The sequence below is a fragment of the Schistocerca cancellata genome, chromosome 2 (assembly GCF_023864275.1).
Source record: "Schistocerca cancellata isolate TAMUIC-IGC-003103 chromosome 2, iqSchCanc2.1, whole genome shotgun sequence".
NCBI classification, from domain to species: Eukaryota; Metazoa; Arthropoda; class Insecta; order Orthoptera; family Acrididae; genus Schistocerca; species Schistocerca cancellata.
Window position 1 is genome coordinate 785,391,274 of NC_064627.1, and position 243,793 is coordinate 785,635,066.

At 42.6% G+C, this 243,793-nt stretch overlaps 1 protein-coding gene across 1 annotated transcript; it reads left to right on the forward strand.

The window, feature by feature from the left end:
- Nucleotides 1-65,774: 65,774 nt before the first annotated feature.
- On the forward strand, nucleotides 65,775-242,878 carry LOC126162641 (zinc finger CCHC domain-containing protein 24-like). Its single transcript, XM_049919275.1, has 5 exons — nucleotides 65,775-65,925; nucleotides 147,664-147,778; nucleotides 219,898-220,031; nucleotides 239,623-239,787; nucleotides 240,262-242,878. The coding sequence occupies exons 1-5, from the start codon at nucleotides 65,782-65,784 to the stop codon at nucleotides 240,373-240,375; spliced, it is 672 nt and encodes a 223-aa protein (XP_049775232.1). The 5' UTR covers nucleotides 65,775-65,781; the 3' UTR covers nucleotides 240,376-242,878.
- Nucleotides 242,879-243,793: the final 915 nt, after the last annotated feature.

Sequence of the window (243,793 nt, forward strand, 5' to 3'; positions counted from 1 at the left end):
GAGGCAGTACGAGGAATGGAACGTTCGGCAGCATTGATGATAACAGCCATGAGTTATTCGACCTGATTGTCACAACTGAGAAAATCGTGGTCCGAAAAGGCCTCCAGGGAAGAGTAAAGTCCCCCGTCAGCTTTCGGTATGTTCCAGCTCGAAGGACGTGGGGATGGGGTGTGGTGCAGGAGACGAACGACACAGGGGAAGTGGTCGCTCGAATAGGTGTCAGAAAGGAAATACCACTCGAACCGACGGGCAAGAGTGGTTGAACAGATCGAGAGGTCCAAGTGGGAGTAGGTATGAGTAGAGCCCGAGAGGAAAGTCGGGGCGCCAGTATTGAGGCAGACAAGATTGAGATGGTTGAGGACATCCGCCAAGAGGGAGCCTCTCTGACAGGATGCAGGAGAGCGCCAAAGGGGATGATGGGCATTGAAGTCGCCAAACAATAAAAACGGCGGAGGAAGCTGAACAATCAGGTGCATCATGTCAGCCCGAATAACTGCGGATGACGATGGGGTGTAGACGGTACAAACAGAAAAAGTAAAGGCAGAAAGAGTAATACGGACAGCTATTGCTTGGAGTGGTGTGGTCAATGGGATGGGATGGTAATAGACATCGTCCCGAACGAGCAACATGACCCCATCATGAGCTGGAATACCGTCCACAGGGGGGAGGTCAGACCGCTCCGAGGTATAGTGGGTAAAAGCAATACGGTCAGTTGGGCGCAACTTGGTTTCCTGGAGACCAAGGACGAGCGGACAGTGCAGGCGGAGGAGCAGTTGTAATTCCTCCCGATTAGATCGAATACCTCTTATGTTCCAATGTAACAAAGCCATCGCTAGTCAGAAAAGAGGGGGAATGAAACGGGTGAAGAGCTGGTCACCTCAACAGCTGCGGAGCGCCAGGTTTCGAGGGAACAACACTACAACTGGCGGGAGGCGGATCCTGTTCCATCGAGTCGTCGCCAGCGGCGGCCGCTTTCCCGGGTTGCGTAGGAGGGGCAGCATCATTAGCCGATGAGAGGATATCTGAGCGCCTGGCAGCAGAGCGGCCGGGAGCAGCGACTCACGGATGGAGCGTCAGACGAAACGCGCCGGGGTGGAGAGGGGGATAAAGATTTCTTCTTGGAGGCCTTCTTGGAAGTCCGATGAGGCACGGGGATGGTGGGCAGGACCCGAAGAAGGTCCTCACGCGCGGGGTCCGTTTTGGAACACCGGACCTCGGAAGCCGGGGTCTGGAACGTTTCCCCGATGGACGCCTGAGAAGAGGATCGCTCCTCAGGCGGCAGAGGGGGAGGAGGAGGAAGGGTGGCCCCTGGGGCAGAGGGGGCAGGGGCCGCGAGGGAGGAGGATTTGGAAGCGAGGGATTTGGGAGGCGGAGGCCCTGGATGGGGTGAGGAGGTGGAGGGGGGGGGGGCAGGATAGGGGTGCGGATACTCAAACAGAGCTTGAATGGGGTATACAGGTACAGCTGCCCATGCAGCTTCAACACGATTCCACAGTTCATCAAGAGCAGTGACTGGAGTATTGTGACGAGCCAGTTCCTCGGCCACCATTCACCAGAGTTTTCAGTTGGTGAGAGATCTGGAGAATGTGCTGGCCAGGGCAGCAGTCGAACATTTTGTGTATCCAGAAAGGCCCGTACAGGACCTGCAACATGCGGTCGGGCATTATCCTGCTGAAATGTAGGGTTTTGCAGGGATCGAATGAGCCGCGCTGGATTAGCCAGCGGTCTTAGGTGCTGCAGTCAGACTGTGCGGCTGGTCCCGGCGGAGGTTCGATTCCTCCCTCGGGCATGGGTGCGTGTGTTTGTCCTTAGGATAATTTCGGTTAAGTGTGTAAACTTAGGGACTGATGACCTTAGCAGTTAAGTTCCATAAGATTTCACACACATTTCATTTCAACTTTTCACGGATCGAACGAAGGGTAGAGCCACGGGTCGTAACACATCGGAAATGTAGCGTCCACTGTTCAAAGTGCCGTCAATGCGAACAAGAGGTGACCGAGACGTATAACCAATGGCACCCCATACCATCACGCCGGGTGATACGCCAATACGGCGATGACGAATACACGCTTCCAATGTGCGTTCACCGCGATATCGCCAAATACTTATGCGACCATCGTGATGCTGTAAACAGAACCTGGATTCATCAGAAAAATGACGTTTTGCCGTTCGTGCAACCAGGTCGTTGAGTACACCATCGCAGGCACTCCTGTCTGTGATGCAGCGTCAAGGGTAACCGCAGCCATGGTCTCCGAGCTGATAGTCCATGCTGCTGCGAACGTCGTCGAACTGTTCGTCCAGATGGTTGTTGTCTTGCAACCATCCCCATCTGTTGACTCAGGGATCGAGACGTGGCTGCATGATCCGTTACAGCCATGCGGGTAAGATGCCTGTCATCTCGACTGCTAGTGAAACGACGCCATTGGGATCCAGCACGGCGTTCCGTATTACCCTCCTGAACCCACCGATTCCATATTCGGCCAACAGTTATTGGATCTCGACCAACGCGAGCAGCAATGTCGCGATACGATGAACCGCAATCGCGATAGGCTACAATCCGACCTTTATCAAAGTCGGAAACGTGATGGTACGCATTTCTCCTCCTTACACGAGGAATCACAACAACTTTTCACCAGGCAACGCCGGTCAACTGCTGTTTGTGTATGAGAAATCGGTTGGAAACTTTCCTCGTGTCGGCACGTTGTAGGTGTCGCCACCGGCGCCAACCTTTTGTGAATGCTCTGAAAAGCTAATCATTTGCATATCACAGCATCTTCTTCCTGTCGGTTAAATTTCCCGTCTGTAGCACGTCATCTTCGTGGTGTAGCAATTTTAATGTCCAGTAGTGTAGTAGCAGCCGGAACAGGGAATTGCCGTCGCATCCGGAGGCTGCGTCACAACACAAGTGGTTGCATTAGCAGTAGTTCCGTGATTGTGAAGCACGGACTCCTGACGAATGGCGTAGTATTGTGTTCAGAGATGAACTACATTTCCGCACTTAGCCAGAAGACCACGATCGGCGACCATGACAGCAAACGGGGAGATGCACAGTGCTGACACACATGGGGTCACTGTGTAGGGAGCCATTGGGATTAACTTCAGGTCGCGACTGGTAGTCATCGAGGGAACTCAGACGCTACAACGGTATATAACGTAGAACTGCGTCCTCATGCCTCACTCTTATGCGAGGATATCATGGTACAGGACATATCTTTTCAGCACATATCACTATGAACTATTTTCGTGAAGTTAAGGAACTCCCGTGGCCAGCAAGATCACTAGATCTGTCCTCGATAGGACAAGTTAGAATACAAGAGAGGATACAATGGATTTATGACACCTGTCGCAACAGACAATATGCAAGCAGCCAAGCCAGAGGGTGTGCTACGCCATACTGAATTTGACTCGATATGATCACTGAACTAACTTAAAATACTCTGTAAATCCGTGAAACTTTATTTCATTTCCTCCTCTCTTTGTGGGTGCTTCACTTTTTTGGCTGGCAGTGTGCATGATGTCGATATTTCTAGCCTTCAAAAATCATGATAAATATAAAACTTCGCATCACGTATTTATTTTAAGAAATGACAACTTCCGATTACTAGACAGGTCTGGTATATCTTACTAATGAGTTCTTATCCAACAGGAGACCATCAGTTCACCCTGGATGCATTTTTATGGAGTTGCTGCAGAAGCTAGTGCAAGGGGAGGATAATGCCATGCAGCTACGGTGTGTGTAACATATTCAGTATACTTCGATCTTTATAGAGAGCAGGAGATTTTGGATACAAAGTGTTTATCTCTTTTCATGACCACATTATCGTTCAGTTCAAAGCAGCGGATGCTACTTCTCTGCTCGACACAACCATTGCACATTGTTAGTATTCCTGGTTGCTCAGATACAGACTGACCATTGATGTAACTAGGATATTTCAGGAACGACAGTACACTGTACCAACATGTTCCAAAACACCGCCCGCAAAAATGTGATTATTCAGGGATCATATCTCGGATTCTATTGATCGCAGAGATAAGGGGTCAAGTGATTTGGATAGCCGTTGGCCTAGCAATCATTTGTTTATCCATAGGATGAACGAGCATGCTGTAGCTATCTTACGGTTCAGAGTCGAAATTTAAATATTATGCACTTCCAACTGCCCACGCAAACTGAGCAGCTCGGTTGGTTCTTTTGCATTAGGTGTAGTCTAGGGTGGACTGTAGGCGGCTTATAAAAGAAACCATTAGTTCATGGGCGGTGCCTGAGAAAACCCTGAAAAACAATGATTTTTTGTAATAAATGTAACAATTATGGGAAGGAACACTTACAAAACTTCTATTAATGGCAGATCGTCGAAATTCCTTCCACTTGTTCTTAAGACGATATTCTCAAGCAGTGTCAAAACTATTTTCGGTATCAATACCCGTTACCGAGATCCAAAGGTTCAAATTTGCCATACTTATGTAGAAACTCGGAAAACCGTTTTTGCTGCCGTTTTATCACCAAGGGTAGCCATAATCTAAAGAACTAGCCACAGCAAATGGCTCAAATCTTAATTGCACATTCTTTAGATATTTATCTAGAAAAGCTAATTTCCATTTTTCGAAAATATGTGTACATTATCAAGAGACACCTAAAAAACCTTTTTTCGGTACCAAAATTACCAATTTTATGGATGGTGACTTCTATAATTTTTATACATCGCAAGTCGTTGAAATTTTTACTATATGGTCTTAAGATTTTGGGGTCAGAGAAGCTAGACTTTTTTTCGATTTCATTATCTGTTATGCAGATCCAGAGGTTCATTCCCCGCACCTCACTAACTATTTTGAGATGTGAACATATTTGAGGCTGAAACTTCCTGGCAGATTAAAACTGTGTGCTGCACCGAGACTCGAACTCGGGACCTTTGCCTTTCGCGGGCAAGCGCTCTACCAAATGAGCTACCCAAGCACTACTCACGCCCCGCCCTCACAGCTTTACTTCTGCCAGTACCTCGTCTCCTACTTTCCAAACTTTACAGTAGCTCTCCTGTGAACCTTGCAGAACTAGCACTCCTCAAAGAAAGGATATTCCGGAGACATGGCTTAGCCACAGCCTAGGGGATGTTTCCAGAATGAGATTTTCACTCTGCAGCGGAGTGTGCGCTGATATGAAACTTCCTGACACGTTAAAACTGTGTGCCGGACCGAGAGTCATAGTACTTGCAGTGGATCCTGATGCAGTTTGGAATTCCTGTGTGATGGTCCGGATAGATATCTGCCTATTGCACATTACGACTCTCTTCAACTGTCGGCGGTCTCTATCAGTCAACAGACGAGGTCGGCCTGTACGCTTTTGTGCTGTACGTGTCCCTTCACGTTTCCGCTTCACTCTCACATTGGAAACAGAAGACCTAGGGATCTTTAGGAGTGTGGAAATCTCGCGTACAGACGCATGACAAAAGTGACACCCAATCACCTGACCACGTTCGAAGTCTGACCGCCGGCCGGAGTGGCCGTGCGGTTCTAGGCGCTACAGTCTGGAACCGAGCGACCGTTACGGTCGCAGGTTCGAATCGTGCCTCGGGCATGGCTGTTTGTGATGTCCTTAGGTTAGTTAGGTTGCATTAGTTCTAAGTTCTAGGCGACTGATGACCTCAGAAGTTAAGTCGCATAGTGCTCAGAGCCATTTTTGAACTCTTGCTCTCTCACTATGTCTAATGACTACTGAGGTCGCTGATATGGAGTACCTGGCGGTAGATGGCAGCACAATGTACCTAATATGAAAAACGTATGTTTTTGGGGTGTCCGGATACTTTTAATCACATAATGTATAGGCTTCGTCGGACTGGGCCTTCCCAGACTGGCGAATTTTTACACGAAACTATAGCTAAGGGCTTATTTTGGACGGAAATTTGGAACACGTGGGTACAGGGGGAAAATAAGGTGGATCTCCCAAAATTTTTGGGCTGCCGAGGTATGATGAAGAGAGTGGCAGTGAAAAAGAAAGACAAAAGGAGACAGTAGCAGTGGGACACACTGTAGATCAGTGGGAGTAAAGGAGACATTGGAGAGAGACATAATAGACAGTGGCAGTGAGAAGGAAATGCTGAGTGTGAAGGCGTAACTGCAAAGAAAGGCGAAGTAAATCGACATAGAATGGTCTATATTAAAAGAGTGCGAATATGTTCGCATGCCAAAATTTTTTGTGATGAAAACGGATCGAGAATTGAGGCAGCTGATTCCCATTTTTCTGGCAGAGTCATTTAAAGCGGAACATTTTCGCTTTTTTGTGCCACGACAGGAGCATTTTTCCGCTCTTCAATACATATTTAATATTAACACATCTAGCCTTCAAAGATAAAGATAAATGTTACACTTTGTGACCGCTATTTATGCTAAGAACTAGCGTAACGTCTGAATTAATCCACATGTTTGAATTCATCAAACTAATAGAATCTTTTCCAACAGCAGCGTCAGTTCACCTTCGATGCATTTTTTGTGGAGTTGTTATACAAATGGCTGTACGGAGAGGAAGAATGTTATCGTACTACGGTGAACCTCATATATTCACTGTTCTTACATCTTTAAAGAGAGCAACAGACTTTTACTCGAAAGTGTATTTCTCTTTTCATGCCCACAACATCACTCACTATAGATGTTAGTGATTTGTCGGTGTGTAGAATTGGATTTTCTTAGCATCAGTGATTGCTAAGACGTGGACTGACCAGCGACGTAAATCAGACAGAATGGTCGTTCGACGTATACACTGTGTCAGAAAAAAGTCAAAGCATCCAGAAGACATAATCGAATGACAATGTGACTCCGTACACAAAAACACTGTCAGTGGGTATGTACAGTAATTTCCCTGTGACATGTAGAACGGTCTTCAGAGTGCGTTAGTGTTTTTCTTGTCTGGTGTTACCAAGCCCACTAGGCTATGTTAGGCACGTAAACTGCGTCAGATTTTGAGTGATCACTGTCGAGGACAGTGATGCAGCATACTTGCGTGAGACAGCGTTATCAGCACCTGAGTATGAAAGGAGCTTCATTCTGCGTCTCCACTAGGCCAGGTGGTCAAGTCGCGCAATATCCAGTTTTGCAGAGTATTCGGATATGACAGTGGCCTGATGCAGGATGACGTGAACCGTGATGCCAATCACACACGTTGTCAACGTTACGGTCGACCACATCTGACCACACTGCCACTTCAATGCTGCGCCTGGCGTCCAGGAACATGTAATGGACTCCTCACAAAATTATGGGTCGTGCCGCACCATTAGAGACCAGCAGCAGCCTGGCTATGGAATTACGTTACGTCACGGACATTCTGCGTTATGACGTGTTACATCTCAAGCACGAACATCATGGTGCCATTTTTCAACCGGAAACTGCTCGTTCTCGCATGGCACTTATCTCTATGAATTTTATGCGTTCAAACTGAGTTACTTTCGTGGCCAGTAAGATCACCAGAACTGTCCTCGATAAAACACATGTGGGACCAGGTCGGACGTCAACTCTGTATCAGCGCAGGTGTCCAGGACACCACTGAACCAGGTACAAAAGTTACAGTGCACCTTTCCTCAGCGGCCTTGTGACCCCATTCCCAACCGAATCAGCGCACGCATCCAGGCCAGAGGGTGTACGAGATCATACTAACAAGTGGGTTGTTATAGCCAAGTTCGTCGTCTCATGTAATCACTGAAATAACATCACATGCCCTGTTCAACTCGCCTCCACTCCTTCTGGGTTCTTCATTTTTATTGTCAGACGAGGTGCTTAATATCAGTATTTATACCCTTCAAAAATAACAAAGAATATTACACTTCGTAACACCTGTTTGTGACAAGAACTAGCTTAACCCTGAATTGTTCCACATATGACTATCATCAAACTAGTAAGTTCTTTTCCAACAGGATGGAGTTGCTGCACAAATGGCTGCAAGGAGACAAAGAATCCCATGCTGCTGTGCTGAGTGTCACATATTCAGTATACTCGATCTTTATAGATAACTGCGAAATTTTGTTTCACAACGTACTTCTCGTTTCACGAGCACATCATCACTCACTTCATAAAGGGGTATTAGTTAATATCAGACTCTACAATTGCACATTGCTAGTATCAATGAGATGCTATCAGCTTGGGTACATTGATTAGCATACATCCTACTATGGCCGATCCGTTAATTCAATTATACTGAAGCTTGACTAGTAATTACAATACTTACAATGTTATACTAGAGTTTGGGGGGGGGTAGTTATAATTAAAGTACTTCTACTCACGGAGGTCCATAGTGGACTGTAATTAAAGTATGGCGGCGAAACTTGGTAGATATGCTAATATGTTAATGCGGAATCGACTTACGATAGAAAAATTTGGTTCCAGGTTTTGCCACCAGGAGAAAATGTGGCGCTGTACACTATTTCTATGAAGGGATGACATTCACGCTGTCATTTGGCAAGCCATAACGCGAGTGAAAAGTAAGGCTGTCGAGAAGAGGGACCGTGCGCTCTTAGTGAAACTGTTTTATGTGAACAGTGTTGCATTGAGAGAGTATCGCCGTCTGAAAGGTCTGCGGAGAGGCCCGATGTCATTAAATGGTTTAAAGAAGATGGTAATGAAATTCAAAAACACGGGTGAGCTTTGTGTGGTACATGGAAGAAGAAGGCGTCATATTCCAGTAGAAATTACTGACGAGATTGCTGTTGCTGCAACTGACTGTGCAGCATGAACCACGAGTAGGGCTAGTGCTCGTACCGTGTCGCGAGAATTGTGCATCCCATGATCAACAGTGAGGGAAGTTTTGCGGTTACTGTGGTACCAAGATCCAGACGGTGAAGCAACTGAAAAATCACGATTCGCAGAAACGTCAGAATTTGCTCTTCGCTTCCTTGCATGGACATGTGGCCGGGTAATTTTCTGTGGAGTGACGAGGTATGTTTTACACTACAGGGTGCAGGGAGTACATGAAACTGCGGAATTTAGAGTACTGTTAAGCGGCGTTGTGTGCACGAAGAGCCTTTGCACTCTCAGTATGCGACTGTGTGGTATGGATTCACAAGCATCTTTATTCTCGGTCCTTTCTTCTGTGAACAGAATACATCCAGAGGGTCTGTCAGGTGTATTGTGACGCCTGCAAGTTTTCGAGACCTCCTTGTACAGCATGAGAGTACTGCTTTGCAAGAGCCCAACGGTGTGGGAACGACTATTTTCATGCAACATGGGGCGACAACACTCGAATGGGGAACTCACTGGGCAAGACACTGGGTTAAGAACTCTTCCAAAACCCACATTGTGCTCGTGAATAGGTGCGCAGATACTTAGTCCTGTTTCCACAGTACATTTTTTTTCGCTCTAGTATTGATCGATCCTACTTAAACTCTCTAGTCAATGGTACAATATTGTTGCTTACGCTTTCACAGCAACGTATGAGTGTCAGAACATTCTCCTGCATCAATATATATATTGCAGTCTTATAATAAATGATCTATAAATCCCTCAGAAATTTACTTGAACCTCTAGAAACTGATTTCTGAAAAACTGTACGATTGTCTTATGGCGTACATAAAGCTCTTTCGGTTTCTTAATGTGTAGAATTTAGTTCAGGATAATAATACTCATACATCAGTTTGTGTGAGGTACCTACCATCTCAGATATGCTGTGATACTTAATACGATGACGTACCATCATGACACAATGATTTTTTTGTCCATTCCACCAGAAGAAACTATATACTCAGGTACAGAGTTGGGCGGAGGAGAAACAGCGTGGGTGCTGCAAGGATCGTGGCACCTGCTTTCATTCAGGTAGCCAAACAGCTCTGAAATCTCTGTCAGTCCCCGTAACGAGATCAAAGATCGTTACAGAATGCCACGAAACCTTTGTGAAGCTGGGTGAAAGCAACAGGGTAAACCTCCTGTGGGTCGCTGGTCACTCAAGATCAGTAGCAATAAACAAGCTGATAGGTTAGTCAAGAGAGTTGCAACAACTTCCTTTGTTGAGCCGCATCTGTGCTAACCCCAATTCTACGCCGGCCGGAGTGGCCTGGCGGTTCTAGGCGCTACAGTCTGGAACCGCGAGACCGCTACGGTCGCAGGTTCGAATCCTGCCTCGGGCATGGATGTGTGTGTGATGTCCTTAGGTTAGTTAGTTCTAAGTTCTAGGGGACTGATGACCTCAGATGTTAAGTCCCATAGGGCTCAGAGCCATTTGAACCATAATTCTACTCCAGTCAATGAGTTTCCAGGACAAAGACGTGTCTGGAGGTTCCCCGGACAGTAGTGAGATACCAGCCTTACTGTCACCCGCCACACGGCCCGGCGACGGAGTCGTGGTCTGGGATGCCATCTATTTTCATAGAAAGATCCCTTTGGTTGTCATCTGCGGCACCCTTACAGCTATTGTACGCCCCGTTTTGTTGCCCTTCACCGTAAGCCATCCATGATTTACATATCAGTAAGATAATGTCCACCCGTACACAGTGAGAGTGTCTACTGTGTGTGCTTGTGTTTGCCAAACCCTGCATTTGAAGCATTATGGGGAGGTCCCTCCAGCACCTTGGATTTTCATGATCTAAAGTTGGCCAGAATTTACCCCAATATCGCTCAGGAGGACTGTCAATCAATGCCAAGCGGAATAACTGATTTCATAAGGGGCAGTGGAGAACCAATGCGTTATTCACTCGCTCAGTTTGTGAAGCTCTTTCTCTTGAACAAATCATCCAATGTTACTGAAATTGTAATCATTTGTTTGTCTGCACATTGCAGCACATCAACCGGTTTCCATCTCATTCGGATAATTCATTCGTGGTGCGTTGTTTTCTTTCGTTTTTCTTAGAGTGTATTTTCTATTCATTTTATTTGTTTCTGTAAGAAACTGATTTGAGGGGCCTTCTAAATTTCTTTTTAATTTAATCAACTGTTGCCATTTAGTTTCACGAATACAATTTCGAACTTCCTGAACTACCTTACTACAATTTTCTAAGTAAGCTAAACCCAAAATCAGTGAGAACAACGGCAACACTTAAAACTGTAGACTGCGAAAAAGTCTCTGCATCTAAGGATAAGAAACTAATAGTACCTGAATAAGCAAAACAATGTATACGGGCACACATGCGCGTACATGCACGTGCGCAGTAGAAATATACGGTAAATGTTGTGTATATCGTCTGATATATAAACTGCTATAATCCTGACGCTTACACATTAACTCAGTGACTACATGTAATATAAGCCTAAATTAAATCGTAATCAACATTTGACGCCCTCAGGATACAATGTTCACGGCACTCTGTTAGTCATTCCTTATTAATGAGGTGTGAAATAATAGGTGCACGGGCCCATTCAGCAACTGGTCATCATACAAGCGTGACGAGTGTTTACATCTAGGAAAAATAGATTAAACCACTATTCCTTCCCTCCCTCTCCTATTCTGTGCTTAGCTTCCTCATTCCTTAACTTACCAGCCCACCTAATTTTCAATATCCTTCTGTAGCACCACATCTCAAATACTTCGACTCTTCGTTTCCGGTTTCCCCACAGTCCAGGTTTCACTACTATAAAATGCTGCGCTCCAAACGTAGTCAGAAATTTCTTTCTCTTGCTGCACGTAATTTAACTCCACTGTGCAATTTATGATAGATTACCTCATCGATAGAACCTCAAACAAGTAAACGATGCAACCGATGCTACAAACTTATACATTGCTTTAAGACCTGCTCACAATTCAGAGACCATTCATGGTGATTGTGCATCAACCTTATTATGGCTTAGCTTCTCCTCTATGATTTTAATAACACTAACTTTTAGTCTGAGCACTACGCTAATGTTAAGAAGGAAAATTCTGTCGCAAGTAACATAGTTTCAGTTTATTATTTTAGCAGTAGAAGAGAGATACGGCAGATTTATAGGGATTACAGTTTGAGTCACAGTGCGTAGCACATGCATCTGGATCATCTTGAGGTGAGGATTTTAAGACTGTCTTGAGTATTCGGTAACACTCAGGACTGTACAAGTGACTACAACCTAAAAAAACAATAATACTGTCCCAAAATTAAAATAATGAAAATGATTAAGAATATTTGTGGTACTTTAAGCTGCTATACACCTTCCGTTAAGAAATAATGACAATAACACACAAAACAAGTAATTGTGATACGATGAAAGCTTGTAGTATAGTAAATAAAGACAGTATCAGGAGTTCTGACTTAAACCAATAATGAATTCATTATAGCTGCTATCAGTTGGAAGGAGTTCGTAAAAATCTAAATGTTGGCGAACAGAAGACGAGAATTAGGCGATATATCAGCAAATTATTACGCAGTTCAGTGAGAAAAATGTAAGATGAAACACGTAATTCTTCTTTCTAAAATATGTTTGGAATTATCCAACACATTACTGGATTCTTAGTGCGAACTGTATTCATCATAATTTTTATAAATGATTTTCAAAATGAACGCTTCTGTTGGTTATGCTGTGCTTAGGAAATGGCAGATCGGATATCTTTCTTCCAGAATTATCTATTGCAGAATATGAACAATTCTCTCCTCCATATATTGCACGTTTTCTGTTTTCTGTTTTCTTTCGCCTTAAATTGCACTGATGTGGACTAGTATGTGTAAATTATCTCTTCTGCATAGGTATAAAGGTAAGGTATATTTATTTCTTATTAAATAAAAAATGGCTCTGAGCACTATGGGACTTAACTTCTGAGATCATCAGTCGCCTATAACTTAGAACTAATTAAACCTAACTAACCTAAGGACATCACACACATCCATGCCCGAGGCAGGATTCGGACCTGCGACCGTAGCGGTCGCTCGGCTCCAGACTGTAGCGCCTAGAACCGCACGGCCATTCCGGCCGGCTTAAATAAAACTATGCTTGAAACGTTCAGTATGTTTCATTCACTAAATTGCTATATTATGTACGTATCATTTTAACGCATTTTCTAAAAATGTTACCATCAAGTTGAGAACTTTTAGCGTATTCTCTATTAAACACTTTTCAGATTTAGACCTCGAAATATTTGTGGTCAAGATACTGTAACATTACGAGCCTGTAGGCGAATTACTCGGCTGGTTTGGATTTGTACTGAGGAGAGGTGAATTCGCTTGCTTAGCTGAGTGTGAGTCGTTGGGACGAGGATGTCGCACAGCCGCCCCAGGTGTGCCCAGGTGCAGGGACCAGGAGCGTGCGGCTGTAAATCGGTAAATCCCGCAGTGCGAATTTGGACGATGGTTGCTCATTTAGGAGGACTGGTGATGTACCAGAAATGATCGAGCGTCAGACAGTCTGAAAGATGGCGTCTTACAGCTTTTAGAAAATCTCAAATAAATCAGTTACATAATAAAGCAAATCTCAATACACCACCGATTTCAGATAAATAAGGCACATTCAGTGAAACAATATTTTCAATATAATTAAAAATACAAAAGTTAACAATTTACAGTGACTTAATACACAAAGACAAAAGTCATGGGCTAGCGATATGCACATATACAGTAGTATCGCATGCACAAGTGTAAAAGGGTGGGGTACTGGCGGAGCTATCATTTGTACTCAGGTGATTCATGTGAAAACATTTCTGATATGCTTATGGATGCATGACAGGAATTAATAGACGTTTAATGTGAAATGGTAGTTGGAGCTAGACGTATGGGACATTCAGTTTCGGAAATTGGTAGAGATTTTAATATTCCGAGATCCACAGTGTCGAGAGTGTGATGAGAATACCAAATTTCAGGCACCACCTGCATGAAATAACAGCAGAAATTAATTCGGGACTTACGACAAATGTGTCCGTTAGGAAAGTGCGGCTAAAGGAGGCGCTAATGGGCTATGGCAGCAGGCGACTGACAAGAGTGGCTTCGTTAACAGCGCGACATCGCCTGCAGCACTTCTCCTTGGTCACGATTTGCGTCGTAAGGATAGCCTCGTCGTATCCAGTTATTGTTTCTGTCGTCACGGAATTGTGACGGACGTGACCTGTAATGATTGTTTTCCTGTTTTCGCATCCCGCGACTGTCTGTGTCAATTTCTAATTCTTGTAAAAGTCCCTGAAAACCTTCGATGTCGTCTTTGCAAAGTACTGCCAAAATAACATGTCTTAAATGTTCAGGCAATTTGATTAAGCAAATACGGATGAGTTCTGAGCGGCTGTATGGGTTTGACAGGTACTGATTCTTGTGAAACATGTCTTCAGAATATTTGACGGAGACTGGAAAATTCAGATTGTTCAAAGTGTTTCATCATTATGATGCTATGTTTCTCTCGGTCTTGAGACCAATATGCTGAGAGGAAGGAATGATAAAATTCTCCTTCACTGTGGCAATCGCGAATGATCGAACCCATTCTTACAACAGGTTAATTTTCCAAGTAGCCACACAAATTCCAATGTGTGTTCTAATGACCATTTGGGAGGAAAAACAATGAGAGAATTGATGAAGCCACGCTTGTGGATGAATGTCGTTGCCAGGATTCTGAAATGTTTTGAATTTACGTGTGGTAATAAACAGCTTATAGTCAAAATCATCATGTCAGCGAGTCGCATATCGGTCATTGTTACATCGTGTCAGCGGTTCCATCTCAAAATTCGGTGCACCTTGCCAATTTCTTTCATAATTTCCCAAATACCCCGTGTTATTATTTTGTGGCTTTTCCCTATTTGTAAGTCCCTCTTGCCGTATTGGAACGCGAGTGTCCTCTGAAATATGTCATTTTTGTATTACTTGTGCCAACTGATCTTGTACTTCCCAAATTTCCCTTTTGTGTTGCTTATTAATTTGATTCTGATTTTGTTTGAATTTTCTAATTTGTTCATACTTGTCTGTCAGTAAAGGCTACTGGTCTTTAGTCATTCAGATCATCATCTACCTTTGTAGATGAGTTAGTGAACTGATCTGAAAGTTCGGCTACTTTCTCCGGTAAAGAACTGATTTCCTCAGTGTGTTTTTCTGAACCAAGTTTCAGTGTCCATTTGTGTATAAAGCGTATCTACTTTGTCCTTTAAGTTTCCTTGAGTTTTTCCAAGTTGTGTAACCGAATCGGTAGATCAAACTGAGTCAATTTTAGCTTGTAAGGTGTCGTGATTTTCATGAAAAATAGTTTACAGTTCTTTTATGGCTGCTTCGTGATTCTGTAATGCATTTTCATGACGCGAAAAAATAGGTTGAAAATGCTCATAAATTTGTGTTTTTACGTCATTACAGAATTACTGACATTTCGATTCGATTTTAAGTAACTCAGCAGTTAAACCTTCACATGTTTGTTCAAGCGTTTGCTCAATTGTGTTTAACTTTTGAAGGTTTTGTTCCTGATTTTGTTCCATTGCGTTTAACTTTTGTAGCTGTTGCTGTGTTCGTTCCTGATTTTGTTCCATTCTTTGCATGAATTGCAATGACAATGTATTATTTTCTGTAACTTGTTCTTTTGTGCTTATTAGAAGTGCATTAGCACCGGCAGCATTCGTATTTTGAGAAATAGAAAATGTGTCTTGACTTAATTGAGAAAAAGGTGAGGACGCAGAACCTGAATCTACAGTATTTGCAAAATTTCGTATCATCATTTCGGACTCCTGAGGTGAGCTGTTACGGTGAGCTGTTACCGACCAATCGATCGACAATGCTTCCCTGTTCACTAATTGGTTCACTGTCTACACAATTATTTGCCGCCTGGTCCATTTCTCTATGCACAATTACCAAATTACTACTTTGAATGTGTTTTAATTCATTACACGGTGGTGCTAATAAGCTACGCTCTTCGTCACTATCATTTCTCAATTTACTTTGGAGCCTATATAGCGTCCCCAGTGCCATATTACGAAAATACTTAAAAAACAGTATTTATAAAGAAGAGACATTAAAAAATTGAATAATATATTTTTATCATGTAGCCGTAAAACAATTTCTCTGTCTAAGTTTCGAATGCAAAGAAATATAACAAAATGATCTAAAGAGACGACAAGATACGCTCTTTTGTTAATTTTTTAGTCTTCTTCTTTACTTCTCTTGTCTTGATTGCGTATAGACTGTCATCTTTCGAGTGCTGGCAAATGTAAGCATATTTGTATGAGTTAAGCAGATAATATATTGATTTAATATTATTGTGCACTTTTAATTTGTAAGAGGTGATCCCGATTTCATGTCCGCCTTCCTTGAATTAACCTACATTCAAGTAATTTACAGTTCAACAATAGCAGCGGACGATGCAGCCAACGACGCCATTACGTGGCGATATTAACTTATGAAAAATTTGCGGAAGCGAAATACTCGCCCGCTATTAACATAATATTAATTTTTATCCACAGCCGCACGAAGTTGCAGAAATACGTAGCTTTAAGATCCTTATTTTCAGTACCATAGCCGACAGCCAGAGCCAGGACTCCGACTACGTGGCAATGGTTAACGGAGGTAAATACTCTCGCACGTGTGTGGGCCGCAATTGTAATTAATAACTAAAGATCTTTTACTTTAAAGTGAGCTGACTAGCCGAGGATATTAATATGAAAAGTTTATTACATTGTTCAGCTTATATGCTCATGTTTTAAGATTCAGCGAGTCTAACATTCATTAACGTAACAAATAATTTGAGATTAATATTGTTAAAAAGGAGAACTTCAGGAAAGCATTTAACCGTAAATCAAAATGGAATGAAATATTTTTATCAAGGCCCACCACGTAAGTCGGCAACAATCAAAAAATAATAATATATTAAATTACGACGGCCGACGGACGCGAGACCTGGTGTTACGTTTTTAACACGCCATAATTATCATGTATTTCATACGATATCAAGACAACCACAATTTGAAGAGCAAAAATAAGAAAATACACTCCTGGAAATGGAAAAAAGAACACATTGACACCGGTGTGTCAGACCCACCATACTTGCTCCGGACACTGCGAGAGGGCTGTACAAGAAATGATCACACGCACGGCACAGCGGACACACCAGGAACCGCGGTGTTGGCCGTCGAATGGCGCTAGCTGCGCAGCATTTGTGCACCGCCGCCGTCAGTGTCAGCCAGTTTGCCGTGGCATACGGAGCTCCATCGCAGTCTTTAACACTGGTAGCATGCCGCGACAGCGTGGACGTGAACCGTATGTGCAGTTGACGGACTTTGAGCGAGGGCGTGTAGTGGGCATGCGGGAGGCCGGGTGGACATACCGCCGAATTGCTCAACACGTGGGGCGTGAGGTCTCCACAGTACATCGATGTTGTCGCCAGTGGTCGGCGGAAGGTGCACGTGCCCATCGACCTGGGACCGGACCGCAGCGACGCACGGATGCACGCCAAGACCGTAGGATCCTACGCAGTGCCGTAGGGGACCGCACCGCCACTTCCCAGCAAATTAGGGACACTGTTGCTCCTGGGGTATCGGCGAGGACCATTCGCAACCGTCTCCATGAAGCTGGGCTACGGTCCCGCACACCGTTAGGCCGTCTTCCGCTCACGCCCCAACATCGTGCAGCCCGCCTCCAGTGGTGTCGCGACAGGCGTGAATGGAGGGACGAATGGAGACGTGTCGTCTTCAGCGATGAGAGTCGCTTCTGCCTTGGTGCCAATGATGGTCGTATGCGTGTTTGGCGCCGTGCAGGTGAGCGCCACAATCAGGACAGCATACGACCGAGGCACACAGGGCCAACACCCGGCATCATGGTGTGGGGAGCGATCTCCTACACTGGCCGTACACCACTGGTGATCGTCGAGGGGACACTGAATAGTGCACGGTACATCCAAACCGTCATCGAACCCATCGTTCTACCATTCCTAGACCGGCAAGGGAACTTGCTGTTCCAACAGGACAATGCACGTCCGCATGTATCCCGTGCCACCCAACGTGCTCTAGAAGGTGTAAGTCAACTACCCTGGCCAGCAAGATCTCCGGATCTATCCCCCATTGAGCATGTTTGGGACTGGATGAAGCGTCGTCTCACGCGGTCTGCACGTCCAGCACGAACGCTGGTCCAACTAAGGCGCCAGGTGGAAATGGCATGACAAGCCGTTCCACAGGACTACATCCAGCATCTCTACGATCGTCTCCATGGGAGAATAGCAGCCTGCATTGCTGCGAAAGGTGGATATACACTGTACTAGTGCCGACATTGTGCATGCTCTGTTGCCTGTGTCTATGTGCCTGTGGTTCTGTCAGTGTGATCATGTGATGTATCTGACCCCAGGAATGTGTCAATAAAGTTTCCCCTTCCTGGGACAATGAATTCACGGTGTTCTTATTTCAATTTCCAGGAGTGTACATTAACATAGCACTGAAAATAATATCCAATTAATTGTGAGCGCGGCTGCGAAATACTTGGTGCAAATCTACATGCATGCCACAACTGTTTTACGGTACAACAATGAAAAACTACAACTACTCTCTACAATTATGCGCTAGCAATAAACAATAACTACACTAATTTCTCAAACTACAAGAAAAAAAATCAGAAGATTCCAGTGAGGTATCCTCAGCTAAGAGTCGACGTATGAAAAATTATGAATGACTGTGCTGGTAAATTTCTACGTCATTTGATTTTCAAACAACTGAGCAAAACTCTACGTACTCAAACAGCTTTCTCTTTACTTATTCTGATCACCAAACTGACACACAATATTTTTACCGCAACGCAATCTGACTTTCAACAATCCCTACGAAAGAATGGCCCTGACTAACAACAACCTATACCTTTCATGAATCACTTACCTCTCAAAAATCTTCGTTACTCGAACTACTGCAATACAGCGAGGCCAATATTGCCAGCTAAGTAAAAGATTCTAACTACTGAAGGAACAAACTACTGATAGGCATAGTTAGCAAATGAAATATTTTGATAGAGAATAAACAATGTATTAACTTAATAATGTTCAAAAGTCGTCATATATATCTATCAACTCATGACAACTATCTTTAAAAATTTCCTTTTTCTGGGCGGACACACGTCCAGAACGTCCGCTTATAGGTAACCTCTCAAAACTCTGGCATCTCTCTCTCAACATCCACCACTGCTGGCGGCTCGCATACAACTGCCCAACGCGAATATTCCGACTATGAGTCCAACCAGCCACAGACTGTACACAGCAAAGTCAGTGATTCTCGTACAAAGCGCCACGTGGCGTTACCAACATAAAAACCTGAGCAGCCTATTTACACACTACCTACCAATTATAGGAAAACCTGACAAAATTCTTACAGATAATGCTATAAATTTCATATAGAAAAGTGGAGAGATTTTAAAAAGGAACAAGCGATAAACACTTTCTTTTCTCAAAATCCAATACAAAAAGTAATACTGCAGGAAGTATTCTACAAGAATTTAACAGATTTATACCTGCTTATGCTAGTTCACATCACGCTAAATGAGCAGACTACAGTGCAGCTTTTGAAAAAAATAATGAACAGTTTACCGATATACCCTGCTGAACTAATGTTTAACAGAAGAGAGAAGAATGGATGGCTGCAGCCTCTGCCTCAACTGCTTAAACAAGAAGAGGTGCTTCAAGACAAGGTAAGAGACACACTAACTGCGCTTATAAACCAAGCAACACATCAAAAAAGGGCATAAAACAAAAGATTAGGTAAAACCTAGCAGTAATCTGTAGGAGATCTAGTACTTCTATACACCCATCCACATTCTTAACTTCTAGTTAAGAAAAACTGTAAATGGTAACTACTGTACATGTGTCCATACAAGATAGTAATATATATATATACATAGATTTGCAATTCATAATACAAAAAGTTAAATGTCAGGTACACTAGTGTATGAGCAATGTCATGCTTTCAGAAACCAACTGATGAAAACTTTATAATAAAATTCCATTGTATTCACCATAATGTGATTTCTTTCTTTAATGTTTGCCTATGGTATGCTGTTTTTTGTATTCAATTTTGCTGAATGATATTATTTATAAGAATATTTTTCACATAAAGTGCACCATCAATTTACTCACATTTTTCTTCAAACAGAACTGATCTGTAATGCTAAAATGTTGTTCTATTGTGTAGATTAAAATTTGGAATTTATGGTAAGGTCTTATGGTAACACACACACACACACACACACACACACACACACACACACACACACACACACACACACACGAGGACTCGAACCTCCGATGGTGGGAACCGCGCGAACCATGACATGACGCCTCAGATCGCGCGGCATGTAGATTAGTTTTGAAAAGGTAATACATTTGGCCTAAGATCAAACTGGAATTTTTATTTCGACTTATTTGAAGAGGTTTTCTGAGTAACGTGAAAGTATGGTCTTACCTAGTACGTAAGGTGGCAATACTCTCACGAAGCAGATCACTTCAAAAACTTTTAATAAGTATAACTTTCGATGGAATGACTAGCACAGAAACTAGAATTTTTCACTTTAAGGAATACTTTGCGTGCACATGTGTGGAAAACTGAATTTAGTATATATGAACACAGTTTTAAATTATCCCAATATGAGGCGATGTTTTGCTGGTTAATTAAGTTTGAATTTGCAAATGCTAAAATGAAGATTATGCATTCTCCGCAGTCGCTCGTCCATTAAATAAACAAACAAAGTTTGTTGTCTCACTATTAAATAGTGAAATATGTGAATGATCTGTAACCTTACAGAAACAAAATGAGCTATTCTCGAAAAGTCCCACTCACTATGTGGAAAGTTGACATGTATAACCAACATTCAGAAACCAAAAGATAAATATCTAATTATGTAGTAATAAGATTAGTAAAAATCCGTAAACTTAAACCGGTGGGTTCCGCAATGGTGCAATCCATATCGTAAAGAGTAAACAATATAGTTTGTATAGTTTTAAACCTGAACGTCGGTCTTCCTAGAGGACAAATCGCCTTGTCAAGTATAGACTCTCGAAAGAACAACGTTTGAAATGTGAACATGAACATTAAGCAAACAATGTGCTAGTAAATCAAACACGAAAACATACTAAGTGTTGTGTTGGGCAATGTTCATCGAACTACAGTGCCAATGCAGCCACTGTGACAAGATGTTGAATTTCACTTACTCAAGCACGAACCAGCGACTCTGTGGATCGGCAATACGATGTGTTGTGAGAATGTGAGACAATCCGAAAGGTCAAACATCCACCCATACGCACAAACAAACAATCGCACCCAAAAAGTAGCAGCATTCGCGGAAGACGCGAACACGTAATGAAGCCACCAGGCTAACTGGCTGCGTGTAACTGCAAGTGTCACAACAATGCCCGCAGTATTTCAAATAAACTCTCAAAGTAATGATCACGGTCACAATAAATGAACATAATTCCCAGGAAACTAAAGGTGCGGGATGCTAAACTTCGTACTCCTCAGCATTAAGAGCTGTGTAGCGCAACGATAGTTTGAAAATATTTTAAATGCTCTTATCTACTGCGTTTTATGTACGCTAGTAATAACGAGAATAGAGAAACGAAAACTAGCCTTCGCAAAAACAATATTGATCACATTCCACTATAAAGACAAATAACCGGAACCCTGTAAAATTTTTTATAATGTGTTTATGTTTTATTTGTGTGCTATTTGATTTTATTTAATAAGACAAAAGTACTATCAAGAAACATGAGCTGTGAAACGCCAACATCTGGAGGGGACAAACTGTAAGACTCATGAACGAAAGGAAAAATTGATGCAAACTGTTGAATGGCGCCTCCAAAACAATATATATATATTGTCATCGTCATTGGAGGAGGCATATGTTACACTCCCACATCGATAAAGCAGTGATGAGGTGCATTTAAGGACATGTAACTGATCTCTGTGATATACTTTGTTTACTTAAATAAATGTTTTACGTCTCCTTTACTACCGCGAAAGAGGCACTACTTCAATTATACCTCTAGTTACGACTATACGCCTTTTTCCATTACAGGAACAGTAACCATTTTGTATTGTATAACATTTTACGTGAATATCGTAAAATGTGTTAAAGTTAATTCAATCAGTTCTAATTTAATTAATATAAATCATCACTACATTAAATTATCCATGTTTCTCTTAACAGCTTCAGGAAGACACAGATATACAAGGAACAATACTTAACCACAATTTGTTGCCATTAAACGAGAGTGCATTGGCACAAGAATGCTGGCTTATTTATGAACAATGCTTTGTTTACATTTATTGTGAAATGCCTAAAATGTTCATAACATTTCTTCATTTAAATATTTTTTTAGTACATATACATTAGTTTAGGGCAGAAAAATGGTCAAGTTGAGTCAATACTGTGACTGTAGAACATAAAAAAGACGCTCTTGCAGCCAGTTGAGAAGACAGTGGCGGAACACAGCTGAAGTGAAGTGGACACAGACACTTCTTGAGTGGTGTGCTCAAGGGAGCGATCCGAGACACTTTGATGTTTGTGCTTGAAGAAGGTAGACCTGTCCGTGGTAACGTTGGTTATTCAGTTACGTGGGTGACTGATTCTGAGCAGTGAACACCCGCTACCACGCTTTAACTTATGAAGGAACTTTACAATTTCGAGAAGTCTGAAGGTGCTCCAGTATTGAACTGTTTCCTTTTTCCACATGCATTACGGAATTTAAATTGGACAGGACATTACTTACTACTCTCTGAGTATGTTTTGCAAATCACAGTGCTGAGACCTGAATTATTTGAGATGGCGAATATTTCGTGTTTTTGATTACAAAATGGTCTAGTTGTTAGTTTTCGCGAGTCTTTTATGACCATTTAGCTTGGGAATTCTGCTACCACTCTCTTAACACTCTCAGTGTAAGTTATTGCTTTTAATAAGATTGTTTCTTTCTGCATTATACTTAGTTATCGTAAGATCAATTTTCATTTGAGTTTTCCTTTCTTGAATAAACATTATTCAACATGTTTCTCTGTCATCTACACCAATCACAGGCGTTAGAATAGAACCATTCTTATTAACTACTCATTTTTTATTTAATATGTCTATTTTATTAATTCGCAATTTTACCCAACGCATAGGTTCTTTGATTGCAGGATTACAACTACAAGCTATTGCTTGTAGCGAGTTAGCTGCTGGGCATGACAACAGCTGTACACTACGACATTAGTATTTTTCAACAGCGCCGTGCATATCCCAATGAAGATACGAGCGACATCAGGAAATATTGCAGTTGGTTGCTCGTATGGAATGCTGGTTAGAGAGCAACTAATCGGCTGAATATCCGATAGGTAATGTCACAATATTCAGTTGTGCTGGTACTAATACGTCTTTATAGACGTTACCGACGAAGACACTAGCCGACCGGCGGTATTGTCACGGAACTCATTTCATATATCAAAATTTAGAATTGTTGATAGGAATAACAACAGCACAAAAAAAAGGAATAATTTAAAAGCTAATGGACGACCAGCTTATTCGAGGAATAAATTAAGTCTGAAGAAGGATTAAACGAAAATTCATATGTTATGGGTGAGAGGAGTGGGTGAGAGGAGCGTGCCAAGAAAAATCGATAAATATAGCTAATTTCATTATAAGTTAACGAAAATTTTTTTGAACCGCTGAGTTGCTGGTAGATTTGTTCAAGCAACGATTCTTTTTTTCTTTCGTGGTGTCCCAGGTAGGTTCAAGACAAATGTTAGTTGCCAGCCATCTGAAATTGTTGCATAAGAACTGAGAACGCTCAAGCGTTGCACGAGACTATTTATCTCTTGATTTATGTGCTCAAATACAGAGCGTCACTGTGGTTACAGTTATTCATATTTTATTGGCAACGGATAAGCTCTCCTGTAGCCAGCACTGTTACACGACACTGAACAATATCCACTCAACTATACTTTGTTAAAAATTACCCATAATACCCTATTTCAAGGAAATAGTTTGTTTCCTTCATAAAAAATTGATTGTTTCGAGGTCCTGCATCGAGTGTCAAAAAAGTCTTTGGAATATAACGAGATGATCTTTGCCTGTATAATTTAAAAGCAACGCTTAAGTCTGGGACAAAAACTGCGAGCTGCTTAGTCGTTATGGAACTTCAGGTCATCGTTCGAACACTTCAACTTTTAACTGTTCCTTACGCGAATCTGTTGCCAACTGCGACATCATAGCGTGTTACATCTCTACTAAACTGGTTGAAAGCTGTTACTGGCTGGGACGTTGTCTGGACCTAAGGAGAAAACCGCAAGGAACTCGATATTCTGGCTTAGACAAACAATTCTCAAATAACAATCACACACCACGAAACTATTAAAATATACAAACCAAATCAACCAGAAAAGACCACAATACAGCGGTTGGTATAAAAACATTCACCAGCTTAGACTATGCAGTCGAAATAAAATCGCCTGACACCGATACAGAGATCCGAAGAGGGATACCAGTTTAGTAATCAAAATGCGATACTAATACAAATGGTCAAAAATAGCGGCAGTTAACGAAACTTATCGAAATTATCAATCGACCTATGAAGCTCAACTGAATGTCCATGTTGTCGGCTCCCCAGCTCAACTTATACTGGTACACCTCGGAACATTACATTCAGTTATTATTAACATTGGATTCTTTCGACAATACGTTAAAATATTCAATCTCCATGTGCAAATAAACTTCTGTAGACTTACACATTTCGTAATCGTCGAATTATCATTTCTTATCTCAGTGATATTACTGTCATTATTCACTAAATAATAGATTTCATTACGTTGGAGGCTCGCTCACATTTGAAAAAAAATAGCATGTCCAAAGAAATTTTCATTTATAAGAGATTTCAGATTAATGCAGATTGTAACAATTGTTAACTCTCGTTACTATGACAACCAAAGAACATTTAAACTAGCTGATTAGGAGCGTAAGCTCGTAATCCTCTGTTCAAGTGCGGTAGCTAAATTTGTGGATTTAATGACGTGTCCACACCATCAAAATTCGAAACGCCCTCTACAAACCCAAAACAAACTAGAAATACAACATTATCTGACACCATCAGTGCCATCAAGCAAAACAAACCAACACATACTGTTACCCGGAATCACCCTATTACGTAACGGCTCAAAGCCGACGGCAGAATGGTAGAAACAAAAGCTGTATCCTGTCTTTCCTCCAGTAATATTTTTTACCTGTAAAGTTGGCGCTGAAATTCTGTATCTCAGCGCTGTAATTACTTGTAATGATAATCTCGTGCCGACGGAAAATTGTTTCCTGAACAGCCACCATTTTTACATTTCGCGCAATTTTCCGGTGCAGCCTGCTGGCGACCTATTTCCATGCTTCTAGTCGTTTGAGTACTGGAGACATCTGATGGGAAGATGTATCCCAGCGAGACTCACGAGTCTGGTGCGCTATTTTGCATTACTGTTCTTGTCGCTTCGGTCTACATGTTGCAGCAAAGTTCTACCTATACAAATAGTATTGTTTCTGTAATCGGCGTACAGTGCATAACTAATTTCTTTGAGGCTTTTGTGCAACAGGCTGCTGTTTCTCCAATCATTCCTGGTACTGCCAACTTACTAAGTGGGGAGTTCCAGAAGCAGTAATCTAACAAATTTTCTATTCTCGCGTAACTTCCTGTGTGCTGAAGGCACGTAAAATCTATTTTAAAGAAAGTATTTCTGGGCTACTACTTGCATAAATTAGCACAAAATATTTGTTTTTTATTTTTAATAATATTTTACAGATATTTTATACCTGCGGCCCCAAATGTTAGATAATATACATGAAATGAGAAAAACACTTTTTACGTTGCAAATTTAAGCTTGAACTTCAGCTAACTTAGTTTTTTGATTACATAGTGTAAAACTTCAAGAAACAGTTGCGTTCACTTGTGATGTATAAAAATATCTTGCATTCTGTACAACGAATTATCACGGTATAAGTGCATATATTTTTATAATTATATATTTTACGATTTTGGTTGTGGTGGCTTTGAATATTGTGGGCTAGCATGAGACTTAATTAACTTATACCGCGATAACACTCGTACGGACATCGGCTGCCCCGAAGTACGCACGATATAGTATTTTTTTTAAACAACGCGCGACTCACCGCCTTCTAATAAATAGTTTGCGTGAGCGCTGCTATTTAGAAAAGAAAATATGCGTATTCTTACGCAAACTGTAATTAATGAGTCTCAGGGGCTACTGGTTATGTACCAAATTACACAAAGATTAACTGAGATTGCGTAATGTAATGATTTTTAATATTTCTTTTTCATTATTTGCACGGCAAAGCTGGAGAGAATCTCGTCTGCCGTTGGGCGGCCAAAATGAAACATACTGAACTCAGTATTCTAAATATTAATAAACGAAATCTATTTTGAGTCGTTAACTTTGAAATTAATGAAGGATCAAAATTGAGAAGTCTCTCGCATTTACATTTAACATTATGACATGATATTTTAATAAAATAATACAGTCAGAATAATGGCCGACTAAACCCTGCTAGGGGAGATGGCTCCTTGTACTGCGAAGTTCTGTAAAAATTTTGTTAATTATAATAATGGTTGCGATCATGAGAGGTGACAACTAAGTCAATAACATACACGTTCCAATAACAATTTCTATTATATTTTTTAAAATACAGATAAAACTTACGTTAATTATCAGACAGCACTACAATGGCGGCCTACCGCTAGACGAGACAAAACAGGAGAGCTAGTTCAACCAAAGCAATTTTGTCTGATCTTCATGGCCTACGTTACACAGATTATACCAAAAAAACTTTTGTTAATTACATCGGTATTTGTGTTGATAATAACTTAAGTTCTTTATTATTTGTTATACATCGCGCACACGTACACAGTCTTGAAATAATTTATAATTCACACGTCTCACAACAAAAACTTACTTTTCCTTTCTCCAAATGTCTATGTGACGTACCGTCACAGAATGAAGATGAGACCCTTATTTCCTGTGAACCTACATTTGGATCTGCACCTCTGGTGAGAATTTCTGATCTCTGGGAAGTTAAAGCGTTTGATGACGTAGATGAACTGGAGGCATCGTCTGAGGTACTCTCGGACTTTTGGACTCTTGCTGTCCGTCTTCTGAGCTGCTCTCAGTTTGAAACTTCCTGGCAGATTAAAACTGTGTGCCCGACCGAGACTCTAACTCGGGACCTTTGCCTTTCGCGGGCAAGTGCTCTACCATCTGAGCTACCGAAGCACGACTCACGCCCGGTACTCACAGCTTCACTTCTGCCAGTACCTCGTCTCCTACCTTCCAAACTTCACAGAAGCTCTCCTGCGAAGCTTCTGTGAAGTTTGGAAAGTAGGAGACGAGGTACTGGCAGAAGTGAAGCTGTGAGTACCGGGCGTGAGTCGTGCTTCGGTAGCTCAGATGGTAGAGCACTTGCCCGCGAAAGGCAAAGGTCCCGAGTTCGAGTCTCGGTCGGGCACACAGTTTTAATCTGCCAGGAAGTTTCATATCAGCGCACACTCCGCTGCAGAGTGAAAAATTCTCATTCTGCTCTCAGTTTGTTCAGAAGGCCTCTTGTAGATATTTTGAGCAGTATCAAGTTTAAAAGCGTAATACTGCATTGTATCCCTTCTTGTCCATTTATTTTGGATAACATCCTGCCTGTATTCTAGCCATGGGGCAGCTATGGCAACGTACACAAAATTCCTACTGTCCATTTTATATCATCCGCTGGGGGAGTTGCAGCGTGGGCAGTTAAATCAGCATTGTCTTCATCTTCAGACCATTCTGCATCCGAGATATCTGGATCTATCACCTCTAACAGCTTCAGAATTTCGTTTTCAAACAAACCTGCAGGCAATTAGAGTATGAATATAACCTCAATTATGCACTTTGTCAACGTAAGAAAACACTTTATCTTAAATTTTTAATGTCAGAGGCATGATTTAGGTGTAAGTAGTTAATGTGCACCTATAAATTGATATGGCTAAAAAACATAGTTGTAGTAATACGGTCCCAGGGTATCATACATGATACCATTCAGAAAACTGCTCGTTAGTAACCGTAATGTCATTTTCAAGCACTGGATTTTGCATGTTACTTCGATGAAATTTTAAAGAAATTTTAAAAATAAGATATAAGAGCAACCAACGTAATAATAGTTGATAAAGCTGTTTAATTTGCCATTTTTGTTCCACATGTCACTGCATTACAAAATCAACTATTACTGAACCCGGTCACCACCTGCTGGGATGGTTGAGAATGTGAACCAAGTGATAGATGCAAACGCGTAACATACAGCATACTATACAAGCGGCCCAACTCGCGAGCGTTGCTGTATCATATACGATACCAAAAGATGCAGAAGGATGGATGCTCAGTTTCAGTATGAGCTTCCACCACCGAACTAATTCTTTGCTATCGTGCAGGGCGATGAGAACGTATGTAAGATAGCAATGGCATATTTTAACATCATGCAGATTTGAATTTTTCTAGAGCAAAAATCACATACAGTAACACGTTCAGTCAACGAGTAACGTACGGACCGTTTCTTCTCCTCTGAATAGCAGTTTATCATAGGTCGCTGAAGTAACGATAGGCACTAAGCGATTGGAAGAAAGTGCAGGTCAGTCTCGTTTTAAAGAAAACAATTATAGAGCTACATCATTGGCGTCAAACTGCTACAGAATTGTGGAACATGTTTTATGATCAAGGGTTGTGACCTTTTGCGAGTTCGAGAACCTTTTCTATAAATATCAGTGTGGATTCATAAACAGGGATTTAGTGAAACAACTCGCTACATTCGTCCATGAAGTGCATAGTGTCATAGAACACCATTTATGCCGTGTTCCTTGACTTCGCTGCAGTCTGTGATTTACACTTCAGTGAACAAGATTTGATATTCAGGACATCCACAACAGAGGCATGACTAATTTAAATAGATGTGTTTCAGTTGTACTAATGATTATTGAAACCACACCCGAAGACTGAATTTTAACGTCCCAAAACCGGTCGTGGTTTGAATAATCAGTGCAACTGAAGCGAATCTAAATTAATTTAGTGAATAAAATACGACCTTGTAGAGTCGTTGGTAAGTGAAAAAACTCAAAACATGCGACTTATAGGGACCAAATTATCACTTGTAAACGTAATTCCGGAACTATTGCAATGCAGTGCTACAGGGCTTTTACTGTTTACATATCACACTCTTGCTGCAAAAGTGTCAATGCAATTTATCAGGTTTTCCATAAATAGCGAAATACGTTTTTAGCAAAAAAACAAAGACAAACAAATTTGTCAGCACTAACGAGAATGGATATAACACGTAACGTCTCTTAGCAAAAGACATTATGTAATAAAGAGAAAACATTGTGTATCATGTTTTGTTCTTGTATAAAATTATGTACTGTTTTTTTTATTTATTTTAGATAATATCTGTGTCGGCGAGTACTGAAACCGCCACAGACGATACTTATTAAATATCAAACAAAGATGAGAATATGTGACTAGTATAAATAATACAGAACGAACATTAATTTCTCTGTCGTCTTCTTGGAGTTACGTGAGTAGGATAGCCTGTGACGTTATATTGTACGCTAGCGTAGCATTTTTTGTCAAGTTTGTAAGAGGGACGCCATTAAGTAAAGTTTTGGAAAGGTGTGTAATTAATTGAATTGTTTAAATGTTTTGAATAGAGTTACTTAGCGAAACCTTGCATTATGATTTGTAATAAGCTTGCCTGGTATTTTGTCCCGTCCCTTTAAGACATTTTCAGTTATTTAAATATTATTCGTGGTGCAGAGTTGCGCTACGAACGAACGAGCCGTTGCCGCGGCGCATTCAAATTGCATTAAATGAAATCTATCATACCGCAAAGAAGCGGGCAGGTAATAGTGAAGTAAAATTATTTCTTTCAGCTTTCGGAGTTGCAGAGCAGAGCAGCAGATTTTATGATGTTTTTTACAGGTTGATGCGGGTTGCTGATAATATATTACTAACAGTGCAAAAAGATAATTTTACCTTCATAACATAAAAGAAATCTTGCTGTGCGTAGTTCTGGTCTGGCAACCTTATAGTAAAAACATCTTTTTTCTCCGATAATAGTCTCATGTTCTCGTGTTAGTCATGGTACTTATTGTTTTACTGTTAACAAAAATCCACTGCAAAATTATGATGTTGAACAATCATTGCGTACTGTAACATCAGTATTGATAACGAAGTAATTTTCATTAACCTTTTCAACAACTATAAAGTAAGGAAGATATGTTGAACTTTATGGCGAGTTACAGAACGAAAAAAATGTTCATTTAATAGAAAGCCAGATCCAGAACAATAAGAACATAATATATTTTGTTTTGTTGAAAATTAATGATCCAAAGAAAGGCATAGCACAGCATCACTAAAAGGTATTTCGGGTCTCTTTTCGTAGTAACATTTTATCTCATACATTAGTTGTTACGCGAATAGTAATAGTAAAGCAAAACAAATAGAAAAGAGACGAAGCGAAAAACACCAGGATTAAATGGTGCTTCAGTCATTTTTAACATTAACCCAAAAGAAATGCCCTTTGTTTTAGTTACGTCAGTTTTAGTGGCTTGATCAGATAACAGTTGGCTATTTAGAGTTCTGACATTTTTCTAGAATAAAACACACATATGTTACTTTCGATGTTCAGTTTATAGTTAATAATGTTTTGTTTCTAATGGTGTCGCACATTGCCTAGGATAGATCTTGACTAACAGATTTTTCGTGTCACTGCTGCAAACACATTACGTTCTGAAGATTAGATGTATTTAACAAAACTTTTCACAAACTCAGATGAACAAGTCAAATGACTATCACTTAGCATTATAAGAGTCTAATAGTTACTAGACACTAAAAGATTGAATATTAATAAACACTTCTAATATTCATCAAATTCTGATAAAGTCTTTATGATAAATTCTGTAAAAGCGTTTATAACAACAATTACAAAACCTTGTTTTCAGATAGAGGAAATTGATCAGAATAAGCTTTAACTAATCTACTTTATGTCCCACATGCAACAACTTACATGTCACTTCTATCTGCTTCAGAACTGGTAACAATAATTTATGCTATTTCATTACACGATTTCCTTATGTATGATTTTCTATGAGAATGTAGCTCATGAAGCATTTTATTATGTTATTCCTTTGGCGCCTCATCACTTGGATTTATTACATGGGCTTTTCCATGAACACATTCTAGATTAGCAAGAAATCCATCCTCTGTATAAACATGCAATATGACAGGAGGACAATAATGACAATATTGTTCTACATGGAAAAGGAACAGAAAAGGAACTGTAAGAATATATTCTTAAAAACTGACAAGTCAAAATATTCTAATCTTTTTCTCCAAAACCGACACAGCTGGTGACGTTAGAAAGTAACGCTCCTTAAGTGAAGCAACTCAAAATATCTACAATACATCATCGTAAATAGTGCAAGTCATACTCTTGGAAAACAGCGTCTCAATTAGAAAATTAAGAACTTAGCACAGAAATGGAACTTTTCAGTTTGTTAATTAGAACTGAAGTAACTGGAAATTCCCTGAAATGATTCTTCAAAATGGACAATCCTTATTCAACCGCTCTACCATTACCATGATCGATTAAAGTGAGCTTCAGCCCGGAACCGCGTGACTGCTACGGTCTCAGGTTAGAATCCTGCCTCGGGCATGGATGTGTGTGATGTCCTTAGGTTAGTTAGGTTTAAGTAGTTCTAAGTTCTAGGGAACTGATGACCTCAGATGTTAAGTCCCATAGTACTCAGTCATTTGAACTATTTGACTAAAGCGACAAATAGAAATTTTACACTGCTTTTCTGTGACTTCAGTCCGGAAGAACGACAACTCAAAACAACACTGTTTTGGACTTCTTAACAACGATCTGTTTGCTATGGAACTCGCTACTCAACTGACGATACAGCGCTCTTGTTACGAGCACGTTCCAGTCCCAAACAAAGTGACGCAACTGTCCTCTAACGGTCGAGTAACGAAATTATAGAAAAACACGTTTGATGACTGGTCAGGTATCATTTCTTCAACTGTGTCATATTAAAAATTCAAAAAAGAAAATTTGAGCTGTGTTACTTTTGTAGAAAGAGTGCGATGTATAAAAGATCTAGTGAATAACGGCGGAAGCTCCAGTGCGCTGTTTGCAGACGATGCTGTTGTCTACAGAAAGGTAGCAATGGCAGAAAACTGTAAATGCAGGAAGACCTGCGAGCGATCGGGGACTGAACTCAAAATGTACCGTATTGCGCACACATAGCTGAAGAGATACATTACTTGTCTATTACACCATCGGCGTTAAATCACTGGATACAGTAGCAAACGAAACTAGCTGAGAATATCCATCCGGAGCGACAAAGTTGAATGGACCACAAAACTAGTGCCAGGAAAGCAGATGCCAGGCTTAGATATCTTGAAATAACTATCAAAATGTTAACTAATCCACTAAAGAAACGGCTTACAAAACACTCGTTGAGTGTTTCTCATCAGTCTCAGAGTTATCAGGAAGATTTACTAGAAATTCAGCAAAGAGCGGCGGGCGTCATTACGGGATCTTTGCTAAGCGCGAGGACGTTACTGAAATACTTAACGAACTCCAGTGCGCATCGCGGAGACGTTTACTGTTAAGATTTCGAGAGCGTACGCTCCAAGAATAGTTGGTCGCCATACTATTTTCTTTCACAAAAGTCACAAGGAACGAAGAAAAAGTTTGAGAAATTACTTTTACCAACAGACGCTCTTTTCCTGTGCCGATCGCGAGTGGTACAAGGAAATGCGAAAATGACATGTTCCTCAATTACCCAACGCCACACACAGTAATGCGGCTTTCAGAGTACAGACGTTGATATATATAGTTTGTTAAAGTTGAGTTTTCCGTGTTTTATGAAGTCCTGACAAATGGTGATCAAGGGGGGCTCAGTGCGACATTACTTCGCAGTTACCGCCTTCGATCTTCGTTTGTGACAGTGATATGCTTCCACGATTTTCATTGTGAATGGGTATACAGCCGAATCAGGAGCTTCTTTCCAACAGCTTGTTCGTTTACTTCTGTTTTAGGTCGAAATCATTTGCGATGTTAGCAGACATGTGCGGTTGTAACTGCGTATAAAGCCTCAATATTAAAACTAGTATTTTTTGGGAACACAGCGTAACGTTTCAGACAATCATTAAACACATTTGTTGCAGTGATTTTCGGCGAGCAAGAGTTACCTGACTACGTCCAAAGTTATCCATCTTACGTCATCTCGATGCTACAGATTTCACGCACTAAGTGAGAAGTGTCTTGAAAGGTTTGGAAGTTCTTGCGCAATAATTGCCGACACGTATTCACAAGCTTACTTGTTTTGCCTCATCACGTCCTGTTCGAGTGGCAGTACGCCGCTTGGTGTGAGCACAGTAAACACGTGGTTTATCCCAGTTTGGCAGACATGGCTCAGATCATAGCTCAACAGTCCTAACTGGTCACAGTGAATAGTTCGTATATTGATCTCATGAAGACCAAATAGCACCAGGAGCAAAGAGTAATGGTCACACACCAAGTGGAACACACGATGTATCATTCCTAAGAGTCCTGTTGGATAATGAGTTACAAGGTGTCAGAAAGCAGATAACCTAGCTCAGTTCATCTCGTTATATAGTTAGAACCTTCCCTCATCGTACTGGCGTAAAGATAAAGGTGTTACAACTTTTTGCGCATTTTCATTCTCTAGCGTGCTGCAGAAGTTTTCTTTGCGGCAGTGCAGCTAATGTAAAAAAATTCAGGATGTATCAAAAAGAATCAACCGATTTTAAAAATAACTTATTTGCGACATGTGCGTTGACAACTTGCTGTTGGACAGAGCAAACTCTGGTTCCCTCTAGGTATCAGCAGTGTCCCCCTTCATTTCTAGTAAAAATGGTCTCGTGACAACACAAAGCGCTTTCTGTTCTACGTTTTGCGCAGTGCGGGTCAGTAATCACTGTTCAGCGTGACTTTCGTACTAGGTATGGTGTTGATCCTCTTACAGCACAGAGCATTACACGATGGCATGACTAAGTCCGGGAACAAGTTTTTGTAGTTTCATGGGAAAAGGTGTATGGTCCATTTTTCTTTGCCGAAAAGACTGTTCAAGGAAGCACATAACTCGCTATGCTTGAGAACTTTCTTTTCCCAAAGTTGGAGACTAATTCTAACGACTTCATTTACCAACAGGTTGGGGCACCGCCACACTGGCATCTGGAATTTTTAAATCAAAGGAGTACTGAACGATGGTACGGTCGCACTGGACCAAATGATTCAGCCTTACGTTACTGGCCTCCAAGGTCACTGGACCTGACTGGTTGAGATTATTTCCTGTGGGGGTTTATAAAGGACCCTGTTCATATATCTCCGTTATCAACAACAATGAATCGAATGGGACATCGCATAATAGGAGCTGTGAAAGCTGTAACTCAAGACATTCTCGCTGCAATGTGTAAACAATTTGAATACTTCATTCATACATGCCGTGCATCTCAAGTGGGTCACACTGAACAAAATATGAAAAAAGGAAATCTTTGAGTTTCCCTTTCATCATAAACCAAAATTTCATTATATATGTATTAGTTTCAGAAATATAGACGTGCCAAATCTGATGTTTCTTTTTGATACACCCTATATATTGATTCATCAGAAACAAAATGAGAAATAAAACAGGAAAGCGCACATTTTGCAGAAGCCTTTTTAATTCTTATACATATCTTCCAGTGCATTTAGTGCTTAATGACTTTTGTTTCTGACAAAACTGTTTTAGCTGCACTGTGGTCTACACAATCACAATACTCTCTCAGTGTCTCATCGTTTAACGTTAAATGTAGAATGGTGTAAAGGTATTCAATGAGCTACACAACACAAAGCAAGAAATGAGAACCCCTACCACTTCAAAATAAAATAACATACCTCATTAGATCTTTCTGCAAAATATATGACTAGTTTCAAGGATGAAAGATTTGTTAGCTAAATGACAAGAAGCAGTGTTCACTGTGAAGCTGCGTGACAAGTAATATCGTATTCTAAACGAGACTTTGTATTTCAAGAGGTCATTTTCATGAAAAATACCAATGGAATCAACTAAATATCAGGCTAGTAGTAACAAAATAAGCCAACTATTTAGGAAACGACAGGGTTTTTCAAAGCAGCAGCTTTCGTTCTAACTGTCTCAAATTTAGCGGGCATGAGGGGAAATAACTTTCCAGAGCATAGTGGCAGTTTACTGTTAATACAGTGGAAGGAAATGTTTATATTAATTGGTTTTGTTTTGTTAATGAATACCTTGTGTTGTTTCCTAACGCTGATTGTCTTGCTTCTTTGTGGAAGCCACAAGTTGACTGCAGAAATTTCCGTCTTGGCACATTTACCGTGGCGCTGGTTTTACGGGACGAACAAATGAAGGAACGAGTAGACACGTCTCATAGCCGCGTGTCTTGAACAGTGCTGGCAGGTGCAGTGCAGTAGAGAGACGATGCTACGACGGTATTTACGTTCTGCTGACGAAAACAAAGTAAAATTTGTAAATTTGTGGTAAGATCTTATGGGACCAAACTACTTAATTCATCGGTCCCTAAGCTTACACCCTACTTAATCTAACTTCAATTGAAGCTATGGACAACACACCCATGACCGAGGGAGGACTCGAACCTCCAACGGGGAGAGCCGTGCGGACCGTGACTAGAAGCATAGATCGCACGGCTACCCCGCGCGGCCGAAAACAAAGTATTTCATAAAATATTGATTTATATACCAATATAACTGGAGGGTGGGGGTAATCTTTCAAACTGCACTCTTTCTGCACAATCTAGGGCACTGTTAAATCATACTCCAGAATAGAATTCATTCCATGTACTAATATTCTAAGGAACTACTTTCAGTACTACGTACGTGCGATAAAGAGAATTTTGTATCCCGCCTGGAAGGCGGCGCGTGGATTTGCTCCTGAAATCTAACATAGGCCGAATGTAGGAAGCAAGTAGGAGCAGGTGAGGTAAAGCTTTCGGTACTGCAAGTAAAGTAAAAGTGGTTTTACTATAGTCCAACCCGAATCATACACTTGAATACGTAACTGGGTACAGGTGAGCACATAGGTGCGAAGCCTTAGACCCGTCGTAACTGATACAAAGTCTCTATAGCAAGTTAAGCTGAAGCGATGTTTCCCGGCCGTCTGCACTAGTTGGAAAGGGCGAAAGTCGAGCGGCGCTTGTAGAACTGCACAGCGTCGGCTAGAGGGCGCTGTGGTCGACGAAGATCTTCCGTTCTCGTAGTGCCAACCTACGCTGTGGCATCGGAACTATCGATACCACAGGCAAGGGGTCTGCGCATGTTAATTGCTGTCGGTTATCTCATCAAGCCTGTGACATGTGGAGCCAGTTTTGCCGTACGTTTGCACAGAGGCGCGCCTGGCTGTCGTCTAGCAGGTAGAGGGACGCCTAGCTCGTCTACGTAATCTGTCACGCGGTGTGGGATCTCCTGCAAGTTGTTTGGTAGCAAAACGGTCCGTTTCACGTGCCGTCTTTCACAATAAATCAGCGTTGCTGTTGACTTTGGTGTTGAGCAACGCATCTGACTGATTAGTAAAGGTAGCATTTATAGAGACTTATAAGAAAAACTGCACTGGAGCTATCATCCGCAAACTCGTGAAGTTTCCTGCTAGCAGGCAACCTATCAGTCAACCAGCATAGGATTCGTCGTGCGAGCCCCCATGTAAACTGATCGTAGATCTCACTGCAGGTGACACGGACTTTGTAGGAGTAAAGAAGAAACCTTCTGTTTGTTTTTCTTCGCTTTTTTTTTTTGCCTGACAGTTACGTGGTAGAACCCAGGACAATGAGGTAATTTCTGTCATAATGATTTTTAGGCGAGTTAAGTAGACCAAACGCAATGTAAACAGACTCCAGGTGTCTACTCTTCGTAGCATCGTTTACTTATAAAGCAGATGTGTTTATTCACATAATATTTATTATTTCATTTCACAACAACCGTACTTCCTTGACCATGACTGCTAATATTGACATTTGTTAATAAACTAATAGCATGGAACTTTGTGTTTCATTAACCTAGACTCATAAGCCGCTTCCAAATTCGGTGTATTATGAACATTAGAGACAGTCATTGCTACACTGACCTCGTAATGTCTTTGGACTTAGTGAATCTGAAAAGGAACATAGTGGAACGTGGGGTGAAATTATGTTTACGCTATTAATCGAAATGATTATTACATGCCTGAAGCCGTCTGTCGCCAACCTCCGTCCCTCAATTGGTATGATCTGCACCTTGATAAGACCTTCTTGTTACGTTGTTTAAGTATGTTCGTTTGCAGTCCCCGCCACAGCCTGCAGTTTGTTGCCAAAGAGACAAGCGGGCAGAGCTACAGGGCCTAACATGATTTACTAAAGAGTTGTGACCGACATTCTCCACTAGGCACATGTCTGATATGCATCATGCATTATACACAGCACGTATAGTTATGCCCCGCATAATAAACGGATGGGCCCATTGTAAGTTCTCGAAACCAGTAAAAAAATGACGTAAACATTCTGAGACCGTTCATTCCTACCAGAAAGCTAGACACAAACTAGGTCGTTGTTTTTCCGTTATCTTGATTCCGGGAAATACCATCACATTCTACCTTCCTACATGCCTGCATAGCCTCTCCCTACGTAATTTCCACAGCCCCCTTCCCCTCACCCAGTCAGTAAACTCGTCCTGACATCTTTCCTACCGAATGGAACCCACCATTCCTATCCCCTATCCTTTGTTACCACAAGCTTCCGTCCACTTTTTCATTCTACCCTTTTATTCTGCTTCCTATAACAATGACCTGACCTCCATCCTAATTACCTGTATGCCAATACCAATACCAAATACCAAAACGTATGTGCCAACCCACCAATTACATTTCTACCCTCCAAGCGAGGTGCGCGCTGGTAAGACACTGGACTCGTATACGGGAGGAAGATGGTTCAAATCCCTTTCCAGACATCTAGTTTTAAATTTTCCTTGTTTTCGCTAAATCATTTAAAGGATATGCCTGGATGTTTGCTTCGAAAGACCACGGCTGATTTTCTTCTCCATCCATTCACATTCCAGCTTGTGCTTCGTCTCTGTTGATCTCGACTTTCAGCAGCAAATACCTCTGTTTGCTCTTCAAGTTTTCAGTCCCCTTCTTTCGCTTCCTCCTACACACATCCGCCCCCATCACCTCACCCCCGCCCCGATACACACACAGTCCTTCTATACTTGATATAAATTGTTGTTGTTGTGGTCTTCAGTCCTGAGACTGGTCTGATGCAGCTCTCCATGCTACTCTATGCTGTGCAAGCCTCTTCATCTCCCAGCACCTACTGCAACCTACATCCTTCTGCGTCTGCTTAGTGTATTCATCTCTTGGTCTCCCTCTACGATTTTTACCTTCCACGCTGCCCTCCAATACTGAACTGGTGATCCCTTGATGCCTCAGAACATGTCCTACCGACCGATCCCTTCTTCTAGTCAAGTTGTGCCACAAACTCCTCTTCTCCCCAATTCTATTCAGTATCTCCTCATTAGTTATCTGATCTACCCATATAATCTTATATAAATCTTATATAAATTATAGTTCAATATAAAGTTCACCAAACACCTCTTATGCAACGACACATCAGTCTTTATGACTCTAGCTGTGAGGCTACTGACGAGCCATTGGCGTAACCCTGTGGATGTGTTGAAAGAGCTGTACCGAGTGATCTTATCGATAATCAGCTCGCTCCCCATAGAATCACGTGAATTTAGTTACAGATGTCCCGCAACTGATAACTTAATTAATTTTTTTTATTAAACTGGGGTGGCACTAACAAACGATAAACATGGGTGCTGTAACTCATAATATGATAAAATAGGAAGTTTCATCAAACTTCCTATTACAATTTACAGTGGACTTCAAGTTAAACATAAGGACATGAAATCATTACGGTGGTTCTGTATTAACACAGGTTACAACGGAATTAAAGTAACAGCGCCTTGGCATACGCCAGGTAATAAAATGGAGGTGAATACGTTAAAGTTACACAACATCTGGGGAGAATAATGAAGTCCACGAAACTAGAACAGTGATTGCCCAATGTTAATCAGAGGGGGAAAGAAAGAACTACAGAAAGAATTATGCGTGCATTCACTATCTTGACTGAGCACATCTTGCCGGCCGCGGTGGCCGAGCGATTCTAGGCGCTACAGTCTGGAACCGCGCGACCGCTGCGGTCGCAGGTTCGAATTCTGCCCCGGGCATGGATGTATGTGATGTCCTTAGGTTAGTTATGTTTAAGTAGTTCTAAGTTCTAGGGGACTGATGGCCTCAGCAGTTAAGTCCCATAGTGCTCAGAGCCATTTGAACCATTTTGAGCACATATTGAGTTCGAGATTACCAATAAATGTACTTGAATTAATGTGTTTGAATTAGAAACGTAAAAGTCCTAACGTTCCATCCGAAAACTTCACGTAGCTGCTGTCACTTGGTTTGTGAACAGGGCGGTGGCTCATCGTACTTCGCATTACCGGTGCCTGCGAGTGGTGGCTGTGATAGTTGAAAATTCTGTCATCTGGTCTGCCTCTGGGACCGGAGTCGAAGTGCGTCTCTCGTCTGAAGCGTCCTCTGGCGAGCCTCGGATGGATGCAAGTTCCGCAAAGCGCGTTCAGCAAGAAGCAGAATATTAACTTGTGCATGATTTTTGTGACCAATATCAGTGATTCTTCCGACTGCTGACCAATCAGGTCGGTTCTATACAACAATCTCCCTTACATACTCAGTTTAAATACGCGTGAGTTTTTAGTGCAGGAGTCAGAAACAAGCAGCTCCTGGCTCCCACCATCTGTCCTGTTCCATGTTGTAGCCAACCAGGCCATCTCCACATGCAACGTCGATAGCTCTCCTCCTACTCAACACGTTACTGATGTTATCCTGTTTTTTACTGTTTTGTAACAGAGTCAAAAACAAGTCAAGTGACTTGGTGCCAGCCTTACGGCTGCAGGTCCCGCGTTCTTAAACATTCTCCGGCCTCATTCTACTTCGATACTATTGTTTCGGGTCTGGCGTTCGGGTCTGGCGTTCTCACAAAACGAAGCTCTTTTATCGCTTACCCTCGCCATCGCCTGCGGCCTCAACAAACTGCTTCCATCATGTAGGACACAGCATAGAGCCATAGACGGTGCCTCTTTGGCAGAGGTTAGGCTGCACGTAATATACTGTTCCGAGTTTGTAACTGCGCTTGACGGCGTTTGTCCTTTGACAAGCCCTATAGCCCACTTAATGGCTGGATGCTGGCTACTTCTTCCTGCTCGGGTGGCCTTTGTACAACCTAAACTCTATCTTGAACTATATTTAAACAGTCCTTGACAAAAATAATTTAACACGGAAATATAGTAACTGGATATGGAAATCACTGACATTAACTTTAATCACACTTGCACTCTTGTTTCTAGATTGGCGTTAAATTAGATTGGCGAGTCTAGTTAATATAATGAAATTTTAGTATGGTATATGACAGTTTATCCAAAAAAAAGGTCTCCTAACACAATGCATCTCTCAAATACAACTGCACTTTCTCTTATTCACTTAACATACCGGGTGATCAAAAAGTCAGTATAAATTTGAAGACTGAATAAATCATGGAATAATGTAGATAGAGAGGTACATATTGACACACATGCTTGAAATGAGATGGGGTTTTATTAGAACCAAAAAAATACAAAAGTTCAAAAAATGTCCGACAGATGGCGCTTCATCTGATCAGAATAGCAATAATTAGCATAACAAAGTAAGACAAAGCAAAGATGATGTTCTTTACAGGAAATGCTCAATATGTCCACCATCGTTCCTCAACAACAGCTGTAGTCGAGGAATAATGTTGTGAACGTCATTGTAAAGCATGTCCGGAGTTATGGTGAGGCATTGACGTCGCATGTTGTCTTTCAGCATCCCTAGAGATGTCGGTCGATCACGATACACTTGCGACTTCAGGTAACCCCAACGCCAATAATCGCACGGACTGAGGTCTGGGGACCTGGGAGGCCAAGCATGACGAAGGTGGTGGCTGAGCACACGATGATTACAAAACGACGCGCGCAAGAGATCTTTTATGCGCCAGATGGTCATTTTGTGAACTTTGTTTTTTTTTGTTCTAATAAAACCCCATGTCATTCCAAGCATGTGTGTCAATTTTTACCTCTCTATCTACATTATTACGTGGTTTATTAAGTTTTCAAATTTATACTGACTCTTTGATCACCCTGTACATCTTTTATCTCTCATCTCCGCAAATCACAGCTCAAATAACATTCCTCAATACTTACTCCTCAAAAGAATTTCACAAACAGTCCACACTAGCGTATTGTCACTCTCATTACCCACTGTCATAGCCTCCTTCTCGCTTAAAAACACAAACTACATTTATTTCTAATTAGGTGAAGCAAGTGAGTCAATCTATTATAATTGTTGCAGCATATAATTCATCTTATAAATTAATATATATGCTGGCGCTCTATCAAACGCCTAAGGTTATTGAATTCGTTGGAGTTTTAAGTATGGGCCGAGTCGAGAGCGTTGTGGCTGGGCCGACCCCACTAGTCGGGAGCCTTAGCAAGGCCAGGGCAGCCGCCTTGACGAAGGAGCCAGCAAAAAACGAATCACATCAGCATACTCACAGACTGAGGTGCACCTATTGGGACTTTAATATTATATACATCACCTAAACTACAGAAGTTAGGTAGCCACAGTAAATGGATATTCTTACACCAACCCTTAAAAAATTAATAACTGTTGAGAACTTCATGAGATCTTCGCAGACAGGGTATTGGATGATAGCTTAGGACTGTAGCTATCATCCCTGACATCCACACATTATACATATTTTATTTATTAAGTTATTACGTTTTTTATCTTTTTAATTACGTAAATATCTCAGATCATTGCATTCTCCCAGTCACACAGCAAATGAAGACAGTACAACATTTCCTATATCTTTCCCTACTTAACCATGTAACATATATCTACGTTATTATTTCACTTCTAATTAATATGATTACAAGTCAATTCAGCCAATATTAAACAACACTTGCGATGTAAAAGTGATGAGTTGTTTGTAATATTTAATACCGCTATTAGATAGAATGTAAAAGGACATATCTATTGAGCAGACCAACTCTGTTGTTTTGCATGTTTTAACAACTATTTCTCTGTTATCTGTCATACGCACACATGCGAAAAATTCATATTTTAATTAATTATGCTTAAACTAAGTGTATACAGAATAAAGCGTTTTGTCCCAATGCAACTGTAAGGAAACGAAATTGTAATTCAGTCATATGTCAAATTTGTAACTTGATTATTTTTCGAATGGTGGCCCATTTTCTGTATTTTTAAGTACAAGCACGTTTTACACCTTGCTGAGTGGGGGGGGGGGGGGGGGGGAGAGAGGTGAGAGAAAGGGCTTAAAAGTGCGAGAAAGCAGTGACTTCTGGTCTTTTTGCGTCTGGTGGTCAGCCCTAGCAGGTCAGAGCTGAGGTAACATGTTGGTGACCTGATAGCACGGTTTCAGACTTGTAAAAGTGCTAGAGTTTGGGTGGCACCTCGGTAGTGTGGCTGCTTTAACATTTGTTCGTAGTTATAAAATTTTCGAGCGAAGTCGGACTTAAGCTCTGTGTAGCTCTGTGATCTGACTGGAACTAACATTTTTTGTCTAAGTTTGGAATAACAAAAAATGTTAGTTCGTATAACATCAAGGTAAACAGTGCAGTCACATTAATGTGACCACCTGACAGAGTCTTGAATAACCACCTTTGGCAGCGTGGACGTGCTGCAACAGTCAGTGAGCTACCGGAAGATACCGACAGCGATGTGGAGCCATGCTGACTTCAGTTCCGTGGCCATCTGCACTAGTCTGAGTTTGTTGGCCAGGAGAATACGGCAAACTCATTCTGGTGCTCTTGGAACAGCGCACGTACACTGCGAGCTGTGTGGCAGGTTGCATCGTCCTGCAGATAGATATCATCTTGACAAGGAAAAGCAAATTGCACGTAGAGGTGGATGTGGTCCCCAAGAATAGATGTATATTTGTGTTACTCCATTACAATAAATGAAAAGCACCAGTTTGCTTTTGTTCTACAATATTACTTTTATTGTTAACCGGTTTTCGGCTTACAAGGCCATCATCAGACATTTACTGAGTATTATCACCAAAGAAGTTAAATGTTAGCAGACAACATTGGAAGAGAAGTAACACATCTAGACTGAAGTAGAAACATACAGTAAGTAACATCTTTGCAATGAAATAGTGAAAACTGAACAGTGCATAAATAACAATGGAGTTGACAGGAAAACCTTTAGCACAAAATAGGAATAGCATGCCTACATAACAGTTTCTATTAATAAACAAAACTAATAAAATAAAATAAAATTAGTACTACACAAGGCTGCATCAGGAGGTATGAAACATGGAGAGTGATACACAACCAATTAAAAAAGAAGAGACAGTTGTCAATGTAAATACAGAATACATAAGGAACTTAAGTAATATCAATAAGATAAACAGAAATTAATAAATTCAGGAAAATGGAGGTGTTTGAGGGAACCTACAGTTTGAGAGTGTGGTGGTACTGCGTTTTAACATTAACATTATAATCAAAGCGGCGGCTGTGTACCAGTTTTCATTAAATGAATGAGCAAAGTAAAATATGAGCAGTATTTGATGAGACAACTACAAGGGGAGTTAAACATGGACAGTAATACAAGTACAAGTTAAAAGAAAGCCTTAACTATTGAAACTACAGTCTATGTGGAATACAAAGACAACTGCAACAAATAAAACAACTTAATGAATAGAGGAAAATGCGAATATCTAGGAAGAGAGAGTGTGGGAAGTAATGAACAACGAAGATGATTATATGAAGTTTAGGATAGGGCAGTGTTGAGTTGTGTCTGGTCATTTAGGATGAGATCTGGACTGTGAGCAAGATGTTTGTTAATTTCCAGGGCTTCCAGCAGGTTGAGTTTATGGCCTTTGTTTGCTAAGTGAAGTACATGGGACACTGGCTGGTAGTTGTGACCCTCACTCAGTACATGCTCAGCAAATGCAGAGTCTGAATTCTGCAACCTCCAGCTGCGTTCATGTTCAGTCAGCGTAGTTGATATGTCTCTGCCTGACTGACCAATGTAAAATTTGTCACAATCAGAACAGATGATTTTGTATACCCCACTGTTGGCTAATAACTGGATCTCGTCTTTGCTATGAAAAACACACTGGGCTGTCGTGTTCCTGACATAGTAGGAAACCCTATACTTGCAGTATTTCAGTGCTTTGGCTACAATCGGTGATACCTGACCTAGAAATGGTAGTGTAAACCATTTCTTGCAGACAGTGGATGGGGAAGCATACAGGAGGGGTATAATTTTCCGTTTTTGTTTCCTGTGCAAGATGTGGTCAATAAGAACTGGATTGTAGCCATTGGCTGTGGCAATAAATTTTATTGTATCTAACTCTGGTTTAAAATCATCTCTGGACATGGGGATGGATATGAGACGGTGTATCATTGAGTGGAAAGCTGCATGTTTGTGAGCTATGGGGTGTTGTGAGCAAGAAGGTATTATTGTGTCTGTAGTTGTTGTTTTTCTGTAAATTTTGAAACAATGTGTGTGTGTACTGGTGTCAATGGTGAGATCTAAGAAGTTTATGGATTTGTTGCCAATTTCCATAGTGAACTGGATATTTTCATGTTGACTATTTAGGTTTTTCAAGAATGTGTTGAGTTGTCTTGTAGTACCAGTCCACATACACAGGACATCATCTACATATCTAAACCAGTATTTGATGTTTGCACTCAAAGGTTCCGTTTTTAGAAAATTTTGTTCAAAATGGTCCATAAATATTTCAGCCAACAGTGGACGAAGAGGGGAACCCATAGCTAAGCCATCTAATTGTTTATAAAGAGTCCCTTGGAACTGGCAATAGTTCTGTGCAAGGCATGTCTGTGTGGCCAGTCTCAAGTCATTCAATTCCACAGGATTGACATTAGACTTGTACACCAGATCTGTCAGAATATCTGTCAACTCCATTGTTATTTACGTACTGTTCAGTTTTTACTATTTCATTGCCAAGACGTTACTTACTGTATGCTTCTACTTCAGTCTAGATGTGTTACTTCTCTTCCAATGTTGTCTGCTAACATTTAACTTCTTTAGTGATAATACTCAGTAAATGTCTGAAGATGGTCTTGTAAGCCGAAAACCGGTTAACAATAAAAGTAGTATTGTAGAACAAAAGTAAACTGGTGCTTTTCATTTATTACACTCCTGGAAATGGAAAAAAGAACACATTGACACCGGTGTGTCAGACCCACCATACTTGCTCCGGACACTGCGAGAGGGCTGTACAAGCAAAGATCACACGCACGGCACAGCGGACACACCAGGAACCGCGGTGTTGGCCGTCGAATGGCGCTAGCTGCGCAGCATTTGTGCACCGCCGCCGTCAGTGTCAGCCAGTTTGCCGTGGCATACGGAGCTCCATCGCAGTCTTTAACACTGGTAGCATGCCGCGACAGCGTGGACGTGAACCGTATGTGCAGTTGACGGACTTTGAGCGAGGGCGTATAGTGGGCATGCGGGAGGCCGGGTGGACGTACCGCCGAATTGCTCAACACGTGGGGCGTGAGGTCTCCACAGTACATCGATGTTGTCGCCAGTGGTCGGCGGAAGGTGCACGTGCCCGTCGACCTGGGACCGGACCGCAGCGACGCACGGATGCACGCCAAGACCGTAGGATCCTACGCAGTGCCGTAGGGGACCGCACCGCCACTTCCCAGCAAATTAGGGACACTGTTGCTCCTGGGGCATCGGCGAGGACCATTCGCAACCGTCTCCATGAAGTTGGGCTACGGTCCTGCACACCGTTAGGCTGTCTTCCGCTCACGCCCCAACATCATGCAGCCCGCCTCCAGTGGTGTCGCGACAGGCGTGAATGGAGGGACGAATGGAGACATGTCGTCTTCAGCGATGAGAGTCGCTTCTGCCTTGGTGCGAATGATGGTCGTATGCGTGTTTGGCGCCGTGCAGGTGAGCGCCACAATCAGGACTGCATACGACCGAGGCACACAGGGCCAACACCCGGCATCATGGTGTGGGGAGCGATCTCCTACACTGGCCGTACACCACTGGTGATCGTCGAGGGGACACTGAATAGAGCACGGTACATCCAAACCGTCATCGAACCCATCGTTCTACCATTCCTAGACCGGCAAGGGAACTTGCTGTTCCAACAGGACAATGCACGTCCGCATGTATCCCGTGCCACCCAACGTGCTCTAGAAGGTGTAAGTCAACTACCCTGGCCAGCAAGATCTCCGGATCTGTCCCGCATTGAGCATGTTTGGGACTGGATGAAGCGTCATCTCACGCGGTCTGCACGTCCAGCACGAACGCTGGTCCAACTGAGGCGCCAGGTGGAAATGGCATGGCAAGCCGTTCCACAGGACTACATCCAGCATCTCTACGATCGTCTCCATGGGAGAATAGCAGCCTGCATTGCTGCGAAAGGTGGATATACACTGTACTAGTGCCGACATTGTGCATGCTCTGTTGCCTGTGTCTATGTGCCTGTGGTTCTGTCAGTGTGATCATGTGATGTATCTGACCCCAGGAATGTGTCAATAAAGTTTCCCCTTCCTGGGACAATGAATTCACGGTGTTCTTATTTCAATTTCCAGCAGTGTATAATGTTGTTCTACCAAGAACCTACGGAAGATTCTGTTAATATTACTCCGTTACTCTTTCCAGAATGACGAGGTCACCAGCGAAAACATTCTCGAGACCATAATGCTCCCTCCTCCCACCTGGACCCATTGCTTTCAACCGTTTCACGGCGCAAACGCCAATGGTCATTTGTCCAATGGAGCGTAAAGCGCGATTCATCTGAAAAGGCCACCTGTCGCCCTTCAATGAGCGTCCATCTGTGGTACTGCCGTTAAAATTCCGCCCATTTTCGCCGATGAACAGCAGTCAGCGTGGGTGCACGAACCAGGCGCCTGCTGCAGAGGCCTGCAGGCAGCAACGTTCGCTGAACGGTCGTTGGTTCATCTGGCCGGTCAGTTGCTACAAGAGTTGCACATCTGCTCGCTCGTATACATCTCCACAGCAGTCTTTCACCTCTATTACCAAAGCCCGTGGTGCACCACAGTTGCCTGGGGGCCTGTTTTGTATAGCGCCATTTTCTCATTCACGGTATATGCTAACCGCATTGGCACGCTAACAGTTTACAAACTCAGCCGTTTCGGAAATGCTACCACCCTTGCCCAAAAGCCAACGATGATGCCCTTTTGGACGTCAAATAAATCGCTCCGTTTCCGCACTACGATAACGGCCACACTGTTTCCCCCGTCCCCGGACGCGCTTTATACACTGAGGCTTCATACAATTGGATAATGATGAGCATATACACAGATGGCGACAGTGTCGCGTACGCAATGTACACTACTGGCCATTAAAATTGCTACACCACGAAGATGCCGTGCTACAGAAGCGAAATTTACCCGACAGGAAGAAGATGCTGTGATATGCAAATGATTAGCTTTTCAGAGCATTCGCAGAAGGTTGGCGCCGGTGGCGACACCTACAGCGTGCTGACATGAGGAAAGTTTTCAACCGATTTCTCATTCACAAATAGCAGTTGACCGGCGTTGCCTGGTGCAACGTTGTTGTGATGCCTCGTGTAAGGAGGAGAAATGCGTACCACCACGTTTCCGACTTTGATAAAGGTCGGATTGTAGTCTATCGCGATTGCGGTTTATCGTATCGCGACAATACTGCTCGCGTTGCTCGAGATCCAATGACTGTTAGCAGAATATGGAATCGGCGGGTTCATGAGGGTAATACGGAACGCCGTGCTGGATCCCAACGGCCTCGTATCACTAGCAGTCGAGATGACAGACATCTTATCCGCATGGCTGTAACGGATCGTGCAGCCACGTCTCGATCCCTGAGTCAACAGATGGGGGCGTTTGCAAGACAACAACTATCTGCACGAACAGTTCGACGACGTTTGCAGGGGCATGGACTGTCAGCTTGGAGACCATGGCTGCGGTTACCCTTGACGCTGCATCACAGACAGGAGCGACAGCGATGGTGTACTCAACGACGAACCTGGGTGCACGAATGGCAAAACGTCATTTTTTCGTATGAATCCAGGTTCTGTTTACAGCATCATGATGGTCGCATCCGTGTTTGGCGACATCGCGGTGAACGCACATTGGAAGCGTGTATTCGTCATCGCCATACTGGCGTATCACCCGGCGTGATGGTACAGGGTGCTATTGATTACACGTCTCGGTCACCTCTTGTTCACATTGACGGCACTTTGAACAGTGGACGTTAAATTTCAGATGTGTCACGACCCGTTGCTCTACCCTTCATTCGATCCCTGCAAAAACCCTACATTTCAGCAGGATAATGCACGACCACATGTTGCAGGTCCTGTACGAGCCTTTCTGCATACAGAAAACGTTCCACTGCTGCCCTGGCCAGCACATTCTCCAGATCTCTCACCAATTGAAAACGTATGGTCAATGGTGGCCGAGCAACCGGTTCGTCACAATACGCCTGTCACTACTCTTGATGAACTGTGGTATCGTGTTGAAGCTGCATGGGCAGCTGTACCTGTACACGCCATCCAAGCTCTCTCTGACTCAATGCCCAGGTGTATCAACGTGGTTGTTCTGGGTACTGATTTCTCAGGATCTATGCACCTAAATTGCGTGAAAATGTAATCACATATCGCTGCATGGGTAGCTGTACCTGTACACGCCGTCCAAGCTCTCTCTGACTCAATGCCCAGGTGTATCAAGGTGGTTGTTCTGGGTACTGATTTCTCAGGATCTATGCACCTAAATTGCGTGAAAATGAAATCACATATCAGTTCTAGAATATTTGTCCAATGAATACCCGTTTATCACTTGCGTTTCTTCTTGGTGTAGCAATTTTAATGGCTAGTACTCTATAAAACGACAGTGCATTGGCGGAGCAGTCATTTGTATCCTGATTATAGATGTGAAAAGTTTTCCGACATGATTATGGCCACACGACGGGGATTAACAGACTTTTGTATGTGTAATGGAACTTTGAGCTGCACCTGTGGGACATTCCATTTCGGAAATCGTTGGGGAATTCAGTATTCTGAGATCGACATTGTCAAGATCGCGCCGAGATTACAAAATTTCAGACATTAAGTCTCACCACGGACATTGCAGTGGTTGACGGCCTTCACTTAACGACCAAGAGCAGCAGCGTTTGCGGAACATTTGTAAGTGCTAGCAGACAAGCATCAGGGTGTGAAATAACTTCAGAAATCAACGTTGGACGCACGACAAACGTATCCGCTAGGACAATGTGGCGAAATTTGGTGTCAATGAGCTGTGGCAGCAGACGACTGACACGAGTGCTTTTGCCAACAGCACGACATCGCCTGCAGCGCCTCACCTCGGTTGGCGACCATATCGATTGGATCCTGAAAAATCGTAGCCCGGTCAGATGAGAGCCGATTCCAGCTGGTAAAAGCTGATGTTAGGGTTTCTGCGTGGTGCAGACCCTACGAAGTCATAGACCCAATTTGTCAACAAGGCACAGTGCAAGCTGATGGTGGCTATATAATGGTGTGGGCTGCGTTCGAACGGAATTGACTGGGTCCTCTAGTCCAACTGAACGGATCATTGACTGGAAATGGTCATGTTTGGCTAATTAGAGACCATTTGCAGCTGTTCATTGTAGACTTCATTTTCCCAAACAATGATGGAATTCTTATGGATGACAATGCGCCATGTCACCTGGCCGCAACTGTTTGAGATTCGTTTGAAGAACATTCTGAAGAATTCTAGTTAATGACTTGCCCAACCACATCGCCGAATATGAATGCCACCGACCATCTGTGGGACATAATCGAGAGCTCACTTCGCGCACAAAATCCTGCACCGGCAACACATTTGCAGTTATGTACGGCTGTAGATGCAGCGTGACTCCGTATTTCTGCAGGGGATTTCCAACGACTTGCAGAGCCCATGCCACATCGAGTTGCTGCACTACACCAAGCAAAGGGAAGTCCGACGTGATATTAGAAAATATTCCATGACTTCTGTCACCTCAGTATATACCCTCCACTGCTAGTGCTGCTACCTGCACTGTGTGAGTGGTCGAATACAGGCGGTGCTCACATTAATGTGACTGGACCGTGCATAATAAATGAAAACCGAAGTAATTACTGCTGTCAGTGGCTTCCTAAGGCTCATGATAAAAGTAGTTGAATGTAAACGTTCCAGCAGGTCTGCTCTAAGTTCATTGGACAAAATTATTAGTCACGCCCTTAACAGAGCACTCTAGTAGCCTGTAGATGGTGTAGGGCTAGTACAAGGCAGTCACGTGAATCTCCACTGCCGATGTAAGACATGGCTGTGAAGTGGTCAGTATGCGCCAGTCGGTTGTACGGAATGGACGCAATAAGAGAAATCGACACGGGGACCTGACTGAATGAGAGGAAGGAGTTGTTGTGTTCGGAAGTGCCCGTTACGATAATGTGAATGAAGTTGCCTGTTTAAGGTGGCAATATTTAGCCATCAAACATGAATAATTTTGATGTTTCATATTTCACGTTTACTGTGTAAATGTATCCGGCCTGGAGAGCTTTGTGGACCGTGATGTCATTGCATATAGAACTTACCATGTTACTGAAAACGCTAATAAAGACTTTGGCAAATCCACCTATATGTCACCCTCTCCCTTTACTTTATATACTCGTAATAGACGTAAGCTTTCATCTAATGAAACTGTATTTATTTGGATCAAAGGCAAAGGTACTTGTGAATATGTAAAATTTGTTGGAAGAATCCTAAGGAAATGCAATCCGAAAACAAAGGAAGTAGGTTACAGTACGCTTGTTCACCCACTGCTTGAATACTGCTCAGCAGTGTGGGATCCGTACCAGATAGGGTTGATACAAGACATAGAGAAGATCCAACGGAGAGCAGCGCGCTTCGTTACAGGATCATTTAGTAATCGCGAAAGCGTTACGGAGATGATAGATAAACTCCAGTGGAAGACTCTGCAGGAGAGACGCTCAGTAGCTCGGTACGGACTTTTGTCAGAGTTTCGAGAACATACCTTCACCGAAGAGTCAAGCAGTATATTGCTCCCTCCTACGTATATCTCGCGAAGAGACCATGAGGATAAAATCAGAGAGATTAGAGCCCACACAGAGGCATACCGACAATCCTTCTTACCACGAACAATACGAGACTGGAATAGAAGGGAGAACCGATAGAGGTACTCAAGGTACCCTCCGCCACACACCGTCAGGTGGCTTGCGGAGTATGGATGTAGATGTAGATGTAGATGTAGATCGCATTTTCAGGTGGAGTTATCAAATTATTAATCATTTATTGGTTGATACTGGGTAGCCTCATACTAATATTTTTGTAGAGCTGTGTGCTTTGAGGATAATTTCGCACTGGCGCTGACAGCAGGGAGAACGAGGGCTTCCGCAGTCCAGCCCTGGGCTGGGGGCAGGCAGTTTTATGCTCTAAAAAGAATGGGATGACGGGGTCGTTTGCTGCCTAGGACTGCTGCCCCGTCGAGAAGCTGGTGGAACGGGATCTTCGTGACGCCGTGCCGTTGCTAAGAAAGAATCGGGGGGCGAGGCGATGCTGAAAACTTAAAATCATACTGGTAGCAGCCTTTTCAGCACGGAGATATGTGCGAGGGATGCCTGTCGCAGATACGAGCTAACGATCGCAGAATTTCTTACGTAGACGCGAAGGCGAATTCCCGCCGCAAGGCAGTGAAACGAACCTGGTTGGTTGTACTTGTAGTTCGAGGATGAGTTACAATTTGTTCTAGAGGTTTCTACGGAAACGAGTATGAGCTGAAGGCTGTTAGCTGACAGTTTATGACTCGTAGAGTAGGAGGTATTCCGTTTGTGACGGGCGTGGTGATTGGCTGCTCAGTGAGTGCTCGCTAACGAGGCGAGGTTTGCTCTAAACTGGGCTCTGCACGGCGAAATTCTCTCTGGCGGTTGTCGAGAGGACACACATCGCTGGATACCGTTGCGAGATATTGCTGGCAAAGCCTCAGTGAACAGTGTCACTATTTAATTTGACGAAGTGCTGATTTCGCCACTAGGAACGGAACGGCATCATTCGTTTCTCTGTCAGCAGAGAAACGAATCTGTGCTGCTTTGTGAAGACTAAGGCATTTGAAGTGCTTCTTTATGACCGCACACTTCTGCTCCTTGCTTATAAGCAAGCAGAGCTGTTGATTCGTGTCCGGCATTGTACTGAAGTACTTTAGACCATAGGAGTCTGTAGACACTACTTGATATCCCCTGTGTGGTCAGAATTTACAATTACGGAACGCACTTTGTCTGGACGACGACCGGCAACACTGCACAGATGACGCTGCAGAAATACCCTCCTCAGCACTGAATTCTGTGATATACGCACCACGACTCGGCAGACAGAGAATCCTTAACAGTAAATATGTTAAGCTGCATTCATTTGACCATAGACCACTTTACTGTTAGTGCAAGTCTGGGTGGAGGCTTTCGTAACTTCGACACTAATTAGTACCAACCATTTACTGTTACCGTCGAATAAACGGTGGTGTAATTTCGACTGAATTCATAGATGTTTTACAAATCTCAAATTTGGAGTAATAAATAGGAATTAACATTCTAGATCAGTACTTGTTCTATTTTCATATTTTTCATTGAGCGTGTTTTTTTTTTCAATACTACCTTTTCCTAGGATTAAACTCCAAATACCGATATAGAGTATCGTCACAACTTGGGGAACTAAGTCACACGTTATCCTCGCTTGCAGGTTGTCAATGGCGTGTCTAATTTGATTGACTTTTAGGCGTGACCATTCCATTGCGATCCCTGCCATCACATACACACGCGCCGTATGCTACCAAAACAACATATTGCACTCCGGGGTAGCATTGGGTCCAATCTGTTGGTGTTTCCACTGTCCAATGTGTATCTTTTTTAAATGATGAAAGGCGCCGAGAGAACCGACGGCCCAATGACACGTTTAACCGGCAATGTGTGGAAGATGTAGTTCATGGTGGAGGTGGGTGTGTCATGTTTTAAGTGGTGTTGTTTGTAACATGACTTTGGCCCATTCTGTAGTGCCAGCGAAAAAACGCTTGAGACATTCGCGTCTGCACTTTTGTGTGTCCAAGTAAGTGACGATTTACTTCTGGAGGAGGTCGAGCGAATACTACACGAAGACAGAATATTAGATCACTTTATTAAAACTTGAAATACTAACCTTGGAAACAATCCACGTCCACCACAGTAACGACATATGTACACTGAGGTGATAAAATGCATGCAATACCTCTTAATATAGTGTCGGACATCATTTTCGCCAGCGTAGTGCAACTCGACGTGGCATGGATTCAAAAAATCACTAGAAGTCCCTTACAGAAATACTGAGCCATACTGCCTCTATAGCCCTCCATAATTGCCAAAGGCTGCTTGTACAGGATTTTGTGCACGAAATGACCTCTCAATTATGTCCCATAAATGTTCGATAGGATTCATCTCTAGGTGTCCAGAATGTTCTCAAAACCAGTCTTAAACAATTGTGGCCCAGTGACATGGCGAACTATCATCCATAAAAATCCTACCGTTGTTGGGAACATGAAGTCCACGAATGACTACAGATGGTCTGAACTGGTTCAGTTTGACCAGAGGACCCAGTCCATTTCCCCATTTCATGTAAACACGGCCCACACCATTACAGAGCCACCACCTACTTGCAAAGGCCTCTTTGTCAACTAGGATCTGTGGCTTCGTGGGGTCTGCGCCACACTCGATTCCTATCATCATTCTTACCAACTGAAATCGCGACTCATCTGACGAGGCCAGGGTGTTCCAGTCGTCTAGGGTCAATCGATATGGTCACGAGCCAGAACAGGGGCTGCAGGCGATGTCGTGCTGTTAGCAAAGGCACTCGTGTCGGTCATCCACTTCCAAATCCGATTAACGCCAGATTCCGCCGCACTGTCCTAACGCATACGTTGGTCGTACGTCCCACATTGATTTCTGCGATTATTTCACGCATTGTTGCTTGTCTGTGAGCACTGAAAACTCTACGCAGACGCCACTGCTCTCGGTTGTTAAGTCTACCAACCACTGCCGTGTCCGTGGTAAGAGAAAACGCCTGGATTTCGGTATTTTCGGCATACTCTACACTGTGAATCTCGGAATATTGAATTACCTAGCGATTTTCGAAATGGAATATCCCATGCGTATAGCTCCAACTACCATACCAATTTCAAAGTCTGTTGATTCCCGTCGTGCGGCCATGATCACGTCGGAAACATTTGCACATGAATCACCTGAGTACAAATGACAGCTCCACTTTTTTTCTTTATTATTATTTTCATACCTTTACAATAAAGGTAGGCCGGCAGCGGCCTATCTACGCCGCTCTTCGGCCACAGTGAACACATACAAGAGACAGAAAGACAGAAAAACAAAACAAGCATGGTGGACAAAAACGGGAGACAGACATATTAAAATAAATGAAGCCGTCCACTGGCGCACATTTGGATAAAAAAACGTTTATCACGGTACACAACGAGGAAGAACGAGTTTACACACGTGAACGGAGGAGCACAAACGGAGAGACACGAAGCACTGACGCAAAGACACACACAAGCACTGGCGACGATCTCCAGCGCACGAAGATGCACTGTTCACACACAAATCTGGGGACCTGCCAAAGGGAAGAGGCGCAGGTAGGAGGGAGAGGGGGAGGGTGTTGATGCCAGTGGGAGGGGGGTTATGGAAGCCTGGTGGGGAGGGGCGGGAGGGAAGGAGGGAGAGAAGGGAAAGAAGGTGCCCTCGAGGAAACACACAGGGGGAGGATCAAAGTTGGTAGGAAGGGTAGATGGAGGGGATGAGGGCATCATCAGGGAGGGGGAGTTGGCGGAAGCCACCTTGCGCAAGGGTATGGAGTGTGGAGAGAAGGAGAGTGGGTGGGATGTGGGAGTACAGGCACAGCAGTGGATGGGGGTGGGGAAGGATGGGGGAGACAAGTGGGTGAGGACGATCAAGTTTGTGGGAGGTGTAAAGGATCTGTATCCATTCAAGGAAAAGGAGGATGTGTGGGAATGGAATTAAGTCGTAGAGGATCGATGTGGGGGAGGGGAGGCGGATGCGATAGGAGAGGCGGAGCACATGCGTTCCATGATTTGAAGGGATTTGTAAAAGGTAGGAGGGACGGCGATCCAGGTGGGATGGGCATAACATAGGACAGGGCGGATGAGGGATTTATAGGTGTGGAGGACGGTGGAGGGGTCCAGACCCCATGTGGGGCCAGAACAGTTCCACCAATGCACTGGCCTTTTATACCTCGTGTACTGGATACTACCGCCATATGTGTACGTACATATTGCTATCCCATGACTTTTGTCACCTCAGTGTATTTGTTACTGTCACTGAACACTATGACTTACGACAAAACACTGTGATAGTCATATCTCACTGTACAATTGACTGTTGACTTTGACGTACAGTCTGGCTTCTAACACAACTCGCGCTGCTCTATCTGAGGTAAGACGATGTTGTCGTCGTAAGCGATGATTGCAAAGTTCTCTGAGCGGCGCTGCGCTCTGTCGTAAGTAACCTTCCGGCAGCGGCGGCGTATGGAAACTTTTGAGGGCGCGTGTTCGCCGGCGTCTCTCATTCGTTGCGCCTCAGACAGAGACTGTCCTTACCGGAGGTAGCAACTCACTTTTCGGAGAACACCACACATTCATTGAAGTTATCGTTGCTTATTTCAGCATTCTTCTCCGTCATCATGATGAATATGTGATGAACACTCACGTTCCCCAAATTCACAACAGCTGTGTTGACACGGGTTGCACGCAGACGTTTCTGGTTTCGTCTACACTCAGGAAAGCTATCACATCTCGACTGGCTCTCTAAAACACCCGATCTTAATCCTACTCAGACTGTCGGGAACTATCTAGAACATTGAGTGGAACGTAGCCGTCAACATCCTCGCAGTTTGATAGCGTTACGAGATGTAATAATTAATGATTAGCTTAGCTGTCCGCACCCGGTAGCTGAGTGGTCAGCGCGACAGAATGTCAATCGTAAGGGCCCGGGTTAGATTCCCGGCTGGGTCGGAGATTTTCTCCGCTCAGGGACTGGGTGTTGGGTTGTCCTAATCATCATCATTTCATCCCCATCGACGCGCAAGTCGCCGAAATGGCGTCAACTCGAAAGACTTGCACCCGGCGATCGGTCTACCCGACGGGTGACCCTGGTCACACGACATTTACATTTACTAGCTTAGCTGGATATCGCCTGCCTGAATAAATTTCCTCATCTAATACAGGCCGTTATCAAGACTATAAGCGACGTTAACGCGGTGTTAGCGTGAGATGACGTAGGGGTGACCACTTTTTTGTTCGGTCTCCTCATAAGCAGTTTCAATTCTCACCAACAGGCACGACCTAGAATGTATAAAATTTTATTGTTATTTCTTGTCGGTGCACAACATAAATCGTAGATGGATTGTTTTTGACACCACAAAACTAAATGAACTGCGCATTCTCAAAGTTTAAAAGTAACCAACTTCTCCAATGCCAGTTAATACCAATCATTAAATTTAACATCGCCGTTCACTACTCCAAGCCAATGTAAGAACCCTTTCCCATTCCTTGACATCTGAGGGGTGTTAATGGTTCACAGAAAGCGATAGCCTCTGAAAATTACCTCATATTGGGGTAATAATTTAATTATGTCTGAATAAAAACAGTCGCATCAGCTAGTTAACTCATCAAAATTATTTTATTCTTCCTAGTAGGGAAACTGCACCTTCCTTGTTTAATTTTCTTACAGGGAAACATCACCAACTTAATATCATACGAGGGCTGTTTGGAAAGTAAGGTCCGAGCAGTCACAAAACGGAAACCACAGTGAAAATCAAAAACTTTTTATACGCAACAGTTAGACGCACTTTCCAGCAACCTGTCTAAATAGTCGCCGCTTCGACTTAGACATTTGTCTGGCGTTGTACAAACTTTCCAGTACCCTCGTCACAGAAAGCAGTCGCCTGTGCTTACTGCCAATTCTCTACGCTGGCCTGCCTTTCTTTGTTTGTGCCAAAATGTTGTCTTCGTAGCCAGCGGTTCATGTAAGCAGAGATGAACATCGGAGGGAGCCATTTAAGGGCTGTATTGTGGGGGATCAAACACTTCCCATCGAAAATGATGCAGGAGCTTCTTCATTGCCCCCGCAGAATGAGGCTGAGAATTGTCTTGAGGAAAGAAACACGACATTTATGTTATGTGAGCTGCATAGCTTCAGGCGAAATCTCTCACCAGACTCCTGAACTTGGCGGGAGACATTTTTGTTGTAGGCATTTCTACTTGCTTGCTGTGCCTTCAGAACTGAAAAGAGCGACATGGTGCGATCGATGGGCGTACTAGACGCTGCCCAACACATCTGAGCAGTGCTTCATCGGATTTCCGCAGTGGTTTCCATTTCGCGCCAAATTTAAGGAGAAAAAAAGACACATGCAAGATAGTGAGCCCCAATAATCGATCCGGTGCTTAAATCTGGGCGATAATACTGACAGTACGGAGTTATAACCTCTTGAAAGCACTGCTTTTACACTCTCTTGCGCACCATTTGTCTGTCATTCGTTCCGCCCCATTTCAGCCGCTTAATGCCCGAGGTATTGTACAATGAGTAGGTGGTAAGCGAAATACTGTTGTGACACTGATAACATACTTTGTTCAAAGCGTGTGGTTTCTAACTTGCAGCTGTTGCCAAAGATCTCTTTGTTTTGAAAATTTTAGTGTTGCTGTTCAAAATAAAATGTAAATGAATGAGTTGGCCAGTAAATAAGTAGCGTAGTGCTATTTTATTATTAACAGCGCTGTTGTGCGTCATTTTCTTTGGCTTTTAAATCTGATACTGTTAAAGTGATTTGCAGGAGCTCCACTATTCTTCAAAGTGAATGGCACGATTGAATATTGTAAATCGAAAATCATTAAGTTCATTTCATAATAATTTTCATTTGCCTAGGTTTATTGATTTTGATTTTGACGCATGTGTAGAGCTGCAGAATATCAGAGTGAATACTGAACGTACAGTATATGAATTTGTCAGACTACATACTCACATTACTTGCTATTTTTCGTGCTAAATATCGTGTGTTCTCGGACATGATTTCAGAACATGTTGGACAGATGTGTCCACTTTCCCTCTCCTCTTCTTCAGCCTTCAATATCCCGCTAATAGGAGAGCTATGGTTGGCACTGCGCTCTCGGACACCAGGCGGCTGAAGTGAGATGGAGCGAGTGACAAACAAACGTTGCGCGCGAGAGGTTAAAAGCTATACTTTCAGAAGGCCATAAATGCGTACTGTCAGAATTATGGCCCAAATTTTTACGCAGGATTGATTTTCTGGTACTGACACACTATGTGATCAAAAGTATCCGGACACCCCCAAAATCATACGTTTTTCATATTAGGCGCATTGTGCTGCCACCTACTGCCAGGCACTCCATATCAGCGACCTCAGTAATCATTACACATCGTGAGAGAGTAGGATGGGGCACTCCGCGGAATTCACGATTTTCGAACGTGGTCGGGTGACTGGGTGTCACGTGTCATACGTATGTACGCGAGATTTCCACACTCCTAAACATCCCTAGCTCCACTGTTTCCGATGTGATAGTGACGTGGAAACCTGAAGGGACACGTACAGCATAAAAGCGTGCACGCTGGTCTCGTCTGTTGACTGACAGAGACCGCCGACAGTTGAAGAGCGTCGTAATGTGTTATAGGCAGACATCTATCCAGACCAGCACACAGGAGTTCCACACTGCATCAGGATCCACTGCAAGTACTATGACAGGCGGGAGGTGAGAAAAAACTTGGATTTCATGGTCGAGCAGCTGTTCATAAGTCACACATCACGCCGGTAAATGCCAAATAACGCCTCGCTTGGTGTTAGGAGCGTAAACAATGGACGATTGAACAGTGGAAAAACGTTGTGTGGAGTGACGAATCACGGTACACAATGTGGCGATCCGACGGCAGGGTGTGGGTATGGCGGATGCCCGGTGAACGTCATCTGCCAGCGAGTGTAGTGTTAACAGGCGGTGGCGGTGGTGTTATAATGTGGTAGTGTTTTTCAGGGAGAGGCCTGCACCCCTTGTTGTTTTGGGTGACACTATCACAGCCCAACCCAACTATGATGATTTAAACACCTCCTTGCTTCCCGCTGTTGAAGAGCAATTCGGGGAAGGCGATTGCATCTTTCAACACGATCGAGCAGCTGTTCATAATGCACGTCCTGTGGCGGAGTGGTTACATGACAATGACATCCCTGTAATGGACTGGCCTGCACAGAGTCCTGACCTGGATCCTATAGAACACTTTTGGTATCTTTTGGAACGACGACTTCGTGCCAGGCCTCACCGACCCACACCGTACCTCTCTTCAGTGCAGCACTCCGTGACTAATGGGCTGCCATTCCCCAAGAAACCTTCCAACACCTGATTGAACGTATGCCTGCGAGAGTGGAAACTGTAATCAAAGCTAAGGGTGGGTCGACACCATGTTAAATTCCAGTATTACCGATGAAGGGCGCCACGAACTTGTAAGTCATTTTCAACCAGGTGTCCGGATACTTTTGATCACATAGTGTATCTTGCAAGAGTGCTTTTTCCTCCGTGAGATACGAGGTCAAGTAGGTGATGTTTCTTTATCGGCATCGAAATTATTTTATGGTCACTGATATGAGGGGGCTACACAGATTGAGTTCAATAAAGCTACCAAATAGACTGTAACAACAAAGAAGTATTAAGGCGTTCCTGTGTTGAAGCTTGGTTGATTGGCTTACGTCCCATCCAGAGATGATGATACCACAGAAAACATCATCGTCTTTGTTCTTTTTTGTGGGGGTCTCACAGCAATGCCAACAGCGTCTTCAGATGGACTAATTCAACCTCCTAATAAAATTGTTGATCATTAAGATAAACCGAGAGCAGTAGGGGGTCCTTGATCAAGTACTGTGAAACATCTCCATAATTTCTTTCCAATTAATGAATAATGTAGCGGAAAGCGCCGTTTCCGCGGGCAACGAAGACTTGTACATGCATGCCCACAGCATCGCACAGGCCAGTCAAGTAACCTGTGGTAATATCCTACTGGCTATTGAGCCACTGTCCTGACAGGTAGAAAAATTAAAAGTACGTGCACGGAGTGATCAAAGGAACTTCTGAGAAGGTGGGGCTACACAGACACTGACAAGTTCAGTGCAGTTAAATACAGAAAATGGAACTGCTAATTTGCTCGTTAGTGGATGCACCCAGAGAATGGGCTCAAGAAGACCTACTGAATTGTACCGAAATAGTTGCAGCCTAAACCTAATTCTGGATGAGCGAAATATGGTATATCCTATATTTTTTATGTATTTGTGTATTTGAATAGTATGTTTCTATATAAACATACCTATTTTGCATTTTAAATTATGTATTTGTCCTTTTTCATTTGCTATATGTAGGATTTGTCGTCCTGGAGAAAGCGTTCGACAACGTCAAATGGTACAAGATGTTCGAAATTCTGAGAAAAATAGGGGTAAACTGTAGGGAAAGACGGGTAATATACACTGAGAGCCAAAAAAACTGGTACACCTGCCTAGTATCGTGTATGGCCCCCCGCGAGCACGCAGAAGTGCCGCAACACGACGTGGCATGGACTCAGCTAATGTCTGAAGTAGTGGTGCAGGGAACTGACGCCAGGAATCCTGCAGGGCTGTCCATAAGTCTGACAGAGTACGAGGGGGCGGAGATCTCTTCTGAACAGCACGTTGTAAAGTATCCCAGATATGCTCAATAATGTTCATGTCAGGGGAGCTTGGTGACCAGCGGAAGAGTTTAAACTCAGAAGAATGTTTCTGGAGCGACTCTTTAGAAATTCTGGACATATGAGATGTCGCGTTGTCCTGCTGAAATTGCCCAAGAACGTCGGAATGCACAATGGACATGAGTGGATGCAGGTGACCAGACAGGATGCTTACGTCCGTGTCACCTGTCAGAGTCGTATCTAGACGTATCAGGGATTCCATATCACTCCAACTGCACACGTCCCACTTCATTACGGAGCCTCCACCAGCCTGAACAGTCTCCTGCTCACATGCGGGGTCTATGGATTCGTGAGGTTGTCTCCGTACCCATAAACGTCAGTCCGCTCGATACAATTTGGAACGAGATTCGTCCGACCAGGCAGTCCAATGCCGGTATTGACGGGCCCAGGTGAGACGTAAAGCCTTGTGCTGTGCAATCATTAGTGGTAGAGGAATGGATCTTCGGCTTCGAAAGCCCATATCGCTGATGTTTCGTTGAATGGTTCGCACGCTGACACTCGTTGATAGCCCAGCACTGAAATCTGCAGCAATTTGCCGAAGGGTTGCACTTCTGTCACGTTGGACGATTCTTTTCAGTCGTTGTTCGTCCCATTCTTGCAGGATCTTTTTCCGGCCGCAGCGATGTCGGAGATCTGATGCCTTTCCGGATTCCTGATATTCACGGTACACTCGTGAAAATCCCCACTTCATCGCTACCTCGTTCGTGTGTCGACTATAACAGCACGTTCAAAGTCATTTAAATCTTGATAATCTGCCATTGTAGCAGCAGTAACCGACCTAACAACTGCGCCAGACATTTGTTGTTACATAGGCGTTGCCGATCGGAGTACCGCATTCTGCCTGAATTGCAGCACATATTGAATGGAATGAACAGTCTAATGGGTACGAATACGGATTGGGAGTAAATCAAGGTAAGACAAAAATAAAGAGAAGTAGCTGAAATGAAAACAGCGAGAAACTTAACATAAGAATTGGTGAAAACGAAGTAGATGAAAAGGAATTCTGCTACCTAAGCAGTAAAATAACCCATAAGGAGTAGAGCAAGGAGGACATAGAAAGCACATTAATACTGGCAAAAAGGATATTCATGGCCAGTAGAAGTCAACTAGTATCAAATATAGGCCTTAATTTAAGGAAGAATTTTCTGAGAATGTAGTTCGGAGCACAGCACTGTATGGTAGTGGAACATGGGGAAACCGCAACAGAAGAGAATGGAAGCAGTTGAGATATGGTGCTACAGAAAAATGTTAAAAATTAGGTGAACTAACAAGTTAAGGAATGAGGAGGTTCTCCGCAGAATCGGTGAGGCAAATAGTGTATGGAAGAGCTGACAAGAAGAAGGGACAGAATGATAGGACCTCTGTTAAGACATCAGGGAATAATTTACTGGGTGCTTGAGGGAGCTGTGGAGGATAAAAGCTGTAGAGGAAGACAGAAATCGGAATACAGCCAGCAAATAATTGAAGACGCAGGTTGCAAGTGCTACTCTGAGATGAAATGTTGGTGCGGTTGAGGAATGTGTGGAGAGCCCCAACAAATCAATCTGAAGAGAGATGACTATATATATATATACTTGTTGTTGTGGTCTTCAGTCCTGAGACTGGTTTGATGCAGCTCTCCATGCTACTCTATCCTGTGCAAGCTTCTTCGTCTCCCAGTACCTACTGCAACCTACATCCTTCTGAATCTGCTTGGTGTATTCATCTGTTGGTCTCCCTCTACGGCCGGCCGCGGTGGTCTAGTGGTTCTAGGCGCGCAGTCCGGAACCGCGGGACTGCTACGGTCGCAGGTTCGAATCCTGCCTCGGGCATGGATGTGTGTGATGTTCTTAGGTTAGTTAGGTTTAATTAGTTCTAAGTTCTAGGCGACTGATGACCTCAGAAGTTAAGTCGCATAGTGCTCAGACCCATTTGAACCATTTTTCTCTCCCTCTACGATTTTTACCCGCCACACTGCGCTCCAATACTAAATTGGTGATCCTATGATGCCTCAGAACATGTCCTACCAACCGATCCAATCTTCTAGTCAAGTTGTGCCACAAACTCCTCTTCTCCCCAATCCCATTCAACACCTCCTCATGAGTTATGTGATCTACCCATCTAATCTTCAGCATTTTTCTGTAGCACCACATTTCGAAAGCTTCTATTCTCTTCTTGTCCAAACTATTTATCGTCAATGTTTCACTTCCATACATGGCTACACTCCATACAAATACTTTCAGAAACGACTCCCTGACACTTAAATCTATACTTGATGTTAACAAATTTCTCTTCTTCAGAAACGCTTGCCTTGCTATTGCCAGTCAACATTTTATATCCACTCTACTTCGACCATCATCAGTTATTTTGCTCCCAAATAGCAAAACTCCTTTACTACTTTAAGTGTCTCATTTCCTAATCTAATTCCCACAGCATCACCCGACTTAATTCGACTACATTCCATTATCCTCGTTTTGCTTTTGTTGATGTTCATCTTATATCCTCCTTCCAAGTCACTGTCCATTCCATTCAACAGCTCTTCCAGGTCCTTTACTCTGACAGAATTGCAATGTCATCGGGGAACCTCAAAGCTTTTATTTCTTCTCCATGGATTTTAATACCTACTCCGAATTTTTCTTTTGTTTCCTTTACTGCTTGCTCAATATACAGATTTTATAACATCGGGGACAGGCTACAACCCTGTCTCTCTCCCATCCCAACCACTGCTTCCCTTTCATGCCCCCCAAGTCTTATAACTGCCATCTGGTTTCTGTACAAATTGTAAATAGCCTTTCGCTCCCTGTATTTCACCCCTGCCACCTTCAGAATTGGAAAGAGAGTATTCCAGTCAACATTGTCAAAAGCTTTCTCTAAGTCTACAAATGCTAGAAATGTAAGTTTGCCTTTCCTTAATATATTTTCTAAGATACGTCGTAGGGTCAGTATTGCCTCACATGTTCCAATATTTCTACGGAATCCAAACTGATCTTCCCCGAGGTCGGCTTCTTCCAGTTTTTCCATTTGTCTGTAAATAATTCGCGTTAGTATTTTGCATCCGTGACTTATTAAACTGACAGTTCGGTAATTTTCACATCTGTCAACATCTGCTTTCTTTGGGATTGGAATTACTATATTCTTCTTGAAGTCTGAGGGTATTTCTCCTGTCTCATACATCTTGCTCAGCAGATGGTAGAGTTTTGTCAGGGCTGGCTCTCCCAAGGCTGTCAGTAGTTGTAATGGAATGTTCTCTTCTCCCGGGGCCTTGTTTCGACCTAGGTCTTTCAGTGCTCTGTCAAACTCTTCACGCAGTATTATATCTCCCATTTCATCTTCATCTACCTCCTCTTCTATTTCTATAATATTGTCCTCAAGAACATCGCCCCTGTATAGACCCTCTATATACTCCTTCCACCTTTCTGCTTTTCCTTCTTTGCTTTGAACTGAGTTTCCATCTGAGCTCTTGATATTCATACAAGTGGTTCTCTTTTCTCCAAAGGTCTCTTTAATTTTCGTGTAGGCAGTACCTATCTTACCCCTAGTGAGATAAGCCTCTACATCCTTACTTCGAATCCTGCCTCGGGCATGGATGTGTGTGATGTCCTTCGGTTAGTTAGGTTTAAGTAGTTCTAAGTTCTAGGGGACTTACGACCACAGCAGTTGAGTCCCATAGTGCTCAGAGCCATACATCCTTACATTTGTCCTCTAGCCATCCCTGCTTAGCCATTTTGTACTTCCTGTCGATCTCATTTTTTAGACGTTTTTATTCCTTTTTGTCTGCTTCACTTGCTGCATTTTTGTATTGTCTCCTTTCATCAATTTAATTCAGTATCTCCTCTGTTACCCAAGGGTTTCTACTAGTCTTTTTACCTAGTTGATCCTCTGCTGCCTTCACTATTTCATTCCTCAAAGCTACCCATTCTTCTTCTACTGTATTTCTTTCCCCCATTCCTGTCAATTGTTCCCTTATGCTCTCCCTGAAACTTTGTACAAACTCTGGTTCTTTCAGTTTATCCAGATTCCATCTCCTTAAATTCCCAACTTTTTGCAGTTTCTTCAGTTTTAATCTACAGTTCATAATCAATAGAATGTGGTCAGAGTGCACACCTGCCCCTGGAAATGTCTTACAATTTAAAATCTGGTTCCTAAATCTCTGTCTTACCATTATATAATCTACTTGAAACCTTTTAGTATCTCCAGGGCTATTCCTTGTATACAACCTTTTTTCATGATTCTTGAACCAAGTGTTAGCTATGATTAAGTTATGCTCTGTGCAAAATTGTACCAGGCGGCTTCCTCTTTCATTTCTTAGGGAAATCCAATTTTGTATCCACTAATTGCGGGACTGACGTCTTCTCGTTAATGTTTCTGTGAACTTATGAGTTAAAATATGCAGAATTACATCTACGCCTTCGCTTCCTGTGTATTTTATTAGCTTCGCCTCTTTGTTTTATGTTTTACCTCCCAAAATTTTTCCGCCATTTTTACAATTTAAGTCACCGTTTTTATCGCCTGCTTTTATTGTTTTTTATCTTCTTCTTCTGTTTTAAAAATTCTGTAGGCTGAAGAGAGGCGTACTAAGCTGCTGCCAGCCCGCCCCCTTTGGGGGGAATCGAAACTCAATAAAGGAAAAAAAAACATCTACGCCTACATGACTTTTACTTTAGTTGATGCCATCTGGATTACAGGGGCAATGGAAAATCAGATCGCGCATGAGAGAACTGTTAGTGGCCTCCCAGGGCGACAGTGAGAGGATGCCTGTGCAGGTTTTTGTTGCTTGTGGGAACGCGGTTTTAGTTGCAGTTGGCATTTCGCGCCAGTAAACACCAGCGCTGTTATGAGGGTAGGTCAGCGCAGTAGTGGTGTTGTCTGGCATCGTCGCTAGGAGCGCTGGTGGCAGCGCCGGCGCAGCGCCCGCTGCCTGCTGGCGGGTGCCGGGCAGTAGCAGTGCGATGGCGGCCGCCAGCATGGCGCCGCTGGACGCCGTGTTCCCGGCAGCGCCGTCGGCGCCGCCCCCGGCGCCGGTGCCGCACCTGCTTAACTGGGTCTACCTCACGTTAGCCGACCGCCAGCCGCCCCCAGAGCCGTCGGCGCCGCCGCCTCCGCCCCCGGTGCGTACAGCGCTCAGCCGCCGCGTGCCACACGGAAACAGTGCGGTTGGACTCGTTTCGATGAGCGCAACAGTTTGTGTCTAAATATATGAGTGTCTTCAGTGTCCTGTTCAGTTTTAGTAAAGCACACTGGTGGAAAATGGAAGGGAGGACCCTAAAGTAACTGTCCCACACAAAGGTGTTTCTTTCACATAATGGCTAGATGACATCGAGCACCAGAATCTTGTTTAGCCTTTCCCCAGCCCCCCTAGTTGCAATGCAGTCCTGCTATCGTGGTTGTAGTGACACATCATACTGGCAGACAGTGTTCCGTACTATTTCCACCTGTTATTGCAGCTGGCCAAAGGATGTTGTCAGCGTCAAGACTGGACCAGATGCTGTCCTGTAAACCCTCTACTGTGATTAGGTCTGATGACAGTGCCGCTCAGTCCTGACGAGGAACGTCTTTGAGAGAGGCTTCGGTGATACGACAAGTGTTAGCCCGTGCGGCTTTTAGAAGTTCCCAGTGTGTAGATAGTTTCACGCCATTTCGCGATATCTGCCGCGTGTTAAGATGGTGCCAATACATTTTGGCGCAGAGTGTACACCTGAAGGTGGCCAGAAGATGCTGCGTCGAAATAGCTTGGCAGCAAGCTACCGACATCTGTCAGCCTTCCAGAAATTTCGTGAAACAATGTGTGCACTGGCTTTGCCCCACGGAAGAGCACATTTCCCTGATGTTATAGGAACGTCAGCTAAACGGTCTGTATGATATTGTGGTAACGCCGTACTCAGTATTTCCTCAACAAACATCAGAGATCTAGCATCATTCCATAATATTTGCCTGCAGAACCCTATGTTAAGAATACGTTTGAACTGTATGCTGTGACTCGGCGCGCCTGATATCCAGAGCTGCCAGCGCTCGTCTTCATAAGTTAGTAAGCTGGAAACGGTTCCTTATGGCAAATTCCTACTGCAGTCAGCAGTGTCTGCTCATCAGAAACGGCAATCCTGGAAGTAATCTGTGTACCTGTGCCATCCGCAGCCAGTATGGCGAGGATGTGCAAAACCCAGCATCGGTATTAAGATACAGCAGACACATCATGTCCATCGTATATGCCATCTATTCCTCAGAGTCCTCTAGACTTACTCAGGCCCACAATACAAGCCTTAGGGAAAGTCAGGCAATTCAACCAACTAATGCCGATCTGGAACGTCTACACTGCTTACTAACTCATTAGTATGCCAGAAACAACAGACCATGTTTCAACAAGTCAAATGCAGTTGTTGCTAGCTCACCATTTTCCTCCTAATCCAAAAAATTTGGGATTCAATCCCCAATTGTTCCTAGGGTTTGTCAAACCACTTGTTGCTTCTTTCATCTCCGGCAACGACTTGTTAATGTGAAAAATGTCAAGCTACACCATGGTTCGAAGTCCACATTAAACTATAGGCCTCCTCTATAACTGGCTGGATAAGTTACTTCAAAGATCGGAGGAGGACAGGAGCATACCCCTAGTAAAAGAATCAATCCTAATGTAATCAACTTCGCGTTGAGGACAGCTTAATTTTTTTTTTAAATGTGGCACCCACTTCGTCCAGAGTAGTGCCCTTTGCACCACTGAGTTTATTGCCGTCTGCAAGAACCCTCTGTGTCACGCATTAATTTTCCTGTAGTTGCTTAATCCCATGTCTGATTCTATTCATTTATCCTTTCGTCGGCTACTGCATGTCCCTATTCAGTTACATGATTCAAAACTCATTACTTTTACATTTTATATCGAATCAAACACATATAATGCTAACATCATGTTCTGCAGGAAGAAGGCAGCCTGTTGATGACAACAACAATATGATTAGGCCTACGATGAAGCGGGAATTTTATGCTCACGAAAAAAAAGGGAAAAACGTTTGTTACAGTTGACTACAGAGTAGTCTGGAAATGGGGAAACAATGATGCAGTCAGAGTTATTAATCTTGTGGCTGAACTGTATCCATCGAAACTGATATCTTATTGTCAGTGGTTTAACCGATAAGTAAACACTTGTTCCTGAGTTTCGCCGGACGGTAAAAATGCGTAGCTCTTGCGCGGTTTTGTGGAAAACAACACGCATAAATTTTTTGGGCAGTGAAAGGAACTAATGCAGATGCGTGTCGCCACAAATGGGCTCGTATGTCGAAGGCGACCACCACTGTCTAAATAAATTTACAGCTTCAACCTTTGTGTCACACACTTTCCATCGGAGTTCAGGGACGAATCTGTGGTATATTGGTCGTCTACAGCCACCGGGATGATCGATTTTAGTCAGGGCTGTCGTGGGATAAAGATACGGTTTAAGGTCGGTAAATTGTCGCGCTTCAATACGCAGTTTCTTAGTAATGCGATCAGTATTAAACTTTCTGCTCAGATTTCTTATATAAATGTAGTTCGAAGTTTTGACCAGAGGACTAACACTCTCAGTGTAATATAGAATACAAAACTGGGTATCTGGTTAAGATATTGTGCTTGTTGTTCTGAGGTCCGGCGCGTTTGTAAGTACTTCTCGTGACAGACAGTCGCCCCTGAGTAGACTGGCCCGCCAAGCGTCATAGTAGAAGCTGTCCAGCAATCGCTGATGTCTCACGAGCTTTGCTTAAAATAATATTCACAGCCGATCGAACGTGGAGAGATATCTACAGTAGCGCGTGACGAATGGAAAATAATCTGAAACCGAGGTGGCAACATTTAGTCGAAAACTGCGGAATCTCCGCTTTTAATTCTCAATGACACATTTTATACGGGTTATATAAAGCAAGCTACGACTCCTCCTGAGGTAGGTCCGAATTCAAGCATTAATAACACTGCGCTAAATAGCTTCACCAAGACAGTTCTCTAATATTAGAAATTGGAAAGGTAAAACGGAAGAACAAGCCAAATTGATTAATATCCACGTGTACTTGATACACATTTCACAAAGTCTTAGTTTTCGTAGAACCTATATTTTTACCACCTCGAATGCTGATGTCGGACAAGCAGAGTGAAGGGAACCATTGCCAGAAGGTGGGCTTGGATCCAGAACATGCCGTCTAAATTACGGGCCTGCTGTCCTCTTCTAGGTTTCTTGTGATTTTGCCAGGTCTCTACCATTGAGTTCCAAGGTGGTTCATCCATATTGTTATAGAGCTCCAATTTAATCACACGAAGCGATACCGGAGCCTTATCGTGGGAAATTTCGGAATCATAACTATACTGCGACACACAATTAAACGATCACTTTTTCGAAACCCCATAACTGTCTCCCCTTACGAAACGTACGTTTGAAATTTGTGTTAAAAGTGTCTACACTATACCTCTGTAAGGATGCAAAAGTGTGGCGCCTTGCGACATCACTTTCGAGCACAGAGGTGCTTCAAACAGCAAGGTGTCGACACATGCGATAAAAACGCCAGAGCTCAGAAGTTCGTGTGACATACAACACGGGTTAAAGATGTCACATTGGCACCAAATTTCGCAACAATTCTGTCCAACGCCACCGTGGCATTGTCATACTATGGGAAGGTCGTCACAGGCCCCAGCCCCACATTTCACCCCTTCTTTTGAAGCGTCTGCTACGGATGTCGGAACCGCGATGCCGATCACTGAAAGCGAAAACATTTCAGATACACATGTGACGAAGCCCTGGTCACTTGCAGATAGGCAACCCCTTCGACATCTCTCCGATTCCGGATGGCGTACTAGCAGCCGCAAGAGCAGGAGTACGGCCTGCCTGCAGGCGCCTAGAACCCTCGTCGTGGGTTCTGTGTGTACAGGTACATTTTTAGGGTGCTCAAGAAAGATGGGCGGGTAGCATCGAGAATAAAGCCGAACTGCGGGGATCTTAAGGGACCCTTTGCCATTGCAGTCACACTCTACCACGATCACACCGCAAGATGGCGCGAAATAGGAGGGCTGAAAAGCAGAAACACCATTTGCTGCTTTGGATCACATTCAGATCTCATCGAATGGTTTTGAACATTCCCTAGTGGTTCCACCCTGTACACCAGAGCACAATTTGCGGTATCGCTGCACTCCAAAGGGGTGCGATAATATTCAGTGGGGTTGCTGGCCCATGATGTTCTTAGAGTACAGCGGAATAGATAAGAGGTGTCAACAGCGCTAAAGGCCGTCAAGTAAGTCGTCCTGTTGCTCATGGCTGTGCGCACTGTCTTTCTCGAGTGCGAAATGTGTGGGAATAAACCCTCCCCCACTCCCTGAGGGAAGGGTGGACTTCATTGACGCCCTTTATGCCACTCCCTAAGGCCTTTTAGTGCCCATTATTAGCGGTGGTGTGTCTGAAATGTTTTCTTCAGCCACCCACAAGAAAACTGCGTGTTTTCAAAGCTGGGAGTGCGGGTCCGAACTTCAGCGCAGAGCTGTCAAAAGAAGGGATGAAATACGAGTAAAAAGGGATGCGACGACATTCTCATTGTGTGACACGTCCATGGTGTCGTTGAGCAGCACTGTAGTGAATTTTTGTGCCAATTTGACAGTACTAACCAACGTTACACCTCGCATGAACTTCTGAGCTCTCACCTTTTCTCTTATGTGGCGACACCTTACTGTGCGAAGCGTCGCCGAGGCCGAAGGTGACGTCGTAGAACGCCACATTTTCGGCCCATTTCTCTTACGGGTAGCCAAGAAAAATATTTCAGAGGCAATGCCATTCAGGATGCACACCATTACAGGGGATGGGTGTCTGCAATTTACAGACAAATTTCAAACTTATACGTCGCAACGGGAGGGAATTACAGGGTTTGGAAAAAGTGATCCTTCATTTGTGTTGTGAAGTGTGGACTGAGGTGACAGTTCCATGGGATGCCTCCCTAATACCTTGTCAGACTTCCTTCTGCTGGCGTAGTGCAGCATGTCGACGTCGCATGGACTCAACATGCCGCTGGAAGTGCCGTGGAGAAATATCGAGCCATGCTGCCACACTGAAATCCATTATCGCGAAACTGTTGGCGGTACAGGATTTTGTGAACGCACTGACCTCTCAATTATGTCCCATAAATGTTCGATAAGAATCATGTCGGGCGATATGGGTGGCCAAATAATTCGCTCGAACTGGCTAGAAAGTTCTTCAAACCAACAGCGAGCTATTGTGGCCTGGTGACATATCGTATTGTCATCCACAAAAGTTCCACCGTAGTTGAAAATAGTCTCCAAGTAGCCGAACATAGCGATTTCCAGTCAACGATCTGTTCATTTGGACCAGAGGACCCAGTCCATTCCATGCAAACACAGACCACATCATTACTGAGCTACGACCAGCTTGCACAGTGCGTTGTTGACAACTTGGGTCCATGGCTCCGTTGGACCTGCGTCACACTCGAAATCTACCATCGGCTCTTACCAACTGAAATCGGGACTCGTCTGACCAGGCCACGGTTTTACATCGCCTACGGTCCAATCTATATGGTCACGAGCTAGGAGAGTCGCTGCAGGCGATGTCGTGCTGTTAGCAGAGGCACTCCTATCGGTCGTCTGTTGCCATAGCCCATTAACGCCAGATTTCGCCGTACTGTCCTAAAGAATACTTTCATCGTATGTTCCACTTTGATCTCTGTGTTTATTTCACGCAGTGTTGCTTGTCTGTCAGCACTGACAACACTACGCAAACGCCGCTGCTCTCGGTCGTTAAGTGACGGCTGTCGGCCACTGCGTTGTCCGTGGTGAGAGGTAATGCATGAAATATGGTATTCTCGTTGCGCTCTTGACAGCATCGATCACAGAATATTGAATTCCCTAACGATTTCCGAAGTGGACTGTCCCATGAGTCTACCTCCAACTACCATTCTACGTACAAAAAACTGTTAATTCCCGTCGTGTGGCCATAATCGCATCGGAAACCTTTTCACATGAATCATGGGGGTACAAATGACAGCTCCGCCATACGCTGCCCTTTTATACCTATGACTACCGTCGTCTGTATATGTGAACATCGCTATCCCATGACTTCTATTACCTCAGCGTATGTTCAATAATATCAATATAGCGCTGCTCATTAAAATTGCGACAACAATCAGCAAACCAACTGTACTAGGCGCTAGTATATGGGAGTTCATTAGCACTTCAGTAGAACCGCACAAGGCAGCCAAGAGAACCGTCATCTAGATTCTGTATCAAAGCAAAGATTATGAATCCGTTTTCTCGTTCATAAATCGCATTTAAGTTGCGGTTATTTGCGAAGAAATCGTATAATACCTCGTTGAGAAGGTAAGCGTTTGCCAAAATATGTCGAAATTAGACACCGGCAAGATTGTGGCCTATCGGAGAGTGCAGTTTGTCAATATATGTATAATAAGGGGAGTTGTCAAGGGCTCTGAGCACTATGGGACTTAACATCTATGGTCATCAGTCCCCTAGAACTTAGAACTACTTAAACCTAACTAACCTAAGGACAGCACACAACAACCAGCCATCACGAGGCAGAGAAAATCCCTGACCCCGCCGGGAATCTAACCCGGGAACCCGGGCGTGGGAAGCGAGAACGCTACCGCACGACCACGAGATGCGGGCGGGAGTTGTCAAACGTCAGAACTTGAAGCCGACATCCGCCATGTTAATAGCCCCAAACATTAGCATCTGGTGCAAGCGCTTTAATAAAAAATGCCAGCTTGCGACATTTGCTGGTACATTAATCATTCTCATTATAGTCCAAAGCTCAAAGGAATCACGTTTCATTCGTAAGTCTACGCACTGAAGTGATATTTTCTTTTATATACATGAATTTTGGTTGTGCTGTTAACTTTTACTTTAGTTGTTTTATTTCTGCCATTTGACTTAAAATTTGCTATCAGTCCAACTCGAAAAACTCTCTAGGTGAAGTATTTCAGAAGGAAAGCCGGGAAGTGACCAAACAATAACACAACGTTCTCAGCATTTGTGGGAAGAGAACAAAGACTGAACATCAGTTTCGTCGGTCCATGCTAAGGAAAATGCTCGATTACGAAAGCAGCTTTTTCACATCACATACTTCTCTTTTTAGTTATTCGGAACGTATAATAACAAAGTTACATCAATGAGGTGAAATGCGTCGCATTATTGGATCAGATATGCATTTAAGACGAGAAAATGTCTGAAAATGCATTTCTGACGCTCTGTTATTCCGAAAGCAGTATAACATTTCCTATTTAAATAACTGTAGCGTGCACACGACGAAAATTAAGGACAAAAAGCAATCGCAAACAGTGGTCTGCTAACGTTTTGGGGTTACTGATATGGTGGTGTCGGGTTCTAAACAACGTACAGCTTACGTATGTAGTGCCGTCACCCTTAATTATACCTCCATCAGTGTATCGTTTCGCGATGTTCCTGCTCGCGTTGGTGGGAATCTCACCGCTGTCTCACGAATGTGAAATCGATGAGTTAAGGTAAGCCATACCCAACGTCATGTAAAATCTCAAGGCCCATGCGAATACTGTCCGAGAGGATATACGTATTACTGGATGTCAGGTTCGATTGATATGCAAACAAATATTTTTTCTATAAACCCAAATAAGTTTCAGCACCTTTGTGGCACCGTCAGATGGATATTCTTTATTTAGTTCCGTAATGTATAAACGTGTTTTAAGTAACAACGATTCTAACGAAATTAGATCTGAAAATTTTTTTCTGCTGTTGTCATTGCCTTAGTTTTTCTACTTTATTTGGGCCCCTTTGTACACTATTGGAGTTTGGTAGCTTGTCATCTGTAATTAAATTATGATAATGTGAGTTTGAGATGTTCCGTCGTCCGCAAAGGATCGTTGAGTCGCGTTACGTAGTTTGAGTCAGGAAGTGGGCTTATTAGCAGCAAGGGAAGTTTCCACCTGGACGGTGCGACGATGTTAAGAAAGTCACGGGCTGTCAGCACAGCGACCGTTGTTGTTGTTTCCCTTGGCGACGCGGCGACCTTAGCTGTGGTGCGCCCAGCGCCAACGCTAGTTATAGTAATGCTGTGATTCCTAGCCTGAGGGTAATTAGGCCTTGAGGGGTAAAATGAAATTTTCTAAGGGGTGACAACAAAGAGTTCGATAGTGTTTCGAGCCGGCCGCGGTGGTCTAGCGGTTCTAGGCGCGCAGTCCGAAACCGCGCGAATGCTACGGTCGAAAGTTCGAATCCTGCCTCGGGCATGGATGTGTGTGATGTCCTTAGGTTAGTTAGGTTTAAGTAGTTCTAAGTTCTAGGGGACTGATGACCACAGATGTTAAGTCCCATAGTGCTCAGAGCCATTTTTGATAGTGTTTCGATAACGAAAATGGCGCCCGTACGGGAAGGGAATAGCGACTGGCGTACGGGAGGATGCCGTCATTGAGTGACTGTAGGAGGATACAAGATGACTTAGACAAAATCCTAGTGTGTGTTGTGAATGGCAGCTAGCTCTAAATGTACAAAAATTTAAGTTAATGCCGACGAGTGGGAGAAAAAAACCCCGTAATGTTTGAATAAAGCATTAGTAATGTGCTACTTACACAGTCAGGTCCATTAGTCGATTAAATACCTAGGCGTAACGTTGCAAAACAATATGAAATGGAATGAGCAAGTCAGAATTGTAGCAGGGAAGGCAAATGATCGACTTCGGCTTATTGGGAGAATTTCAGGAAAGTGTGGTTCATCTGTAAAGGACACCGCATTTAGGACACTAGTGCTACCAATTCTTGACTATTGTTCGAGTGTTTAGGATCCGCTACAGGTTGAATTAAAGGAAGTCATCGAAGCAATACAGAGGCGGGCTGTTATATTTATTACCGGTAGGATCGAACAACACGCAAGTATTACGGAGATGCTTCGGGAACTCAAATGGGAATCGCTGGGGGAGAGCAACGTTCTTTCCGAGGAGCACTGCTGAGAAAATCTAGAGAACCGGCATTTGAGGCTAACTGCAGAACGATTCTACTGCCGCCGACGTACATTTTACTTAAGATGAGGTTAGAGATTTTAGGGGTTGTGCAGAGGCACATAGATAGCCGTTTTTCCCTCATTCTGTTTGCGAGTAGAACAGGAAAGGAAATAGCTAATATTGGGAGACGGTACCCACTGCCACACACTGTACGGTAGCTTGCTGAGTATGTGTGCAGATGTAAGTGTACATCATTTTCTTGAAAGGAAAACGTCTGATTACACTGTATTTTTTCCTTTCCCTGAGAGCTAGGGCGATGCCCCACCCTCCCCTTCCCCTCCCCCTTCTCCCAAATATGGGCACCATTGGTCACGAAACAAAATTATTATTTAAACAGTTCATTACTATCACTATTTATTAAGACCTCAGTACTAATGACATAAGTCACCAATAATTACATTCTTTTTCAATTACAAACATTAACTCGTGATACAGTGAGGTGGAGGTCGCATCTTGTGAAATGAACGTGTGGCCTTCTTCGCACTCACATAGTCAACGCATCACTTACATACTTTGTACCATGCATCTGGCACAGTAAAACTGAGAGACAGACATCACACGTGCTTGAATATTTTATGAAAATGCATTCTCCGGATTGTAGGCATTTCCTGCAGCGGGCCAGGAATTGCTTCATAATAGGCTTCGGAACAGATAAACGAACTAATTGACAGCGCAACACAACGTAACTATGTAATGGCTACTAAAATGCTGTAGGGTCTACAATGAATTATTATTATTATTATTATTGTTTTTGTTGTTGGTGGTGATAGTGGCAGTGGTCAGACGCAAAGCGTTGGCAACTTTCCAATTTCTGGCAGTTCAGAAGTGATGTGTCCAGCAATCAAGTGATTTACACCCTAAGCATAGTGTACAGATTGAAGCTTGGTTGATTTTAAATGAGGTGCACGGTGCGGGTGAAGCAAGTGTCGCTAGGGAGAAGAGTGGTACAAAGAAATCATGTTTTGCAGCGAATGCCTACCCTCAATATCTATTTCTTTTCTGAGAAGGAGTTGTAGGAAGCACTCATGATGCACTCACAGAAATCCTTCAACAGCCTACTAAAGAAAGAGCGTTGCAAATACTCAGAACTTACTGCCTTATTCACTCATTATTTCGTGGTTTAAAAAAAACACTTTCAAAATCTAAATATCTGTCCTCTCTCGTCGTTTTAAAAATAAAAGCGTTCAAAGAAAATTCTGTTTCATTCTAAAGTTTAGTTAGGAGGAGATTAGTGTTTAACGTCCCGTCGACAACGAGGTCATTAGAGACGGAGCGCAAGCTCGGGTGAGGGAAGGATGGGGAAGGAAATCGGCCGTGCCCTATCAAAGGAACCATCCCGGCATTTGCCTGAAGCGATTTAGGGAAATCACGGAAAACCTAAATCAGGATGGCCGGAGACGAGATTGAACCGTCGTCCTCCCGAATGCGAGTCCAGTGTGCTAACCACTGCGCCACCTCACTCGGTTGTTTAGTTAGGCATAAATATTTCTGACGGGGAGTGGGGAGGGGTAGTAGCTAATATCTGACTACATACCGGAGAATAGTCTCATGAAGGTTGCAAATCACTGCAGTAATGGCACCAATTCGTCTTTTCAGACGAGTCCTGGTTTTGTATAAAGTATTACGATGGGCCCCCTGCGACGGCTCCGAGGAGCCGGAACGTTGCCAGATTGCATTCATCATTGCCATATGGATGTGACGCTGTGAGGTTCCATTGGATAAACAACACGGTCATCTTCAGTTCATGTAGCCCGTAAGTTCGATAAATTTTCGACGTGACTGTTCCATCTTCGAGGTTTCAACCAGATAGCTCTAAACCGCAAGTTACTCGTGCCGTCTTGACCTACCTCGATACACAGGGTGTACTATTATTGGCACAGTAAGCAGGTTTTCCAGATATCTCACCGGCTGAAAACATCTGGTCACGAGTTGTCGAGAGAGGGCAGGCCATCTCTAACCGCCCACTAACCACGATCGATGAGCTGTAGCACAGGGGTGAAGCAGCAAGGAACAACGCTCTCGTATCTGTCATTTTAGCTCAGTTCGACTCGATGCCCAGCCGGGTTAGAGCTATCGTTGCTGCTAGATGTGTGTATTTGCTGTTGCACCCTAGATATCTCCAAATTACGTACAAATTTCATCATGTATTCTCCCTAGTATGCTGTATGTGCACAATAAATCAGAAGTCGTTAGCACCTATTTCTCCGTGTGTTGCAGTTTCAGAGGGAAGCAGTGTAGTTACAAAAAGCACCTGTAGACCAGTATATCCCAGTGCAGGAGCAGAAGAGCGTTTGGCGCCATAATAGGTAACACATCTCCAGTTGTCGTTTGGCAGGAATAACTAATTTTAAAAATTTACAGGGTGACCCAGAAGTCTGTTTATATTTGAAAATGCACTAATTGAGAGCATAGTATAGGTAAAGAGATAAAATTTGACACACATGCCCGATATGACATGAGGTTTTATTGAAACCAAAAAACGAGTGCAAAAACTGGCCAACAGACGGCACTGGACAGCAACACTTCAGTGACGCCGCATGAGACCACCCACAACCACAGAATTCAGCTACCGAAAATCATAGAACTGTCGTCGTAACACCATTGTATGTCGAAAAGCCGCGACGTAGTGTGGAGTTAGCACATCAGTCGTAATCGAATCCTTTTTCTTCGAGTATATGAGGGGTGCTGATTTTAAAATTGTCAGCGGGACAGGTGTGAGGTACGCCGATATATTACAGAATCGCACCATCCCTTGCTTGGCTGATAAACACCTGCTGGAAGATACGACTTTTATGCAGGATGGCGCTCTGTCTCATATTGCTATATCCAATTTGCACAAATTGATTGGTGAGGATTGCGTGCTGAGCAGCTACTTCCCTCATTCTTGGCATCCCATTTGCTCAGACCTCAATCCTTGTGATTATTGGTTGTGGAGTTACTTAAAGTCGAAAGTCTATCGCGATCGTCCGACCTTATTAGGGGTGCTAAAAGACAATATCCGATGGAAATTTCTCATCATCCCTATTGATTTTCTGTGCTGTCCACAAGGTTGCCCCTCGACTACATGTATTGTTGATGAATGACGGCCAACATATATTGAACATTTGTTATAAGAACTTTGTCTTTGCTAAAAATCAGTTATTATGCTAATTATTACTTTTCTATCATATGACGCGCCATCTGTCGGTCATTTTGTGCACTTCTTTGTTCCATTTCAAGTATGTGTGTAAATTTTTACCTCTCTACCTACATCATTCCATGAAGTATTGAATTTTCAAATGTTGACGGAATTTTCGGTCACCATGACCTTCAGCACCTACTTTTAAAGCCTGGTTCTATGTGTAACTCTCATAATGAATTATTCCTTTGGCGAGAGTCAATAATGACTCCTCTATACATGTTAACTTAATCATAACGAACACATACTTCACATGCGTCAAAATACTGCCTTTCTGTTAACGTAATCTGTTTATACTGGCAAATAAGCACTGAACGCTGCTTGAACAGCAGGGTCGATAGGAATGGAGAAGTAGGTTAATATTCGTAGGAATGAGGGAAATTCTTCTGAGTTGTTTCGATAAGAACTTATCATAGCTTTCGTTCACCTCTTGTCGCATTGAGCTGTAAAAATATAATACTTTTTGCACTGAGCTGGTAAGAAAAATGTTTCTTCCAACAAAATACATATTACCGTGTAATTACCAAGTAGATTAAATTAGAGAAATTCAGAATACAGGGGGTTATCGACAATTTTTCTCCCCACGTTCAGTCAAGTGAATCGTGTAGTAAGCGAAAAGCGGAGGCGAGAGGGGTTTTGGGAGGATGATGATTTAAATACAGTCGCAGAACTTTAATCTGGATTGCAAATGCAGTTATCTACCGTATTTAACATAGCCTACTGCCCGTATACCGAAGACAAACTCTAAAGCTCGTGTTTTAATGGTTTTTATCACTACCTTTGAACTGGAAGGGTCACTCGGCCTATCGGTAGTCAGATTATGCAACCTAAACTTTAGACAGTCCACAGTGTGAAGGGAGAGTGATGATGATGATGTCCTATACTCCGAGGAGCGTAGGGGACAATGCGGGAAACCCGCACCGCCGTACTAGGCAAGGTCTTAGCTGAGGTGGTTTGCCATTGCCTTCCTCCGACCGGAGTGAGAGTACAATACACAATTTCACAGTCGTGCATTCGTTAAATTAACGCATTATATAGCTCGCAGTCTTGTCAGTCATTGTACGGAACTTATCTCTTAAATCGGCGACGTCAGTTACTATAACAACAAAATACGATCACTGTGCCTGTATGACAATGTGAACACATTAGCTATCAACATCATTTGTACTTTCAATCCATACAAAGAATGGCGCTTATGATAGCTAAAAAGAAAGTAATGACGTTAGTACACCTGCAGCGTTTCCTGATTATACACAGCTTGAAAGCGTAGAAGGAATCTCTGCCGACTACCTTGCAGACTTTGTTCAGGAATTTAAAGCGAGTATTCTGACGTCAGGATCGCACTGTCTCTAATGATGCAAAAAGGTCTGGTGGATAATAATAGTTGGATCCTAGTTTAATTGTAGAACATAATCAGTCCCGCTTCACCTCTTGATGTTCAGTGCCCATCTAGAATGGTACAACTACCCACCTAGTAACTTGCTGGCGATATGGGGACCGGGGCATTTAATACAGCACATTCACTCTCAAAGTACTCTATCACTAGTCTAGTCTTTCTGTGTGGAACATATTCCTGCTGAGAAATTCCACATAAGCTTGGAATGGATTCAAGTGATCAGAAATAATTTTGACGTAGTTCTCCGTTTTTATAATGGTTTATGCAACAGGTAACAGACCAGTCACATAATTTTACTGACTGAATCGTTCTGTTTATCTTTCGAGCAGTCAATCCCCTGACGCGACTACTGAAGTAAAATAATGTCAGAGGAAGTGTGATGCATATCACTCATTCACACTGTTACATGGGCCTGCCGCAGCCACTGAAGTGGTAGCTGGCAGCGTCTTTAGGTTAACAGCTTCGCAAGTACGGTACAATGAATGTTATGCTTCGAAATACCGTCGTATTGTACTCGGTTTGTTGGAAGACTGCCAGCTATTCTGCTTCAGAGCTTGCGGTGTATACATTCTGAGATAAGACGTGGACTCGCAAACGCCTTGTGTACTAGCAACTTAATCGGTGTTCGGCCGTGGATAAATGTTAAATAACGCTGTTGCGTGAAGACCGTTCTAAGACACTTATTCGCAGTGATTAGACTGTCACAGTCTGCACCTCTTAAATAATTTTGAATCTGCTCTCTGCCTTTGCCACCCATAGATTCTAATAATTTTTTCTGTGTCTTCAGCTTCTGTTACAGATAGCGAACCCTCCAACTGACATTAACGAACTGATCCTTAAGGCAGCTATTTAATGAAAATGTCCCAACTGATTAAGCGCTTCTATAAGAAATCTACCATTCTTTCACCTAAGCAGATACTGTTACTTATATTTCCGTTCTCTACACATATTTTCCTTTGAAGCATTTGTTCACAATTCAAACCAAGGACATCAGTTCGTAGATTGTTGCGCATGCATCCGTAGCCTGGGAATTATATCAGTACGAAAAGGTAACTGCAAAAGAGAGAGTCCGTTGACAGCCCACGTGATGTCTTTCACTAAACGTTCGGTTAAAATGTCTGACAAATGAGCCAGCCGAGAATGGACGTATGGCAAGCACTAGATACTGGATAGGTACATAGCAGTGTGATCTGCTAAATGTACGAATTGGAAGTGGCATGATATGACAATTGCATAAAGAATAAAGGGTTGCATTTATGCTACCTGGTAGACAACGAGGGATAGTGAACTTTCTCGATCGTCATTCTGTGTGGTGTTTATCTGTGTTTCATGTCAACATTGTCTATGTTCTCATTTACGTCAAGTCTATATTTGAAATATTTTCTATTGTGTTCGTTAGTTGTCCCTCTTTGGCTTTAGAGCTTATTATTGTGTAATCGATTTAAAAAGACATTTTTCCTTGTTTATTTCATCTATGGACTCTGATGCCCCTTCCGTCTAACGCTCTGAAACCAAAACTGTCATCGCCCTGCAGTTGTAAAGATTTCCTTACTTCACGTGCATTGGTATCTTTCTTTAGGAAAGTGTCACAGTTGTATGAGAAATGCAGCAGTCTGAAAATTAGGTGAATGCGACGACTGTGTATAGACTGTAGTGTCCTGTTTTTATTTTTAACACTTTGCCGTCCGCACGTCTCGTAGAAATTTATTCGCTTGGCGCCGGCAGCAATAAGTCGGATTACTTGGCTTGTCGCCGGCCGCTTGTCATCTTTCCGTTGATGACAAGCTTCAAACACATTGACTTTTGTGCAGTTTCATTTTCAGGAAATCCTCTATTTTCCCGTATCGTTCCGCAAACTTGAATTTTCTTTTCAATTAACTTCTCTGCAAGTTCTACACTGTTATAATAACTATCCATGCAGAAGTGATGCCACATTCCATCAGAAGGTGTCAATAGTTCCATCACTGTTTTTGCTAAAGGCTGTCCAGCGCCGGAATATATCATGAATGAGGAAATGTAACCCGTACTCGAATCACACAGTATCCGAATGAATATGCCGTATTTCGTAATTTTCGACGGATTGTAAACTTTCGCCGGCCGGAGTGGCCGTGCGGTTCTAGGCGCTACAGCCTGGAGCCGAGCTGCCGCTACGGTCGCAGGTTCGAATCCTGCCTCGGGCATGGATGTGTGTGATGTCCTTAGGTTAGTTAGGTTTAATTAGTTCTAAGTTCTAGGCGACTGATGACCTCAGAAGTTAAGTCGCATAGTGCACAGAGCCATTTTGTAAACTTTCAAATTTAACCGTCCACGCCACGGTATCATTCCTTCATCAGTTGAGATGTTTTGACATACATTAAACGTTTCTTCAAACTTTTTGGAAAAATAATCAGTTACGAATTGCACTTTGACAAGCCGGTCGGTATTATCCAGTTTATTGTTGCTGTCGGAAAAATGTAAAAATGATAATATTTGTCTGAATCGGTTGCGGGACATCCTTTAGCGAAATATCGGTGTGTCTATCAATGGATTCGTTGACCACTAATCATTGATCCTTGCTTTTCTTACAATTCTCATAAGGATAGCAAGCCCAAACCATTTTCTAAGCTCGAGTCCCGTAACGTCGACAGATTTGGCATTTTCTTAATCCAGTTTCCTTCTATTGCAATTTTGACTGTAGTACTTTTTGGTTCCGTTGCTAATATATTCAAATAGATCGTTACCAATATATAACTAAGATATCGTCGATGCTCTGTGTATCTTTGGGAAACATGTTTGGACCCGGGGATCCTTCAAATTTATTATTGGTCCTCGGTAAATCAAAGTCTGGCCACAGTGCACTGTCTTCTTCATCTGATTCAGCCGAATCCGTTGGCAACCGTAACGTTCGCCGGATTCTTGTTGGACGTATTTCACTATCTTCCTACGATTCTGCTTCACTTTCAATTTTTTTGTGTGCAATGTCTTCTTCCCAATCGGCCAACTCGTCCGGAACGTCAGACAAGACGTCCGAGCATTCATCGTAAATAATCCTGTTGTCTCTTTCGTCCACCATGATGAAAGGGCACAAGTACTTACAAAAACAAAACACTTGTTCACGTGTGTAACTTATTGTTACCTAAAAAAAACACCAACAGAACGCAAAGGATACTAACGTGCTGTCGCCGGTCACTGCACGATACTATGCTCACGACACCACTGTGGTGTCGCCGGCCACTAAGCGATACTGTGCAGACGACACCAATGTGGTGTCGCCGGCCACTAAGCGATACTGTGCAGACGACACCACTGTGGTGTCGCCGGCCACTAAGCGATACTGTGCAGACGACACCAATGTGGTGTCGCCGGCCACTAAGCGATACTGTGCAGACGACACCAATGTGGTGTCGCCGGCCGTTGACCGCTATTTCGCGCACGACACCACTGTGGTGTCGCCGGACGGCATAGTGTTAATAACCTGAGGGTAGAACTTGTTGCCGAAAGACAGCCTACACCAAGAGGGCCTCCGAACTTATCACCACCATACGATGCTAACTGCGCCAAGTGCCTTCAATCCGTGAAAGGGTACAGGGAGGTTCGAATTTTAACCGAGGACTCTGGTGCATGGTCTGGTGATCAGGAGCTGAGTACCAGCATCTCTTCTCGTCAGTTGGCCAAGTTCTGTAGGTGAATCTGCTGGGCTTGTAACCTTCTACCATCTAGTCTAGTGCTGTCACACTTGTCTGTCTTAGCGACGTAGACTATGCAAGCGGGCAACAATTGCTAATTATAAATGTCAGCCCTTGACGCGCCATTTCTCGAAGGCTCCTGGCGGGTCTCTGGCAGCGACGCCTCGTCACGTTCCATTTCACACTCGGCGGGGTAGTGAGGACCAGTGGCTGGAGACTGGCTGCGGGCGCGTGCGCCGCTGTCGCTGGCTTTTTCCGCAGGCAGCGGGGCCTAGCGCTTCAGCAGGGGTCCTGGCCCCAACACCAACATCCTGTGTGGCGGGCTTCCTGTCCCAGCGAGCCAGGCGCTCACAGGCGCGCCGCTGCAAACCCGAACCCCTGCCCCCTTCACTCCTCACCAGTGTTCCACAGAGTATTGGAGCGACAGAGCACTTCTTGTTAATCACAGATGGAGGGTGAGACGAATAATTGTTTGGTTAGTCTAACCTGCGCCCTTGTTTTCTACAACTTTTACCGTTATCCAATACAATAAATACTTCTTCTTCTGCACTTCAAGTACACTACTGGCCATTAAAATTGCTAAACCGAGAAGAAATGCAGATGGATATTCATTGGACAAATATATTATACTAGAACTGACATGTGATTACATTTTCACGCAATTTGGGTGCCTAGATCCTGAGAAATCAGTACCCAGAACAACCACCTCTGGCTATAATAACGGCCTTGATTCGCCTGGGCATTGGGTCAAACAGAGCTTGTATGGCGTGTACAGGTACAGCTGCCCTTGCAGCTTCAACACGATACCACAGTTCATCAAGAGTAGGGACTGGCGTATTGTGACGAGCCAGTTGCTCGGCCAACATTGACCAGACGTTTTCAATTGGTGAGAGCTCTGGAGAATGTGCTGGCCAGGGCAGCAGTCGAACGTTTTCTGTATCCAGAAAGTCCCGTACAGGACCTGCAACATGTGGTCGTGCATTATCCTGCTGAAATGTAGGGTTTCACAGGGATCGAATGATGGGTAGAGCCACGGGTCGTAACACATCTGAAATGTAACGTCCACTGTTCAAAGTGCCGTCAATGCGAACAAGAGGGACCGAGACGTGTAACCAATGGCACCCCATACCATCATGCCGGGTGGTACGCCAGTATGGCGATGACGAATACACGCTTCCAGGGTGCGTTCACCGAGATGTCGCCAAACACGGATGCGACCATCACGATGCTGTAAACAGAACCTGGATTCATACGAAAAAATGACATTTTGCCATTCGTGCACCCAGGTTTGTCGTCGAGTACACCAGCGCAGGCGCTCCTGTCTGTGATGCAGCGTCAAGGGTAACCGCAGCCATGGTCTCCGAGCTGATAGTCCATGCTGCTGCAAACGTCGTCGAACTGTTCGTGCAGATGGTTGTCTTGCAAACGTCCCCATCTGTTGACTCAGGGATCGAGACGTGTCTGCACGATCCGTTACAGCCATGCGGATAAGATGCCTGTCATCTCACCTGCTATTGATACGAGGCCGTTGGATTCCAGCACGACGTTCCGTATTACCCTCCTGAACCCACCGATTCCATATTCTGCTAACAGTCATTGGATCTCGACCAACGCGAGCAGCAATGTCGCGATACGAAAAAATCGCGATAGGCTACAATCCGACCTTTATCAAAGTCGGAAACGTGATGGTTCGCATTTCTCCTCCTTATACGAGGCATCACAACAACGTTTCACCAGGCAACGCCGGTCAACTGCTGTTTGTGTACGAGGAATCGGTTGGAAACTTTCCTCATGTCAGCACGTTGTAGGTGTCGCCACTAGCGCCAACCTTGTGTGAATGCTCTGAATAGCTATTCATTTGCATATCACAGCTTCTTCTTCCCGTCGGTTAAATTTCGCGTCTGTGGCTCGTCCTCTTCGTGTGTAGCAGTTTTAATGGCAAAATAACACATCGCAGTTGTTTTGAATCTGTCGCTAGGTGCGGTATAGTTTTATGGAGAAATTCAAACAGCGTATCTCGAATACTGAAGTTGCAGTAGAAAATTGAAGGATATGTGACGTGTACTGAATAACAAAAAGAATCTTGTCGCCCAATATTTCGGAAATTATAGATCGTAAGTGTTCCCTCCGCATATGATTACGAAATTACAATATTCCTGCACAGCATACAAATGTTATATGGGGAGAATCATTTTAGTCATACTCACAGCATGACACACAAACAGATTTGTGTGCTACCAGTATACCAATTTAAATTAAACGTACGAACCAGACAATATATAGGGATGAAATAGGTACAATAAATTAATGGATAAAAACATATTTAAAATGAAGTCAGACATTCTAAAAATAAGCTTACAGCAGATTCTGTGTGACAAATGCTACTATTCGGTAAAAGAATTCATGGAGGATAAAATGATAATTTGTGCAAGGTGTAACCTTGTTTTAGAATACCCATCTCACAATGCTATGCACAGATGCTACTGTTCGTTTGTTCCACAAACACTTCCTCCCAATGGCAACAGCAAATTGGCAGCTGTTTAGTTTCACATTCAGAAGAGGCGCAGCAGAATAATAATAATAATAATAATAACTCCGTTGTTTTAATGATTGTCATTCTAACTCATCCGTGATACTCTCTCCCTTATTTCGCGACATTTAAAAACTAGCTGCACTTGCAAAGACTTTTTCGACGTCCTCCGTCAATCCCATCTGGTAAGGATGCCATACACACGGCAATGCTCCATCAGAAGTCGAAAAAGCGAAGCGTAGAGTAGACAGTCTCTTTAGTGGACATTTTGCATCTTCTAAGTATTCTGTCATTAAAACAGAGTCATTGGTTCGCCTTCCCTACGACATTTTCTGTATGATGAGGCCAGCTGAGGTGTTGACATGGGGTGGGAGTCACTCATGAAAAGCAAATTTGACAGGAAGAGCAGAATAACTGTTGTGACACTACGAAATACGAAGTTGTATTTACAAAATGGTTCGGAAACACCAGATTAACATTTGTATGAGAAATATAATTATGATGTATAAGGATTGCGGTAAAATGCATGATATTTGATGTTCATGTAGTCCAAAATCGAACTTCAGGAATGTCCTTGACAGATTTACTCTTTTTCAAAATATTGTGTTTCCTCCAGGTTTCCATTTCACTGAACGAATTTCTATCATGGACAGCTTATCGCTAGTTGGGGTCTGATTGAGGGTATGCTTTCGTAAGGGCGCGATGCATTCTCTGGATATTAAGATCAGGACTCAAATATTGTTTTGAAGATTTGTGCTGTGAATACTATCGTTCCTCTGTAGGAAATGAGAAAATGTGAGTGTTTATGAGCTCTCTGTTATGTTCAGTGTACTTTCACTTTTTTGGCCTGGTGTTACGGATTCTTACCCCTCTGATTTGCAAAACAGTGGTCCCCTTTCTTTCTTTCAATCAAAGTGAAAACACTTCTTTGTGATATTCTTAAGACGTCTTTAAATGTCTTCGCACACGCTTGAACGTGCCCACCTTTTCGATGCAAAAAGTACGTGACAGATATCTGTCTTCTGCTCAAAGCAGGATCGTCGATATTATAAAGCCTTCTTGGTTTTATCTCAAATATGTTGATTAAACCAAAAAGAAAATTACCTTGACTTATCCAACTTTACTTCCAAAACTCTGAGTGCATCTTTCGTACGTCATTCTCTTCAAAAGTGCGGCAGTTACATTTGCATTTCCAAACAGCCTGAACGAAGGAAGTATACAAATCGGTTACGTCATGACAAAACACAAAGCTAGGCGTTACTACCGAATGTGATCAAGTAAATTTCATTGCAGTGAGAAAATATGATTTGCCAGTTTGTATGGAACACGTTTGGGAGGCATTTTGTCGTATTAACACGTCCTAGGACCGTTACTATTGAATCAACAACACAATAATGGACGGTTGGTCATAGAGTTGTTGTTGTTGTTGTTGTGGTCTTCAGTCCTGAGACTGGTTTGATGCAGCTCTCCATGCCACTCTGTCCTGTGCAAGCTTCTTCATCTCCCAGTACTTACTGCAACCTACATCCTTCTGAATCTGCTTAGTGTATTCATCTCTTGGTCTCCCTCTACGATTTTTACCCTCCAAGCTGCCCTCCAATACTAAATTTGTGATCCCTTTATGCCTCAGAACACGCGAACACGCCCTACCAACCGGTCCCTTCTTCTTGGCAAGTTGTGACACAAACTCCTCTTCTCCCCTATTCTATTCAATACCTCCTCATTAGTTACGTGATCTACCCATCTCATCTACAGCATTCTTCTGTAGCACCACATTTCGAAAGCTTTTATTCTCTTCTTGTCCAAACTATTTACCATCCATGTTTCACTTCCATACATGGCTACACTCCATACAAATACTTTTAGAAACGACTTCCTGACACTAAAATCTATACTCGATGTTAACAAATTTTTGTTCTTCAGAAACACTTTCCTTGCCATTGCCAGTCTACATTTTATATCCTCTCTACTTCGACCATCATCAGTTATTTTGCTCCCCAACTAGCAAAACTCATTTACTACTTTAAGTGTCTCATTTTCTAATCTAATTCCCTCAGCATCACCCGACTTAATTCGACCACATTCCATAAAAGCTGGTAACTCGGTGGCTTGTTGACTTACCCCCATATCCATGGCGGCTCACGTGATGTTACTACAAGTGTCATCTTGCGTCGTTTGTAAGAAAGTAACTGCTCACAACTCTGACATTCTACCACTTCTTGCCACTGGTGACATATGTCACTACTTTTCGGTAAAAAATCTGAAAAAAAGATTTGTTTTGACTTACTGCCTTTCTCATGAAATTCCTCAAATGGCTCTGAGTACTATGGGGCTTAACTGCTGAGGTCATCGGTCCCCTAGAACTTAGAACTACTTAAACCTAACTAACCTAAGGACATCACACACATCCATGCCCGAGGCAGGATTCGAACCTGCGACCGTAGCGGTCGCGCGGTTCCAGACTGTAGCGCCTAGAACCGCTCGACCACTTCGGCCGGCTGAAATTCCTCAATTTGATTTGTTCGTAATTGTAATCCCAAGGTATTTGATTGACTCGACAACCCTCCAGTTTGTATTATTTATCGTGTAACTGAAGTTTAACGGATTCTTTTATGTTCGCTTTTGAATAACTGCACACTTTCCATTATTTAGGGTCAATTGCCACTTTTCAGGCTGTACAGATACCTTGTCTAAATCATTTTGCAGTTGGTTTTCATCTTCTGATGAGTTTACTAGAAGGTAAACGACAGCTTCATCTGTAAACAGCCTAAGAGGACAACTCAGATTGTCACCTAAATCGTTTGTACAGGGTGTTTTCTTAAGAGCGTGCAAAAATTCAACTGGACATAGTGGATGCTCCACTGAACAAATTGAGGTAGGCAAACTGGGGTCAGAGAAGCCAGCTTAAGGAGATATGAAAGTAAACTTGTCAACCGTTGTCTATCATTGCTGTTTTCTAGCTTATGTACAGCTAACATGCGTACAAGTTTAAACCTACTGTGCTGTTTATTCTTTATTTCCTGCAAGGAAATAAGGAGGACAATCTCATTGGACTATATCTTCTACCTGGTCGTCTGGGCGGCCGCCCGTACTTGAGTTCGTGCAAAGAGTTCTACCTGAGTTGTTGGAGAACGTACACTGGCTGTTCGTGAGATGATATGGACCTGAATCCCCTAGATTATTTCCTAGGGGGATAGCTAAAGGCCGGCCGCGGTGGTCTAGCGGTTCTAGGCGCTCAGTGCGGAACCGCGCGACTGCTGCGGTCGCAGGTTCGAATCCTGCCTCGGGCATGGATGTGTGTGATGTCCTTAGGGTAGTTAGGTTTAAGTAGTTCTAAGTTCTAGGGGACTGACGACCGCAGATGTTAAGTCCCATAGTGCTCAGAGCCATTTGAACTATTTTTGATAGCTAAAGTCACTTGTGTGTGTGATCCCAGTGGATGCAGAGATGGAATCAGCTGCCAGAATTGTAGCTGCCTGTGGTGTGATTCGAAACACATCAAGGATATTTGTCAGGGGGCGTCAGAATCTTGTTCGCTGATGTCATGCTTGCATTGAGGTTGATGACCATTAGTTTCAGCACGTTTTGTAAGATACAGTACAAACAGTACGGCCATTGTGTCAATTATGGTATCTGCAGTTACCTGTAATTAGCTAAATAAGCCGGCCGCAGTGACCGAGAGGTTCTAGGTGCTTCAGTCCGGAACCACGCAGCTGCCACGGTCGCAGGTTCGAATCCTGCCTCGGGCATGGATGTGTGTGAAGGCCTTAGGTTAGTTAGGTTTAAGTAGTTCTAAGTTTAGGGGACTGATGGCCTCAGATGTTAAGTCCCATAGTACAGGGTGATTCAAAAAGAATACCACAACTTTAGGAATTTAAAACTCTGCAACGACAAAAGGCAGAGCTAAGGACTATCTGTCGGCGAATTAAGGGAGCTATAAAGTTTCATTTAGTTGTACATTTGTTCGCTTGAGGCGCTGTTGACTAGGCGTCAGCGTCAGTTGATGCTAAGATGGCGACCGCTCAACAGAAAGCTTTTTGTGTTATTGAGTACGGCAGAAGTGAATCGACGAGAATCCGCGGGAAACAACTCAGTATGAACGTGACTCGCCTAAGGTGAAGGTTTTCTGTGCCATTTCAGCCAATAAAGTTTTTGGTCCCTTTTTCTTCGAAGGTGCTACTGTAACTGGACTACAGTATCTGGAGATGTTAGAGAATTGGCTGTTCCTTCAGCTCGAACAAGAAGCACAACAATTCATATTTCAGCAGGATGGAGCGCCACCACATTGGCACTTATCTGTCCGTAACTACCTGAACGTCAACTACCCGAGGCGATGGATTGGCCGCCAGGCAGCCCGTGACAGAGCACTTCATCACTGGCCTCCAAGAAGCCCTGATCTTACCCCCTGCGATTTTTTCTTATGGGGGTATGTTAAGGATATGGTGTTTCGACCACCTCTCCCAGCCACCATTGATGATTTGAAACGAGAAATAACAGCAGCTATCCAAACTGTTACGCCTGATATGCTACAGAGAGTGTGGAACGAGTTGGAGTATCGGGTTGATATTGCTCGAGTGTCTGGAGGGGGCCATATTGAACATCTCTGAACTTGTTTTTGAGTGAAAAAAAACTTTTTTAAATACTCTTTGTAATGATGTATAACAGAAGGTTATATTATGTTTCTTTCATTAAATACACATTTTTAAAGTTGTGGTATTCTTTTTGAATCACCCTGTACTTAGAGCCATTTGAACCATTTGAACTAAATAAAAAAAGTACACAGTAATGTGATTTTATTCCTGTTGTCTCCTTAAGCTGGTTTCTCCGTCGTCCTGTTAGCCGCGCGTGGTAGCCGAGCGGTCTGAGGCGCCTTGTCGCGGTCCGCGTGGTTGCCCCCGTCGGAGGTTCGAGTCCTCCCTCGGGCATGGGTGTGTGTGTTGTCCTTAGCGTAAGTTAGGTTACGTTAGACTAGGTAGTGCGTAAGCTTAGGGACCGATGACCTCAGCAGTTTGGTCCCATAAGACCTTACCACAAATTTCCAAAAATTTTCTAAGTCCTGTTAAATTTTTGCACGCCTTATGGAAACACGCTGTATAGCAGAGGGGCCATAACGCTTTCTTAGGGAACGCCAGATATCACTTCTGTTTCCCATCAGTAACTACAAACTGTGTCCAGTCTGACAGGAAATGACGAATCCAGTTACACAACTGCGACGGTATTACATAGGCAAATAATTTGATTAATTACATCAACACAAAACGTACTGCCATTAGAAACCATAAAATTTTCCGCCAATAGATATAACCTTAGCACAAAAGAAAGCCATAAGGAAACATAATACTCAACTTTGACAGACATTGACAAGAAACACAAAACGAGGTGGAGTGATGTTGCGGAGGCATTGGCATTTGGGAGGAGGACGATTCAATTCCGCCTGATAGTTCAGACGTAGACTTTTCTTTGTGTCCTCAAATCGCTTAAGTTGAATGGTGGAATGGTTCCTTCGATAGAGTATCGTTGATTTTATTCATCATCCTTCCCAGATCCTAGTTTATGCTCCATCTTTAATAACCTCGTCGTTGACTGGACGTTAAATTCTAGTTTACGTTGCTTCGACGAAGAATTTTAACTGTTTCAAAAGACGACTCAGTGGTTCTAACTACTGTACGGCTTTCCAACAAGCAAGAAAATCTAGTTACGTTTATGGTTTTCTGCTCTCTGTGATGCTTTAAACAACAGCGTTCATTAATAAGTACAAATTTCTTAATAACGTATCTGAAATATACCATATGTTCTGCGCTTTACCACACATATGTATCATTTTTCAATATTCTAAAAGTTGCGGCAAACACGTCGAGGTGGCTGTGCTGCGGAGCACGCCGTTGAACTGAGGAGAATGTTTTACGCTCTTGTTTGTTCCAAGTTTTCTGTTTACTGGCCCGTGAGACCTCGAGGCACTGTTCTTTCAGGTGGACCTTGGCCTACAAAACAGAGCCCGAATGGTGGCTATTACTCACTACATAATTTTAGAACTTAGTTTCGATTTATTATGGAGCATTCGATGGCCAAAAGCGTATGAATTATAAAGTACTCTGAATGGCGATTGCCTAGCATCAACAAACATCTCTCATAAACCAAAGAACCAATTTCATTGCAACAGACAACAAAAATAACTCTTATATTGATTGTGGTGACACGACGGAGCAGACTTTAAATTTCTACAGTATCTTCACCCTAAGCGTCAATGAAGTTCATCACACCTGCACTGCCTGCAGCTTCTGCAATTCGGACGCGTTATAGTGTAGCATCTAAATCCACTTGAGATATGTTATCTATAGCAGTGTGTTGTAACCTAAAGGTTGTTCTGATATTTTAGGTTACTCTAGATCAGATATTGCCAACTTGTGTGTAATTACTCTCTACTCGTGGACCGAAATATTCTGATTGGTAAAAAGCAAAAGGATTTCATTATGACTCAGTCTTGTGTTAACATTTCTTATATCGTCGTTATCAGCCATTTAACGTGTAATTCTGGATAATGCCTCCTCTTGACTATTCCGTACACTATATATATTTTCGGCGATGCGCATCCAGGCTGTTGATGCTGCTGCCGCACATTTTCTGTCATATACCCACCTTCCACGAGCTCGTCGGCTCGGATGTTTTTTCCCGCTAGAAATCCATTAAGGAACTTCCTTCTATTAGCAGCTATTGTCCTGATTTGAAAAATCATCAAACTTGCCTTATAACAGACATCTCTCGAATTCTGTAGACACACTACTCAAAGTATAGGGTGAGCACAAAGTCTTGCCTGATTATAACAATTTATTACAGAATAACCGTTTAACATAATAATTTACATTTGATGCCGTTACTAGGTTAGTGTTACTAGTTTTTTTTATGACCACTTACGTCAGTAAACCTCAGCGTGTGCTCCCTTGGTAGTTCGGAGAATGTCGAGGCGGTATTCCAGTTCCCGCCAGGTGTTTCGTAACATGTGTTCTGTCACAGTACCCACAGCAGCTTGTATCCTAGCCTTCAGTTCGTCGACGTCAGCAACTGGTGTGACGAAGACTCTGTCCTTCATATAGCCCCAGAAAAAAAAGTCAAGGGGCGTAATGTCTGGATAGTGGGGTGGACAGTGTGTTGGACCGTTCCTTCCAGCCTATCGATCCGGAAATGTTTCATCCAGGAAATCACACACTATCAAAGCCCCACAGTTAGAAGAATATCAACCATGGATAATTTTACAGAAAGATGGAGTACTCCCGCCACCCCCCCCCCCCCCCCGAATGGGCTTTGATAGTGCTAGTAACGCTGATCTATGTAACAGCATCAAATGTTATGTCAAACGGTTATTCTGTAATAAATTGTTATAATCAGGGCAAGACTTTGTGCTCACCTTGTACATTATGATAAAGAAATAATTTTGTGATTGTCTATGAACTACATACATTCAGTTATTCTGTTATATGTACGTCTTCCCTAAAGTGAGAGAAATTCTTAATACCACTAATATATAATTTAGCTTACATGTTCCCCGTTACAACTGTCACTTCTATCTTTCACTCTCTTTCTGAATCACTTTCCATGTATTATAACACTTTAAACTATTTTTCAGTACTCTTGGCTTCTGTTAATTCTGATTGTCATTGTTAATTTAATTTCAATTGTTGTATAGGTTATTACTGGTTGTAACCACACGTTCATCTACTCTTGTGTTGAGTGTGATTGGTAATGTTGCTCTCCTCCGCTTTTATCTCATTTTCGCACACGTACATACAGTTTTCTGTGTGTCTAGTGTTAATGTTCTTTTTGGTTGGTTTCCTTTACATTTATTTACTGTAAAACTTTCAATTATGCTACCATTGTACTGTCAAACATGACATTTACTCTGTATTTGCCATGGAGGTAAACTTTGCACCTCACTTTCCATGTATAATATCTTTTGCTGAGGTGTTCACTAGTATTGTATCCTCTTTGACAATGACAATCAGTTAAGTCTGGCGATGGCCTTGTAAACCGAAAATCGGGTGCTGAAATATAATAATACTGGAGAGCATCCACAACATTTTGATTAAAAGTTCTTCGCGAGTATCCATTATTATCGGATGACGTCTTGAGAATTTCGATTCTATTCTCCACAACTTGCACGTGTAAAAGTAGGTTTTCAAATATAATAGCAAAGAGAATAAAAAAAGAAGAACTGAATGTACGGCTTGTAAGTAGACTGTTAAGGTTTTTATGATGGTAGCGCCACGTAGCACTCTGTACGAAAATCACTGACTGCTGTGGGCAGTCTGTGGCTGGTTGGCATTGTTGTAATGTTCGCCATTGTAGTGTTGGGCAGTTGGATGTGAACAGCGCGTAGCGTTGCGCAGTTGGAGGTGAGCCGCCAGCAGTGAGCAGTGGTGGAAGTGGAGAGAGAGATGCCAGAGTTTTGAGAGCGGACGATATGGACGTGTGTCCGTCAGTAAGAGGAAATTTGTAAGACTGGATATCATGAACTGATATATATATATATATATATATATATATATATATATATATATATACTTTTGAACATTATTAAGGTAAATACATTGTCTGTTCTCTATCGAAATCTTTCATTTGCTAACTCTGCCTGTCAGTAGTTAGTGCCTTCCGTAGTTAGAATCTTTTATTTAGCTGGCAGTATTGGCGCTCCTTGTACTGCAGTAGCTCGAGTAACGAAGATTTTTGTGAGCCGAGTGATTCATGAAAGGTATAGGTTATTCTTAGTCACGGCCATTCTTTTGTAGGGATTATTGAAAGTCAGATTGCGTTGCGCTAAAAATATTGTGTCAGTTTATTGATGATCAGAATAAGTAAAGAGAGAAATGTATGAGTACGTTCAGTTTTACTCGGCTGTCTCTGTATCAAATAACGAAGAAGTTTACCAGCACAGTAATTTATAATTTTTCTAAGGGGATGTTTCAGACTCAACTACATCAGCATTGCTATACAGTAGTGCTATACAGGAAGGAGATAAAGAGGGGGAAAGCCACTGACCTGGATGCGTCCTGGCAGACTCACGGTGTTCTCAACAGTGGAATGTGGCAGGTTAGCTAATAGATTTGTTTCAACCAGATCATCAAAGAAGGTAGGTTACCAACAGATCGGCAGCGGAGCATCACTGTACCGACCATCAAAAAGAAATGAAGTCCTGATGAGTTTTCTAACTATCGCCCAATGAAATTACTGAGCCACGCGATGAAGATCTTTAAACACATTCTCGACAAAAGGACTCGCGAGCTAACTCACATCACAAGGAACAAAGCTGGATCTATGAAAATTTGTGACTCAAGTGACGCAATCCATGCTCACGGCTGCTGGTTGAAAAATATCGCGTTAAGAACGAGCCTCGAGAAAGGCGTTCTACCGGTTACCACATTACTTGATATGGAACATGGCTGTCCAGAGTACCTCGTTAACTGGCTACGGCTTTTGTGCGTTGAAACCAAGAGCTACGTCCAAGCGGCCGCAGGAGCATTCAATGACTTTCGCATTTCAGAAGTACCCCACCGCGAGTCGGCGTTATCAACACTGCTGTTCATTCTTATGATGAGCACTGTCACATCAGACCTGCACATGCCCCTACCATGGACACACCTCTATGGCGATGATGTCACGTTGGCTGCGGAGAACAAGTTTGATCCTCAGTGGCAAATACAAGAGTGGAACAACCGACTTGCGCGATATGGTCTGTGGCTCGGTAGAAATAAATATGAGTACATGAGACCAGATCCAAGAGAAGCTGGGGCCATAAACGTTGACGGAGAAGATCTACCAAGAGTAGATCTACCAAGATCGACCAAGTGTCTCGGTTTTACCGTCTCTAGCAATGACGAACTTACAGAGGAGATCAACGTAAGGACGCAGGCAGCCTGGATAAAGGGCCGAACGACAACAAGAGTCACCTGTGATCCTCGTATTCAAAGATCTACCGGACTGTCATCCCTCCGGCTACTGTCTACAGCCCCGAGTGTTGGCTAGCTACGAAAGAGGCAGAACGACGATTGGGGGTCATGGAGACTAAAATGCTTAGATGGACAGTTGGCATCATTCGACAGGATCACGTTTCGAATGACACTGTCAGGAAACATTTTGGGGTCGCACCGATCCAGAAGAAATTCGAGAAAGCCGTCTGCGATGGTTTGGACATGTGCTGCAGGCAGAGCATGACACTATTCCAGACGCAGTATAAACAGTAGAAGTCATGGAAAAAAGACCCAGCGAATGGCGAAGACAGTGATCTGCTGATACTCTGCACAACGACTGTTAATCTTCATCCAGACATGGCCCACTACCGAACAAACGGACTCTCTCACGAGGCGGGACAAACGCTACAGAAAAAGAAGTAAGTTGTAAGGTTAATAATAACAGCGTATTGAAACTTCCAGAACAAAATCGCTCATACACTTCATTTTTGGGTAAGTGGTATCAGTAACTGTTAACTAAATAGTTAATTAATATTGTTACTATGTATGCAACTAATGAAATAAGTAAGTTTTTTTATCACATTATACATCTCATTTTATTCAATTAAATCACTGCCAGTGGTAGATTATACTCGCCCGATTCTTGCTTACAGTGGCGATGTATTCAGGTCAATGACAGGATTGACGTGAAATGAAATATCTAGAACAGTACAACTGGCCTGGAGTGCTTTCGTAAGCGATTTGGGATCAACAAAACAAAGTTTCCGCTGCGCCTGAAAAGAAAAACGTACAAGCACTGTGTGTCTTACTGCAGTGCCACAAGGACTTTTAATGCGCTAATCGTTCAAAAACTGAGGGTTGTTCAGTGAGGAATGGAGCGACTGGGAGGGAGAGAAAACAAAAAAATAGTTCAGGCAACAACCTGGAGTAGAAATCGTGATTACGATTGTACTGGGAATGAGTTAGAGTTGGGCAGGGCATACAGCCAGACGAATGGATGGTGGATGCTCTAGGGAAGTAGTTTATTGGATTCCGAGAGCTAATAAACGACCTTGACAACCATCTGATGAAAGATGTCATTGTACGACTTGTAGGAGCAAGAGTTAGGCATATAACTGAAGACTGTGGTGCACCGACAAATCTAGAGTAGGTTCTTCTGCAGTAGAGGATACCAAACGGTTGGTGCTGATGACGGAGTCTGATTGCAGTCCGGAAGGGAATGTTGTGGCGCGTCTGGAGGGGAGTTAGTCGCCACGAGTATGCTGGAATTGGCCTGTACGGAGAAAGTAAAAAATAAATAAAAATAGAAGATTGTTATGCCTTTGCCTATTGTGAAAAACCATGGGAAAATCGTACAAGTGCCACATTTTAAGTACCTGGGAGAAATCATCCAGCCATCAGGGATCAACCTAAAGGCCAATAAGGAAAGAATAAAAAAACTACAGAAAGCATATAAACTCACGTGGAACTATTACAACAAAAAATCGATATCCATTAACGCAAAATTGAGGCACTACAACACTGTCCCACTTCCGGAGGCACTGTATGCATCTGAAACAACACAATAGGTGGGCAAACTAAAATCAAAGAAATAGAGAAACAAGAAAGAAAAATTCTCAGGAAAATTTTTGGCCCGATACAAGAGCAAGGAATCTGGAAGAAGAGACCAACATCAGAATTATGTAAATACACAGACAATATTATGGATACAATAAGGAAAAAAGAAAGCAGTTCTACGGACATATCCACAGGATGAATGAAAACAGAATTTCAAAGCGAATTCTTAAAGTCATCAAATCAAGCAGAGGAAAAACAAAATGGATAAAAGAAGTTGAAGAGGACCTCAGACAAGCACACATAACAGTAAACGATGCAGAAAATAGAACTGAATTCAGGAACATCATCAAAAAATATAAATTTGACACCACAACACAGAAGTGACCAGGATGCAAATAGACAGCGGAGCGAAAGAAACAACACAGTGAACACATGAAGAAAATCTGGGCTCAGATAAAACATAAACAATCATCATAAAGGAATTCAAGTTCAAACGCTCTTTTTAAATGGGAATAATCGAAAATAATAATAATAATTGTTATGCCTTTATCTTTTAATTTAGATTAGGTGCAAGATAACAACTAATTGGCATCATTCTGCTCCGTCGAACGCGATTCCTAACGCTATAGGCGATAGAAACCTGCAGCTCTCAGCATAAACTGATTCGTGAAATCTCTCCACCCAACCGCTTTCGTCAGGATTTGGTCGACTTTGTGAGATGGAAAAAGACGTTGACTCCTCCTTCTGAAAAGATGCTTTTAACCACGTACTTGCCTTTCAAGATAGGAATAACTTTCTTCCTCCACTCCTCGTGAACTTCGAGAGTACCATTAAATTAAGGTACACGACAGACAACGGAACCTGCTGGTGAAGTCGGCCTCCAGCTTGGCGTGTGCCGGCACTGGGCGGCGGACAGCAACAGTGACAGTGTGCGCGCTCTGGCAGTAGTGGCTGGGCTGTTAGAAAGTCCGGAATCGAACCCAGGACCCACCAGAAAGGTGGCTGTCAGCCGATGGAGTCACCCAGCCGGTGGCCCGACAGTGGGAAGGCGCCAGGTCGACAACATTCCGATCAGCTCAGGCAGCGGCCTGCATCTAACGGCGGCAGTGCTGGCCGGTGATAGTTTGCTGGTTCATGTCACTCTGCGAGCGGACATGGTGCTCTTCTCGTACTAGGAGACTGGTGCATACTGCGTAAGTGAGCATATTGACCACACCTGAGATTGAGAGTCTAAGTGATATACAGGGTGGTCCATTGATCGCGACCGGGCCAAATATCTCACGAAATAAATGTCAAACGAAAAAACTAGAAAGAACGAAATTTGTCTAGCTTGAAGGGGGAAACCTGTCGGTGCTATGGTTGGCCCGCTAGATGGTGCTGCCATAGGTCAAACGGATATCAATTGCGTTTTTTAAAAATGGGGACCCCCATTTTTATTACATATTCGTGTAGTTCGTAAAGAAATATGAATGTTTTAGTTGAACCACTTTTTTCGCTTTGTGACAGATGGCGCTGCAATAATCACAAACATATCGCTCAAAATTTTAGACGAACAGTTGGTAACAGGTAGGTTTTTTAAATTAAAATACAGAACGTAGGTACGTTTGAACATTTTATTTCGGTTGTTCTAATGTGGTACATGTACCTCTGTGAACTTATCATTTCTGAGAACGCATGCTATTACAGTGTGATTACCTCTAAATACCACATTAATGCAATAAATGCTCAAAATGATGTCCGGCAACCTCAATGCGTTTGGCAATACGTGTAACGACATTCCTCTCAACAGCGAGTAGTTCACCTTCCCTAATGTTCGCACATGCATTGACAATGCGCTGACGCATGTTGTCAGGCGTTGTCGGTGGATCACGATAGCAAATATCCTTCAGCTTTCCCCACAGAAAGAAATCCGGGGACGTCAGATCCGGTGAACGTGCGGGCCATGGTATGGTGCTTCGACGGCCAATACACCTGTCCTGAAATATGCTATTCAGTACCGCTTCAACCGCACGCGAGCTATGTGCCGGACATCCATTATGTTGTAAGTACATCGCCATTCTGTCATGCAGTGAAAACATCTTGTAGTAACATCGGTAGAACATTACGCAGGTAATCAGCGTACATTGCACCATTTAGATTGCCATCGATAAAATGAGGGCCAATTATCCTTCCTCCCATAATGCCGCACCATACATTAACCCGACAAGGTCGCTGATGTTCGACTTGTCGCAGCCATCGTGGATTTACCGTTGCCCAATAGTGCATATTATGCCGGTTTACGTTACCGCTGTTGGTGGACGACGCTTCGTCGCTAAATAGAATGCGTGCAAAAAATCTGCCATCGTCCCGTAATTTCTCTTGTGCCCAGTGGCAGAACTGTACACGACGTTCAAAGTCGTCACCATACAATTCCTGGTGCATAGAAATATGGTACAGCTGCATTTGATGTTGATGTAGCATTCTCAACACCGAATGAGATTCCCGATTCTCGCGCAATTTGTCTGCTACTGATGTGCGGATTAGCCGCGACAGCAGCTGAAACACCTACTTGGGCATCATCATATGTTGCAGGTTGTGTTTGAAGTTTCACAAGTGGCTGAACACGTCCTGTTTCCTTAAATAACGTAACTATCCGGCGAACTGTACGCACACTTGGATGATGTTGTCCAGGATACCAAGCAGCATACATAGCACACGCCCGTTGGGCATTTTGATCACAATAGCCATACATCAACACGATATCAACCTTTCACGTAATTGTTAAACGGTCCATTTTTCCACGGTAACGTATCACGAAGCAAATACCGTTCGCACTGGCGGAATGTTACGTGATACCATGTACTTATACGTTTGTGACTATTACAGTGCCATCTATCACAAAGCGAAAAAAGTGGTCCAGCTAAAACATTCATATTTCGTTACGTACTACACGAATATGTAATAAAAAATGGGGGTTCCTATTTTAAAAACTCAGTTGATATCCGTTTGACCTATGGCAGCGCCATCTAGCGGGCCAACCATAGTGCCATCTGGTTTCCCCCTTCAAGCTAGACTAGTTTCGTTCTTTGTAGTTTTTTCGTTTGATGCTTATTTCGTGAGATATTTGGCCCGGTCACTATCAATGGACCATCCGGTATAAAAGCTGGGGTTGCTAACGTTTCACAAATGGCAGCAGTCATGACTTGTAGCTGCCGGACGTAATCGTTGGAAAATCATGGCTTCTTTTGCCTTGCTTTCCTGCCTGAACAGCTCTTCCAGAAAACCTGTCACTGCTGTAATGTGTCAGCCCCGACCGTCAGAAGTGCTGGGCAGCGTCTTTTGCGCACAGAGTGTCTCTTCTTCCCTACTGGATACGTGTTCTTGTGCCATGGCACCCACTTACCTGGCTGATCAGCATTACTCTCTTATGGCGTCATTCTGCTGAACAGACACAGAAGCAGTGGCTTCGCTAGGCGCAAGCGTGGCACAGCATGTGCTACAACTCGATTAAACCATTGAATATCACCCGACAATCCGGAAAACACGTGGAATCTGATCTTACGATGACGGTTGATAATTCTCACGGTGAACACAGTCTTTTTCCATGGCCGTAAGAGCCTCGATATTTTTAGTGGCTAAAACGAATCGGTCAGAAGCATGTGGATATTTCACTGTCTTACAGAAATTACACAAATACAACATTGTTTTACCTAGATTCGTGATTTGAAATCAGTAATCCGAACGTCAAAATTCTGTATCATGCCACATAGTTCAAACTACTAGAGGGCTTCAAAAAGTAAGTTAGACAAGTCGTCCCAAACTAAGATCACTGAGCAACAAAAATGGCGCGTAGTAAGAAGAGAGTACGTGTTCTGGGATTGCTAAAAACAGAGTTCTACTGCAGTGGATATAACAGGTGCGTTACAGTGTGAAAGTGAAATGGCACGGTAACTGAAAACGTACTCCAGAGCAGAAGTGCGTGGGACAGTACGATTCTTGTGAGCAAAACGTCTAAACTGCACAAGGATTCAGAGCGAAATCCTGCCTGTGTATGGACCAAATACAATGTTGCGTCCAGCAGTAGAGAACAATGCCAGAAGTTTGACCAAGGTTGCAAGATTGACGCTGGTCGGGAAGAATGGCCATCGACAGCGACCACAGACGACAGTATCATGACAATCGGGGAAATGATTCGCAGCAATCGCAGAGTTTTCAGCGTTGAGGACGCTCACACAGCAGTTCTCGAATGGCTGTGTGGCCAAGGAGCGGATTTCTGTGGTCCAGGAACTGAACAACTGGTGGAACGTTCTGACCGTTGTTGAATATGTTGAAAAATAATGTCATGTATCTGCATCAATTTGATGTGTAGAGCAGCGCTCAATACAAATTATTGGGCCTACCATAATAATGTATAACATACTTTTTGAAATCTCCTCGTATAATAAGCGTTCGAAAACGTACTCAGCTGATTTAACCTAGTAACAAGTCATTCTGTCTCTTCTAAATTGACAGCCGTTCAGAATTTGAGAAATATTTGGAAATAGCTATGTTTGAATTCAATCTGACGGTCGTCCAGAATTTGAGAAATAGCTGGGAAGGGCCTACTGGCTCTTCTTGGCGCTTTTCCACGTTTTAGCTCAGAGGGAATCACAGGTTGGCTCAGGCACGCTCCCTTTGGCAAAGTACCAACTAACTTTGTACTCGTCTTAATATAATTCTCCTATTTTGTGCGAGCATACCGCAAACAACTGAGTCCTTTCTCCAAGACGCTTTGTCGAACAATGTGCTGATTACCATAAATGGTGTACACCTTTCAGCTGCTACTAGTTATCACCATCTGTGACCAATGGAGTGCAATGCAATGACAAACATGAAGGTAGCACATTATCCTTGAAAGTGACAATTATGTTTGTATTAGTTATCATATGGCTCACGGTTTAATACAAGCCCTCCTACTTGATACACTTTAGGCGATTGGCTGTCAGGTGTCTTAACTGTAACGACCAATATAGAAATATAGACAATGGTACGGTTTTTCTTTACCCACTGTTTATTAAATAATATCTCAAAATAATCAGCCACTCTTGTCGTCGTTTTAAATTAAATAGACTTCGAATATTCAGTGGTCTATCAGCACGTGAGAACAAAACGGTATCGAATGAAATTGTATAACCATGTTTGTTAGTCACCTGAGACTCAACGCCTATGTCAAAATGTGCAATTTGGCTGCACTGTTGTAAAAACTTTAATCCTTTATAGTTCCTTGCTATACTGTGAGAGATTACGCTAATTAAACATGTGAGTGAGTGTTTGGAAATGTTCAAAAGCACAAACTGAAAGTTCAGAGAATGATGAAACTACAAAAACATCAATAAAATATGAAACATTGAGGAACATACTTCCTATTACGTTTCTTGAAGCCTGACACTTTTTATCATTTTACTTATGTCACTATTTTCTTCAATTACAAAATTAATAGAAAGCATTAATAAAATTTTATTATTAGTAAATATTTATTAGTTAAATTGTGTACGAAACTTCGTGGCAGATTAAAACTGTATGCCGGAGCGAGACTCTAACTCGGGACCTTTGCCTTTTTGTGGAAAAGTGCTCAAACCGATGAGCTACCCAGGCACGACCAACGACCACTCGCCACAGCTTCGATTCCAACGAGTGAAATACTTGGAAATAGTTGGAAACATTGCCCAGGCTGTGGCTAAGCCATGTCTCCGCAATAGCCTTTCTTCCAGGAGTGCTAGTTCGGCAATGTTCGCTGGAGGTAGGAGACGAGGTACTGACAGAATTGAAGCTGTGGGGAGGAATCGTCCGTCGTCCTTGGGTGGCTCAGGGGGTGCCGGCACGGTAGCTCAGCGTGTTCAGTCAGAGAGCTGCCTGGTCTCTGTAATAAAAAAACTGAGTGAAGGGATCAACAACGAACTTCAACGGATGACATGTGACGTCCGCTACGACCAATAGCAACGAACGATAACGAACAAAATCGCAAAATAAAGTCGGTAGAGAATTGCCCGCAAAAGGCAAAGGTCCTTAGTTCGAGTCTCGGTCCGGCATACAGTTTTAATCTGACATGAAGTTTCATCTCGGCGCACATTACGCTGCAGAGTGAAAATTTTATTCTGGGTAGATTGTGTATGTCAGTAGTTATAATTCATAAAATAATAGACTAAGACTTGCAGGTTACGCAGAGGGAACAATATCAATAAAAAAATTTTCAAACTGCAAACTATGCTGTGGAATTTTAAGATAATTTACCTAGCAATGAAACCTATGCATAATGAATATTTTCATTTCGCGGGTAAAATAACCTTGTATGTTGTCTATTTTCGTCTGTACTCTCCGAAACAAATAAAACTGCCTTAGGTTGCTTTCTACCATGACTGACATATAATAAGTTCATAGTCAGAAAATTAAACAGTAGCAACACTTGAAGGGACCTCATCAATACCCTCATTTGTTATTTCTCATTTGTAATTTTTCATGTCTCTCATCGTTTTATTTAATTTACTTTGCTGCTACACGAGTACCTGTGCTTACGTAATTAGCGCCCTCTGTGACTCACAAGGAACCCCTTGAGTGCGGGGTCGCAATAGGCCAATGATGTTTACGGCATACAACTCGCCACTTATTGTCTACTATGCAAACACAATATTGGCTGCTAATGGCATCTAGGGGCGGAATTGAAGGTATGCAATGGTGAGCACAGCATGAGGCTACGGAACGAAGTTGCTTAGTCGACGAGTAACTCACAACAGCGCCATATCTACAATAAGAGCTGCCGAAGTTGACATTTTGACAGAAAGTAACGCCGGCCGGTGTGGCCGAGCGGTCCTATGCGCGTTCAGTCTGGAGCCGCGCAACCGCTACGGTCGCAGGTTCGAATGTTGCCTCGAGCATGGATGTGTGTGATGTCCTTAGGTTAGTAAGGTTTAAGTAGTTCTAAGTTCTAGGGGACTGTTGACCTCAGATGTTAAGTCCATAGTGCTCAGAGGCATTTGAACCATTATCAGAAAGTAACACAAGCAATTCCCCAGAGTAAGACTGAAGTGGCAGATGAAATATTAGCCAGATAAGTCAGTGTAATGTGTGGTGCCCATACGCTCGATAGTGCGGAGAATGTACGTGAGGAGTACGATGATGACGATACGTGCTTAACAAGGGAAAGAAATAGAGAAACAGGTATCGAGCCATGTTGTTGGGTTGGGTTGTTTGGGGGAGGAGACCAAACAGCAAGATCATCGGTCTCATCGGATTAGGGAAGGATGGGGAAGGAAGTCGGCCGTGCCCTTTCAAAGGAACCATCCCAGCATTTGCCTGGAGTGATTTAGGGAAATCACGGAAAACCTAAATCAGGATGGCCAGACGCGTGATTGAACCGTCGCCCTCCCGAATGCGAGTCCGGTGTGCTACCATTGCGCCATGTTGTTCATCAACCTAATAAGAAAGGAAGCTACAAATCCCGTTTCCAGTGAAACGTAGTAAGGGACAATCGCTGTCCAAAGAGTGGGAATCTCATTCGGCTTATTTAAAAGACAGTGTTTGTAAGCTGTGCGATACAAAATATACAATTTGTATTGTTTCCATAAATCGCTTAACTGCTTGCCAATATGGTTCCTTTGAAACTAACAGAACCGATTCCCTGCCTCATCTTTCTGTAGTTCGACTTCGTGCTCCGCTCCCAATGGCCTCGTCTTTGACGGAACGTTAGAACCTGCTCTGCAGTTTTTGTGTAGATCAGAACCTGGAAGCATGTGCTTGTGAGTTGTTACTGAAGAATACTTCTCTAGTAATTGTAAAATCTATAGATTCCCTCTAGAAAACTTTCAGCTATTTATGAAGAAATCTAGATACAGTATTGAGCTATCATTATTTCCCAACTCAAGTTTAACAAGGTTGTTAACATTTTTACAGCAGTGCTCAGGCTGAAGCAATTAATGTGTTCCCAATTATTAATGGACTATCTGATCAAGGATGCACAATTTATGGGAATAAACAATCTGGCACCATGCATCTCTGAAGTATATTCATACAAAGCAGTGAAGCGTATTAATAAGATTAGTGGACAGGTGTTTTAACAACAAGGTAAAAGAGGTGGCATGGGATGAGATACATTTTAGTAGAAAGAGATGCTAATGTGTAATTCATATATTCCATAGCAACATTTGTGTCAACCTTTGCGTGTAGTTTCCCCAAAAAGTTATACAGAAAATCCAAAAAAATTCGAGTAAGCCATGAGTAACTAAAGGGATTAATATTTCGTATAAGGGAAATTTATGTAGCGGCAAGAGCAAGTCAAGATCCGACGTTACTTGCAGTCTACAAAACATACTGTAAAATTTTAACGAAAGTCTTAAAATGTATAGAAATGCGTGTGCCCTGACAGAAATTAATAATGCAGATAAAAATATTAAAACTATATGGCATATTGTCAAACAGGATACAAGACATCCTGTCAGTGTATAAGATATCACAACAATTAAATTAAATGACAATGCAGTGACTAATAATTGAGAAGTTACAAGTATTTTTAACATTCACTTTCTAAATGTATTAGCAAAAGTAAGACTGAATCCTTTAATTCAAGAAACAAGAGAACATATTAAAAATGTTGTGCCACTAAACTGCTTTACACAATTTGAAGTAGTTTCAGCATCCTTCACTGAAATTAATAGATTATAAAAATTCTACAAATCGAAAGCTCATATAGTGTTGATGGAATTCAGAGAGAATTCTGAAAGGTTGTTGTACCTTAATAAGTAATGTCCTTAGTGATATATGTAATGCATCATTCACACAGCAAATTTTTCCAGACAGATTAAAGTGTGCAGTTGTTAATACTGTTTATAAGAAAGGTGACAAGAAAGATATTGTCCAATTTCCTTATTGGCACTTTTTTTTTAAATATTCAAAAAAGTAATGTACTTAAAAGAAGTATCACATTTAAGTAGGAACTATTTACTTTGCATATCACAGGTTGGATTCCAGAAGGTTTACTCGACTGTGAATGCTATCTATACATTCATTCACCAGATACTACAAGCCTTCAGTTGTAAAATATCGCCAGTTTTTTTGTGGTCTTTCCAAGGCATTTGATTGGATAGGCAGTGTTAGTCTCTTGGAAAACAGTGAGTTTATGGAAATGATGGCTTTACACACAACAGGTTTAAATTATATTTAACAAACAGAATGCAAAATGGTGTGTTGAATAATTCAAACATCGTTGAAAGGAAAAATATATCAGTAACATAAGCGAAATCACGAAGAAAGTCCCTTAAGGTTCGATTTTGGGTCCACCCCTATTCCTTATGTATGTGAATGACCTTTATCTTAACATTCGTCAAACAGAACTGGTACTTTTTGCAGATGATACTAGTATTATAATCAATCCAATACCTAGCCACCAGCAAGGTTGAACCACCTGAAGATGTTGTACAGTTGCTCCGAGAAAATATTGTGGAATTTGCACAACGTGATCCGGCGGCAAACCCGTGAAGACTATTTACATGATCTTAGTTGTTATGACACTCGAGTCACTTCTGGCAGGAAAGGGATCAGTGCCCCTTTCTAACCTTCTGATTTACGTTCTCCGTGCTTTTCGTACAGTACTTACTGCTCTGCTCCAGCAGAACTTCTCTCCGTCCTCTATCCTTAATTACATCGGCATAAAAGGCGCATTAAAATTTAACATTTCTTCCCTCTTCTTACAGGTTGATACTTAGATAGGCAGACTTCTATTATTTGATTATTTGCAACAAGAAAGACTATTACCTAAAATCTATAATGAGCCATTTTGATTCCAGTATTAGGTAATGTTAGCTACCGTCACACTACATTTTGCAACGATGCACTTTGCATTACATTAGACACCCAGTTTGCAACTTAGCCTTTCTGGGCTAGTCTTAGCAGGTTACCAATCAGTCCCCACCACTACTGTCAGCTACCACTGCCCTTTGTAACTGCACATTCATCATCAATTATTTTTTTAAATAGAGAGCTAATTTTCTTTATAAAGTTCGCTTAATGTACATCTAAATAATCGTAATTATTGTTGAGACGATTCAGAGGCTTCCAGCTACAACACATATTTCTTAACTTTCCAACTCAATCTATATTTTTATAGAGAAAGCTAGGCAGATTGTTGAATGCTGTGTAATGTACTTTGGTTATTGCAACAGCAAAGCGTATAACTGAATACCAAATGATGTGTCGTAGTAAAAGCTTGGCTGACTCATCTTGACAGGGAAAACATTTGAAGCAAATATGTTCGATTAAGACTATACATCAAAATTTCACATACGTCATTAGCTACAAATAACAAACGCTTCTAGTTACAGTACTGCTTTCGTTCGCCACATGCCTTAGTTTCCTGGGAGTGATTTCAATTTTAACGTACAACTAAAGGAATAAAGAAATTAAATGTGTTATATACCTCTCCACGCTTATCACGTAAGTAAGCACTGAATTTTTCGCAAGGAAACTATAATTTAATACAAAATTGTTTCCATAGAATGTAACTTTAGTGTTATAACTGTTACTTGCTCATTACCCACATTATCCATCGTAAATCGAACAATGTTTTCTTCTACACACCACGCACGAGCATGGGTGTTCACAGAATTTGTTTTCCAGGAGAGGGTGGGTGGAGTCGGGGGAGGGGGGGGAATTGCCATTTTTGATGCACGTTATGAACTAACAACAAAATTTTATAGATGACATTAAAAAGTATTATATTCCAGAGAATCAATTCAATAATGAATAAAATCTCTGTACTCCAGATTCCAGGGGGCGGGGGGACGCCAGAGGCTGCTCTTGCCCCCTCCCCATGTAGAGGTCTATGTGCAGAAGCATTTTGTTGTGTGTATGTGTGTGTGTGTGTGTGTGTGAGAGAGAGAGAGAGAGAGAGAGAGAGAGAGAGAGAGAGAGGGAGGGAGGGGGAGATTTGTATGTGTTCACGGATTCTAGGGGAGACTCGTTGATATTATAATTATAGGAATTTTTGTTTTGCTTTGTTAAATGTACAATTTTATATTAATGAACATTTAAAGCAAGATACCAGTCTTTACGCCACTCTGAAATTTTATCAAGATCCGAGAAAATATTTGTGCAGCTTTTTTCATTATAGATAACTGCATCATCTGCGAAAGGACTGAGATTACAATTAACATTTTCTGCAAAGTCATTAACATACAATAGGAACAACAATGGTCCAACAAACTTACCTGCGGCACATCTGAAATTTCTTCTGCATCTGTCGGCGACTCTCTCCATTTCTGATAAGCCGCTGCGTCCTGTCTACCAATAAATCCTCTATCGAGTCACAAATTTCATTTGATACCCTGTAGGACTGTACTTCGGATGCTACGCGTTCGTGCGGTACTGTTTCAAATACTACTCAGAAGTCAACAAAAACTGCGTTAACCCAAAGGAAGGTAGTCTTGTGCGCTATATGCCTTAACTCGTGAAAATCTTTCATCTGTATCTCATCGTGTTTTAACTATTTGTGGGTCTTATTTTGTGAGGCGGAGTTTGTTAACCATCTCAGCATTTGCCTAAACGAGCAAGGGAAACACCTAAAACCTACATTTCAGATGGCTGGTGTATCGGACAAACATTCCGTCCACTTACAATCTAGGTCTTTCTAACCTCCTTGTAAGGAAGCTCAATACGCATTCGATATTCGACCAGGTCATTTATAAAATTACCAGCTACAGCTACCACAAAATTTTCATTAGATTCGAAAATTTTCCAGTCACAGTGTTCCATTTTTGTGGAAAGGTCAAAGCAGAATACTGTAACAATTGTTAGTTCCAATCTTGCAATTTTTCCATAAACAGAGCAGATACTAAGTCCCAAAGAAATAACATTCTCATGTTTTTAAAATTCTGATCACCTCTCACGTACTTATTTTTAGCCTGTTGATACTGGAAGTCCTGCAAAGCGTCGCCGCCCCCCCCCCCCCCCCGCCACTCCCTCCCAGATATTACCTTACCTTTGCAAGGTAGTCAATAAAATGAAGCATCTCTGCATCGCAGACGTCTCTGACAGATTTAACCTACTTCGTCTTTTCTGGAGCGAATGTACCCAATTCCGTCCGTTACTTTGATTCCTGTTTTATTCCTGGCCTCAAGTAATGGGCCCCTGTCTCATAAACAATGGCAAAGCAGGACACGCAAACATGAATTAATTAAACTCTTCTTAAAAGGGTACAGCCAATTAATTCGTTTTCGCATTTTCTTCTGGTTAGCATCTAACAAATTCCGCACTCATTTTTCACGAAGCTTTTTCATAGTTAATCCCTCGTATAAAATCAACTGTGTTTCGTATACCTTCAGTCGCTGATCGCCCAATTTCTTACGGTGAACTTTCTAGATGTGTTGATCTGCGACTGGAACGCTCTGTACATGGATGATCCGCAAGAGCAGAATGGTCCTATTTCAGTTCAGTCACTTCTTTCTTCAGTGACGAAAATGAAAGAGCATGGTCCTTATAAATTGTTGCCACTATGGATGAATTTCCGTTAGCAATAAACCGTTCAAAATAAAGAATTTTATGACTCTAAAGTATTAATTTAAGTGTAGAGCTACTCTGCAGTTCACAATCAAGTACACGGTAGAGGGATTCATCGGACCACCTTTAAGCTGTTTCTCTGCAATTCCACTCTCGAACAGTGCTCGGGAAAAACAAACACTTAAATCTTCCCGTGCGAGCTCTGATTTCCCTTATTTTATCATGATGATCATTTCCTCCCATGTAGGTGGACGCCAACAAAATATTTTCCCACTCTGACGAGAATGTTAGTGATTAAAAGTTTCATTAAAAGTTCCTGCGGCAGCGTAAAACGCCTTTGTGTTAATGACTGCCACCTGAATTCGTGTATCATACCCGTGGCACTCTCTCTCTTATTTCGCGAGAATACAAAACAGGCTGCCCTTCTCTGATTCTCTGAACGTTTTCGATGTCCTGTGTCAGTGCTGTTTAAAGCGGATCCCACACAGCACAGCAGTACTCCAGAAGAGGGAGGGCAATCATAGCGTAAGCAGTCTCTTTAATAGAACTGTTGCATTTTCTAAGTGTTCAGCCAATAAATCGCAATGTTTGGTTTGCTTTCCACACAACTTTATCTATGTGATCTTTTATATTTAAGTTGTTCGTAATTGTAATCCCTAAGTATTTAATTGACTTAGCAGCCTTTAGATTCTTATGATTCACCACGTAATGGAACTTTGGCGAAGTCTTTTTATTACTCATGTGACTCCACACTTTTCATTATTTAGAGTCAATTGCCACTTTTCGCACCTTACAGATATGTTGTCTAAATCATTTTGTAATTGATTTTGACTTTCTTATGGCTTTACAAGACGGTAAATGACAGCATCGTCTGGAAACAAGCTAAGAGGGCTGCTCAGATTTTCATATCAATCGTTTACATAGAGCAGGAACAGCAGAGAGCCTATAACACTTCCTTGGGGAACGCCATCTGTCATTTCTGTCTTACTCGAAGACTTTCCGTCAATTACTACAGACTGTGACCTTTCTGATAGGAACTCACGAATGTAGTCGCATTTCATAGGCGGGCAATTTGATTAGAAGTCGCTTATGAGGAACGGTGTCAAACGCCTTCTGGATATCTAAAAATATAGACTCAATTTGGCATCCCCTGTCCACAGCATTCATTACTTCGTGAGAATAAAGAACTAGTTGTGTCTCATACGAACGATATTTACTGAATCTGTGTTGGCTACCTGTGAAGAAATCGTTTTTTTCGAGCTTATTCATAATCTTCGAACAGAATATATGTTCCAAAATCGTGCTGCAAACCGTCGTTATTCATATGGGTCTGTTACTGAGTGGGTTTCCTTTCTTGGGTATTTGTGTGACTTGTTTAACATTACAGTTTTTAGGTACGGATCTTTCCACGAGCGAGCAGTTGCATACGAATGCTAAGTATGGAGCTATTGGCTCAGCATTCTCTGGAAGGAACATGACTGGAATATAATCTGGACTGGAGGCCTTGCTTTTATTCATTCAGGCTGCTTCGCGACACCGGCGATATCTACTTCTAAGTTACTCATGTTGGCAGCTGTTCTTGATTCGAATTCTGGAATATTTACTTCGTCTTCTTTGGTGAAGGAATTACGAAAAACCGTGTTTAGTAACTCTGCTTTAGTGACAGTGTTATCAGTTACATGGCCATTGTAGCTATTAATTACGTCTTGCCGCTGGTGTTCTTTACCTACAACCAGAACCCCTTTGGATTTTCTGTCACATTTCGAGAGGGAGTGTTGTGGAAACAATTAAACCATCTAGCACTGAAGTTCACGCCAAAATTTGGAGCTCCTGTAAGACTTTGCCAGTGTTGGGTGTTTTGCGTTCTTTTATATTTGGTATGCCTTTTTCACTGCTTCTGCAGCAGTGTTCTGACCTGCTTTGTGTACCATGGGGAATCAGTACCATCTCGTATTTATTTATTTGGTATATATTTCTAAACTGCCGTCGATGCTATTTCTTTGAATTTAAACCATGTAATGGCACTTCGTGTATTAGATCACAACCACATCTGGTCTATGCTTACCTAGTCAAATTGAAAGGAGGAAAGACTGCCGTTTAGGAAGGTGTCAAGCGAATTTTTATCTGCCTTTTTTTTTAAATAGGTGTATTTTGCGTTTATTTTTGGTGGGTTTGGATGCTAGTGTATTCAGTCTAGCTACAGCGACCTTGTGGCCCGTAATGAAACTCCCCATTTGCTCACAATTATTTGTTGCTATGAGGTCAGGTATGTTTTCTCAACCTTCGCGTGGGCTCATAAACTAATTTTTCACAATAATTTTCCAATTTATCTGCTCGAACAAACCCCCACAATACGACTAGTTTAAATAGCTGTATAACCAAATGATTGAGCAGATTAAGCTGACTTTCGACTTAAGTTACTGTATACCGTGTTCCAACATAGTAGAAGCTAAATTTCCTTGATATCTACATCATCTCGGTGAAATGAAATGATCGTCAACGTGTTGGCCGGGAGACCCCATGTGGGGTGTTCGGCCGCCGAAATTGCAAGTCCTTTTTAGCTGACGCCACTTCGGCGACTTGCGAGTCAATGATGATGAAATTATCATGAAAGACACACAACACCCAGTTATCTCGAGGCAGAGAAAATCCCTGACCCCGCCGGGAATCGAACCCGGGAAGCGAGAACGCTACCGCAAGACCACGAGCTGCGGACATCATCTCGCTGCCTCGCTCAGGCTACAATGCTTTCTGAAATTTAGCTATGGTACAGTCTAAAAAAAGAAACCGTCAGGTAAAATTATTCATAGTTCATGCAGAAGCAGTCATATGAACTTCTCGTGTATCACCATCATCTCGGTGATACACTGACAAGGGAACATCCCCATCGCACCCCCCTCAGATTTAGTTATAACTTGGCACAGTGGATAGGCCTTGAAAAACTGAACACAGATCGATCGAGAAAACAGGAAGAAGTTGTGTGAAACTATGAAAAAATAAGCAAAATATACAAACTGGGTCGTCCATGCGTAAGATAAGCAATATTAAGGGCAATACGAGGCGAGGAGCTCCGTGGTCCCGTGGTTAGCGTGAACAGCTGCAGAATGAGATGTCCTTGGTTCAAATCTTCTCTCAACCGAAAATTTTAACTTTTTATTTTCAGTTTATGTGAAAAACTCTTATGTTTTCATCACTTTTTTTGGAGTGATTATTACATCCACAAGAAAACCTAAATCGGGCAACGTAGGAGAAACTTTTCACCCATTCGCCAAGTGTACTAGTTAGGTGGGTCGACAACATATTCCTGTCATGTGACGAACATGCTGTCACCAGTGTCGTATACAAAATATCAGACGTTTTTTCTTGTGGAGGAATCGGTTGACCTATGACCTTGCGATCAAATTTTTTCAGTTCCCATTGGAGAGGCACATCCTTTCGTCAACTAATCACACGGTTTTGCGGTGCGGTCGCAAAACACAGACACTAAACTTATTACAGTGAACAGAGACGTCAATGAACGAACGGACAGATCATAACTTTGCGAAAATAAAGAAAGCAAAATTTTCAGTGGAGTGCAGATTTGAACCAAGGACCTCTCGTTCCGCAGCTGTTAACGCTAACCACGGGACCACGGCGCTCCTCGCCTGATTTTGTCCTTAATATTGCCTATCTTACGCATGGACGACCCAGTTTGTGTATTTTGCTTATTTTTTCATAGTTCCACAGAACTTCTTCCTGTTTTCTCGATTGATCTGTGTTCAGTTTTTCAAGGCCGATCCATTGTGCCAACTTATAACTAAATCTGAGGGGGGTGCGATGGGGATGTTCCCTTGTGAGAAGTTCATATGAATGTTTCTGCACGAACTATGAATAATTTTAGATGTTTTCTTTTTTAGACTGTAGCGTAGCTAAATTTCAGAAAGCATTGTAGCCTGAGCGAGGCAGAGAGTAGCGCTTTACTTTCTCAGCTGCCGGCTGTCTGGGGGAGTGCACTTTGGCCCGGCCTGGCGCCTCCGCGGTCTTTCATTAGCAGCCGGAGCCGCGGCCACAGCGGCAGCTTTTGTTTTGCTGCCAAGTAGCCGCGCGCCGGCCAGCAGCGTCGGCCCTTCTGCCGTCCAAGTGCGAGGGGAGGCCGCCAGCCCAGTAGGAAAAACTATTTCTGTTTCGCGTTGAGGTTTACCGCCGTTACTTTCCCTTAAAGGCCGCAACTTCTCCAAACAATGAGCGGGGCAGCTCACTGCGAGTCTTCGCAGTGCGTAATCTTTTTACTTCAGCGTTTGCAATGTTTCCTTGCGCAACATATACGTCTGCGTTATTATTCTGCGGTTCACATTTAAGTGCCTGACAGGGGGTTCTTCGAACCGCCTTCAGATTATTTGTCGACCGTTCCACTCTCTAACAGTGCGTGGGAAAAGGAACATTTAAATCTTTCTGCACGAGCTCTGATTTCTCTCATTTTACTGCGATGACCATTTCTCCCTATTTAGGTTGGCGAAAATGCTATTTTTCACATTCAGAGAATAAAGTTGGTGATTGAAATTTCGTGCCGGCCGGTGTGGCCGTGCGGTTCTAAGCGCTTCAGTTTGGAACCGCGTGACCGCTACGGTCGCAGGTTCGAATCCTGCCTCGGGCATGGATGTGTGTGATGTCCTTAGGTTAGTTAGGTTTAAGTAGTTCTAAGTTCTAGGGGACTGATGACCACAGATGTTAAGTCCCATAGTGCTCAGAGCCATTTTTGAAATTTCGTGAAAAGATTACGTTGCAACGAAAAACGCCTTTGTTCTAATAATTGCTACCAAAACTCGCTTATCAAAAATGTTCAAATGTGTGTGAAATCTTATGGGACTTAACTGCTAAGTTCATCAGTCCCTAGGCTTACACACTACTTAACCTAAATTATCCTAAGGACAAACACACACACCCATGCCCCAGGGAGGACTCGAATCTCCGCCGGGACCAGCCGCACAGTCCATGACTGCAGAGCCTCAGACCGCTCGGCTAATCCCGCACGGCAAAAACTCGCTTATCATGCCCGTGACACTTTCCCACTATTTCACGATAATACAAAACGAGGTGCACTTCTTTCGACTTCTTCGATATCCTCCGTCAATCCTGTCTGGAAAGGATTCCATACCGCACATCACTACTCTAGGGAAGGACGGACAAGCGTAGTGTAGGCAGTCTCTTCAGAAGACCTGTTGCATCTTCTAGTTCTGCCTTTAAACGTGGCCTTTCGGTTGCCTTCCCCACAACATTATCTATATGATCGTTCCAATTTTATTTGTTCCTGATTGTAATTCCAAGAGTATCCATCACGAAATCAGACACATGAAGGTGACATCCGCTCCCTACTCTCTTCCAGTGCTGAGCATAGTGATGCCCCCACACCTTTGATTTGTTGCCGCATCTGCACTGGTAACGGTGTCCGCCCCCGGTAGGTGAGTGGTCAATGTGACAGAATGTCAGTCCTAAGGGCCCAGGTTCGATTCCCGGTTGGGTCGGAGATTTAATCCGCTCAGGGACTGGGTGTTGTGTTGACCCAATCATCATCATTTCATCCCTATCGACTCGCAAGTCGCCGAAGTGGAGTCAAATCGAAAGAGAGAAGTCTTCCAAAGTAAGAGTGATTTCAGGTGTGCCGCAGGGGAGTGTCTTAGGACCGTTGCTATTCACAATATACATAAATGACCTTGTGGATAACATCGGAAGTTCACTGAGGCTTTTTGCGGATGATGCTGTAGTATATCGAGAGGTTGTAACAATGGAAAATTGTACTGAAATGCAGGGGTATCTGCAACGAATTGACGCATGGTGCAGGGAAAGGCAATTGAATCTCAATATAGATTAGTGTAATGTGCTGCGAATACATAGAAAGAAAGATCCTTTATCATTTAGCTACAATACAGTAGGTCAGCAACTGGAAGCAGTTAATTCCATAAATTATCTGGGAGTAGGCATTAGGAGTGATTTAATATGGAATGACCATATAAAGTTGATCGTCGATAAAGCAGATGCCAGACTGAGTTTCATTGGAAGAATCCTACGGAGATGCAATCCGAAAACAAAGGAAGTAGGTTACAATACACTTGTTCGCCCACTGCTTGAATACTGCTCACCGGTGTGGGTTCCGTACTAGATAGGGTTGATAGAAGAGAAAGAGAAGGTCCATCGGAGAGCAGCGCGCTTCATTACAGGATCATTTAGTAATCGCGAAAGCGTTACGGAGATGATAGGTAAACTCCAGTGGAAGACTCTGTATGAGAGACGCTCGTTAGCTCGGTACGAGCTTTTGATGAAGTTTCGAGAACATACCTTCACCGAGGAGTCAAGCAGTATATTGCTCCCTCCTACGTATATCTCGCGAAGAGACCATGAGGATAAAATCAGAGCGATTAGAGTCCACACAGAGGCATACCGACAATCTTTCTTTCCATGAACAATACGAGACTGGAATAGAAGGGAGAACCGATAGAGGTACTCAAGGTACCCTCCGCCACACACCGTCAGGTGGGTTGCGGAGTATGGATGTAGATGTAGACTTGCACCCGGTGATCGGTCTACCCGAGGGGAGACCCTAGTCACACGACACTTTTACTGGTAACGATGCTGTAGGTCAGTGTTCAATGAAAGTTAGTTGTTACCGTGCGATACCATGTCTCCACGTGTGGTTTTATTGACGTATGTGTGGTAGTGAGCGAAATGCAATAGCGAGGGCTTACGAGTAATGCTACTCCGATCGGTGTGCGTAAAGGGCAAAGAGATACTCGAAAACATGCGAACATTTTAGGTTAGAATTTACGGTGACTGTTATTGATATCAAATCAAACAAGTTTACTGTTGCCAGTCACTGTTTATTCACATCCACGACGCGTTTCGAAGGTTAAAACCGCCACCATCAGGTGGATTTACATTTGGTAGTATGACATATGTATGTGTTGCGTTACGATTTTGGGATAACTTGTGGCACTGTCGCCAATGGCCACGGGTTTCTTTCTCTGTCGTAACACATCACATTTAAACAGCCATTTTTTGTAAGAAAAGGTGGTGTTTTATCTTTGCTCACAAAATACGACAGTTTACATATGAGATTCTAACACATATAAGTTCACCTGATTGTGTTGGTTTAAACCTTCGAAATGCGTCGTGGATATAAATAAACAGTAACTGGTAACACTAATCTTGTTGTTTCATTCGATATTCGAAAACAGTATGAAGTTTTCATATCGAACGTACTGAAGATTTTTTTTTATTGTTCTGCGCAACAACAAAGAAGCCAGGGATACTAAAAATTTTAAGCAAGTTTATAAAATGACAACAAAACCTTGAGGTATTTCCGAATTGACTGTATTCCGCGTTAACAGTGCGGTAACACGAGCACATTCTCTAGATGTGAGCTCGTGTTTTGAGTCTCCAAGAAAGGGATATAAATTAAAGAGGAAATTACAGAATTTGACGATTTTATGCACAACTGTATTGTCGATACTACGACAGAGAAGAGTATCCGCTGGCTAGAAAATTACAGAGTGATGTTGAAAAAAAAAAAATTATTCTGACTCGGAGACTTCTTTGTTTTCTGTACTCACTTGGGTTTTGATTCAAAACGTACTATGATGGACAAAGTTTTTATGGGATCCAGAGATACTGCAGTAGCAAGAAGGAAGTTCTGTTTAAAATGTACCTACTGCGTACTGAGGACAATTGTGTTGTAGTATACTTCGATAAAAATTGGGTTTCACAAAAGCACTTGCAAAAATATATTTTACTCGACTTCAACGGAAATACTGGCCTGAAAGTACTTACAGTTACTTCTGTATAGCAAATATCGGCGATTTGAGTAATCGGGGCAGTGATGAAAGGTCACTAAGAGCTGAAAATAAATTTTCGGGAGGTAGGCGATATTCTCGGCCGTATTAAGGGAACTACCATATGTATGAAACCGGAATTTCCCTATAGATGGTGTTAGCCGTCAGTGTAGGGCCCATGAGACCGCATCTGCAGCGCCATCTGCTTCCTGTAACGGCTGACGACGAATGTCAACACACAGTAACCAAAGTTGCATACATCGGTATCTGTTTCAAACCTATAAAATTGTCGAGTTTTGTGTCTACGATTTACGGACAGCATTTGTTTTTTGTTATCATTTGAAGAAAACTGTTGCCAAATCGCATCGAACGCTTGTCGAAGCTTTCGGCGAACATGCTCTTGGGAAAACACAGTGATTCGAGTGGTTCAGGAAATTCAAAAGTGGTGATTTTGACATGAGAAACGGCGAGCGCGGAAACCGAAGATAACGAATTGCAGGCCTTATTGGATGAAGATGATACTCTAACTCAACAGGGACTCGCGGAACAATTGGATGTGACGCAAAAGCCGTCTCTCTTCGGTTGAAAGCTATGGGAAAGGTGCAGAAAGTGGGAAAATGGGTCCAGATGAAGTGCGTGAAAGACAGCAAGCAACTCGAAAGATAACTTATGAAATGTTGCTCGACAGATTCAAAAGAAAGTCGTTTCTCCATCGATAGGTAATGAAAAATGGATCCTAAGCGTCGTAAATCATGGGTGAATCCAGGCAAACCATTGACATCCACTGCGAGACCAAATCGCTTTGGAAAAAAGACAATGCTCTGTGTTTGGTGAGATCAGAAAGGTGTCTCTATTATGAGCTGCTAAAACCAGGTGAAACCGTTGAGCGGGATTAGCCGAGCGGTCTCGGGCGTTGCAGTCATGGACTGTGCCGCTGGTCCCCGCGGAGGTTCGAGTCCTCCCTCGGTCATGGGTGTGTGTGTTTGTCTTTAGGATAATTTAGGTTAAGTAGTGCGTAAGCTTAGGGACTGATGACCTTAGCAGTTAAGTCCCATAAGATTTCACACATATTTGAACATTTTTTTGAAACCGTTGACACTAATCGCTATCAACAACAAGTGATCGATTTAAATCGAGCATTACGTGAAAAACGATCGGAATATGGAAAAAGACAACTCAAAATCATATTGCTCCATGCCATCACCAACAGCAAAACGGGTCAGAGAAACGATCGAGGCGTTCAATTGGGAAATACTAGGGTATGCGGCTTATACTCCAGACTTGGCTCCGTCCGATTATCACCTGTTTGTATCACTGGGGCACGCTCTCGCCGAACAACGCTTCAATTCGCATGAAAATGTACGAAAATGGCACGCTGACTGGTTCGCTTCAAAAGAAGAACTGTTCTTCTGGCGTGGCATTCATAGCCTGCCGGAGGGGCGGGAGAAATGTATAAATAGCAATGGAAATTATTTTGAATAAAATATTGTTCATCAGTTTCAAACAACACACCTGTAATTATTACAACTAAATTCCGGTTTCATACTTCTACACCTGGTAAAATCCTGGCGGCGACATACAAGTGGTCGCACGCTGTCGCGTGGATGCTCTCGTAAATAAAATGCATTCATACGTGATACGATACAACATATATGTCTTAAATGTTACCAAAATTAATGTCATAGTTTTCTTAAAAAATTCGACGCTACAAGTTTCTACAAGATCTAACGGAACGCAAATTCCTCACCGACGACATTTTTCGTAACTCGGACGGAACAGTTTCGGACCTCTTATGGTATTTTATTTTTATCGCCGAACATTATGTTTTCGCGGCAGGATATGTATCACATGCATGTTTGAACTCTCAGTAAGTTCATATACTTTTTCAGTCCAAATATGTCAGTTGTTCTGTTTTTTCCACAGGCTGAAGTGAAACAATATTTTTCTTCACAATTTCTAATAACGTAACTTTTTTGTAGCAGCTGGCAATAATTTTATTTTGGGAAGTACTCCATTTTATTCTGGACTAAAAATAAAAATAATTTTTCTAACATTTGGAATTATTACTAACTGGCCATTCTGGAGGACTGTGAGACTTCAGTGCCTATTTTCGTGTCGGCCGCTATATGTATTTACAAAGGCGTGTAAAAATGCAAAGCCTCCGAATTTTTTATGTAAAAACTTGTAAGGCTTTTAAAATAAAACATACATTATTAACATTCTACATCTTTATTCTTCATCTCTACATACTATATGTGATCAAAAGTATCCGGTCACCCCCCGAAACATACGTTTTTCATATTACGTGCACTGTGCTGCCACCTATTGCCAGGTACTCCACATCAGCGACCTCACTAGTCATTAGATATCGTGAGAGAGCAGAATGGGGCGCTCCGTGGAACTCAAGAACTTCGAACGTGGTCAGGTGATAAGATGTCACTTGTGTCATACGTCTGTACGTGAGATTTCCACACTCCTACACATCCCTAGGTCCACTGTTTCCGACGTGGTAGTGAAGTGGAGACGTGAAGAGACACGTACAGCACAAAAGCGTACAGGCCGACCTCGTCTGTTGACTGACAGAGACCGCCGACAGTTGAAAAATGGTTCAAATGGCTCTGAGCACTATGCGACTTAACTGCTGAGGTCATCAGTCGCCTAGAACTTAGAACTAATTAAACCTAACCAACCTAAGGACATCACACACATCCATGCCCGAGGCAGGATTCGAACCTGCGGCCGTAGTAGTCGCGCGGTTCCGGACTGCGCGCCTAGAACCGCTAGACCACCGCGCCCGGCGACAGTTGAAGAGGGTCGTAACTTGTAAGAGGCAGACATCTATCCAGACCATCACACAGGAATTCCAAACTGCATCAGAATCCGCTGCAAGTACTATGACAGTTAGAGAACTTGGATTTCATGGTCGAGCGGCTGCTCATGAGACACATCACGCCGGTGAATGGCAAACAATGCTTCGCTTGGCGTAAGGGGCGTAAACAATGGACGATTGAGCAGTGGAAAAACGTTGTGTGGAGTGACGAATCACGGTACACAATGTGGCGATCCAACGGGAGGGTGTGGGTATGGCGAATGCCCGGTAAACGTCATCTGCCAACGTGTGTGGTGCCAACAGGCGGAGGCGGTGGTGTTAGGGTGTGGTCGTGATTTTCATGGAGGGGGCGTGCACCCCTTGTTGTTTTGCGTGGCACTGTCACAGCACAGGCCCACAATGATGTTTTAAGCTTCTTCTTTCTTCTCACTGTTGAAGAGCAATTCGGGGATGGAGATTGCATCTTTCAACACGATCGAACACCTGTTCATAATGCAAGGCCTGTGGCGGAGTGGTTACACAACAATAACATCCGTGTAATGGACTGGCCTGCACATCCTGACCTGAATCCTGCGGAACAGCTTTGGGACGTTTTGGAACGCCGTTTCGTGCGAGGCCTCACCGACCGCCATCGCTACCTCTCCTCAGTGCAGCACTCCGTGAAGAATGGGCTGCCATTCCCCAAGAAACCTTCCAGCACCTGAATGAACGTATGCCTGCGAGGGTGGAAGATGTCATCAAGGCTAAGTGTAGGCCAACACCATATTGAATTGCAGCATTACCGATGGAGGGCGCCACGAACTTGTAAGTCATTTTTAGCCAGGTGTGCGGATACTTTTGACCACTTAGTGTACTTGCAGCCTTCTGCCGCCAGAGAGCTCCGAATCGTAGCCTGTAACTCCGTCGGTGTGTGAGAAACATCGTGTTATAACCGGGTATCTGAAAACACGAATTCGAAGAGTTCGTTCACACAAGGAGCATCCTCTCCTTCAGCATGACAATGACGGACCACAGACGAGTGGTGGGACATCTGCAACAAGTCGACTCTTTAGAGTCACTGTCACTCATCATCCTCCATACAGTACGGAATTGGCCCCGTCCGATTTTCTTCTGTTTCCAAATCTTAAAGAACACCTTCAGGGACTTAAGTTTGATAGTGATGAAGCGCTGCAAACAGAGGTAAGGTTGTGGCTCCGTCAACAAATAGGTCTCTCCTTGGGAGAAATGTGTTGGTCGCAGAAGTGACTATGTTGAAAAATACATACCTAAACATAAAAAATAAAAATGCAGAGTATTAATAAAGTTTAAGACTTTTCACATTAAAGAAACGGTGGCATTACCTCGTAGTTGAATTGACAGCCTTTAAATTTGTGCGCTTTATCGTGTAACCCAAAAGTAACGGATTTCTTGTCTTACTCATGCAGTTGACCTCAGACTTTTCGTTATTCAGAGACATTTGCAGCATGATACGGGTATTTTGTCTAAACCATTTTGCAAATGGTTTTCGATGTTCTGATGACTTCTGCAAAGACTCTGGGAGCGCTGGTCAGTTTTCTACATACATCGTTTGTATAGATTAGGTTCAGCAGAAGGCTTATGACACTTCCTTGAGGAACACCAGAGATGACTTCCGTTTTACTTGACGATTTTCCGTCGATAACAGTGATCTTTCCGATAGGAAATCAAGAATCTAATCACACAGCTGAGACGATACTCCAAAATCAGGCAGTTTGACGGAAGTCTCTTGTGAGGAACGGAAGTCGAATGGTACTGCGCAGCACTTTAAAGTGATTAGTGACTATGACGCAGCAGTGGTATACCAGCGGTAGTCATAAAGTTGGAATTATAACCTCGAAAATTAACGAAAGTTAGTGATTGTATCATTCCTCCTCTACACATTCACCCTTCAGTGCCTCATATTTTTTGCAGTGATGGGTGACTTGGCGGAGATGTTGGTTTTAGAAGTCCGCATTTTGGACCTCAAGGGAAAGCTTCATGTAGAAAATCAGTCGTCGCTGTTCTGTCAGTGCAATGTCACGCAATGGTTTCTTCACCCGAGGGAAGTGGAAGAAGTCACTGTGTGCCAACTCGGGAAAATACTGTAGGTGGGGAGGGAGGGGGGAATGAATAGGAGAGGCAAAATTTGTGAGTCCAAAGAAGCAGTGTGCGTGACTTTCCTGTGAAAAATGTGAAGAATAGTATAAAACTTCGCTCATTTCCTCTGATAATTACATTTATTCGAAGTTACCAATTACAAGGACTGATATTACAGACACGTTTGACCTTCATAATAACAGTGTTGTAGTAGAGCATATAAAAGATGACGTGAGGGGACCACTTAGTGCAGGAAAATGTCAGAGAAAACAGTTAGGACGTGTATAATACCACAAATTCATGGAACAAACGTGGTATAATTTCGATGGCTGAAGGAGAAATTGCGGATGTAATTTTCAATGAATATCTTCTAATCTCGGAAACTACTGTAGGGAATCTGATACAGTTTTCAGTATTAGATAGACTGGTTCACGAGGAGGGTTTGTGTGTATAATTAATACATATATAATTCAAACTGACTGAAATATAATGAATTCAAGCGCCTCGCCGCTGTGAAAATGACGCCACTGATATCTAGTGGTGAAAGGCAGAACTTGCAACCGCGTAAGTTTGCTCTACTATAGCATACCGTTGCACCAGACCACTGCGAGCTATCGCTACCAGGAGGCGTGCTCGAGCTCGCTGTTGACTACCTAAACGGCCTGCAATGCAGGACGTATGAGATATTACGCTGCTAACGGATTTTTTGGTCAGCGTTAAGTATGGAACAGATAACATTCATGTCTCCCCATAAAATCCTTGGCGTGTGCTAATTAAATCTTTTAAGATTAAGCTTATCCATTATGGATGTTTAAGAACCCGTGACTGTTAACAGAAAACTGCAAGGACACAAGTAAAAGACTAAAGGAACAGAAATTATTAAATCAGTCGTCTCCAACATTGGGCACAGTCACGCTATAATAGATATACTACTACACACAACAAAATTAAACCAACCAGTTGCTGAACTACCACACAGGAACAGGAAGGCCACATTTGTAAGCCTACCTTTCATAGGAAAGATTTCTCACCAAATTGCCGACCTCTTCAAGACGTAGAGCATAAAAATAATCTCCTTCACGAACAATAAAATACAGAATAAAACCATACGCAGTACCAAAATCACTGTATAACAATCAGGTATATACGAACTCATTTGCAATTGAACCAGCCAGAACCTTCCTGAAGAAATCTAAATCTTTATCACCACAAATACAGCACCTGATTGTCTACTCATCGACTAGACTGAACTGAGAAATAAATTTTTCTTTCAGAATTTCGAAGACCTGCTAGTTCAGAACAACTAATCAGTCAGGCAACCTCCACACGACACCCCCCCCCCCCCCTCCACAACTCCACAAACACACAATCATGTCCAAGCTTCTACATTGGACAAACTGGTAAAACCTTGACGCGGTATCATACCCAGAAAACTTGTATGTCGACTGACTCTGGCCGAAGAAGCCTACGCAATAACATTGGTAAAAGCTTCACAATAAGATATAACGAGCACATCGATGTACTCCGTCTTAACAATCTGAATAAATCGAGCTTTGCCACACGTCTTATCCAACGCAATCATTCTCCAAACAACGTAGAACAGAACCTTCCCCCGGCCGGTGTGGCCGAGCGGTTCTAGGGGCTTCAGTCTGGAACCGCGCGACCGCTACGGTCGCAGGTTCGAATCCTGCCTCGGGCATGGAAGTGTGTGATGTCCTTAGGTTGGTTAGGTTTAAGTAGTTCTAAGTCTAGGGGACAGATGACCTCAGATGTTAAGTCCCATAGTGCTTAGAGCCATTTGAACCATTTTCAGGGAAATTTAATTGATCGCTATACTACATTAGCGAACACAGCAATGCTTCGCAGTGGCTAAATATCTATAGGAATTGGATATACATCATAAACTCCTTCATCCCTCTCTCTGTCTCTTACTCTCATTGCCCATCTTCTCTTCCTCCTCCCCATCCTCTTTCTGTGCATCACCTCCTCTCCTTCCTCTTCCTGTGCATCACCTCTCTCTATCCATTTTTCCTCCTATCTCAATGTCCACTTCCTCCTCACCACCTCTCCCTGTCCTCTAAACCACTCTCTCTGACTTTGAGGTCGGCCGGTGTGGTCGTGCGGTTCTAGGTGCTTCAGTCTGGAACCACGTGACCGTTACGGTCACAGGTTCGAATCCTGCCTCGGGCATGGATGTGTGTGATGTCCTTAGGTTGGTTAGGTTTAAGTAGTTCTAAGTTCTAGGGGACTGATGACCTCAGATGTTAAGTCCCATAGTGCTTAGAGCCATTTGAACCATTTTCAGGGAAATTTAATTGATCGCTATACTACATTAGCGAACACAGCAATGCTTCGCAGTGGCTAAATATCTATAGGAATTGGATATACATCATAAACTCCTTCATCCCTCTCTCTGTCTCTTACTCTCATTGCCCATCTTCTCTTCCTCCTCCCCATCCTCTTTCTGTGCATCACCTCCTCTCCTTCCTCTTCCTGTGCATCACCTCTCTCTATCCATTTTTCCTCCTATCTCAATGTCCACTTCCTCCTCACCACCTCTCCCTGTCCTCTAAACCACTCTCTCTGACTTTGAGGTCGGCCGGTGTGGTCGTGCGGTTCTAGGTGCTTCAGTCTGGAACCACGTGACCGTTACGGTCACAGGTTCGAATCCTGCCTCGGGCATGGATGTGTGTGATGTCCTTAGGTTGGTTAGGTTTAAGTAGTTCTAAGTTCTAGGGGACTGATGACCTCAGATGTTAAGTCCCATAGTGCTTAGAGCCATTTGAACCATTTTCAGGGAAATTTAATTGATCGCTACACTACATTAGTGAACACAGCAATGCTTCGCAGTGGCTAAATATCTATAGGAATTGGATATACATCATAAACTCCTTCATCCCTCTCTCTGTCTCTTACTCTCATTGCCCATCTTCTCTTCCTCCTCCCCATCCTCTTTCTGTGCATCACCTCCTCTCCTTCCTCTTCCTGTGCATCACCTCTCTCTATCCATTTTTCCTCCTATCTCAATGTCCACTTCCTCCTCACCACCTCTCCCTGTCCTCTAAACCACTCTCTCTGACTTTGAGGTCGGCCGGTGTGGTCGTGCGGTTCTAGGTGCTTCAGTCTGGAACCACGTGACCGTTACGGTCACAGGTTCGAATCCTGCCTCGGGCATGGATGTGTGTGATGTCCTTAGGTTGGTTAGGTTTAAGTAGTTCTAAGTTCTAGGGGACTGATGACCTCAGATGTTAAGTCCCTTAGTGCTCAAAGCCATTTGAACCAATCTGACATTGAGCCATGTTTGTCCCAGAAACATGAAAAGTTGCCTCGTCACTGAAACAAACTCGCTTGAGGAAGCCGCTTAAAATTAATGGGTATCGGTTGGGGACATTGGCCTACGTAATGTGAGAGTGACCTCTCCAACTGCTGCATCTGTGAGGATGATAGCTTCAATGACAGGGTTTCGCATAGTTGTAATCTGCGAATGGGTAGGATTAGAAAGTTCCGGGCGATTTGCCAATAATCCATAAATACATCTCTCCTGATTTCCGTAAAACAGGCGACAAGGAAGGAAACAAAACAGTAAATTGTTGTGCATACAATTTTTGTTTGAAATTACACTACTGGCCATTAAAAATCCTACACCACGAAGATGACGTGCTACAGACGTGAAATTTAACTGACAGAAAGAAGATGCTGCGATATGCAAATGATTATCTTTTCAGAGCATTCACACAAGATTGGCGTCGGTGGCAACACCTACAACGTGCTTACATGAGGAAAGTTTCCAACCGATTTCTCATACACAAACAGCAGTTGACCGGCGTTGCCTGGTGAAACGTTGTTGTGATGCCTCGTGCAAGGAGGAGAAATGCGTACCATCACGTTTCCGACTTTGATAAAGGTCGGATTGTAGCCTATCGTATCGCGACATTGCTGCTCGCGTTGGTCGAGATCCAATTACTGTTAGCAGAATATGGAATCGGTGGGTTCAGGAGGGTAATACGGAACGCCGTGCTGGATCCCAACGGCCTCGTATCACTAGCAGCCGAGATGACAGGCATCTTATCCGCATGGCTGTAACGGATCGTGCAGACACGTCTCGATCCCTGAGTCAACAGATGAGGTCGTTTGCAAGACAACAACCATATGCACGAACAGTTCGACGACGTTTGCAGCAACATGGACTATCAGCTCCGAGACCATGGCTGCAGTTACCCTTGACGCTGCATCACAGCCAGGAGCGCCTGCGATGGTGTACTCAACGACGAACCTGGGTGCACCAATGGCAAAACTCCATTTTTTCGGATGAATCCAGGTTCTCTTTACAGCGTCATGATGGTCGCATCCGTGTTTGGCGACATCGCGGTGAACGCACATTGGAAGCGTGTATTCATCATCGCCATACTGACGTATCACCCGGCGTGATGGTATGGGGTGCCATTGGTTACACGTCCGGGTCACCTCTTGTTCACATTGACGGCACTTCGAACAGTGGACGTTACATTTCAGATGTGTTACGACCCGTGGCTCTACCCTTCATTCGATCCCTGCGAGACCCTACATTTCAACAGGATAATGCACGACCGCATGTTGCAGGTCCTGTACGGGCCTTTCTGGATACAGAAAATGTTCGACTGCTGCCCTGGCCAGCACATTCTCCAGATCTCTCACCAATTGAAAACGTCTTGTCAATGTTGGCCGAGCAACTGGCTCGTCACTATACGCCAGTCACTACTCTTGATAAACTGTGGTATCGTGCTGAAGCTGCATGGGCAGCTGTACCTGTACACGCCATCAAAGCTCTGTTTGACTCAATGCCCTAAGTGTATTAAGGCCGTTATTACGGCCAGAGGTGGTTGCTCTGGGTACTGATTTCTCAGGATCTATGCACCCAAATTGCGTGAAAATGTAATCACATGTCAGTTCTAGTATAATATATTTGTCCAATGAATAGCCGTTTATCATCTGCGTTTCTCCTTGGTGTAGCAATTTGAATGGCCAGTAGTGTACATACATATAAAGAATAAGAATATACAGATTGTCCATAAAGTCCCTTTAAAACTTCAAAATTTTATTACAACGGAAGTTGTTGAAATATTTTAACAACATTTCTTTTATTGTAATTAGTGTTTATGAAAGTTTTTTTGACAGTGTTTAATAGACCTCTATATGGGCGCCATTAATTGCACGAAACACATCAAGACCGTAGTCGATTTCTTGCCATGTTCGCTGAGGCATAGCGTTATCAATCATGTCAATGGCATTACGAATCGTTTGCTTCAAGTCAGCAATGTCCCGTATCTGTGTTTGATACACGATATCTTTTACATATCCCATAAAAAAGTCCAAAGGAGTGATATCTGGCGAACGCGGTGGCCAAGGAATTGGCCCATCCCTCCCGATCCATCTGGCTGGAAATGTTTTATTGTGGAACTGACGAACATGCAGTCCCCAATGTGGTGGTGCGCCAGCTTGCTGGGAAATGATATTGGTTGTAAGTAAATCAATTGTGGTGCTACATATTCGGTCAAAAGGTCGAGGTAAACATCTGCAGTAACTGTTGACTCGTTGAAGAAAAATGGGGCAATTATTCGGTTGCACACGATTCCACACTTTTGGACTACCCCGGTGAAGCTCCCTAGTCACATGGGGGTGTTCAGATCCCCAGATTCTCACATTGTGTCTGTTTAATGTCCCAGAAACATGAAAAGTTGCCCCGTCACTGAAACAAACTCGCTTGAGGAATGCTTCATCCTCCGAAAGGCGTTCCAGCACGTTGAGTGCAAATTCTGTTCGTGTTGGCTTGTCATTTGGCTCAAGTATCTGTAACAGTTGCACTTTGTAAGGGTACAATCTTCAGTTCTTGTGGAGGACCTTATGCGCACTGAACGTGGTAGTAGCAACTATCTGGCAGCAGTGCGGATGGACTTCGTAAGTGAACGAGTGAAGACGTTTAAAACGCGATCGATGTTTTCCTTTGATGTTCTTGGTCTCCCGCTCCTCCCTTTATCCAACACTGTCCCTGGCTCCATAAATTTTTTGTGCCATGCACGGATTGAACGGCGCGATGGTGGATCTCTTCCATTCTTCATTCTGAAGTTTCGTTGAGTCTGAACGTCGGATTTTGTCTCAATAAACCAGGACACACATTGTGCCTTCTCTTGAGGAGTTGCCATTTTATAGAGGTTCTGTTCCTTCCATTAACAGAGTATCTGAAACACAAAATTTTATTATATATAAAAACTTTAGTAAACAGTGATTACAATAAAAAAATTTTGTTAAAATATTTCAACAACTGCCGTTGTAATAAAGTTTTGAAGTTGTAAAGGGACTTTATGGACACCCTGTATATATGCGAGAAAAAATTTGTCTGATGGTTTACATACTTTGCTATCAAAGCTGAAACTGACTGCAAGAAAGATAAAAAAAACAGAACATTTCACAGCACAGCAAAGCATTTTCTTTCTCGCCGTCGGTTTCAACGTAAAACCTGCACATCATAGTTTAAGAACATATATAGTACATCTCCGTCGGAGTATTCATTAGAGAATCGCGTAAAATTTGAAGTAAATCGGTCAACTCTTCGTGATTTTTGGTTACAACGTTTTTCATTTATACATTACATTTATATATTTATATAATATACGCATTAAAAATGTATAGCCTATGTCCGTCCAAATGTTCATTAGAGCATCTGTAAAAATTTGAAGTACATGAATCGGTTGAGAATTTTTTTAGATTATTAGTAATAACATTTCCAGTTTATATATTATTTAAACATTTATATATTATGTACATTAAAATATATATAGCCTATGACCGTCTGGAGAGTATCGTGTAAAAATTTGAAGTAAGTCGGTCACGAAACTTTTTGAGGTTTGTGGTAACAATGTTTCCCGTTTATATATTACGTATGTATTTCTATACTATATAAATGATAAAATATGTATGTAGCATATGATCGTCCGAATGCTCATTAGAGTATCATTTAAAAAATTGATGTAAATTGGTCAAGAACTTATCGAGATATTTTTGTCAACACTTCCCGATTATGTACTATGTATATGTATATATTATATCTAGAAAAAATACTTAGCCTGTATCAGCCCGAATGTTCATTAGAGTACCGTGCAAAAATGCAAAAATCTGCAGTAAATTTGTTAAGTACTTTTCGGCAGCTTTGGTAATAACGTTAAACAACGACTTGTCTTTGTAATAGTAGTACAGATAGAGTATAGAGGCCACTTCGTAACGTTTTTCCCCTACATATTTAACTGATAACATTGACGTCAGCAGCATGTTAGTAACGCGTCCGCAGCTTCTAGTCCAGTGGCTAGCGTCGCTACCTATGAATCACGGGGTCCGGGGTTCAATTCCCGTCCGTGTCGGGGATTTTCTACGCGCTGGGACTGGGTGTTTGTGTTTTCCTCACCTTCTCATCATCATTCGTGTAGTGGCCGGCCCGGAAATGGAAAGACTGAAACCTGTACCGGCGCTGATGACCACGACGTTGAGCGCCCCACAAACCAACATCTTCATGTCAGTAATGCAGCAACATTTTTTTTTTCCTTTAATGATGATCATTCTGTTGCATTTGTACATCTTTAAGACAAACTTTCATTCAAACCGATAATATACGAAAAATTTTCTGAATTTCCTTACATCTACTCAACAAAGAAAATTTCAAATACGCTCGCAAAACCGTCGCTTACTATGGTCAACAATTAATTGTGACTCGTGAGAAAAATTTTTCCTACCAATGCTATACAGGCCCAACGGTGCCTTCACCAAGATAAATAGAAAAGTTTGGGTCAATATTTCATGTACTGTTCTTGTTAAAAGATCTGTGAAACTGAGTAGTTCTCTGTCTTCCATTTGAAAGGGATATGAGCGTGAAGAAATGATGATCTCCGCATTTTGGAGTATTTGGATATCCCTTCTCAATATTCTATTCCCGTCTTTGGTTTACACGTAAATTAGCAGAAGTGAAGCTATGATCCAGTGCCATTGACTGACTCACGTTGACTGATAATATTATGTCAATCGTTCTCTATGTGCAGATTCTATAAGTCATGTTGCTGAACATTATACAACGTTTACTAGTGTCCAAGTGAACTTCATCTGCAAAAATTGTCGTCTAAGATAGTTATGATACCTCTTGCTAATCAGCCACGTTGCCGATGGTTCACGGTTTAATGACTTACAGTTGTAAGGTGACTTTATCCTTGAAGACCTCAGATGTCATCTCATATTTTTATGAATGCGCAGATGACTATAATGAAAATTCTTTGTACGAGTATGTTAATGAATGCTGCCCAGAATTCGGCGCCCCTTTGATGTAGCAGTTATGAAACTTAACGTAAAGCAAAGGAATTATACAGAAGAACAGTATCGAGTGAAAGGCGAATGTGTTGTTGCTGTCATCCCCTGTGTACTATTCACGCAATCACAGCGTGCGACACCAGTAGACGCATCTGGCCGAAGGGTCGCTAATTCAGAGTGAGTAGACAGTACAGTGAAGGGAGCGGCGACTGATTATATGAGAGTGCATGCAGGGTGTTGAGAAACTTAATGTTTAGGATAGGATATCGAGGATGCAGGGAAGAAGCGAGTATTACAAGTAAAATAATGAAACAACTTCAGGAGTGATGTCAGGTTCAAATGGCTCTGAGCACTATGGGACTTAACATCTAAGGTCATCAGTCCCCTAGAACTTAGAACAACTTAAACCTAACTAACCTAAGGACAGCACACAACACCCAGCCATCACGAGGCAGAGAAAATCCCTGACCCCGCCGGGAATCGAACCCGGGGACCCGGGCGTAGGAAGCGAAAACGCTACCGCACGACCACGAGATGCGGGCGTGATGACAGGATTCGATAAAAGTGACTAACATGATTAATCAAGTTTGTGGTTAGCACTAGTTTCGTATACACTCCTGGAAATGGAAAAAAGAACACATTGACACCGGTGTGTCAGACCCACCATACTTGCTCCGGACACTGCGAGAGGGCTGTACAAGCAATGATCACACGCACGGCACAGCGGACACACCAGGAACCGCGGTGTTGGCCGTCGAATGGCGCTAGCTGCGCAGCATTTGTGCACCGCCGCCGTCAGTGTCAGCCAGTTTGCCGTGGCATACGGAGCTCCATCGCAGTCTTTAACACTGGTAGCATGCCGCGACAGCGTGGACGTGAACCGTATGTGCAGTTGACGGACTTTGAGCGAGGGCGTATAGTGGGCATGCGGGAGGCCGGGTGGACGTACCGCCGAATTGCTCAACACGTGGGGCGTGAGGTCTTCACAGAACATCGATGTTGTCGCCAGTGGTCGGCGGAAGGTGCACGTGCCCGTCGACCTGGGACCGGACCGCAGCGACGCACGGATGCACGCCAAGACCGTAGGATCCTGCGCAGTGCCGTAGGGGACCGCACCGCCACTTCCCAGCAAATTAGGGACACTGTTGCTCCTGGGGTATCGGCGAGGGCCATTCGCAACCGTCTCCATGAAGCTGGGCTACGGTCCCGCACACCGTTAGGCCGTCTTCCGCTCACGCCCCAACATCGTGCAGCCCGCCTCCAGTGGTGTCGCGACAGGCGTGAATGGAGGGACGAATGGAGACGTGTCGTCTTCAGCGATGAGAGTCGCTTCTGCCTTGGTGCCAATGATGGTCGTATGCGTGTTTGGCGCCGTGCAGGTGAGCGCCACAATCAGGACTGCATACGACCGAGGCACACAGGGCCAACATCCGGCATCATGGTGTGGGGAGCGATCTCCTACACTGGCCGTACACCACTGGTGATCGTCGAGGGGACACTGAATAGTGCACGGTACATCCAAACCGTCATCGAACCCATCGTTCTACCATTCCTAGACCGGCAAGGGAACGTGCTGTTCCAACAGGACAATGCACGTCCGCATGTATCCCGTGCCACCCAACGTGCTCTAGAAGGTGTAAGTCAACTACCCTGGCCAGCAAGATCTCCGGATCTGTCCCCCATTGAGCATGTTTGGGACTGGATGAAGCGTCGTCTCACGCGGTCTGCACGTCCAGCACGACCGCTGGTCCAACTGAGGCGCCAGGTGGAAATGGCATGGCAAGCCGTTCCACAGGACTACATCCAGCATCTCTACGATCGTCTCCATGGGAGAATAGCAGCCTGCATTGCTGCGAAAAGTGGATATACACTGTACTAGTGCCGACATTGTGCATGCTCTGTTGCCTGTGTCTATGTGCCTGTGGTTCTGTCAGTGTGATCATGTGATGTATCTGACCCCAGGAATGTGTCAATAAAGTTTCCCCTTCCTGGGACAATGAATTCACGGTGTTCTTATTTCAATTTCCAGGAGTATATTAACAGTTGGTGCCGAAAAGGAAAGCGAACAATAATAACTACTTACAACTCAAAACGACTAGTTTTGGGTTTCTACTTTATTTTAATCATCTTCCCACTAAATGTCACCATGAAGGGAGTGACACATTCAAATAGGTTGCGTGCGCCGCCATGTTGCAGGTAAAACAGAGAAAATTATTGGCATGTTCCGGAAATCATCTCTAGAAGGAGACGGATCACGACACTTTTTAAGAGAAAGCCAACCGGATTGAGTGCTCAAGAATAAATACTGCATGTCGCAGATTCTTTCACTAACATTTCATTTTGCAGATAGATTAGATCATACAAAAATAAAACTTTTGAACAAATAAAAGCAACAACAAAAATATATTTATAAGGCACAAACATTTATAGACAGCTTTTAAACTAGAGAATGAACATTCAAAAGTGATGCGATCAATGAACTATACACAAATTGTAGCAAGAACTTCACATTGCAGATCTGCGGTCTTAGTATAACATTAAATTTAGGTAGGTGATCTTCCCGATAGTAGAGATCATGTACGAGCGACGACCACAGTATGTGGCGCTAGCAGAGATCCGCATTCGTAATCGGAAACCTCCAGGAGAGGTTATTTTATTTGTGAGTTATAAGTTTTTAATTTTATCGTAACAGGGGTATCCACAGAACCTTGCATTTCACAACGAATTTTACAAAGAACATAACAATCCTGTCTGCATATATGTACATCAAAGATGTTTGTAACTTGAATAGGTCTCTGGAACTATATAAGTACATTTGATTAAAATACCTACGTCTGGGTTTCAGGCAGGATTCCCTGTTTCGTTAGATGCTGAGGTGCTATTCCAATGCTGTTGGAGAGTCTCTGCAATACTGTTCGAGCTTAGAGTGATCAGCAAGTAGGTTGAGACAGGAATGGGAATTTGGACTGTGGAGGGAGGAGTGCTACGGTTGCCTGGGTAATTGTACAAAGCCACTGTGGCGTAGTGGTTAGAGCACCAGCATAGTGAGTAGGAGACCTGGGTTCGAGTCTCGGCCTTGGTAAAAATTTTCATTCGTCGGTTCAGCCTGCATATGTACATCAATCGTAGTTGTCCTGACCATGGTAACCAATTCTGTCGCTGTCCGACAGTGCACTTCACGGTGCCTAGAGTCTAACGATTTTATATAATACGAACTATCAGCCGTATTGCTGCCTTAGAGAGAGTAAAGCCTGTTGTTGTTCCTGTTATAAAGAACAACATGTTAACTCTTGTTACAACATTCTTTCACTCGTAGCTCTAAGAATGAAAAATACCGTCCATATCTGACGCGCACTGAGGGGCGCCTGTCTAGTTAAACACCCTGCTGTACACACCCCCGAAGACTCAAGCTAGATACGGGCATTTTGAAACAGCTTGCATAATTATAGTGCGAGGAATAGGCAAGGTGCTAAACAATTGACTGTTGTACACAGCAATCTAGCCAGCTCGATCGCAATGCAATAGAAAGCAAAACTAGACAGTGAGAGGTTATTTTACAGCATTTTTGTCTTCGAGTAGTTGCGTTGAGCGGTTCTGTTCCAGTCTCTCCCAACGAGAACATGATCCCTATATCTATTACGCCGGCCGGAGTGGCCGAGCGGTTCTAGGCGCTACAGTCTGGAACCGCGCGACCGCTACGGCCGCAGGTTCGAATCCTGCCTCGGGCATGGATGTATGTGATGTCCTTAGGTTAGTTAGGTTTAAGTAGTTCTACGTTCTAGGGGACTGATGACCTCAGATGTTAAGTCCCACAGTGCTCAGAGCCATTTGAACCATTTTTTATATAGTAATTGTAAATACGCAATGTGCTAACATAGAATTGCACGTTTTTTGTAAAAATAGACCATGGCTGAAATTAGGATGGAAACGGAAAATAGATCCACGGATCATAACGTGAAGCTTGATAATACTTTACGATTGGCTGTTGCAGTTCTTCAGTCTTATCAGTGGGAGTGCTGTACACCTCACTTTTAAGATTACCCGAGACAGGAAAACCCTGAGCACTGAGTCCCTCTCGTACTAGCCACGTTGGATCATACCACCACGTTAGATATCGCCTTACATAAGCAGCAAAATATACCTGTGTCGTATGAGGTGCATTCAAGTTCTAAGGCCTCTGATTTTTTTTCTCCGGACTGGAAAGAGATAGAAACATGCGCATTTTTTTAAAATGAGGCCGCGTTCATTGTCAATACGTCCCAGAGATGGCAGCACCGTACGGCAGATGGAATTTTACCGCCAGCGGCGAGAATGAGAACTGTTTTAAATACTTAAAATGGCGACGTTTTCCTTACTTGAGCAGCGTGCAATCATTCGTTTTCTGAATTTGCGTGGTGTGAAACCAATTGAAATTCATCGACAGTTGAAGGAGACATGTGGCGATGGAGTTACGGATGTGGCGAAAGTGCGTTCGTGGGTGCGACGTTTAATGAAGGCAGAACATCGTGTGACAACAAACCAAAACAACCTCGGGCTCGCACAAACCGGTCTGACGACATGATCGAGAAAGTGGAGAATGACTGTTGAGCAGATCGCCTCCAGAGTTGGCATTTCTGTGGGTTCTGTGCACACAATCCTGCATGACGACCTGAAAATGCGAAAAGTGTCATCCAGGTGGGTGCCACGAATGCTGACGGACGACCACATGACTGCCCGTGTGGCATGTTGCCAAGCAATGTTGACGCGCAACGACAGCATGAATGGGACTTTCTTTTCGTCGGTTGTGACAATGGATGAGACGTGGATGCCGTTTTTCAATCCAAAAACAAAGCACCAGTCAGCTCAATGGAAGCACACAGATTCACCGCCACCAAAAAAATTTCGGGTAACCGCCAGTGCTGAAAAAATGATGGTGTCCATGTTCTGGGACGGCGAGGGCGTAATCCTTACCCATTGCGTTCCAAAGGGCACTACGGTAACAGGTGCATCCTACGAAAAAGTTTTGAAGAACAAATTCCTTCCTGCACTGCAACAAAAACGTCCGGGAAGGGCTGCGCGTGTGCTGTTTCACCAAGACAACGCACCCGCACATCGAGCTAACGTTACGCAACAGTTTCTTCGTGGTAACAACTTTGAAGTGATTCCTCATGCTCCCTACTCACCTGACCTGGCTCCTAGCGATTTTTGGCTTTTTCCGACAATGAAAGACACTCTCCGTGGCCGCACATTCACCAGCCGTGCTGCTATTGCCTCAGCAATTTTCCAGTGGTCAAAACAGACTCCTAAAGAAGCCTTCGCCGCTGCCATGGAATCATGGCGTCAGCGTTGTGAAAAATGTGTACGTCTGCAGGGCGATTACGTCGGGAAGTAACGCCAGTTTCATCGATTTCGGGTGAGTAGTTAATTAGGAAAAAAAATCGGAGGCCTTAGAACTTGAATGCACCTCGTATCATGAATGTACCATCTTGCTCAACCATGGGACGTAAGTGAAATTTAATGGCAGTTAGATGGAGACTTAATCGAAAAGTTTAAATTTTCTGTATGTTTTTACCAACTAAACCTATATTTCACACGGAAGTCAGTGGCGGCTTGTAACCAGACATCCGCAATTACTCATAAACGGTCCGTTTGCGAACTACTGGAACGCTTTTGTTCCTATTTTCGTTTACTTTCCACTCGTCTCAGTTTTCGCTATTAACTACGATACACTCTCTACTGATTAATCTGCCAATTTTAAAATGAATCTTTCAGTCTGCAGAGGAATGTGCGCTATTTTGAAAGTTCCTGGCGGAATGAAACAATTGTAATCAGGCACGAATATTCAAAACAGCAGACAGTCCATTTGGAAGAGGTACGACCATCGATAGTGGTGTCACTTAGCGAATCGCGCCCCTTACACATAGCTGGTTTTCTGGAAGTGTCGGAGCTAAGTGCGTCTATTTCGTCAGGGACATTGTCGTTCTGCTGTGTTCAACAATGATACTCACGTCGCAAATGCGACGTTCAGGTTTCGTGTGCAGTGAACACTTGTCGAGAGCAGAAGTGACGAATTATGTGTGTGTGCAAGGATTATATCCGTTCATAGTGTAACAGTGAGTAACGAATTGGTTTATTCGCAGAAGGTTCGCACAGTTACTGATGAAGTCAGTAGACGAAACTTATCTTTGTTCTTAGTCGATAGCTTTCGTTGGCAGAACATATTAAGATAATTCTCATTTATTCTTCATTCTCGGTAGCACATGGAAAGTGTGAAAACGTGCAACTGAGACTGAAGAATAAATGAGAATTATTTTAAATGTCAATACAGTTGCTGAGTCTCTCGGGAAGAAAATGTCGACAATAATGAACATATTATTACTTGAACTTTACAAAAAAGCTACTGTGAACAGTTCTAACGTGAAAAATTAATTCAGAAAAGCAATTCAGCAATGGAAAACTTCATTATGTAAGTGGAGCACATTTAACTGTCAATACGACTATGTTTGGTTGTAGGCGTTGTTAAGAAGTGTGTTACTTGCACAAAGTCAACAGAAGTAAAACAGCCTGTGCTGTTATTCTCTAAAAGCAACATTTTTCCACCTAGAATTTTAAGCAGCTTAAATATTTATGGAGACACGTATTCAAATTTACAGTATTTTCCAAAGAAGCTTGTCCCATCTGTTAACTATCCTCCACCCATCTCCGATCGCTGAAAATCATAATTTGATACAAGGAGTCCAATGAAACGTATATAATTCGAAAGGTACTTTGACGCAGACGCGCATAAATTAGAAGACTTGCTGCTGGGATCGTTAGAGATTGGCAAAGACCATATGAAAGTGTAAGAGATATGCTCGCGGAAATTAAATGGAAATCTATGGAAGAGAAACTACACAGTTCTCGCCATGCACTGTTGTGTAAATTAAGAGAACGTGTATTCGAAGAAGAACATGAGAAAAGACGTGAGAACAGAGCGTGTATAGAAGTATTAAGACATTCATTTTGCTCTCCCTTAAAACGCAAGTGGAACTTGTTAGGGGACTGACCAACCTCTGAGAAAAGAACCCTGAATGAAATTCTATTCTATTCGATAGAATTTGAAAGATGTCATGTGACATCTGCACAGAACCACTGACGATAAAAGACGAAGAAACAGATTGAAAGAACGAAGACAAAAAAGTAAAAAGGTTTGTACTAGCACTGATCGAAAGAGGTAAGATTCCGGGTTCGACTGTGTGTGGCACAAAATTTTAATCTAGCTAGAAGTTTCAACTCTGCTAACCGTTTTGACCACTGTGGATAGAGACACGTGGTGGGGGAATATTGTGAGCGTGATCTGTTGGACAGTGTATTGCTGGTCGAAACGTCGGCGAGCCACCGAGAGGGAAAGGGGGAAGAGGAGTAGACGGGGAGGGCGTTTTCAATGCAGATGGCGGATTGGGGCAGAACATTTGTGTTGTCACCAGCGCATCGCATCAGCGAGTGTAGTATTTAGGTGGCAGGAGCGGCCGGTCAGAACGGCGGAGGGGGAATTCCTGGACAGGAGGCGCGGAATGGTTTGGGGGCGCGGCAAGGCTGTTAACACAGTGCCCAATCGAGAAATGGAAAGCGTGCGTGTCGGGGATCGCGAAGCGGCGCGGCTGTGCGCTGCGGCGGCGGAAATAGCGCTGGACGGCGGCCAGCGCGCCGCGCGGCTACCCAGGTGCCCGCCCGGCGTAAAAATACGGGGCCGAGCGCCGGACCGCCCGCTCCGGCCGCACTCGCTGCTGTACGCATCTTAACACCTGCCGAGCTGCGCCACGCAGCGGCCTCCTCGCTTTCTGCGACTGCCGCAACGTGACCGTCGCTTTCTTCAGCCGGTATTACACGACTATCCGCTGCGAACGGTACTGGTCTATCGCGACAGCCATCTAGAGGTAGAACGGATGAAACTACGAAAATTAGCAGACACACGCAGTAATAGAGAGCAGTTCTAAACCGCCGCCAATCCGCGCATGCGCAGCAGGCAGCGATAACTCGCGCATGCGCAGAAGGGTGTACCACGGTGCTTCCTGCTTAGAAGGGTGTACCACGGTGCTTTCTGCTTGTTTGGTTATTGTTAGGCTTCTAGTGGCTAATTTCAGACGTTCGTGATGGGGATTTTTCGCGTTGGGGGTCTTCTGCATTTTTTTTCAGTAAACAGGTTTCACAAATGCAGAAAACAAACTTTTTTTCGCAGTAGACTCTTATATACTAGCTGTTTGTGAAGGGACTTTTTCTATTGATAGCTTCGTATTCTAGAAATGAAATGGAGCAGAGAGGAATTAAACGTCTGAAATCAGGCATACAGCGAGGAAAGGTGTATGTATGACCCACTGTATCATAATTAGGTAGTCGGCAATCGTTTCTTTCTGAGGAATATGCATATAACGTTATACCGTGATTTTCGATTTGTATCGTAATGCCCTAGTTTACGAAAGTTCAGGTTTGATTTAATTGCACCTCTTGCTTGATTTCAACAAGCCAGAAAACAGAAACTGGCAGTGAAAGGGAGAAAGTCCTTGCAGTTTGCCCCAGTGTGACAGACGACGACTGCAAAATTCTGAGTATAGTCCAAACTTGGAAAAATAACACAAGGTCACCTAAGTATTGGTAATTTAATGTGTTGCAAATTGCAGTGCATACATCCAGAACAGCTTTTGAAATGGTGGGTTGTGCTATTCTGTGGCTAAAAGCCAGACTCTTAAAACATTCTCCATTCGCCAGGAAACGTAATGTTACAACCAGCCAGCAACATAACAGGGAGTTCACCGGTATTTTATTAGTGATCTAGGCTGATATGATCACAAAACATAACCATATAATTCTTACTTTCTAGAAGGTGAGATAGCCTCCCTCATGACAGTGTCACACTTTCTGTTTCCATCTTCTGTCATAGACAGCAGCTTCTAGAAACAGGCCATGTCCATCCTAACGAAGTTCCGAAATTCTTGCGGATCTTCGGGCCTCAGTTCTTTCATTAACAGGAAATATATTTCCCTGCCTTCCACCCTTCTTGTCAGCCAGGGTCGAACCCAACAACGTTTGACTTTTTGTTTTCGTCGCCGTTCTGCCCTAATCCCAAGATTTACTGTCACTGCCAGGGCAATAGCTCCAAAAACAAGTGGGTCCTCCATGTGCAATAAGCTGTATAAATGTAAATTTCGATATACATATACCTGTGTAATCAAGTGTCGTAATATAAAACTGTTGCGTCTGTAATTCAGAACAGTACTAACCTACATTAGAGAAAAACTATTGCTTAATACATAAGGGTAGAAAACAATTTCTTTATAAATAGGAATCTTGAGTTCACAAATAATTTGAACGTGTGACGCTTCAGTATATCATACAGTCGCCCTTGAGTTGCGCGCGGTAGAACGAACGACTTTACAAGACATCAGGATATAAGACATCTATTTTCTTTTCGCGCGTACAGTCGGCTGCTGCGCATGCGCGCTAGGTATTTCCCGCGTGGATGGAGTAATAGGTCGGAAGTGAACCAGTCTGTAGTTACAGGTATGCACGTTAGGGGCGTTGGTGCATAGGTGTACGGTTTAGGCACATCGTGTAATACGGGCTTTACACGTATCCAGGTTAGGAACAGCTCCGTAGCTTCTCGCTGAGAGGTGCAGTTCATTAAAGGGGCAACACTAGGCGGATGATATCGCCCGTCAGGAAAAAACAGGCAGGTCGGCAAGGTGGACCGGCATCCACCAAGTATATACAAGGCGATTCAGCTGCCCCTATCTATGGGTTTTAGGCAACCCTCAACGTCTTCAAAAACCACACGCGAGATTTTCATATCCTTTCGATCGCTTAGTGCAAACTATTAGTCCTACAGAAAAGAATGAACAGGACTTTTTATAAGAAATTTAATGTTGTCAAATTTTGCTCTAGGATTCGCTTTCTGTAGACCACGATTTTGGAGTTATTCACGAAAAATGCGTTTGCAGGCCACTTTTGTATTATATAAGAACGGAATGGACAGTGTCTTGAAAGGAGGATATAAGATGAACATCAACAAAAGCAAAACTAGGATAATGGAATGTAATGGAATTAAGTCGGGTGATGCTGAGGGAATTAGATTAGGAAATGAGACACTTAAAGTAGTAAAGGAGTTTTGCTATTTGGGGAGCAAAATAACTGATGATGGTCGAAGTAGAGAGGATATGAAATGTCGACTGGCAATGGCAAGGAAAGCGTTTCTGAAGAAGAGAAATTTGTTAACATCGAGTATAGATTTAAGTGTCATGAAGTCGTTTCTGAAAGTATTTGTATGGAGTGTAGCCATGTATGGAAGTGAAACGTGGACGATAAATTGTTTAGACAAGAAGAGAATAGAAGCTTTCGAAAAGTGGTGCTACAGAAGAATGCTGAAGATTAGATGGGTAGATCACATAACTAATGAAGAGGTACTGAATGGGATTGGGGAGAAGAGGAGTTTGTGGCACAACTTGACTACAAGAAGGGATCTGTTGGTAGGACATGTTATGAGGCATCAAGGGATCACCAATTTGGTATTGGAGGGCAGCGTGGATGGTAAAAATCGTAGAGGGAGACGAAGAGATGAATACACTAAGCAGATTCAGAAGGATGTAGGCTGCAGTACGTACTGGCAGATGAAGAAGCTTGCACAGGATAGAGTAGCATGGAGAGCTACATCAAACCAGTCTCAGGACTGAAGACCACAACAACAACAAGAAACTACCAGCCTCGATTGCTGTAATGAAACCAACCTTTCCCTAGGTTTCATCCCAAGTAACTGAGCCTTCTTCAGAAGATATACCTGAATCTATAATTTGTCTAATAGGGCATGGTCTAGAAATAAAACTAAAATAGCCTGAATAGGCGTAGTCTCTTAGACAAATTATAGATTCAGATATATCTTTGAAAAAGTTTCAATTATTTGGGCTGAAATCTAGTTAAGGTTGGTTTCATTACCGCAATCGAGGCTGATAGTTTCTTATATATTAGATTATCACGATTGCTGACCGGGCTGCAATGTTGAAAGTACCACTTTTGTATGTTTTCTTGAATAATTCGATATTACGGCCTCTAGCGAAAACGCATCTGTTATGCGCAACTTTGTACACAACGGTAAGGAGAGATGCCCAACTCCGGCGGAATGCACAATGGACATGAGTAGATGCAGGTGATCCGACAGGAAGCTTACATACATGTCAGCTATCAGAGTCGTATCTAGACGTATCAGAGGTCCCATATCACCCCAGCTGCACCCGCCCCACACCATTAAAGAACTTCCACCAGCCTGAACAGTCCCCTTCTGACATGCAGGTTCTATGGATTTATGAGATTCTCTCCATGCCCGTACACTTCCATCCGCTCGATGCAATTTGAAACGAGACTCGTTCGACCAGGCAACATGTTTCCAGTCATCAACAGTCCAATGTCGGTGTTGACAGGCCCAGGTTAGCAAAAAGTTTTGTGTCGTGCAGTCATCAAGGGTACACGACTGGTCCTTCGGCGTCGAAAGCCCATATCGATGATATTTCGCTGAGTGGTTCGCACACTGACAATTGTTGATGGGTCAGCACTGAAACCTGCAACAATTTTCGGAAGGGTTGCACTTCCGTCACGTTTAACGATTCTCTTCAGTCGTCGTTGGTCCCGTTCTTGCAGGATCTTTTACCGGCCGCAGCGATGTCGGAGATTTGATGTTTTACCGGATTCCTGACATTCACGGAACACTCGTGAAATGATCGTACTGGAAAATCCCCACTTCTTCGTTACCTCGGAGATGCTGTGTCCCATCGCTCGTGCGCCGACTATAACACCATGTTCAAATTCACTTAAATCTTGATAACCTGCCATTGTTGCAGCAGTAACCGATCTAACAACTGAGCCAGACACTGTCTTATATACGCGTTGCAGTCAGCAGCGCCGTATTCTGCCTGTTTATATATCTCTGTATTGGAATACGCGTGCCTACACCAGTTTCTTAGGGGTATAAGTGCAGATATTATGATAATTCGTAGCTTAATATTTTAACTTGTACCCACTTCAGTGTGTTAGCTGCTTTTTCTCTGCGTCTAACACTCTTCCCACAAACGCGCCACATAATTTACTATCTAAAGTTTTCTGCACGGTCGTAACTGTACCACTAAGTGGGCTACGCCTGTCGGTATAGACTAACCGTTTTGCGTCCTTGCGTACACACATCAGCACCTGACGTGCTGCCCAGGAGAAAATAATCATTTATGGCTATCTCTAGCCATATGTACTTGGAGGTACAAAGGAACCTAAACACGTATTATATAATGGGTGACTCGAAAAAGAAGAACAGATTTCGACTGTTTATTATGGATAAAGAATAAAAAATAGAAACACATTGCGTCTATATAGAGGAATTAATTGTTTACCTCCTTAATATTATCAATTGCACGCGCCTTTTTTGTTTTAAATCTTACAAGTATTTCCATAGCCATTAAAAACCCACGTTCATAAATTTACTGGACTGCACGTATGGGGTTAAGAATTTGTATGAGCTAGAACAAGCTGTTTTATACTTTTTAGACCGACTTAAAAATATGGTTGCTAAAAATTCGTTTTTATTTAAATAATTATTCGTTTCTGTCATTGCCACAATATCCATTTCCAGTACTTCCATTTCTTTATTAGTTCTACAACTTTGCTTCCGACGTTTTTTCTTCAGGTTAGAGACTTTATTATGAAAAACTCACAATACAATTGCGATTCAAAGTATTGGACATCGGTGGCCACTACTTTCTCCCCTCTTTCGGGCAGCGTACGAATCCCGCGGAATAGCCGAGCACCTTTTGAGGAGGTCCATAAATCGAATCTATTGTATTCTGAAATTGTTAACGTGACCGGAAGCGCTGGTGAGCCAGGCCGTGTGCTATTGATCAAAAGAGGTGGTAGTCAGAGGAAGCAACGTCTGGATGATATGGCGGCTGTGGTAGGACTTTCCATTTGAATGTGCGAAGTATGGTTCAAATGGCTCTGAGCACTATGAGACTTAACTTCAGAGGTCATCAGTCCCCTAGAACTTAGAACTACTGAAACCTAACTAACCTAAGGACATCACACACACCCATGCCCGAGGCAGGATTCGAACCTGCGACCGTAGCGGTCACGTGGTTCCAGACTGTAGCGCCTAGAACCGCTCAGCCACCCCTGCCGGCTGCAAAGTATGTTCCGACGTGTTTTACGACGCGGGGTTGAGAATTCTCATGCTGCGAGATCACCATTTCATATCGATTGTTGTATTGCGACCGTTTGTCTTTCAGTGCTCGGCTCATACGCATCAATTGCTTTCGATAACGATCCTCTGTGACTGTTTCCGTCAGTTTCAGTAGCTTCGAAAACCTTCTCTCTTCCACAGCCATGCCGGTCTCCGACATCAAAATCACCGTTCGAACCATTCTCTGTGCGTTCTTTCATTAATAAGTGTCTTACCTTAGGTCTCACCCAGCATTTTATGAGCTTCAGACACACATTTATTCATGTTAAAACAGAAAATTAAAATATCCCTCAAATTACGGAAATTGGACCTATAAGTTGACGTATTCAATCGAGAATAGCTTTATGATGTAACCAAAAATCGTATTAATGTTTTGATGGCTTTTTGTTTTACATTACTGACCAAGAGAAGTCTACTAGCATCAAACACAGACCTTAATCTGAAGAAGTAATTTCTGAGAATGTACGTTTGGAGGACAGCATTGTATGGTAGTGAAACATGGGCAGTGGGAAAACCGGAACAGAAGAGAATCGAAGCATTTCAGATGTGGTGCTGCAGAAAAATGCTGGAAATAAGGTGGACTGATAAGGAACGAGACGTTTCTCACAAGGGAACCTCCCCATCGCACCCCCCTCAGATTTATTTATAAGTTGGCACAGTGGATAGGCCTTGAAAAACTGAACACAGATCAATCGAGAAAACAGGAAGAAGTTGTGTGGAACTATGAAAAAATAAGGAAAATATGCAAATTGAGTAGTCCATGGGCAAGATAGGCAACATCAAGGAGAGTGTGAGCTCATGCGCGCCGTGGTCCCGTGGTTAGCGTGAGCAGCTGCCGAACGAGAGATCCTTGGTTCAAGTCTTCCCTCGAGTTAAAAGTTTACCTTCTTTATTTTCACAAAAAGTTATGATCTTCTGATATATTCTATATGACACTGGTGACGGCATGTGCGTCACATGACAGGAGTATGTTGTCGACCCACCTAACTTGTACACTTGGCGAATGGGTAAATAGATTCTTCTACCTTGCCCGATTTAGGTTTTCTTGTTTAGGTGTAGCGTCCCCATACTACGGCGCAGTTACCTCGCATCGGACGGACGGATAATAATTGTCTGAACATAAAAAATTAAACTTTTCATTCGAGGGAAGGCTTGAACTAAGGACCTCTCGTTCCGCAGCTGCTTACGCTAGCCACGGGACCACGGCGCTCCTGAGCCTATAATATCCTTGATGTTACCTATCATGCGCATGGACTACTCAGTTTGTATATTTTGCTTATTTTTTTCATAGTTCCACACAACATCTTCCTGTTTTCTCGATTGATCTGTGTTCAGTTTTTCAAGGCCTATCCACTGTGCCAACTTATAACTAAATCTGAGGGGTGTGCGATGGGGAGGTTCCCTTGTCAGCAGAATCGGCGAGGAAAGGAATGTATGGAAAACACTGACAAGGAGAAGGGACAGGATGATATCGACATCTGTTAAGACATCAGGTAAAAATTTGCATGGTACTAGAGGGAAGCTGTATAGGGTAAAAACTATAGAGGAAGACAAAGATTGGAAAACATCCAACAAATAATTGAGGACTTAGATTGCAACTGAGGTTGCAAGTGCTACTCTGAGATGAAGAGGTTGCCACAAGAGAGGAATTCGTGTCGCGCCGCATCAAACCAGTCAGAATACTTTAAAAAAATGTTTACACACGCCTAAACGTATTGCGTGACACTTAGTACCTTCTACCTCCACCAGCCCTTTCCACTATTGCCAACTACTGCAAAACGGCGGAAGCAAATTTGTACACCTAATAAAGATATTGTCAATTTTTTCTGCCAACTCCTGACATTCCATATTCTACGAATCAGTGTCCTTGATCTTACCCGCTGTCTCGGTCTTTTGATCAGTACGGCATTTTTATTTTATTTTCGAAATTTCGCGTAAGTTAAAATACAAATATTGCATTAAACATAAGATATACAGCTTAATCAGCACTCCACAAGCGACAGCAGCCCACCAAAATGCCAGAAACCGAAGTTGACGTCGTCCATGATACACAGTAACATGTCCTGTCATGACTGTCAGACCAGTAAACACAGATGTTAAGAAACATCCCTCTGTTACATCTAACATTTATGTTTTGTTGGTTCAAAACAGGTTTCGCGGGCTAAAGCTATATATACAGCTTATGACGTATCAAAACTGTAATGATCTATAATCTGTTAACGCAGTTAATGGTAGCATATTAGAAACGAAAACAGTTCTTTCTAGTAGTAGATCAGAGACAGATCTTATAGCAAAATGGTTCAAATGGCTCTGAGCACTATGGGACTTAACTTCTGAGGTCATCAGTCCCTTAGAACTTAGAACTACTTAAACCTAACTAACCTAAGGACATCACACACATCCATGCCCGAGTCAGGATTCAAACCTGCGACCGTAGCGGTCGCGCGGTTCCAGATTGTAGCACCTGGAACCGCTCGGCCACTCCGGCCAGCGATCCTATAACACTCAGACCAACTGGTCACCATATCTGGATGCAGTATCCGAAAATATAGGCAGATGCATGAGACCTAAAACCATAATTTCAGTGTACTTTACTTCTTCGGATCAAGCCGTAAACACAGGCGTAAAGAAAAAACTGTGGTAAATAAATATAATGAAGCGGGCGTGTACTGCCTTACATGGAAAACGATTACCCTCCCGTAGGGCAAACTCATATGTCATTTCGAATAAGACTGCAGTAATATCTTAACTTAAATAATCCCCGATCGGCACTAACAGCGCCCTTGCACAAAACGGGGCGCAGCGTCACGAGCCCTTTAGAAAATTTAAAAATACTTAATAAAAAAAGACATATTTTGAATATATTAGAGCAAGTAGAAATTTTTAGATACAAAAAGAAAATACACAGTTCTCGTTGAATAATCAGTTGGAATTAAAGAACCTTAGCATTGGCTAACTTGGATTGTTTATACGATTAAGTAATAGTATGTAATAAAATTCAGTATTATTATGGTTCGTAAAGGGAGCGACCCAGCACCGCTGGTCATGAGTACATGACGTCACACAGTCCACAAGGTAGTCTTCATTCCGCCAGCCTGATAATCCGTCTTAGTCGCTTAAGTGAGACGCTTTTATCCTCGCCAACACTGGGTCGCCCTGCCGTCACACCGGAAAGAAAGTGGCAGCTTTTACCATCCCACACAGTAATTTCCATTGTGCCCTGACTAATCACGTTAGTAGTGGCTGTTTTTTATTGCAAATCCGGCTTTTTTTTTTAAATCAGCACCCTCTCACTATAATTTTGTTAAATGCTGGCAAGTTTTAAAACAAGGGTCTGTAACTACACGATCCACCCACGAGCAATTTTTACGAAATTTATGGATCACGTTTCTGTCACTTTTCATTCGCCGGTACAAAGTAGACAATATTGACTGAATAATTTGACTAGGAGCGATGGGTTCATCTAAGACCTTTTAACACTGTAAGTATATTTCCACATCACCTTTATTAATTTCAGTGTCCACAAAGTTGAGGCACTGCATATTACTCTTGACCGGGTAGGTAGCGCCTGATAACGTGGCTTTAGGCCGCGGAACTGGTTGTGTATCAGTAAAACAAAAATTTTACCAGCTGCCAGCGTAATTATTCCTACTATCGTGCCTTTCAACAGCTGCGGATGCCCAGAATGCAAAATACTTCGCAGTAATTGCTGAAATGCGACTGCTTCCTCAACGCTGAGCGAGAAGTCGTCAGCGAGGCGCCTCTGCAGCCCAGCAGTAACGCGTGTTGCGGTGTTGCAGGGGAAGCCATGGACGGCGCTGCCGGCGGCGACCGCGGGCGCGGGTTTCGGCCTGGGTCTGGCCGCGCTGCCCGTGCCGCCCCCGCCGCCCCCAGCGCCAGGCCCGGACCCCACTCGTGAGTACCCAGCTGTCTGCCTACGCCACCGTAGTTTATTAAGTGTTCACTATAAGAAGATTCCCGGCGCGGTGGCTGACGGGAGTAGCAGTTTCGAGAGGTGTGTAAGTTCAGACAGATATTCATACATTTCCGATCGCTACCGGATCAGATAGTGAAGGGAGACGAAAATTTAATAGTTATGGGTGACTGGAATTCGGTAGTAGGAAAAGGGAGAGAAGGAAACGTAGTAGATGAATATGGATTAGGGCTAAGAAATGAAAGAGGGAACCGCCTGATAGAATTTTGCACAGAGCACAACTTAATCATAGCTAACACTTGGTTCAAGAATAATAAAATAAGCTTGTATACATGGAAGAACCCTGGAGATAGTGACAGGTTTCAGATAGATTATATAATGGTAAGACAGAGATTATGTGGACTCTGACCACAATCTATTGTTTATGAACTGTAGATTAAAACTGGCGAAACTGCAAAAAGGTGGGAATTTAAGGAGATGGATTCTGGATAAACTGAAAGAACCAGAGGTTGTACAAAGTTTCAGGGAGAGCATAATGGAACAATTGACAGAAATGGGGGAAAGAAATACAGTCGAAGAAGAATGGGTAGCTTTGAGGGATGAAGTAGTGAAGGCAGCAGAGGATCAAGTAGGTAAAAAGAAGAGGGCTACTAGAAATCCTTGGGTAACAGAAGAAATATTGAATTTAATTAATAAAAGAAGAAAATAGAAAACAGTAAATGAAGCAGGCAAAAAGGAATAAATCGTCTCAAAAATGAGATCGACAGGAAGTCCAAAATGGCTAAGCAGGCATGGTTAGAGGACAAATGTAAGGATGTAGAGGCTTATCTCACGAGGGGTAAGATAGATACTGCCTACAGGAAAATTAGAGAGACCTTTGGAGAAAAGAGAACCACTTGCATGAATATCAAGAGCTCCGATGGAAACCCAGTTCTAAGCAGAGAAGGGAAAGCATAAAGGTGGAAGGAGTATATAGAGGGTCTATACAAGGGCGATGCACTTGAGGACAATATTATGGAAATGGAAGAGGATGTAGATGAAGATGAAATGGGAGATATGATACTGCGTGAAGAGCTTGACAGACAACTAAAAGACCTGAGTCGAAACAAGGCCCCGGGAGTAGACAACATTCCGTTAGACCTACTGACAGCCTTGGGAGAGCCAGTCCTGACAAAACTCTACCATCTGGTGAGCAAGATATATGAGTTAGGCCAAATACCCTCAGACTTCAAGAAGAATATAATAATTCCAATTCCAAAGAAAGTAGGTGTTGACATATGTGAAAATTACCGAACTATCAGTTCAATAAGTCACAGCTGCAAAATACTAAAACGAATTCTTTACAGACGAAGGGAAAAACTGAAGCCGACCTCGGGGAAGATCAGTTTGGATTCCGTAGAAATGTTGGAACACGTGAGGCAATACTGACCCTACGACTTATCTTAGAAGAAAGATTAAGGAAAGGCAAACCTACGTTTCTAACATTTGTAGACTTAGAGAAAGCTTTTGGCAACGTTGACTCGAATACTCTCTTTCAAATTCTGAAGGTGGCAGGGGTAAAATACAGGGAGCGAAAGGCTATTTTCAATATGTACAAAAAACAGATGGCAGTTATGAGTCGAGGGACATGAAAAGGAAGCAGCGGTTGGGAGGGGAGTGAGACAGGGTTGTAGCATCTCCCCGATGCTATTAAATCTGTGTATTGAGCAAGCAGTAAAGGAAACAAAAGACAAGTTCGGAGTAGGTATTAAAATCCATGGAGAAGAAATAAAAACTTTGACATTCACCGATGACATTGTAATTCTGCCAGAAACAGCAAAGGACTTGGAAGAGCAGTTGAACGGAATGGACAGTGTCTTGAAAGGAGGGTATAAGATGAACATCAACAAAAGCAAAACAAGGATAATGGAATGTAGTCGAATTAAGTCGGGTGATGCTGAGGGAATTAGATTAGGAAATGAGACACTTAAGGTAGTGAAGGAGTTTTGCTATTTGGGGAGCAAAATAACTGATTATGGCCGAAGTAGAGAGGATATAAAATGTAGACTGGCAATTGGAAGGAAAGCGTTTCTGAAGAAGAGAAATTTGTTAACATCGAGTATAGCTTGTAGTGTCAGGAAGTCGTTTCTGAAAGTACCGGGTGATCAAAAAGTCAGTACAAATTTGAAAACTTAATAAACCACGAAAAAATGAAGATAGAGAGGTAAAAATTGACACACATGCTTGGAATGACATGGAGTTTTATTAGAACAGAAAAAACAAAAAAACAAAGTATTGCTAGACGCGTGAAAGATCTCTTGCGCGAGTCGTTTGGTGATGATAGTGTGCTCAGCCGCCACTTTCGACATGCTTGGCCTCCCAGGTCCCCAGACCTCAGTCCGTGCGATTATTGGCTTTGGGGTTACCTGTAGTCACAAGTGTATCGTGATCGACCGACATCTCTAGGGACGCTGAAAGACAACATCCGACGCCAATGCCTCACCATAACTCGGGACATGCTTTACCGTGCTGTTCACAACACTACAGCTATTGTTGAGGAATGATGGTGGACATATTGAACATTTCCTGTAAAGAACATCATCTTTGCTTTGTCTTACTTTGTTACGCTAATTATTGCTATTCTGGTCAGATGAAGCGCCATCTGTCAGACATTTTTTTAACGTTTGTATTTTTTGGTTCTAATAAAACCTCATGTCATTCCAAGCATGTGTGTCAATTTGTACCTCTCTATCTACATTATTCCGTGATCTATTTAGTTTTCAAATTTATACTGACTTTTTGATCACACGGTATTTGTATGGAGTGTAGCCATGTATGGGGGTGAAACATGGACGATAAATAGTTTGCACAAGAAGAGAATAGAAACTTTCTAAATGTGGTGCTACAGAAGAATGCTGAAGATTAGATAGGTAGATCACGGAACTCATGAGGAATTATTGAATAGGATTGGGGAGAAGAGGAGTTTATGGCACAAGTTGACTACAAGAAGGGATCGGTTGGTAGGACATGTTCTGAGGCGTCAAGGGATCACCAATTTAGCTTTGGAGGGCAGCGTGGAGGGTAAAAATCGTAGAGGGAGACCAAGAGATGAATACACTAAGCAGATTCAGAAGGATGTAGGTAGCAGTAAGTACCGGGAGATGAAGAAGCTTGCACAGGACAGAGTAGCATGGAAAGCTGCATCAAACCAGTCTCAGGACTGAAGACCACAACAACAACCCAACCGTTAACTACACTACACGACAAAAAGATAAAGTGAAGCTCTCTGGAGGGATGGAGAAAAAGAAATGAAGCCCAGTTTTGGTTTAGGCATTCTTGGCTGTTGTAATTCCAAGCACAATGCAGCTGATTTTTCCATCTCTTCTGAGGACGCCCAACATTCCTTGTCCCTTGATGTGTATTTTTGTATATTACTTTAGGTACTCGTTCTTATGATATCATTTGAATGTGCTCTTACCATTTCTTTCTGTACTCCTTTATTTTCTGAAGTATGCTTTTGACAGCCCGTTCACTCCTTATTTTACTATTTTTTATCCGATCTATGAACCTGTAACCAGGAGTCTCATTTCTGCTGCATCAGTCCTGATGCAGACTGTTTTTTCTTCCAACTAGGGTCGGGGGAACAGTAGTACAGCCATAGACAATATTTTTATTCATTCTTCACTACTAGATGAACATTCTGCTAGTCAAAGGGTGAATGGCTTTTCAGACCACGATGCACAAATTTTAACATTAAAAGGCTTTTGCACTCAAACGAACGTCATATATAATTACAGACTACGTAGGAAAGTTAATCCAACAGCAATAGAGAGTTTTTTGAACCTCGTCAAGGAACAAGAGTGGCAGGATGTTTATAGCGCCGATAACATAGATGACAAATACACTCCTGGAAATGGAAAAAAAACACATTGACACCGGTGTGTCAGACCCACCATACTTGCTCCAGACACTGCGAGAGGGCTGTACAAGCAATGATCACACGCACGGCACAGCGGACACACCAGGAACCGCGGTGTTGGCCGTCGAATGGCGCTAGCTGCGCAGCATTTGTGCACCGCCGCCGTCAGTGTCAGCCAGTTTGCCGTGGCATACGGAGCTCCATCGCAGTCTTTAACACTGGTAGCATGCCACGACAGCGTGGACGTGAACCGTATGTGCAGTTGACGGACTTTGAGCGAGGGCGTATAGTGGGCATGCGGGAGGCCGGGTGGACGTACCGCCGAATTGCTTAACACGTGGGGCGTGAGGTCTCCACAGTACATCGATGTTGTCGCCAGTGGTCGGTGGAAGGTGCACGTGCCCGTCGACCTGGGGCCGGACCGCAGCGACGCACGGATGCACGCCAAGACCGTAGGATCCTACGCAGTGCCGTAGGGGACCGCACCGCCACTTCCCAGCAAATTAAGGACACTGTTGCTCCTGGGGTATCGGCGAGGACCATTCGCAACCGTCTCCATGAAGCTGGGCTACGGTCCCGCACACCGTTAGGCCGTCTTCCGCTCACGCCCCAACATCGTGCAGCCCGCCTCCAGTGGTGTCGCGACAGGCGTGAATGGAGGGACGAATGGAGACGTGTCATCTTCAGCGATGAGAGTCGCTTCTGCCTTGGTGCCAATGATGGTCGTATGCGTGTTTGGCGCCGTGCAGGTGAGCGCCACAATCAGGACTGCATACGACCGAGGCACACAGGGCCAACACCCGGCATCATGGTGTGGGGAGCGATCTCCTACACTTGCCGTACATCACTGGTGATCGTCGAGGGGACACTGAATAGTGCAAGGTACATCCAAACCGTCATCGAACCCATCGTTCTACCATTCCTAGACTGGCAAGGGAACTTGCTGTTCCAACAGGACAATGCACGTCCGCATGTATCCCGTGCCACCCAACGTGCTCTAGAAGGTGTAAGTCAACTACCCTGGCCAGCAAGATCTCCGGATCTGTGCCCCATTGAGCATGTTTGGGACTGGATGAAGCGTCGTCTCACGCGGTCTGCACGTCCAGCACGAACGCTGGTCCAACTGAGGCGCCAGGTGGAAATGGCATGGCAAGCCGTTCCACAGGACTACATCCAGCATCTCTACGATCGTCTCCATGGGAGAATAGCAGCCTGCATTGCTGCAAAAGGTTGATATACACTGTACTAGTGCCGACATTGTGCATGCTCTGTTGCCTGTGTCTATGTGCCTGTGGTTCTGTCAGTGTGATCATGTGATGTATCTGACCCCAGGAATGTGTCAATAAAGTTTCCCCTTCCTGGGACAATGAATTCACGGTGTTCTTATTTCAATTTCCAGGAGTGTATAATGCTTTCCTTAACACATTTCTCATACTCTTTGAGAGCTGCTTTCCATTAGAACGTTCTAAACGGGGTACTATCAGTAAAAGGCAGCCCGGGTGGCTGACTAGTGGGATAAGAATGTCATGTAGAATAAAGCGGAAATTATATCAAAATGTTAGAAGTAGTCACAATCAAGCTACAGTAGCCCTTTACAAACAGCACTGTAAGGTGTTTAAATATGTTATTAGGAAGGCAAAGACTATGCGGTATGCAAATAGAATAGCTAATTCACAAGACAAAACTAAAACCATATGGTCAGTTTTGAAGGAAGTCTCTGGTCAGCAGCACAAGGTCAAAAATGGTTCAAATGGCTTTGAGCACTGAGGGACTTAACATCTGAGGTCATCAGTACCCTAGAGCTTCGAACTACTTAAACCTAACTAACCTAAGAACATCACACAATCCATGCCCGAGGCAGGATTCGAACCTGCGACCGTAGCAGTCGCGCGGTTCCGCACTGAAGCGCCTAGAAGATATAAAGTCAGTTCATAGGAAAAATATTTCCATTACTCATAAATCAGATGTATGTACAGTATTTAACAATCAGTTTCTGAGCATTGCTGGTGATTTAAAAAAAATTTGGTTTCTAAAGGGAATCACATAACTGTCTTGTCAAATGCCTTTCCGAGATTTATGTCTGAAATACTCCTCTGTGATACAGACAAGGGGAAGATTGAATCAATAATTAAATCACTGAAGAGTAAGGACTGTGACGGGTATGATGGAGTGCCTAGCAGAATATTAAACTACTGTGCTGCACATGTTAACCTTGTACTTAGCCATATCTGTAATTTTTCCATTAGGAATGGTCAGTTTCCTGAACGATTAAAGTACTCAGTAGTAAAGCCGCTTTATAAAAAGGGAGAAAGGGATAATGTAGACAATTTTAGACCTATTTCTATGCCATCATTGTTTCCTAAAGTTACTGGAATGGCTGTGTATGTAACGATAATTGGGCATTTTATATTACGTAATTTGCTGTCAAATGTACATTTCGGCTTCAGAAGTCGTTTAACAACTGATAATGCTATATTCTCTTTTATCTGTGAGGTACTGAATGGGCTAAACAAAGGGTTTCGAACGCTAGCCATATTTGCTGATTTAACTATGGGATTTGATTGTGTTGATCACAAAATATTGCTCCAGAAGTTGAACCATTACAGAATACGGGGAGAAACTCACAACTGGTTCACCTATTACTTCCGCAACAGACAGCAAAATGTCATTATTCACAGTGTTGAGAATGGCTGTGATGAGGAGTCTGAGAGGGGTAGAGTCAAGTGGGGGGTTCCCCAGGAATCAGTGTTGGGGTCACTCCTCTTCCTTATTTATACAAATTATATGCCCTCTAGTATTATGGGTAACTCTAAAATATTTACGTTTGCTGATCAATTTAGCTTGGTAGTGAAGGATGTGTGCAACTCTGGCTCAGTTTCAAATAGTGCAGTTCACGACGTAAGTTCATGGCTTGTAGAAAATGAACTAACACTAAATCGCAGTAAGACTCAGCTTTTACGGTTTCTAACACACAATTCAACAAAACCTGGCGTTTTAGTTTCACAGAATGGCATGTTGTTGTTGTGGTCTTCAGTCCTGAGACTGGTTTGATGCAGCTCTCCATGCTACTCTATCCTGTGCAAGCTTCTTCATCTCCCAGCACCTACTGCAACCTACATCCTTCTGAATCTGCTTAGTGTATTCATCTCTTGGTCTCCCCCTACGATTTTTACCCTCCACGCTGCCCTCCAATACTAAATTGGTGATCCCTTGATGCCTCAGAACATGTCCTACTAACCGATCCCTTCTTCTGGTCATGTTGTGACACAAACTTCTCTTCTCCGCAATCCTATTCAATACTTCCTCATTAGTTATGTGATCTACCCATCTAATCTTCAGCATTCTTCTGTAGCACCACATTTCGAAAGCTTCTATTCTCTTCTTGTCCAAACTATTTACCGTCCATGTTTCACTTCCATACATGGCTACACTCCATACATATACTTTCAGAAATGACTTCCTGACACTTAAATACAGTAGAAGAAGGATGGGTAGCTTTGAGGGATGATGTAGTAAAGGCAGCAGAGGATCAAGTCGGTAAAAAGACGAGGGCTAGTAGAAATCCTTGGGTAACAGAAGAAATATTGAATTTAATTGATGAAAGGAGAAAATATAAAAATGCAGTAAATGAAGCAGGCAATAAGGAATACAAACGTCTCAAAAATGAGATCGACAGGAAGTGCAAAATGGCTAAGCAGGGATGGCTAGAGGACAAATGTAAGGATGTAGAGGCGTATCTCACTAGGGGTAAGATAGATACTGCCTACAGGAAAATTAAAGAGACTTTTGGAGATAAGAGAACCACTTGTATGAACATCAAGAGCTCAGATGGAAACCCAGTTCTAAGCAAAGAAGGGAAAGCAGAAAGGTGGAAGGAGTATATAGAGGGTCTATACAAGGGCGATGCACTTGAGGACAATATTATGGAAATGGAAGAGGATGTAGATGAAGATGAAATGGGAGATACGATACTGCGTGAAGAGTTTGACAGAGCACTGAAAGACCTGAGTCGAAACAAGGCCCCCGGAGTAGACAACATTCCATTGGAACTACTGACGGCCTTGGGAGAGCCAGTCCTGACAACACTCTACCATCTGGTGAGCAAGATGTATGAAACAGGCGAAATACCCTCAGACTTCAAGAAGAATATAATCATTCCAATCCCAAAGAAAGCAGGTGTTGACAGATGTGAAAATTACTGAACAATCAGTTTAATAAGCCACAGCTGCAAAATACTAACACGAATTCTTTACAGACGAATGGAAAAACTAGTAGAAGCCGACCTCGGGGAAGATCAGTTTGGATTCCGTAGAAATACTGGAATACGTGAGGCAATGCTGACCTTACGACTTATCTTAGAAGAAAGATTAAGATATGATTAATGAAACTGAACAGTTCAAATTTCTAGGTGTTCAGATAGATAGTAAACTGTCATGGAAAGCACACGTCCAGGATCTTGTTCAAATACTTAATGTTGCCATTTTTGCTATTCGAACAGTATCAGAAGTGAGTGGTCGTTCGACACGAAAATTACTGTACTTTGCTTATTTTGATTCGCTTATATCGTATGGTATTACATTTTGGGGTAATCTTCCCATTCTATGAGGATATTTTTGGCTCAGAAATGGGTGGTTCGGGCAATAATTGGTGTAAGTTCACGAACCTCTCTTGTCGACCCCTGTTCACGAGTCTGGGTTTTTTGACATTGACCTCTCAATATATATATATATATATATTACTGTCATTTCTTGTTAACAATATTAGCTTATTCCCAAGAACAAGCAGCTTTCACTCAGTTAATACTGGGCATAAATCAAACCTGCATTTGGATCGGGCTTCCTTAACTCTCGTGCAGAAAGGTGTGCAGTATACTGCTGCATCCATTTTCAATAAACTACCACTAGAATTCAAAAATCTTAGCAGTAATCCACGCGCTTTCAAATCGAAACTGAAGAGTTTCCTCATGGGTCACTCCTTCTATTCTGTTGAGGAGTTCCTTGAAAAATTAAGCTGATTCTTGTTGTATTGTTGATTGCGTTTACTTAAATTTATGGCTTGACTTTTTCGGGTCCATGAATATTTTATTGTATCTGTTATTACCTTTATGTTGTAATTTCAATTACTGATACGTTCCATGACCTTGGAGAATTGCTCCTCAGTTTGGTCCTATGGAACTTGACGTGAAAATAAATAAACTGTCTGGATGCTAGAGCCCAAGTCTCTGACGCATACATTATACCTGGCAGCGTCATCACATTATAAAAATTTAGTACTGTCTCTTTTCTAACTTTTTTGAGAAGAGTGCGATTTATAGCACTTACCAACTGTTGGAATTTGTGCAGTTTGTATTCATGATCATTGTGCGTGATTTATGAGGCCTTGCCCCCCCCCCCCCCTCAGTTATTTAAAACATTTTTTTGTTCTAGAGGTTTATCATCAATTATTGCTGATTACCATGGAATGACATTATTTCAGTTTCATCTTCAGATATTATTATATTATAATCAATAGCTACCTAGTGCAAGAACCAGATTGCTCTCTGTAATTTATTTTCTGAGTCTGCTAAAGTTATTTGATCATCTGCAAACTGAAGCGAATTTATAACTTTATTATTAAGCTTATAATGGTGCATTACTTTATTTTGCCATGGCTGTATGACTCTTTCTATGTACGTATGAAATAATGTGGGTGTTAAAGGACACCCTTGTCTCATTCCTTGACAGATGTTTCTCGCAAACGGACTTCGCTTTTGTACTTTGATTTTGTTGTGTTTGCACTTACAGTTATACATTCTGGCCATACCATTCGATTCTGAAATTTCGCATATTTAACTCTATTGACTTTATCAAAAGCTTTCTCAAAATTAGTAAAGCCCATGTATGTGAGATGATTGTATTTTCTGTGTTTTTCAATAATTTGGCAGACTGGAAAATCAATGTCTATGTAAGATCTTCCCATCCGAAACCCATTCTGTTCTTCAGTAAGAAACGCTTCTGGAAGTACATTTAGTCTGTTTGTTATCAGTTTCGCATATAACTTGTATTCAGAGTTCAGAAGACTAATACCACGGTAACTGTCACATTTTCTGCGATCCTCTCTTTTAAATATTAGGATAAAAACTGATGTTTCCCAATCTTGTGGTACATTACTGTATTTCCAACAAGTATTTACAAAATTCAGTAGCTTTATGACTAATGATTCCGAAGCATATTTAAATAATTCGGTTAGCAATCCGCCGCGCTGGCCGCGCAGCTACCCAGGCGGACAAGGCACCACACGAGGACGCAGGATGTCCGTAATGTACCGTTGTGCCGTCACAATTCCCCTAGTCCCTACCAGCCGTGGCCCTGAATTCATACCAATGGCTTCTCAGATCTCTAAAACACTCGAAGACCTCTAATCCACGTCATCACCATACTCGCCGACGAGAATCGCCTGGAACAGTAACAGTAGGGAGGAACACACCACAGAAGCAATTCGAGTCTTAGCAGACATAGGCGACATAAAAATGAAAAAGCTTGCATACTTTACCTACTTTCATTCCATAATGTCACATGGTATAATATTTTGGGGTAACTCTTCAAGTCAAACAAAAGTTTTCAGAGTCCATACGTATTATTTGTGGAGTAAATTCACGGACGTCCTGTAGAAACCTCTTCAAAGAACTGGGTATACTAACTACTGCCTCTCAGTATATTTACTCCTTAATGAAATTTGTCCTAAATAATATATCTCTTTTTCCAACAAACAGCTCAGTTCATACATACAATACCAGGAACGAAAATGATCTGCACAAGGACTTAAAAGCACTTACTTTAGTTCTAAAAGGGTCCACTACTCAGGAACACTCATCTTCAATAATTTGCCAGCAAACATAAAAAATGTAGTTACAAATAAAGATCAGTTTTAAGGAGCCTGAAAGACTTACTAGTGGCCAACTCCTTCTACTCCATTGACGAATTTTTTAATAGAAACAAATGATGCATTGTATATACTCACACTATTAGTATTGTTATTTCAGCTTTAAAAAAAAATTGACTTTATCCACATCCACGAGGATCTCCTCAGCACGGATCTACGGAACGAAAAACTAATCTACTCTAATCTAATCTAGTGGAGAACCATGACTCATCGGCGAACACAGTGCGACGCCGTTCAGCAGTCCGTGTTTCACGGTCAGGTACCACTCCAAACCCAGCTGTTTGTGTTGTGCTGGGCAACCTACGCATGGGACGGTAATTCCCTAGTCCGGCTGCTGCTGGTCTCTGACCAGTGGTGTGGGATGACACAGAAGTTGCCGTGTGTCCATTATTTCTTCTCGGATGGCAAGCGCAGGTGTGAAGGGGCTACGACGTGCTCGGCGCACAAATGAGCGAAACTCCCTTGTTGTGGTCCCGCGGAAACTTGACGACGAGTATGTCTGCTCTCAGGTTACCAGGCCGCTGTCACGTCTGAGTGACCAACAAATCTGGATATTGTGCGATTCGATGAGCCGACCAAATGGAGACCCACAATGAGTCCCCTTTCAAACTCTGTCAGGTGCTATCAGCGTTGACTCACACGAGTATGCGCATTCTCCGTGTGCTACACGCTGATCACTCAACAACTCACGCTATTCAGGCCCCTTATACAGCGTGTCTCTCCTAAGAGTCATCAGATGCGTTTGCTCTAGTGTTTCCGCAGATATTTCGAGTTTCGTTTTTACAATGTGTGGCTGTAGGCGGCCCAACAAATACTGCGCACATCTTTCATGAGACGCCCGATGTCGCAGGAAAGCGACGGTTTGTTTCCCTTTACAAACAAAATTATTTTTAAAACGAAATTTTACGTGCTCATTCGATAGAGCGATCGTAAAATAGTCTAGTGCGATATTCGTTTCATCGACATGTACGAACAAGGACAGTAAAACACGAAGAATATCCTGTACTCGAGCAGCGATGAGCAGCAGCGCTGCTGCATGGCGGGAGCCGTCAGAGTGGGCTGGAGCAGTGCTGTCGTTGTTGGGGTTCTGGTTACTCTTCGTGTTTTACTGTCCTTGTTAATACATGTAGTTGAAACGAACATTGCACTAGACTAATTTGCGACCACTCTATAGAATGAGCACTTCGCTTTATTTTGTTCGTGGCGGGAAACAAACTGACCATTTCCGTCGACACTGGGCGACGTGTAAGAGACGTGACGAGTTGTACTTGCTTGGGCTGACTCCACCAACACAAAATTTCAAATACCTGTAGAAACACCAGAGAAAATGCGCCTGACGATTCTTAGGAGAGACACCCAGTATATTCTGCCAAGCCTGGTAACAACAGTAAACACAAACAACGCTAATGCACTCTGTTGACCAGCCTACCGGTACAGTGGTCTGTACATACCCACCGATAGTGTGTACGTATACGAAGTTACATTGACATCCGATCATATCTTCTGGGAACTTCATTCTTTTGTGTAACATCCTACTCAGATTCCATCATCTGTGTCATCCTTCCCTCATACACACCTCAGATTATTTTTATATAAAATTTCTGTCAAACTTCTCCCCACCGAGATCCCCAACACCCAGTCACCATACTGATTCCAACTGCTTATACACTGACGGAAAAAAGTCATATGAACAAAAACTAATTAGTGTAGAGTAATGAAATTTCCCCAATTCATTTGTCTGGGCAACATATGTAATTGATTAACATTGCAAGATCACATGTTAATATTTGCATATTGTACGTGGCAACATCTCTTAATATTTTTCCATTTCCAGTACATACTGGTTCTCCGACAGGCCCTATAATATACTGGGATATTTCCTATTCTGGCACTGAAATCACCCATCTTAATAATATGATCAATAGCACCGAATTTATTCAGTCTTCTGTAGCTCTTCGTAAGGCTCTAGACTCGTCCTTTTTTCATCTTCTGGTGCATGTACTCTTATAATGGTGGTGTTGCCTCTTCTCATTTTCACTTATGTACATGCAGTCTTTGATCTCTTTTTCCGATGTCTTATGCAAGAGTAATGGCGCACCTTTGCTTGCTCTTTCATTTTTTCGACTTCACTATAGAACATAATGTAATCACCCACATATTTATTATCTCTCATTTTCGTTCCTGCGATTGCTGCAGTATCAAAATTCATGTCGTTTAGTATACACTCCTGGAAATGGAAAAAAGAACACATTGACACCGGTGTGTCAGACCCACCATACTTGCTCCGGACACTGCGAGAGGGCTGTACAAGCAATGATCACACGCACGGCACAGCGGACACACCAGGAACCGCGGTGTTGGCCGTCGAATGGCGCTAGCTGCGCAGCATTTGTGCACCGCCGCCGTCAGTGTCAGCCAGTTTGCCGTGGCATACGGAGCTCCATCGCAGTCTTTAACACTGGTAGCATGCCGCGACAGCGTGGACGTGAACCGTATGTGCAGTTGACGGACTTTGAGCGAGGGCGTATAGTGGGCATGCGGGAGGCCGGGTGGACGTACCGCCGAATTGCTCAACACGTGGGGCGTGAGGTCTCCACAGTACATCGATGTTGTCGCCAGTGGTCGGCGGAAGGTGCACGTGCCCGTCGACCTGGGACCGGACCGCAGCGACGCACGGATGCACGCCAAGACCGTAGGATCCTACGCAGTGCCGTAGGGGACCGCACCGCCACTTCCCAGCAAATTAGGGACACTGTTGCTCCTGGGGTATCGGCGAGGACCATTCGCAACCGTCTCCATGAAGCTGGGCTACGGTCCCGCACACCGTTAGGCCGTCTTCCGCTCACGCCCCAACATCGTGCAGCCCGCCTCCAGTGGTGTCGCGACAGGCGTGAATGGAGGGACGAATGGAGACGTGTCGTCTTCAGCGATGAGAGTCGCTTCTGCCTTGGTGCCAATGATGGTCGTATGCGTGTTTGGCGCCGTGCAGGTGAGCGCCACAATCAGGACTGCATACGACCGAGGCACACAGGGCCAACACCCGGCATCATGGTGTGGGGAGCGATCTCCTACACTGGCCGTACACCACTGGTGATCGTCGAGGGGACACTGAATAGTGCACGGTACATCCAAACCGTCATCGAACCCATCGTTCTACCATTCCTAGACCGGCAAGGGAACTTGCTGTTCCAACAGGACAATGCACGTCCGCATGTATCCCGTGCCACCCAACGTGCTCTAGAAGGTGTAAGTCAACTACCTTGGCCAGCAAGATCTCCGGATCTGTCCCCCATTGAGCATGTTTGGGACTGGATGAAGCGTCGTCTCACGCGGTCTGCACGTCCAGCACGAACGCTGGTCCAACTGAGGCGCCAGGTGGAAATGGCATGGCAAGCCGTTCCACAGGACTACATCCAGCATCTCTACGATCGTCTCCATGGGAGAATAGCAGCCTGCATTGCTGCGAAAGGTGGATATACACTGTACTAGTGCCGACATTGTGCATGCTCTGTTGCCTGTGTCTATGTGCCTGTGGTTCTGTCAGTGTGATCATGTGATGTATCTGACCCCAGGAATGTGTCAATAAAGTTTCCCCTTCCTGGGACAATGAATTCACGGTGTTCTTATTTCAATTTCCAGGAGTGTATTTGATAGTTCTATCTCATTTTGGGAAATTCCTCTGACGTTACAGGTTGCTGTTTTGATATACCCGGTGATCTATTTTCGTTTGTCCTTTTCAATAGCTTTGTCATTTACCTTTGAAACAATTCTGTTTCCGAGGCTCTTTGGGGTACTAGGAGTAGTGAGCGTTTTCCGAGAGTTGGTTACCAGCCATTTACTCAACCACTTTCTACGAGGACCAAGATTTTCTTCCGGGGGTCTCTCCCTTAGCCAATATGTTCTTTAAAGCGCTGTAAAATACGCCTTCCATCCTCTCCCGTTGACTGCGTAACGTACAGCCACTGTAGGCCATCCGTTGAGCAGAGATCACGCGACTCATGCGTTCTTGGTCGTGGAAGTAGGGTTTGTTGGCAGAGCTGCCTTGAATTCTTCAAGGTCTTATTCATTCATCAAATTTCAGTGGACTTTTCTCAGAATTTTAATTCTGGACAAATATTGGCAGCCTCAACAGACTATTAGATCCTTTGCCAACCTTTGACCATTAGAAATAAAAAAGGAAAAGTAAAACGAAACGCACTCTCAGGCCTCGAAACCTAATACCGTAGGGGTAAAAAAAATAAAAGAGCTGGTCAAGGGAGGTCGACAGAAAAGAAAAAAAAAACAAAAGAAGCCTGACACAAGTAAGTGGAAGTAATGTCATCAGACTTAGCTAAGAGTCCATGTGGTTGCCATCCACATGCTCCCAAGAAGGGACCCCCCTAAGGGGGATACACTTTGTCTGAAATGTCACCAGTGAGCAGTGTGGCATGGTGACCTTGCCAGGAGCGTTGCTCCCGGCAGCGTTGCTCAGTGGATCATTGAGGCGCACAAACCTCCCCACCAACCTTAAGGTGGTAGTCTACGGTGCGGGTGGTGCCAACTGCTGCTGAAATTGCTGCGACAGATGCAGTATTTTGCACCACAGCCTTGCACCAAACACTATTGTCTTCCCTCTCGGTATTGCCATGTGGCCTTCCGGAGCCCCGTCTTCTTCTGATCGTACATTCTCGTGACCGCCGCTGCCAGCAATCATGTACAGTGGCTACATTCCTGATAAGTCTTTGTGCAGTATCGCAGAAGGAATATTCAGTTTCTCGTAGTCCTATTACAGTGAGGTGTTAATAATAGCGGTTTTGTTACCTTAGACTAACATCAACTCTGCATGTCCAATCTTAAAGGTAACTAACTCTCACGACCGTTACAGCGTGTATTTAAAGCAAACATGATTAGCGCCACTCTCATGCGTCTGGCGTGAAATTTTAATGGAAATCACCTTCAAGATGTATAAACACGCCTACGAATTTTCGTTTCTGTCGCACTCCTTCTTGGTGTTGCGAGTTTTTACCGTCAGTGTAGAGCCACGGACACATTATCGTCATAGTGAAAACCACTCCATCATCACGTGTGTTCGGCTACAGTTGTAAAAGGAGTACCAACAACTCCACCTTTCAGAATGAGGAATGCGAGAGATCCAGTATTCCCAAAGGAGCGTCACGGGAGAGACTCGATGCAAGACACCGCCCGGTCCTCGAAACTGAAGAAAGCAGTCACCAACAGAGGTGCCTTCACCTCATCGGCTGCCAGAAGAAGTACACCAGCTATAAAGCTCTTGTACTCTGCAACCACGCCACGAGTAACATACGTACACCGAGCGAGGTGGCGCAGTGGTTAACAGACTGGACTCGCATTCAGGAGGACGACGGTTCAATCCCGCGTCCGGTCATCCTGATTTAGATTTTCCGTGATTTCCCTAAATCGTTCCAGACAAAAGCCGGGATGGTTCCTTTGAAAGGGCACGGCCGACTTCCCTCCCCGTCCTTGCCTAATCCGATGAGGCCGATGACTTCGCTGTTTGGTCTCCTCCCCCAAACAACCCAACCCAACCCGAACATACGTACACCACTCGCTAGCGCTGCCAACGACGATGGAAACGTGCCACTTGCACCCAGGAGGAAATCTGTTTCATTGTAAAGACGATCGCTAGTCACTTCAGCAACTGCTAAAGCTATGAACTACAGCCGATTTCAGAATGGCGGGCCCGGATCTACATATAAAGGTGACGAGGAGGCGTCAGTGTGACTAATGCTCGTCTTGTCCAGTGTGCACTCTACGCGTCAAATCGCGTCAACGTGCGACGCACGTCCTGGAAGCAACCACCTAATCACGTATTCTGTTATTGGCATCTCACCAGGTGGCCCAGGATTAAGTGGCTGCTTAGCTACTCCATCTTTGAATCACGGCATCGGTGCAGAGGTATCGCAACCTGGACTGGGCCAATGAAGTTGCGGCTATTTTCTTTTGGTGCAAGAAGCGCATGCCACGGCTTCAGAATGGGCTGTAGACCATCTGTAATCCAGATTGTTGTTGTTGTGGTCTTCAGTCCTGAGACTGGTTTGATGCAGCTCTCCATGCTACTCTATCCTGTGCAAGTTTCTTCATCTCCCAGTACCTACTGCAACCTACATCCTTCTGAATCTGCTTATTGTATTCATCTCTTGGTCTCCCCCTACGATTTTTACCCTCCACGCTGCCCTCCAATACTAAATTGGTGATCCCTTGATGCCTCAGAACATGTCCTACCAACCGATCCCTTCTTCTGGTCAAGTTGTGCCACAAACTTCTGTTCTCCCCAATCCTATTCAATACTTCCTCATTAGTTATGTGATCTACCCATCTAATCTTCAGCATTCTTCTGTAGCACCACATTTCGAAAGCTTCTATTCTCTTCTTGTCCAAACTATTTACCGTCCATGTTTCACTTCCATACATGGCTACACTCCAAACAAATACTTTCAGAAATGACTTCCTGACACTTAAATCTATACTCGATGATAACAAATTTCTCTTCTTCAGAAACGCTTTCCTTGCCATTGCCAGTCTACATTTTATATCCTCTCTACTTCGACCATCATCAGTTATTTTGCTCCCCAAATAGCAAAACTCCTTTACTACTTTAAGTGTCTCATTTCCTAATCTAATACCCTCAACATCACCCGACTTAATTCGACTACATTCCATTATCCTCGTTTTGCTTTTGTTGATGTTCATCTTATATCCTCCTTTCAAGACACCATCCATTCCGTTCAACTGCTCTTCCAAGTCCTTTGCTGTCTCTGACAGAATTACAATGTCATCGGCGAACCTCAAAGTTTTTATTTCTTCTCCATGGATTTTAATACCTACTCCGAATTTTTCTTTTGATTCCTTTACTGCTTGCTCAATATACAGATTGAATAACATCGGGGAGAGGCTACAACCCTGTCTTACTCCCTTCCCAACCACTGCTTCTCTTTCATGTCCCTCGACTCTTATAACTGCCATCTGGTTTCTGTACAAATTGTAAATAGCCTTTCGCTCCCTGTATTTTACCCCTGCCACCTTTAGAATTTGAAAGAGAGTATTCCAGTCAACATTGTCAAAAGCCTTCTCCAAGTCTACAAATGCTAGAAACGTAGGTTTGCCTTTCCTTAATCTAGCTTCTAAGATAAGTCGTAGGGTCAGTATTGCCTCACGTGTTCCCATTTTTCTACGGAATCCAAACTGATCTTCCCCGAGGTCGGCTTCTACCAGTTTTTCCATTCGTCTGTAAAGAATTCGTGTTAGTATTTTGCAGCTGTGGCTTATTAAACTGATTGTTCGGTAATTTTCACATCTGTCAACACCCGCTTTCTTTGGGATTGGAATTATTATATTCTTCCTGAAGTCTGAGGGTACCTCGCCTGTTTCATACATCTTGCTCACCAGATGGTAGAGTTTTGTCAGGACTGGCTCTCCCAAGGCCGTCAGTAGTTCCAATGGAATGTTGTAATCCAGATAAAAGGCGAATATTCTAGCTGAGACGTTCGCTGCCTTTTTTACACCTGTAGAAGATCGTGTAGACGCTTGACGCACTACCACAGCTGCTGTGCATCATAAGCAATTCGTTTAACGTTATAGACAAGATCTCCAATGATGTCTTTATTTTGCATAATTGAACCGTACCAATTGATAGATAGTCGCGATTCCTCGCTGACGACGCGGAAGACGACGAGATGTAGTCCGTCGGAATAGGGAAATCACAGCTGAAAATCATCACTTCTACACAAAAAGGCGTCTGGATCAGACGGCACCTCGAACCTGCTATTTAAGTGCCTCTCTCTGATTGCTGTTGCATATATGGTGGACATTTTCAACTCGATGGTATAGTATGATCACCATCGAGTGGCGTGGGAACACGCCCAGACAATGGCCATCCCAAAGATCTGCAAAGATATTCGATTGATGAGTGACTACAGGTTCATAAGCCTGCCCCCCATACGTCTCCAAATCTCCCATGACCTACCTGCGCTAGCTTCTGCGCACACCGAGGCTCAAGCGGTTACAGCAAAGAGCAGGAAGGTTTCGTCGCGGGGACTCAATGGAGCTGCAGCTCTTCGGGCTGATGAAGAACTCCCCAAACGACTTGAAGGGCTGTGAACATTCTCAAGCGTACCCAATTGGAACCTGTCAGTCCCACTTACAGAAAAGAATCAAACTTTGAAATGGGGCGGATCTTCACACATACCATACACACATACACGCACGCACGCACACACACACACACACACACACACACACACACACACACACACACACACACGCACACATATATGGAATTTCCTTCCCTGACCCTTCTTCTAATAAAGAATTTCTCAACATCTTAATAGCTATGAAACTGAGCTATACAGCGACAAAGGTTTAACAGGAAACTGGAGGGATCGTAATGCTTTTCCTCTTGTTAAGCGATTCAGGAGGTAAAGCTTTGTATATCTGGTCTCCTCAACGGATGAATATATCAAAGCTTTTTTTTGTCATAATTTCGATTGATGCCTTTTTCACGTTTTTAAAATGTTGCAGTTTAAAATTTTCCCAACGACAAATGAGGGTTGTTCTCCAGAACCATCCCAACAGTAACCTACCAATGCCGTAATTCTCTTAGACAGATTCTCGTCTGAACACTGTGTCGTCCGTTTTCTTGAAACGTCCCAATGGTGCTGGTTTTTCATAAAATTCAACAGCCATTTGTTTTGCAACTTCTTCATCTTCTTCCGGCGATGAAAAACTCTGATATGCGAGCATTCATGGACTGGTCCTTCTTGAATCAAACCAGCAACATACTTGTAATACTCGTTTTCATACTTTTCTATCTAGCTCGACGCTATCCATCGACGCTCAAACATTGCAGTGATTAAATCTCTATTTTAATCATCGTCGACAACGTAGATTCAAAATACCAAACTTTTTATAGATTTTCTTTTTCGACCTCCGTTTTTTTTTCAACTGACTGAAACAGTACCGTCTTCATATGAGGTCGAAATAGATTTTTTTCGTCCCAGTTTATCTGTCTTATCTGACATTGTGGATAAAAAATAAATTCACAGTACCCGAAGAAAAAAAGCACTAAATTCAATGATTTCGACATACAAGTCATCGACTTCGAAACAGACTGAAGAGTTCTGATAACAGGAGCACTGAAAACCATAGCAATAGTGACAACCGTTGTGTACTTTGTTTGGTCTGCCGGAGTGACGTTGTAACCGTAGAAAGCAGTTATATTTTTTCATCCGACGAACGAAATATCTTTGTGTCGAACGATTTTTGTTTCGTGTTAAAAGAAGTATGAAATTACATAATATTTGTTCTGGACCTCAGAATTATTTCGGCAGTTTTTCGTGTTAAGTGTTTTGTGTTAAATGTTTTCCACTGTGCGAATTTCCCAGTATGTAACCAACCAGAGCCTTGTTCCGAAAGGGCGGCCGGTACAAATTTTGTCAAAAGCTGTCTCTAAATCTATGAGATCAACAGAAAGTGGTAATTAGCTCTTAGTACTCTGTGCTATAATTTCGTCCATCACTTGCGAAAGGTCCAGTGTCCTGTACTCAATTCTAAGGCCTGCTTGTTCCTTTGTCTTGTTGAAATCTAATGTTATTTCTATGCAGTTGGTGATAATTTTAGTGAATATCTTGTCCTTTACAGAGAGGTGGCTGATAGGTCCGTAGTGTAAAGTCTTGATATTAAAAATAAAAACACTTCTAAATAGTCTACAAATTATATTTATTAGGTCACAAACCGGATTTCTGCTTCTCAGACCATTTTGAAGTTACAACTGAATGTCGCAAACACAGATATACATGATGTGCAACTTACACAGATACTGTTTATACAGAAGATACAAAAATGACATGGTGTGTACATAGTAAAACATTACAATAATTACAATTTACTATAAAGGGGGGTTTTTATGTGGAGATACATGTAACAAATGATGAGAAATAATATGAATTTACAATGCGAATCTAGTATTTGTCACGGAAACTTCACATAACAAACGGGAAAATTAAATTAGGTCTGCTCGTTTAATACTGAGCTAGCATTCTATATCATGTGTTTGTTGATTTCTAGAATTTCCAGTAGGGTCAACTTTCTGCTTGTCTTGACATTCTACATCACATGAATGGTTTTCTGCTAAAAGATGACCAGCAAAGGTCGAATCTTTCTTCCATAACCATCAGATTCTCTCATATTCACGTAGCCTAATTGCCACAGCTCTGCCTGACTGACCAATATATTCTTTTTCCCAATGTTTGCAAGTGATTTTCTACGCACCACTCTGTGCTAAGGGTTAGAATTTCTCATTACTACTGAATAAAAATTTTGATATGTTTTTGGTATTATAAAATGTAGGTCTGAAGTTGCGAGACTTAAATATTTTTGCAAGATTGTCTGAAAAGTTGCCAATATATGAAACTTCGCACCAGGCTTTCTAACTACTGAGTGACTGGTACTGACCAGCGTACAGAAATGACGTAATTTTATTCATTTTCTTTTTTCGTAGAAATTTATCAATTAGGGCAGAGCCATAGTCATTACAGGAAGCAATATTCGTAGCCATTACAGGAAGCGATTTGTTTGCTGGTTTGTAGTTCTGTTTAAAAGGCTGATTTGTATAACAGAAGAGATAAGAGGTGATGCTCCATTGAATGGAAAGCTGTATGCTTGTGGCTGTGTGTATCCTGGAAGCTTGCAGGGATTATTGTATCAGTAGCTATGTTTTTTCAGTAAATACTAAATACGTGTTTTTTGTACTGACATCTATTTTAAGGCCCGAGAAATTTATAGAAGAGCCTCCCAATTCCATTGTAAACTGAATTTTCCTACGTTGTGAATTTAAATGCTGTAGTAAGTATATCTAGTTGTCTAATGGTTCCTGTCCACAAACACAGCACATCATCGACATATCTGAACCTGTACATAACTTTAAACTTATATGGCTCTTTCTGTAAGAAAATGTGTTCGAAATTGTCTCTGAAAATTTCAGGTGCTATAGGACTAAGAGATGAACCAATAGCTAGGCTATCAGATTGACTGTAATACATATTTTGAAACCAGAAGTAATTCTGATGGAGAAAATTCAAGTTGTGAAAAGCTCTCCTTTTAAGCAAACAATATTTTTTTTCTCTTTAACCTGCTCGTATAAAGCAACGCACAACGCACTCATTTGCCAGACAACGAGGTGAGCCAGACTAGGATCGAAAACGCGCGGCGGATTGACGACCGTGGGCTGGTACACTGACCAGCAGAAGTGTGATTTTTAGGCGGTTTCCGCGCTTGTTTAGGCGAATGCTGTGTTGGTTCCCAAATTCCGTTTCGTAGACTGACAAGGGGAGGCGCCAATTGTGAAATTCAGATTCAATTCATACTGCGCATAATAAAAGCTCACGGCCAGAGGTGTAATGTAGCAAAGCACCAAGATGCACTTCTCAGCCGTTGTCGAGAAAATCGACAGTTAAAATAAACCGTTGCGGTGAAATACTCTCTACGATTCACAGTTTTCTACAGCGTCGTGGCGCAGCGGTAAGCGCTCGGGTTCGTAATCCGAAGGTCGCCGGATCGAATCTCGCGCCGTGCATTTTTTTTTTTTAGTATTTGTTTTTTGTAATTCAAATGTGTGTATACACACACACACACACACACACACACATATATATATATATATATATATATATATATATATATATATATATATATATATATATATATATAATTCCCGGTAATCAGTTGCAACAATTATGCATATAATAAGTTGTTGAAAGTCGTTTGTCGTGGAAAAACTGGCGACTTCGAACATCATTATGTTTTCCGCAAACAAAGTTGTATTTCACAAATGTTATTGATTGTCTTCATAATGTTAACCGCGTATAGTTAACGGAAGACGTAGAAACGATATTCCGAAACGAATACGTATAGCGTAAGTCAAACGTTCGAATTAGAGTAGAGACCCCACGAACACAAATTTGCTGTGGCAGGTATGAAATATAAACTCCGTTACTCGCTCGTTACACTTGAAGGACAGATGTTGAATGGGCCGAAACGAGCCGCCGCATAACAGCGTAGTTGCGTGCTAACTTCGAAAGAAGGTAGATGCCGTCCCTAGCGCAACTTATAACATCGTCGAAAATCAGTGCGGACGTGAGAGCTTTGGTACACCCTGTTAAACAAACGGAAAAATGGAGGCGGTACAATTGGAGAGCGATCCGCCTTCACCAACATGCATAAGCAATTCATTAATAGTTTATATATATATATATATATATATATATATTTGAATTACAAAAAACTAATAATAAAAAATGATGCATGACGTAAGATTCGATACGGCGACCTTCGGATTACGAACCCGAGCGCTTACCACTGCGCCGCGACGCTGTAGAAAACCATTAATCGCAGAGAGTATTTCACCGCAACGGTTTCTTTTAACTGTCGATTTTCTCGACAACGGTTGAGAAGTGCATCTTGGTGCTTTGCCACATTACACCTCTGGCCATGAGCTTTTATTATGCGCAGTATGAATCGTATCTGAATTTCACAATTGGCGGCCTCCCCTTGTGAGATACACAAACAGTTGAAATACGATCATGCACAGAACAGAGTTAGCCGATCGGTCTAAGGTGCTGCAGTCATGGATTGTGCGGCTGATCCCGGCGGAGGTTCAAGTCCTCTCTAGGGCATGTGTTTGTCCTTAGGATAATTTAAGTTAAGTAGTGTGTAAGCTTAGGGACTGATGACCTTAGCAGTTAAGTCCCATAACATTTCATACAAATTTTTTGAACAGAACAAAGTTTACACGATTAACACACAGCTGGCACATACTACTTCCCTGCCTTACGTTACCTCGATGACTGTGGCGTCATGAAGGGCTTCCGGCCATAAAGTTCGGTAAGAAAATATCCTTAAACAAGCGGACCACGTGCTAGATAGGACAAACGCTAGAGGAAAAAATAAAGAAGAAGATTCAATAAACAATTTTATAAGTTCCTTTTCTATATTTTTTCCTTGAGCTTTGATAATTTGTATTTAAATGTTATCATCTCGCGGCTACTTCCTCTCATTCATACCTTATACGATTCTATATACTTTTTGTGACTTTATAACTAGAATCTCATTATTTTCGCTAGAAACTGTTTGTGTCTATGTTTCATTTCTTGCAGAAACAATTAAAGAAGCACTGGAGCGTGTCTACAATCTTTTCTCTGTTTTTAGTTACTGGCCGACCAATATATTATTTGATGAAAAGTAGTCCTACCCCACATAAGTATTGTTTTAATTACTTCTTACTTTTATTTTCAGTTATTTACCTACTTTTCAATGTATCTTCTGGAAGACATTTCCGAATATCTTCATATAATTCAACACCTTCTATCATATTATGATATTCGCCTGTGTTTGTGTGTGTGTGTGTGTGTGTGTGTGTGTGTGTGTGTGTGAGAGAGAGAGAGAGAGAGAGAGAGAGAGTAAAGATTTATACTACTCCTTGAGGTCTTTTAGTGTCGATTCTGAGCAGCGGTGCATCTCTAATATTTTCCTCGGCCAACCCATAAGGGTGTCTTCGTTTCAACCTCCATCGCTGAGACGACAAAAGAAAGTGTGTAACGTGAGTAGGAGGGGCTGTGACGGCTTTCTCATCGTGTGACATGTCCACTGTGGCCTTGGACAGAATAGAGGCGAAATTTGGTGGCAATGTTACGGCATTAACCCACCTTGCAGCTCACATGAACTTGTGAGCTATGTCCCTTTTTAACCATGTGTCCACGCCTTGCTGTTTGAAGCGTAGCTGAGCCCGAGGGAGATGTCGCATGGCATCATGCTTTTGCACCATTACAGAGGAAGGCTGTAGACACCTTTCAACTAAATTTCAAACTTATAAGTCGCAATGGGAGATAATTACGGGATTTCGAAAAAGTGACCCTTTAATTCTGTTGCGCAGTATACATTTAAAGCAATGACAAAATTATTTACCTGCTATATGTAATTCTTATTGGTTAACAGTGCAGTACTAAGATTCGCCAACAACGTTGGAACACAAAATCTCCGACCAGTCATATTGAACTGCAGATGCGTTATCACACAAAATGTTAACATTGTTTGTAAGAAGCCTCGTTACCATTTGAACGTAAGAGTTACTTGTTTGGTTCTCCTTTTGGTGAGTGTCGGAGAAGGGCAATGTCCAATGCGATGGAGAGTTCAAAAATGGTTCAAATGGCTCTGTGCACTATGGGACTTAACTTCTGAGGACATCACACACATCCATGCCCGAGGCAGGATTCGAAGCTGCGCGGTTCCAGACTGCAGCGCCTAGAACCGCTCGGCCACCCTGGCCGACGCGATGGAGAGTGACGACAACTTCGTCCTCTGTATGAGACTATCACCTTCTCTCCCACCCAGTCAGTACCCTCCATGTCATCCGTGACGCTACAGGCCATAGGGCGACATTACAGTAAGAAGCGGTGTTTTCCTGGCAGGCTGCAAATTGGAAATTTGTCGTAACGTCTTATGGGACCAAACTGCTGAGGTCATCGGTCCCTAAGCTTACACACTACTTTATCTAACTTAAACTAACTTACGCTAAGGACCACACACACACCCTGGCAGGCGGCGTTCGCTGCTCACATTATAGGGAATAGTCTGGAGCCTGTTACATTATAGAAAAGAAAGTGAATGAAAGGATTGTTGAGGGAATTCTGGGAGAGTTCAGTGCATCTGTTAAGGAAACTGACTATAAAACGCTAGTACTACATACTTTACTTTCCTACTTTTTGGAGCCCTTAATAAACAGGCTTGACAGCAGACGTGGAAGTACTTCACCGATTCTGTGTTAGGCCCACAACATCTCGGTATAGGCTACAGGAAAGTATCACAGAGACAACCGTAGATCTTACGTCGATATCTTTAGAAGTGACGTGACGTTGTTTCCCTGAAATAGTGTTGGATAATTTCGGATAACACGAATCCGAGGTAAATTCTACTATCTGCATTGAGTATCACGTGAAGAGCTCATGAGAATAAAGTGAGAGAGATGTGTCATACAATCACTTTTCCCTCGTTTCATTCATGAATGGAATAGGCCTTAGCGTGGTCAATACTGGTACAAATTACTCTCCGCCTGCCACTGTACAGTGGTTTGAAGAGTATATATAGTATGTAGTTACAGAAGCAGTTTCACTTGCCGGCTCACTTCACGCTTATTGCTGGATTTCATTTTGTCACTGATTAGACCATATGTGTTAGCCCTGCTTCCCTACAGCTCGAATACTTCGTTTTCTTCAATCGTTACTCATTCGAGCCCAATAACAGACCTTAGACAGAAACATCCGCCGTCTCTTCGAGGCCTGTTACAAAATTCGTTCTCAGCTACAATTTAGGGAGTAAATACCCTGCTCTCGTGGAAAACACTTGCAACAGTTGCCAAAACGTTTGGTTATATAGCAACATGACGTGGTTGCATACCCATAAAAGTTTATTGAATAAGATATAGACTGCAAATGCACTGTCTGACAAAAACAGAGTGAAGTACCCAGAAGGTAAGGAGGAAACAAAATGAAATTACAAGGGTTAAGAGGATATGAGATGTTATTTTGATGATTATAAAGTCGAGTCAAATTTACAGAGAACTTTGCAGCACGTGCCTACCTTTCAGTACGACATTGCACCCCGTCTGATCTAGATGTTGCACTGTTTCGGTTGGGAAGGTTATCACAAAGCCGTTGTATCCACTCATGAGGAAAATTGGTCCACAACTGTTGTAAATAATCCTTGATTTCCTGGACACTGGCACGGACAGAATTGATGTCCGATCTCGTCCCACACATGTTTAATAGGCGACATATCTGGCGATCTTGCTGGCCACAAGAGCATGTGATCATGACGCAGGCACTTCATAGAGATATGTATCACGTGTGGATGAGCATTGTCGTGTTGAAAAATGACACAACGATGCAGTCACATGACATGTAACACATAAGGATGTCCATCAGAGTCCCCCAATCACTACAAGCCGTGACTTGAAGTCATAGACGATGGCTCCCCACACCATGGCCCCAGAAGTAATACCGCTGTGCCTTTCCAAAAAGATTGGAAGAATCAGACCACTATCCACGTCGATGCTATACGAGGGCTGTCCAGAAAGTAAGTCCCGATCGGTAGTTAAAAGGAAACCACAGTGAAAATCAGAAACATTTTATTTGCAAGAGTTAGCTACACTTTCCAGATACTTCTCTACATAGTCGGCGCGTTATACCAAATTTCCGACACCATCGTCATAGAAGGCCTGTGCTTTCTGATAATTCTCTACGCCGGTCTATAGCGCGTAGCCTGAGCCCAAGTGTTGCCTTCGTGTCCAGCGTTTCATGTGAACAGAGATGATACTCAGGACGAGCCAATTAAGGCTGTGTTGTGGGTGATCGAATATTTCCCATCGAAAAGGCTGCAGGAGCGTCTTCACTGCCCCTGCAGAGTGCGGCTGAGAATTGCCATGAAGAAGGAAGTGCGTGGCAGTTGTGTTAGGTGGGCTGCATTCATTAAGGCGAAACCTCTCAGTGGGCCCTCCTAGTTGGCGGGAGACATCGTTGTTCTAGGCACCTTTACTCTCTCACAGTGCGCTCACAACTGAAAAGAGCGTCTTGAAGCGACCAACAGCCATACTAGAGACACTACCCAACACATCTCTGCAAAGCTTCATCGGATTTTCACTGTGGTGTCCATTTCGCGACCGATCGGAACTTACTTTCTGGGCAACCCTCGTATATACCGACGATGGTCTTGCGGGGCAGTGCAGAATTACGACTCATCACTGAATACAATGCGACGCCATTCATCAGCAGTCAGTGATTCCCGGTCATGGCAGCACTCCAAACGCAGACGTTTATCGCTCTGTTAAGAACAACCTACGCGTGCAACGGTAATTCCCTGGTCCGGCTATAGCTAATCTTGGACCAATGGTGCGGGATGAAACACTAAGTAACGGTGAGTCCATTACTTGTTCTCGGATGGCGGGTGCAGATGTGATGGATGGTGTTAGATACAGTTGGTGCACAATATGGCGATCCTCCCTCCCTTCTGGTGGTCAGACACGGTCGACTGGAAACTTGACAACAAGTACACGTGCTCTCACGGTTACCATGCTGTCCAACATTGGGCCACTGTCACATCCAAATGTCCAATAAATCTTGATATTGTAAGATTTGACAATTCGGTCAAATGGAGACACGCAATGAGACCTCTTTCAAATTCTGTCATATGTTGATAACACTAGCTCATACGGTTATGCGGCGTGCTCTCCGCGTCCTTTATACAGGGTGTTACAAAAAGGTACGGCCAAACTTTCAGGAAACATTCCTCACACACAAAGAAAGAAAATATGTTATGTGGACATGTGTCCGGAAACGCTTACTTTCCATGTTAGAACTTATTTTATTACTTCTCTTCAAATCACATTAATCATGGAATGGAAACACACAGCAACAGAACGTACCAGCGTGACTTCACACACTTTGTTACAGGAAATGTTCAAAATGTCCTCCGTTAGCGAGGATACATGCATCCACCCTCCGTCGCATGGAATCCCTGATACGCTGATGCAGCCCTGGAGAATGGTGTATTGCATCACAGCCGTCCACAATACGAGAACGAAGAGTCTCTACATTTGGTACCGGGGTTGCGTAGGCAAGAGCTTTCAAATGCCCCCATAAATGAAAGTCAAGAGGGTTGAGGTCAGGAGAGCGTGGAGGCCATGGAATTGGTCCGCCTCTACCAATCCATCGGTCACCGAATCTGTTGTTGAGAAGCGTACGAACGCTTCGACTGAAATGTGCAGGAGCTCCATCGTGCATGAACCACATGTTGTGTTGTACTTGTAAAGGCACATGTTCTAGCAGCACAGGTAGAGTATCCCGTATGAAATCATGATAACGTGCTCCATTGAGCGTAGGTGGAAGAACATGGGGCCCAATCAAGACATCACCAACAATGCCTGCCCAAACGTTCACAGAAAATCTGTGTTGATGACGTGATTGCACAATTGCGTGCGAATTCTCGTCAGCCCACACATGTTGATTGTGAAAATTTATAATTTGATCACGTTAGAATGAAGCCTCACCCGTAAAGAGAACATTTGCACTGAAATGAGGATTGACACATTGTTGGATGAACCATTCGCAGAAGTGTACCCGTGGAGACCAATCAGCTGCTGATAGTGCCTGCACACGCTGTACATGGTACGGAAACAACTGGTTCTCCCGTAGCACTCTCCATACAGTGACGTGGTCAACGTTACCTTGTACAGCAGCAACTTCTCTGACGCTGACATTGGGGTTATCGTCAACTGCACGAAGAATTGCCTCGTCCATTGCAGGTGTCCTCGTCGTTCTAGGTCTCCCCCAGTCGCGAGTCATAGGCTGGAATGTTCCGTGCTCCCTAAGACGCCGATCAATTGCTTCGAACGTCTTCCTGTCGGGACACCTTCGTTCTGGAAATCTGTCTCGATACAAACGTACCGCGCCACGGCTATTGCCCCGTGCTAATCCTTACATCAAATGGGCATCTGCCAACTCCGCATTTGTAAACATTGCACTGACTGCAAAACCACGTTCGTGATGAACACTAACCTGTTGATGCTACGTACTGATGTGCTTGATGCTAGTACTGTAGAGCAATGAGTCGCATGTCAACACAAGCACCGAAGTCAACATTACCTTCCTTCAATTGGGCCAACTGGCGGTGAATCGAGGAAGTACAGTACATACTGACGAAACTAAAATGAGCTCTAACATGGAAATTAAGCGTTTCCGGACACATGTCCACATAACATATTTTCTTTCTTTGTGCGTGAGGAATGTTTCCTGAAAGTTTGGCCGTACCTTTTTGTAACACCCTGTATACCCTACCAGGCCTGGTAACAACAATAAATACGAACGACACTAACGCACCCTGGTGACCATTCTCTTGTCACAGAGAACTGCAGCTGTAATTATTTACGTATCCGCCGATCTTGCGTACGTGCACGTCGTTACCTTGACATCCGACCACGCCTTCTGGGTGCTTCACGTTTTCTTGTCAGACAATGTAATTTAGGATCCACTAATGCCCACATTCTCCAAATTGGAGTAAATAGCTTTCTTGAAACTTGTAAACCTTCTAAATGAAAAATGGAATTAATCGAAATCCTGAGAAGGATAGGAGATTTTCGAAATCCTGAGAGAGTCGGGAATGAATTGCAGGTGAACCCGAACTTCACCAACAAAGCTTTTGATGTATTCAGGGATATTTTCTGTTTTGATGTAAGGGACCCATATTCTCAGGTGGCTTGACACAGAGTAATTACATTTCGTTTGATTTCTGACTGCTATGTATCTTTATATCTGTGCTACACTGAACATATCTGCACATCTGCGCAAGAATCGACGGTATGCGCTGTGAATCTTCTTTGGAAACAAACTTGATTCCTTGCACTTATCGCCGGAATTGCTTGTCCTGCCAGTCGAAGAAGGAGTAAGATTGGAAGAATGTAAATTCGCATACCATGACTGAGTATGAGAGTGATAGTCATTAGGTGATTGTGGAGTGCCGCTGGTTTATTAAGACTGACATTATTGTGCCGTTCTTCTACTTCGTATACACAGCGCTTTCTGCTGCGGTCTGCTTAATATGAAGAATGTTGCACTCGTGTGGTCGACGTTGCAAACTGTGTAAGGGCAATTAACTCTTCAAACATAAAATAGTCAGGTACGAAATCGATTATCACACAGATATAGTTGGCACTAATGATGATGTTCGCGTACCGATCTACGATCTACTGAAATTCTGTAACTGTTTCACACAACTAAACCTCGAGGCAAAAAAAAAAAAAAAGCTTGAGAAATAAAAGTCATTTCACCGTGTTTATAATTGAGAAGAAAATGTAAAGAATAGGAAGGATTCATCGGAACGTGACAGCTCTGACACCGAACTAGGAAAAAATGCCAGTTGGCTGATAACATTAGTGAAAGAATGCGAAAATCATCACACAAAGATAACACTCAGTTTTCCTCATGTATATCAAATAGATTATAGCTGTTAGGTCACTGAGTGTTAATAAGGTAATAAAATATTGCATTCTGTTTGCCAGTGAATTTATAGACATCCTGGCGTTATCTTGCTAAACGGTTTGAATGAGGGCATTACCTGCCCGTTTTATCCAAATCCTACAATGCAACTTCTGGCAGGAAGGTAGACGGATGTAGCCAGTGCAACACAATGCATAAAAATGGCCATCGACACCAGAAATTCTTCTCGATCGAGTCGCAAAGGTGAGAGACGTGCAATGAATATTCTAGTAATTGTTTTACGCAGGTGCTGAATTCATGCATGCAAAAAATATGTTGCTTTTGAGTTGAGTGATCAGTTGAGGTAGTGGAAGAATTCGATCGTACATTCGATGCTCCATCAGTTACATTACGTATTCGCGAGAACTTTTCTCTAGTTTGGATTTCATAAATACTGACCAGTAAGAACTCTTAGCTTTATAATGGACATAGTTTTGTTTTGCGGCGAAAATCGCGTGCTTATATTCTTGTGAAAGAAAAGGATGTGTGCTGAGAAACAGATTATGAGTTGCGTTAACAAGACGTTCCACATGACATTAACTGAAAACAACACACTTCAGAAACTATGGATCTCGCGTTTACAGATGTCAAAGCCATCCGCACTTGCTGCACTTCTAATATACTGGTGTGCACAACGTAAGGACAGTGTGTCGCGGCCAAGCCCCATGAAACTTTTATAGCATAGAAAGAACTGCTACAGTAAAGTACAGAGGTAATGAAAGAAGTACGCAATGACACGAGCAGAAATGATTCTTTTATTTAAAGACGATAATTACTCTGAAGCAGTTGTCAACCGCACTTGCGGAGAAATGGAACGCCTGACCACAACAACTCCTTAGTAACATTGTGGTCAGCATGGGAGCACGTTGCAGGGCACGCACTGCAACCTCTGGTGTTCACACACCTTGTTAAGAACAATGTCTCGCCGTTTGTAATGTCCAGAGGGAATAATACACTTGAGTATAGTTATTGTCTTTGAATAAAAGTGTCATTTCTGTTCGTGTCATTGTGTATTTCTTTCAGTTATCTTCTGTACCGTGCTGTAGCATACTTTCTTTCATCAAGCTATGTTACTTTGCAGTGACTCATCATGTGAAGTTACTTTCGCCCTTAAGTTGTGCACACGAGTGTACATAAATGTAAGTTGCTGTAGCCATGTTTAAATAGTCAGCCTATGACATATTGGGCAACTCCATGACCACATATTGCTTTTTTAAATTTTCATGGCTTCATGCCGTGTTTTTATTCTGCTCTTGAAGTCTCTTAAACCATCTTCGAATGCTTCTACAATTTTTTCTGTTGTTGTCATCTGATATCGTATTTTTTTATTTATTCAATGTCCCTCTGGTATCTTCACACTAATGAAATGTGATGTCCACGCATCCTTTGTGAAATGTGATGGCCACGAATGTAAGTTTTTGTTTTGTTTTCCTCACACTTTTATTGTTTTAAAACTGATTATCTTGCCAAAATTTCATTGGGTCTTTTTAAATACTTTCAGAGACATTTCCGAATATGTTTGTTTATTCAGCATTCTCTATCACGTTCCTGTTTCTGTTTGCTTGAAACTCTCGTCTTCTTCGAACTTCATTCGAACTGAACTTTACTTTGTATCTGCAACATCTCTCGCTGTTTAAATAAGTACAATTTAATAACTAATAATACACTTTAATGACTAATAATCAACATTTTTCAAACATGCTGATCTTGTTGTTTATTTAACCTGGCACTCCTCCCAGTTCTAAGATAAATTCTCATAGTCAGTATCTCTGGTTCCCTGTCTGACGAGTATACTCTACATCTCGCGAACACTTGAACACTTGAAATTGTAAAATTGTTTAGAACCATCATATCCTGTGTGGATTTCTTTATTTTTTGATGAAATCTAGTCAGTTCCGTCTTTAGTTCCATTTGCTCCATAGAAGAATATGTTAAGAACAAACATGTTGATAAATTCGTCAGATACTGCTAATTTAGGGAATTCTACTAATGTGTAACTGCTGTTACTTCTGCTATCGTACCTAAACGATGCCAATGACGAATCGTTCTTCAGTTTCTGCCCTTTCGTTCTAAAATCTCTCATTGTCGACTTGTAGTGGGACTTCAGTCATTAATCAGCCTCTGTAACTCTTCGCAAAAGTATACACCTTCTCATCAGAATGTGAGCACGTTAGTGAATATATTTGAGCGATTTTCATGGGACATTTCTCCTTGATTTTTAAAAGAAGTTTTGCCATTACGTCAGAGACTTCTACTCTATTCGAAAAATTATTTTTATTCTTGTTGTTTACAATAGAGCCCGCACCTAAGTATCTTCTCTGCTCTGTTTTTCTATAGTAAAGCACGTGATCCGATTTTAATTCAGTTATGTCTTCTTTTTCCTGCGCACTTTTCATAGCCCACCACATTTTTTTGGATATCATTAAGTTTCTCTTCCAACTCCATTAATTATCTTCGGAATTAGGATTCTCCAATCAGTTTCCCTTCATAAAAAGTAGAAGAAGTAAGTGGTTTCCTTATGTCCTGGTTACTGTTTCACCGTCGCACGAATGATCACTAAGAGAGCCCTCCCAGAACAGGTCTGCATTCTACACCTAAGTTGTGTTGTCTGTGCTGTAAACCCCAAGCATAGGCGTTGTCCTCTGGATTTTTGCCACAGGCAGATGGCAAGGATGGCGAGCAACTGGCTCTAATCGTGAGTGGTGGGACAGTGGGGCTTGTGTAGGCTGTTCAGTCTGCTTTAAAGAGTCATTACGAATCCAGACCGTGCGCAGACTGTCACTTTACGACAAGGAGGCTGTCGGTACTGGAAGTTGCCTACCGAATAGGGGTACACCAAAGCGACTTCGATTGAACATTAAACTGCTGTCGAAAATAGAAAAACAAAACACTGAAGATCATTCTTGTAGCGGTCAACACGGTGACAAACACCACGATAGCGGGTGTGTGCTATGGCTCGTGGAAGCTCCGAGGAGGGAGAGCGTAACTTAACTGTGCGCTGTCTTTTAGTCGGATTTGTATCCATCGGCGACATTACGCAATCACCTCCACACGACGGGCGCTAAGCGTCTAATACAAAGAAAGGTACAAACTCTCCAGGACCGTGGTGCGCCAGGATGACATGCAAGGGAACATCCGGAATGAAACCTGGACCACTACCATTGAGTTTTCTTCACCTCTGAATGCAGGATTTATCTAACGCCCGATGATTGTCGTAGAACAGTAGGGGGGCTTCCGGGCATCAATACACATCTCAGATAAGCAGACCCATGGGTTTGGCAGGGAAGTGGTTCAGTCAGTTTTGTACCGGGCATCGTCTTCGGATGACGACGCCTCCCACCGCTTTCGAGGGTAATATGATGATTGTGCAGTATTGGACAGAATCCTCTGACCTATTGTCCAGTCCTACAGTTACCGTTTTATGATGAGTTCTTCTTTCAAGACGGCAATGCACGAGCACACCGCACCCACCGTATGAACACTTCCCTCTAGGAAACAGGCCTGCGTTATCTCTTGACATAAAAACAGACTCAGCATGCTGGGGACAGATGAAACCTGCAGGGCGTCGACTCACGAACCCTCCTCACACTAGCGATGGGAACAACAGAATGAAAACAATCGATTCTGACAGTTGTTGAAAAACAGTCGACTCAAACCATTTGTAGTTTTACGTGTTGGTTGAATCATTCATTCATTCTTTTGAGTGAAATCAGTCCCTGGAAGTATTGAAAAAAGTCGATTCAGTCGTTTGTAGTTTTACGTAGCGATTGTATCACTATTCTTTCATTTCTTTCCAGTGAAACTAGTATGATGGACCAACCGAATGAAAACAGTCGACACTGTACAGCACATTCAGTTCTGAGCGGAAACATTCGACGGTTTTCTACACTACGTCTACGTACGGGGTGACAATTATTGAACTACATGAAAAAACGTAAATTAGTTACGGCATGCGTACATTTTATTCAACATATAACCGTCACTACAGATATTCGGATTTAGGTTATGACATGTTCGATATGCCTGCCATCATTGGCGATGATATGGTGCAGACGAATAGCGAAATTCTGCATGACCCACTGAAGTGTCGGAACATCGATGCTGTCGATGACCTCCTGAATGGCTATTGTCAGCTCAGCAATGGTTTTGGGGTTATTGCTGCTCACCTTGTCTTTAATATAGCCCCACAAAAAGGAGTCGCATGTGTTCTGATCTGGAAAATATGGCTGCCAATCGAGGCCCATGCCAGTGGCCTCTGGGTGCCCCATAGCCAGATTGCGATTCCCAAAGTGCTTCTCCATGATATCAAACACTCTCCTGCTTCGATGGGGTCAAGCTCCGACTTACATGAACCATATCTTGTCGAAATCAGGGTCACTTGGGATAATGGGGATGAAATCACCTGCCAAAACCTTCACGTACCGTTCGGCAGTCACCATGCCATCAAAGAATATTGCACCGATTATTCCGTGTCACTACACAGTCACCTGTTGAGGGTGAAGAGACTTTTCGACAGCGAAATGCGAATTCTCAGTCCCGCAAATGGGCCAATTTTGCTTATTGAAGAACCCATCCAAATGAAATTGGGCTTCGTCGCTAAACCAAACCATATTCACATCAAAGTCCTGTTCGTCAATTGTGTGGGCAATAGTGTTAGCGAAACGCAGCCGCTGTTCCAAGACCATGGGTCTTAATGGCTGACGGGTTTGAATTTTGTGTGGAAAGAGATGCAGGTCTTCAACAACAATTTGTCGTAGTGTCTCCCGGTTGATTCCCACCTGTTGTGAAGCTCGCCTAATCGTCTTTTTTCTGGAGCTGGTTTGAGACACAGAGCGTTTCTTGTCGATGTTTTCAGGCGTTTGCGCTCTTTTTAGACGACCGACATTGTCATCACTGTCATCACGAACACTATTCGTTCTCTCAAACTTGGGAATCAAATTCTTGATTGTTAGCACACTTGGACCGGTTGTCTTCAGCTTGAACTCGATCGCAAACTTCTTTTGAGACGCAGTTGGGCTATTGTTCCTCGCTTAGTAGGCCTTCACGAGCGCTATACGCTCAGGCACGCTGTACCGTGACATTTTCAGATGCAAGTAGCTGACAACAACAAAGCGCGTGCGCATGCGCATGCTAATTCCTATCATGCCCCGTGGCCAACCATGCAGTCGGAACGTCCTAACGCAAACCGTTCAGAAGTTAGGACGATTGTATATCATATAGTTAAATAATTGTCACCCTGTACATTCTCCGCACACCATCGTATGGTGTGTGGCGGATGGTACCTTTTACCTCTACTACTCTTTTCCTTTCCTGTTCCACTCGCGAATAGAGCGAGAGGAAAACGACTGTCTACATGCCTCCGTCCGAGCGCTTATTTCTCTTATCTTCGTAGTCCTTACGCTAAATGTACGTTAGCAACACTAGAATCATTCTGCAGTCAGCTTCACATGCCGGTTCTTTAAATTTTCTCGATAGTGCTTCGCGAAAGAACGTTGTCTTCCCTTCAGGGATCCCCACTTGAGTTCAAAAAGCGTTTCTGTAACACTCACGTGTTGATCGAACCTATCGGTAACAAATCTAGCAGCCCGCCTGTGAACTGCTTCGATGTCTTCCTTTAACCTGACCTGGTGGACATCCCAAACACTCGAGCGATCAGTACTCAAGAATGGGTCGCACTAGAGTTCTATACCCGCTCTCCTTTGTAGGTGAACCATACCTTCATAAAATTCTCCCAATAAACCAAAATCGACCGCTCGCCTTCCATACTACTGTCCTTAAGTGCTCGTTCCATTTCATATCGCTTTACTATTGTCAAATCGTTATTGTTGATAGCATTCTATCATCTGTCGTCACTGTTATTTGCCTTTCTGCTGAGTGCCAGTAAGCTGAATATCAGTTTTCTTATTACATAATCAGCTTCGCGTCTTGATCAGAATACTGAAACGCTCGGTGGCCTCGGAACGGAAGAAATCATACGATTGGATAAAATATTATACTCAAGGTAAGTTCAGTGCTATATACAATGTCTGCAAGGATGATTCATATTACGAAAATATACTAATTAATCAAATTTTAAGAAAGTTAATGAATGATGAAAATTATTTCTCGCGAAAAGAAATTCCGACAGTATACGGTTACAAAGCAAGTGATTAAGTCGCCAAACAGTTTAACAAATTGTATCTTATATGCCTTCTGTTCGCAATACTTCAGCGTTTAGCGAAATAGAATAATCGGTGAGGGATATAAAATAAATCGGATGGGGGAGAGGGCGGGGGGAGAAAGAGTTAGAGCTTCAATAAATGTAAATAAAAACTAATTGTTCATTTATTTAAACATAAATTTATAATATTTTGAACATGACTGAACTTCAGCAACGGTTACAAAATAGAAGGCGAATAAGACATCCAATCAGCTGGGATAAATGGTGGTATTAAATTAACCTTAACAATGGGTTCAACGGATTTAAGCACATATTACTCAAAAGGACAAGGACGAGAAACAAACTTCACATTACCAAGCAGTCAGTTAGTAAAGCGATTTAACATTTACACATGAAGTGTGTCGGCAAGGATCTGTACATCCATTTGTAAAAGTTAACGCCTCTAAAGCGAAGGACTTGTCACATCATTAAAATCAATCACATAAAATGCCAGGCCATATTAAGAGCTACATGCCGGCATGTCTGGAAGTTTATGAGATTGATTTTAATGATGTGACAGGCCCTCGATTTTATGGGCCTTAACTTTTACAAACGGATGTACAGATCGTTGCCGACACATTTCATGTGGAGACACTAGATGGCTTTACCAACTGAGTGTTTGTTAATGTAAAATTTGTTTTTTGTCATTCTGAAGAAGATGGGTTTAAAACCATTGACACTATGGTTAAGGTTAATTGATTACCACAATTTATTGCAGCGGGTTAGCTGTCTTATTCACCTGCTAAAAATTTATAATGTAGTACCAACATAAATGTATAATATAGTAGCAGCTATTAAACTTTTAAAAACAATCGAAAATCCACACTTAATGTTAGAGGTACAAAAAATTAGTATTTAGGTAAATAAAAAAATAAATTTTATGAGTACTTCAGTTTCAGAAATATACTGTTTATTCATTGAAATCAGATGCGTACTTGTCTCTAAAAAAGTTTGCAACCCCAGTCACGGTTAATGAACAACCAAAAAGGCTGAGAAACTATGTAAATGAAATCATTTAAACGCGGATATACTTAGCGAAAGCATTCATACAACTGCCTTAAACATCAGAAACTTATGTCAGTCGGTAGTCTCACATTAACTGATACCACTCAAACCCAGAGGATGATGTGGGGCCGGCCGCGGTGGCCAAGAGTTTCTAGGCGCTTCAGTCCGGAACCGCGCGACTGCTACGGTCGCAGGTTCGAACTCTGCTTCGGGCATGGATGTGTGTGATGTCCTCAGGTTAGTTAGGTTTAAGTAGTTCTAAGTTCTAGGGGACTGATGACCTCAGATGTTAAGTCCCGAAGTGCTCAGAGCCATTTGAACCATTTTGATGATGTGGGAACATTCGTATAGTTGACATGGCCGCAGACATTGGTTTCATTCGGTTGTTCCTGTCGACTGAACGGAAAAACAATCAAGTGCCCAGTCGGATTTTGAAACCAATCAGCTATTCTAATGACTCTGGTTGACTCAGGGGGCCGCCGTCTAAGAGCGGGACAGAATTGTGCGGCAGCGTCTCGACTGCCTCGCGGACAACTTGACAAAGAAGATTCAAGTGTGTTAGATTACCTGGACCCGAAGAACACGGTACTTAAGTTACCAGGCAGCAGATATCGATTTCGCAGTTGTGCGAAGATGTGCGCATTCATCAGATTGCCTTTACTTTGATTATATTTTGTTATTGCACAATAAAGTTATTTTTTAGTCACACGAGGTTTATCTCTTATTCCATTTTACCATAGTATCTGAGCACACACAAGTTCTCAGATGTGCAGCTGATGCAAAACTTGATTCGAGCAGTTCATTTCTGAACTGCATTTCAGTCGAGCGGGCTACAAACAGAACTACTTCTCTGTAGATACACAAATTATTTCATACGAAGTGTAATTTCCTAGGGAAAGATCAAAATAATTTACAGATTCGTTAATGTCTGTCTATGATAATTATTCAGACGAATGTTTCCGGCAGTGTTGCAGCACGGTATGTGACCGTGGCGTCCCTGTGACATGCTTTGCGTCACGGGTAGCATAAACACAGGCGTCATGTCTAGCTTGTGACGATACAGCTGCTGTGCATTCACAAAGGAAACGGTCTCATATGAGTACCACAGAACTAACAAAGTGCCATAAACTGAACTGCAGATTTGGCAAGTGGCAGCGTGGGAACCACTGCATTCGGACCCAGTGGTTTATAAAATGTCTGCTCCTCGGTTAGACTGCACACTGTTCTACAGTCTGATGCATAATGGCACCTGTTCTGAGTCCACGTAGTCTGAACCACTACGGATTACGGAGCCATTAAGTATCCATATCTCACTGTACCACTCCATTCAGGAACCACAGCAAGGAATGAACACGAGCAGGCTGGTGCGCAAATTTTAACTCAGACACACACAATTTTTTATGATAAAAGAATCAGGTTCTTTCTGATAACCTTCTGACACAACGACTCATTAACCGATAGTCTTTCCCAGTAGCTGTCCTTCACTTGAGCGGTGTTTTCTGATGTTCTCGTTTCGTATAGCTCTCTAACGATCTCCTTGCAGGTTGCTAGGTAGATTGCTTAAATTAACAACATCATCTTGTTCTCCCTCCTTCTCCCAAAACTGTTTTCCACCTGAGCTGGCGCTCCGGCTGTAATAACGTCGGCTAATCTTTTTTGTGTTATTTCCCAGCACAAAGGACTCTCACTTGGAAGATGTGAGCAAAGAAAGAAAATATTTTCAGAATTCTCTGACTATTGTCAGAAAATGTGCATGCTTTCCAAATGTAGGGTCATCATCTTTCTTCCCACTTTTGTAATTTAAGATTAACTTCATCTTCTTCTTTCCTCCTAGTTTGGCTAAGTATGGACCGCGTGAAACTTAAGGCTTCTTGGAATTTCTTTTCCTCACTTGCCAGAAACTCTTCACTCTTTCACTTCTTTTTTTCTCTCTCTTTTAATGGTTTCTTTTCTAATAATTTTACGCCTTTGACTTTGTTTCTGAATTCTTCTCTGTTCTGGATCATCTCTACCGTAATATCAGTTTCTTGTGCATCTCTTTTGACCTCTTCTACCCACTTTTAGGTAGACTTTGATTATGTGATGTAATGAAGATATTTTTGCTGAGTCGGTTTTCGTCCATTCTCTTTAGATGAATCTTACTTTCCTTCTTTCCAAGTCCTTCCAACAATGCCTTTTATTTAAAAAAAACACACTCCAAAACGCAGAGAGCTTCTGGTTTTTTAACTGAATTATAGTGCTGATTTTGGGATTGTAGAATATTGGTCGTTTGTCGTATGTGTTCTGAGTTATTTTGTAAAGCAAATCTAATTTTCTGGCTCTTCTTTTGACTGCCTCTTTATCCAGTCCATTGGGTCTCATCCATTCTCTCAAGCATTTGAATTTATCTGCCCTTTTAATCTTCCCATATTTTACCTACATGTACCTCCCTTCATATTTGTCTTCCACATATGCCGTCTTTTCGTATGAGACTTTGCGACCCGTTTTTCCAGTGATTTCATGCAGATGATCAGTATTCTTTGCCTTTCGTTTTCTGGCTAAAAGGGCAAGGCCGTAGGCAAAAGCTGAACACCAGATTTCCAAGTCGTTTCCTTTCTTCCCCAAGAGTATTCTACTTATTCCTTCCAACTTCAGAGCTCTTTCCCAGGTTTGCATTATTTTCCCAGATCGATTCTGAAGAGAAGGAATAATCCGTCTCCTTGCCTGACCCCTGTCTTGCTTTCATGGGGCTCAGATATTTCTCTAGAAAACTTATTTTTCGAGATAAGGGTTTGTTTTACAATTTCTCATGTTTTTCACCAATTCTGAATTTCCCTGAAACCCTAAATTAAATTTATTTGTCGATCGAATACTAGGCTCTTTAAAGTCGACAAAAATTACTAAAGTGTTCTGGTTTCATATTGCTTTAGTTCCCAGGATGCTTTTAAGGTTGAATATCTGTACGACGCGTGTCCCACCTGTACGAAAAACAGCTTTATATTCTCCAATGAGCTGATCAAACCCTTCTCAGAAGGACTTCGGGAGTACCTTATAAGCAACTGAAAGCGAGGAGGTCTCTTTGTAGTTGTTCATATCTGTACGGTTGGCTTTTTTATGGAGTGAGTGTATGAGTGCACATTTCCAGTCTTTCGGTATCTTTTCAGTTTCTCATATTTCTTCTGTGAGGCGGTGTATTCGATTTACAACGACTTAACCCTCCAATATTCCGAATTTCTGCCACAGTGCCATTCTCACCTGGTGGTTTATTATTCTGTGGCTCCTCGGTCAACTGCCTTATTTCACTGATGCTTGGTGGTTTGGAATCTAAATTAAAGTGGATTTGTTTTCGAGTATTCAATCTCTTTCGAGGCTTTTCGCAGTTTAGCAGCACTCTGAAATAGTTTGCCAAGAGCTGACACTTTCCTTTGTCGTTAGTAATTATCCTTCCATCCGTTCGCCTGAAGAACAGATTTGGTGTTTAATACCCTTGTAGCTCCTCATTGATGGTCCTATAAAATTCCCTTGTGGCCTTGATCTCCTCCACCCTACTTTCGTCGTATTTACTCTTCTCTTTTTACCAGATCTTGGCTTTTTCTTCCTATTCAGTCATAAAGTCTTCCTATTTTTCTTCAGTCTTGTTACAATTCCTCCTCTTCCAGGATTTTAATCTTCTTTCAAATGCTTCGCCACACTTTTCGTTACACCACTAGCTCTTCAGTTTTCGCGGATAGCTTACCAAGTCTTCGGATGCTTCGGTTAATGATTCTTTGACTTCTTCCAAGCTGTCCATGTTCAAATTAGACAGGTGTTTGAGGAACTTAGCTTTGTTATGCTTCAGTGTCTTCGTGTTGATTCTAGTTTTCTTGTGTATCTTCGGCTTTGATCTGTTCGGCTGAAATCTTAATTTGATGTCTTAGAGGTAGTGGTCTTAGTCCCTGTTGGCGCTCTCTCTTACTGTGGGCTTCAGTATTTCTTTTCGACTTCAGCCCGTTACTGCGACATGGCCAACTTGGAACAGCATCGTTAGTTGCAGGTTAAATAAGTCTTGCCTCGTTTTTATCGCTTCTTATATTTCTTGAGACGTTCCACATCTTGACGGTTACTGTGAGATTGATAAATGGCACACTTAAATAACTAACTAACTAGCCGGGTAGTCTTCACTATTGTTCTGTATTTCTTCTCACTACCCACTTGGACTTTGAAGTCGTGGACAAGATTTTAACATGATGGTGAATAATTTTGGAAGCCGAGAGTAAACCATAAGTCGTCCTTTTTTTCTGGGTTCCTCTTGTTATCCTCAGCTGCAGGTGGATGCACATTGGTAACAAAATACACTTTATTTCGTTACTTAAAGTAGACAAGTGAAATTCTCTCTGATGGCGACGTAAAACTGATTATGGATTCAGTTGTATTCTTTTTTACTACGAAGGCTGTTCCTAGAATCATTATGCTTGAGCTATTTTTTACTCCAAGTTTTTCCTTATAGACTCTATAGCATTCTGAATCAAATGTGTTTTCGTCCAGCAATACGTCCTCTTCCAAAACTAGTACGTAGATGTATCTCTTTTTCAAAACACTGATCTGTTGCCTCGTTGCACTGCACATTGTGATGGAGGATTTCCGTCTCCAGTTACGTATCCTGGTGTAGTCCTAACGTTACGATGGAGCCAATTCATCAGATTAACTTAACATTTGTGTGAAATATTTGCTTTTATTGACACAACTATCTTTTAGGTGTGTGCTGATGTTCAATGTTCCAAGCAGATGTGGTCGTTTGGGTCGTATTTTCTATGTCGAGGTTCTAGATAGCTCCGATTCTTCCCTGCATTATGTTCCAGGCTCTCCAGAATCCGACGGCCTCGTTGCACTGCACATTGTGATGGAGGATTTCCGTCTCCAGTTACGTATCCTGGTGTAGTCCTAACGTTACGATGAAGCCAATTCATCAGATTAACTTAACATTTGTGTGAAATATTTGCTTTTATTGACACAACTATCTTAAGCCCTGCCGCAATCAAAAAGCCCGTGCAACTAACTAACGATTTCCCCTCACGTAAGATCGTATTTTTAACACTCACTCCACTTGTATTTATATATTTCTACAGCCATCATGCTTTAGTTGTGGAATGTAGTTGAAGGAGAGGTGTAAACCATTGTAAGTGCAGACTAAAAACTGTCCTTTTCTTTTGCTTTATTCGTGTGCGTAGTCTCCTATCAGTTTCGTTGAATTTTCTCATTTTGCGAGAACTGAAGAGCGACCTGTTTAATTGTTAAAAACCGTTCAACAGCCAAGATCGCATAAAATATTTTTTCATCTAAGATAACCGGTTTCAACAGACTATGCTGTTATCTTCAGGTCTTAAAAACTTTTGTTGTAAAACATGTTCATTTTACATTGACCTCACGCACAAGATGTCAAGTTGGTAAAAATAGCAGATTATGAAAGTTTTGTCATAGCTAAAATATTTAAAAACATAAAGCACTTTGTGCGACAGGCTATGTCCATGTACATATGAAGGGCTTATTTAAATAGTGGTACAAGTCCATTTTTCTTTATTCTGAGATACAGAGTCCTAAAGTTAAATGAGAGCTGAAAAATCTTCAGTTGAGATACCAGAAATATTCTAGTATATATACTGGAATATTTCTGGTATCTCAACTGCAGATTTTTCAGCTTTCATTTAACTTTAGGACTCTGTATCTCAGAATGAACAAAAATGGACTTGTACCACTATTGAAATAAGCCCTTCATATTGCCTGTTGCACAAGGTGCTTTATGTTTTTAAATATTTTACCACTGACAAATCTTTTATAATGTGCTATTTTTATCCACTTGATATCTTGTGCGTGAGGTCAGCGTAAAGCGAACATGTTTTACAACAAAAGATTTTTAAGACGTGAAGATGACAGCATAGTCTGTTGAAACCGGTTATCTCAGATGAAAAAGTATTTCATGCGATCTTGGCTGTTGAATTGTTTTTAACTCATATCCGTTTGCATTTCAAAAATTTTCCTGATCGCAGTGCAATACATGGTCGTCTGTGAATACGTGACAGCTCTCCTGTAACAGTTGTGTTCCATAAACATTGTCAGCTGTCACATTTTCTCTGAGGTCGTTTTCACAGGTTCTGATTGTACTCATCGCGACACGCTTTCTCGCGTTTCTGAAGAATGCACTTCATGCCAGTTGACATACTGCTAAAAGCCAGGAACTACGTGAGTAGATTATTCTACAGAAATGTATCTTTTTATCAGCTTCAATCAGCGATTTTCCTCTGTAAGACTGAAAATGTATAGTAAAATAGTCGTGAGTTGTCATGTGAGAGAAATTTTCGAACTCCAGAACATTTCGATATCTTTAAAGTTTCTTTTTAAAACGGCAAAAAGTAATTTCTACTGAGAAACGGAGGTAATGTTATGAGTGTAGTAGCTTTCGGGAAGTGTAAGTACAAAACATACTCTTAAAACGTAGTAGTATTACACTGTATGATCAAAAGTCTCCAGACATCCCTATGTAATGCGGAATTGCCCACTAGACTTCACGCTAATATAAATGCAGTAACAGCAGAATGTGTCGCCCAAGATATCTGAGTAACTTCGAACGTGGATGTCGCCGGAGTAACAAATCCATCAGGGACATTTCAACCATTCTAAAGCTGTCCAAATAAATCCCAACCCCTTGTGTGGTGCCAACGGAGGAAATGGTATTAGGATATGAACGTGTTTTTCGTGGTTAGGGTATGGTCCTCCATTTGCTCTTAAGAAAACTGTGAATGTGGAAGAACATGACCACATTTTACAGCATTATGTACAGCGCAAAGTAGAGGAGCAGCTCGGAGGCGATAATTGATTGTATCAGCACGACAATGCACCTCACTGAAAAGCAGCATCTGCGAGGCAATGGTTTTGTGGACAATGATATTGCTGATATGGACCGACCAGCCCCGAGACCCGAACTGAACCCAGTGGAATACCTTTTGGGATAGAACGTTGACTTCTCTCCAGACTGCAACGTCCAACAGCAGCTTCTCTGGTTTCAGCTCTTGGGGAAGGGTGGACTGCCATTCCTCCACAGACACCTCGCTGAAAGTATCCGCAGCAGAGTTCAAGCCTTTATAAACTCGAAAGGTGGACGCAGCAAATATTAATATCCAGTAATAGTTGTCTCGATAAATTTGATCAGATAATGTATATACAAAAACTGAATTTACATTATATCTTGTCATGGTGCAAAACTACCTCTTTTTCTGAGCAGTAGATTTGTAGATCTGAATTATTGTGAACGTAAGCGAGCCGTTCGAGAGTGTAACAATAGAGAAATACACTATATGATCAGAAGTATCCGGACACTGACTGAAAATGACATACAAGTTCGTGGCGCCCTCCATCGGTAGTGCTGGAATTCAATATCGTGTTGGCCCACCCTTAGCCTTGATGACAGCTTCCACTATCGCAGGCATATGTTCAATCATGTGATTCAAGGTTTCTTGGGGAATGGCAGCCCATTCTTCACGAAGTGCTGCACTGAGGAGAGGTGTCGATGTCAGTCGGTGAGGCCTGGCACGAAGTTCAAAATCATCCCAAAGGTGTTCTACAGGATTCAGACCAGGACTCCGTGCTGACCAGTCCATTACAGAGATGTTATTATCGTGTAATTTTAAAAACGCAGTCGCCATCCCCGAATTGCTCGACAACAGTGGGAAGCAAGAAGGTGCTTAAAACATCAATGTTGGCCTGTGCTGTGATTGTGCCACGCAAAACAACAAGGAGTGCAAGTCCCTCCATCAATAACACGACCACATCATAACACCACCGCCTCCGAATTTTACTGTTGCCACTACACACCCTGTGGCCGAGCGGTTCTAGGCGCTACAGTCTGGAACCGCGCGACCACTACGGTCGCAGGTTCGAATCCTGCCTCGGGCTTGATGTGTGTGATGTCCTTAGGTCAGTTAGGTTTAAGTAGTTCTAGGGGACTGATGACCTCAGAAGTTAAGTCCCATAGTGCTCAGAGCCACTACACACCCTGGCAGATGACATTCACCAGGCATTCGCCATACCCACACCCTGTCATCGGATTGCCACACTGTGTACCGTGATTCGTCACTCCACAAAACATTTTTCCGCTGTTCAGTCGTCCAATGTTTACACTCCTTACACCAAGCGAGGCGTCGTTTGGCATTTACCGGCGTGATGTGTGACTTACGAGCAGCCGCTCGACAGTGAAATCCAAGTTGTCTCACCTCCCACCTAACTGTTATAGTGCTTGCAGTGGATCCTGATGCAGTTTCGAATTCCTGTATGATGGTCTGCCTATTAAACATTGCGACCCTCTTCAACTGTCGGAGGTCTCTGTCAGTCAACAGACGAGGTCGACCTGTACGCTTTTGTGCTGTACGCGTCCCTTCACGTTTCCACTTCGCTATCACATCAGAAATAGTGGGCCTAGGGATGTTTAGGAGTGTGGAAATTTCGCGTACAGACGTATGACACAAGTGACACCCATCACCTGACCCCTTCAAAATCCGTGAGTTTCGCGGAGCACTCCGTTCTGCTCTCTCACGATGTCTAATGACTGCTGTTGTCGCTGATATGGAGTACCTGGCAGTAGGTGGCATTACAATGCACCTAACACGAAAAACGTATGTTTTTGGGGGTGTCCTGATACTTCTGACCACATAGTGTTGCTTGAAGGTGGTTCGATGGACCCTCTGCCAGGCACTTAATTGCGAATTGTTCCTCTCTCATCTAAACATGAAAGCAAGCTGAAAAAGGTTTTTCTGAATTCGACGGTTATATTAACTAGTCTCAAAGTGTTCTGCACACAGTCAGATTTAAATATCCGTTGCATTAAAGTAGCCTATAATATGTTTCTCCCTGCAATGTTAGGACTATAATACCAAGGATAAATGGAGCACAAAATCAAGTAACTAACTAACTACGGACTCGTACCCCCTACTGCTATGAGATACTAATAAACGTCCGTTCCATTTCACGTAATTATCGGCACATTAGAAAGCGAGGACCAGGACAGGTCATAGTATAAACTGTTGCCCATCAAAATAAGACAGAGAAACTGTTATTAGAGGAGCGAAAGCTGGAACTGTCCTTTCGTTTTCTACAAACTTCGGTGGAACACTGTATAGTTGTATAGATGCTACGAATGCTGTTATAGAGGTATATTCATATTTTCTGCAACACATTTAGATGTCTCGTGATTGGTTGTAAATCTCTTGACTGTGGTTGACAAAGAACGACAAACCTTCCTCGTGGGATTCATTCATTCATTCACAATTTAAAAAGCTACTTCCTGGCCTGAGTAGTAAGCGTGGTTCCATGGGTCGTATGGGCGGCCCTGAGCTCCTTCGACGATATCGCCGAGAATTTCTCAGTTGGTGTAGAAACTGTAACAATCTATTGCGCTACATCTATGTCTACACAAACACGCTGTAGAATGAGTGCGAAGGTACATCGTATCAATATTATCAGTTTTCCTTCGTATTCCACTCGCGTATTGGAAATGGAAATTTGTGGTAAGGTCTTATAGGACCAAACTGCTGAGGTCATCGATCCCTAAGCTAACACATTATTTAATCTAACTTACGCTACGGACAACAAACACCCACGCCTGAGGGAGGACTCGAACCTCCGGGGGGGGGGGGGGGGGGGGGGCCGCGCGAACCGTGACAAGATGCTCAGACCGAGCGGCTACCCCGCGCGGCACTCGCGTGTTGAGCAAGGGGAAAATGACTAGGTGCGTCAGTAAGCGAACTAATCTCACGTAGTGTACTGTATGAGATTTCCTTTACGGATGCTCCTTACTTTTCCAGAACCCTCCAACAACTGTAAGCCTTCCATTCGTCTTCCCTAATACTGATTTTATGTAATCGTATAGTTTCGTATTCCTTCTTGGGATGTTAAATTACCCCTAAATACTTATATAATGTGAAGTACTCAAGATATTCTGCATTGCTTTTGTAATCTGAAGTTACACTGCCCATTCTCTTTGTTACAGGCATTTTCTCACATTTATCCATATTTAAAGAAAGCTGCCACCTTTTACACCAGAATTTTATGCAAATCGTTAAGCAGTCCCTTACGATCGTCCAGCTACGACATTTTCCTGTCCACAACTCCACCGTCATCGAATTATGTTATCGTTTATGAATATTGAAAACATTAGAAGTCCTATTACAGTATCTTAATTTCGTTTCTGTGGAACGTTCATCGTCCAGTATAACTTACTGGGTTCAATTAGTCAAATATTCCTCGAGGCAAATCACATCCTTGCGGAGCTACTCCTTGTGATCGTACATTTTGAGATAAAAAAAAGACACATCAGGAAGGACTATCCGAATGAGTCGGCAGATGTGTGTACATGTACACACAAATACACGATTACAATTTCAAAAAAATTGATGATTTATTCCAGAGTAAGAGCTTTAGAAATTGAGCACGTCAGTAACGCGTTGGTCCATCTCGGGTCCTTATGGAAGCAGTTATTCGACCTTACAACGATTGAAAGGTGGCAGGGATAAAATACAGGAAGCGAATGGCTATTTAAAATTTGTACAGAAAGAAGATGGCAGTTATAACAGTCGAGGGGCATGAAAGGGAAGCAGTGGTTGGGAAGGGAGTGAGACAGGGTTGTAGCCTCTCCCCGATGTTTTTCAATCTGTATATTGAGCAAGCAGTAAAGGAAACAAAAGAAAAATTTGGAGTAGGAATTAAAATCCATGGAGAAGAAATAAAAACTTTGAGGTTCGCCGATGACATTGTAATTCTGTCAGAGACAGCAAAAGACTTGGTAGAGCAGTTGAACGGAATGGACAGTGTCTTGAAAGGAGGATACAAGATGAACATCAACAAAAGCAAAACGAGGATAATGGAATGCAGTCGAATTAAGTCGGGTGATGCTGAGGGAATTAGATTAGGAAATGAGACACTTAAAGTAGTAAAGGAGGTTTGCTATTTGCAGAGAAAAATAACTGATTATGGTCGAAGTAGATAGGATATAAAATGTACACTGGCAATGACAAGGAAAGTGTTTCTGAAGAAGAGAAATTTGTTAACATCGAGTATAGATTTAAGTGTCAAGAAGTCGTTTCTGAAAGCATTTGTATGGAGTGTAGCCATGTATGGAAGTGAAACGTGGACGATAAGTAGTTTAGACAAGAAGAGAATAGAAGCTTTTGAAATGTGGCGCTACAGAAGAATGCTGAAGATTAGATGGGTAGATCACATAACCAATGAGGAGGTATTGAACAGAATTAGAGAGAAGAGAAATTTGTGGCACAACTTGACCAGAAGAAGGGATCTGTTGGTAGGGCATGTTCTGAGGCATCAAGGGATACCAATTTAGCATTGGAGGGCAGCGTGGAGGGTAAAATTGGTAGAGGGAGATCAAGAGATGAATACACTAAACAGATTCAGAAGGATGTATGTTGCAGTAGATGGGAGATGAAGAAGCTTGCACAGGATAGAGTAGCATGGAGAGCTGCATGAAATCAGTCTCTGGACTGAAGACCACACACAGAAACGATTGATATAGTTATTGAATGTTCTCCTGAGGGACATCGTGCCAAATTCTGTCCAACTGCCGCGTTACATCGTCAAAAAGCCGAGCTGGTTCTCGATTGGGGAAAGATTCGACTATCTTGCTGGCAGGCACGAAGATAAGCAGTGGAAACTCTCGCCGTGTGCGGGCGGGCATTACCTTGCTGAAATATAAGGCCAAGGTATCTTGCCATACCACGGATGACAACCAAAGGGGTGCTGGTATGAAAATAAATGGATCTCCAGACCATCTTTCTTGGTTGTCGGGCCGTAAGGCGGGCGCCAGTCAAGTTGGTACGCCACCCACTCTCCGGTGCGTCTCCAGACACGTGTTCGCCGGTCATCGGGGCTGAGTTCAAAGCGGGACTCATCTCTGAAGACTACTGCAGTTAATGAGATTGCTGGCCGAGGCGTGTCTGGAGAAGGCCCAGGCAGCGGTGGGGTACCAACCTGACTGGCGCTAACCATACGGCCCGACAAACAGGAAAGATAGTCTGGGTTGTCATTTCGTTTCATAGCGAGGTCCTTTTGGTTGTCGCCCGTTACCCGCGGTTTGCGGCACCCCTATAGCACAACGGTACATCGACGATATTCTACGCCTCGTTCTGTTGTCCTTCATGGCAACCCATCCTCGGCTTACGTTCCAGCAAGATAATGCCCGCCAGCACACGGCAAGAGTTTCTACTGCTTGTCTTCGCACTAGCCAAACTCTACCTTGGCCAGCAAGGTCGCCGGATCTCTTTCCCACTTGGAACGTTAGAAGCATTATGGACAGGACCCTCCAACCATCTCGAGAGTTTGACGACCTAAAGCGCCAGTTGAACAGAATTTGGCATTATATCCCTCAGGAGAACATCCAACAACTCTGTCATTCAATGTCAAACGAATAACTGCTTATCCAATTCGAGAAGCGCTTCCTCTTGAATAAATCATCTAATTTTTCTGAAATTGCAGTCTTTGGTTTGTCTGCCCATGTACACCACTTCTATTGATTTCCGTCCCATTCTGAGCTCAGAATACGCACCAGGATCCAGCAACAGACGGAGGTGAGCGATATTGGTCAATAATTCTGTGCATCCGAACTGTTACGCCCTTTTTGTCGACAGTACCTCGTAACGGCGCCCGAAGTACGAACGACGGCTCCGGTTTCGGAAACCGATTTTAGTCAAGTGACTAACGACACGCTGACCACATGCCAGTGACACCCTGGCTGGACGATGGAGCAGTGGTGGATCGATGTCCGATTTGAACCGTCTACCTTATTATTCTCTTCAGAAATGTGTTGAAATTCATTCGGAATGTTTCCAGCATTCCTTCCTTGCCTTTCTTCTTTTGTTTACGTGGGCTTATGAATTATTGTCGACATCGCTAATAGGAAAAGTAAAATTTCATTGAATCTCAAGTGAAAACAGAAGTATCTGCAAACGTCTCAAAATTTACCAGACATACCCTAGAACGTAATATTAAGGGAAAAGTCTCACATTATATATCTACAAATCTACAGCATACTAATAGAAGTAAATCGCGTATTGCATATTTCAGCCCTTTTCTTCTCAGTTAGAAATGGAACTGAGCTTGTCGATTAAAAAGAGAAGGGCGGTTCCATGTACGTCAGTAATTACCTCGCAGCGCCATTTTTGAAACCATTTTCCAAAGTATTGGGAAAATAATATACACCTGGACTGTCACCTACCTGTGTAATAGTGGTATACTTAGCAATTCGCCAATTTCGATTTCAAAAGGGGAGCTCTGCTTAGATCGCTGAGCACGTAATAAAATTTTTAAATTATAAAATATCACCACTTGGGATCTTCTGTGACTTACCGAAGCCATTTGACTGTATGAGTCATAATATTCTATGGTAGGTGTTATATTTTTATGGAATATACACCAAAGCGCCAAAGAAACTGGTATAGGCATGCATATTCTAATATAGAGATATGTTAACAGGCAGAATACGGCGCTGTGGTCGGCAACGCCTGTATAAGACAATAAGTGTCTGGTGCAGTTGTTAGATCGGTTACTGCTCTTTCAATGGCAGGTTATCAAGATTTAACTGAGTTTGAACGTGGCGTTGTAGTCGGCGCACGAGCGATGGGACACGGCATCTCCGAGGTAGCGATGTACTGGGGATTTTCCCGTACGACCATTTCACGAGTGTACCGTGAGTATCAGGAATCCGGTAAAACATCAAATCTCCGACATCGCTGCGACCGGAAAAAGATCCTGCAAGAACGAGACCATCGACGACTGAAGAGAATCGTCCAATGTGACAGAAATGCAAACCTTCCGCAAATTGCTGCAAATTTCAATACTGCTCCGTCAACAAGTGTCAGCGTTCAGACCATTCAATAAGACATCATGGATATGGGCTTTCGGAGCCGAAGGCCCATTCGTGTTCTGTTTATGACTGCATGTCACAAAGCTTCACGCCTCACCTGGGCCCATAACACCGACATTGGACTGTTGATGAGTGGAAACATATTGCCTAGTCGGACGAGTCTTGTTTCAAATTGTATCGAGCTGATGGACGTGTACGGATATGGAGACAACCTCATGAATCCATGGACCCTGCATGTCAGCAGCAAGCTGTTCAAGCTGGTAGAGGCTGTAATGGTGTGGGGCGTGTGCAGTTGGAGTGATACGGGACCCCTGATACGTCTAGATACGACTCTGACATGTGACACGTACGTAAACATCCTGTCTGATCACCTGCATCCATTCACTTCCATTGTGTATTCCGACGAACTTGGGCAATTCCAGCCGGACAGTGCGGCACCCCACAAGTGCACAATTGCTACAGAGTGGCTCCAGGAACACTATTCTGAGTTTAAACACTTCCGCTGGCCACCAAACTCACCAGACATGAACATTATTGAGCATGTCTGGGATGCCTTGCGACGAGCTGTTCAGAATAGATCTGCACCCCCTCGTACTCTTGCGGATTTATGGTCAACCCTCCAGGATTAATGTTGTCCATTCCCTCCAGACTTCTTCCGCCATTAGTCGGGTCCATGCCACGTCGTGTTGCGGCGCATCTGCGTGCCCGCGGGGGCTCTACACGATATTAGGCAGGTGTACCAGTTTCTTTGGCTCTTCACTGTAGTTCAGCAAATGGCAAGTTTAGCTTTTATTTAATAAATAGTTAGTAGAAAGTTTAACACTCCAAAGCCTGGGAGTTGAAATGACGAGTAACTGAAAATTCTAAGTTTGCACGAAATATTGTTAGTGCAATGACTGGCATGGTTTTATATTTTGGCATGTTTTTATATTTTCGCGACTGTCAGAACTTTTGAATATCTCAAGTTCATCAATTCTGTTCGCACTGGCAAATCGAACTTCGCAAATTAAATAACAAGCGGGTTGTGGATAGTCACTGCCATCAGTGGCAATCTCAATGAAACGGTCGGAATAGTGGCCAAGTAAACTTTATTCAAGCCGGTTATTTACGTTCATACAACTTTAGACGCACCCGCATTTGCACTAAAAAAACCTTTTAATAACATGCAAAGGGTATTATTACTACGAAATAAAAAAGTATTACACAGTGTGTAAAATCAATTATGTGGTTATTATTGTTCAAACACGCTTACATCGGCATATACATCTTAACAGTACAAGGCCAGGGCCAGGAAAGGAAAAGAAAGAAGTGAAGGATGTCAGACAAAAGGCGAGTATTAATTTGCAGAAACTATCCTGTCATTTCACACATTCCCCAGAAATTCTAACATTCCAATTCTGGGCTATTATTTTATATACGTAAGCTCTTTTTGTCTTTTTGTCATTACTATTATATCTGCTCTTAAAAATAAGGGAAAATAATTTCAATTAAACAAGACAAAAATAATTAATACTACTTTGCCTCCATGCAAGTTACCCTAGGTTGTTCCTATAGTACTAACAGGGTCGTCGCATCATCTACATGGGAAGAAGTTACTATGGGTATCCCACACAGTTCGACTGCTGGCGCACCACTGTTCTTGTTTTATGTTAATGATGTACCATTTTATTTGAATCAGGAGACAGAATTAGTTTTGCTTGCAGATGATACAATCATTATTACGAAACTGAGCAAAGAAGCATCACTAGAGAAAACAGTACACCATGTTTCTGTGAAAGTTACTGATTGGTTTTACACAAATGGGCTAGCTCCAAACTTTGAAAAAATACAGCTCATTCAGTTTTGTGCTGTCAGGAATATCCCACTCCATATTAGCCTAGTACCACAACATAAAATAATAGACAGGGTAGAAAACTCTAAGTTCTTAGGTGTGTTCATTAATGAAAAATTAAAGTGGAAAAACCGTGTAATAGATATGCTAAAAGCTTACGTTCGGCTACTTTCGTCACAAGAATAATTTCCAGCTGTTGGGACATAAAAGTAAACAAGTAAACATATTTTGCATATTTTTATTCACTGATGTCTTACGTGACTCAAATACATCTTACAGCCATTTTTCAATCAGCTGAAAATATTAACCACTGCCACAAATTAACTGCGTCTATATGAAAATTATAAGCAACCAGCTGCATATAAGAAATTAAACTTCTGTACCGGTTTCGGGCACTTTCTGCCCTTCTTCAGAAGGTTATAGCTATCGCAGTATTTGCGAGTGTCAACAATAGGAGGCATACAGTTGTTTCGTTTCTTTGTACTATTTTTTTACGGACGTTATGAACCACATGACCATGGCATTTTGCTGTATGCATCTTATTGTTCACACTCTCAGACAGTGTGATAGGTATAACCTGAAGAAGGCACAAAGTTCCCAAAACCTATAAAGAAATTAAATTTCTATTATGTAACTGGTTGCTTATTATTTCGTTATATACGACTACAGCTGCTGAGGATGGACAATACACTGAAATAACTACGTTTATTCACTTATGAAATTTTTTTACCAACAGTCTGTCTGAGTTTGAGAAGAACAGACAGATTCAAAACCACAACACTAGAAGGAAAAATTATCTTAAAAATGGTTCAAATGGCTCTGAGCACTATGGGACTTAAAATCTGAGGTCAGCAGTACCCTAGAACTTTGAACTACTTAAACCTAACCAACCTAAGGGCATCACAACATCCATGCCCGAGGCAGGATTCGAACCTGCGACCGTAGCGGTCGCGCGGTTCCAGACTGAAGCGCCTAGAAAAACGATCTGCATTACCCCTTAGTGAACCTCACTCTGAGACAGGAAGTTGTGAAATACGGACCTATAAAACTGTTTGACAATCTACCCACGAAGTTAAAATATCTGATGTTTCACCTTAACAACTTCTTCTGCAGTAAAGAGTAATTCTTGAATAGGAATGATGTATCATTTACACACAAAAAACCAGTAAGTGGCCAGCATGTAACCATTTAAATATTTTTTCATCTTCTTATTATTATTCCTTGCTTTCTTTCGCGTCTGCATTGTTATGTGGGTCGTGATAATGTTAGTCGCAGTTGGTGGCCGGATACCCATCCTGATGCAACCGCAACCGCCCCCCCCCCCCCCCCCCCCGTCTGTCAGCGTCTAGAGTAAATCTCATGTTCAAGTGTGTGAACGTTTTATAAATGTTTGTGTAGCGTGTATCTGAGGCGGGACGTGGGTATGCGATGCCAACTACTGTATCCGTTCAGTCCACACAACATACGTTATACGAAACTCTCGGCTCTGTGGAAACTGCGAGTAGAGTCAACTTCAGTAACAGTTTATCATTATTAGTATGGTTTCGTCATCTGGCTATGTGGGCGTAATGCCAGTCGATCTTGTTCATCCATTTTCTTCCATAATATTATAAAAGACATGACTCAACCATGGGGCCTCAGCTTCACCCGGTGACAATGAAAGACAGAGAATGAAATTTCTCACACTTCGGGTAAATTTTGAGTCTCCATGACCTCTGTTTTGTTTTTACTCGTTACACACAAACATTCATAAAAATAAAACCAAAACGATAATTTCTGATTCATAAGATCCCAATAAGCACATTAGACGTAGCATCGACAATCCTCCCCCTCCCCCCCCCCTCCCAACTATATTCCATAACATTTCTAGTCTTCTTCGTTTCGAGCGCATTGCTTCTGCTCCTATACTAGTTATATTTGGTGAGCTCTTAAAAGGAGTAATATTTGAAGACGCTCAAATAAGGCCGAAACACAGTACTGAATATGTGGAATATGCATTCCTGTGTAATTGGTTGCGCGAGAGCAGAAAATAATACCTTGTGCAGAAAAGCTCACCAAGAAAGCCCCATCCACAATCCATTAAGCGCATCAAGTTGTTACAACAGATAATTTTAAGACAGTTAACATCCATTACTCCTGTGTTTGTCACATTCGAGATTCCTGGGGTACTGTCGTCCCTTTAGCCACTGGAACTGATAATTACCAGTGTATTACGCAGACAAAACTATGTAGAACAAAAAAGCTCCACGCAAACTGCGAACGAGCAGTTCTGCGTCGTTTAATGTAGATCCGTTCTCGTATGAAGTCATAGCGCACGTTTGAAGAACATGTTGTCTTAATCGTTATTTTTAATATAATGAAATCGAATGATTACAAATTACCAGGCTATTTTATACAGCTACAGTTTCAGTAACGTCGGACGTAAAACAGTAGACCCTATGGTTCCATTGTCCCAAAGAAGATATTCTGAAATTTTGGCCTTTGCATTTGACACATGTGACCTACACAGGAAAAGGTATGCATTGTTGTTAAAGTAGCAAATTGAATAAAGTTAAATTTCATGAGAAATGATTTGTCTACAAGTAAGAAATAAAACAGACTGGACAAACATTTGATGCGCCTTTGAATGATGTCCGAAATCATGCACAGCAAATGAGGTGGCGATTGAGAATGCGCGTTCCCTTTCCTAATATTTGAAGGATTCTCTATTGAAAATTTTTGAGACAGGAAAATTGTTGAATTTTTTTCACTTTCAGACATAGATGATACAAATATGTCAAGGCCACACAACGGTAGACTGCACAGTCTGTATAATCCACCACACAAATATCGCCTAGTATTCTCTAAAATTCTAAATTAAACGTTTAACATTAAATTCTCAATTGACAACTCACAACTCACTTTTTGTACGTGTTTTCGAGCATCATTCGACACATCAATATGTTTTTCTAATCTGTTTTTTTTTTCTACTTTTAGCCGAATGTTTTCACAATTCATTTGACGTTCTTTTTTTCAGAAAAAATTGTTTTCAGGTTTTGTTGAGAAAGCATGATCTTTTTGATATTTCGTTTACTTTCCTAGAGTCTTCAGTTCTCGAAATGTCCTGAATATAGTACTTGATTTCAAGGAAGCCATTTTGTCAGTCAAATATCACATCATTGAAACGTTTATAGGCGAAACAGCTAGACCTTGAAGAGATAAACTTATTGAGAACTCATTTGCCTAAGTTTTCTCTTCTCGAAATTTCCTGAATTTAATACTTGACTCGAAAGAAGACAACTATCATACAAATGCAACTTTTATGAGTAAAATAGCTAGACCTTGAAGAGATGAACTTTTAGTATATCATTTACGTAGCTAGTTGCTCCTTCTCATAAAATATTTCATTTTACCCTCAAATCAGTAACTAAGTTTTTCTTAACTACCCCAGTTACTTTCAAGAAAATAAAACTTCCCTTTTTTTCTCAGTTTGATACTCCATTTCTCACTCTTCGTCTGAGTTGAATATTCCAACAAAAATCCATTGCGTAATGTATAGGGAGTATTGTTTTTACTCTGGTCAAACAGTTGACCAAAAAGTAACAAAGATTTGTGTTAATATTCAGTCAACTATAAGGTCAATAACAGAAAGAGCAAAAACTCGGACAGAACAAGAAAGAGAGAGCAAATAGGTCATGTCCTTTCAAAGGAAATATTTAGGCATTCCCTTTCATTGATTTAAAGAAATAGTGAGAAACCTGGTTGTCTCTGTTGTCTCCTCACGGTTTCGCAGCGCATCTGCCGCTCCACTATGACGAAAGTAATGCAATGGGACTGCAGTGCCGCTTGTTTGTATGTGGTCTTGTTAGTAAACTCGCGACCCCTGCCCTAACATTAACATGCTCAACTTTAGTGTAGATAATTTATGTCGTCTTAATTTTTTTGGAAATCTGAATCATATTCCACTAGTGACATCAGTAATGAACTCTTGTTTTCTCTAAAGACGTGAAGTATCTTTTTAACAAACATCTGAAATGAACTAACGAGTCAGAAGCGAAAGATTTTCCTACAAAAAATAGTGTTAAAAATAAGAGACGACAGATTTACTGAAGGTTTGCTGGAGGAAAACGAAAACTGAAAGTTTTGTTGGGCAGGCGCCAAATTTCGTCTGATGACTAGATGGCACAGTAATTGACAGCAGATAAAGACATAAATACGCATTCGAAAATTTAAAAACCATTTGTAAAGATCAAGAGGCCAATCAGAAACAAAGACATTGGTAAATGATAATGGAAATAAAGGTATTCCGATTCCGAAAGTTGTAACATCTCATTTGCTTTTCGCCCTCCACTGCGAGCAGAAACAATGTTAATTTTTTTTAACGAAATATTAAGTAGTGAGAATGGATGACCTCGATCTGCGATTTCGTAAATTCACAGCCAAGGACCAAAAATGCAACTCTGTCTACCTGATTATTTTTCCTTTTCCGAGAGAAAGACGATGAACATCCATTTTTTGAGAAGGGGTCGAGTTCGATTTAGCCATTAAAGAAAATCACACGCAAATGACATCGGACTGCCGGATTAAGCTGGCATAATTGACCTAAGTTTTTGAGAGTGTTATGTGGAGTACAGCTTTGGAAATTCTGAAAATCGCTGTAATCAAATACAGGGATCGGAAGGTTATCTATAAATTTTACAGAAACCAGACTACAGACTGATTGAATTAATGACAGAAGATCAGCTGTCTCATACTCAAAAGTTGATTGGCGAGTCTTTTTAAAAAAGTGAATAAAACATTTCTGTTCTTATTTTACTTGTTTCAATAGACGCAGTTAAAACTGGAGACAGAGTATTGCAACACGACTTGAAAATTTATTTACAGAATGTTTGCGGGGGGGAAGAGAATTCCCCATACAGCAACCACTAGGATTTTTCTGCTTTTCAAGAAAGAAGACGGACCAGACGGACCTCTCTTGATTATGATGAGAGAAGTGGAATCCCTCACTAGCATATCGCAAACAGTCGGAGGAGCTAAGAATTTAAATTGTTTAAAAGTAAGAAAACATTTGTTCTGATAGCAACAACCATTTTTGTAGTTATTATTGTTGTTGTCTTCCGTACGAAGACGGATTTGTTGCTGCTCCACGATAGTCTATCCTCGCGTGCCTCTGCGAAGCTGCTGTAATTCGCTTGGCCTCCTAGTTACACCACACACTTCCCTCCATTACAAAATTATCGATTTCTTGGTGCGACGTCATATATCATAACTACTGATCCCTTTAGACGATTGAGTGCCTCTTCATTAGTAACCGATCTGTATATCTAATCTTCTGTATTCTTCCGTTGCCCCACATTTCAAAAGTTTCAACTTCATTCTTCTCTGATCTGTTTATCGTTCAAGTTTCACTTCTGTACTAGTGCAGAAAGATACAGTGCAGAAAGATACCTTCAGGAAAACCTTCCTCAAATGTAAATTTATATTTTATATCAAAAATTCCTCTTTTACGAAACTGCTTTTCTTGCATTGCCTGTCTGTATGTTATATCCGCTGTACTTCGATCATCATTACCTATTTTTGCGATCAAAATATCAAAACTCTTCTGGTACTTATAGTGCCTCATTCCCTAATCTAATTCCTCAACATGGTCTGATGTTATTCCACTGTATTCCATCACCGTTGTTTTGATTTTGTTGATCTTCATCTTGTAACTACTTTTCATGACACTATCCGTTCCGTTCAAGGCCTTTGCAATGAAATGATAGTGTGGCATTGTTGGCCGGTAGGCCACGTCCGCGGAATCCTGATCGATTTGCAATGCTACAGACAAACCTCGAAGTTTTAATTTCTTCTACCTGAAATTTAATTCCCTTTCTAATTATGTCCTTGGTTTTCTTAGTAACTTAGTGCATGAAAAGACTAAATAATATATTCGGACAGGCTGTAACCCCATCTTATTCCCTTGTCAACTACTGCTTCCGATTCATGCCCTTCGACTCAACTGCTGTCTGGTTTCTGCACTGTTCGTAGATAACCCTTCGCATCCTGTAGCTGACTGGTGCGACTTCAAGAAGGTTCTCGAAATTTACACACTGTCCCATAGTTGTGGTATTTGCGAACCGACTGTGTTTACTGTTTTTATGCTACACTGCAAGGGAATGTAGTGAACTGTGTCGGTTATTTCTAAAGAACGTTAATGTCAAGAGCAAGGAGTAGACCGGCGTACTGCTCTCGCATGGGCGCTGCGTGGAGTGCTGTGGTCCCACAGGGCTCTATTTTGGGTCCACCGCAGCTGTCGCGCTGGCTGTGTGCCGCGCACGTGCACACAATTCGCGGCATCGGCAAACGCATTCACACGGCAGCACTGCTCATTACGTTAATGACAGCAACGGCTTCGCCGGTGTAAACTTGGCAATTATTCGAAGAGCACATACATCATGGGCGCACTACTCTGTTGTTATTATTATTTCGTCTGACATGACAATGCTGCACATTAGAACCCACTAAAGAAATCTCTGGGTATGGAAAGAAGCCTGAGATGTCCATTTTATTTGAGTCCAATATAGCTGTAAGATGTAAAACTATTGTACACGGCTCGCCGTTAGAATTGCAACACGCATTGGCGTGGTATGTACTGCAAAAAAATGGTTCAAATGGCTCTGAGCACTATGGGACTTAACATATGAGGTCATCAGTCCCCTAGACCTTAGAACTACTTAAACCTAACTAACCTTAGGACATCACACATATCCATGCCCGAGGCAGGATTCGAACCGCTCGGCCACAACGGCCGGCCATGTACTGCATCCCTGGATATGAAAATAATCAGTATTTCAACGCAACCACGCGAAGTATATAGTAGTGTCACAATCTAAAGTATGTATGTATATAAGGAAATATTGCGCAGTCGTTTCTCATTCAGAAATTGCATATGAATGTCAGTTTTTTGTGAGAAAATAGTGTTACACCTCATGTAAGATGACGAAATTTCTACCAACAGAGTCAGAATTTGGCAATGGCGGGCTCGTGACCTATCTAAACTGCATTTCACCGGTCCGTATTATTGCTGTTCGCGTTGCTCGGTATACAACAAGTACAGGCTGGTGCAGTTAAAAGTAGACAGCTAACATGTGAATAAGGAATCGATAGGTTCAGTAGGTCCATTCTCAGTGCTATGCAAGATCTCAATCAGTGTTTGGCTCTGGTGGTGGCGGGGAGGGGGGGGGGCGTGGGCGGGGGATCAAAGTTTGTTATTGCCCCTCTCCCACAACAAGTACAGGCTGGCGTAGATAAAAGTAGCCCTCGTAAGTATAAAGGAAATGCAGTGAAATTACAGAAACGAAGAGCTGAAATGGACGTACAGTTTATTTATAATGAATATTACAGTGAAAAATGCGTTTATAGAAGATGTTGAAAGCGAACCCCCGCAATATCAATACACAGCTATGCACGTCTAAGTATATTCAGATACACCCGGCGTAAAGTTCCATACCGATGGCGGCAACTTCACGGCTGATGTTGTCTTTCATTCCCTGTCTCGTAAGTGCATTTGTTTCATAGACCTTCCTCTCAAGTGTCCCCACAGGAAAAAAATCACATGTTGTTAGGTCCGGCTAACGTGGTGGCCGTAAATGTTTGCTGTTAAGTCGTTCTGCAATGAAGACATCATGGACTCGTTCCAGGGATACCTTACACATGTGGCATGTTACCCCATCTTACTGGACGAAGCAATATTGCCTTTCATATTCACTGAGCTGAGCATGAAACGTGTCAAAAGTTTCCATACATGCGACCGTGTTGAGGGTAGCGTCAAAAATATCGGTTCAATGATGCGCGTTCCTGTTACACTGCAACAAACGCCGATTTTTTCATCATGGAGTGGCTGCTGACACAATTTTAGGGTTCTCCGTTGCCCAATACCTCGTGTTCTGTGAATTCGCATTCGACGAGAAAGATGAAACCACGCTTCATCACTCCTGATGTAGTGGAAAAGGTCTAACAAACCGTCGTTGATGTTATTCAAAAGACACGTGCAATAATCTACACGTTTCTGACTGCCATCCTCCCGTAATCGCTGCACAATCGTCACGCGATATGGCTTCAAATTACAGTGGTGGAAATATTTATTGCATCACCATGAATTAGTTCGTCTTTTTGTCCTTTGCAGCAATTTGCCTCATGTTATACCAGTCCCAATGTTTCTAAACTTTGTTGACATATTCCTGCCTTAATAATCTGACTTCTTCAAGCATGTTTTCCAACAATACACAACTCTTTGTTGTTGTCATTGGGTTTTACAATGGAAACAGTGTTTATACTGCCATTAGAGATGGGTCGAACTCGTTCATTGCCGTGAACTACTTCACTCATTTCACTCTTTGCCGTGAAGCGTTCAAATGAAGTAGCTTATTCATGAAGTACGGAAGCCTGGCGAAGTTCCCCAGTTCGCCGCTCAGCCGCGGCTTCGCTCGCTTTGCCTCGCTCGTACAATAAAGCTTTTTAATACTTCATAATTTTACCAACAGATGGCCGAACTATGCAGTAACGTGGACGTAACGTTTTACGCTCTTACAGCGTCTGAGTTAACTTAAATAGAGCATGGTTGTAGGGGACAAAGGAAAGATAAACAGATAAGCCTGTCACATATAAAGAAGGTATTACATTTAATCTTGCTCGACATTTCCTCATGAAGCACCCAAAAAAGTCATTATCTGCCAAATGAAACATTATTTGTTGTATTCATGGACCGCCGGCCGGAGTGACCGTGCGGTTCTAGGCGCTACAGTCTGGAGCCGAGCAGGTTCGAATCCTGCCTCGGGCATGGATGTGTGTGATGTCCTTAGGTTAGTTAGGTTTAATTAGTTCTAACTTATAGGCGACTGATGACCTCAGAAGTTAAGTCGCATAGTGCTCAGAGCTGTTTGAACCATCTATTCATGGACTGAAAACTAGGGTTTACCAACGAAATGCAGTCAATTTTATGTTCCTTTTAAAATTTAATCTAAAATAGAATGAGTATGTTTACCACTGTCACAAAGTCTATATACCTACGTTAAGTGATTATTCAGAAGTTTTCCTGTAGATTTTATTTTTGTTGAGAATAATAACCCTCCAGATTCAAAACGTAAACTGGCACCTGTAGTCATCGGTACGATTTCAGGTGGAATCCCACTTTCATTGTTATTTACAAACCTTTTATTTTCATGTTGGCTATGCGTGTTCACACAGCCAACCTCTTCGTTTGTATCTTTAATATTCATTTGTCTGCAAGCGCTGCCAACGGTAGGCTACCCGTAGACGCGAAGTTTAACTGCACAAATAGTCACGGGTAATGATGTGAGCACTGTAGGAAGCAGCTGACGCTGCCTTCCCCTCGCCCCTCAAAGCCACTACCCCTCCTAACCCTATTGTTCCCCACAAACACCGCGCGATTCGTCGACAGGCAGTAGAGGGAGGACTGAAGTGAAGGGAGGATGAGTGACGTAGCGCCGATGTAGTTGGAGATGGAGAGGGAGAGGGAGAGGGGAAGAGAGTGAGTGAACTAGAAAAAAGTGTGGAGTGTGCTATCTGTGAGGAGTTTGAAGTACCAGTTCATTGAAACTGAGTGGTTAGTTCACACTTCACTGGACTGAAGCGTTAATTTGAACGACTCATTCACGAGCTCCCCATCACTAACTGCCATTCTGAGTTGAGACTTTGCAGTGAGAAGATGGACATGTCAGTTGAATTAACGCCAGAAAAGAAAGCTGCTATACTTGCTTATTAGTCTGTTGGTCTCAGCACCAGAGAGATAGCCTCTAAGACAGGATTTAATCAGTCTACAATTTCGAGGTTACTGAAAAAATACAGGGAAAAAGGAGATGTTGATCGTGAAAAAGGAAGAGGTCGGAAAAGGGCGTCTACTGCCAAACAGGACAGGGTTTTGAAAAGGCTTTCGCTCAACCATTGTCACCTGTAATCAACTGCGCTAAAGTGAGACTGGGAAGAAATGTGCGACGTCTCAGTAACCAGTATAACTGTAAGAAATAGACTACTGGAAGCTGGACTCTCAGCCCGTCGTCCTAGAAGGAAGCCTTTATTGACCAAGATAATGCGACAACAGCAACTACAATGGGCAAAGGCACATGCGACTTGGACACCATTGATGTGGAAAAAAGTAATCTTTTCAGACGAGTCCAAATTTAATCTGCATGACTCAGATGGAAAAGTGTTCTTGCGTCGAAGAAAAGGTGAAGAATTTTTGCCATCATCCATAACACATACGAGGTGCATTCAAGTTCTAAGGCCTCTGATTTTTTTTCTAATTAACTACTCACCCGAAATCGATGAAACTGGCGTCACTTCTCGACGTAATCGCCCTGCAGACGTACACATTTTTCACAACGCTGACGCCATAATTCCATGGCAGCGGCGAAGGCTTCTTTAGGAGTCTGTTTTGACCACTGGAAAATTGCTGAGGATATAGCAGCACGGCTGGTGAATGTGCGGCCACAGAGAGTGTCTTTCATTGTTGGAAAAAGCCAAAAGTCACTAGGAGCCAGGTCAGGTGAGTAGGGAGCATGAGGAATCACTTCAAAGTTATTACCACGAAGAAACTGTTGCGTAACGTTAGCTCGATGTGCGGGTGCGTTGTCTTGGTGAAACAGCACACGCGCAGCCCTTCCCGGACGTTTTTGTTGCAGTGCAGGAAGGAATTTGTTCTTCAAAACATTTTCGTAGGATGCACCTGTTACCGTAGTGCCCTTTGGAACGCAATGGATAAGGATTACGCCCTCGCTGTCCCAGAACATGGACACCATCATTTTTTCAGCACTGGCGGTTACCCGAAATTTTTTTGGTGGCGGTGAATCTGTGTGCTTCTATTGAGCTGACTGGTGCTTTGTTTTTTGGATTGAAAAATGGAATCCACGTCTCATCCATTGTCACAACTGACGAAAAGAAAGTCCCATTCATGCTGTCGTTGCGCTTCAACATTGCTTGGCAACATGCCCACCTGGATGACACTTTTCGCATTTTCAGGTCGTCATGCAGGATTGTGTGCACAGAACCCACAGAAATGCCAACTCTGGAGGAGATCCGTTCAACAGTCATTCGGCGATCCCCCAAAACAATTCTCTTCACTTTCTCGATCATGTCGTCAGACCGGCTTGTGCGAGCCCGAGGTTGTTTCGGTTTGTTGTCACACGATGTTCTGCCTTCATTAAACTGTCGCACCCACGAACGCACTTTCGACACATCCATAACTCCATCACCACATGTCTCCTTCAACTGTCGATGAATTTCAATTGGTTTCACACCACGCAAATTCAGAATACGAATGATTGCACGCTGTTCAAGTAAGGAAAACGTCGCCATTTTAAGTATTTAAAACAGTTCTCATTCTCGCCACTGGCGGTAAAATTCCATCTGCCATACGGTGCTGCAACTCTGGGACGTATTGACAATGAAAGTGGCCTCATTTTAAAACAATGCGCATGTTTCTATCTCTTTCCAGTCCGGAGAAAAAAATCGGAGGCATTAGAACTTGAATGCACCTCATACAGTCAAACACCCACTAGGACAGATGGTCTGGGGGTGCATTTCCAGTCACGTAGTAGGTCGTCTGGGCTTCATCAATGGCACTGTCAACGCAGATGGCTACATAAGCATCCTTGAAAGGAAGCTTCTGCCAACCATTAGAGACCAGTTTGGAGATGTTTCCATAGAGCTTTGAAAGTGTACCAAACACGAAGCAGATTACTTTCTTGGTTAAGTATCACGTACTTCTACATTTCGGGTAAAATCTTTCCTTCGAGAAAATGGGGTTCGAGCATTAGAGTGGCCTGGAAACAGCCCTGATCTCAATCCTATTGAGAACTGTTGGAAGGTTATGGTATATGCTATCACCAAAAAGAAGCCACAGAACAAACGAGAGCTGTTGGAGACCCTTGTGCGTGTGTGGTTTCATGAACTGTGTGAGGAGTACATTAAAAAGATAATTCTTTCAATGCCTTCACGATGCCAAGCGGTGATTAAGGCGCACGGTGTAGCAACGAAGTATTAAATACAACAGTGTGTTCATATGAGGCAATACAAACACTAAAATCCATCAGTGTTATGTTACTATATTAATATGCAGTGCTTCTTTCAACATTAGTATTCTTATATCAGAATAGCAAACAGAATAGCTCACATATCCACTTACATTCATTTTGCAAGGAAGTGTTAAATCATAAAAAACAAACATTTTTATAGAAACTAAAATCAAGAATAAAAACAAATTGACAGAAATTATTGTGTATGTTCATTTCTGATAGAAATCAAGAGAAATCAGGCCAACTTACCTCAGTTATTCAATGATTGTAACAAAAATTGTTAATTGTAAGAGGTGATGCAATAAATATTTCCACCGCTGTAAGACTTTTCAATATTCGCTGGCATCTCCTCCTACTTACATGCGCCTGTTGGGTCTTTCTGCGTGTAACTTCTTTGGGCTCTCAACAATTCTTCGGCGAATGTCTGCAACAACTTCCGGTGTGCACACAGAAGGAATTCTTTGCCGTTTCACATTTTACAGAGACTAGTAGGTGCGAGAGTTTTTGTACATATTCTGTATTGCTCTCTTTGCTCTATCCGGATACTTGGCCCCGAAAATTTAGTGAGTTTCCTTAATGGAACCTGTTTTCATATATGCTTCCACAATTTTAATTCTTTCTGCTATAGAGAAACTCAGTTTACGGACCGCAAAGAGAACCATCTAACTTTACTGATGAAACAAATGAAATGGTATCGGAAGAATGCAAACAAACGATTATTGCATAAAACTGTCCATTGTTGCAGCTGATTACTCTACTTCAGAAGTTGAAATATTGCATTCGCATTCAGGGGGGAAGCGGGCTTCTTCTAACTGCGCCACACGATGCGCAGGAGTGACACCATCTAAAGGAAATATTGTGAATGGTTTCTTTTTCAGAAATTGCACACGAATGTCGGATTTTTGTGAGAGGATACTGTTACTCCTAGTGTAAGATGAAGAAATGTCTACCAGCACGAGTTAGAATCTGGTAATGGCAGAGTGGTGGCCTGTCGAGACAGCAGCTTATCGTTTTGGGATGTCGCTGCTCGCATTAGGTATCGCACAACTGACATGTGAATGAGGAATCGATGTGTTCAGTAGGGCCGTAGTCAGTGCTTTGCAGTACCTCGATCAGTGTTCGGCTCTGGAGGGAGAGGGGTGGGGGGCGGCAAGAGATCACACTTTGTTACAGCCCATTACTCTCAACGAATACAAATAGCCTTTGTTGTAAAATGCCACAAATGCCTAAGATCTTAATAACAACAATAACGTAGTGTGTTTATATCAGCACTTAGATCAACACTGTAGCGTAACTTTCAAGAACTTAAAGGCCAGAGACGCAAATAATTTGAAAGTCATTTGTCTGAAAATTAGAGAAATGCATGTGCCGTGCAATTGATTTAAGAACTATAACAGAAGGAAACTCTAACAAGTTTGACATTTTCAAAATTAACACCATGTAGAATCGATGTCTGCATTGAACATCAACAATATTTCACTCAGTAAGTATCCACGATTCTGGGCGCAGTTCATCACTATGTGAGCGTATAAATTGGGGCAGTGTTGTTTCTTTCTGTCCTTTCTGCCTGCGCTCTCGAAAGCTGCTATTACTTTTTTCTTGGTGAAGAGTATTTTCTTTTCTGTCTTGCTTTACTCAACTTCTTGTGGTTTGCCAGTTGCATCTGTCGAATCGCGAACCGTGTTGCGTTTGTTGTCAGCAGCAAATACGGCCAGTCTTTGAATTACTCCTATAGCTGGCTGGTATGTTCTCTGCAGGAGGTCAGGACGCAAGCCCATCATCTGCCAATGACCGAACAAACAAAATTTGTAATTTCCTAGAATTTCTTGCGTTTTGCGACTCTTAATATTGACGCTGCTTTTTCTCCGGAAGTTAGCTCAGAAACTTGCAAAGCGTCATAAGTAAACGTACATACATTTATAGTAAAATGTTCTTATGCACGGGCGGGGGTGGGTGGGTGGGTGGGTGGGGGGGTCATGATTCAATATGAATCTTTCCCTCGCCCTCGCCCTCTCCCCCTCCCCCCCCCCCCCCCCCCGGAGTCACCACTTTATCTCAACGGACCCACGGAACTGAAGATATATCATTCTCTCGGTCGTACATGATCGTTATGGCGCTTGAGTTTGGAAATGGGCTTGTTTGCAGCTAGACAAGTACCTACACGAACAGTGCGGCAACATCTGGAGGAGCAGGGGCTGTCAGGACGGTGGCCATTGACACGTCACCAGAGGAATTTACGTTGACGTGATGCCCCCAACGATAACTCTGGACGCAGGACTGCCACCAGGTCGTCTTTCGAAGTGACTCCATGTTCCAGTATCGCCGAATCACCTTTTTTTTAGAGTAAATTCTGTGTTATTTTTAATGCCATTTAGTTGGCAAATAAGTGACTCAGCTGCAGTCCCGAACTATGGCTTTTTTCACAGTCATTTGGCTTCTTTTGTCGCTTTTTTCCTGACCACGGAAAAGCATTGCCAACGGAATTGCCACAGTGGTTACACCAATTCACCGAGTGAGGTGGTGCAGTGGTTAGCACACTGTACTCGTATTCCGGAGGGCGACGTTTCAGACCCGCATCCGGCCATCCTGATTTAGATTTTCTGTGATTTCCCTAAATCGCATCAGGCAAATGCCGGGATGGTTCCTTTGAAAGGACACCGCCGACTTCCTACTCCCATCCTTCCCTAATCCGACGGGACCCATGACCTTGCTGTTTGGTCCCCTCTTCCAGACCAACCAACCAACCAACACTGGTTCCCGTTAGATCACCGAAGTTAAGCACTGTCTGGCTCGACTAGCAGTTGGATGGGTCACCGTCCGAGTCTGGCGAGCACTGTTGGCGAGTGGGGTGCACTCAGCCCTCGTGAGGCCAACTGAGGAGCTGCTTGACTGAGAAGTAGCGGCGCTGGTGACGAAAACTGACAACGGAAGGGAGAGTGGTGTGCTGACCACATGCCCCTCTATATCCAGTGACACCTATAGGCTGAGGACGACACAGCAGTCGATCGGTACCGTTGGGCCTTCCGTGACCTGTGCGGACGGAGTTTAGTTTTAGAAAAGCATTAAAATTCATACTGATCAGTGGACAAAACTAAAATTTTAAAACACGCTTCAATGTCCCATGAAAATAATTATTATATTGAAAATTAAAGAGCACAAAAAAGGAAACTGAAGCTATGTTGGTGTATGTTCCGTGTACTTCAGCATACGCATACACAAGACCAAAAACATAAATAAGAAATGTGAACAGTTGACAGCCTTACTGGATGTTGCAGCATAGCTGACATCGGCAAAATATCGCAGCTTTACAATAATGAAGGAAGCTGTTATTAACAAAGTAGAGTTTGATTTGTGCAGGATGAATCAGAAGTCATACGCTTCACAAGAATGGTTCAGATGGCTCTGAGCACTATGCGACTTAATTTCTGAGGTCATCAGTCGCCTAGAACTTATAACTACTTAAACCTAACTAACCTAACGACATCACACACATCCATGCCCGAGGCAGGATTCGAACCTGCGACCGTAACGGTCGCTCGGTTCCAGACTGTAGCGCCTAGAACCGCACGGCCACTCCGGCCGCCCATACGCTTCACAGTTGTAATAATCAATGTGCCAGCGACTGAGCTGAGGACAGGAATAGCTGACTTCTATTCAGTGCAATACTTTGATAAGCGTAAGAAATAATGTACGAGTAATGCTACAATGCAGATATTGTGGAGCTTGTCCTGTAAGTTCCTAGCAGGAACATTATTTATATTTATTGTAAGAAAAAGAAAGTTCTGCAAAATAAACTGACATGTGATGTCTATTTATTCTGCGTCAAAATATCGGGGTTTTAAAAACTGTCCCATATTTTATATGCATATCGCAGAAATAAAATCTCAGATTGTTATATCGAAGTACAAGTGTATCCAGAAATCATTTTTGTAATGAGATGCACAAGGCACGCCTATAAATTATTATCTCTTTGTGAGTTCCGGAAGCCTAACATTTTTGAACATCTAGGCGAGAGTCGGCCACGGTGTGTCGAACTTTACGCGGTTGGAGTGTGCGCGCCCCTGCGGGCCACGGTGCAGCCGACGGCTTTGCTCGCATGGGCCCATCAACACCGACATTGACTGTAAACATATTGCCTGGTCGGACGAGTCTTGTTTCAAATTGTACGGAGTGGATGGACGTTTATGGATATGGAGACAACCTCATGAATCCATGGAACCTGCCTGTCAGCAGGGGACTGTTCAAGCTGGTGGAGGCTCTGTAATAGTGTGGGGAATGTGCAGTTGGAGTGATATTGGACCCCTGATACGTCTAGTTACGACTATAACAGGTGACACATGCGTAAGTGTCCTTCTGATCACCTTCATCCATTCATGTCCATTGTGCATTCCGTCGAACTTGGGCAATTCCAGCAGCACAATGCGACACCCCACACGTCCAGAATTGCTACTGAATGGCTCCAGGAACATTCTTCTGAGTTTAAACACTTCTGGTGGCCACTAAACTCCCCAGACATGAACATTGTTGAGCATATCTGGGATACTTCTTAAGTAATAGAACCCAGTACGTTGTCCTCGATGGTGAGTGTTCATCGGAGGTGAGGGTATCATCTGGAGTGCCTCAGGGAAGTGTCGTAGGTCCGCTATTGTTTTCTATCTACATAAATGATCTTTTGGATAGGGTGGGCTGCAATGTGCGGCTGTTTGCTGATGATGCTGTGGTGTTCAAAATGGTTCAAATGGCTCTGAGCACTATGGGACTCAACTGCTGTGGTCATAAGTCCCCTAGAACTTAGAACTACTTAAACCTAACTAACCTAAGGACAGCACACAACACCCAGCCATCACGAGGCAGAGAAAATCCCTGACCCCGCCGGGAATCGAACCCGGGAACCCGGGCGTGGGAAGCGAGAACGCTACCGCACGACCTGCTGTGGTGTACGGGAAGGTGTCGTCGTTGAGTGACTGTAGGAGGATTCAAGATGACTTGGACAAGATTTGTGGTTGGTGTAAAGAATGGCAGCTAACTCTAAATATAGATAAATGTAAATTAATGCAGATGAATAGGAAAAAGAATCCCGTAATATTTGAATACTCCGTTAGCAGTGTAGCATTTGACACAGTCACGTCGATTAAATATTTGGGCGTAACATTGCAGAGCGATATGAAGTGGGACAAGCATGTAATGGCAGTTGTGAGGAAGGCGGATAGTCGTCTTCGGTTCATTGGTAGAATTTTGGGAAGATGTGGTTCATCTGTAAAGGAGACCGCTTATAAAACACTAGTACGACCTATTCTTGAGTACTGCTCGAGCGTTTGGGATCCCTATCAGGTCGGATTGAAGGAGGACATAGAAGCAATTCAGAGGCGGGATGCTAGATTTGTTACTGGTAGGTTTGATCATCACGCGAGAAATGCTTCAGGAACTCGGGTGGGAGTCTCTGGAGGAAAGGAGGCGTTCTTTTCGTGAATCGCTACTGAGGAAATTTAGAGAACCAGCATTTGAGGCTGACTGCAGTGCAATTTTACTGCCGCCAACTTACATTTCGCGAAAAAACCACAAAGATAAGAGAAATTAGGGCTCGTACAGAGGCATATAGGCAGTCATTTTTCCCTCGTTCTGTTTGGGAGTGGAACAGGGAGAGAAGATGCTAGTTGTGGTACGAGGTACCCTCCGCCAAGCACCGTATGGTGGATTGCCGTAGATGTAGATCTACTTTGCCACATGCTGTTCAGAAGAGATCTCCACTGCCTCGTTTATGGACAACCCTGCAAGAGTCATGGTCTCAATTCCTTCCAGCACTACTTCAGACATTAGTTGAGTCCATGGCACTTCGTGTTGCGGCACTTCTGCCTTTTTTTTTTGGGGGGGGGGGGGGAGGACTACCCAATATTAGGCAGGTGTAGCAGTTTCTTTGTCTCTTCAGTGTATTTGTGGCAGATTATGTGCTACTGAATTGAAAAACTGATCGAGGCGATTATCTGACTTAACCCATAAACACACATTGAGCTATATGTAATATCATTTACAGGTAAGATGGAATTCCTATGTTTATATTTGTTCATTTTCAGTATAGTTCAGCTTCAGACAATGAGGTAGTTGTTTTTAGATGCAGCATTTGGAAATGCATGCACAGGCAGACTTCATGTTACTCTCCAGAATTTTTCTGTTGTGGATACCTTAGCAACAGCAAAGTTTAAGTGAGTGTCCATGGTGTGTTGCAGTTGACCTGGTGGAGCAGTTCAGAGATATGCACATTGGTGTGCCCTCAGAGCGGAAGCCAGGGAAGCGGCCACCACCTGCCTACATGTGCCATTTGTGCTTCAGCAAGGGTCACTACATCAAAGACTGTCCTCAGGTAAGCACGTGCTACTCTCTGAAAGATTCCCTACACTGACTATTGTATAGAATGGGTTCTTTGAGATTTGATATTATGATTATAATCCATCCAGCATATAACTGAAATGCTGTTATATCTGTATGAAAGGGGGAGTCAAGACTGAAGTCAAGATTAAAATTCCATTACTGCAACTATTGCAGATCTCTAGTTTCTCTTCATTAAACAGTGGGCCACAGAATAAAATACTACAAAAATAAAATAAATCAATACGAAACATTATTAAACAACAAACAAATAAAAACAATGATGCAAATGAAATTGAATTCCCAGAAATACCTTAGGCAGAAATGATGACACATTGAAAGCAGTGGCAAAAATAGTTCAAATGGCTCTGAGCACTATGGGACTTAACTTCTGAGGTCATCAGTCCCCTAGAACTTAGAACTACTTAAACCTAACTAACCTAAGGACATCACACACACCCATGCCCGAGGCAGGATTCGAACCTGCGACCGTAGCGGTCGCGCGGTCCCAGACTGTAGCGCCTAGAACCGCTCGGCCACCCCCGCCGGCGAAAGCAGTGGCAGTTAGTTTCAATATGTACTTCAGTATAGTGGTAGCAAACATTGCACCTGCTAATAAAAAACCAAATAAAGATACATTAGACTCACTCCCAAAGACAGTGTTTAATCCAACGATAGACATTCATGTCAGACAAATCTGAAGACATTATGAAAGTCATACAAAGAGTGAGAAGTGATAATTAATAGTGAGCTTCCCCGTGTTCACTTGAGTTACTGTTTCCATATTCTACACAATATTTTGACAACCAACTCGTACGTCATCTTCAGGTGCTGCATATTTTGCTATTACGTGTAGGCCTACTTGCTGCCGGGACTCCAACCAGACTGTGAGCTATTGCTGGTCTCATGCCACAAGTTCGAGTCATGATGTCCACTGCAGCATTTAATGCTCTTTTGTTTTACAGAACACACACTGATACGCCACAAAATGCAAATTCCCTGTATTTTCCATCTCTGATGGATGTAATGGTGGCAAGGTTTTAATAAATTTAGTGCCTTACACCGATCGTCATTTAAATTGAGACTTACATCCATTTTTATTATGTTTTCCGAATCTTTATTTTGATTGAATCCTTAATTGTACCACCGAGCGAGGTGGCGCAGTGGTTAGCACACTGGACTCGCATTCGGGAGGACGACGGTTCAATCCCGTCTCCAGCCATCCTGATTTAGGTTTTCCGTGATTTCCCTAAATCGTTTCAGGCAAATGCCGGGATGGTTCCTTTGAAAGGGCACGGCCGATTTCCTTCCCCATCCTTCCCTAACCCGAGCTTGCGCTCCGTCTCTAATGACCTCGTTGTCGACGGGACGTTAAACAACACTAACCTAACCTAACCTTAATTGTACTGTCCCAGAAACTTGGTGTTTCCTCCATGATACTGGTATCATCAAATGGGGCTTTTGGAAAGAAGGAGACTACACTGAAACTATATCCTGGAGCCGCAGTTGACTGATGCGATGTACAAAGTTGGCAGAGATGCGAATGTGATGTTCACACTTCACCACATATTTGCTGAGACTGTGTTTCAGTATTTTGCCAGCTTGTATGCAGCTGCACCAATATTACTAAATATGGGTTTTAGAGGAATTCTTTCCTTGCGTACCTGAGCAAGGTGATGTAGTTGTGGTAGCACTGCTGCTTCTGTTTTAAGACCCTTAACGATTTTGTATGACAATTCAGACTCAGTGAGAAGTGTTATCATCTTCCTCTCGATTTTATTTGTAGGATCTACATCTAAGTGATTACTTTGCTATTCACGACAAAGTGCCTGGCAGAGGGTTCAATGAACCACTTTCAAGCTGTCTCTCTACCGTTCCACTCTCGAATGGCGTGCGGGAAAAACGAGCACGTAAATTTTTCTAAGCGTGCCCTGATTTCTCTTTCTTTATCGTGATAACCATTTCTCCCATTGTAGGTGGGTGCCAACAGATTGTTTTCGCAATCGGAGGGGAAAACTGCTGACTGAAATTTCATGAGAAGATCCCGTCGCAATGAAAAACGCCTTTGTTTTAATGATTGCCACTCCAGTTCACGTACCATGTCTGTGGAACTATCTTCCCTACTCCGCGATAGTATAAAACAAGCTGCCCTTCTTTGTACTTTTTCGATGTCATCCGTCAGTCCTATCTGATGCGGATCCTACACCACACATCAATACTCCAGAATAGGGCGGACAAGCGTGGTGTAAGCAGTCTCTTTAGTAGACCTGTTGCACCTTCTAAGTGTTCTGCCAATGAATCGCAGTCTTTGGTTGGCTCTACCCACAACATTATCTATGTGATCGTTCCAATTTAGGGTATTTGTAATTGTAATCCGTAAGTATTTAGTTGAATTTACAGCCTTCAGATTTGTGTGACTTATCGCGTAATCGAAATTTAGCGGATTTCTTTTAGTACTCACGTGAATAACTTCGCACTTTTCTTTATTCAGGCTTAATTGCCACTTTTCCCACCATACAGATATCTAAATCTTTTTACATTTCGCTTTGGTCATCTGATGACTTTACAAGAGGGGAAATGACAGCATCATCTGCAAACAATCTAAGACGGCTACTGAGATTGTCTCCAATGTCGTTAATATAGATCAAGAACATTAGAGGGCCTATAACACTTCCTTGGGGAACGCCAGATATTATTTGTGTTTTACACGATGACTTTCCGTTAATTACTACGAACTGTGACCTTTCTGATAGGAAATCACGAATGCAGTCGCACAACTGAGGCGATATTCCATAGGTACGCAATTTCGTTAGAAGACACTTGTGAGGAACGCTGTCGAAAGCCTTCTGGAAATCTAAAAATATGGAATCAATTTGACATCCCCCGTCGATAGCACTCACTACATCATGAGTATAAAGAGCTAGTTGTGTTTCGCAAGAATAATATTTTCTGAATCCATACTGACTACGTGTTAATAAATTGTTTTCTTCGACATAGTCCATAATGTTCGAATACAGTATAACTTCCAAAACCCTACTGCAAATTGACGTTAGTGATATGGGCCTGTAATTCAACAGATTGCTTCTACTTCCCTTTTTGGGTATTGGTGTGACTTGAGGAATTTTCCAGTCTTTAGGACTACTAGGACAAGGCCGGCTTCGACCCAAAGTAGGTCACCCCAGACCAGGACGTCGCCCCAACGTAGGTCACACCAGACAAGGACTTCGCCCCAAAGTAGGTCACCCCGGATGATGTCCGTGACGTCACTGATGACGCAAGTGCCACACCCACTACCACATCCCTCTAGCGGGAAGTTTGAATTTTGGCAAGAAAGTGCCATGCCCCCTTCCAGATGGGAAGTTCAAATTCCAACAGGATAATGCATCACACCACCGTTATCTCTACTAACCTAACCACTTCCCTTCCCTCCCCTCCCCCAGAAAATGGCGGGAAGTTTGAATTTTGTCAGATTTTCGCGACTAACACGCCCACCTGGAGTTGGAATGAATTTTCGCGAGTGCCACGCTCACCTGGACTTGAAAGGAAATAGTTAAAGTCTACACCACAATCCTCAACCAACCATAACGTCACCTTACCAACCCACGTTGTCGGGCTAACGTACCCTAACGTGCACTAACATGTACTAAAGTGCACAGCGCATGACATCATCCAAAATGGTGGGAAAACGACTCTGCCTAAGATGGAATAAGTTTTTATTTTGCAAGCGATGTCTCCGCAACGAGATCTAGACTCCAACCGACCTACTACACATTACTGCCACCAGAGGGTACTGTCATCCCTCCTGTGACTTAATCTCAGATGGTGGTCTGTAGGGGAAAATGGCGCGAAAATGACTCAGGCTGCACTGGGCTGCTGGGGAGAGTAAGGAAGGAGTGCACTCTATTAATTTTGGAACATTTCACTGATGGATGGAGTATATTTCTCACCCTGACACAAAGCACTCGCCCTGATGTGCTTGGGGTCATGATACACAGTCTCCAGATCCGTAAACAACTCCTAATTTTTCGAAATAATTTCAATACAGACATTCAGACTCTTCCTAAGTAATGCAGCACACAGATGTGCAGACACAAAATCAACTCGTAAACTGCCCAAATAACGCATAGCGCAGCCTACAGACCTGCTCGCAAAATAATGCAACAGACACACAAGCAACGTACGCAGACACCACCCTCTGTCCACTAGCCAGCACAGGAGGATACCACAGCCCCTCGAAGTGATGTGGTTGTCAGCTGTCAAACCACACACAGATGCCCGTACACATGAGGTGGCGACATACTTTTATACTTGGTACCTGAGAAATTCCTCTCGGGATACGTAATTCCCTAGGCACCGTTGATGATGCGATCAAACAGGAGCAAAAACTTATTTACAGGACAAAGATGCTCCAAACTGGGACACGTGCGTGGGTTCGTCACTACCCTCCCTCTATCTGCGGTCTGGCGAAAACGCTGCAGAAATCCGATCCAGAATACTACAGGCTGCTTTCTACTTAGAAGTTCTAACGGACTATGCGTGACATGTGGCTGATGCATCATCACGCGTAGCTACTTACCATCGCAAGTGCATTTAGCGATGTTCACAATGTTATTCCGAAGCCACATTGCTATCTAAAATAATAACCAAGTCGAACTCTAGTAAATTGCATAGAGTCCCAGAAATACTTAACGTGCGCTTTTGTAGGAGTTTTCGTGTTGTCTCAGCTTGTATGCAGGGAAATTCTTGCCCTAACAGAACCTGTTTACGAAAATAGCGCAGAATAACATCTAATGCACTCTTCCCAGCGGTCCTAACGTGATACCCCAGTCCATCACATGTTATCCTTTCTGCTTCAACACACACAAACGTTCCCACCGCTATGTAGAGGCTCCTATATGCCAGCACAAAGGATGTGAATGAATCGAGCATTATGATTGGCTGTTATCGAATTTACCCGCCGAATTACTGATGCCATTGGTATCGAAGCACCATCCACCTCTTCTTTCTTTCTGCAGATGGGACTTTCAGCGGTAAATTAATTTTGCACAGATCACTAAATTGCATTGACAGTTAAACCCGCAAAGTTGTTTACAGAACATCAAATACTTACAAGACTCACAAGAATATTGGAAGCCAGGCGCATTTTTACCAGTGTAACTACAATTAAATATTACGATTGCTGCTACAGTTTGACACCGATCGATGTACAAGAAATGACTCCTCTTGACGGCTATGCTTCTAGAAATAATCTCAGTATCTATAGCACACATAATTATCCACATAAAAAAATCTCTCTCATAACCTCGTGGTTATCAATGTGCTGAATCTATACGTCCCTCATGATAGGACACACAGTCATCCTCTCTAGTCATACCACAACATAAGCCACAGTAACTTTACAATGCAATATATACACATTTTACACAAACAGTGCAGTTATCTTTTATATCTGCACAGCACCCGAAAAAATTATCGTTGCCTGCACTCACACAGACTTTATGTCAAAGTAAGAGCATATGGACTATCAGACCAATTGTGTGATTGGATTGAGGAGTTCCTAGATAACAGGACGCAGCATGTTATTCTCAATGGAGAGAAGTCTTCCGAAGTGAGAGTGATTTCAGGTGTGCCGCAGGCGAGTGTCATAGGACCGTTGCTTTTCACAATATACATAAATGACCTGGTGGATGACATCGGAAGTTCACTGAGGCTTTTTGCAGATGATGCTGTGGTGTACCGAGAGGTTGTAACAATGGAAAATTGTACTGAAATGCAGGAGGATCTGCAGCGAATTGACGCATGGTGCAAGGAATGGCAATTGAATCTCAATGTAGACAAGTGTAATGTGCTGCGAATATACAGAAAGATAGATCCTTTATCATTTAGCTACAAAATAGCAGGTCAGCAACTGGAAGCAGTTAATACCATAAATTATCTGGGAGTACGCATTAGGAGTGATTTAAAATGGAATGATCATATAATGTTGATCGTCGGTAAAGCAGATGCCAGACTGAGATTCATTGGAAGAATCCTAAGGAAATGCAATCCGAAAACAAAGGAAGTAGGTTACAGTACGCTTGTTCGCCCACTGCTTGAATATTGCTCAGCAGTGTGGGATCCGTACCAGATAGGGTTGATAGAAGAGAGAGAGAAGATCCAACGGAGAGCAGCGCGCTTCGTTACAGGATCATTTAGTAATCGCGAAAGCGTTACGGAGATGATAGATAAACTCCAGTGGAAGACTCTGCAGGAGAGACGCTCAGTAGCTCGGTACGGGCTTTTATTGAAGTTTCGAGAACATACCTTCACCGAAGAGTCAAGCAGTATATTGCTCCCTCCTACGTATATCTCGCGAAGAGACCATGAGGATAAAATCAGAGAGATTAGAGCCCACACAGAGGCATACCGACAATCCTTCTTTCCACGAACAATACGAGACTGGAATAGAAGGGAGTACCGATAGAGGTACGGAAGGTACCCTCCGCCACACACCGTCAGGTGGCTTGCGGAGTATGGATGTAGATGTAGATGTAGATGTAGATGCTCCTCAGTCCAAGGGAAACACCGTCCACCTTTTCGTTCTTTCTACAGACCTGACATTCAGCAGCAATAAACTATTTTACACTGATCGTCATATTGCACCGACAACTAAACCTCGCAAAGTGCCATACATATCATCAAATACGGAAAGACACCTACTCAATTACACTATCCTCCCACTGGGGCCAGGAGCTTGAATATTAGTGTGTGGAACCAATCTCCAACACAGCAATATATCAATGCGTACCGTGTCGATGTAGTAAACATACAATTCGTATCCTACACCATACAAAATCACCCCCTTTACTTCAGAAAGCCCTCAGTGAATCGAAGTCACTCTCAGAACTGATGTGCAAAGACAGTCTCGTTTCCCACTCGGTACCAACGCACTACTGTTTCTGGTCCAGACCTGCCTGCTTGCCTGCGTTTCTACACCCACCTCCAGACTCTGAGATTACATGAACACAAGTATTTCAGCACCATTTGCCACAATATTATATCCTTTTTGTGGTATTTCTCGATATCAAGCACACAGCAGTAGCCTCCCGATCATTCACACAACATAATTCCGAAGATATAGACGAATTTATTTCTTTACAAACCCGAAGTTTAGCTAGGTGGAGCATCCTCTAGACCACTGAGTAACTAGAAACAAACAGATGAAAAACGATATTCCACCCGCAAATACCGATCTCGCTGATGTAACAGATTCCAAATCATCCCTATAATTTACAAGCCAACTAAGGTCTTTCCCATGTCTAGAGGACAGGCAAACCTGTCTTCCACATGCCAGATGTACAGATCACAATCAATCATCTCTCAACTAAATAGAGGAGCAAAATGTGCAGAAGCAGTCAACTGACCAATTTACATGGGACAGAATAATGGTGCAGCACGAAGCACCTCCATACACAATCTGCTCTCTTGTCGAATGATGTTAAATTCAGACTGCGCTTGTAAGATGGGCGGCTTTTGTGATCAAGTGGAAATTTAAGAAGATTGTGTATGGAGGTGCATTTGTGCTGGACCGTTATTCCCTCCCATGTTAATTGGTCAGTTAACTGCTTCTCCATATTTCACACCTTTATGTAGTTGAGAGAAGATCAATTGTGGTGTGTGCATCTGGCATGTGGAAGACAGGTTTGCCATCCTCTAGACATGGGAAAGACCTTAGTTGGCTTGTAAATTATAGGGATGATTTGGAATCTCTTACAACAGCCAGATCAGTATTCGTGAGTGGAAATATCGTTTTTCATCTGTTTGCTTCTAGTTACTCAGTGGTCTAGAGCACACTCCACCTAGCTAAAGTTTCAGGTTTGTAGAGAAATAATTTCGTCTATATCTTCGGAATTATGTTGCATGAACGATCGGGAGGCTACTGATGTATGCTTGATATTGAGAAGTACCGCGAAAATGATATAATATTATGGCAAACGGTGCTGAAATACTTGTGTCCATGTAATCTCAGAGTCTGTAGATGGGTGTAGAAACGCAGGCAAGCAGGCAGGTCTGGACCAGAAACAGTAGTGAGTTTATACCGAGGAGGAAACGAGACTGTCTTTGCACATCAGTTCTGAAAGTGACTTCAATTCACTGCGGGATTTCTGATGTAAAAGGGGTAATTTTGTATGGTGTAGGATATGAATTGTATGTTTACTACATTGACATGGTACGCATTCATATATTGCTGTGTTGGAGATCGGTTTCACGCACTAATATTCAAGCTCCTGTCCCCAGTGGGAGGGTAGTGTAATTGAGTAGGTGTCTTTCCGTATTTGACGATATGTATGGCACTTTGCGAGGTTTAGTTGTTGGTGCAATATGACGATCAGTGTAAAATAGTTTATTGCTGCTGAATGTCAGGTCTGTAGAAAGAAAGAAAAGGTGGACGGTGTTTCCCTAGGACTGAGGAGCATTGTGACATAAAGTCTGTGTGAGTGTAGGCAAATGATAATTTTTTTTGGTGCTGTACAGATATAAAAGATAACTGCACTGTTTGTGTAAAATGTGTATATATTGCATTGCAAAGTTACTGTCGCTTATGTTGTCTAAAATGTGTATATATTGAATTGTAAGTTTCTGTGGCTTATGCAATGGCATGACTAGAGAAGATGACTGTGTGTCCTATTGTGAGGGACGTATAGATTCAGCACATCGATAACTGTGAGGGTATGAGAGAAATTTTTCATGCGGAAAATTATGTGCACTATAGATACTGAGATTCGTACCAGAAGCATAGCCATCAAGAGGGGACATTACCTGTACATCGATCGGTGTCAGACTGTAGCAGCAATCGTAATATTTAATTAGAGTTACACTGGTAAAAATGCGTCTGGCTTCCAATATTCTTGTGTGTCTGGTAAGTACTTGATGTTCTGTAAACAACTTTGCGGGTTTCACTGTCAATGCAATTTAGCGAAATGTGCAAAATAAATTTACCACTGAAAGTCGCATCTGTAGAAAGAAAGAAGAGGTGGATGGTGCTTCAATACTGATGGCATCAATAATTCAGCGGGTAAATTTGACAGGAACCAATCCTTTGTGCTGGGATATAGGAACCTCTACACAGCGGTGGGAACGGTTGTGTGTGTTGAAAGCAAGAAGGGTAACACGTTATGGACTGGGGTATCACGTTAGGACCACTGGGAAGAGTGCATTAGATGTTATTCTGCGCTATTTTCGTAAAAAGGTTCTGTTAGGGCAAGAATTTCCCTGCATAAAATCAGAGACAACACGAAAACTCCTACAAAAGCGCACGTTAAGTATTTCTGGGACACTATGCAATTTACTAGAGTTCGACTTGGTTATTATATTAGATAGCAATGTGGCTTCAGAATAACATTGAGAACATTTCTAGATGCACTTGCGATGGTAAGTAGCTACACATGATGATGCGTCAGCCACACGTCACGCATAGTCCATTAGAATTGCTAAGGAGAAAGTAGCCTGTAGTATTCTGGATCGGATTTCTGCAGCGTTTTCGCCAGACCGCAGATAGAGGAAGGGTAGCGACGAACCCACGCATGTGTCCCAGCTTGAAGCATCTTCATCCTGTAAATAAGTTTTTGCTCCTGTTCGATCGCGTCATCAATGGTGCCTAGGTGATTATGTATTCCGACAGGAATTTCTCAGGTACCAAGTATGACAGGGATGTCGCCGCCTCATGCGTGTGGGCATCTGCGCGTGGTTTGACAGCTGATGGCCGCGTCACTTCGCGGCAATGTCAGTATCCCCCTGTGAGGTCTAGTGGACAGGGGGCGGTGTCTGCACACATTGTTTGCATGTCTGTTGCATTATTTTGCGATCAGGTCTGTAGGCTGCGCTATGCATTATTTGGGCAGTTTATGAGTTGATTTCTTGTCCGCACATCTGTGTACTGCTTTATTTAGGAAGAGTCTGAATGTCTGTACTGAAATTATTTCGAAAAAGTAGGAATTGTTTACAGATCTGGAGACTGTGTATCATGACCCCAAGCACATCAGGGCGAGTGCTTTGTGTCAGGGTGATAAATATAATCCATCCATCAGTGAAATGTTCCAAAATTAATAGAGTGCACTCCTTCCTTACTCTCCCCAGCAGCCCAGTGCAGCCTGAGTCATTTTCAGGCCATTTTCCCCTACAGACCACCATCTGGGTTTAGGTCACAGGAGGGATGATAGTAACCTATGGTGGCAGTAATGTGTACTAGGTTGGTTGGAATCTAGGTCTCATAGTGGAGACATTACTTGCAAAATAAAAACTTACGTCCATCACAGGCCGAGTCGTTTTCCCACCATTTACCCCCACCATCTTGGATAACGATAAGTGCTGTGCACATTAGTACATGTTAGTATACGTTAGTGGCATCTGAGCGCTATGGGACTTAACCTCTGAGGTCATCAGTCCCCTAGCACTTAGAACTACTTAAACCTAACTAAGCTAAGGACGTAACACACATCCATGCCCGAGGCAGGATTAGAACCTGCAACCGTAGCGGTCGCGCGGTTCCTGACTGTAGTGCCTAGAACCGCTTGGCCACCATGGCTGGCTACATGTTAATGCACGTTAGTACTCTTTAGTACGTGTTAGTGTATGTTAGCCAAACAACAGGGGTTGGTAAGGTGACATGGCACTTGGTTGAGGATCTTGGTGGAGATTTCCTTCCAAGTTCAGGTGGGAGTGGCCATTCGCGAATTGGAACTTCATAGGTGTTACAGTAGATCATTTATTATACCCTGCAAGTTGGGAAGAAGCCAGTTTCCCTCAAAAATTCTAACTTCCCGCACTAAAAGTAGGAAAGGGGGAATCGGTACTTGCCTGCAAATTTCATCCAAATATCATAGTAACCACCAAAGACAATATATACCACAAAATTTGAATTTCCGAAGATCATAAGGTAATATATACCTCAAGCATGGGTTGGTAGGGGGACATGGCGGTCGGTTGAGGATCGTGGTGGAGACTTAAACTATTTCCTTCCAAGTCCAGGTGGACGTTGTCCTCGCTAAAATTCACTTCAACTCCAGGTGGGCATGGCACTCACTAACATCTGGCAAAATTCAAACTTGCCACCATTTTTCGGGGGAGGGTAGGGGAGGGAAGGGGTTAGGTTAGTGGTGGTAGCCCAAATGACATATCTTCCAACGATTTTCTTTGGTTAGTATAGATAACAGTGGTGTGATGCATTATGCTGTTGGAATTTGAGCTTCCCACCTGGAAGGGGGCGATGCCGGCCTTGTCCCACAACTTTTAGGTATGGATCTTTCTGTGAGTGAGCGGTTATATATAATTGCTAAATATGGAACTATTGTATCAGCATGTTCTGAGAGGAACCTGACTGGTATACAATCTGGACGGGAAACCTTGCTTCTATTAAGTGATTTAAGCTGCTTTACCACACTGAGGATATCTATTTCTATGTTTCTCATCTTGGCAGTTGTTCTTGCTTGGAATTCAGGAATATTACTTCATCTTCTTTGGTGAAGGAGTTTCGGAAAATCGTGTTTAATAACTCTGCTTTAGTGGCACTGCGATCAGTGACTTCACCATTGTTATCACGCAGTGAAGGTATTGATTGCATCTTGCCACTGGTGTGCCTTATGGATGACCAGAATCTCTTTGGGTTTTCTGTCAGATTTCGAGACAGACACAGACATCTATATGTCTGTACCCACAGATCTTATTGTAGTCAACACACGACATTTGGACTGTAGTTCTGTTCTTGTCAGCTTGCAGAATTACAGTTTCCTTGTCCGCTCATAGATTTTTCAGTACTGCTTGTTCTCCTTTGGAGATGTAGGATCATAGTATTGGCACCTGCTCTATAAGTTTTGCAGCAAACTTCTGCTGTTTCCAGTGGGAAAGACACTACAAAATGCTCCACAGAGCTAAAGTAACCTGCTGTTGGTAGCATTTTTGCAGTAGGCGTGAAATTTTGTCCTTGAGGAAGGATCTTTATTGTATCCTTGTCCACATGTTTCTCAGTGAGATTAATTATAGTATAGCTCCCTCATCTCGTCTTGGCTTAATGTGCAAGTAATCAGATTTTGCTTTTTGGCATGTAAATGTTTTTGACTGCCTAGATTCTGCCTGCAACCATGTTTTATTGTCATCCCATTCGCAAGAATCTGCAGAGAGTTTAGCCAAGATGTAAAAATGGAAACAAGGAAGCTCTTTTAGGTGTCAACTAGCAGCCATCAAGTCTCACAATTTCTCTCTTTTACTTGAACCAGGCTTCCATGGCACATAATCCTACTTGCTGCTGGCATGTTAAGGTGATGATTGATTTTAGCGAATGTAGGTATAACATGTTCATCTCAACATTTTGTTAGGAACATCAGCACACTGAAAAGTCAACATTTCTTTTGGCAGAGATTAACTGACTTGTGTATGTTGTGGAACAACTCCTCCCTCATGTTTCCTTGGTGCAGTTGATAAATAGTGAGCTTTTATGCTGAAGAAATTTGCATTTCATGGAGTATCAGAGTGTGCTCTGTAAAACAAAAGAGCATCAAAGGACACAGTGGACTTCGGGAATCAAACTCAGCTACAAACAGTAGCATGAGACCAATAGTAGCTCAATGTCTAGTCGGAGTCCAGGCAACAATAGCAAAACTGGCAGCACTTGGAGAAGATGGTTGGGTTGTTCATTGAAATATTGTGCAGAAAATGGAATCAACAATGGCTGAACACCAGAAGCTCACTATTAATGAGACTATGGTTGGTTTGTAAGTTAGAATTTATTTCATGTACTTTCACTCAGGCTGTCATAGAAGCACATTCCTCCCATGTTTGTTCATTATGGAACAAATATTCATTAGTCATACGAAATATTTCTTCAGCGGTTGCTCGTTTGGGTAGTTCTTTGCAAAAACGAGAAAGAAGTTGTGCATGACCATTAATATCAGGCACTCTTGCATCTGAAGTGATAATTTACAATTGCTCTTTACTTTCCCCTTCAAAATGTCTTCAATTTCAATAGCTTGGCAGCTGATTGCGTTAGCGGAAAGAGGAATTTTTGAAATTTCAGCACCGTAGAAGCTCCTGAGCCAAGGACTATTTTTACCATTTCTTATATGCTGGCATTAACAACTTGTCTGCTATTGTGTGTGGTTTTTTGGCCTTTACAGTAAGACTGAATACATTATAGCTAACTTTCTGTACTTTTTGCATAACTCATACCATGTTTGTGTTTGTTTGTGTGTCTATCGACGTGCCAGCGCTTTCGTTTGGTAAGTCACATCATCTTTGTTTTTAGATATATTTTTTTCCAACAAAGTTATAAGCTTCACTTGTTTCTTATTTTATTCCAACAATTAATGAAAATAATTCATATATTTATTTAACAGAGAAGGATGTTAACGAAAGTAATTTCAGTTTACTAGCAACCATAGCAGCATTACAAAGTTTTCACCAACACAGCTAACAAATAAATATATTTAAATGGTTCAAATGGCTCTGAGCACTATGGGACTTAATTTCTGAGGTCATCACTCCCCTAGAACTTAGAACTACTTAAACCTAACTAACCTAAGGACATCACACACATCCGTGCCCATGGCAGGATTCGAACCTGTGACCATAGCAGTGACGCGGTTCCAGACTGTAGCGCCTAGAACCACTCGGCCACCTCGGCCGGCTAAATATCATTATATTCCCTTTGAATTATTTTCTGTTTCCCTTTTTGGGCTCGATGGTTACACTGCGGACCAATCCTTACAATGAACTTACTTATATCAGAGGGGGCGTGGTTAATACCATTGTAGTAGAAAATACTGGTGTAGCAGTTACGAGATTCACACAATTGCAGAGCACAATTGTGAAGAAACTGAACTAAAATACTCAAACAATGGAAAGTCTAGCAAGGGATAATAACAATAATGTCAAACTGAAATACTGTATTGTTGTCTGACAAGGCATGGGTCCTTCAGCAGTGACCGAAAAGAGCCATAAAAGATCAAGAACCAGCAGCAAATTAGAGCATATGTAACCAGCTGTACACAAAAGATGCAGTGTTACACAGTACTCTCACCTTAGTAGCATAACGAGTGCAGTGCTACAGACAAGAATACAATTAACTTAACCCTCGAGCAGGCGCGCTGATTTTAATAAGATGAGCAGGCGCGCGACACTTTGTACACAAGTAGGTAAAAGCTGTCATTATGCTACCAAGGGAAACGTGTGAGCTAAAGCACAGTTTAATTTTAGTTTCTTTAAACAACAATACAAGAAACTTATATTACATCGCTAATTTACTATTTGATTAGACAAATAAGAAACTCTCATATCATTCTATTACCGCAGCTGACATATCAATCTGTTCCAATGCTTTAAGCACATACTGAACAAAAACACTCTTTCACTGCAATATAGCACGTCAAAGGCTTTATACAGGGTGTTACATAAAGGTACACCCAAACTTTCAGGAAACATTCCTCACACACAAAGAAAGAAAATATGTTATGTGGACATATGTCTGGAAACGCTTACTTTCCATGTTAGAGCTCATTTTATTACTTCTCTTCAAATCACATTCATCATGGAATGGAAACACACAGCAACAGAACGTACCAGCGTGACTTCACACACTTAGTTACAGGAAACGTTCAAAATGTCCTCCGTTAGCGAGGATACATGCATCCACCCGCCGTCGCACGGATACCCTGATGCGCTGATGCAGCCCTGGAGAATGGCATATTGTATCACAGCCGTCCACGATACGAGCACGAAGAGTCTCTACATTTGGTACCAGGGTTGCATAGACAAGAGCTTTCAAATGCCCCCATAAATGAAAGTCAAGAGGTTTGAGGTCAGGAGACCTTGGAGGCCATGGAATTGATCTGCCTCTACCAATCCAACGGTCACCGAATCTTGTTGAGAAGTGTACGAACACTTCGACTGAAATGTGCAGGAGCTCCATCGTGCATGAACCACATGTTGTGTCGTACTTGTAAAGGCACATGTTCTAGCAGCACAGGTAGAGTATCCCGTATGAAATCATGGTGGTGAATCGAGGAAGTACAGTACATACTGACAAAACTAAAATGAGCTCTAACATGGAAATTAAGCATTTCTGGACACATGTCCACATAACATCTTTTCTTTATTTGTGTGTGAGGAATGTTCCCTGGAAGTTTGGCCATACCTTTTTGTAACACCCTGTATATTGAAGAAGTATCAGTTATCAGTTCCTTCCATCTACACAGTTAATTGTCTTGCGCATTCTCGGGAAATGCTTTACACTTCTCGTAAGTATGCACTGTTTTTACATGTCCTTTGCAAACAAAGCTATGGCATGAGTTACACCTTAAGGTAATAGATGTATTTCTTGCTTGTCTGCATGTCACACACAACCTCTTTTCTTGGTAATAGACTCCTCAGTTTTTTCAACACGTTGATTTTTGTATTTGATGAGGAAAGTTGCAGTGTCGGCAGGAAGTGAAGGAATATTAGCTCTTTCCACAAGTTGAGGCTTCATAAAATGGTTCAAATGGCTCTGAGCACTATGGGACTTAACTTCTGAGGTCATCAGTCCCCTAGAACTTAGAACTATTTAAACCTAACTAACTGAAGGACATCACACACATCCATGCCCAAGGCAGGATTCGAACCTGCGACCGTAGCAGTTGCGCGGTTCCAGACTGTAGCGCCTAGAACTGCTCGGCCACCCCAGCTGGCCAAGGCTTCATAAGAAACGGTACAGAATCTTTCAAGAAAATTCTTCTCTTCTTTTTAGGATTTACCTCATTTGCATGAAAAATTATTTAATCACTCGTTCCTGCTATATCCATTAGAGCCATGGCCATCATCTTGTTACCCATGCGACCAAATATGCACCTCCCACTTGACTGACCGCGTCGATTCCTTCCTTTGCCATATTGTAATCCAAAACTACCTCTGAAACTTACTGGCAGATTAAAACTGTGTGCCGGACCGAGACTCGACCTTTGCCTTTCGCGGGCAGGTGCTGTACCATCTGAGCTACCCAAGCAAACTCACGCCCTGTCCTCACAGCTTTACTTATGCCAGTACCTCGTCTCCTACCTTCCAAACTTTACAGAAGCTCTCCTGCGAACCACCTACCTACCTCTGTTTTACCTGTAACTTCGTCAATGGTTCCAAAATTGCACCTAGTTGAAAGTAGTATAACTGCCTTGTTTTGTTACGGAACATACGAAACTAACGTCATATCAGTCTGAAAACCAAATGAAGAGGAGTGTATAGACCTACATTTCCCAGGTAAAAATTGTTGTGGGATCTCGCGTTTGTTTTTTCTCAACATGCAGATGCATGTTAGTCGCCTTTTCAAAAGGGAGTTGGCTATGGAACTGCTAGTGTACCAATTATCCATTGTAATGTTTCTTCCTGAGCCTTCAGTGTGAGTAACTAGCCTTCCTACAATATCACAGGGAGAATTAGAAACATTTATGGCCCTTTAGATTGTTTTCCACAATATATTACCAGTGAAGAATGTTCTAGCATCTGCTAAAACAAAAATCTTTATCCCATACTTCGATGGTTTGTTCGGGGTATACTGAACGAAAGAACAGTGACCCCAGAAAGCTTGCAACTTTTCATCTACTGTCAAAAATTGTCCTACGCTATAAGCATTATTGCAGTTCAGCACAAAATCATCTGATATTTGCAGCAAGTTTATCAATTACTCTTCTTTCTTGCCTTGTACTCTTGTCGTCAAAACGGATACGTCGTAAAAGGAACAGAAATCTGCTGTAGCTCATCACAGCTCTTGTAATCTCCATACCAGTACCATCCGCTGTCCACAGTTCAATGACATTTGTGTGGTTTGCTTTCTTAGTCCCGATGAGATACAGCAATCCCAACAATGCCATTATTTCACACCTTGTAGATTCCTTAGCATTCCTTTCTCTGGAATATTGTACACATTTTTTCTTAGATTGAATGGATATGTTGATACAATTTCATCAATCATTTCCAGGCTAAGTATTGTCCATAAAGCCTCTGTTTCACACGTGACCCCTCTGGCAGGAAATATTTTTACAATATTATTTCTTTTTATTTTCATAGTCACATTAGGGCATATTTTATTCCATTTACACGTTTTGTCTGTCCCAATAAAAATACCACCCGTGGTGAGTGGCTCTTCACAGTCATCATCTGAATTGTACTCTTGATCAAAATCTGCATCGTTGTCACTTTGTGTGATAAATTCCTCTTCTTCTTCTTCAGAGTCATCATCGTTTCTGCTGCCTGGTACAGAGTTGAACTATACTCACTAAGCAACCAATTAAGCTCATTGTCTGTCAGCTTTGATCTCACCCTGCACAGTGATATAGCGACTTGTTACATGTTATCTTTTGATTAGATTAAAAAGGAACGAAATAAAAGTGAAGGAAAAATTACTTACATGAACGGGCACGTGGCATACTTTGCACTCTAAGATGACACACTCGCAGTTTATATTAAATTACTGTAGCTCATGTGAACCTATGACAACACAACTTCTCACTGTGCTAGCTGAAACAATAATGCAGGAATAGGTAGGGGCTTGCTACTGTAAAACAACAATGGAACTGTGCACAACAATGTTATATGCAGTTGGTGCACTTTATACACAGGCGCGCCTGCTCGAGGGTTAAGTGAAGTATAACAACAATAGAGACTAAACAAATTAAAGAGTAAAAAAGTTATCCACCATCACCACATACTCGAGTCTGGTCACTAACATCACATAACTCATCAAAGGCAGGGCTACCTGTGAAACCAGTCATGTGGTCTACAAGCTAAGCTGCAACCACTGTGCTACATTCTATGTAGGGATGACAACCAGTAAGCTGTCTGTCCACATGAATGGCCACTGACAAACTGTGGCCAAGAAATAAGTGGACCATCCTGTTGCTCAACACGCTGCCAAACATGATATCCTTCATTTCAAAGAATGCTTCACACCACTGTGCCATAAGGATCCTTCCCACCAACACCAGCTTTTCTGAATTGCACAGATGGGAACTTTCGCTGCAATACATCTGATGTTCCTGTAACCCTCCTGACCTCAAACTTCGTTAGTCACTGTCCTCACCCATCCAGCCCCTTCCCTGTTCCCATTCCACAACCACACCCAGTCTTTTTATTTCTCTCCTTTTCCACTACTCCCCCTCCCCCCTCCCTACCATCTAACCTGCAGCACTTCACTATCTACCACCCCCACCACACTATCCCTTCCTGCCCTAGCCTCCTCCTTACCCCCATCCAGTCGCCACTCCCAACATGCTTTGGTGCTGCTGCTCGCAGTGGGGTTTCAGATGCCTGATACTGTAGTCGTGTGTGTGTGTGTGTGTGTGTGTGTGTGTGTGTGTGTGTGTATGTTGCTGATGAAGGCCAATGGCTGAAAGCTTTAATTGTGAGAGTCTTTTGTTGTGCCTATCTGCAACTCAGCATCTCTGCTAGGTGGTGAGTAGCAAGTTTCCTTCTCATAATACTGTTACATTTAATTTCTATGAAAATATAATGGTTAGCAGCATGTATTAAATAATTAAAGAATAAACAAATACCTTCTTACCTAAAAGAAATAAATAAAAATTGTAGTGTGTCTAACATTGAGGTCCATGTTCACATCACACCGCTCACTTTGTGGTGGCACTCTGGTTGCAGAACACTGGTTAATAGAACACCGCGTACAGGGTGAGCATTAACCCCATCCCCTGCCACCTTTTCTGACAACAGGCATGAAGACCTGAGACATCATAGGTTATAATCAAACTATCATCATCTATGAATTGTGGGTAGTTCTGACAGCTACTACTGCCTGAGGGAAGTTGTAGCATTTAAGTCAGACCTCTTCTTTCAACATATTATGTTCCAGCAAGGCAAAGAACTGTTACAAGGTAGTCAGAATGTTCACATACTGTTTGTAAAATAGTATGCAACATTTATTTCTTGGTTGGATGCATGTATGAACACACATTTCGTATGATAAATATGAAATCTCTCTCCAGAACTCAGCAAAAAGTAGTGTATGGTCTTATCATCAATAGGCAAGTAAGAATGAGACTGGAAGATACCAAAAAATAATCTCAGTGTTTTAAAGTAGTGCACAAGAAAGTCATCCAAGACATGGGATCTAGAACAAAATGAATGGGAAGCATATTTTTGGGAGACTGTGGAGCTCTTTGTGTACGTATGAAAACTTTTGTGTGCCTATTTGTTTCGTTAATGAAAAGGTATTGCTGAACAGAAATTAAATAATTGACTGTTTTGTATAACATTTCCAAATATTATAAAGTAATTATATTTACAAAAAGCACAGGAACACGAGCAGGATAAATGAAGATGTCACACTTATCAAAGATGGTAAGGTGTTCTTGTCAGACAAAATCTAATACAAACTATATATTAACCCTTAAAAAATCTCATAACTTTCTTTTTATGAGACAAATAATGAGAAGATGGATGGTTCTATTTTAAACAGAGAATTAGAAACAAAACTTGTTGTAAAAGAAGAAATTACATGTTTTGTTTGTATATTACCATACCACTCTTCATTCTTTAGTTAATGGGCCTGTAAGTTACACCCATGTTATCATTTCTAGGCAAGGCCTAAAGGTGAAGGGCTTACTCCCTACCAAGGAAAAAAGCGGTGCTTCGGGGAATATAAATGTCCCAAGTGCAAAAGGAAGTGGATGTCAGGCAACAGTTGGGCCAACATGAGCCAACAGTGCATTAAATGCCATGTGCACGTCTTTCCACATAAGCAGGTTTGTTTGACAGTTTGACATTATTAGTAGAAATATATCAAATAAACTAACATTTGTTCTATGATTTTTACGTCATTGGTAGATCACAACATGAAACTTAACAGAACCTTTTGAGCCCCAGTGATTTCTGCCACAACCTACCAATTTATACATTTGTTTTGGAGTAACAATGCCTTTAGCATTGGTAGTTTCATGCTAAAGTGGAAAATAGTGGGTCACGGCAGAAACCACTGGAGCTTAAAGGGTTAGGATTAATGCATTTGATGAGATCAGGGTTTTTTTTCTGTTTATTATGCTTTGATTATTGTGTAGCTGCTAGAGTATGCATTCACTTGTTGCTGTTCTTGAATAATAACTATACTGACCATAACAAATGTGATATTTACAAAAATTATAAGAAGATGACATTTGCAAGTATATAGTAAGTATAAGTATATTCCATGAGATATTTCATTCAAAACTGTTATGTTCCAGCGTCCTTTGGAAAAACCAGATGGACTCGATGTTTCAGATCAGTCTAAGGTTCATCCTCAACATCTGTGTGAGAAGTGTCAGACACTAGGTTATTACTGCAGAAGAGTACAGTAAATTAAAGTAAAGTATATGTAACAATATGTGTACTATGTGGCCACATTCCTCACACCTGAATTTAAAGCAAATAGTACAGCAGTGGAAAATCAAATGTGAGAGAGACATGAGTAACATTAGGAAACTGGAATTATTTTACTTATAAATGGTGTTCTTGTTATATGTGAAGAAAACAGAACTCAGCTTTATCATTGAAGAGCCAACACAACTGATGATGAGTTGTAAAAATTATATGTCATATTTCCTTTGCCCAGATAGGCAAGACGACATTGACAGAATGTAAAATTATCCTCTTACATGACTGCTGAAGTGTTGTTACATTATCAACTGATGACACCTCTGTATGTCCTTGCACCCATTCCACACATACACTGTTATAATTTATTCTCTTATGATGGTGTTATTTATGGTTACCTTGTAGACCAAAGAATTTAATGTCTCGTGTTTTACTAACACTACTGCTAGATGACACTACACTTTTATATTCTAATCTTTAAATATGATTAATTTATTTATTCAACTTTCTTATAATACTGAATATGACCTCTAGTCAAGAACTGTTGGCTACAGCAGTTAAAAATAGTGTAGAAGATGACCATTAAATTCCACAATGGATTCTGAAGCATATGTACAAGTAATTTGCAGATCTGCTAATATTAAGATCAAAGCTGTGATCAGGCTGTTCAAAACTACTTTAAGCTGTATATATTTTTCCAAAGAATATTGTTCTATAGGTGATCAGTTTCTTCAGAAATAACATTTGAGCTGCATTTAAAAACAGTGCCTACTCAGGATCTACATGCTTGGTGTAATACAAGGCCTTAGGTTGCTGATCTATATTTGTTGTGACTTACCTTTCACTCATTTAAATATTTATTTTTTGTTCTATTTGTAATTTTTCTTGAAGCCAACATCACTGGAAGGTTAATATAATGGCTATCATCTTTGAGAAGAGACAAAAAGTTAATAAACCAAGACACACAGGTCTTAATTTTATGTATGCAAGGTAGCTCAGCAATTTCAAAGTTTGGTATATTTTGCAAAAGACCAATTTTCCAGTGTGTAAACTAACAATTCAATATAACACATGCATAATTTTACACAAATTCCTGTCAAAATTTATCTTCATTTAACTCCAATATCAAGTGGTTTTATTGTGTTTTTCTTCTTTCTTGCTATATTTATCACCTATGATACATACTGTTCTACAACTGCCCCCCCCCCCCCCATTTTCTTTATATGAACATGATGACGTAAATAATTTGCATTTCTGTCAACTCTGTTATCATTTCTTGTAGAAAGATTTCTACTATTCATCATATCAACATAATCTTTTAGTTCAGTGTCTAATTTTGGCAGCAATGCATTTAAGTGATATTTTAATTCTACACATAACAACTTAGCTTTCATTTTACAATGGGACTTGCCATACACTAGTCACAGTTTGGCACTTCACATTTTCACTTTATTATTGATAGCATCAAAATAGTATCAAATGTTTCATTGTCAGCACTTTATTCATGCAGCTTACTGAACTGTGATGTAGAAGTAATGTCAATACGTTTGTGTGAGCTAATTATTTATGTTTTACCTTTATAGATCATTGTCAGTAGTCTTTATTTAATCTGGCTGATTCATACTCTGTTTTACTTTGTAATTTAAATAATAGACAAAAGAAGATCCTCACATGAATTTATGTTTATGTATGTGACAATTTTTTTGAAAAGTAAAACTGAACTATGTTACCATTATGATCTTTACATAGTGTGCTTTAAGCTGTGCATTATGTCACCTTAGCATAAAAGCAAGGCATTCTGAAGTCAGGTAAAGCAACTAAAAAAAATTAGCTTTATGAGGAGCAAACAATTACTGGGCAGATTTGTAAATAAATAAAGGTAATTTAAAGTCAGTTTCATACTGCTGAGGCTGTAAAAAGCAAAACATACATAAAATAATGTGACTGCTCAAAAGCCAAAGAAAAGTTTGGAAATTAATAACTGCAGTAACAGGCGAAGTACATCAAACTTAAGAAATGTGTATTTTAAACTTCTGATGTATTTTGTTCTCATAGCTTCAGTGTTTCATTATAGAGTGCGACTATAACAATTATCTGAGGTGGAATTAGCAAAAGCACATTCTACTATAAATTATTACATTTGGTTTTGGTAAGCACTTCAACATGTAATGTAGACAAATAAATGCAACAACCCAAGAAATACCACAGATATGAAATATAAACAAAAATTACAATAGACCAAGGTGCATAGATACATACATAACCACAGTGAAAATTTCAATGGTTTTCAAACTAGTAAGACTGATGCAGAATACTCAAAACACTTTTGTATTGCAATTTACCTCACTCCATTTATGTCTGGCTTCTATTAATTCACATCTTCTTTTCTTTTTTGACTTACGTACTTGATATTACATCACAACAAGACACAAGTGATGAGAAAATGTTTACTAATATATGGAATTTTGTTTTACTTATGGTCAAAAATATTGCTGGACATGAAAAAAGCTCTCTTCAGAAACAAATGAACCTACAAAGAGAGAAGTTGTTATTACAGAGAAACACTCCATGATAATGTCAGTTGTCAAATGAAAATGCATTGCCAACTTAAACTTTTGCACTTAAACAACTGTTCAATTCAGAAAGTAGTAAGACTGACCACTGTGACAATGTCATAATTTTACATTTTGAACTCAGTTGTTCAAATAATTGCTTGTACCAAAAAATGAACATTTCTTAAACACAATGTGTTTTTACTATTACAAAATTTTTGTTATATGTTCCATACACAATATGACTATGTGAATTCTTAGTGTGTGCAGTTAATAATGAAGATGACAAAATCATTGCATTCATTGTGTTGCTTTCATTATTGTTGATGAACAATTATTGTATACTTTTCAAATTTTATTAAAGCTGTTACATGAAAAAAGTTGAAATTATCAATAAATAATGTTTACACCATTACAAATTCCCCCCTCCCATCATGGTTCACTTACGTTACGTATATCTAGCAATGTGTGATACTACATAAAATAAGGGAAAGGCAACCACTCACATATGTTGTTGTTGTGGTCTTCAGTCCTGAGACTGGTTTGATGCAGCTCTCCATGCTACAGTAAAGCTGCATGCCCTCGGGAAAAATTACAGCCGTAGTTTCTCCTTGCTTTCAGCCGTTCGCAGTACCAGCACAGCAAGGCCGTTTTGGTTAGTGTTACAAGGCCAGATCAGTCAATCATCTGGACTGCTGCAACTGCAACAACTGAAAAGGCTGCTGCTCCTCTTCAGGAACCACACGTTTGTCTGGCCTCTCAACAGATACCCCTCCGTTGTGGTTGCACCTACGGTACGGTCATCTGTATCGCTGAGGCATACAAGCCTCCCCACCAATGGCAAGGTCCA

What these genes read in the sequence shown, in the direction of transcription:
- LOC126162641 (XM_049919275.1), top strand. Translation starts at nt 65,782, where the DNA reads ATGGCGCCGCTGGACGCCGTGTTCCCGGCAGCGCCGTCGGCGCCGCCC. An exon ending in CGCCGCCGCCTCCGCCCCCG is followed by an intron (nt 65,926 to 147,663) that starts GTGCGTACAGCG and finishes GCGGTGTTGCAG; the next exon opens with GGGAAGCCATGGACGGCGCT. An exon ending in ACGTCTTTCCACATAAGCAG is followed by an intron (nt 239,788 to 240,261) that starts GTTTGTTTGACA and finishes GTTATGTTCCAG; the next exon opens with CGTCCTTTGGAAAAACCAGA.